The sequence below is a fragment of the Xiphophorus couchianus genome, chromosome 3, assembly GCF_001444195.1.
Source record: "Xiphophorus couchianus chromosome 3, X_couchianus-1.0, whole genome shotgun sequence".
NCBI classification, from domain to species: domain Eukaryota; kingdom Metazoa; phylum Chordata; class Actinopteri; order Cyprinodontiformes; family Poeciliidae; genus Xiphophorus; species Xiphophorus couchianus.
This window is the reverse complement of record NC_040230.1, coordinates 24147627-24391802: the sequence shown is the minus strand read 5'-3', so window position 1 is coordinate 24391802 and position 244176 is coordinate 24147627. Positions and strand designations below refer to the sequence as shown.

The 244176-nt window shown below is 40.2% G+C and overlaps 19 protein-coding genes, 1 long non-coding RNA gene and 1 other non-coding gene across 33 annotated transcripts; 8 read left to right on the top strand and 13 right to left on the bottom strand.

Annotated features, from left to right (window-relative positions):
• Positions 1 to 846: 846 nt before the first annotated feature.
• On the bottom strand, positions 847 to 23300 carry zhx1 (zinc fingers and homeoboxes 1). Of its 2 annotated transcripts, XM_028009950.1 has the most exons (9): positions 23290 to 23300; positions 14047 to 14799; positions 11725 to 12032; positions 10693 to 11165; positions 9534 to 9752; positions 9233 to 9448; positions 8341 to 8505; positions 6876 to 8126; positions 847 to 5738 (listed from the first exon to the last, which is right to left on the bottom strand). In XM_028009950.1, exons 3-9 carry the CDS (start codon positions 11927 to 11929, stop codon positions 5454 to 5456), a joined length of 2814 nt encoding a protein of 937 aa, XP_027865751.1. In that variant the 5' UTR covers positions 11930 to 12032; positions 14047 to 14799; positions 23290 to 23300; the 3' UTR covers positions 847 to 5453. The 2 variants fall into 2 exon arrangements, with proteins under 2 accessions (XP_027865751.1, XP_027865757.1); XM_028009956.1 differs by lacking the exon at positions 23290 to 23300 and having other exon boundaries at positions 11725 to 12030; positions 14047 to 14881.
• On the bottom strand, positions 17482 to 34371 carry atad2 (ATPase family AAA domain containing 2). 2 transcript variants are annotated; one of them, XM_028009932.1, is made up of 30 exons: positions 34003 to 34371; positions 32753 to 32907; positions 32561 to 32598; positions 32299 to 32476; positions 30943 to 31030; positions 30759 to 30840; positions 30424 to 30582; positions 30131 to 30251; positions 29851 to 29859; positions 28693 to 28794; positions 28406 to 28514; positions 27999 to 28114; positions 27546 to 27720; positions 27284 to 27372; positions 26966 to 27125; positions 26342 to 26432; positions 26050 to 26227; positions 25833 to 25969; positions 25615 to 25747; positions 24621 to 24807; positions 23366 to 23551; positions 23147 to 23282; positions 22219 to 22415; positions 21959 to 22118; positions 20873 to 20995; positions 20397 to 20564; positions 19662 to 20312; positions 18062 to 18195; positions 17831 to 17959; positions 17482 to 17663 (listed from the first exon to the last, which is right to left on the bottom strand). In XM_028009932.1, the coding sequence occupies exons 1-30, from the start codon at positions 34198 to 34200 to the stop codon at positions 17634 to 17636; spliced, it is 4419 nt and encodes a 1472-aa protein (XP_027865733.1). In that variant the 5' UTR covers positions 34201 to 34371; the 3' UTR covers positions 17482 to 17633. The 2 variants fall into 2 exon arrangements, with proteins under 2 accessions (XP_027865733.1, XP_027865740.1); XM_028009939.1 differs by lacking the exon at positions 29851 to 29859.
• Positions 24355 to 24488, bottom strand: LOC114142420 (small nucleolar RNA SNORA5). Its single transcript, XR_003595006.1, has one exon. It is a non-coding gene; the product is annotated as a small nucleolar RNA SNORA5 (small nucleolar RNA).
• A 323-nt stretch (positions 34372 to 34694) lies between the features above and the next one.
• psma2a (proteasome 20S subunit alpha 2a) lies at positions 34695 to 38373 on the bottom strand. Its single transcript, XM_028009971.1, has 8 exons — positions 38252 to 38373; positions 37676 to 37752; positions 37368 to 37500; positions 36965 to 37087; positions 36192 to 36273; positions 35951 to 36024; positions 35566 to 35623; positions 34695 to 35463 (listed from the first exon to the last, which is right to left on the bottom strand). Exons 1-8 carry the CDS (start codon positions 38290 to 38292, stop codon positions 35347 to 35349), a joined length of 705 nt encoding a protein of 234 aa, XP_027865772.1. The 5' UTR covers positions 38293 to 38373; the 3' UTR covers positions 34695 to 35346.
• A 366-nt stretch (positions 38374 to 38739) lies between these two features.
• mrpl32 (mitochondrial ribosomal protein L32) lies at positions 38740 to 40653 on the top strand. Its single transcript, XM_028007583.1, has 3 exons — positions 38740 to 38921; positions 39117 to 39313; positions 40121 to 40653. Exons 1-3 carry the CDS (start codon positions 38825 to 38827, stop codon positions 40370 to 40372), a joined length of 546 nt encoding a protein of 181 aa, XP_027863384.1. The 5' UTR covers positions 38740 to 38824; the 3' UTR covers positions 40373 to 40653.
• Positions 40654 to 41574: 921 nt separating this feature from the next.
• Positions 41575 to 45006, top strand: LOC114142239 (telethonin). The gene is made up of 3 exons (XM_028013390.1): positions 41575 to 41680; positions 43099 to 43294; positions 44476 to 45006. Exons 1-3 carry the CDS (start codon positions 41662 to 41664, stop codon positions 44813 to 44815), a joined length of 555 nt encoding a protein of 184 aa, XP_027869191.1. The 5' UTR covers positions 41575 to 41661; the 3' UTR covers positions 44816 to 45006.
• Positions 45007 to 45697: 691 nt separating this feature from the next.
• Positions 45698 to 48996, bottom strand: LOC114142238 (coiled-coil domain-containing protein 127). Of its 2 annotated transcripts, none has more exons than XM_028013388.1 (4): positions 48902 to 48996; positions 48267 to 48404; positions 47092 to 47336; positions 45698 to 47002 (listed from the first exon to the last, which is right to left on the bottom strand). In XM_028013388.1, the coding sequence occupies exons 2-4, from the start codon at positions 48394 to 48396 to the stop codon at positions 46556 to 46558; spliced, it is 822 nt and encodes a 273-aa protein (XP_027869189.1). In that variant the 5' UTR covers positions 48397 to 48404; positions 48902 to 48996; the 3' UTR covers positions 45698 to 46555. The 2 variants fall into 2 exon arrangements, with proteins under 2 accessions (XP_027869189.1, XP_027869190.1); XM_028013389.1 differs by having other exon boundaries at positions 48267 to 48401.
• Positions 48997 to 49161: 165 nt separating this feature from the next.
• On the top strand, positions 49162 to 57846 carry sdha (succinate dehydrogenase complex, subunit A, flavoprotein (Fp)). Its single transcript, XM_028012199.1, has 15 exons — positions 49162 to 49307; positions 51617 to 51700; positions 51814 to 51975; positions 52107 to 52250; positions 52435 to 52599; positions 52694 to 52842; positions 52925 to 53049; positions 54834 to 55002; positions 55086 to 55281; positions 55375 to 55546; positions 55655 to 55773; positions 55869 to 55980; positions 56070 to 56200; positions 56971 to 57084; positions 57165 to 57846. Exons 1-15 carry the CDS (start codon positions 49245 to 49247, stop codon positions 57249 to 57251), a joined length of 1992 nt encoding a protein of 663 aa, XP_027868000.1. The 5' UTR covers positions 49162 to 49244; the 3' UTR covers positions 57252 to 57846.
• A 4382-nt stretch (positions 57847 to 62228) lies between these two features.
• LOC114141584 (proline-rich transmembrane protein 1-like) lies at positions 62229 to 76911 on the bottom strand. Of its 2 annotated transcripts, XM_028012201.1 has the most exons (4): positions 76612 to 76911; positions 73596 to 73820; positions 63173 to 63301; positions 62229 to 62454 (listed from the first exon to the last, which is right to left on the bottom strand). In XM_028012201.1, the coding sequence occupies exons 1-4, from the start codon at positions 76738 to 76740 to the stop codon at positions 62449 to 62451; spliced, it is 489 nt and encodes a 162-aa protein (XP_027868002.1). In that variant the 5' UTR covers positions 76741 to 76911; the 3' UTR covers positions 62229 to 62448. The 2 variants fall into 2 exon arrangements, with proteins under 2 accessions (XP_027868002.1, XP_027868001.1); XM_028012200.1 differs by lacking the exon at positions 62229 to 62454 and having other exon boundaries at positions 62633 to 63301.
• A 16161-nt stretch (positions 76912 to 93072) lies between these two features.
• On the bottom strand, positions 93073 to 103657 carry LOC114141784 (synapse differentiation-inducing gene protein 1-like). Of its 2 annotated transcripts, none has more exons than XM_028012599.1 (4): positions 103560 to 103657; positions 97824 to 97994; positions 96087 to 96302; positions 93073 to 93437 (listed from the first exon to the last, which is right to left on the bottom strand). In XM_028012599.1, the coding sequence occupies exons 2-4, from the start codon at positions 97929 to 97931 to the stop codon at positions 93291 to 93293; spliced, it is 471 nt and encodes a 156-aa protein (XP_027868400.1). In that variant the 5' UTR covers positions 97932 to 97994; positions 103560 to 103657; the 3' UTR covers positions 93073 to 93290. The 2 variants fall into 2 exon arrangements, with proteins under 2 accessions (XP_027868400.1, XP_027868399.1); XM_028012598.1 differs by lacking the exon at positions 103560 to 103657 and adding an exon at positions 99254 to 99342.
• Positions 99283 to 103870, top strand: LOC114141783 (killer cell lectin-like receptor subfamily F member 1). The gene is made up of 6 exons (XM_028012597.1): positions 99283 to 99395; positions 100891 to 100994; positions 101190 to 101219; positions 101324 to 101606; positions 101806 to 101942; positions 102683 to 103870. The coding sequence occupies exons 2-6, from the start codon at positions 100961 to 100963 to the stop codon at positions 103027 to 103029; spliced, it is 831 nt and encodes a 276-aa protein (XP_027868398.1). The 5' UTR covers positions 99283 to 99395; positions 100891 to 100960; the 3' UTR covers positions 103030 to 103870.
• fxyd3 (FXYD domain containing ion transport regulator 3) lies at positions 103696 to 115001 on the bottom strand. Its single transcript, XM_028012600.1, has 8 exons — positions 114817 to 115001; positions 108325 to 108382; positions 106950 to 106991; positions 106729 to 106752; positions 106484 to 106558; positions 106339 to 106375; positions 106219 to 106262; positions 103696 to 104369 (listed from the first exon to the last, which is right to left on the bottom strand). The coding sequence occupies exons 2-8, from the start codon at positions 108356 to 108358 to the stop codon at positions 104350 to 104352; spliced, it is 276 nt and encodes a 91-aa protein (XP_027868401.1). The 5' UTR covers positions 108359 to 108382; positions 114817 to 115001; the 3' UTR covers positions 103696 to 104349.
• A 260-nt stretch (positions 115002 to 115261) lies between these two features.
• Positions 115262 to 119117, bottom strand: fxyd11 (FXYD domain containing ion transport regulator 11). Its single transcript, XM_028012250.1, has 7 exons — positions 119075 to 119117; positions 117299 to 117354; positions 117087 to 117119; positions 116396 to 116410; positions 116104 to 116178; positions 115956 to 115980; positions 115262 to 115847 (listed from the first exon to the last, which is right to left on the bottom strand). Exons 2-7 carry the CDS (start codon positions 117330 to 117332, stop codon positions 115817 to 115819), a joined length of 213 nt encoding a protein of 70 aa, XP_027868051.1. The 5' UTR covers positions 117333 to 117354; positions 119075 to 119117; the 3' UTR covers positions 115262 to 115816.
• On the top strand, positions 115847 to 124556 carry LOC114141609 (uncharacterized). The gene is made up of 5 exons (XR_003594879.1): positions 115847 to 116068; positions 117294 to 117370; positions 117454 to 117522; positions 121296 to 121369; positions 122751 to 124556. It is a non-coding gene; the product is annotated as an uncharacterized LOC114141609 (long non-coding RNA).
• Positions 124557 to 124775: 219 nt separating this feature from the next.
• On the bottom strand, positions 124776 to 127404 carry LOC114141607 (uncharacterized). Of its 3 annotated transcripts, none has more exons than XM_028012248.1 (6): positions 127239 to 127404; positions 126589 to 126699; positions 125572 to 125798; positions 125310 to 125475; positions 125111 to 125233; positions 124776 to 124994 (listed from the first exon to the last, which is right to left on the bottom strand). In XM_028012248.1, the coding sequence occupies exons 2-6, from the start codon at positions 126662 to 126664 to the stop codon at positions 124948 to 124950; spliced, it is 639 nt and encodes a 212-aa protein (XP_027868049.1). In that variant the 5' UTR covers positions 126665 to 126699; positions 127239 to 127404; the 3' UTR covers positions 124776 to 124947. The 3 variants fall into 3 exon arrangements, with proteins under 3 accessions (XP_027868049.1, XP_027868047.1, XP_027868050.1); XM_028012246.1 differs by having other exon boundaries at positions 126589 to 126712; positions 127239 to 127403; XM_028012249.1 differs by having other exon boundaries at positions 125328 to 125475; positions 126589 to 126712; positions 127239 to 127395.
• Positions 127405 to 127709: 305 nt separating this feature from the next.
• Positions 127710 to 132922, top strand: LOC114141604 (sialic acid-binding Ig-like lectin 10). 2 transcript variants are annotated; one of them, XM_028012244.1, is made up of 8 exons: positions 127710 to 128123; positions 129075 to 129198; positions 130075 to 130419; positions 130505 to 130726; positions 131360 to 131647; positions 131810 to 131888; positions 131995 to 132031; positions 132122 to 132922. In XM_028012244.1, the coding sequence occupies exons 2-8, from the start codon at positions 129162 to 129164 to the stop codon at positions 132158 to 132160; spliced, it is 1047 nt and encodes a 348-aa protein (XP_027868045.1). In that variant the 5' UTR covers positions 127710 to 128123; positions 129075 to 129161; the 3' UTR covers positions 132161 to 132922. The 2 variants fall into 2 exon arrangements, with proteins under 2 accessions (XP_027868045.1, XP_027868044.1); XM_028012243.1 differs by having other exon boundaries at positions 127714 to 128123; positions 130072 to 130419.
• A 389-nt stretch (positions 132923 to 133311) lies between these two features.
• Positions 133312 to 139183, bottom strand: LOC114141603 (sialoadhesin). Its single transcript, XM_028012242.1, has 9 exons — positions 139042 to 139183; positions 138774 to 138916; positions 138498 to 138568; positions 138197 to 138402; positions 136861 to 137124; positions 136396 to 136698; positions 135232 to 135325; positions 134580 to 134967; positions 133312 to 134415 (listed from the first exon to the last, which is right to left on the bottom strand). Exons 1-8 carry the CDS (start codon positions 139091 to 139093, stop codon positions 134871 to 134873), a joined length of 1230 nt encoding a protein of 409 aa, XP_027868043.1. The 5' UTR covers positions 139094 to 139183; the 3' UTR covers positions 133312 to 134415; positions 134580 to 134870.
• Positions 139184 to 139880: 697 nt separating this feature from the next.
• Positions 139881 to 154440, top strand: hpn (hepsin). Of its 2 annotated transcripts, none has more exons than XM_028012240.1 (13): positions 139881 to 140015; positions 140933 to 141113; positions 149628 to 149735; positions 149887 to 149928; positions 150137 to 150266; positions 150783 to 150902; positions 151066 to 151106; positions 151324 to 151489; positions 151656 to 151846; positions 152459 to 152554; positions 152664 to 152806; positions 152910 to 153074; positions 153308 to 154440. In XM_028012240.1, exons 2-13 carry the CDS (start codon positions 141077 to 141079, stop codon positions 153350 to 153352), a joined length of 1284 nt encoding a protein of 427 aa, XP_027868041.1. In that variant the 5' UTR covers positions 139881 to 140015; positions 140933 to 141076; the 3' UTR covers positions 153353 to 154440. The 2 variants fall into 2 exon arrangements, with proteins under 2 accessions (XP_027868041.1, XP_027868040.1); XM_028012239.1 differs by having other exon boundaries at positions 149628 to 149783.
• On the bottom strand, positions 154378 to 158733 carry LOC114141602 (B-cell receptor CD22-like). Of its 2 annotated transcripts, XM_028012241.1 has the most exons (9): positions 158367 to 158707; positions 157933 to 158271; positions 157633 to 157857; positions 156624 to 156914; positions 156469 to 156547; positions 155734 to 155764; positions 155417 to 155560; positions 155248 to 155336; positions 154378 to 155094 (listed from the first exon to the last, which is right to left on the bottom strand). In XM_028012241.1, the coding sequence occupies exons 1-9, from the start codon at positions 158404 to 158406 to the stop codon at positions 155031 to 155033; spliced, it is 1302 nt and encodes a 433-aa protein (XP_027868042.1). In that variant the 5' UTR covers positions 158407 to 158707; the 3' UTR covers positions 154378 to 155030. The 2 variants fall into 2 exon arrangements, 1 of the variants encoding a protein (XP_027868042.1); XR_003594878.1 differs by lacking the exon at positions 154378 to 155094 and having other exon boundaries at positions 155730 to 155764; positions 158367 to 158733.
• Positions 158734 to 160101: 1368 nt separating this feature from the next.
• On the bottom strand, positions 160102 to 170204 carry LOC114141600 (B-cell receptor CD22). 3 transcript variants are annotated; one of them, XM_028012236.1, is made up of 19 exons: positions 169381 to 170200; positions 169224 to 169289; positions 168399 to 168497; positions 168046 to 168157; positions 167830 to 167975; positions 167624 to 167744; positions 166871 to 167004; positions 166451 to 166573; positions 165672 to 165818; positions 165416 to 165521; positions 165016 to 165179; positions 164129 to 164278; positions 163873 to 164004; positions 163023 to 163104; positions 162859 to 162907; positions 162568 to 162654; positions 162354 to 162487; positions 161709 to 161827; positions 160102 to 160780 (listed from the first exon to the last, which is right to left on the bottom strand). In XM_028012236.1, the coding sequence occupies exons 2-18, from the start codon at positions 169270 to 169272 to the stop codon at positions 161731 to 161733; spliced, it is 1932 nt and encodes a 643-aa protein (XP_027868037.1). In that variant the 5' UTR covers positions 169273 to 169289; positions 169381 to 170200; the 3' UTR covers positions 160102 to 160780; positions 161709 to 161730. The 3 variants fall into 3 exon arrangements, with proteins under 3 accessions (XP_027868037.1, XP_027868038.1, XP_027868039.1); XM_028012237.1 differs by lacking the exon at positions 161709 to 161827 and having other exon boundaries at positions 169381 to 170204; XM_028012238.1 differs by lacking the exon at positions 169224 to 169289 and having other exon boundaries at positions 169381 to 170198.
• Positions 166922 to 209519, top strand: LOC114141606 (basic helix-loop-helix transcription factor scleraxis). Its single transcript, XM_028012245.1, has 7 exons — positions 166922 to 167034; positions 172242 to 172338; positions 172454 to 172513; positions 172617 to 172710; positions 193399 to 194441; positions 194523 to 194739; positions 208870 to 209519. The coding sequence occupies exons 5-7, from the start codon at positions 194050 to 194052 to the stop codon at positions 208906 to 208908; spliced, it is 648 nt and encodes a 215-aa protein (XP_027868046.1). The 5' UTR covers positions 166922 to 167034; positions 172242 to 172338; positions 172454 to 172513; positions 172617 to 172710; positions 193399 to 194049; the 3' UTR covers positions 208909 to 209519.
• The last annotated feature ends 34657 nt before the right edge of the window (positions 209520 to 244176 follow it).

The following is a 244176-nucleotide window of genomic DNA, read 5'->3' as shown; positions in this document are numbered from 1 at the left end:
TAATAAGTCGGGATCTCGAGAAAATAAGTCGGGATTTCTTTCCTTTTTTTTTTCTCTCCATGTCCCCTTAGGGGCTCCGTACCGTACTTTAAAGATTATAATGGTGATAATTAAGGTCAAGTTTTGTATTTAACAAGACATTACAGTTAAGTCCAAATGTATTCATAACTTTGGCCGATTTAGATTCTAGATCATTTTCATTCAATCCAAAAGGCTTGTTTCTGATAGGAAAATCCCTCATAAGGTAGAAATGAAATAATGGACCAGAAAAAATTGGGTGTTAAACTTTATTTCTCAGTAATCAATAGAGCAAAAGTTAGACAGCGCTGTGGTTGGCTTTATAAACGTAAAGTGTGATATTGTGGTGCAAATATTAACTTAATAACTCAGGTTAACCTGAACTTTGGCATCTGATTTGATCCTAATGTTTTGATACTGTTCCAAGAAATGTCCTCTATGTCCTCTGGTTTCATGGAAAACTTATCAGCAATAAGCTTTTCAATCACACCTTTGTTCTTCTATCTGTTCAGGCTTCTAGAAGATTGGATGTGAAAATATCTATTTTTCTGTTGCTGCATTTTCCAAAAAAACAAAAATAATTTTAAATCCAAATCTGCTGCGGGAATGCATAGGTTTAGGAGTCACGGTACATGACTCGATTGATTTGATATACTTCTGTATATAAATTGTATTATTGTTTTACACAAAGTGCAATGAAATAACATTTGTTGTGAACTGATGATTTACAACTAGACAGAAATGAACTGAATTACTGACGTGTTCAGATTTAGAAGCAAATGGTGAAAAGGTTAAAGAGCAAACAGTAAAAGAAAACAGCACTCAAAATGGTTTTAAAAAGACATTTTACTTTGTTTGTACATCGTTGACCCTCTGACAGGATGGACCCGGGGTTCGTCTAAAGATGACTGATTGCTGTGAGGATCGCTCCACCATCTAGCCGACTAAATTAAACAAGTGAAGACTACAGCAGAAGTACAGTAAAGGGTACAGGTATGACACAGCAGGTAAACAATTCAGATCACAATGTTCGCTCTTAGATCATCGGCACAAAGTTGACTGGGATACACGATCAGGGCCGGGGACAGAATCACGACGCGGCGCACAAATATGGCACCTGGACAGACCAAATGTTGCAGGAGTCAGTCTGTTCAACATCTATTCACTCAATGTCTATAGCGATGTGACGACAATATCTTTTGTATGTACAGAAACGGACACGGCCATTCGGAACAGATTATTATGAAAAGGAAATAGCACACGGTAAAACAGTGAGGGCTGGAGACCTGGGAGCAGGAGGCCTAACCGGTGGACTAAACCACTGTCTGTCTGTGTGAACGTCTAGAGAGTCGAGCACTTCTGAAACGGTACCAGGCGTTTGTTGACATGACACGTGGCAGCTCCAAGTAGAGAGATTGTTCTGCTGTAAACTGTAATTCATAGCATATTCTCACCGCGGGAACCTTTTACCTCTGCCGTTTCCACTGAGGGAACCAGGATGGAATCACATTACCAGAGTAGGAATTTACTCCAAAACACTGCCCTAGAGGTAGAGAGGTAGCGCTTCTTTTTGTACGTATTCAGAACTAATTACAGTCAAGTCACATAATGCAGCAAGTACGGAGACGGACGGCGGGTTGTAGACTGCTGGAAAACGGCTGAACCACTGCCTTCTTCCTCTTAACGCTTGCCCCTTGGCTAACTAAATGATTCACAGCAGCGAGTACACCAGCACAGAGCGTGGACGTCTGTAAATAAGGAGAAAGCTGTGTTTTTATTTTGGCCGTCTCCATAGCAAAGTCTCAGAATCCAGCTGGAGCCTGCAGCTGGCAGAGCGCTAACATCTTAGCAGGTTCTGTTCTCATGAATATATTACTTTATCCATATCATCTGGACTGGAAAAGAAAATGCTGCTTGGTTTGCATATTCAAATTGAAAGTGACTATTTGCTGGTCATACAGTTTCTATTTTTGCTTGCAAACATTCAAACCACTCTGTAAACCTAATCCTTCCAGTCCTGTCATCTGCAGAAACAAATACTCAGACAATGCTGCTGTTACCAGGTGGATCAGAAATGGACAAGAATCTGAGTACAGAGAGCTGGTGGGCCACTTTGTGGCTTGGTGTGGTAACAATCATCTCATCTTGAAATGTGAACAAAAAACGGGGATGCCTGTGGATTTATAGAGAAACAGGAATATGTTCAAGGTCTTCACTTTATAAGTTTCTTGTGAAGAATGCAATCTTTGATGCCAACTCTTGTTGGTGTAGCAGCATCAGAGCCAGGGACTTTAAAAAGCTAAACAAGCTGACTCTGTTCTCCAAAAACCTGGGATAGTTGAGTTATTAAAAAATAAATAAAATAAAATAAAATACTTCGCTTTTGGATTTATAAAGTATTTTCAAATTGAGTTAAATGTCACAATTTCTTTATTCCATTTTTGCCTCTGCTGCTGCTGCTGTGGGTTGGCATCCGTATCCACGGACGGACAAATCTGAATCAGCGATTGAGTTTGAATGCTGCTTTAGAACAAAAACAAGTATTCCGTCTTTGTACGTGGGAACAAATTAACACTTGCTGTCGAAAGTCTTCGTTTACATCAACACAATGGTTTTGAACTCATCGCTGGAAACACACTCAAGAAAAAGACAGAGGACATCTAAAAGGTCCCTGGAAAATACTGCAGGTACTTGGAGGAAAAGGTTCAGGGTAACACAGTGGAAAGGTACCTTTTTAAGTTTTCATCAAAGGAGTTAACTTTGACCTTGAACAAATATCTCTAGAGCCATATTCATAACAATTAACTCATTGGTGAAGTCAACCTAATGAGAAAAATGTATCAGGTCTTATTAAAACCACAAAAGCAGCTTAGCCCTGATCAGGCTGTCCCAAGTCCAACCAACCTCACATTTCTTATGTACAACATGAGATGTTTGTTCTGGCTATCGCATGCAACATTTGACAAAAGTACACTTCAACATTACAGGTTATTCGTTTCATGGACAGGCACTTGTCACTGAACGACAAAATGCATAAAGTCGGCTCTCTGTCAGTTCCTAAAATCAAGATAAATTACAGCCAACAGTCAAAGTGTTCAACATGAGATCATATAAACGCTGCGAGGGAAACTGAACGTTTCCATGTCTGGTTGTGACAAGTGCCTGGCGACAAAATACAAGGAGCTTCATTAAAAGACTTAAAAAGAGGACTTTCTGAAATCCGTTTCAGGTTCCGGTCATCTTCTAATGTCGGAGGAAAGCAGAGTTTGAACGTTATTTAGTCTGAAGAAAAGGTTGCTTTTTTTTTATTTTCACATTGAAGAGTTTATGAACTTGAGTTCAAACAAGTGTAGGAGCCGTGTAGGCACGAAGGTTTAGCAACAAATAGTCATCGGGGTCACCGAAGAACAGTAGTTGGGACAGCTTTTAGATCGTCGTACCGTTTCTTTTTAAAGCAGTAAACAGCGGCGTCGTTTGGTAGATTTTCCACAGAAAAGAGGAGGCCGTCCTGCTTCTTCATCACAACCGAGGCCATCCTTCTATGTTTACTGGAGCAGTTTTCAGTCTTTTGGTTTCTGGTTTCCCCAGCGTGTCAGTCTGCGATAAAAGGGAACCCAACGGAACGCTGCTGGGACGTGCACATCATGAGTCTAGTCATGGGTCTGACAAAAAAAAAGACTCGATAAAAGGCATAAGGAGTCATTAAGGGGCGAACGGAGCAATAACAAAACGAGCTCCCATCGTTTAAAGCGAGACAATCAACAAAAACAACTTTTAGGCTTCGTCAAATCGACAGGTTATCAAAACGTAGGGCTAATACGACATTATTTTTAGTGCAGAAATAATGGTGCATGATTGTTCTTTTTTTTGTTGTTTTTTTTATGGAGCAGTTACAAACGTCCAGCTCTTTAAAACACGTGGTATATAAATAGAAAAATCAATACACTGATTATATCCCTTCATGTGAAAACAGAAGGAATATAAAAGGCAAAATACTGGTTAGTCATAAAAAACAGGGTTGGTCTCTCAGAGCCATTTCATGGTATAATGTGAGACTTAAGGTGCCTAATCAAGTGGAAAAAGTGCAAACTTTTAAAGATGAATTTAAGTGCTTTAGGTTGGAGGGGGAGAGGGTTCAGTGCAGAATGGGTTCAGATTATAATTTCAAATACTGTTAAACATTTTCTTTTTACAGTATGGGTCAGGACACAAAGATCTACACATCGCGAGTCAGTCATTTGGTTCTAATTAGAATCGCGACATGATCTTTCTGTCTCTGATTTCAGCAGATTTAAACCTCACAGTGGGCATTGCTTTGTTCTCCAGTGTCTCCTGCCACAAATTGCCGTCTGCACGGGAGACACCACTTTCAGCTTTGGCACAGCATGTTTTCTGTATCTCTTTTAAAAAAGGGTCAAAAAAGCACATAACATATATATATATATATATATATATATATATATATATTTTTTTTTTTTTTTATCAAAAAGTGGAAAAAAAGAAAGGAAAAAGTTTAAAAACATCATCAGCAGTTCAATTCACACACATTCAGCGGCGTCTCCGCCATCAAATTTGCAGATGTTCAGTTAAAAACTTGTAGTATCGATGAAGCGGTAAGGCGGTATAAAGGGAAAACATTCCGTACTATTTAAGAGCATTTTAGCATTTGCATTCATGCAGCATCTGGCTACTCGTTTTATTGCCAAGTGAAGCCTCAGCCTCGGCCTAAAATGTCAATGCAACTCCTGGTGAAGCGCAAACAAAACAGCCGTTTTAAATGAATTTCAGACGCTGGAATAAATATCCACGCTGAATCCTGCATTCAGATTCATGATTTAGTCTTAATGTCGCATTTTGATGCAACTCAGGCTTAACTTTGAATTTAACACACTTTAACGTCAGTGTGACGAAATTGTTGTCAGTTTCAGAAAGCAGGAAATGTTAGCGTTAACGTAAAAAGGTATGGTTATCTGTCAGTCTTTAAACTTGATTATAAGAGATCAAAAACAGATCATTGTAGCTGATAAATTGACTACCTTCACTATTCTGAAAAAAATCGATTTTTCATGTGCTTTTCACTATATCAGGTTTCCTAGACAGCTAGTTTTTGCTTTAATCTGTTATTTATGAATGACATATAGTGGGAGTTTTCATTCTCAGCTCAGTTTTAACACTTTCTTTTTTCTAAAGTTAATTTTGCAGCAGCTGCTTTATGACCTCTGTCACAGTTTGATCTTGATCGAAACCTTTCCTTCAAAGGTTGAGCTAAAGCTAATAATTGATGTATTAGTCTCATGTGGACTTGATTTAACAGTGAAATAGTTCTTGTTCATGCACGTCAGTGGCAAACAAACAAGGATACAAATAAAACTTAATTTACCTCACTGACCAGTATCGGCCTAACTCAAGTCAATTTTCAGGCCAAATGTCAGTCTTTAGTCTTCGGAAAGGGACAAGCTTTTCCTGACGCTACGTGACGGCTCCCAGACCTCGCTGTCGTCCGTTTCGTCGCCGTCGTCCTCCTCGTCGTCTTCGTCGTCCTCCTCGTCTCCCGCTCCTGCGCCCGCCGGCTCCTCGGTGTTCTCCGATCTCTCTCCGCGCGTCTCCTCCCCCTCGTCCCGCGCTGCTTTGTCCCCGCCCGTTCTCCCTGCAGCCGGCTCCAGGAAGGGATCTAACCCCAAGTCCAAGCGTCGCTGGACTTCAGCAAACCACTCCCTCACCTTTCCACAAACAGAGACACAGCTTTAAAATATCAAATAAGACATGGAGCTAGTGCAAAAATATTTTCTTTCATTTGGACCAGCTGTATAATATCTCATACTGCCTGAATGAAACTGCAACATCAGAAGACCGATGGTCACTGATTGCGTCACAAGAGCAACTCGCTTAAAATATTACGGCTCATAACTTTTAAAAAGTCACAACAGCACATTTGTAAGGATAATGGCAGACGGTACAATGTTCTCCTTTATTGGGTTGTGTTCAGTTTATGTCACATAGAGATCATGTTGCACTATTTTTTGAACTTTGGGGCCCCATAATTACCTGACCCACTAGAGCTGTTACTCAATATTAACAGAAAACTACCCAGACAAGCTTGTGCATTGCTAGCTAACAGCAAAAAGGTCACTACTGACTTTAAAGATAGTTCTAATTCTTTGAAGAGAGGTTCTACTAGGCTATTATCTGTAATAGTTATCTGTTGCAGGAACATATCCAATTACAATACGTTTATAAAGAACTGAAGAAATTCCCCGAGCAGCTGAGGGCCAAGAGCTAGTCAGACTGCGGTCCATGTTAAGCAGAATTTAGCCACTTAAAATACCTGAAAAGGTTCATTTTCACTGGATGCAGCTCAATATTGCAAACAGTAAAACAGTTTCTACTTTGCAGGAGTTTGCCGAATGTGTTGCTGTTTCGTCAGCTGAACAAAGTCCTTGTCAGCTAAAGCTAGCTGTAATAAAGTGGCATCAATCGGCCAGATTTTGTCGTGAAAGACAAAATGTGAACGAAGCAGAATTGCCTCTTTATCGTGTCATATCCTGTTTTTGCATAGTTAAGCACTAGTAAGCACTAGTCTAACAAGTTTCGGTTTTCCAGTATTTGAATCAGAAGGGGGAAAGATGGAGACAGATAGGAATGGTGCTCTAACCAACTTTGGGTTATTTCAGCTTACAATTATTTAACCACTGGTACAGTGTGTCTCGATTTTTGAACATTCATTACTAATAGTTAAAACTATTGCGACATAATGAAAAAAAAATAATAAAAAAATCCAGACCCCATTTTGAAACAGCAAACACCCCATTTATGCATTTAGTTTCTGGGTATTTTCTTTTAAAATCTGCATCACCTACCTGTTCGTAGCTCATGTTGGTCTTGGTGACCAGCTCATCCAAGTCTTGCTCACTGAGGAAGTGGTGCTTCAGGTAGTACTCCTTCAGGATTTCCCGCCCGGTCTTGAATTTCTTTGACGGCGGGGACCTTTTGACATCTGCGCTGGAAGAGGAGGAGGACCTCTTTGGCTGCTTCCTGGTTTTGGACCGCCCCCAGCCGCGATTCCGGCCACGTCTTTTCCGACCGCCGCCCCCCGTTTTGCCGCCGCCGCCTCCTTCGCTCGGTCCCTCGACGTTGCCACTTTGGTACTGGAAGAACCACTTCAGGTTCCCGTTTTTCCAGGAGTACCGAGAGTCCCCGAACCAGCTGACGATGTAATGGCGGGGGAGGCCGCTCTCCTCCGCCAGCTGGTCGTACTCCTCCGGCGTGGGCCACTGCGTCCGCACAAAGGCACTTTTTAGAATGTGGAGCTGCTCTGGAGTCTTTTTGCTTTTCTCTTTCAGGTCTTTCTTGCTGCCGCCGCCGCCGCCAGACAGCTGCTTGCTGCGACCGCCTGGAGGAGTCTGACTCCCCTTTCGAGATGAGGAGGCAGTCGGAGGCGAGTTGCTTGAACCTCCTAGTTCTCCTGCTTCCTCTGCCTTCGAGTTATCCGTTTCGATCTTCCCTCCCTCGGACGACTCCGGGGAAGATGTACTCGCGGCGGGGACTTTCCGCCTCTCGTTGAACCAGGCGTCAATCTCCCTCCGAGTCAGTTTGGTTTCTGTCCTCAGACGACTCAGTTCTTCATCCGATGGGATGCTGCTCTTCTCGAAGCTCTCCTCCAGCACCACCAGCTGCTCGGGAGTCTTCTCCTTAAACTTCTGCAAAGTGAAGTCTGGGAAGGGATTCCAGGTCTTGACTCGGGTCTCTTTCTCCTTCTCCTTTTCCTTCACAGGGGAAGTGCTTGGAGGGTGAGGGGATGCGGGGGTCTCGTCACTCGAGTCAATGACTATGGGGGTGTTGGCAGCGCTGCTTGAGCTGCTTCCCCCTCGGCCCCCTCCGTCGTGGAAAACAATCACGTGGCTGTTCTTGGAGTTGCGCTGGTTGTAGCGGGTGTCGCTGAACCACTTTTTGATCTCGCCCTTCGTCAGATTGGTGAGCTTCATCAGCCGGGCGATCTCCGCGTCGGAGGCGAAGTGGTTCTTCAGGTAGCTGGCTTTCAGCTCTGCCAGCTGCTCTTTGGATTTCTTAGGTCTCAGGCTGAACGAGTCAGCACTGAGGGCTGAGTTCTCCTTGGTGAGGGAGGGGAAAAAGTTAGCCATCAACACGGTGTTCCTGTCGGGTCATTTTACACAACAAGGTAGCAAACAGGAGAAAGGCAAATGATGTAAACTCTAAACAAGGAGTTAGTGCAACGTTTAAGAAACATCAGTGTAATTAGATGGTGAAAATCCTAAATTTGCTACTAAAACAGCAAGCACATCCGGATGTGAAAGGTGTCCCAACCTGGGGAGACAGAGAGGGAGGCTGGACTGTGGTAGCCCGTTTTAGCTCACTGTTTGTCGGCGTGGACTGACAGGAAACTCTGCTGGAGCTCTGAGACTGACTGGGCAAACCTGCCACAGTCAACGTGATTGGACTAGTCACTGGAAGATTCCCACCTGGACCAACCTGTGGTAAACACATACAGCGATCACTGTGTCTGGTTCTTATGCATGTTTTACGACTTTGCAACAACAAACATCATGACGTTTTAGCAGGATTTAATGTCACAAACCACGAAAAGTAGTTTGACATAATTGTGAAAGGAGCATGTACTAAAGGGGCAGTATTATGTGTTTTTCTACCGCACAGTGCCATTTTATAACAAAATCAAGTAACTACCTTACCTTGTGTTATAAAAATGTTCTATGTATATGTCTCTTGAAAAGCTCCTGCTCATTCTGAATCTCCACATCCAGGAAGTCATCACAAAATGGCCTCTCTGTTAAACCTTTAGCAACGTTTTCACTACCATTTCACTGAGAAGTAGCTTGTATGATGAGCTCAGGAGATGTGCAGTTCCACTAGGTGGAAATGCTAATTGCTGCTGGCTAGTCTGAAGGAACTGAGTGGGGGAGGGCTACTCTGGAAGGCGGAAGCTTGAAAACTTGGAAAGTGAAGCTCCAAGGAGGCAGTCAGTCCACCCAGGCATTTTGCACAGCTGAATGGTTGCCAAGGGAGCTTAAAGGATCACTCAAACACGCATGGAAGAATCAAGGCATGAAGTATGTTCCAGATTTGTTTTTTTTAAGCTCAAGCTCAGTCCGACTGAGACAATGTTCACACAGCAAGCTTGAAATCCAGAGCCGCGTCTCCGCTCATTGAAATGCGGAACATTTTTTCTTTCTTTGCCTACCTGTGTAAACACAAGGCCAGGTTGGCCCACAATCTGACAGGTCTGCAGGATGGACTGCAGGCCGTTCGCCGCAGCGGACAGTTGGTGTGCGGGGATGACGGTGATGGTTTGAGGCACTGTGTGCACGGTCCCGTTAAACTGCTTCCTCCTGGCCTCCTCCACTTCCTCTGGAGTCCAGCTGACGCCGTGCTTCAGACGCTGAGCCGAGAACCACACCTGCGCACAGATCAAGTGTCTCTAGTTCAAGCAAGACAGGAAAAAAAAAATACATTTGATTATGAAAAACAATGTGATCTTTTACCTTGATCTGCTCTTCTGTAAACTGCGTCTGTGATGCCAGGCTGCTTATTTCTGCCAGGGAGGGGTAAGGAAACTTCCTGTAAGTGTTGATCAGAAGAGGGTTGGAGTCCATAGCTGCACTGTAGGAGGGGATGCTGCTCAGAGGAATCAGCAGCTGGGACTGAGAGACGGCCGCTGCTGCGGCTGCTGCACTCTGCTGGGCCTGGAACGCTGAAAGCACCTGGCGTGACGACAGAGAGGGCGAAAACCGTTAAACACAGCAGCTGCTGCCGATTTTTGCTATTTAGTATCAAAGGTATGAGGAAAAGGTATCGCCCCTGAACAAGACACTGAATCAGCTGTGAATTATCTGTCCTTTTCCCAAAGCTCAAAGTGAGTTTTTAGGTTCTACAACAGAGCAGTGCACAAATATTCACAGGCCTTCAAGTTTTTCCACCTTTTGTCATGTTACAGCCACAAACTTTGATGGATTTTATCAGGATTCTATGAAACGGTTCCAATGTGAAACAAAACACATATACTCACTGTATTTATACTAAAATACTAATTTTAGAGCCGCAACTAGCGATTATTTTAGTAATCGGTTAATCTATCGATTATTCTGACAATTAACTGATTAATCGGATTTTTAAAAATCTGCACATTTTACAGATTTAAATAATTAAATTCCTTTTTTAAATAAAAATATTTTATTACCTACCATTCAATAACGGTATTCATTTAGTGTACACTTGATCATTTGTAACAAAGGATGCTTCTGAAGCTAAAAAAATATATAATTGTTTTGGGTAAAATATAAGTACATTTTTATCTTAAATGCAAAATGTGTATATTTTTGGACAGATTTAGCTTAATTACAACATTAAATCTGTTGGTCTTTTAGCAAAATGGCCTATTTTTGAGTCTGAATACTCCAGCTAACGATTAATCGATTACTAAATTAGTTGCCAATTATTTCAATAACTGATTAATCCCAATTAACACGATTCATCGTTTCAGCCCTAAACACCACGTATCATTTCTCTTCCACTAGAAGGTTTCACAAGAAAAAAAAAAATCCCAGTAAAAAGAAAGGCGTGGACGTAAAGTGATAAATTTGAAGCTGTATGAACACTTCCTGCTTAAATAAAGAAGCAGTAAATCTTTGAGGTTTTCTCTACCTGTGCCAGACCAGCAGGCAGAATTGTGGGGTTTAAAATGGAAGATTTTCTCAGCTGCCCTGACGGTGGGCTGACCAGCAGGCCCCCTCCTCCGAACTTCATGGAGTCGTGCAGCAGCTTCTCCACGGGCGTCATTGGTCCGAGCGGGGCTTCGATGGGCTCCTGCTCCCCTCCCAGCTCCCCGTCTCCTCCTCCTCCTCCCCCCGCGCCCTCCCCCGCTCCTTCGTCCGTGGATTTGAGGGAAACGGCGATCCTCTTGGGTTCGGACTTGGTCTTCATCCTCATGATCGGGGTCTTGCTCAGGGAGATGGCCGAAGCCGCAGTCGAGTCCGCTCCTCCCGCCCCGGCCGAGTCGCTCTGCGGCTCCTGCGCGGTCTGATCACAACTCGGGCCCTCCGGCGAATCTTTCGGTCTGGATTTCGGCGTGGAGCCGACGACTTTGAGGTCATCGGCGCTGTAGACGCCGGCTTCATCTGCAGGGGGGGATAATAATGTTCTGCACTTATTTTCCTTTGGGGCCTATTTAGCTTAGGTTATAAAAAAAAAAATGGCTTGAAACAAAAGCATTTTTCATGATTTTAGGTTTTAAAATACAGTTCTCAAACTTTTTTCACACAAAAGGAGTGAACACAATTTTTCAATAGTACGTATAATTTTTAATAGAAAAAAAGCTCATACTTGGCAGCCAAACGACAAAAAAAATTACTTTTTTAAAAAGAGAATATCCTTCGTTATTGAAAATTATTTGGATTTGTTACATGAAAACAACTAGTATTTTTTTTTATTAACTTTACATTTTAAAACACCAATTTTATAGCATTTTTGAGCAAATTTATTAAGAGTCGCATGATATTTCTGGATCCGCAGGTTGAAAACGCCTGAGCTAAAGGGCCACAGAAAATAGCTACGGTGGGCCGGATTTGGCCTGCAGGCCTTAACTTTGACGTGTTCTACCCTGTTCACATTCGTATCTTAATTCTCTATATCTGAGTAACAAAGTTCCACAGTCACTCAGTTCTGTGAGGGCTTTACCTGAGTCCGGTGGAGTGGGAACAACTACCACCGCCTGACCAAGCTCCTCCGTCGCCTCCTTCCCCTTCCTCTCCTCCTCCTCCTCCTCCTCATCCCCTGCCTCGTCCTCCTTTGTTCTCTCCGGCTTCTCCTCTACGGCTTCCTGCTCCACCACGTTCGAAGGCAGCACCATGCAAGGCGTGGTGGACTTCCGGCGGCTCGACATCTTCGATTCAGACTGACTCGTACTCGTGTTGCGGCCGAGCTGTCCAGGTTCACATATTGCAGGACAGTGAGTTGACGAGCTGGATTCTTGGAATCCTGTTTCTCTGAATGGAAAACACAAATAAGGAGAACATGTTAAGGTCGCATACATGCCTCCCCTCACTGGGATTCAGTAATCGAATTCATTATTTCCTTAACTTCCTGCGACAGCTTGGAAGCTGCGTGGGAATGGACATGAGTGTAACATAGTAGGTGTTTCAGGGTTTCTGCAGGTTTCACCAACTCAAATGGAAGATTTTTTTTTTTTAACACCGTCTTAATACAATTATGAATGAAATTTCAGAACTGTGTCGTGACAGAAATGGACCAAAAAGAAAATCGCAAATAAATAAACTGCATAGGTTGGCAGCAGAAGTGAAGCATTGGCCAAGATGAAGATCGTCCAGCCAACTGGCCATAAAGCTGCACAGACTAAACTTGCATTTCAGCCTCTGACATGCTGGATAGCGTAGAGGAAAACTGAGTAGGCCGTCAAAACTGTAATACATCTTCATATTACTAGGTTTAAGTTATTCCTTTGCATGGAAAACCTGATTTTCACACCTGCATTTGAGTGTCATCTAAAGGTACATCTAAAAAAATATGAAGTTCAATATTTTTTAGGAAACACAATCATGTGGATGACTGCTGACTTGGAAGCTGTCCAGAAGACCATCAATGACGGAGGGTAAGCCACAGAAGGTCTTTGCTAAAGAAGCTGGTTGTTCATAGACTGCTGTATCCAAGCCTATTCACAGAAAGTTGAGTGGAAGGATAACTACAGCTTCAAGAAAACTGTCAAACTAAATCCATTCAAGAAAATAGGGTAGAAATCTTAAGAGCGAATTGCAAGATCCACTCCGCACAGCTGACCCCTACAGGCTGCGTGTCCAGCCACTTCTGGACCAAAGACAGGGTCAGCAGCGTTTTACCTGGGCTAAGGAGCAAATAACTGGACTGTAGCTCTGTGATCTAAAGTATTATTTTCATTTGGAAATGAAGTTTGCATTTCGTTTGGAAATCAAGGTGCCAGAGTCTGTAGGAAGAGTGGAGAGGCACAGAATCAGCAGAACTTCACACTCGACGTCGCTTGAGGTCGAGTGTGAAGTTGCCACAGTCATTAAACGCTGGTTTAATGAGCGTGGTGTCACTGTGATTGATTGGCCAGGAAACTGGTCTGACATGAACCCCATAAAGAATCTGTAAGGTTATTGTCAAGAGAGAGATGAGAGACACCAGATCCAAGAGATGCAGATGACCTGGAGGCAGCTATTGATGTAATCTGGGCTTCCATTGAACCTCCGGAGACCCACAGGGCTGATTTCGTCCACTCCACACCGCATCGAAGCAGTAATTTATGTAAAAAGAGGCCCAACCAAGTACTGAGTGGGTAGAAATTAACATACTTTAGACATTTCTATTTAATATGCAATTTTCTGTTGATCTTGTAATGTTATATTCTACTTTTTTGAGTCACTGAATATTGGCTTTTCGCTACATGTTTGGAAAAAGATCAGACACAAAGTCTTGAAACCTTGTGTAAGAAATCTTTATAATATATGATTTTCACTTCATGAAAAAACAACAAAATATTCAACTTTTTTTTTATTATTACAAAATCCAATTGTTTTATATGCACAGTTCAGGATAGTGTGGTATAGCTTAAGTAACAAGCATAGATATTTGTTTAGGAGGCTGTTTGGAGAAATACTGCAGACCCCCTTCACTGCTTCATCCACATGCCCAATGTGTAAACCAATGCCTTTATAAACACACTGTAAAGTGCTTTGGGTCACATTTTTATCACTTAATAGCGTCAAAATGTATCACTGCTTATAAATATATAACTACTGTGTGCTCACACTGCTACCACTGTGAGGTTTTAACACCAGCACCTCGAAAATGTGGAGGTGTCAGCTAGCTCATTTGTTATTATTAAAGTAGCAATAAAGCATGGCCGTATGTTACAAAGACAACACGAAAGGCTGTTTTTCAGCGACAGAGGAGCGTTTTAATGCGGCGGGCCAACTAGCCCGTGTTAGCCGGGCCGGTCATTATGAGGTCTGGCGGTAAACTTACAAGAACTACAGTAATGCGCCCTGTGTTGCTACCAGGCTTGAAGAGGCGAAGCGAGGAGAGATTTCCTGGGTCTCGGCAGAGCTGCCTCCAGATGGTCCCTTGTCGGTATCCGTCGGTGTTCCTTTCTCCTCGGGCTAAAGCTTTCAGCCCGGCCGGGGCGGCTGCGGCGTCTATGTGAGTTATTAAAGCAGATGGATCTCCCTTATAAAAAAATAAAATAAAATAAAATAGAGCCAGCCGAGACGGACAGACAGACGGACCGCTTTAACGGCTACAGCCCTCCTCTGCTGATGCTGGAAACACCGGACATCTCTGCTGTTCCGGGCAGGTTTATCTCCCAGCAGAAAGCGGCTCCTCATAAAAGTTCACTCGGCTCGTCGTAGCTGTTCGTGGAAAGAATCTCCCGGCGCTTTGTTTTTTTTTTGATGACCTATTTCTCAAATATTTTAACGGCTGATTTTTTTTAATTTTTTTTTAAATGATCAAACAGCGTCATCATTCAATGTAATACGTCTTGACGTCATTCCGCGGCGACTTTCCGGGGGATCTTAAAAATGTTAGCAGTTAATGGGTAGGGTGTGGGGGGGACAAAAAAATGCCCACTTTAATGCAAATACGGGCCGTGTTTCAGAATGAGTTAGTCACGGTGGGCTCGGGGAGGGGGCTGGGAGCTGGACAATCAGCGCGCAGGCTCGTAAACGCGTTCGTTTCCGATTCGGCTCGGTGCCAAAATGTCCTTACATGACCTGAGAGCTACTTAAGGACACGCTGCTAGTTTCAGCCAAGGTGATCCTCCTTGCTGCTGCTTTTCATTACATTAGGCTGGCTGCCTCGGTGTGTTTAGTATGATTTAAAAAAAAATAATATATATATATATATATATATATATATATATATATATATATATATATAAAGAGTACACTATAGTTAGTATACGGTGCTTTGCAAAAGTATTCACACCCCTTGAACTTTTTCTCCTTTTGGCAACCGAACCTTAGGTGTTTTAGAAAGATTTAGCGTGACGGAACAACACAATGTGCACCATAGTTGTGCAGTGGAAGGAGAGAAAGAAAAAAAACAAACTGTTTTAAGCGTTTACAAATATGGAAATCTGAAAAGTGTGGCATGCATTTCTGTTCTGCCTCCTCGTCTCTGATGCTTTGAAGATGGTCTGATCTGGTTGAAACCACTTTTTGGCTACACCGTGCTGTGGTTGAACATGGTGGTGGCAGCGCCAGTCTGCGGGGGAATTTGGAGTTCAGCAGGGAAGCTGTTTTGGAGGTGGAAGTTTGCAATACTGTACATTTTGGTATTGATCCAATACAAATACAGGGCTAGTATCGTCAATACCAATACTTAAAAAAAAAAAAAAAAATCGAAGTAACTGAATAACTTGATTCGGGTTCAGTTTGTTGATTATGATTTTGATCAAATAAATCAAGACATTTGGGCGTGCCGTGGTGGCGTAGCGGTTAGCGCAACCCGTATTTGGAGGCCTTGAGTCCTCGACGCGGGTTCGACTCCTGGACCCGACGACATTTGCCACATGTCTTCCCCCCTCTCCTTCCCTGTTTCCTGTCAGCCCACTGTCACATAAGGGACACTAGAGCCCACAAAAAAAGACCCCCTGGCGGGGTAAAAAATAAATAAATCAAGACATTTATTTGCCTAAGATTTTTATTTAAGGCAAATAAAGATTTGCATAAAATCTTTGTGTGCTTAGAGACTTTAGGCAAATATTTTTTCATTAACTAACTACACTAGTAGACAACAATGTAGCAGGACAGAAATAACTTCATATCCTGATTATAACCGAGTCTTTAATTTGCATATAATATAAATGGGAACACATATTTCCCTTCAATACTTAATGTTCAGCCATATTCATATTTGAGGTTTGAGGTATACATCTTTCCTTAGGTGCACATTTTCGAGCTGCAGTAAGATTTTTTTTTTTCAAAACTGCATTTATAGGATAATTAAACAAATTGTGTTTGAAAGAAAGCAGACATTTTGACTGCAAACACTCCAAAGGTCAGAAATAAATAAGTAAAACTATCTGGTATTTTGATCCCTGCAACATGAATTCTGTGAGAATACTCGAGTAATTTGCAGAACATATGGAAGAGACACTTTAAACAAAAGTAGTGATTTCATCATGCTAGTATCCATCCGATACCAATATTCACCTTGGACTCAATCGATAGTATCCATATTTAGATCAATACCTGATCAAATGTGACAAAGATCAAGGGGCCAACAGGAACTGTTCTGTGTGTGACCTGACCAGGTGGAGAATATTTGCTTTTCATTAAGATCGTCTCCGTTGAGCACGTCCAGAAAGAGATAGGTCACCAGTCTGCTGACCTACTTTCACTAGAATCACTCATACTGTCACACTGCCTGATGCAACCATTGATTCCTGACAGAAATAAATGAAAATATCCCTTACTAAACTTTACAGACATGTTTTCAGTTTGATCTTTTACACTTTAAGCCGATATAATAGATCCCCTTTTGTGGCTGTTAAGTTATTTCTTAGGCATTTTATCAGAAATGTGTGCTACAGTACCAGCTTTATGTACAGGCACTCCTGGTAAAGATGCTTTTAAAACTAATTTTTATTGCAGTTGGATAAACCCACAGTGGAATTTAAAAGTGGTTTTCTGCTCAGGTCAGTAAAAATAGATTTGAAACAAAAATAATCAAAGGTTACTTTTGGTAAATTTCAATACATTGACATCTTGAGGTTGTCAAATCTCCATAGCCGCCATTAGATGCTGCTGCTGATTGCTTAGCTATTTTCTGTGTTACCATCACAAACGTAAACATCTACTAAACTCTGCTCTGGCTTACATTGGAACTATGTGCTTTGATCAGATGGAAGCCAAGACAAAAACAAAGTCATCCTGGTATCCGTAGCATGGAATATATATGTGGAAAAGCGCTTTATGCTGTCTGAAGTACAGAGGAGGATCTCTGTGTCATTTCCTTTGCCAAAGGTCAACAGGAAACTGAAATTGGGTCATCGTTGGATGTGATAAAAGACAAAAAAAGGCAAATAGAAATCAAAGATTCAAAAATGACCCAGTTGTTTCCAGAATGATCCATTTCATATTTTCAAAGATTCAAATGTACTCTAATTAAAGGCTACGTTTTTCAAAATTGGCAGTGGAAGTTAATGCTTCTGCATTGCAAACTGTATTTCATTGCAGTGCTGTAAATGTTTTTAAACAGTGATGCCAGTAATATGCGTTTATATCAAACTTTACACAATGGTGGCACATCCTCGACAAATACTTTGTAATTCAGTCTTGCTTTGAGTAAAGTGCAAAAAAGGATTTTCTAGAAACTGAGAAAAGCTTCTTTGTCAGTAGCGACAGTGCAGTCTGTTCAAACAAACGTTTTGTCGCGCAACAAAGGGAAAGCGCACAATAACAGGTGGAAAACCCTTTAATTACATATAAACAAGTAATACAAACTTTGAGCTAAATCACAGATATAATCATTTTCTACAAAAAAAATAGGACCGTTGTCTGAATATTTACATGTATGAAAAAGATTGTTTTTCTTTTTCTTCTTAAGAATCAGAAGTCTTCAATCTCTTGCTCCAACTCCTGAGAAAAACAAGAAAATAAATCGCACACATACGACTACTTAGCATGAAATACGTTAACCCATGAACAACATCACAGAAGTCGGACTTGAAATAAAACTCAAAAACAGAATATCAGGTTTTGACCTATGGTGCTCTTCTTAAATCAATAAAAAAGGACAAACTAACCTGCATCAGTCCTGTTTTGTTGTAGTCTAGTCTGTGTCTGTAGATGCTCTGGCAGAGCAGAGCGTAGAGTTTCTCCAGCTTGTAGACTTCATAGTCTTCCGTCTTTGTCACTACTTTATCTAGTAGCCCCTGGTTGAAAAGAAAGGAAGAAAAAAACGGATCAAGGCAATCAGAGATGTTGTTATGCTCCCCCCCCCCCATCAGAGTACAGTTTTTTGTGACATCACAAACCTTTAACTTGTCTCGGTCCACGACCAGAGGAGGATTCTCCTCGTTGAGAATCTGCAGAGCTTTGTCCACTGTGATCCCGTGCTGCTGCAGCATCGTGTTTTTCAGGGCACGGGTCATCCGTCTCACGTTTCTCTCTGGGGCAAGAAACAAAAGAGGCACGCTGACTGATACGCACCATTTAATCTCCTCCTTGATTTCTAACAATATCTAGAGTGAGTGTTTATTTGGCGTGTTTTCAGGAAATAAGAACAGCACCTCTTTACTTTTTAGTTGGAACGAAAAACCACTCAGGCACATACAAATTAGTATGTATAAATCTGTTATCTCACAGTAATGTTACTGTTTGCATCACTATCCCATTTGCAAGACCTGAAGCAATGGATGCCAGTTGTGTTGGGAGTCGAGTCCCAAAGGCAAACAGACGAGTGTGTGAAGGGGCAGAGGGGGGCTGAAAATAGGACGTTGATTCTATCTGATCATCTGATTGGCTGATAACGGGCTAACTGTATTTGCAGGAGTTTTTATTTACTTTTTTAAAAATTGTTTCTAAAGAACCACATTTCAATGTATTTTACACATTGACTTTATGTGATATAATAACAGAAGTTAGTGGACCTACAAACATGACCAGTGTTTGCCTTCTAGAGATGCACACACTGATGGAGTTGGATGAATTCAGATGGTTTGTGAACGTCTCAAGACTTTTTTTTTTTTTTTTACCCCTCCAGGGGGTCTTTTGTGGGCTCTAGTGTCCCTTATATGACAGTAGGCTGACAGGAAACAGGGAAGGAGAGAGGGGAAGACATGCGGCAAACGTCGCCGTGTCCGGGAGTCGAACCTGCGCCGGCCGCGTCGAGGACTCAAGGCCTCCAAATACGGGTCGCGCTAACCGCTACGCCACCACAGCACACCCCTCAAGACCTTTTTTTATTATTTTTTTATTTGCCATGTTTTTTTCTTTCTTGTTATTATAGTTGAATGGGGCCACAAAGATCAAGTGAGTCTTGACGTAAAAACAGGCGTGGATACACCCACTCACTAAGCTGGGCTGAATACAGCAAGGTTTTTTTAAACAAAGTTCTAAATTTTGTCGCTGGGAGTAGACTAAAAATAAATAAATAAACACAAAGATGTGATTCAAAAAGTTATGAATCTGTGCCTCTGTCTTATTAAGTGAAACATCTGAGACTCTCTTTCATTCTGTTTTTTTTATTTGGTTTTATTAAATATTGCATGTCTTATTTTTTTTCATTACAGAGTAAAGAGAATATTTAAAACAAAATGTTTTTGTTTTTAACTGGTGAAACAATATTGGCCCCAGTACTTTCGATTTGGTGTCCAAAAGGTTTGGACACCGCATGTTTATATAAAAAGCATAAAGATTGGTCCAGTCAAAGTCCAGATCAAAATCTAATTGAGAATCTGTGGAGGTCCAGAAAATTGTGCCAAGCTGTCAGACGCACTCCCTAAAAGACTTGCAGCTGAAACAGTTTGCAAAAGATGGCTCTACCAAGTATCGGCTGCGAAAGGGCAGAATACAGATGCATGCCACACTTTTCAGATTGTTCAGTGGTTTGTAAGATGATGAAGAATAACCAACCTGCGCTTGTGTCCGTCTCGCTCCTGGCAGCGGCCACTGCATCGGTGGTGGGTGTTTCTGTTGCATCCACCACCATGGGCTCAGCGGGTTTGTCCAGCTCTGCTTCATCTCCTGTGACCCGTTTGCTGTTCTGATGGTCAGCGGAGTGACTCCTCTCCACCTGCGTCTCGGACTGATCGGTAGTACTCATGTTTGCCGTGATGGCGTTCTGAGCGTCTCCCTCTCCCTCCACGCAGTCGTCCCTTTTCGTGCGGACAGAGACGCCCTCGTCTGCGTCTCCTCCCGTGAAAGGTTCAGACTGCTCTGACTGATGCTGGACAGCTTCGCCGTCTTTCTCCGGTCCGTCTTCGTCATGTCGGATTTGCTGCTCTTCAGCACCTGGTTCCTTCTCCGTCTCTTCCTCCTGACCGTTTGGCTCAGAACTACGTTCCTGATCTGCTGCACTTCCTGGCTCGACGTCCATCAGACCCTCTTTAATTCCTCCGTTGGGCTTCTCTGCTGCTCCTTCTTTCCCAGCCTCGTCCTCATCATCTCCATCGTCTTCGTCCTCATCGGAAGCGTTGTCCTTGGATACGTGGGGGGACGAAGAGGGCTTCTTCTTTGCTATGTACCCAGTGGACCAGCGGCTTCTCCGACGCTTCTTCTTATGCACTGAGGCAACAGAAAAATATTTAAATATCACAGAAAACTTTTAAGATGCAGGTTTTTTCCCCTTTTAATTAAGCATGTTGTTACCTGTGTTTTTGGGTGTCGTAACAGCAGAAACTGTTGTATTGCTGGCAGCAGCAACAGTGGGTTCAACCGGCTCACTTTGTGGGGGGAAATTATTGGGACCTGCAGCAGATCTGGGATGTTTAGGAAGGACGTGGTAGAAAGAGGGAGCGAACCGGGCCGTGGAGCAACCTAAAATGGTTCAAATAAAAATAAAATACAATTCTTTCTAAAAGAAAATTAAATGTGATGTTCATGTATTTTTTTTTTTTTATAATATGGGCCAATTGGTTTAAACTATAGATCAAACTAATGCGTTCTTTGTCTGTAGCCTGCCTGAATCACACTTTTATTCAGTAACTAAAACTAACGTGTTTGCCTCATTTTAAGTAACATTAATAATCATAATTCCACATTTTAGCAATTTTTAGAAACTTCTAAGATCCTAAAAGCCAACTGTTAAGTGGCAACTTGTGGGAGAAAAGCAGCCACATACTGACCCCTTGTCCTACGAGACTCTTTAATCTCCTCACAAATCTTCTCAAAGTTTTCGTCCAGTTCTTCTCGGATGATGGCGTAGACGGTGTCCTTCAACGCACATGCTCTGTGACGGATCTGCCGATCTGCAGGAAACACGGTAGCACAAGAGTGCGCTCGTTTAAAAATAATAATAATTTAAAAAAATCTATAAAGCCTCTTTTGAAAAACTTTTCTCTTTTACAACAGCAAACTTATGTATTTCAGCAGGATTTTCTTTGCTCAAGCAACATAAAGTCGTGTGTAAATGAGAAGAGAAGGAAAATGAAAAGCAGCTCTATTTAGAAGATCCAGAGGCAAAAATGTGTTTGACCACTTTGTGCATCTAGGCATTTTTAGCTATTTTTCTTTCCTAAAAAGCTCTAGCTGAGTCAGACTGAGTGGAGGCAGAAGGTCAGTTTTCAAAACAGATTCTCGATTAGTTTCAGGCGTTGACTCCGACACAAAAACACTAACGTAAATCACTCTGGCTATGTGTGTAGGGCGTTTGTCCAGGTAGAAGGAAAACCTTAACATCATTTCTAAGTCTCAGAGTTTTGGGGGGTTTTCTTCACTGTCCAGATGGTGTTCAGGACTTTTATTCCACACATTCAGTTTCGCATGCTGCTGCTTCCACATTTATAAGAAAAAGAAATCATAGAGTAGCATTTTTGTTTACTAAAAATGTTTGACAGCATTTCATTAATCCGTTTCTTTTTGCTACTCTCTTCGCTTGCACTGCTAGTTCAAGCGGGCAGCCATGTCTCGGCACGCTTGCAGTTGGGTCATACTTTTTTCCTCTTTTCCCTTAATGGATCAAACTGTTCCTTAATGTCCTCTAAAAAACCTTTACACAACAGCTGTATTCATACAGAGTCTAAATCACACAGATGGATTATTTGTCAATTGGATCATTCATTCCTGAAGCCAACTGGTTGGACTGGATTGCCGCTAAATAAAACTCTATGCCGCACTTTTTTTTTGTTGTTGTTGTAAAGATTAATTACACTGCTTCCTTTTTCCTATGCTCCACTCTGTGTTGGTTTGCACATGTTGTGTATATTTGGTACCTGAAGGGTCCCTGTCTGGGTTGTACTCCAGGGCGTTCTGCCAGATGAGGTCAACATCCTGGAGAAACTCTCTGACCGTGCCGTATCGATGAAGGTCAATCCTCGACAGAACCGTGGACAGGTCCATGGGCTTCTTGATTACTTCGGCGTAATCCGGAACCTGCGCAACACACGTGACGCCGTTTATAGAGGATAAGCTAAACTTCTGGGGAGAAATATGTCACTGAGAGTGACAAGAGGAGAGAAGCCTGGGCGGCTACCTCGTCCAAATCCACGGGTTTAGTGAAAGCCTTGAAGCGCTTGTCTTGAGAGAGGCGGTTTGTGACGTCGCGCAGAAACAGCCGCAGCTCCCTGAGCGTGTCCTCTTCCTGCTCGTCCAGCCGCCGACTCTCCTCCTCCGTCAGCTGTCGAGGCGGAGGCGGGGGGGCCACCGGCAGCACCTCCAACGCACAAAGCACTGGCAAGTGAGGATTCAGAAGATATGAAATTAAGCTAAAATGTGAATTTCAAACTTTTCCAGCACCACACTTTGAAGATTAAAACTAAAAAAGGACATTTGATTCACTATTATATATAATTTATTACTGTTAATTTTTGTGATGGCATTCCACATTCAACAGCACTGACAAGGTCTTAAATTTTAAGTTTTGAAAAGTCTCTCTCTTTCTCACACACACACACACACACGCATTATACACCTGACTGGTCCAAGAACAAAACACAAATTTAGCACAAAAAAAGAACTTTGTTTAATGTGTAAACTGTAGGACGATCAATAAGTCATTGAGTTGTTAGAAATATTACATTGAAACAATCCAAACAAATTGTGTTAAGATAAATGACCTTCCAGCTAAAACTAAATGCTTTTATACAAAGACAGTCACAAAAAATGTTGGCATTTGGCAAATAGAAATAATTTTGGTGATTATAACTGATGCAAAACAAGAAACGTTTAGTCTGATTTAACTTCAGTCACTGAGAAAAAATAATTATCTGTGTTTTTATTGGATGTATGAAAATATCAGGTTTCAACTTTAAATAACATTTTGTAAAAAAAAAACCATTAGATTCCCATTTGCAACAAACTGTGCAGTTTGAATATCAAGCACCGTCAAGCATTTTATACTTTCCAAACCTTTCAAGCACCTGAACAAACCCTGTTTTTCTTTTTTTTTTTTTTTTTCTTACCAGCTTTTCTTTTAGAGACTGGAGCTTTTGCAGCCTGGTTGAGGAGGAGATCCTCAAAGAAGTCCCTTCTCTCTTGGCTGGTGGGGACTGGGACACGGAAAACTTCCCCGTACTCGACCCGAAACAGCTCCTGCACCTGGAACGCAGAACATGACGGCAGATTAATATCTCATTTTCATAAAATAAACGTTTCTCACCAGAAACGCAGCAGCGGCGTACCTCCATGCTGAGCTGGTCGTAATGGACGCTGCAGGTGGCCAACAGCAGAATGGGAGAGAAGGCAGGAACGGAGCTGAGGAGGCTCAGGAAGGTGGCCCTTAACGCAGAGCCCACCGTCTCCCACCACTGGCCGATGTGAGGGATGTACAGGATACTGGGAGAGGTTCGCTTGGCCTCAACAAAAATCTGGGGAGCATCAAACTGGATCAGTTCCTGGTTGTGCTATTCAGACTCACTGGAAGCAGGACGCGAAGAGTCAGTGTACGACTATAATGGATTCTGGACATTAAAGCAAAAAGAAAAAAAGCCAAGCAAATACTGGTTGATCAGGTTATTAGAAACTATTTAAAAAATCGTTTTCTTTTTTTCAGTCAGGAAAAGTTAGACGACTAAAAAAGTTCAAGATATCCATATATACCTGGTCTGTTTATTAAAACAGAATTGTTCAGCTTATGCCAAACTGAATTTTCTTTTAAGAAATTATTGAACCCTGATTCTCCAGTGCTGGTCCAGGGAGAGAGGCATGTTACGAGGAAAAAAAAAATACTACAAAAAAAATACATTTTTATGAGAGAGCTGCGATTGGGCATATAGGTTATTGTTGCTTTGAGATGATTTTCAAGTAATATAATGTTAATGACATAATAGCGCAAGAATACATTTGTAGGAATAGTTTACCTAAACATTTAACACCGGAAGACATTTTAAAACATATAAAATGGGAACTGGAGTCTCTGTAAACAGAGTTAGCCTTCAAAACAGGCAAATTGAGACCAACGCACCAGACTGAAAGTTTCTGCCATCCAGTTTTTGGTAGAAAGAGACATGAGAAAAACATACAATCATCCAAATGGCAACCGGCGAGCTTGTATTAATTTTTCATGTGATTAATTGGTTTATTGCAGCAAACTTAATGGAGGGTTTTATAAACAGTTTAAACTTGAAGTTCACATGTTCACCTTTCCAGCACTCAGATGAATGTAAGACGAGATTGTCTGTAGTACAGATTTGTCCCCATTTGCTATTATGAGAGGCAGTGGGGCCCATGAACTACAGTTTATGTGGCAGCCATTTTGGCCAGTGAGGTCTACCAAAGAGACACACTGAATTTGACAAGGCTGCAAAAAAAAAAAAAAAAAAAAGAATCTGTGACTTTTAGAGCGTTGTTTATAATGTTATGTTTGAATGTGAGAAGGCAGACATATTTCATGACAATATTTGACATCAGAGTGCATTCAGAAAATTTCCCTCTCACCTTTGCGCATGTTTCTTCGGGGGCCGTCGCACTGGCTCCAAACAGGACGGCCATGTCCAGGGTGTACACTGTGAATTTCTCCAGAGCGTGGAGCACAGCGGGGCCCAGGTGGGAGTTCTGACCCGAGCCCGGCCGGCCCTCCAGCAGCAGCCTGGGACGGTACGACGTCGGCTGACTCAGCACGCTCCTACATGGAAGGACGGGTTGCAACGGGGAGTAACTTTTAGACATTTAACCAAAAATCGTACAAGGCTATTATTAACGGCTACACTAAAGATAATCCCATATTATAACAGTTTATAGGAAATATTTATATTTAAATGATGTATTACTATGGCTGCAACACCCTGATTATTCTGATAAAAAAAACAAACACTTAAAGCTTTTTTATACAATATTAAAAATACACTAAAAGAAAACAAACAAATAATTCAATTCCTTTTTTAAATAAGAAAATAAACATTTTAGTGCATAAAATGAAAGAATGCATTATTTCTTTAGTGAGCGCTTAATCATTTGTAGCACAGGATGCATTTGCAGCTAAAAGATACTTTCACCATCAACATGTGAAAAGCTCAGGCTTTATGCTTCACTTTACATTAACATAGTGTTGGAATAATCTAATGACTAATTTTTGGATTAAACAATTAATGACTTTTTAACGCAACTTCAACTGGATGAAACTGAAATTATTCCACTTGAGGAGTCCTGAGGAAAGCATATTTACAGGCAAAACATTATTTTTTAAATCTTTGTACAGTTTTGGCCTAATGACTACTCTGTGGGTCATTTTTCAGCAAATGGCAGTTTATCGTTTATTGTGTAAATTCCAAATAATGATTAATCTATTACCAAATTAGTTGACAATTTTTTCAGTAATCGATTCATAACTATTAATCCGATTCATCTTTTCAGCCTTACGCTTTACTCAACACAATACTTCAAGTAAATAAATACTTTCAAGTTATTTTATGAGGCAGCGTGACTGATTTACCCGTTGAGGTCCAGCAGGCCGCTGGTGGCAGGGAGCTTTAACTGAGACTGGGAGGTTGGCCCACTGGAGACGACGTCACCCTCCTCTTCCTCACTAAACATCAAATCTTCATCTGACGTCCCACAGCCCACATCTGCAAACAAAGAACCACACAGAATGATAATAAAGTTGATGCTCTTTTTTGTAGTGGACAAAATACCAAAACAAACAAAAGGCACCTGGTTCTCTCTTCCTCTTCAGTCCCTGATCTGCATGCGGGAAGACTCGCCTCACCGTGTGCAGAACCGTCTGCAGGGTGGCGTTCAGCAGAGGCCGGATGGCAGGTATCAAGGCCTTCGCTGGTGACACCATCGCCCTGAAGACCAAGAGGAAGAATTCAACAAAACGTCTGCAGGATTAAGAGCCGATGGAGAAAACAAAGTTTCCTTGCTCTACCTTTGGGCAGCTGGTACCATCTTGGACATGGCGCACTTAAAGTCTTTGCTAGCGATGACAATGGAGTTCACGTCCAGAACCAACTTCTGGGACGAAGAGTAGATTTGTGGGTAGCGGCGCCGCAGAGCGCACAATGCTGCCTCGGAGCAAACCGCCTTGATATCTGCTCCACAGTATCCTTAGACGGGGATGACACTTGTAAATCAGTATAGTATTTAAATAAAAAAAAAAAGAAAGAATGTTTTTTTCTGTTGTTGCTCCAAAGGTTTCCTGCCTCTACATAAAAACATACCAACACATTTCTCTGCCAGTTCCTCCAGGAAGGCCTCAGAGGGTGGAGGGGTCCACTGCCTGGTGTGGATCTTCAGAATCTCCCTCCTTGCCTGTGAATTACACAGAAGCAAGATGTTTAGTGTCCAGAAACAAAACTTTAACAGCACATTTTGAACATAAAAAAATGTACAGTTTCAAAACTAACCATTTTCTTTCAAAATGACACTTTTTTGTCTTAAAATAAATTTCAAATCAACTTTAAATGTTACACAGCAGAAAGAAAAATAAAACTTGACAAAAAACCAAAAATGATCTACAAAGCATAAAATCTTACAAGAGTTATTTCAAGTTACAATGCGTAGACACAGGTGATTGTTGTTGATGTTTTGTTTTATTGCTGCTGTCACTATCGGGCTGGGCAATATGACTTAAAAATAAAATCTACAATTTTTCCACAATTTTTATTTCTCACTAAGATTTTGTAGTCCAGGTTCAAGGACGCTACAAAGCTACAAGTGGATAAGTCAAAATGAAAATCTCAATTTTCCAAAATGTAAATCTTCAGAAACAGCAAATTTGATTAATTGATAAAACCGATTTATCGCCCAGCACATTTTTTTGGCTTGATGAAAAACTTCCCCACCTCTCTGTCTGGCAGACCGAACAGGAACTCTCTGTCGAAGCGTCCGGGTCTCCTCAGAGCTGGGTCGATGGAGTCCAGGCGGTTCGTAGCTCCGATGACGACGACCTCCCCTCTACTGTCCAACCCGTCCATGAGAGCCAGGAGGGTCGACACGATGGAGCTACACAGACACAGGAGCAAACTTTAAACGACAAATCCTCAGGTTTCTAATTCCTCTCCTTATAAAGAAGCGTAGAAACAGCAGGATATGGAGTTGCATCTAGTTTGATGTTTAGGTTCCACTCAAACCTACAGCTGGATCAAAAGAAGAACCCAAACCTGTGGATCTGGTCCTGCCGGCTGGATCTGACTGGAGCCAAACCATCGATCTCATCAAAGAAGATGATGGACGGACGCATCTGATAGGCCTGAAACAAACACAGGAACAGTCACCATGACTTCATAACTGTAGGAGACAAACTGGCTTTATTTAGTCAGATTATACATGACAAATTACTGGTAAGTGTTTTCTTTTCTAACTGGTTGTTAATTAAATATACAATGATGAAAAGAGAATGTCATTTAAAGAGCTCAGGTTTACCTGATCGAACAGCAGCCGCAGCTGTCTCTCTGATTCTCCCACCCACTTGCTGAGGCAGTCCGCTCCTTTCCTCATGAAGAAGGCCACCTTTCTTTCCCCCTGGCTGCACTCGTTGGCCAGCGCTCTGGCTACCAGGGTCTTCCCGGTGCCTGGAGGGCCATAAAACAGGCAGCCCCTGGAAACAAGAGGGGTCACAGAAATGATGCTTGTGGAGGAGACATGATGGCAGTAAAGCGGAGGAGAACGTTTTACGAATGAGGAAAATGTTTTACGAATGAGGAAAACGATTGACATAAAACATACCAAGAAGAGACAATAAACACCAGAGTTTACCATTTTGGAACAATTCATGGATATCAGAGTTCACTACACTACTGCTTCCGTCTTGAAGCATTTTTATTCAGCCAACAAACAGCGCTATTTTCCCATTTCCACAGGACTCATGTCTTTTACCTCGGTGGCTGTATTCTGAACCTCTCAAACACCTCTGGGTAGAGCAGAGGGAACACCACCATCTCCTTCAGGGCCGAGATGTGCCTGCTCAGCCCTCCAATGCTGTCAAAGCGAACCTGGAGCAGGAGAAACAAACTTCTGTCAGGAGTTCATCCCCATGCTTTTTCCGTTAGAAGAAAAAAAAAAACTATACATCTCATTTCCATTTCCTTGGTGAAGACCACTTTGTGTTAGTCTGTCAACTAAAATCACAATGAGATACATTAACGTTTGTAGCCATTATGAAACAAGGAGTATGAATATTTACTTATGCTTCACACTAAACCCACCCTGTAACTATACATTCAAAATGCTGAAAAAATAAGTTTAGCATTTGGATGCATTACTTCATCCTTCCTGCAGCTCACCGTTTTGTCGATGTGCATGGGGTCAACGTCAGCGAGGCTGGCTCCGATCTTCATCCTGTCTTTCTGGATCCCCAGCAGGTCTTCTTTCACGAGGTTCATAGGGAGGCATCTTCAGAAAAATAAACAAAAAACAAAACAAAAAAACCCCATTAGATCGCAAAATTTTAATGATTCTATCTGATGTAATCACAGAGTCACAGATGACACATTGTCAAGTGCTAAAAATTCAAGAATGAGGTTCAAAATAGAAATCAAGAATTGGGTTCATCAGTTTTTGTTTCTCTCACCTGTTGACCGACCTGCTCCGGTTGTTACTCCTTCGTCTCTGGAATTTCTCATCATCCGAGGAAGACGATGTGGAGTCGCTGCTGTGGATGGCGTGTCGTCTCCTGTCAGGTAGAAAAGATGTTAAATTAGTTTTCCTGTCTCGCTCCGTAACAAGGCAACATACCGACCATTAAACTTGATCCAACAATTCCTGTTTCCAATTCCAAATACGTTTATGCCTAAACATATCGGCATCGCAACATTCACCAACATGATCATGTTGTATGTTTTCCTTGTATTGTGCAACCCTGGGTAACAGTCAATATGATGCATTGGACTCCAGCGACAGCCTAACATATAGGACTGCAACTAAAGATTATTTTACTAATCGGTTATTCTGATGATTAATCAGATAAAAAAAATTGGCAGTTTACTGATTTTTTATTAACATTTTTATTCAACACTAGAAATGCATTAAAAAAATGCAAATGAACAAGTAATTCAGATCATTTTTGTCTTAGATAAGAAAAACATTTTATTACCTAAAATGCAACAACATAGCATTTCTGTAGTAAATTTGAACCAGGCGAAGCTAGAACTATACTGCTTAAGAAGTTTTGGGTAAAATATAATTGCAAACAAAGGCGTTTTTATCTCACATAAAATGCAAAATATAGGGTCGTGCTGTGGTGGCGTAGCGGTTAGCGCGACCCGTATTTGGAGGCCTTGAGCCGTCGCGGGTTCGACTCCCGGACCCGACGACATTTGCCGCATGTCTTCCCCCCTCTCCTTCCCTGCTTCCTGTCAGCCTACTATCATATAAGGGACACTAGAGCCCACAAAAGACCCCCTGGGAGGGTAAAAAAAAGAAAAATATAGATATACTATGTACAGCTTTGGCTCAGTTACTGCTCGTTTTTTCAGCAAATGGCCTTTTTTTGAGTCTGTAAACTACAATTAACGAATAATCGATTATTGTTAAATTAGTTGACGGTTATTTCAAAAACGTATTCTTCACGATTAATCCTTTCAGACGTATTAAGATAGCATTAGTATTAATACAACAGAAGTGCTTAAAAGGAAGAAGGAGCCCATCACCAACACCTACAATGCCAACAAACACATCCAGCACCCCAAGACAAACCGAGAGCCCAACAAAGACACAGTAAAGGTCTTACCTCTCAGAACTACTCCAGAGGTTGGGAGGGAAGCCAATGAGAAAAAAAAACAACAAAAAACAGACAAATAGGAATTGGAGAGATTTTTGGTAGAGATCTTCAGGAAAGTTGGGATAACATTTTATAATAAAGGAGAAGTAGATCTAGGCATGGGTCAGCTACCTGTTTCTGGTTTTGCAGAGGTTACAGTCAAAGGAGTTTAAAACCGCTAAACTTTTCCGTCGCACCCTTCTGATAACTTAAAAGTCTGAAAAAACGTCCAGACGAATAGAAAACCAACCTGCTGGTTCTCCTTTGGTTATAGGGGCTCCTGGGGGCCGTGGAGCTGAACCTGAACCTCCGCCTCGTAGGAGACGAGTGCTCCTTGAAGTACATGCTGCGTTTCCTGGGCTCCCGCGGTTCTGGAAGAACATTACAACTATTTATTACAAAGAGCTTGTTGGTAAGCCTCAGCAGTAGTTCTATCTCGCATTTAGATTGATCATTAAAAAGCCGTGCTCTTTATACAGACACTCATGCAAGTTTCAGAGATCAATAATTGATTAAAGTGATTCCTTTGAACAGATGCGGTACCATCTAACGGGGCCTGGTAGAGAACTACAGTCTTCCTCTGCCGGAAGTCGTATCGTTGGTGGTTTTCTTCTTCTTCCTCCTCGTCGTCATCTTCGCCGTCTTCATCCTCCTCCTCTTCATCTTCTCCAACTTCACTGTTGTCATCATCTTCTTCATCATCTTGAGTTTCGAATGAAAACACAAACAGACCGTGTAAATAAGGACATAAAAGTCTTCAGGAAGTTGAGGTTCATTTAAAGTAAATGAAACCGATCGGGTCTTTCCGACGCCGAGATGTATCCCGGCATGTACCGACTGCGTCTCTGAAGCACTTCCACCTCGTTTCCTCTCCTCACCTTGGTTCTTCTCCTCGGTTTTATTGCTCTTGGTATTTGTCCTCAGGGACCGCCTCATTCTGCCTGAGCCGTAGACTCCAACCTGTCAGGACGAAACATAAAAAACCTGAAACGACCGATGCAGCGGAGCGCTCAAACTCAAGGAGCAATGTAAAAGAAAAAAAATAAATAAAAAAAACATCACCTCTTCTGTATTTTCTCTGTCTCTGCTCCTCAGCCGGCGTCTCATTTTCTGCATGTCGTCCATCTTTTGGAGAACTGCTTCAGCGGTGCTGAGAAGAAATCAGAGTAAAGATTTATTTTTGTGTGGGGAATGTCTCTTAACGCTCAGAGAACAAAACGTCTCCTCTTTCTTTATATTTTTAATTTGATTTACATCGTGACTTTGATTCTATTTTAACAGATGACTATACTTTGGTCTAAACCATTTTATCGCAGCTCCGGCTGCATGTTTACAGTTATTCTTCAGCTGGAAGGTGAACTTTCCGATCTCAAGTCTTCTGAGGTTTCTAACAAGGTTTTGTTTTTCCCAGTATTGCTCTCCGTTTAGGTCCATCCTACTGAAGAACTGCATCTCAACAGCATGATACTGCCACCACCTATTTTCAGGTTGAATTGCACCGCATGTTGCATGTAAACCAAAGAGGCCAAGTTCCGGCTAAGCCTGTCTCAATAAATTAATTAAAAATTGCTTGAAAAGTTCAAACGAGCTCAATAATCCCAAAGGTCCTGACTGGTAGTTTTACCTGTTTTCCCCCGTCAGAGTCAAATGATTGATATTTTTTGAAGTACAATTCGGTTTACATTAGACTTCATAATCTAACGTAACCATTATATTTATGGTTTTGGTTACATTTGGTTTTTATTTACCTTTTTTTTTCGGTTATTTATATGAAATGTCTTTCAGTTCCAGTGTTAACTGTTCTTTAGAAATTAAAGTTTATTAATCTTTGAGAGGGCGTACTTGCACCAGTGTGGCGTTATTATATTTCAGATCAGGATTAGTTTTATTTTGGCAAATTTACAACATTACAAAGGAAGGAAACACAATAAATCGCTATTTTGCAAACCAATAATTTACAATAAAAATGAGCAGGCTGAAGCCAAGCTTTGTTCTTCACTACCCTTGAAAATGGTTCTTGAAAAACGGTCTCAAAAACGACAATATTATCATTTTAATGCAATAATTTCTTTTTCCAGCAAAGTTTGTAGTGACGACAGACCTAGATCTAGTTTGTGTCCTCCAAATGGCTTTAGGCAGATTGCAAAAGAGACAACTTTTGCCTCTTTTAACGCCATTTCTCCACAACAATCCAGGTTGTACAAATATTGTAAAACATTACTAACTATTTAAAAACTAGGTGATTGTTTGTGTACATCACATATAATGCCAACAAATACATGTTATGTATGCTTTCTGAATGGCACTGTAAAGTTAGCATTCAGTACAATTATGGGTCAATATGAATGTTATAGATCAAATTAGAGAAATAAAGGCGGGCTGAATCGACAGAACTGGTTTGGATGTTGCTCGACTCACTTGGTAATGAGGCGATCATAGAGCGCCGACTGTTTGCGGGAGTTCAGTCTATATCTCGTGATTCTGGAGCTTCTTCGAACCGAGTGATCCTCCTCCTCTTCCTCGTCCCCTCCCCGGCTCTGCAGGTTAAAACGACTCCTCTTGGGAGTGGATGACCCCTCTGCCTCATCTGGAACATCTGGCAGGAAGGATTACATCGAGGGTTAGCCATCCATTAAACAGAACGCTTTCACACAGTCAGTGGTGCGATGCTGCTCCTCACCAGAGAGTTTTGCTTCCCTCTGCAGCCTGGAGGACTTCCTGGTCATCAGAAACAGAAAACACAAATCAGATCATTCAATCAATCAATCAATCAAATTTTATTTGTATAGCACATTTCAGCAGCAAGACATTTCAAAGTTTATGAGATCATTGTGTTGGAAGAATTCAAATGTAGAATAAACAAACGTTTCACCTGGTGCAGCAGCCGTCTGCTTTGTCTTCATCCACAGGAGAGCTGGTCTTGGGCTCCATGTCAGCAAAAGAAACTTCCAGTTTCACTCTTTGTCCTCGACTCCTCAGGGAATGACCGAGACCACTTCCATCGTCCTGCTTCATGTTCCTGTGACCCTGAGACAGTTACGGAGAGCTTAAGTTTATATTTAAACCAAAAGATGATTTAATCTCATTAAGGACATTCAAGATATCTAGACTCCCTACAATTCCCTTATTTTCCACAGCTTGGAAAATCAGGGTTCCTGCACATTTTTTCCATGTAAAAAATTAAGACATTTCCAGTCACAACTTTCACTGTTTGTGTTTATGTTCTGATCTAAAACACAAAAAGTGTATTAACTTATGGTAGATATTGCTACAGCTACAATGTTTGAAGAATAAAACATTAAAAAAGCAATTACTTTAAGGAAGGAAGAGGCGTAGAATGAAAAGGAAAAGGGAGGGAGAATGGATAGAAAGAAAGAAATATTAATATACGCAAAGAAACAAAGGAACGTAGGCAACGGAAGGAGATCAGGAAGAAGAAATAAAGTAAATTAAAATGACAGGAAAGTAAAAGGAATTTTACAAGGAAAGAAGTGAACTATTGCACTTAATAAAGTTTAGTAGTGGATGAAGTTAAAGAAGTGGATGGTGGTTGAATATTGCAAAAGTACAAATATTGCAAAAAACAAACAGTAAGACTGGACGAATTGATGAAAACTCAAAAATAGATTAGATTGGACAATGGGCAAATAACCAGGTGAATACAATATTTAGACTATGAGATAAAGTATAGAGAAATACTTTATAAAGTATATATATATCCCATACCTGAGCTGAGTCAAGTTCAAACTTTATAGAAAGTACAAGTCTTGATTATAATCAGTTTCTCGGGTCTGAGATCCAGGTTGAAAAGTGAGGGATGAAGGAAGATACAACAATTATACTTATAATTGTTCAGCATTTTTGTGTTTGATATTTACAGTACCGGGAAACAAACAGATTAAAAGCACTAGGTTACTGTGTAAGATGACTGCATAACTCATTAATCACCATTACCCTCGTATCAACAACAGCGCAAAGAAAGTTTCTATTACACCTGAAGGACAGAGCAGCGATGCTGCAGAGGCTGAGCTAGTTAGCTTGGCGCGTTAGCTAAAGTAGCACCTAAGTTAACATTAACCACAACTTATCGTCCAAACAAGTGCCATTCTCGCATGTTCTCACATTCATTAAGTTGGTTTCGGGGCTGCTGAAGCTGTCATTCAGGGACCGAGAGGACCGAGTCACCCGGGCGGACTTTCTCTGCGACGCGGGAATCAGCGACAGAAAGTCGGGGCTCATTTCCAGCTCCGTCGTTCTTCTCTTTGGAATAGCGGCCACCGGTTCAGCGCCGACACCACCGCTGCTGCGTAGGACCACCATCTTGACTTTATTACGACCACAAACGGTGGAGAAACCTGTCCACGATTGTTACGTTTACAATATCGCCAACATAATACAAATAACGCGCCGTCTCCTCCAGCTGACGCACACTGTTTCCTCTACGAACCCTTGATTTCTGGCGCCATAAACGTCATCAGGGCGTTGTGTGGACAGGAGGTTTACTCCTCCGCTGACACAAACAGAGCTCAGACTAATTTTTCACACTAAATCAAATCGAAAACTTCATTTAAATTTCGAACACAACTGTTGTACGGTTGAATACGCTTTACAGTCACTACCGTACAACTCACAGCAAATAAAAATAACACTGAAACAAAATAGAAGCGGAGGGATACATAAATACGTTGACAAGGTGCTCCGGTAAATGTTAGAGCGCGCTCATCTAAAAAAAAACAACAAAAAAAAACATTTCTGCTGTTAAATTCATTTTAAAATATTTTCAAAATAAAAATGTAATAAGTAGAAGCAATGAGTCAACAGTTCACCATTCTTTATTTGAATAAGTGACACATAACAGTGGAGAAAATACAAATTTAAGAACTGTATTAAGCCTGAAAAAAAGTACATAATGTAAAACGGTAGTACAGCAATCAGATCTTGACTGTAAAATCTCAAGCCTCGCCATTGAATCCTCCAAAACCTGCTTCTTTTTTTAAAAATCTAACTCAAATGTATTAAAAGAATGAAAAATATCTTTTATTGAATGTAAAGAAAAACATTTGTCATGACCTCGAAGTTTGATTATTACACAAATATGTTTTTTAGCTAAATGTATTATGCAGAAGAGGTGTGTCCTCAAACTCAGCGCAGTTCTTTGAGGAGTAAGAATTGAAGATTCAATGGAAGACCTGAGATTTCTCTCAGAACTCAAAACCTTTTCAGCGTGCACACAAGCCAATTGTCACAAAGGACATCAAGAGTACGTGTTAGGGTAAAGCTCATTTATTTTCTTATGTCCATAAGAATAAACATTTGTGTAGACATTGAGTAGTAATGGTCAATAGGGATATGCATGTCTTCATTATGTTGTTGTGGACATACTCTTCTGTTCCTTGTGTCAATTGGCCACCGTGCTGCTAAATCTGTTTCGAAATGTAGCCAGATGGCCCTTCAGAGAGGGTGTGTTCACGCGATGGCTGCCAGGTAGTCTTTCACCTCTGCTGGGGTCAGTCTTTTGAACCCGGCCTCATTGCAGATTCCCACCTCAATGTTCTCCTCTGTCATCTGACCCTCAAAACTCTCCTAAAGCACAAAGACAGACAAATGTTAATAATGGATTTGAAAGTAAACACAATAACGAAAATGTTTTAATGCTTCCAGCAATGCTGATAAGATCTGATCTACCTTCAATGTAAGGATGGCTGTGTGAATAGCATCTTCTAACTCCAGGTCATTATTATACCTAAAGAGAGAGAGAAGAAAGACAACACAAAATGTTCACTCATAAATCAGTCATTATTATGATTAATCTATTTAAAAACAGTATTCCAAGATTCAGACTTTTAAAGAGCTTAATAGAAAATAACATAAAAATGAATCATGACTTAAATTCTTAAAAACAACCTGTTCTTTAGGTCTGGATTGAAAAGAAAAACAAAGAGCTAAGGAACGACAACCACAGAATGCTGAACATTGTGTAACTTATGTTACGCTCCACACATAAGTTCATAATGTATATCCATTGACAATGTATTGGATCTAACTTTCATATTTAATTCTCAACCTGTACCTTTTTTCAAGGAATGTTTTTCCATTGACGTAGTTCTTTCCCATGGCTGTGGCCTTCCATGCAAAATATGCTCCCTGTAATACAAAAACAGAGTACTGATATTTGGGGGCCTTTCATGTTTATGACAGATACAGCCTTCAAATATAAGCAAAATTAATTATCCAACTTTCATTTTTCTAAACATACTGCTGGCAAAAGCCCAAAACAACTTATCAGACAATGTGAAAATAACTCAACATACAGAGGGATCAGACTGGAACAAGTAGGGGTGATCCTCATCCCAACCAGCTATCAGCAGTGACACGCCGAATGGGCGCACTCCGCTAGAGGAGAGAAAAAAATGCACATTATTTAGGAATAGAATTTAAAAACAGTCCCCTGTCCGTGAAGTAGCACAACTGACAAAGTAAGATTTTCAGAAGGATGAACTAAATTGTGAAGAATTTATTCTGCATCCTCTCCAAAAAAGGAAGAAAGTGAAGTGAAGAAAGTGGATACTTTGGCGCATATCAGGTAAAACTGCAAACTACACTTTAGGCAAATTTACAAGTCTGTACCTCATGCTTTATAGCAACATTCACAGTGAAAGAGTATGCGATACGATCTGTTCCAAATGTCGTGTTCAGATAGCTGTCAAAAAGCTAATTATTAAACTTTAAAATGCTCAAAGCAAAAATCATTACTTTTTCTGTAACTTAACTGGAGCCACCCTTAAATATTCCATGAGCAGAATTATCAATGAGTCGATTATAAACAGAGAAAACATGCTAATGTTAGCCCAGCTTTTCCAACAAACAAAATGAGAGATAAAAAAAAACAGCAGGAACAAGATGCAAGTTTATTGAAGACTACAGCTGTGTGAGTCAGATGCGCTTTCAGAAACAAAAAGTAAAGCTGTTTGCATTTTAGGTGACAATAATTAGGATAAAAACAATCCCAATTAGGACATTTCCAACTTCTACTGCTAAATAAAATGACCGCTAGTATGTATAATGAGTGTTTACCCAAACGTACCCAGACTGTGTGTACTCCTGCATTACAGAGGCCACCCTCTGGACAAGCTGGCCTGTAGGAATTGGCTCCTGGTACACCAGATAGTACTGCTGTGCCAGCTTCCGGGCTCGTCGCACTAAAACCCTGTCATGATGAGAAACATATTTGTCTATCTGTGTAGGTCAAGACTGAGCTGTTTTATTACCAAAACAATGATGTCATCGTCTATGGATAAAGTAAATTCCTTAACCTTACAAAGCAAATTAACAAAATACATTTTAGAAATATTTTTGATTTTGTGCAGTTAAAAAAAGCATGACAATGCATGGACTGGAAATTCATTTTAATTGTAGTTTTATTTTTAAATCCATGTTAGGCCTCAAGTTGTTAAGATTTCACATCCAGAAGGGTAAAGTCTCCCCACCTGTAGTCAGGTCCCATGCCACTGTAGACCATGCCTATGTGTTTGGTAATGGGTTCCACTTTGTGGACGCTCTGTTCGTCATACAGAATGGATTTCTGCTTCTTCTCCGTAGCGAGGACCACTCCATTAGTAGCTGTAATAAGATAACCAGTGTGATTAAATCCAAAGTAGCAGAGTATCCACATGAAAATACGACTCAAAAGTCACAAGTTTAGCTCAACGACAATTCTTTATGCGGGAGGGAAGCAATAATGTCCCCTTCGACTGAATGAAGTTACGTTAGAGCAGCAGATTTCCATGATTCCTACCTTTGATGCCAACTGAAGGAGCTCCTGCTGCTACAGCTGCCAGCGCATATTCAATCTGGACCAGTTTACCCGAGGGGCTGCAGGAGCACAAACATCACGCTTAGATATTATGCTGAAGGCTGGAAGGGAGTTAAGCTCATCCACGTGCAAGCAAAACTATCACCTGTCGATGCATCAAAGAATTTAAAAAAAATAAACTACCTGACAAAGACGAAACTGAAAGTAAAATCAGAAACTAATTTCTGTTAATGTTAGCAAAGCAAACTTCCAACACAGCTATTTACAACTCTTTACAATCGCAAATTAGATCTATAATTATTATTATTTTATCAACTGATGGAATTTGACTCTAAAATATCTTAAAAGTTAATATTTAAGAGTTAGCCGTTAAGCTAATAGCCGATTCATTGGACGACAATGACAGTGCATCAACTCCAGCCGCTAGCAAGAACGCCTCTCAGTATTTAAACGGACCACATTGAAGCTCTAAATCATACTAATATTCAAGAAAACATTTTCACGTCGCAACTTGAAATTTCTGAGAAAGATTATCTTGCTTTTTTTCATAAAGTTTACCTAAATGTGGTGAGAGAGAAACTATAGCCACGCTCCGCCATTTTGATCTTCTTCTTCTTCTTTTGTGCAGGCGTGAACAGGAAACTCCAAATACACTTACGGGTGTATAGCGCCCTCTGGGGGAAACTTCATAAAATACATGTGAAATAAAGTCTGCCCTTCATTACGCCTGTATTATGATTATACGAATATTGCAGCTTAATGTTTAAATGATAAAAGGCTGCTTAGTTTAGTTAAATGGAATATGCTTTATATTAATGTAACTAATACAACTTTAATTGAAATGGCGTTCTGTCATTCTTTCTGTGACGGTCTGCCGAGTTGAGAATGAACTATCTCAGTTTCTTCTAACCGAGTAAGACATTTAAAAAACATTTGGATATTGAATTGATGTAAGAGGAGCCGTTTTGATGCAAAAACTCGTGCAAATAAAACGCTGTGGGTGGAATAAATGCAGTTTGGACAAACCCCCACTAGATGGCAATCGCACATCGAATCAACAAAGAAGAAGAAATCCCGGTGACCGTGAGGTGTTTGTAATGTCTGAAGGAGAAGAAACGTGCTGAAGTAAAAATGATGAACTTACCTGCCTTGGTGCACAGCCTCAGATGTTCTCTGCTGCGCATTGAAAGCAGACTTCTCCAAATATCCGGACTGGACACGCAGCTGGGTGAGATTAGGCCGGAAACATTAAGGCTGCAGCTTTTTTTAAAAATCACAAACCTAATTCAGTTGTTGTTATCCCACTTCCTTTTGTAATAACAAATGTGAGCTTTTGTCGCCGTGTTGGTGCTCGTCCATGTTGTAAGCTGTTTAATGCCTGACTCCGTGTAAAACGTGTGGCTGTTTCTCTGTCCGTGTATAGCCCCAGCTCTGGCAGTGAATGGCCCCAGCCTTCTGCCCCAGACCGAGCAGGACCCCCAACAGGATGAGGAGCAGAGCCCGGAGCAGACCCCCGGCCTCCTGGACAGCATCCTGTGGATGGCGGCCCCCAAGAAGAGACGCACCATAGAGATCAACAGAACCAGAAGGAGAGATGAAAGAAAGTTCCCCAAAGTTAAGGTACATCTAGCTGCCACGGTTTCTTAGTTTGTATTAATAGAGCTCCTATTCCATCATAGACACACCCCTGTAAGCTTAAGGTTTGTGGTATGTAACATTTTAGATGTACAGTCAGTGTTTCGGCGTTAAACCATTTAAAGAAACACATCAAATTTAATAAATAAAACCTTCAGTATGTTCATACTGGATTTAAGATCTTTGTTTCCTGGCCCTGGACCCACCATCTCAAGGTTTCGATACTTCAGGAACTATAGTTATCACTTCTGCCTTGTGGCAATTGTCCTCCACCACACTGTTCAGCACCAAATCTCTCTTGGATTGTTGAGCAAAGTTGTCCTTTGCTCCCCTCATTATTGATTATTTAGATACAGTCATTATTGAGTCCATAGCCTGAGACAAGACACAGCATGAACTGCTTCAGTACGATACATAAAGTAAAACTGTGCATATTTCAGCAATAATTTACCTTATGAAAAAGGAAAAAAATGCTTAAAGTGTTTATAAAGTTTTTTTCAACTTTAAACATTGTGTAGCTCACTTTGTCACACCAGCTCAGATGACAATACCAACCATTTAAACCCAAACTTCCCACTATTGCTTTGAAAAGATCATTACATTCAGTATTTATGGTAAAGTAATGATATGGTTTTATAATGTTTTTTCCAAAGCATAAAATACTTAAATATGAACCTATTCATCTTCAGTTAATACTACTTTTAAAGAGATGTACAAAAAAGTTGACCATGCTGTGTTCTATGTGGTTTATCACTTATTAACTCCCTCTGCTGTTTCTGTCTGCTCAACCAGAAAAACATCGAGACGTGTCCAGAGTGCGGCCATTTGAAGCAGAGCCACATCCTCTGCGGCTTCTGCTACGCCAAGATTTGCAAGGAGACCTCTATGATACGCCAGCAGATCAAGGAAATGGAAGGCGGCCCCCTGAGGGCCCCGACCGTGGAGACGGTCGTCCTGTATGAGGGGGAAACGCCGAGCGAGCAGGAAGGTGGGAAGAGGATAGTGGAGCGGTCCAGGAAAAGACCCGCCTGGTTCAGAAACTGATGCTGAGGCTTGGGTGATATGAGCTTTACAGAGATAGACGACATGTGTCAGTGTGTATGTTGTTTTGGTTTTTCATCAGAACATTTGTTTTAAGAAATATAGACATTTCTCATGTGTTTCTGCTTTCCCCTGATTTAAAAAGTTCTTACAGATGAAAGTGTCAGAGGAACAAGATGTGTGAATGAACAAAGTAAAGTTATTCAGTCCGAAAAAAAAAACTTTGTTTGGAACTGTTCTTTATATCCGTTGATTAAAAGTGATAAACTGTCTCTTATTTCACAGTAGGACTGAAGCAATTAATGTAATTAATAAATCACTGACATAATTGTAATCAAGTAATTGTTAACTCGACTACATAGAATCTTAAAATTGCCAATTTGCTGAAAGAACACAGAGCAGTAATTAAGCCAAAACTGTACAAAAATATATATTTATTGCATTTAAGATTAAAAAAACCTTCTTTCTCTGTAAGTATGTTGTAACCAGAACTCCTCAAGTGACATTTTTAGCTTAATCTTGTTCAAAGTTTGTAAAAAAAAAAAAAAATCCTATTAACCACATTTTGCTGTCCATTTATTAATAAATAAAATAAATAAACAGTTTAATAGTCAGTACTTTTTAACTGCAGCCTTTACTACAAATAATCAGTCTTTCATTAGAGGAATAATGTGCTATTGGATGTTTGGCAAAATCATCTTTGTTTTCTTATTCAAAAAAGTAATTCTGTGATTTGCATTTTTAAATATACTACAAGTGTTGTGTAACAAAAAATCTGAACTGGTTTAGTGAAAATCTGCAAAATGTGCCAATATCGTAATCCTATTCATCATCATAATAATCAATAGATTAATTGATTACAAAAATAATTGCTATTCTTGTTAATCATCCAATTATTTCCACTTCCAACATTCAAATGATTCCTGTTTGGATGAGTGAGTTCAGGGCAGACAGCAGGAGAACAACATTGTTAGAGACACAAGCATGTTTTCTTCTCAGATATAGAAACCGCATGAAGTGATACATCTTCCCTCTCGGGACACTTAATGCCACTTTGACGTGACCAAAGGTTAATCTGTTGGGGGAAATGTGAATCCTTGTCACCACAGCAACACGTGTTCGGACCAGCGCCTGGACTGGAGTCATGCGGTGCTGACTCTGGTGTCACGGAGCCGGGTGTTGTTGGTCGGAGTCCAGCATGCTTCCTCCTGCCGCATCATAGCGTCACGCTCTTTCTGATTCAGTTTCATTCTGATCAGACTCGGGTTGCAAGGGGTCCTCCTGCTGGAAGAATGTTATTTGAAACACCAGGTGAGGTAGAAATCGATTTCAAGTCTTCTGTAGCCTCTAGCAGCTTTACGGGATCATCCTCTAACTTTCTGTAGCTTCACTTCATTTCCTATCAGCATGGTTCTACCACCACCAGGTTTCACAGAGGTGATGGTGTAAAAAAGCGGCGATGTCTACATGTAGCCTTTAGCATTAAAGACAAGAAGTTACATTTTGGTCCCATCTGACCAGATATCCTTCCTCCACCGATCCGATATTTATATCTATATCGGGATATTGATAAAAAATTATAGCTTAGATATCGGTGACAATGTGCCTGATCCATGAGGGCAGATCTATCACATCTAATTCTATACTTTGTGTTCTGGACGAACTTTATTATTTGTTTTACATGACATTTGCGATTCCTATTATCACAAACCATTTGAGAGAAGGAATGTTATGGAATATTTTTGTCAGTTTCTTTATTATTTATTTTACGTTGGCTCCCCATTGCACTGACTGACATATTTGACCAAGCGTGCAAAGCTATTGGTGATAGAGATTCCTTTAGCTTTCTTCAACAATTGTTTCTTTGTTCAAAACACCAGATTTGTGTAGAGCACACTCAATGGTTGTCCTTTCGGAATATCTTTCCACCTGCACACGTTGTTTTAAAACCCTACTTTAAACTTCACAACTCAATCCCTGATATCTCTGCTGTGTTTCTCGAGCTCTAAAGTGGGTTGAATGCAAATGCACGGCAAGAGTTTACAGTTTTTTATTTGTAAAAACACTTTGTAAATGTGTCCTTTATAATCATATTCCAATATGACGAAAAGAAAAATCCAGTAAGATAAGTTGAATTCTTTTGCTTGTAATGAGACAAAATGTTTAAAAAAAAAGCTCAACATTGAAGTTTAAAATGCCTTTGCTCCGCCTCGCTGCTTGGAAAGCAGCTCTGAGTTAATGAGCCCGATTAAAGAAGCAGTCAGAGCTTCTTTCTCTCCTCAACTATGCCAGCAGACATTTGATCTTAGGTCAAATGGGATCACACTCTAATCCATTTAATATTTCTGTCTGCACACATAAATTTATAGGTTTGCAAAGCTAGAACATCCTCTCCATTGGTATACCAAGTCTACCTGTTTACACGTAGACACAAAGTTGATATCTAAAACCACATTAACTCGACCTGTTTATTGTCCAAGGTCTGTAAAGTTACAAATATCAAGGCTTAAATTGACTCCGATAATCCAGTTGGCCGACATCATGGAGGCTTTCATAAAGCTCCTTTTCAGATGGAAACCAACCTGCAGAAAGCCTGAGGGGGGGCATTCACCAAATACACAACAATGTGACACAGAGGAGTAAATATAGTAACAAGACGGGACATTTAAGACACCGCAACACAGGGAAACTCATCTCAGGCGACTCAATGTCCGATCTTCTCCCTTAAGTTTTCGTCGGCTTCGGCAGAGATCGAGAATCCCAAACGTTGGCATACATACTTACGTCCACTATGCACTGTGTGAGCAGAGGAAGGGTCTGCCTGGTGAAGTCCTACTCGGATCTTCAGGAGGATGACCTGTGCAAGAAGGAGAGCTACAGCGCCTGCTGGCTAAACATGGTGCTGGAGACAAGACCTGAGTACAGGTGAGCGGTTCAATATGCCGAGGACGGCTCCATACGCTGCAGAGACTACGGCCTTGAAGTCCAATTCACAGAACACAGAGAAGAGGTTTACAGGAATCTTTCATAACAACAGGTTTCTTCTGACTGGAACTAACATTAACAAAGCTAAACGGTTAAAATACCAATGGAAGAATGTTAAAAGCTGGTCAGAACAGCTTAGACAGATTTAATGTCTATCTTTAATCTAACCAATGACACAATTTTCCCCATCAATTTGAATTGGAATATGGATGTAATTAGTTGTTGACATGTTGTTTTCAATAAAATTATAGAAAACCTAACTCAAATGAAAAATAAACAATACCTTCATATGGTTATATGTTTTAGCAAATCAAGATTTTTGGTTTGATTTGCTATTTTCAATCTTAAACAAACAGGGGCATGGATCATTTTGGGCTCAATTGCAAATATTTACTTTTTTTACAAATTGAAAGAAAAAAATTACATCTTTAGATTATAGAAACTGAAATTGGATGCTATACAGACACCTTTATCACCTCTGATAGAATTGGTTTATCTGTCTAATTGGCTTAACATTGGTTTTAATAATAACTGAATCGCTATATTCTCATTTGTCATGTGCCAAATGCATAAACATAAACATGACAACACACAGCAGTCAATGCTTCGATCTAGAACTGGCTGAAGGAAAATCTAACTGCTGAAAAACAAAACACTGTTTACCTTTAGATGAAGAGCAATATTTGACTGTGGATAATTAATGATGAACTATAAATCCGCTCTCATCAAATAGATAGATTTTTGTAAGAAACTAAAAAAAACAACAACAAAAAACCTAACAAAAGGCCTTCTTCTGGCTAAAATGATCAGCGTTCTGTTATATCAGAATGTTGGAAAAAAGAAACTATATTTTCAGTCACGAACCAAACATAATTCAATAAATTACATATTTACAAGTATGACAGCTAAAATAACATCCTTCAACAGAGTTGGTCCAATATTTGTCTGAAACTGTATCATTTTTCTCACGTGAAATTTATCATCCTAGAAAGGTTTTAGCCGCGTGATGTTCAGAAAACCTTAACGTCTCCCTGTTTTTATCGTTTGTTACATCTTAAAGCATAGCATAAAGTTTAGCTGTGCATGTGTGTGTGTGTGTGTGTGTGTGCACTGTGTTTCAGGATGACGTTGTCAGAGACCGACAGCGCTCGCAGAGAGAGTTACAAGCAGCAGCAGGTGGTCCACCTAATGGTTGAGAGGAGGCCCAGCCAGACCCTGAAGCTGGGCATAGAGGGGGGAGTCATGAGAGAGTACCAGCTGCCGTTCTCCAACAGGACCAAAGCGCCGCAGCGAGCCTCCGACACAGAAGAACCCGTCATTGAAGGAAAGGCAAATCTCACAGCAGATGAAACCCCCTCCATCACTGGGGACCTCTGCAAGCCGGTCAGAGAGAACTTCAGAGCCTCCAGGCTGATGTCCTCTCCGAGAAACGTGTCTCACCGAGAGCAGAGGAGAGAGTGAAGGAAGGGAAATGAGATTATATCTGCAGCTGAAGAGTCTAAACGGTGCAACATGCTGTTATTATTTATAGAAAACTGCAGTTATGATAGTACTGACCAGGATGTCAGTAGGTCTCGTCTCATGGGTTCATATTTATATCTATTCAATAGTGGATTAGTATTGTTGAAATAAAACTCTAGATATGAACACAATCTGGTTGCAACTGTGTAATGTGTCTCACATGAAGACCTGGATTCATTATAACTGGAATTTCGTGTTCATTATAGTTGTGCAATATGAGCTTCCAAACAAATTCTGTCTTGGATTAAAGCAGGGGTGTCCAAAGTTTGGCCCTCTGAACATTTTTTGTGGCCCCTGACTGCAGTTCAAGAATTGTACAAATTTGACCCTGCAGTGGCAACTTTTGTCATTTTTATTTTTAGAATAAGAGTTTCAATGACATATCTCATTATTCTATAACGGAAATTAACTGGGCACAGAGTATTTTTCTTTTAATTTCACAGTAAGTGGGGCTATAAACTTTAACATGCGAGTTTTTTGTTGGAGAAAGTTCTCATTTGTAGGAAATAGACTCAAATATTTACCCAAAAACTAAAAGAAACAGTCTGCCTTTTATTAAGACAAAAAAAAAATACAGCTCTTTGCTTCATTAAAACATTGTTTGTTTAATTTATTGTTGAGAAGATTAGAACAGAACTGACTTTTTTTTTTAAGTTGGAAAAACTATTTGTTCCCCTGAGTACTTTCTACTTTGGGATTCTAGCCCATGTTGCAAAACGTTTGTACGCCACCAGATTAAAGGCTCTGCAAACAATTAAATTGAGAGCGCCCCCTTGTGGACACCAGTCATTAGTTTAAGGGGGAAAAGCAAACACAAACATGTTCAGTTCTTGGAAAAAAATATATTCAGATAATTGCACATAGTTGTTGTTATCAATACATGTGTACTCATGACATGAAATCCAGCACTTTAACAAAGTAAAAAACAAACAAAAAAAGCATAAAGCCTGGTTCCCAATAAAAAGGCTACACATATAAATTCATTTTACATGAGCATTACAGTGCAGAACCATCTGAGCATTCGTGTTTTTATTGAAGTTTTATTTTACTTACACATGCAGCGTCAGTAAAGTGCCATCACCAAGATATCTCACAAAATCAAACATTTCAGACCCAATAAGACTAATTCAATTTCGATGGAAAATACTTTAAATGATTAAAAACTGAGGAAGTGGTGATACGTTGAAGCCAAGTCCCACCGTTACCTCCCACAAAAGTTCGACAAGAGTTCCACTCAGCTTTAAAATATGTAGAAAATGATGTGTTTTATCAACATTCTGTGTTTTACGTCACTTCTATAAATTAAATCAAAGAATTTAACTACATTATCAGATGTGTGCATTAACCCGGATTTCTCTATGAGATAAAAGGGTAAAAAATAAATAAACGTCTCAATTTCTTTGATTTAAAGTGCTACCGGACACCACCGGATGTATCCAAGTGCATTTTAACTTACCCCGTGGTTAAATTAAAGCTAACAAGTCTGAATTGAGGCCTCAGAAATTAGACATACTTTTATGATGTTCCCTTAACTCAGAGATCATGAATGACATGGGGAAAAACATCGGAATAAGATTACCTCTTAGGTATTTGCATAACATTCCTATCAGATGATCCCTGTTCCACATTAACTTAACATCCATCAAAGCCAAAAACGATAACAAAAGCAGCTTATGGAGGTCACTTTCCGTGACCTTGGATTCTCCCGTCGAATATGGCTTCTTCCGCTCTTTTGTGTTTCTGCAGAGTGATCTGCAGCTGCCAGTACTTCAAGTAAACCCACATGAGGCTTCCGTTCTTCCTCTTGTCCATGTTCATCAGATCCGCACAGTGCTTGTCTCTCTTGAAGATATCCTGCAAGTCAGACTCTAGACCCAGCTCCGCAGCGACGGGGTTTTTGACCACCTTCAGCAGCATGTTCTTCTCCATCTCCAGCCGCTGATCCCGGGGCTGGATGAGAGAGCAGTAGGCGTTCTGACGCTCGACGAGCAGACCCTCCAGCTCCCTCAGGGTGGCTGAGGCTCGCTGGTGCCACTCGGCCTCCCGTTCCAGGGCGTCGCGCAGTGCAGCACCGGCGGCGCCAGATTTGACGAGCTTTTGTTTCTCGTCGTTCAGCGCCTCTCGCTCCTAGCGTCAAAAAAAATACGTTTTTCTTTAAAGAGAACAGGAAAGGAACAAGAATGACATAAAAGCGGGTTGAGCTAAAGGCAGGGTACCTGTTCCAGCTTTTTCCGTTCCTGGATTAGATGCTGGCTGTGAGAAACCAGGGCCTGCTGGTATCCTTTCACCCTCTGTTGCTCCTTCTCCAGCTCCAGCTCGAGCATAGCCACCGCCCTGCGGCTCTCTGTCAGCGTGTCCCGGTAGCGAGCCTCCATCTTGCTTTTTATCACGGAGACGTCTTTGTCGTACTGGACTTTGACCTTCTGGATCTCATTCTGAGAGTCCCTCGTCCATATCCAGCCTTTAAAAATAACAGTTTTTAACAATATGGCCACAGGGGAGCATTTTATACCTAGCTAATCTGGTCTTTCTGAAATTGAAATTAAGCGTATTATTATAAACCATCATAAAAACAGTCACTGCTTATTTAAAGGGGTAGTTTTAAGTTAAACTGACTTTTTTTTAAAGCTTTATGTCATGTTATGATGTTATTTTCTCATCAAAAACATACATGGAGTGTTGCCTTTAATCCTTCATGCATGTTTGAGAAATACTTTAATCTCCCTGGGCAACCACACAGCTGTGTAAAAGCAGCAGTTTCCAAACTCCATCACGATTCTCCCACTCCCACTTAGTAGAGGAATCTGAAGGTGAAATTTCCAAAGGAGACGGAATTTTTAAAGAGACAGAGACCCAATTTCGAGGTACCAAAGTCAAATATCTTTTTAAGTCTTATTTGATATGTATGTAGCATTTTTAGAACATCTTAAGGTAGGGGTGTCAAGCTCCAGTCCTCAAGGGCCGGTGTCCTGCAACTTTTAGATGTGTCTCTGCTGTACCACACCTGAATGGAATAATTAGGTCATTAAGGCTCTGGAGAACTGATCTACACAAGGAGGAGGTAATTCAGCCATTTCATTCCAGTGTTTTGTACCTGTGGCACATCTAAAAACTGCAGGACAGCGGCCCTTGAGGACTGGAGTTTGACACCTGTGTCTTAAGGTAATATAGTTACGGTACTTGACTGTGCAATAAAATGGCAGAATATTTTTTTTATTTAGTATCTGCAAATAAGAATATCAACTAAATGCACAGGTTCCATAAAAGGCAAAAGTAATTTTCTTAAAATAAAGTCAGGAAACCACATAACTCTAACCTACTTTTTAATCCAGAGTAAAAAAAAAAACACCCAATCCTAACACTTCCAGAAGAATATAATTGTGCAACTTACGAAATGCAGCCAGTCCCAGCATGGGGACCAGCAGGGCGTAGTTCCACTGGTGGCCACCACCGGCCCCTGCTTCCCCCCCTCCCTGCTCCGGTTGGATGTTCCATCTGGGGGGGTCATTCAAGTTGTTCATGGAGGCTGCTGGAAGGACAAATAAATAAAATAATCCAACAAAAACAAATTTTTAATTTATATTCATTCCTTCTGTAGCTAACAATGTGATCTACACATTTGTCTGCAATTATAAATAAAGCAGTTTTCAGACAAGTGTGGCCTGGCAGCTTAGATTATTGACAGCTCATATCAGTAGTTTATTTACCTTCAAAACCCTAAATTTAAGTTCAGTGTTCGTCATTAGCTGTAAATATTTATTTTAGCATTAACAAAATGCCCGTGACTTCCACAAACAGGCCTACGTATATTGTAGACATGTTTTTACAGACTGTGGTGATGACGCCTGAGGAGGTTTGGCCGTTTAGCTGACCAAAAACAAAGCTAGCACCAGCTAGCATGCTGGCTAACCTTTGCCTTTGCGGCTACAGTGTTTAACACCAAACTATCAACGGAAAATATAGCTGCACCATAATTATATCAAACCATATTTTTTTTCCTGCATTGTGTATGCAGCTGCCTCTCACCTTGAATGAAATGCCTAGGTCACTTATACATTTGCTCCTGCATACTCCGCTTATATAATAACCATTTGCTTGTGCGCACAGCTGGGCAGGGTGGTTGATTTAAACCGACTTGAATAAAACTTTATTTAAATATCACAAAACAACAACTTTTTTCTTTTTAAAAAAATTTCTTACACAGTTGATTGTATCTTCTTCTTGAAAACAATGCAATATTTTTTTTATCAGTAAAATATATTAGGCATAAAATAGATACCCCCCGCCCCCTCTTCGTACAGTGGTTCCGTCCAGTCCGACAGCATATCTCTTCCCCCGACATCAGAGCAACAGTTTCTCAACCGACAACATGGCGACTGTACGCGCGGCGTCCCGTCTCCTCTCCAAGAGGGTGCTCTCTAACACGAAAGCGGTTAGTAGCCACATTGAAAAATAATTGGGCACGTTTTTATGTAGATGTACTTTAATTATGCGTGTACATTTGAGTCATCATATTTAGATGGGCAGCAAATAAGTGTTGCTTTCATAATCGCCGAATTGTTGCTTGCGTAACCTGTTATATAGCATAGGGTGTCTCAATGTGACACCTCAAAGAATATAATTATTGCCAGCCCGAGGAAAAGTATTGTTATTGTCCAACTATTCCATATTTATGTGTTGCAAATGATCAATTTAGAGCAATATTTGTGAAACTTATGGGTCATAGTTTCTTTTGTTTTTTTTGTAATTTATTTAAGAACCTTGTAATCAGCTCCTTACGTGGACATGCATGCTGCTAATCTTTCATAAGTAAATGTATGCACACAGGACAAGACGCGGTTTATCATCAAGCAGAACAAATGTTGGCGTAAAATACAAATTTCCAAGCATCTTTAAATAATTCTACTATGTAATCTTGCAGTGTTATGCATTATAAATCCATATTTGCCCTCTTTTTCGCTAGCTCCTCTCCCATTGTGAAGAGCTAATAAAATGCAGTTTTCTATTTCCATGGCTCGATGCGAGTTATACTACAGCTCTTGTTTTAAATAAACTTCATTGTTGTGGGTCACGCTTCATTATAGATAATGAATGCTTCATTATCTATAATGAAGCATTATAGATAATGAAGCTTAGTTTTGTTGTTTCTGATTTATTTTTGTTGGACATGGTGTTTAGAACAGGCATCTTTTGGTTTAAGATGATAGTAGTTGGCATTTATTGGCTTTCTACTAGAAACTATTGGACCCAATCCTAATGAAGTAAATGAGATCCTCAATGATGGGCTATGAAAAGGTCCAAACTTATACATGCATTACTTTATACATCGTTATGCTTTGGATTGCAAACATTTCAAAGGGGGAAACTGAATTACTATTTAGTGAAAATATTAATAGGAACATTGTTTTGTTTGTTTTTAAAGTGGAAATACGGTTTGACGCAGTTGCTTATTTACAATCGTATGATCTTGACAAGACCATGTCTTTTTGTTTGTGATGAAAGTTTCAGAGATGATGGGGAGCACACTTCCATTACTGTCTACGTATAGCTAAACATTTAAGTGCAACATCTTTGTGTGAAACAATATCTATCAGCTTTTTTTTTTTTAAAAAAAAAAGGATTTATAGAGATTCGAGGGAAAATATCCGCTACTGGTTCTTTAGATGGTAGAGACGGTAGTTTTGAAACAAAAGTAGGAATAAGAGGTCATCCCTGTTTATCCTTTAAAAATGTATTTTTTAACATATAATTTTTAAACTAAACTCAAAGCAGTGCATTTAAATTCCATGTTGTCGTTTAGTGAATGTAGAGACAGAAAATGGTAGTTTAGTGTGTCAAGTCCTTAATGGAACAGAAAATAAAATATCTGACGTCTGAGTATTTAATCTGCCAGTCACTGATCAGATCCCATCAAAACATTTCTAGCAGATTGGAAAAATTGTATGATCCTAGTGTTTTTCTGATGCAACCATGGAGATGATGAACAGATTTTTAGCAGCTGTAATAGTTTGATGAATATAGATTACGTAACTCCTAATAATATCTACTGTCTGTTTCCTGAACTGAAGTTGTAGGAAAATATTTAGTTGAGCTGCAGCTCTGCTTTGTTAAACCAGTGCATAGCATTGCTTTGTGTCATAATTTACTGACAAACTGGATTCCTTCCTCTGTTGTCAACATCCAGACGGTCACTGTTTCATTTGCCTCTAGTCTTTTTTTTTTTTTTTTTTTTTTTACCCCTCCAGGGGTAAAAAAAAATAAATATATCCTTTAAAAAACTTTTTAAAGGATATTGAAACTAAATACTGAATATAAAATTCAGTGCATGAACACACATTTATATTTTATCGAACTTTTTACAAAATAATTTTTCCCAAGACTTATTATGAGGAGCCTACTGATTTTTTTAAAGATATTTTGAAAAGCTTCACGTACCCCCTGCAGTACCTCCACGTACCCCCAGGGGTACGCGTACCCCCATTTGAGAACCACTGACCTACATGATAGTTAGCTGACAGGAAACAGGGAAGGAGAGGGGGGAAGACATGCGGCAAATGTCGTCGGGTCCGGGAGTCGAACCCTCGACGGCCGCGTCGAGGACTCAAGGCCTCCAAATATGGTTCACGCCAACCCCTTACGCCACCACGGCACGCCCCTCTAGAGTCTTTTTGATAGGAGCACGACCTTCAGTGGATTTCATGTAATCTTTGTGAGTTTTTAGCTGTTCTGCTTCTCTCTCAGGTCCCTGCTGCTGCAGTTCAGGGTTCCAGGAACTTTCACTTCTCCATCTACGGCAAGAAGAAAAGTGCCAAAGTAGCAGATGATGTGAGTTCTTCTTTTTGTGTGTTGAAAATCAGGACTCCTCCTCCCCCCTTTGCAAATCACCTCTTTATTAGAAGTTTTAAAAAATAGACCTTCTTTATCTTGACTGTCTCCAGATCTCCACTCAGTATCCTGTTGTGGATCACGAGTTTGATGCCGTGGTGGTGGGAGCCGGAGGAGCTGGCCTTCGGGCCGCTTTTGGCCTATCAGAGGCCGGCTTCAACACCGCCTGCGTCACCAAGCTCTTCCCCACCAGGTCTCACACCGTCGCTGCACAGGTACCCCAACACGATGGCGTATGTAAACAGGGCCGTCGGCCATTTTGGAGAGGAGTTTTGTCTCGACTCTACTTGCGTCTTTCGTTCTTTTGGAGCGGTGCTGTTTGGTAAAATATTCCTCTTGTTTCCAGGGTGGGATCAACGCGGCTCTGGGTAACATGGAGCAGGATGACTGGCGCTGGCATTTCTACGACACGGTGAAGGGATCTGATTGGCTGGGAGACCAGGACGCCATCCATTACATGACAGAGCAGGCTCCTGCAGCCGTAGTGGAGGTCAGCTCTGTCTCTGACGAGTTTTTAAAAAATTTTATTTTGCACATATTTGACTCTTCCAAAAGAAACCACGATTATTCAAGATGGCGCTACAGTATTAGATTCTTTAACTCCATCAGAAAGCCTTCGAGTAGGTATGAGTCACAGTGATCAATATGAGACTCGTGTTGCTCATCTTTCTCAGCTGGAAAACTTTGGCATGCCGTTCAGCCGCACCGAAGACGGGAAAATCTACCAGAGGGCCTTCGGGGGTCAGAGTCTCAAGTACGGGAAGGGGGGCCAGGCCCACCGCTGCTGCTGTGTGGCGGACCGGACGGGACACTCCCTGCTGCATACGCTTTATGGAAGGGTGAGGACATCAGCTTCTCCCTCCAGCTCAGACCGAGAAGCTCGTTTCGCTTGAACTGCATTTCACTCGTCGTTCTCCACTGCCTTTCCCTCAGTCGCTCCGCTATGACACCAGCTACTTTGTGGAGTACTTTGCCCTGGATCTGCTGATGGAAAACGGAGAGTGTAAAGGAGTTATTGCTCTCTGCATGGAGGACGGCTCCATCCACCGCTTCAGAGCCCAGAACACCGTCATCGCCACTGGGTACGGCAGGAACTCGTCTGCAGCTCAGTGTTGTCAGCTCAGGAGTCACAGTTATAACAAGATTTAAATGTGTCTCTCTCAGTGGTTACGGAAGGACGTATTTCAGCTGCACGTCTGCCCACACAAGCACAGGAGACGGAAACGCCATGGTGACCAGAGCCGGCCTGCCGTGCCAGGATTTGGAGTTTGTGCAGTTCCATCCCACTGGTGAGAAAAGTCACAACCAGAGTCGGAGGAGAGACAAACTGCTTTGAAGTGCCACAGAAATTTGGCATAATCTTGTAAGAAAGCGTTAATGTTTACATGTGTGGAACTTTGCCCCTGCTATCTCACTGAGCGGCATAAAGAGAGTCAAGAACAAAGCACTTAAGAGTTACAATCTTGTTGATTAATTGAAAGGAAAAGCAGCATTCCTTGATTCTGCTGGGAATGAACTCCAGCAGTGCAGAAACATTGGTGAAAACACATGACCATGTTTTTTTTCCCCCTACATGCTGGATGTTGTTGTTGGCTGATTGTTGTCGACCTTGAACTCAAAGGCTGCAGCAGAAGGTGAAGCTGGAGACGTACAGGTGGACAGACATAAAGCCACAACTACTTTAACTTGATATTTTAGACAAGATTAAGAACAACTGTGTAAACAGTGACTTGGTCCACGTTTTACAGAACAGAACAAAAGTCTTAACCCTGCATGTTTTCACTTAAACAACTTTCACCGTGTGTGTGTTATAGTTTTACATTTTGCTCGATTTTTGCCTCTCTGATCATCTGTGTCCAGCTTTTGGACACGGACTGAACCGTTTCTGTGTTCAGACGTATAATGCGACAGGTGTGTGTGGCTGAAGGTCATCCTTATTTTTGTTTCTGCCAGATATTTGACACCAGGCTCAACGGTGACGTTTCATAGTCATGCTCCACCGTATTGAAGGCTGTGTGTTTGTCTTTCCTCTTATAGTCTAATCTTCATACTTTTTTCACCTGTTGGCTAAATAAGCACAGTTAAATAGTGCGGGTCAAAAATAGTTAAATTTTATTTACAGTGATGAGCGTAGATCATTGAGGCCACCACTACAGCTGCCATTTAACTCAGAACCGAAGGGTATAAAAAGCTTTGTGAAGGAACGATGCAGCAGAATGTGTCGACTCGACTCGAAGGATGACATAACTATTCAAGTTTATTTTTTGATTTTATTTTTTATTTTTTTACATGGAACCTGAACGAGTGCATTTTTAGAGACTTTACAATGACGTGGCAATCTAATAGTAATGCAAGACTTGCAGTTGGAGAATCTGTCCAAGCCTTCAGTGTCTCACATTTATAAAATGACACTAAAAGGCATTTAATTCTTGAAAGTAAATCCTGGAAGTCAGGGCTGCAATTAATTAATTACTATTTTCATTGTCGATTATTCTATTGATTACTTTGACGACTGTAATCGGATAAAAAAAAATTGGCACATTGTTCTAATTTTTCATTTAACCACATAAACCGTTTTTTACACAATATTTGAAATATTTTAAAAAAATGCAAATAATTTGTTTTATTTTTTTACAATGCAATAACATAGTATTCCTTTAATGAAAGCTTGATCACTTGTAGTAAGTACTGTCTACTGTGTTGATTATTGTGGATTAATAAATTGAAAGCAGAATGTGCCTCAGAGAAGATTGGTTTAGCAGAATTTGAACCAGGTGAAGTTAAAAATGATACCTGAGGAGTTCTCAGGATATATTTATAGACAAATGTTTTTTTTTGTTTTTTTTTTATTATAAATGCAAAACATATATATTCTGTATACAGTTGTTGCTCAGTTAGTGCTCTGACTCTTTCAGCAAATGGGCAATTTTAGAGTCTGCATATTCCAATTAATCGATTACTAAATTAGTCAATAATGGATTAAGCATAATTAATTCCATTAATCATTTCAACCCTACTGGAGTCGTTATATGAACAATGCTTTCTCAGCAGTTTAACACGTAGATGTTTGCAGGGATCTACGGGGCTGGCTGCCTGATCACGGAGGGTTGCCGTGGCGAGGGAGGAATTCTGATCAACAGCGAGGGCGAGCGCTTCATGGAGCGTTACGCCCCCAACGCCAAAGACCTGGCTTCTAGAGACGTGGTGTCCCGCTCCATGACCATAGAGATCAGAGAGGGCAGGTAGGGAGGGAGGCACACAGTTTTTCTGCTTCGTGGCTGTAAGCATGAAGCGGTCAATAAAACGGCCGCCCTGCTCTCTGTAGAGGTGTGGGTCCGGACAAGGACCACGTGCACCTGCAGCTCCACCACCTGCCTCCGCAGCAGCTGGCCACCAGGCTGCCCGGGATCTCAGAGACGGCCATGATCTTCGCTGGAGTCGACGTGACTAAAGAGCCCATCCCCGTCCTGCCCACGGTTCACTACAACATGGGAGGAATTCCCACCAACTACAAGGGACAGGTACGCTCCCCCCGATCCCGTTCGCCGCTCTCAAATGTCTCCTCAGACCGTTAACGGTGAATTTCTTTTTTTTTTTTTTCCCCCCACCTTCAGGCGATCGATCACACCAACGGCGAGGACAAGGTGGTTCCTGGGCTGTACGCCTGCGGTGAGGCGGCTTGTGCCAGCGTGCACGGCGCTAACAGGCTGGGCGCTAACTCCCTGCTGGACCTGGTGGTGTTCGGGAGAGCCTGCGCGCTGACGATCGCGGAGGAGCACAAACCTGGTAAGACTTCCCCGCTTCTACGACAGACGACATGATTGAGGGGTCAATGTGTTAAATCAGCAGTGTTCCATGTGAAACCACTGCTAACACTTCTTTACGTCGCTTTAGGAGAGAAGCTATCCCCGCTGAAGCCCAGCGCAGGAGAGGAGTCTGTGGCCAACCTGGACAAGCTGAGGTTTGCTAATGGAAGTCTGAGAACATCTGAGATCAGGCTGAACATGCAGAAGGTGAACACTTTGAACACCCACTCGGCAGTCCGCCGTGGATTTGGTAGGACGTGTTCTTCCAACAAGCTAAAATCGTTTTGTTTCCCCGCGTCCAGACCATGCAGAACCACGCCGCCGTCTTCCGTACCGGCTCTGTTCTGAAGGAGGGATGCGATAAGATGGCCGACGTCTACCAGAGCATGGAGAAGATCAAAACGTTTGACAGAGGCAGGCTTCTGCCGTCGTCTGTGTACTCTGGGTCCAGCTGTGTGGGGAATTGACTAAGCTGGATTATTATTATTTTTTGTGTGTGTTAGGCATCGTGTGGAACACAGATTTGGTGGAGTCACTGGAGCTGCAAAACCTGATGCTGAACGGCGTCCAAACCATCAACGCTGCTGAGCAAAGAAAGGAGAGCAGGGGCGCCCACGCCAGAGAGGACTTCAAAGTTAGCCCTTAGATTTATATTTCTTTGACGTTACTGATCTTTGTATTTCCGTTTCTAGTAATTGTGACTTCATACTTTCATCTGACTATGATTAGTTGACCATGATAAAAAGCAAATCAGACTGATTTGTTAGAAAAATGTAGCTTCATTTTCTGACCACCTGGGGGCGCCCAGGGACTGAGCTTCCAACTCCTGATGAAAAGTCAAAGTGGAGTTAAAAATACGACCAACTTCACATCAAACCCATTTTAACTGGTAGAATTTCACACCCTTCATCCTAATACACACGTTCTGGACCAGTGGTGTCCAAACGTTTTGCCATAAGGGCCAAAGTCTTTCAGTTGAAAGCACTTGGGGTGCTTGTTTTTCAAAACATTTTTAAGATTAGCTTTTTGTGCCTCATTTCATTTTATCTGCTCAATAACAAACTAAAAAATTTTAAATTTGATCAAAATCGACCAAATTTTTGTACCTAAGATGCTCTTTTAAAGAAAATGTTATCTGTAGAAAATGGCTGAAATGGCCCCGTTGCCTTGGACACCCCTGCTGTAGTCAAAACAAGAATCCATCCTAGCTAACGTACATATTTGAAAGAACTTGTTTCAGAAAATGTTTAACATGATATTTAAAGCCAGGAATCTAGTATGTCCAGATACGCCAACACGCACTGTAAGACGACAAAACTGTGTGAAAATGTTTGTTGCACTTGTGGTTCCATTCTCACCCTAGTCCGTCGCTATGGCAACTTGATCGGCTCGTTTGTGTTTCAGGATCGTATCGATGAGTACGACTACTCCAAGCCCCTGCAGGGTCAGCAGAAGAAGCCCTTCGAGCAGCACTGGAGGAAGCACACCATGTCATACGTAGACCCCAAAACTGGAAAGGTATCCCGTGCTCTGGTTTGTCGTCAGCTCACCGTCATTAGCGATGTCTAACGCGCCTCTCTCGTTCCGACCAATCCCAGGTGACGCTGAGGTACCGCCCCGTCATCGACAGCTCTCTGAACGAACAGGACTGCGCCCACGTTCCTCCTGCCATCCGCTCGTACTGAGAAGCTCTCTCCCCCCCCACACAGAAGGATCATAAACGGCTATTTAAGAGAAAAACACCATTTCTTTTAATAGAGAAGGCGGTTCATGTTGCACATTTGTAACCATTTAGCGATGCTGATCATAAAAACTGCCAGTTTCAGACCTTGGCGTCACGTTCCTGCTTCTGTCCTTCTTGCCTGTTTAGCCTCGACTTATCTCAGCAAAGGTCCGGTGGATTCTCACACACCGCCGGAGCTCTCAGTTCCTGTCGATACTAGAAACGCTGATGAGTTGAACTCTGACTAATGTTAAAAAACAACACCGAACAAATTTCAGTAGTCAAGCTCTGCTTTCTGTGACACTATTTTCTCACGCTTGTGTCGTTCTAAGTAGCTCTGCGATTTAAAATTATCTCGGCTCAAAGAGGCGGTGGGGATGAAGGCAATTCGATGCGCACGACGCCGCTGAACGAGCGGGAAGGTTTTTAAGTGTGTAAATATTTCAGAAATGTTCAGTAAATGTGCTCAGATGTACGCACCCGTTGCATCATCTGCATGTTGCCGGTGTGTGATCTCCACACGGCTTCTGTTCAGTAATAAACCGGCTAAAAGTCCCAAGTGAGCTTCAGCTTTCTGTTTCAGTATCGGTATAAATGTTAACCAAAAGTAGCAGTTTGAAGATCTTCAACCACATTTGCATTTTAGCTCGTGGAACAAGGACTCCTTTATATGTTTTGCTGTCCTCCTCTGAGGACATTTTGCATAAAAGGTCAGCGAGTGCCTCTGTCGGAGTAACTACAGGGAAAAATGCTCCTTCCATTCAGCAGACGGAACAAAGCTGCGCATGTCTGGGGTTGAATTACACCTGGACAGACGTAATCCAAACCCATGAAGTCTCGATGGATTTGAAGGTGGAAGAAAGGCTCGGTTCAGAAAAAATGAAATGCACATTGTTCTTTATGTTTTGAATTGATTAAAAGGGTGACTTAAGTTATTTTCTTGTTTGAGGGGGGGGAAAAGTGACATTATTCTATTTTTTCCCCATTTGTATTTGTTTTCATATACTCAATAAAGTTTATGCTATGCATAGAATCAAAAGCTCTTTGTTTTACCTTGTGGAATTAAAAGCGACAATGAAAAATGAAGTGATGAAAAAAAAAAGAACTTAAGAAATTATGTGAGTGGGAGTGTTGAGAGCACTCACACTAACATCTTTAGCAAAGTTGGGACTTTACTCATAAACTCACATTTTGGAGTCAAACATTTTTGCTTTCTATTGTAAAATATCTCAGAAATTTTGTTGCCTTTTTTCCAATTGGTCAATTAAAAATTGCGGCTATGTGCAAGTTTTATATTGGTGGACTGAAGGGAGAAATGGCTACTTTGTCACCTCTCTTCAAACGGTGAATTATAAAAATGAGCAAATGCCAGAATAACAGTTCACGATCGAGCGTCTCTTGAACTATAAAGATCTTCCCACACAGTACAACTTTTTAACTTTTATTTTTTCTCTACCAAAAATTCTTTGGTTTTCATTTGAATTGTACACAATATGTCAATACACTTGGAAAATGTTTGAAACAATTTATCAGGCTTTAGAGGGTTTGTGTTTTTTTTTTTTTTTTTTTTTTACTTCTTTAGTTACATTAAAAAGTGTGTAATGATGAAACGTAACACCAGGTCGTTTCTTTTTGTTAGTATTTTTACAGATGCGGTGTGTTTCCGTTTCTCAGACTATCCAGCAGGGGGCCCTACACAGCCACAACGCCAATTGAGCCAGAGATATGAGTGGACTATTTGGGGTCACCAGGCCAGCGGGAGGCGCTAACCCATCATTAACTTCACCTCCTCCCCCCCGGTAGCATATTAACCTAATAACTGCTTGGGCCACTTTTACCAGCAACAGCTGAAATCAAGCAATTAGAATAACTTGCAATGAGTTTTTTACAGCTGTGGAGGAAATGTGGCCAACTCATCAACTCATCTTTCCATCATTTGTCATAATCCACATTGGAGGGATTTGAACATGAACAGACTTTTCAAGATGATGCCACAACATCTCAATAGGATTCAGGTTAGGATTTCGACTAGGCCAGTCCAAACTTTTCATTTTATTTTATTTTTTTTTAGCACAGCCGTTCAGCAGGGCAATTGCTGGTGTGTTTTGGATCATCGTCCTGCTCAGGAACCCAGGTTGGTTTCAGCTTGAGATGGAAGGACGTTCTCCTTCAAGATGTTTTGGCCGACAGCAGAATCCATTTGTCTCAGTAAGTCTTCCAGGTCTTGGAAGCAGCAGAACAAAACCAGAACGCCACACTACCATCATACCAACATCATACGGTTGTTGGTATGATGTTCTTTTTCTGTAACGCCGCGTTACCTTTACGTCAGATCTAATGGGACACACACACCTCGCAAAGAGTTCAGCTTTTGTCTCTTCAGTTCATAATCTCTGAAGTGGGGCAAGAAACCAGCAAGTTCCTGTGGGGCAATATCATCTCTTTCCACCCACAGCATCCGCTGTGACTGCAGTCACAAAACCGCCGGAACTAAGCTAATACACTCCCGACCACGCACACACACACACACACACACACACCCTGACACACGCACACACACACCCCGACACACCCCCACGCACACACATACATCTAAAACCCATTTAGACTTGTTGAACACTTTTGAATTCACTCTGGGAGTTCAAAAGTGGAAGTGAATGCCTGCATGATATCATAACCCTGAGGAGATTTCTTAAACTCACAACCTGTTTACGCCAAAGAAATAAAAATTTAAAAAAATCTGAAATGAAAGTAAAATTAAGATAAAGATCAAGAGTATATTTTTTAAACCACTGTTAACACACTTAGTTGTTTACTTTCAGAAAAATACCTGCTTGAATACCGTGTCAAAAACATTTCTTAAAGAGAAAGTGAGAAGTACTGAGACCGTCTTCTTTAGCAGTGCTCCACTTTTACAGAATGTGTGTGCGTGCAGGCGTGGGGAGGGGTGCGCATGTGTGTGTGTGTGTGTGAGGGGCCCACCACAACCATCCCGGAAAAAAAAAAAAAGCTGAGTGCACCCATACACATGTCAGTGATCTTGCATTTGGAGGGTTTTTGCAGAAACTTGATACCTGTGGTGTCAGAGGTGTCAGACATTCACAACCACAGCTCTTCAGTAGATCAGGCAGATCAGGTCAAGACATCCAACCTGAACAGAACTGTTACACTAAAGTATACTAAAAAGTATTCATACCTTTCTAATTTTTTCCCCCCTTCTCATTTGACCACATTAAAATCGCAAACCTCCGTAATGCGGTGCTGTGTGGACGGTCCAACGCGGAGCGGAAGGAAAACGTTTTACTATTACAAATCTACACAGTGCGGCTTGCATTTGTACTTAACCTCTTTCAACCATAACTACAAAGACTAAATCTGCCCTACACAGAAAATCACCCAGAACACCACAGCCGTCACCCCAGTGAGACACGGTGGCAGCATTATGAGAGAAGGGACGCAAATAAAGCCGCTAAAAAATACAGAGCACTACAAACTTGAACCGTTTCTCACAGACCAAGACGGGAAAGTCTTACTGCCACAGACAAGAGCCAGAATCAAAATCTTCAGTCAGCCCTTTAAGATGACAGAGCTTCTGAAGGGTCAATTTTATTGCCTTATTTTAATCTCTCCATCTTTTCTTCAGAGCTAAACATTTTTTGATTTAGCAGAGGGAGGCCACATACCGATTTCTATCACTTCACTGTACTTCTTTGCTCTGAGATCCTGTGCTGATGCAGGCAGACGTCTGTGCTAAAACACACATGAACACTGGTAGTTTTGCAATGAATGATTTCCCTTATTTATAAAGACTTTTCCTGGATATTTAGTGATGTTGCACCGTTGGCTTTGATCGCTCCAAGAATGTCCACGTTAAACTAAGCCCACTGAGGAAGTGGACGGTCTGTCTGCTGCCACCAGCATGTTTTTGCTGAGCTTTTCTTCAGCAGGTCAGTCAGAGTTTAACTGGAGTTAAATACCAAAGTCACCATGCAGAAACATTTGAGACACATCGAGGCATAGCTGTTCCTTCCAGCAGGACTCAAACATACAGTGGGGTAGTTTAGACCAGGGGTCGCTGACCTCTACGTTACAAAGAGCAATTTTTGCTCATATTTTCATAAAACCTTATTTATTATGTTTTATAGTTAAAGAACTGAAACATACATCTAAAAAGAAACCTCGGATTTAGAATAATGCCAAGCTTTTATGACAAGACAACGCAAACATTTTGGTTCAATATTTATGGAAATTTAAGAGAATATTTAGTTCACTGACTAAAAATAAAAGAATGAAAAAAATATGGCCAGTTTCTCTCGGTTGTTGAAGTTTGATTCAAATATGGCATGAAAATATATATATATATAAAAGAAGCTAGGAATAGCTTTTATTTCCCTTTTATACTTAAAAATATTTCTCAGGTCTTTAAAATTTTTGGTCAATGTTATGAAGCCAAACGCAAACACAACTGAGACTCTGTGACAAGACTTGAAAATTGACATTCATCAGTTACTTCCATCCAGTTTGACTAATTTTAGACGGTTTTACAGATGAAATAAAATAAAAATAATGTGCAATAATGTCAGTCTCTGGATGTGGATCTGCAAAGTATCGAGAGGAGTTGGGGACGGGGCTTTGGGGGGGTGTAACACATAAAATTAAAAGAAAATCCATTGAGTATGGAATATGGCAAAAAAACCCAACTATAACTGAATACTTTTGCAAGTCTCTATATCTGTACATTTCTCTCTCAGGCTTTCCGTTGTTATTCCTAAGCCATCTTCGAGAAAAATCCGAGGCGATGACAAGGAATCCCACGGTCTCAAAAAGGAACAGATTTGAGAAAATGGAACTAAGTAATGGCAATGGTGGAGAGAAATGGTTCCACTGTATTGCACAAGGACTTAAAATTGAAGAAGGCAATAAAAAAAAAAGGAACAGCTGAACAGCAATTGCAGAAGTTTATTGAAACATCAGTTTGGACATGAACTCGTGTGATGAAGGAGTGAATGGAGGAAGCGAGGGCAGGGCAAGTGGAGACAAAAACGTTTACTGTAACAGGCTCGGCGTGTGAAAAGGAATCCATGGACGTTCTCAGGCCTCTGCAGACATCTTGGAGACTTGAGTCATGTCTTGTTCTCTTTGCATTTAATGTTGTCTGTTCATGTCTAATGAGGGAAAATAAAAATCAATGTTTGTCTTTTGTTGCAGTATTAGGGGTAAAAAAAAAAAAAAAAAAAAGCATTAATCTCCCTTTAAAAGCAAGAAGACGTCGGAGGACAAGATCAGAAATGCTTCAACTTTAAATTTACATCAAACTCACGTCTTAAATGGACAATTGTTCTCTTTTTTTTATTGCAGTTGGATAAGCAAAACGGAAAGAGAAGGACTCAAAATGATTTACGTTGCGCTTTTATTTATAAAGGTGTTCTTTATTGAGAAACAAAGCCCTTTAAGCATGGTCTGGAAAGAGTAGAAAAAGGGAAAATAAAATCATTGCCAAATAGTCGGAACGGTTCGGTTTAATTCGGTTTAATCAGATCGAGTCAGAGCCAATAGAGGAAGCTGCGTCCGCTACAGCAGCTCCACTTTTTCTAAATTTATGCTGATTTTGTGAGAGACTGATTGTCCCACTTTGTCTGAAATAATAATAATCATAATAAAAAAATCATTTTATACAAAAATAAAACTGTCAGACGAGTAGCAGGTCCTTAATCACTTTGATTACAAAACAACGATGGAAAAAAATTCACACTGGTTACATTCTCTTTAACACAATTATTCGATAATGCAACCGCAGGGCAGCTTCTCGTTACGTAACAGAGGCATGCGCAGTAAAGGTATGAAATAGAGACGCTAGCGTGCGGAAGCCATGACGACAACTACCACAATGTAAATGATGCAAAGGACGAGGGATCCGAGCCCGAGCCCCAGAGCCACGTGGTTCAGCGTCTTGGCGGTCCTGCTGTTCCTCTCTGCAGACATTCGGTCACCGGTGTGGTTGGCTTCACGGGCCTGGAGGCAAAAAAAAAAAAAAACACAACAAGAAAATATTGAATAAAATAAAACGGGCACATACAATCGGAGTTTGAAAGTAAATCTCATTTCTACGGCATATGAAGGAAGAATATTAAACTGCCGCTTTATCCAGTCAGTGAGTTTAATGGTGCAACAAGAGGAACATCTCATCCCCCTCTCCCCCTGTTTTTTTAATAGAGAACATTTTTTACCAACACTGCAAGGGAACCAGACCCACCGCAGTGTTTGCCTCGGCTGCCTGGACAGGAGACACACACACGATAAGCCTATCCGGGGAAAAATCTCAACCTTGATTCATGCTTCTCAGCAGAGTATAGGTGACGAATTAAAAACACCTGAAATCCTCAACATCTATGTACTGCAGCCACTGAAACTACACACCAACCTGGAGAAGTGCAAGAGGAAGGAGGACAAACGTTGACCATGAGAAAACCCAGAGTTTGGTATGTAAACGATGCTAATCAGCAGTTAGCATCCAGTTACCATCAGTCGGCTTACAACGAACGCAACTACAAAACAGTCAAAGGAAAACAAACACCGAACCCGCATGTTTTTATCTTCAGGCTTCACGATCGCAAAGGTGTATAATTAAATGGATGCTCATGTGGGAGGGGGGGAGTTAACAGGTCGCAGCACTTACACTCCTAATGGGAAAAATATAGCAACTTAAATGGTAAGTAAAAATTGTAATTGTACAGTGTGCAGCTGTTTACAGTACATTACAGGCATGTGATGTTTGTACTGTAAACATCTGCAGCTCTGCCCCAGCACACATCTGTAGGAGAACCCACAGATTTGACTGGTACAGCAGTTTTAGGCACTTTTGTTTTTTATGATATATTTTTGTTCCAACTACAGCATATTTGTTGGTTTTTCTTAAATAAGGAGCGATTCATCTCGCTCCTTACAGAACTGAAAATGAAAAGTTTGTTGTGTGTATTCCAGTAGTGTGTATAAAGGAACAAAAACAAGCAGGGTTTCCCACTCCACACGCACACACACCCTCACACACGCCTCCACTTAACACGCAGTGTAATTCTGTCACTTGGAGTTCCAATGAAGGGTTTACACACACACAGATGCACGAACATGCCCACCATGGGCATCAATGCCACTGGTTTTATTGATGGATTTGAAATGTTCTTTTTTTTTCAGGCTAGAGTGAGGTCATCCTGAAATCAATTTCAAAATGTAAACTGTCTGTGTGAATAGCAAACTACATCCTGAGAAGACTTTTCAAAATCTATAACAAGCTTCGAAGTTTCTTTTCAAAGTTTTGAGGGTTTTTTTTTTCTTATTGAATTTTTAGGTTCAAAACCAACTGTCTTTAATAATGATATTGAAAGCATTTGTTCTTTCATTGTACGTTCTCTGATGATTGTTGGCAAGATGTTTTTAAAACAGTTACAGCCAAGTATTTCTCATCTGGGAACATTCTGACTGAAAGACGTTATTTTTTGGTCTTGTGGAGACGGTGGTAGGAGTTTGTTCCCCCAGTTGGTGGGTTGCCGGTTCGATTCCCTCTCCGTCCGCCCATGTTGTTGTGTTCTTGCCAGCTGGTGGCGGTCAGACGGCCCGGTGGCGCTGGTGTACGGCAGAACGCCCCGGGGCGGCTGTAGCTCTAGTTTTCCACCATCATGGTGGGTCCAGTGTTCTTACACTCTTAGTTTTGCACTGCACATTTTCTGCGTACAGCACACAGTGCACCACAATGAGAACAAGCAGCCGACGTTTTGGGTTTTGCTTACAACAGATCATCAGCTTTGTTCTGACTTTATCGTGTTGTGCTCCTCGGCGGTCGGCTTATGCTCCAGCCTGACTGCGACTTCCTGTCTCCTGCAAGCCTCGTTCCTGGGATGCTTCTGCAGCACTCGTCACTCTCCTGCCTCTGCACTCGTCTCGCGTGGATTAGGCTGTGTTTGCTCAAGTGCTGTAAATACCGTAAGCCCCCTTCCAATGATCTGCTCGGTCCGAGTCTGCATTCTTCTCCATTGCCTGATAGAGAACGGGGCCACCGTGGATGAGCTTAGGCAGCTGTTTAATGTGGGTACAATGTATGATTACGTGGAGACGAACTAAAGCAGAACAAAACACAAAAGCTTGGCGAGGTCGTCTCTCTCGCAAAGCGTCTATGTAATCTTGCATGTTCTAAGCGAAAAAAAGAAGAGAAAAATGAAAGTCAAGACTGAAAGGTCACCATTTACACAAATATAAGCATTCTGGACTTCAGTAATTCACTGCAAAAACACAAAATCATACCAAGTAATTTTAGTCTAGTTTTTAGTGCAGATATGAAATATGACATCACTTATAACAGGAAAAATGTCGTTACAGGTGAAATAATCCGTAAATTGAACTTTTTCATCAATACTAAGGAATTATTGATTTAAATCAAGCTCTTTTATCCTAATTAAAAGTTACTTGTAATTTAGTTTCGTCTTATTTCAAGTGTGCTAGGATATTTGCACTGGAAACTAAACAAAAAAAAAAATACCTGGTAAGATTTTTTTGTTTTTGCAGTGCAGTCACTTGGATCTCATCTTAAAGTGATATGAAGCCAAACGCAACCAGCTGCACTGCTACAATGTTACAGTGCATGAGCATAAAAAAACTTCAAAAACCCGCAAGAGTTTGAATCTCCTTTGAGGTTCATGTGAAAATGCATGTAGGTTGATCAAAGAAAGATTGAATCCAGGAAGTAGCGTCCCGTTTACAGTAAACGTGGCCGAGCCGGTCAGAGTTATGTCCCTCTGCAGCCACCATAAAGGCTGCTTGACCATTAGAGTGATTTCATTTCTCCCAGCTGGCATCTAAAGACATGTTAATGTTCAACTATTTGCTCAGGGTGGGAAAATTCAGTACACATTAAGGTTTACGTGCAGCTGCGTAAATTTATGACCTTTCCGTCAAGTCGTCAAAAAGTGTTGAGATAAAAACAACCTGAATAAAATAAAAAATACACTAAATGGCTTAACTTCTCAGGAGGGAGCGCTATCCAAGTGTGAGGAAGTAATCCCTTCTTTTGTTAAGCCGTAAAATACAGGTGAATAACCAAAGTGTTTGAAAATTGGAGTTTAATTTCAGAAGCAGCATCCAAACATCCAATCCTGATCACTGAGAGAGTCATGAAGTCGCCTAAAAGAGTTAAAAAAAAAAAAAAAGGAACAGATCACAGCCCGATCTACAGAAATTAACAACTAAGAAACAAACTCACTGATATCTATCAATCCAGATTTATAAGGTTTTGAAACAGTTGTGATCAAAATGGCCAAAATCCCCCCATGGCCAGCGTCAGTGACTCATTGCTAGTCATCGCAACTCCTTAACGTCACAATCATTATGTTCACTTTTCTCCCATAGGTCCAGGTTGGTGTGGACGGATTTCATTCTTGATAAATAAACTCCTTTTTGATGTACTCTGGTTATCTTTGATATGATTTGAATCAGTTTGATGAGTTAAAACATGTAAGTGCGGCCAAAAAAAAAAAAAAAAGCAAAAAAAACAGTCCCAGAAGGAATCTGTGAGGGAGTGTGGGAGTGAAGGAAGCTTTCCACAGAACTCTATCGGATACATTCTTTTGCCTGAGACTGTTTTCTTCTAGTTAACAGAACAAAGACAACATTCATGCCATTTAGCTTCAGGGTGGATGTCTTTCTATGAATACCCAGCTAAAGCTGCCACGCTGCTGGCCTTGAATTTGGAGGAATGTTATGAGGTGGTAAGGATGCATCCACAGAGCTATTCACCCAACTCTAACCCACTCCCACAGTCTGAAAGAACCATGCTGAACGGATGTGGTGTTCAAACAAAACAAAAACAAAAACGCTCGCTCAGCCATTGGGTCTGATTGCAGCTCCATTATTAAATTGAGTTTTAAACGCCTCCACGATAATGCTGCTCCTGCCATTGTTCTCTCGGTCTGCAGAGGCCGGCCTGACTGGAAGGCCCATTACGAGAGATGTAAACAAATGAAAGAGGACCGAGTGCAAAAAGAAAATCAGATTTCACAAGTGGCTCGGCCATGTGAGTCAAGGCGAGGGAAGGTCTACTCATCCATGTCTTTGCAATGTGCCTCACTGCTTTCAATCTCCTCGTTTAAAATAAAGAAATGAATAAAAATAATTTTAAAAAAAGAGGGTTGGAAAAAAATGCGTAAAACAGAAATCTGAATAAGACAGAAAGATATGAGCTTCGAGCGTCCTGTTCTCAGAAGGAAACAGGACGCTGCATTCGGATGGCTACATTCAGTGGGATTTTTTTTCTCAATTGTTTCTTTTTTTTTTACTCATTTTGACCATTATTTGGAATTTCCAAGAGTCTCCTTTAACCTTACTACATATAGGGAAGGTTATTTTCCCCACTTACTAACAAATTAGCTTGACTTTGTTGTTTCAGAAAGTCAGTCCTGAAACAACATTGAACCCCCGCCCCCCACCCTGCAGCCCACAAAAACAGAGTTCTCATCAACATATTTCACAGTAGGAACGACGTGTGTAGCTTTTTTCACTTGTGGTAAAACACGTTTAGTTGTGGTCTTATTTGAACAAGTCTTTTTCCGAGCGTCTATTGTTCCCTACACGTAAACAGAACTTTACAATGTCTTCTTTTTTTTAAAAGCCTTCCAACAAAACAGCTCATATTTATCCAGTCTACCCGAGGTGTGGCAGCCACCGTTTGGTAGGTTTGCTCTTGTGCCATACTCTTTCCACGTTGAAATGATGGCCTGAGCAGTGTAATCGAACCCTGTTTTTAAAGTTTTAAAGTCCCTCCCTGACCTCTCTGCTGGGTTTTTATGATAGGAGTGCATTTTTCAGGTTTGTCATATGACAAAATGGAGAGGAAAGAAAAACTTTAATATCATGAAAAACATAAAAGAACCTTCGCTCATCAACTTTTATATCAGGTTTTTATTATGCTTACCGTCAGGGGGAGAGACCTACAGCTTGTCTAACTTTATATTGGCTGTAAAAGAATATTGCTTTGTCATTTTCAAGCAAGCTCAGTAACGTATGAAAAACCAGTAGAGGCTGGAGGGGGAGGGAGAGAACTGAAAGGTGCCACACGTAGTCAAGATTGTAGATAAAATTCCCCATTGTGCGTTTTGGTAATTTGTGAGTAACAGCCTGGAGTGCTGAGAGGGAAAAGCACACTTGTTCAACCATGTACAATAACTGAGTTTGTTTATTCAAACATATTCAAAAACACTGAAAGACAGAATGAACAGTTGATTTAAAAAACCCAGATGAACAGGTTATTCAAGCCTCATTTTACCAGACTGCAAAACTCAATCTTTACATCTGCATTCTAGAAAACCCAATCCCCCCAAAAAACGCTCATGATAAAGAAACATACTGCAAATGTTGAAATTCTTGAGCAATTGCCAACAGTAAGTTTAAAGGAGGGCTGCATTTCCCAAATGTTCACCAAGAGTGAAACCACGGGTTGCACATTGAGACCGACAAGAGGAAATGATCCCAGGCTGGAGTTTCTCGCCTGGCCAAAAACACCCTCTCCCTCGCACGCAATGACAGTTGACCCAAAATGGTTTGATGCAGTAATAAAAGGCTGATTTGAAGAGGAAGAAAGCAACCCTTTCATGGCGCTAACACAAAAGGCGGAGAGCGGCTTGTGGTAAGCTCAGATTCCCAACAAAACGCTGCTTGTCTTGACGTTCCGCACAAACTGCGTTGACCCGAATCTGAGATCAGACTTGTTCAAAACAGTACAAAAAAGATAAAGTTAATTTGAACTTGATTTGCAGCAGATTTTGTCCACCTCCAACATTTCTGCCATTATTTTCCTTTTCCGGTGTAAAACAACTGTACTGTCTTTGCATGAAAAAAAAAAAAAAAAAAAAAGGAGCCAACTCGAGTCAAAACCACTCAGGACGTTTTCCCGATGGCCGTGGGTTCAGTGGAATTAAGAAGTTTGTTTTGCAGCATCCTGTTGCCGTCTCCGCCTGCTGCTATCTCAGCCCTCAGACGCGAGTCCTAATAAGGAAAAAACCCTAACGGTCGAATCCCAAACCACGTTGTGTTTACAGCGTCTTCACAATTGAATGTAAACAGATCATAAATGATTAAGTCTTAGCCGACAAGTAGCTCTTCATGTGATTAACTTTCTGCGCTGGCGGCTCCTCCATCTTTTTCAGTAATATGGGACTGTTTAATAAACACAACAATTTGAAAAAGTTTAAACCAACTGATACCAGCTCTGACTGCATTATTATTGTGCTAAAAGGTGGATCTCTACTTCAGCCTGAAGTCTTTTGCATCCATCCTCCCATCAGGCTAACTTGCTACGCTAGTTTCTCCCTCAGACATGCCTTTGCATGTTTCTAAATCTCAGTTTTGGTCTTTGCTCCTTCTTCAACATATTTTCCGTGGCCACTAGATGAACTGCGTCAATGGGCAATCAAGACATCTGACGACTTTTTTATATTTTATATTTTTTTTATCTGTGATGGCTTTCTTCTTGCTACTCTTTCCCCGGCTAGATTTGTGTCGCACACCACAACTAGAGATTCTCACAAAAGATCACATGAAACTACATTGAGGTTTGCGGCAGTAATGTGACAAAAAATGGAGAAAAGTTCAAGTGTTTCTGAATACTTTTGCAAGGCAGTATATATCAACCCTAAACAACATATTCATCACGCAGAGCCACTACGAAGCGACGCCTAGGAGAATGCATAAACCAAAGCAGGAAACTCTTCCGTAGGACACGCAGGAGAATAAAGTTTTTTTTAGGGTCCTGAAAGCAAACGCGGTTTCTTCGAAATGCTGTTCATTTCGAACAAACTCCAGTTTTTTCCATTCCGAACAGCATTCCAGCGGCCTCTCTTCCTGCAAGTATTGTTGTGGAAAGGAAAACATTTCCTGTCTCGCTGCTCTTCTGGTAAGATGATAACACTGCAGATCCCAGAAGAGATGCAATAAACATCATTATGCCATTACCAATTACCCCATTACTCTGAGAGAGACCAGATGATGCACTTTGTTTGAGTTACAAAAGGACAAATCGTTTGCTGATGCAGTGCACGGCAACAGTGTTTTCTACTTCCGAGCTGCCTGGATCTCTGGAAATGAAAGCCCGTGACATAAACTTCCATCATAATTTCGCCGTATGCTGGAGAAATTTCCTACTTAATTCACAGATGTTCAAATAAAGGGGGAAAAAGAGCAAGAAAAACCACCAATGAACTCTAATCAGTAGCCTTGTGTGATGTCAGCAAAGGTAGGAGCTTGCTTGGAAGATAAGATTTTATCTTGTTGTTATTCAACAAGTCACAGGTAAGTAGATCAGCAAATGTAAAAACCATGCATGTCATTTTGATCTAAAGATGATCCATTTCTAAAGTGATTTAAAATTGATTTCACAGTAATTTTAAATGACAAAAAATTTTTTTCTTGTAGCAAAACCAAACTCTTACTTCGGCCGATATTTCCAAAGGTTTTCTGAAACGAATGCTCGACTGCTAGAGTCGAAACAAAGATTTTCTTTATACTGCACATTCTTTTAGGACGGCATAAAAACTGTACGATGTCCAGTTATAAAGCAGGTCACCTGAGTCAACACTGTGTGAGCAAAAACCTCTGGTCTTTGTCTAAAGGCAACCATGGGAACAGGAAGTGTGTTATTTTACAAGGATTGGTCAATTCCCTTTCTTTGTCAAGGAAGAAAGGAGAACTGGTGCCTCTGTGTCGAAGATTATTTGCTCCCTTAGTAATGTTCTTTAACCAGCAACAAGGTCATTGTGGAGGAATGTGATCACATCAACACAACTCCATTCATTGGTGGTTAAAAGTTTAATCTGAGTGATACGTCGTGGGCTGTTCAGAGTTAAGGTTCAGATGAACCTTTTTTGTGTTTGCAACCTGGAGCAGGCGGGGCGACGTTATCTTTTATTGTCTGCTTTGGGACAGTAAAACTAAAAAGCCCTTATCTATCGAGGAAGGAAAGCCAACCTTGAAGGTTGTTGAGACTTCTCATGTGGAAAAAAAAGGCCCAAACAGCTGAGAGTCTCTGCATAGCTTTAGCAAATTCTCTCCCGAAAAGGAAGAATTCAAATTGAGAAGCGACTCAACAATTTTTTTCTAGACATCTCGGGGCTTACTCTCAACGCATCTCAGCAAACGTTCGACGCTGAGGAATGTCGACTGAACGCAGCAACACAAAAGCCATGATGGGTATTTCCACAGGGCTTCACTCAAACAAGCTAAATGGGAATGAGACTTGTAGACTTATGTTGGATTTTGCTTTGTTACGGGTTTTTTTTCCCCCTAAAGAAAACACTCCATCATCACCAAATCAACACAAGAGAGCCAGAATCACCCAACTTTGTGATTAAGAGTTAGAACCGTTCCAGCTATGTTGTTTGACAGCCATCCTTGTCAGTCAAGCGTTACTGTGGTGAAGTCTGGTCGAGAGCTGACCGTTGTTGGTTCAGTGATTGCTATTTTGGGTCGTCAGTAAGTGAGTATTGGCTCAACAGTGAAGAAACAGTCCAAAATATTTATAAAGTTTTGCTAATGGTTCATGTAGGGTGTTATATTAATATTTATGTGTCGCTTGGAATTGTTTAACATGCTAGTTGCTAGTAATAGCCCAGTCATGTTAAGCTAATTAATGTTGCTACAAGCTATTCTCGTGTGTGCCGTTATTGATTTGTTAATCAATTACTGAGTCAGATATACTTTTTATGTTTAAACATGTTGAGAGCAGCATACACAAGAATGATTGACTGCACTAAGTCCCTCCTCCGGGCTGTGATTGGTTGTTTCTGACTGATCGATGCATTCCTGCAGATCTCAGTAGGAGTACGAGGTAAAGGCAAGGGAGATTGTCTTTCTCATATTAAACCGTCACAAAATGGCGAAAATTTTAACAAACATGAAAAAGCCGTATTTTTTTCTAAGTCACATACGTGTCGACATTTTCAGAATCCACTTTTAACAGGAGTGTCTCCAGCTGAAACAAGTTAAAATCTTACTTATCACAATGTTTTGGTGTCTGAGTTTATGTTTATCTTTAAGTTAATGATTCATTAAATACCACTGATAAAGTAGCCACCTGAGGGCAATGACTGTTGTAGGTCACAGTTTCCCGCAGAGCGCCTCAGATATTCCCAACGACCTGCAGGCATTTTAAACCAGCAGGACAGTTTGTACATTAAAGCCACTTAAATGTCCAGGGCGGGAGGAGAGTCCTGCGCTATGTCGCAGTGTGGGGCTCCAAGCCTCGACATTAATTCTTGCTGGTGCTATATGTGGACCGTCATCTGCTGCTGCTGCTGCTGAGGGAACGGCCCAGCAGTCTGTCAACAACACGTCTCCTGCCACCTTTGGTTGATGCACAGTGGGGCCAGCTGGCTGCAGCAGGGGAAGTAGAGTAAACTAGCAAGGCTGAAGCATATTTCAACTCGCAGTTTTGTCACACCCTCAGCTTTCACGAAGCCTTCATGGCTTGGAGAAGTCAACTCAACAATGGAGAACTCCATGCACGTTCTGTACCTTCTGCTTTCAGTGCACTTCCACACTCCTCTTCCAGTAAATGCCATTTACTTCTCCAAAACGGGACATTTTGAATTCATAACATAAAGTGGTAAATCATAAACTGGCAAAAAAAAGAAAAGAAAGAAAGGTTACACAGTTTTCGAAAACTTCTTTAAAAAGAAGGGGCGTCTTTATTCTGACACTTCTATAATAAAGCCCTGTGCTTTAAGATATCACTTGTGTTGTAAATTGAGTAATTTAATCTCATACCGTCTTTACGTTTTGGTTTCTATTTAATTAACTTAAGTTAGCAGTTAAACTGAAAATCCAATTTGGTTGCAGTGAAGTTAAAAGTCACAGTGAAAAACAGCATTTTTTTTTACAATCCATTTTCCACCTGACTCTGCTTGGTAATATTTACACTAAAAAGGTGTCTGGTTTGAACTAAACTGAATAAATACCCTTTTAAAAAATAATTAAAAATCACCTGGCCCTGCTAGAGCAGACAACGGTTTTTGTCGTTGAAGACAAAAGTGGAGCTGAAAGTAAGACCCTACAAGACAAAATGAATCCTCCTCCTAATCCCGCTTTTGTTGCCATAATGTGGTTGAACAAGTGCAGTAACATCAGCTTGCGCACACACAGGCCTGCACGAACATGCAACCAGGGGCTAGCCTGGCGTTTCATCTCTTCCTGGGGTGAAACAATCAGATACATGTTCACCGGCGGTGCAGGGATCAAAGAGAACAAACGATTACAGGTGGAAGAAACTCACCGAGATGGAGTAGATGAGGGCAGCGATTCCAAGCGGCAGGCAGCAGCAGATCATGGTGAAGATGGAGTAGCCCAGGTAGTCGTTGACGGGGTTGGTCAGAGGGCCTTGGGTGACGTACACGGTGGGCTGCATGACGATGGGGGCCGGCTGCCCCGGGTACTGCTGGCCTGGTGAGTATGCCTGCTGGTTGTACACGGCGCCTTGCTGCGGGGGGTATCCATAACCCTGAAGGCAGCAAGAATAAAATGCAATTGAATCATATTTCTGGATGACAATGGAGGGGGACATTTCTTCATTGTTATGTTTCAGGCAACTACCAGTGTTGGTTTCTAAAGTATAGAACTGTTTTATACCACAACAACCAGAGTTTCTTGTAACCAAGTGTTGGTTCAATGAAACAAACAAATAAAAAAAAAATGCTTTTCAACGTTAGGATTGCCTAAGACGAAAATCAGAAGCACAATAAGTTGGGTGGGGTGTGTTGGATGTGTGTGTGTGTACATTTGGTTGTGTGCAGAATGGGAAAGAGGAAGAGGAGATGTGGTTACAAACAGCGCACTTACCTAGGTCACCATTCCTGTCAGAGCCACTTACTGGCATTGAGTGCATGCATTATCATTTGTTGGAATCCTGTTGTATATATATATATATATATATATATACACTGCTCAAAAAAATAAAGGGAACACTTTAAGTGTTAAACACCTGTTTAAGTGTTCCCTTTATTTTTTTGAGCAGTGTATATATATATATATGTATGTACCTTTTATTTGGTTTGCAAACTGGACTTGCGTGGAATATGCAAAATTGGGACAGCAGAACCGTTCCGAACTCCAACATTGCACAGGAGAAACCAAAGGAAGCTCTTACACAAGACATCATCAAAAATCTGTTATGTCACTTTCTTTCCTCCCTATGAGTAAGTTGGGAGAAATATTTTACAGTCATAAAAATGCAGTAGCATCTGTAGGGAATTCACATGATCAGACATGACTGGAAAAAGGTGAAGGCTGTGGTGGTTTTACCTAATTGGAATATTCCAATACTTCAAACATTTAAAGAGGTGTTGCTGAAGGTCGGAAAGTATGAAAATCCTCATTTAAAAGTGAGAAGCAGAAGATGTGAAACCTGCATCTTTTCAGGACTGGTAAGTCAAGGAACATAGCAATGTTTAGACTTACGTTTCCATGCAAACTACAAAATATCTTGTTCAGGCAAAAGCCAAGCTGTTGGGCAATAATACAGATTAGCACACACATATGGGCGTTAACTCTTCTTATCAACTCCACAGCAAGTCAGATGACGATGATGATTTGTGCTCATTTTGAAACTAAAGGACTTTGACAGGGCCTCTGAAATTTGGTCTTTTGAGGTTTCAATTGTACCTTTTTTGCATATAAGATGAGTTACCAACTTGTGACTCAGTATCATTTCTACACATTACTCCGATACCTTCTACAAAGAAAAACTAACCTATAACACAATAGCATAAGTACATGGGAATAAAGGAAGTATGCAAATGGCAGAGACTAAATTTAAAAATAGAGCTGCAGATCGAGAATTGGATGAACTTATTTGGAGACACCTGGACAACTCATTGACTATTTCAGTTGACCAAAAACTCCTCCATCTTATATGCTGCCAAAAGTCCCTTTTTTAAATTTTTTTTTTTTTTTTGCTTAACAGTCAAAACATAAAACATTGCAGTTTATCTATAAAGATAAATGTCTGAAATATACTGTAGATAAATAAAGAGTCTGTGTATGTTTGGGTAACTGGATCAGAAACCAGTAATTAAACCCAAAATCTAAGTTTCACTTGATTTTTAGTTTCAATTTTAAACTAAAAATCAATGAATCATTGTCAGAACGGATAAAAACTTTAACCTGATCACATTACCTTTGCACACTTAATTTTTTTTAAATTTTTTAACAATCTGAAAGAGACCAAAAACCAATGTGGGATGTTAAGAAAGATAGAAAACATCTGTCTTTATTATTTATTTCATCACTTTGCCATCCACTGCGCAGGCAGCGGTTCAAACCTTTGCCTTGGAACAACAAAGTTCTGCGTCATTCTGTGTCGTGTTTGCTATGTTTTCTCCGTCCACGTGTGGGTGGGTTCTCCTCCTTTGGTCCAAAAAAAAACAGGACTGCTAAATTATTTGGTTCCGTTTCCAAATTGTTCAAGCGTGTGTGCATGGTTGTCTGTTTGCCCAGCTGGGCGAGGCACCAAACTAAACGATGAGCGGGCACACATTTTTACCTTCAAAAAGGAAGGATCTTAAAATGTATATATATATATATATTTATATATATATAATCACTTGTTTTTGTTACCTTCATCACCGGATGAGAACAAGCAGATGCTCATAACCCCTTTATGTTTTGTTATACAAGGTTGCATTTATGTCATATTTGACATGTAGTATTGTCTTCTGTGAGTAAGAAAAGTCTCTATAGATGGAATATCTGAAACTTATTTTACTCATTGAGGTTGATCACGTCATAGCGTCATCATTCACGGCCACGCCCGTTCATTCACAGGCGCCATGCTGCTGTTTTCCCACAGTGAAAGATGAGATGAAAACGGTTAAGAAAGGGGCTGATCCTTACAAGTGAACTGAAACCAAAAGTATATTTCTCTTGGTCACAGACCAACCGTCTCGATTACGCCAGAGTAAATTCTCACTTAAGCATCAGAAGTGAGCAATCCATCATTTAGGCTGGGTCTTGATTCAGCAACGTTTTTTTAAACTGATTATTATACATAACAAGTTTACTTTATAGTTTTTGGATAATTTATTTTTTTCTTAAAATTAAAAATAATAATAATTGAGATTTAGAAGGACAAAAAAAAAAAAATCTAAAACTTAAATAGGAGGAATAAAACAGAGAAAGTGTGTGAGGAATTAATAACTAAAGCAAAGATACTTTACAAATATTTTTTTTTAAATATACAAATAAACTAGACAAAGTCGTAAAGTTTAATAAATATATATATATTTTTTTCTTACCTGCGGGGGGTAAGCCTGGCCCGGCGGAGCGACTCCCGGGTTATCATAGTAAGGTGGAGGTGGGTTCTGGACCATTGAAGACTTCTCATTGTCCCAGGATGGAGCAGTCGCTGACTTGTCAGAATCCATGGAATTACAGAGTTCACCTGTCAGAAATATCACTTTAAAAAAAAAAAGAAAAAGCAAAAAGGAACGTTCTTTTCCCTCCCGAATAGTTTGCTAAACACTTCTTCCAAGGACGCTAAGACTGTCCTCCACACGAAAGGCACCTGGAGTAAACGATCTAACTGGGGTGCTCAAAAATTATAATTACAAGCTGCGTCAAGTGTGTTGAATTCAAAGCAACACTTCCGGTCCGGCTCTCAAAAATAAAATCCTGCACAAAAATGTTAAGCATGTTTGAGGTCGCAGCATCTCTTATCTTACTCAGTGGTGCTAAAAACAAAAACAGTGGCCATGATTTTTGTAAGTTAGCCTTCTTATCAAACTTTTGAAAAACCAAATATATATATATATATATTGTCGGCCACCGTAGGGAACCAGTAAAACCAGGAGTCAAATCCTCCCGCGTGCTGATTTGAAATCAAATTGGAGCTGAACTCTGCTTTTATTTTTGAAACTTTTTACATTTCCGCTTTGGTTATATTTAGTTATATTAGTGAGTGAACCTCCCTAAAGAAACGCGGCATCCTAAACGCCCGATGGAGATTTATTAGGATGGTTTTCACTCGACACGAGCATCCGAGCATTTATTGAGCGAACTCAAAGTCAAAGATGTGCGCCTTTGAGGTGTGTCCGTGGGAAACATACCTTGTTCTCCAAACTCCACACTCCTTCACCAGACCCCAGACTTTAATCTTCAAATATGTTCACCCCACCCAGAAAGTGGGCCACCTTTACTGACATTTAGATTTTCATCTCATGAGTGAAATTTGTGTTTTATCCTATTGTATTTTTGTTTGGAATATGCCCAAAAGAAATGGCAAAAAAACCAAGAAAACAATCGAGTTCTATGAATATCCATTCATAATTTAGCCATTGTTTGGGTCCGCTGATATTGGACCCCAGTTACCTGCGGTCTGTTTTTTTTTTTGCTGGTGGCCCGAATGAGCCAGCAGCAGGTGGGTGGGGTTAAAGTGGGCCATCTTGCGCCATTCACACGTTTACAGGAAAAACTGGAAATGATCCAGTAATACTAGACAAAACCCCTGCTGGGGGCAATTTAGTTCACAGCCACCACATTGTTTTATTTAGTGATCTCATCCTAAGGAACTGTCGACTGTCTCGATTCATTTATTTTACCTCGGCTCGATTTATTTGATCCTTTTTGACTGCGTTCAAAGGACAGACTGGAATTGGTTGGTTCTGCAGGGAGCACCTGCAAAATGTGTCCGCTAGAGGAAATCAAGACCTCTGTGGCCGAGGAATCCTTTATCTCCAAAAGTAAACACTTTCATACCAATTTCCAGAGATCTAACTTGTTTTTTCTTTTTTTATGACTACGGATGTACAGTCATTCGATAAATTAGAATATGCGTTCAGAAGAGGTCCGTCTGTCAGATTAAAAGTGCTTTTGCAAAATAACAACCTTTATTACACATAGATTTATTTTATTAAGCAAACATTGGTGTTTTTTGAAATAAGTTTTTATTGTTATGGGGTAATATTCTAATTTCAAGTGTTGTGTTTCCATTATCATGTTAGGTAATATATGCGTCTGTCAGCTGGAGATAAAGTTCCTGAACTAAATGGGCTTTTCAGTAATATTCTATTTTTTTAATGGGTCTGTATAGCAGCTGATTTTTATTGTTTCTAATTATTTTATATAGTTGTTAGATTCTAAATATGGATGGATGGATGCGCAATATAACAGGGAGAAAAGTTGGTAAATTCACTTTCTCATAGAGATGGAGGTCTTTAGCTTACAAACTTGTTCAAGCCAAGAAAACAGAATATGTTGGGTATTTGGTTTACGTTTTATTGCTCCACGCATCCTAAATATTCAATTATTTACATCCGTGACTAGAATGTGTATAAGTTACATCAACACTCATAAAAAAAATAAAACATCCTCATTTATAAAACTTCATAAAAGTTGAGAAATGCAACTGATTGTACTTGTTAATAAATAAATGCTGATAAGTTATTGGCAACAGTACGCTAAGATCTTTTCCTCATTATTGAAAAGATTGTTTTTTATGGACAAAAAGTCTATGTATGTGTGCTCTTTGGCTGAAACAATACTGATAAAATAATGACCGTGTCTAACTCTGACGAAAACAAACAAACAAACAAACAAACAAACAAACAAACAAACAAACAAACAAACAAACAAAAGATCTGAGATTTTGATCGACTGAGGAGCCTGAAATTAGAAACATATCAAGACACACTGAATATTTAGCAAGTGGAAAAATCTCTAGTCAGTCAGATGGATGACTGATGACAAAAATGTGAGGTAAAAACTTTACTATATTGTGTAGATAATATCAATCACAACAATGATGGCGGTAAAAACTGCAATTAAGTTCCTAGAGCCCGTCTGCTGCTCCGCTCTGCCACCTGCCGGTCACCTCTGGCAATTGCGTCAAGAGGGTGAGAGAAAACAAACAAAACAGATCCTAAATAAAATCCAGCACAAACACTTGCATCTTAACATGCTTATTTAATGGCTATAATTAAACAGTAGACCCTTTTCTACATTTCCTGTCTCGATTTAACCAATTTAACTGCCTGGTGTGCAAATGTTGTGCTCAATGATTTATCACAAGTCTAAAAACTGCTAAAATAAACTTCTGTCTGGCCTTCAGCAAGTTAGCTAGATAATCCAGGTTTGAGCATTATAAGGTTGCAAACTTCAGCATGTGGTAAATATTTCTTGGTTCTGCAGCACATTACATAAAAAACAACCACATAGACAAACAGCAATAAGTTTAGAACTACCAGTAGCTCTACAATGAACACAAAATGCACCATTAACCTGTGTGTTCTTGCTTTTTTTATTTTTTTATTTCACCAAGACCAGAGAGTCGACAAATTAATAAAGATAAAAATCAGCCAACTCAGAGTGAAGTGAATGTTATTTAGCTTAGAGCCAGAAGTTTGGACACCACCATGGCTTCAGGAAAATTCAAACTGATTAATTGACAAACGAACATTGGCCAAAACCTAAAAAAACCCAATAAATGTGCCATCTACACTGAAAGAAATTCAAACCAGCCAGACCAGAAGGCTATATTTAGTCTGTATTCACCCATCAATCATTGTGAATTGTTAAGGATCAAATTTGTCTTCAATAGCTAGGTAATTGGTGTCTCAAAAGGTCATTTTGTAGTTCCCCCGCCCATTTCCCAAACGTCCTGTAAAACGCAGGCAGCGCGTCGTCATCATGCATTCAGAAAGGCAGATCAAAGATCAGCCGTCGTTCTCCATGTTGAGCAATTTACTTTACTGCCAGTTGTTCACACACAATCTACAGATAAGCAATAAAAAAGGCTAATTTTAAAAAAAAAATTTTTTTTTACAACATTGCCACTCTTAGCAGTGCAAACAACATTATTTTTTCAGCAAAAAAAGAGAAAAAAATTAAAAATCGAATTTACGCAAAAGCAAAAGTTGAAAATTGTAAAGTGAAAGCAACAAACACAGGCAAAATCTTCCTGATTTAAAAAAAGGAGAATTTTTACAATTTTTACCGAGCAAACAGGAATCTACATTATTACATAACGCGACAGTCCTTTGGGAGAGTACAGATCACTTTAAAATCTATTTATTCAAGTTAATTTCACAGCATTAAGCCACAGTTATTTTATGTGTTTTATCAATTTTCTTGGTTTTCTATTATTTTAATCCTATATGATACTGACACAATGTTGATTAGGCAGGAAATTATTGAATTTCTAGGCTAAGCAGATATTCTTTTAGGATTTCAGTGTTTTAGTTTATAATTTTATGTCCAAAGTGATTCCTACCCTTATTCCCACATGTCCAACATATTACATCTATCATCATGTCTTCCTGTAATTATAAGTAGAGGCTAAATTTACTCCGGCTGGTCCAAAGTGCAGGCTCTGCTCTGGCTCAGTACTTAATAAAATATAGAGGATATATCACGCAAAAAAAAAGAAAAAAAGCGGAAAAAGTTTAAGCTTCATGTTCATTTAAATTGCACACTTCACCAGTTTAGACAGTGTACATATACTGTATGTTTAATATAATTTATACAGTGTATAAAACTGTGGCTGTTATATACGTTGTTAAGCAGAGGTCAAATAAGACATATTTTCCATTAAACCAAATGAATACAAATACAGATTCAAGACACCGGAACAAATTACAACAGTATTATTAGATCAAGGTATGTTGCTGGATGCTGATGGTTACCTGTGGCTGTGCTGAGTACGAGGGAAAGGAGCAGTCCTGGGCAGGCGGAGGAGCGGAGGGCTGGTTCATGGAGGGATTCTCATCACTCCATCTCATCACTCCATCTCACCGCTCCATGTCATCTGCTTGCTGTGATCCATGACGCAGCTGAAAAGACTTATGCAACTTTCTCCCCCCTGGTTCTTTACAGCTGTGCTACTAGTCTTTGAAAGTTGAAGGGAGGCATCCGAAATTATCTTTATCTTGAGGTTTACGATGATGATGATGATGATGATGATGATGAGCAATATGGGCAATAGAGATGACAGGGTTCCTCTCATGGCTGTCATCACAAAAGCACAGCAGCATAATGACTGGCTTTCCCTGATTGGTCAATAAGAGCAGCTTTAAGCCTGTATGTACACATGGAGGATGTGTTGTTTCGTTTCATTTGGTCTCTACCAAAATAAAAGTCTTAATATGCATTTTTTTAATATTAATTTTGAGGTTGAGTTTTTTTCCCTTTTCTCCGGTGACTGGACTTTGACTTTCATGTCTTACCCATTTTTCAACCCAGAAAGTATTGAGAAACGATGATTTTGATGTGAGGTGAGAGAAGCATGTGTGTTTTTGCTTGCTAATTTGCAATTTTGGTGCAAATTAGTACTGCACCAAAATTGTGCTCATTCAAAGTTGAAATCTGTTTTTATTTTTGAAACTGCTTTAGATTTCTGTTTGATTACAGTGGGTCAACCAGTCAGTCGGTTGTGTAATAGAGTGGGCAAATGTCCCTGCCTGAGGTTTTTCTGCATGGAGGGGACATGCAGAAAGACTTATCACTCATCCTTGGAAGGATAAGTGTGTTAGATAATGGATAGATGGATGGATAGGTGAAGCCACTGCATTTCCCTAAAGTGATTTAGTTCTTGTTTGGGTCTGCTTTATACAGATTTATCTTCTCTATTGTTTCTGGAACCAGCAGCTGGGTGGGTGAAGTTAAAGTGGGACACCTGGCAACATCCATTCATCGACAGGAAAACAAAACTTGCTATTACCCAACAATACTAGACTGACACTTCAAGGCCTTTTGGTTTACAGCCACTGTGGTTCACACTGACAGACCTCAGTCTTCGGGGCCGATGAGGTTAAATCATCAGTCCCGAAGACTAAACTTAGTTGAACTAAGTTTAGTTCCACCTTATTTATTTGATGACTCTTGACTGTATTTTAGCAAGAGATTTAAATTGGTTGGTTCACTGGGGAGTCATCACTAGTTTGTAAAGCTGAGCACTTTTAAATGTGTCCACCAGAGGGGGCCACGACCTGATAAATGCTTTACCTCCATTAGTAAACTTTGATAAGTGAAACCGAAACTACGGATGTGTAACAATTCCTACTGGGATTAGATTCTAAATATGGAACTATGAAAAAAAGGAGAATCTTAGGATGGATGGATGGATGGATGGATGATGGATGGATGTCTAACTTACAAACCGATACAGGCCAAGCAAGCACAGAATTAAGTAGGTTTTGTTTTATTTACGTTTTCATACTTGTAACCATTTCATCATTTAAGACTGCATATTGAATATGTAATATCAAATTAACACTCATAAAAGAAAATATCTTCATTCACTCAGTTAAAAGTTATTAAGAGAAATGCAAATGATCATACTCATAAATCAGGATTTTACACAAAACTAAGAGGTTATATTAAGTGATTGAAAGAATTTGCTTTTTTTAAATGAGAAACATATTTAACATATTACAGTGTGTATTGCATTCAATTTGAGTCACAAAAGGTTTTTCATAGATGCTACTTTGGCTAAAATAATGATAAAATAATAAAAATAACTGCATAATTCTGATGAGAATGAAAATAGAGGAACGATTGTGATTGACTGTGGAGACAAAAATTAGAAACATTTAGAGGCAAACGGATTAAATTAATAAGTGGATACATCTTCGTCAGTGAGATGATAACTTTTTAGCAGCAGCCAGATTTTGATGACACTTGGCTACGTGTCTTCCGATTGTCTGCGCTCTTGATTCAGACTGACAAAGGAGAGGAAAAAGTGTGAGATGAACAGCTTATTGTTTCTACACTGCAAATATAACAACAAGAACTATGATCATTAAGACATAAAATCCAATCCCAATTCCGAGAGCCCCGTGGCTCATTATCCGGGCCCGCCTGCTGGTCTTTGTTGCTTTCTGTCTGTCACCACAGGCATTGGCGTCACGAGTCTGAGGAGCAGAGAAAGCAAAGAAAGGAAAACAAGACACAGTTATATCTATTCTCTAGAACCTTTAGTTGCTGAGGACCTGGGCATGATGAGGCTTGGGCCCTGTCCGACAGAGGACCCGGGTGTTTTATGGTTCTGGCTATCTGGATAACGGAAAACAATTCCTCAGACTTTACAACTCGCCTGTGTTTATCAGAACTTTGTCCTCTGCTGAGGAATAAAGGTTGAATCATATTTCCTGTAGCCATCACATCTCATTCTCCCATTGGGGTTACAACATACTGTATGTTCATTAATGATATGCACGCTTTTAATATTTCCAAAGAAATATGTTTGTGTCTTGTAAAATAATCTACACGCCTTGAACTTTTTCCACGTCAATCAACATTAAAATCAGTAACTACAATGTTTTTTGTAGTGTGTTAGAGCAGCACAAAGAGGGGCAAACGTGTGACAAAGACAAACAGATTTCAGAAAATATGAAGTGTGGCACGTTTCTTTGAGTTTCCCCATTTACTTTTATATCCCTGAATAAAATTCAGCACAAAGATTTTCTTTAAGAAATCATACAATAGTCAAATAGGTTGCCATCACCAAAAAGCACTTTATTTATTTATTAATTTTATTTTTTTCCAGTTGTCTCAGCTTAATTGGATTTGTAACTTAGCAGACTCTGACCAAAAAAAGAAAGCTTGTCATTTTTATTTAATTCTTAATCCTCAGGACTGTTTTGATGTCTTTCTACATTACCTCAGTTAACTGAGCTTTCTTGTGAACAAATGTTGTGCTCAGTGACTTGTCACTGTCTAAACCACTGGAAAATTAAACTATTGACTGGTCTTCAGCAAATTAGAGCTCTATGATCATGGTTTGATCAATTTATAGGTGTAAACTTCTACATGTTACTCAAGGGATAAATATTTCATGGTTCTTCGGCACATTAGAGAAGTCTATAAAATCCCCCCCACAAAGGCAAATTAAACTGAAGCTTAGTTGTAAGCTTCAGTAAGTTTACAACTACCAGTAACTCTTCAATGCACACTATATGCACAATAAACTTGTGAGTTCATCCTTTTTTTATTTCACCAAGATTAAACTAGCCTTGTAAAAACTAACGCCTTGTCATACGCTATTTGCTCGAAGGCTTTGGGCTCTCGACTACCGAGAAACAATTGCTTCCTGGAGGCATGGACTGTGTTGAAGTTTTACCCAATGAAACGCTTGTCCATGACTTAGGTAATGCACCAGCCTGACGCTAAGAAGCTTAAACAGGCATCCTTCACTGCAAAGAGAGAAGAGCCGAGCCGAACGAGGCGGCTGTTAATGTTGATTCAGTCTTTGGAAGCGTGGCCGACATGGACTGAACACCTTAGTCCTCTTCCGCTCGCAAAATTGATCTCATCGTGTATGACTTCTCTCTCTGTTCGCTGACTGGCCCCGTACAAAATCATTACCAATGAATAAAAAAGCAGCCAACTCAGTCAAATGAATGTTATGTAACACCACCACGGCTTTAAGAAAATTAATTGACAAACCAATAAAGGTCAAAACCTAAAAGTCCCAATAAATGTCCCATCTATGCCGATACAAGTTCAAGCCAACCAGACCAGAGGGCTATATGTAGTTTGTAGTCACCCATTGATCATTGTGAATCGTTGAGGAACATATTTGTCTTTAACAGCTGAAGATGCATAATTAGTGCCCAAAATGGTTCACCACGTGTAAAGAAAGGGGGATCAAGGATCAGTCGTCATTATCTGTGGGGAGGAATTTACTTTACAGCCAGCAGCTCGCACAAAACCTACAGATAAGCAATAAAAAAGATAAAGCCAAAGCTCAAAAGAAGCATGCTATAAAAAGCATCCAAATACTTTTCTTTTTATCACTTGGTGTTTCACGTTTCATGTTCATGTGTTAAGATGCTAAGAGGTTCACGACCACTCGTACTCGGGATGAATTAATTAATTCAGCTCATTTATTCATTTCATTTGAGCTCATTTAAATTTGTTGAGTTCATGGCGTAGGCATTTCAGGACATGATCCTGGAGGTAGTCGAGATACGAGCTTTGGGAAAGCCATTGAAGGTTGTCATCTTGCTTTAGTACTTCCAAAACCAGTTCTGATTTGTGCCTGGGATAATTAAAGTGTCGGAAAACCCGACTGTGTTCAAGATTCACTATCTAGCTGTTGATTTGGCATGAAATTAGAGACTGTTAAGGTTGTCCATCATCTTCATAATTGCCCCCACTTAGTACAATGTACCAATCCTGAATATAATAATGAATATGAATGATAAGCTCTTCTGAATGTAAGAATTTTTAAAATCATTTGTATTTGACTAATCCCGCCCCCACTAGGGACAAAAATGCAAGAAGATGGATGGATGGATGGATGGATGGATGGATGGATGGATGGATGGATGGATGAATGGATGAATGGATGGATGAATGGATATTTGACTAAAAAAATTTACAAAGTTTCTATCTCAACTGCTGCTGAGAAAGTTGTTCCACAGATACCACAGGTCCTTCAGCTGACTGACTTGTGGGTGAAAATCTAATGTAAAAGAAGAAAGTAGACCAAGTATGAGATGGATGTACTTACTGCAATGGCATTAATAAGGGCAACGACTCCCATTGGCAGGCAGCAGCAAAGCATGGTGAAGATGGAGTAGCCAAAGTAATCGTTAACAGGGCCTGATTCTTGATTCGCCACTGCTGGCTCCACAGTGAAGATGCCTGGCTCTTCTGGTTGCTCTTGGTCCCTAGAGAAAGGCTTCTGCTGGTTGGGCTGCTGGTTAGGTTGCTGGTTAGACCTCCCATAAGGCTGCTGGTTGGGTTGCTGGTTAGACATCCCATAAGGCTGCTGGTTGGGTTGCTGGTTCGACATCCCATATGGCTGCTGGTTAGGTTGTTGGTTAGACCTCCCGTAAGGCTGCTGGTTAGGTTGCTGGTTAGACCTCCCGTAAGGCTGCTGGTTAGGTTGCTGGTTAGACATCCCATAAGGCTGCTGGTTGGGTTGCTGGTTCAACATCCCATAAGGCTGCTGGTTGGGTTGCTGGTTCGACATCCCATAAGGCTGCTGGTTGGGTTGCTGGTTAGACATTCTGTAAGGCTCTTGGTTAGACATCTCATAAGACTGCTGATTTGGCTGCTTGTTGGACATCCCATAAGGCTGCTGGTTAGGCTGCTGGTTAGACATCCCATATGGCTGCTGGTTGGGTTGCTGGTTAGACCTCCCGTAAGGCTGCTGGTTGGGTTGCTGGTTCGACATCCCATAAGGCTGCTGGTTGAGCTGCTGGTTCGACATTCTGTAAGGCTCTTGGTTAGACATCTCATAAGACTGCTGATTTGGCTGCTTGTTGGACATCCCATAAGGCTGCTGGTTAGGCTGCTGAAAAGTTTGCCTGAATGGCTGCTGCGGTTGAAAAGGTCCCCCATAAGGCAGCTGGTTGGGCTCCTGGTTAGACATCTCATAAGACTGCTGGTTAGGCTGCTGAAAAGACTGCCTGAATGACTGCTGGGGGCGAAAAGGCCCCCCATAAGGTTGCTGGTTGGGCTGCTGGTCAAAACTTGAGCCATATTGTTGTGTAGGTACATAACCCTGAAAAATACCAACATGAAATACACCTTAATCTCTTTCTGAGATAATTCCTCATCTGGAAGCAAAGATAGAAGAACAACACTTATGCATCTGTGGGATGCATAAGTGAAGATTCTGTCAGACAGAATTAAATATGTAATACATGTACAGATTAAGTAAGCCCAAAATTTAGAGATTATTGTTAGTCAAAATTTAGAGACCGGTCAGAGGGACAAAGCCAATAAGGTCCCTCAAGATCTTGGGACAGCATCCTTCTTTATAGGGCACTGCACAAAACATATTTTCCAATGTAAACATATTATGACATTCATATGTTCCACACTGATGTCTTCTTTGGGTCCTGGGCTGTATTGTCTCCTTGTCCCTCTGGAATCTTTCTTGTGCTTTCAGGAAGACAGAATCCATAGATAAACATCTTTTTGAAACTCAATATCTGTTGTCTTGTGACCTGTTTTCCCAATCATTCCAAAAAGTCCTTTTGGGGGTCCAGATACTATATCACTCTTAACTCCAAGGCCTCAGGTTGGGTGTGTTACTGAGATATAAAGATACATCGTGTTTTCAGGCTCTACTGTGAGTTGGTCCCGATCGTGGGAGAGGATGCTTGTCAGACCTGGCAGGCCCAGGCGTATTGTAAGGGTCTGCTGGGAACATCCGGCAGAGCTGAGACAGAGCCTTAACTCCCAACTCTGGGAGAACTTCTAACATGTTCTCAGGAGGGGGGCTTATTGGAGCTGTGGCCACAAGGTTGTCTTTGCCTGCAGTGGCCGCAACCCTTGAACCTACTGATGTGGTGTTGAGGTATGCTGTCAGGCTGAAAAGGACTGCTATTGGGCCTTTTTGATCTGTGGGACCCCGGACCAGTTGATGGATGCTGTCAGGACAAGCAGCATGCAGCTTGGGTGATCACTTAGGCAAAAACCTGGATGTGGGACTAGTTTGGAAAGGCCATGGAGAACAATTTTCATACGGGTCATCTGGTGTCGCAGGAGAGGAATGCAGTACACCACCAACAGTGTTTATAGTGGGGATAGTGTGCTGCTGACCTCAACTTAGGTTGTCGTGGGTCAGTGGGTAGAATACTTTGAAGACATCCTCAATTCCACCAGTATGTCTTGCATTTAGAAAGCAAAGCCTAGGGACTTTGGTTCAGGCTCTCCAATCTCTAGTGCTGAGGTCAGTGGTAAGGCTCCTTGGGTAGATGAGATTTGCCCAGAGTTCCTCAAGGGTCTGGATGTTATGGGGTTGTGCTGGCTTATAAGACTATAATTTTGGATGGACATTGGGGGCCAGTTCCCCTGGATTGGCAGACTGGGGTGGTGGTCCTCCTATTCACAAAAGGGGACCGCAGAATGTGTTTCAACTACAGAGGGATCACATTCTTAAGCCTCTCTGGTAAAGTCTATTCAGGGTTTCTGACGAGGAGGATCGGTCAGGTAGTCGAACCTCAGATTCAGGAAAAGCAATGTGGCTTACGTCCTGGTCATGGGACACCTGGCCTGCTGTACACCCTCAGCTGGTTCCTAGAAGGTGCATAGGAGTTCGCCCAACCAGTCTACATGTGCTTTGCGGACTTGAAGAAAGTATTTGACCATGTCCCTTGGAGAGTCCCATGGAAACATCAGGTACCAAGCCCTTAGACATGGGCTCTTAGGTCCCTGTATGACCAATGTCATAGTCTGGCCCTCATTGCCGGCAATAAGTCATGTTTGCACATGACTTATGCAAATGGTGAGAGTTGGACTCCACCAAGGTTGTCTTTTGTCACTGGTTCAGTTCACAACGCTTCTGGACAGAATACTTGCCTCAAACCCTCATCTTGCTCTCTACAGGTAAAGGACAGCCTGCTGACACCCTAAGTTGCACTGAAAAAGAGGTGATTGGTTAGACTGAAACCACTATGACCATTTTCAGTGACTCTTAATTAGATTCATTTTGGGGAAAACAAATCCTGACTTGTGTCCCTTGCAGGGCAGAGGAAGGCATTCTGGAAGATACTGTGGGTTTTGAAAAAGGTGTAGCTTTGTGGTAATAGGACATTTTTCTAATTAAAAAGTGCAAAGTTTTTACAAACTCTGTACAAACTTAGCAGGATTCAATATTTTTACACAGCAGCATATTCTCTTGGGATAGTACGGATAACTTGTACTATTTTCGTCTTTACTGATATTTATGTTGCAACAGATTATGTGAGTCCAAACTGAAGGGACTAAAATACTGATAACAGTGTGGACATCTCAATACACGTTATGAGATTGCAATAAAGACTGGCCTTCACATGATAGTCTATCATGCTATCAGTGGTTTACAGCTGTAAGAAAATAATACCGGTAAGGGCTCTAGTACTGACACAGGTTATAAAATAAAGAATTTGACAAACAAATATGTCGATAGGAAACAGGAGAAAGATTTGAACTAGGCACAGCAGCAAACCGGTGAGGGAGGATAATAGCAGGAACGTTGTAGTTGATGTACAGTATATAGTAAGCTGGACAGGGTGCATGTGTTAGGGGAGAAGCAGAATCCAAAAGCAACTCCAAACTGAGGTAAAACAGAGCATAAATGAAGAATGACTTAAGTCAGAAAGTTACAATGTAGATGTTTCTGTTTGTGTGTTAGCTGTCTGCAAATTTACTACTTCAACACAAAAGCAGCTGTAGAGGTTTCTACCTACTGTGAGATGAGGGATAAGAGAAAATCTGTAAAAACTATAAAAGTATCTTATGAGTGATCACTTAACATCACCCACAGAATAATAATCCCCATGACCACATTGTTGATAAAGCAAGAAATTATTGAGTTTCTAGGCTAAGCAAATAACCTTTTAGGATTTCAGTGTTTTAGTTTATAAAATTCTAATGTTATTTTTCTCCAATCTGTTCATCTACATCACTGAGAGGGAAAACAGGCAGAATTATTATACTGGATAGATGGACGCTGATGGTTACCTGTGACTGTGCTGACGGGAAGCCGCTGTCCTGGTAAGGTGGTGGAGAAGAAGAAGGCATCATGGAGGGATTCTCACCGTTCCATCTCATAGAAGGACTTCTCATCGGCTTGTTGTAATCCATGTTGTAGCTGAGAAGAGTCAAACAACTTGCCCCCCTCCTAGTTCTTTACAGCTGTGCTGCTAGACTGGGAGTGTAGAAGAGCAGCAACAGGAATTATCTTTATCTACAGATTTATGAGGGCAATGGGTGATGGAAATGATCGGGTTCTTATAGTGACTTTCACACCGAAGGCAGAGCAGTCTACTCTGTGATTTATCACATTACAGACAAAAGTTCAAACATAATTTTAGAGGAAAATAAAACAAGCAACCTTCAGACCTATTCATTAATTTTAAGAAGGGAAATTAATTCTTTTTAGCATGTTTTCAGATGGCAAACAGCCAAGGTTAGGAACACAATCTTTGATCTTAAAGAGGATAATATCATCCTAAAGACGTAACGCCAACTCAATCCGGCATACTGCACCTTTACCCAGCAGCCTCTTCATCCCTTTTCGACTTGCCATGTCCTGTCCCTCTTTTACAACTTCACAGCCTCAGTGGACTCTTTCCTTGTCTCCTTCTTAGCAGCAACAATGTTAAACCTTCTACTACTTCTGCAAAGAATTCATAGAGTCAGAACACAAATGCAACAGAAAAGCCATTTAGGAAACATGGAGAAAAGCCAAAATGGCCAACCTCAAAATTGGTTGAGGTTGACCAACCCATTTCAAACTTTGCTGCTTCAAACCTATAGCCAAATCAACAAATAGCTAGTTTCTTGTTCTCCAATATTTGATTTTTATAAGCTCCCTGTTTAATAAACTGCTGTGGATTTTTAATTATGTCCTTCAATACAACATTGGCAGTTCTGATTGTTGAAAAAACATTTTACAGCAAATAAAGTCCCACTTTTGTCCGTTGTGCAATTGAATGAAGAAACATTTTCAAACCAAGCTCCCGGGTTGAATTTCAACCCCTGCCAAAGATATTTGATCCTGAATATTTGTCTTCAGATACTTTTCCCACAAATCCATGTTACACAGACCACAGGAATTGTTTTATAGTTCTGGTACGGCCTGGGTCGAAGGTCACAGCAAAAAGAGAGACGCCATTTACAAGTATTTCTGAAATGTGAATTTATTTAACACAAACTTAATTTAATAGTAAGGTTCCTATTATGAGTTGTGAAAGTCAGTGAAATCACCATCATCAGGTGTGCTTCAGTGGATGATGTAAATGTTGGATTGTCAAAACAATCTAGAAAGCATTTAAAGCAGCACCATGTCTATACAGGAGATGCTGACAAGACAGGCTAGTTGACAGTCAGGATTTAAATAACTGAGGGCTTTACCAGGTTTTCTGCTGCCCCTAATCAGTAATCAGTGTTGCAAAGGAACGGTAAATGCCATTAACATCTTTTCATAGCAGTTCATTCATTTCTATTGAGCTCTTTCATGTATTCTTTTGACTGCATATTTTGGTATAGTCTATTATTTTAGGAGATCTTGTGTCTGTTCTGTTTGTTAGTTGTCTCTCATCAGCACCTTAGTTTAATTACTCCTTATCGGTGATGGAGAGACGAGGCTTTATGAATCTATGAACACTTTAGAACCATTGGGTTAAAAAAATGGTTCACTGCTGAAAATGTCATTTATTTTGCCCGAGGGTGACACCTGCTGGCAGAGTGTTTCCTGTTATCCTATGTGGATCGGTTGTTTTTCTGGAATGATTTTTGATTAATCTTAACACGACACTAAATCCTTCTAATAATGGAACCTCTCAGTAAGCCTTTGTTTTATTTTTATTTATTAATTTTTTTAAAAAACAGGGACTTTGCTCCTTAGATTTTAATCTGGAAACTCATTTTCCCACTTATTCGTGCGAAGTCACAGGGGTGCTGGTGACCTGAGTGAAGCGGACCCTCCACCTTCTTCTCATCCGACAAAAATGGTGTCAAATGTTTGTGCTACATTTGTGCTGCACTTGTGCAGCAAAAATCTTTGTGTCGCTATCATTTTAAAGACATTAATAAATGTTTCCAGAGGTCATCAAAGGTCAACCAGCCCCCTCCACCTCCTCCTTCTGCAAATCAGCAAATTGGTGTCAATCAACTCCACTACGTTTGTGCTGCTTTGAAGATATTAGTGAAAGTTTAAAGGTCAAAAGGTCAACAAGGCCCCTCACTTTTGCAAAATCAAAATGACCTTTAAAATTTCATTGATCCACGGAAGGATGGATGGATGGAGGGATGGATGGATGGATGGGGAATAAAATTGGGAAATACCCATTTTTCCAACTTTAATTTCCTGTAATTGTTTAACCTACAAACTGATCCTTGCAAAGAAAAAAACAGAATTATCTGGGTACTTGTTTTATTCTTTCATACATCATAAACATTTAATCATTTAAGAACAAAGATAAATTGACACTCATAAAAAACATAAAACATCTTCATTAACTTTAGCTAAACGTTAAGAGCAATGATAATCAGTATTTACACAGAACTAAGCAGGTCATATCACATTATTGAAAAGATTAGCATTGGAGAGTCATGTTTGCTTTAATCAAGTGTGCACTATGCTCAGTTAAAGTAAAGTCAACTCTAGTTTATTTCTATGGCCCATTTCAGCAACAAAGCACTTGAGTGCTTTACACCATAAAAATGCATAAACAAATTAGGAAACAAGTAATAAAACATTGCACTTTGTCAAATACCACCATATAAATCAAGAATAATCATAGCCAAATATGCATCAACTATGTTAATCAGTGTTCCAGCTATTTATCAAAGGCAACTCTGAACAGGTGGGATTTTAGTCTTGATTGAAAGGATCTCGGTGTTTCAGCATCTTTTCAGTTTACTGGAAGTTTGTTCTAGATTTGTGGTGCGTAGAAGCTGAATGCTGCCTCTCCACTGTTTGGTTCTGGTTCTTGGGTTTGCAGAGCAGAACCAGAACCAGAACCAGAAACAGAACCAGAAGACCTGAGTGGTCTGGAAAGTTCATGCAACAACAGCAGATCTTTAATATATTTTAACGCTAAGCTGTTCTGTGATTTCTAAATTAACAACGGTATTTCTACTTCTTCTTCCTGGTTTTAGTGAGAATACAGAATACACAGTCATTAAACTCACAAAAAGTTTTTCAGAAATGCCACTATGGCTGAAATAATAATAATAATAATAATAACAACAATAATAATAATAATAATAATAATTAATAATAATAATAATAATAATAATAATAATAATAATAATAATAATAATAATAGATTTGCAGAATTCTAATTTTAAAGAAAACATGACTGACTGCGATTGACTTTGGAGACTGAAGACAGAAACGCTGAAACAGATTAAAGTAACAAGTGGAAAAATCTTTAATCAGATCACTTTTAGCTTCCAGTCAGATTGTAATGGCCAGATGACTTCCTACAGTCTGTCTGATGCAGACAGAGAAAAGCATGAGAAAAATTGCTTATTATTCTACAAGCAGGAAAATAATCACAGCAGTCGAGATGGCAAAGACTGCAATCCCAGTTCCCAGGGCTGCGTGGTTCATCATGAGGGCCCATCTGCTGCTCTGCTCTGCCATCCTCCTTTCACCTCTGGCAATGGAGTTGCGAGTCTGAGGGTCAGAGAAAGCAAAGAAAACCAAACAGGACATGGTTACATCTACTCTCTAGAACCGGGGGTCAAACTCACTTTTGTTTTGGGCCAAATCAAGATCATGAATGTTCTTAAAGGGCCGGTCGTCCCAGAATGTGCTAATACCCATTAACAATTTGTTAAAAAATAAATAAATACCCGTCTCTGCATTTTATAAGTACTTATTAAAATTGAACATCATTTTACGTTGTTCAGTCCCTTCACGATTTTATGATTGTGATATTTTTTGCAAATAAAATCACTAATTTTGTGGGACTAATATAGAAATAATTTAAGGAATTTTGCAATATTTGCGTTTATGTATGATGTTGATTGTGACTTTGTTTGTTGTCATATCGATCACAGACAAACTAGTAACTTGACATCAAATAAGGCTGAGGCAGTGGTATCATAAATGTTCAAAATACAGGAAGGAGTTTGTGGTCAGTTCAACCCAATATTTTTGACCATTTTTTGCCAAAAATTTGCAATACACTCACAGTTATGAATTAGCGGGTAAAAAACGTGGGAATCTGTTGGTTTTATGTGAATTTCCACAGTCACAGAAAACTGGGTGGACCGGGTGGTAATTTAGCATCTGGAGTCTCGAGGGCCACACAAAAAGCTATGGCGGGCCAGATTTGGCCCCCGGGCCTTGAGTTTGACACATGTGCTCTAGAACCTCTTGGTCCTGAGGACGTGGACATGATGAGGCTTGGGTCCTGTCCTACATGGGATCCGGGTATTTAATGGCTCTGATTATCTGGATTATGGAAAATAATTCCTGCCAAGTGACCTTAGACTTTACAACTCATCTGAGTTCATCAGAACTTTGTCAAAATTATTTTAAGTAAAATTTGAATGGAAATGGTCATAAACTAGCATTTTTCTGTTCTTATTTGTGTTTAATGTTAAGTTTTAATGGTCTTTCTGATGTATTTCTGCATTTCCTATCTCAGTAAAATCAGGACGTTAGCTATAATCAAGGCAAACTTCAGCATGTTACTCAAGTGATAAATATTTTGTGGTTCTACAGCACATTAGAGCAGTGATAAAAAGAAATCACAAAAACAAATTAAATATCCCGCTTCAGTGAGTTTACGACTACCAGCACCTCCACAATAAACACCAAATGCACAGTAAACCTGTGAGGTCATGCTTCTTTTATTTCAGCAATATTAAAAAACGGATTATTTAAAGATAAAAAGTAGCCAACTCTTTTTATCTTTTCTGAAAACTTGGTTTTCAGAAAATGTGAACAGATTGATTGACAAACCAACAACGATCCAAACAAAATCCCAATAAATGCGCCATCTATGCTGAAACAATTTCAAACCAGCCAGACCAGAAGGCTATATTTAGTCTGCATTCACCCATCAATCATTGTAAAACACCTTGCGAATTGTTAAGGATCAAATTTGTCTTCAACAGCTACAAGGTTCAGAGTTGGTGTCTCAAAAGGTCAACCGCGTTCATCTTTTGGTTCCCCCGCCCATTTCCCAAACGTCCTGTAAAACGCATCATCGTCATCATGCGCTAAGGAAGGCGGATCGACGATGAGTCGTCGTTATCTATGTAGAGCAATTTACTTTACTGCCAGTTGTTCACACACAATCACAGGTAATAAAAAAGAGTAACCCTTCCAAATATTAGTACTGGGCAACTTACTTGACTTTTTTCCTTCCATCGATGCAAGATATCACTTTTAATATGTGGTCCAAAAAGATGATTGAGAAGTTTTCCTGTTTTGCACAGCGGTCTTCTAAATATTATCTCCCTATTACTTTTTTTGAGGGCGGGGGTTACTCAAAATGCTAATGACAGATTTTTGATTCCCCAGAGGCTCAACTCCAGTCCAGAGTTGAAGAGAGAAGCACAATTTATGTGTAATTTATTATCACTTGGGCAGTAACCTGTTCCTGGACTTGTCAGGTTATAGTCTTGCCACTTCTTTTACCCAGGTGTGACACTTTGGGTCAGTTATTTAAAAGTTTAACCCAAATGGCTGCTCCAACAGGATAGTGATAGCGGTCCACATTTAAAATGTGATTAAAATGCAGCAATGAAAGCAAAATGACGTTCATCCCTGTGATGACTGCATAAAAACGTCTGACCGGACTATTTCTTCATCCCAGATTTCTTGAAAGTCCAGGTACAACGTCTATTCTGGCTTGTTTTGGACTGCGGATCTGACAGATACAAGCAATTTAGATGCGGACAAAACACAAAAACACCAAATATCTTAGATGCAAGAAGGTATAATAATTACCCTTCCTCAAGCTCCTGAAGCGACAATCCAATCATTACTGTGACTAGAACAGAGGAAACGTCAAAGCAACTAACTTTTATTATTTTATTTTTGATCTGCAAGTCATATTTATATAAACCATTATAACATCTTCACTGCTGCATCCTATAGGTAATTAATTATGTCCAAATAAAAACAAATTAACAGCTTTTCTGACTTTTATTAACATTTTTGTTGTTTCTATTTACATTTGACTTAAAACTGCTCAAAGTTTCAACCTCAGCCACAGATACCACACGCTCTTCGGCTGACCTGTGTGTGGGTCACGCTCTCCGACGCCTAACAAGAACGTTGACAAAATACGAGTTAAGACGTACGTACTGCTATGGAGTTGGCAAGGGCAGCTATTCCCAGTGGGAAGAAGCAGCAGACCATGGTGAAGATGGAGTAGCTAAAGTAGTCGTTAACGGGGCTTTCTTGCATTGCTGACTCCACGCTTGGATGCTGCTGCTGGCCAATGGAGAAAGGCTGCTGGATGTGGTGCTGATTCAGCTGCTGGCCAATGCCTGTGACATACTGCTGTGAAAATCCGTAACCCTGATGGAAAGCAACATAAAATACATCTTAATCTCTCTAAGATGACCCTTCCCCAAAGAGGCAGAGGTAAAAGATTAAACCTTCAAGGCAAATGTTCAGTTTTTTTGATAGTTTTTGCTCCTTTCACGTGTTTTAATTCGCCTTTGCCAGTTCGCTTCAGGTTTTATTTGTCTTCAAAGTAAGGCTTTATGTCAGCGGCGTACATCTGAGGAGGCTTAAGTCATACAACTGGAGTTGAATGGACGGTTTACAAAAAAAGAAAAAGTTCTGTACCTTTACAACCCTGATACAGAATCAGAATTCAGCATTTTTACACGACAGGTCAGTCAAATGGGATAGTACAGTTAAAATCCATAATACCCTCAGTTTTATTAATATGTAGTTCACTGCAGGTCATTTTATGTATTTTATAATGTTCCTTTGTTTTGAATCATGTTAATCTGGTGGATCAGACCTGAAACAGACATAGCTAACTCACTGTTAAGTGTGTGAGTTGTTTATTTTTAGACTGAAGGACAGCAGGAAAACTGTAAAAAATAAATAAATAAATTGCAGCGGTATGTTTGACTCCACACTCAGTCAGTGTAATGAAGCTTTTATGAGCTGACCTGCTTGATTAGATGAATATCTGGAATAAATTGACATAGACACTGATAATAGTGCGAGGCTAGATATGTTCAATAAAAGTTGACTTTTACTCAACACTCTGATAGTTGAGAGAAAATAATGCCAGTGAGTGCTTTAGACCAAAAACAGTTTACGAAATAAAGAAAACGACGTGTTTGCAAGAATATGGGATTTGAAACCTTAGAGAAAATCTGAACTGTGGCTGCATTTGGTCGTTTAGAGGAAGTGAATGTTGTGGCTCAGAGACGAGAGAAAAACTGTTAAAAACTGTGAAAATATCAAATGCATGGTGATCACTTAATACAAACTGATAGAGCATAAACAAATATCCAGTTTTACAGGATTTTAGTGCTTCAGGTTATGGAATTATGTTCGTAATTTTCTTGTGTTGCCTGTCCTCGTTTCCACATGTCCTCACTTAATAAGCACTATCATTATGGCTTCCTGTAATTCTAATAAAATGACCCAGGCCGGTCCAAAGTCCAGGCTCTGTTCTGGTTCAGTTCTCACTGAACTATCAAGGCAGAAAACAAGTAAAAAAGTTGAAATTTAATGTTAACTTAAATTGCCTGCTTCTCTAGGCAATTTATGTGGTTAACATACAGTAGTTCATACAGATTACATCACTGAAGCTGTCATGGAATATTTTATGAAGTAGATATTAAATAAGACATATTTCCGATTAATTATTATGAATTCAGCTGCAGAAAACCAAAACGGATCACAGCAGAAACAATCTGGCGAAATGCAAGAAAACAGAAAAGTTGTTCTCTTCATCTCTAATGTTAGTTTTCTCCAGCTTGCCTTTGTCTCAAATCTGTTCACCTACATTGTCGGGAGAGAATATGGGTCAAATTATTAGGCTGAGGTGTGTTGTTGGATGCTGGTGGTTACCTGAGGCTGTGCTGAGTACGGGGGGGGATGCAAGGAGATGTCCTCGTAAGATGGGGGAGCGGACGGCTGGTTGGTGGAAGGAGTTCCCATCGACTTGCTGTAATCCATGATGCAGCTGTAAGGAGTGAGACAACTTCTTCCCTCCTGCTTCTCTGCAGCTGTGGTGCTGGTCTGTGAGAGTCGGATCAGAAATTGTCCTTATCTTCAGGTTTATGACGGCAGAGATGTAATAGACACGACATGGTTGCCGCCATGTCTTTCACACCAAAAGCATAGCAGGATATATAGTGTATCACAAAAGTGAGTACACCCCTCACATTTCTGTGGATATTTAAGTACATCTTTTCATGGGACAACACTGACAAAATGACACTTTGACCCAACGAAAAGCATTTCTGTGTACAGCTTATATAACAGCGTAAATTTATTCTTCCCTCAAAAGAACTCTATATACAGCCATTAATGCCTAAGCAAAAGTGAGTACACCCCTAAGAGACTACACCCTAAATGTCCAAATTGAGCCCTGCTTGTCATTTTCCCTCCAAAATGTCAAGTGACTAGTTAGTTTTACTAGGTCTTATGTGTGCATAAGGAGCAGGTGTGTTATATTTTGTAGTACAGCTCTCACTCTCTCATACTGGTCACTGAAAGTTCCAACACGGCACCTCGTGGTGAAGAACTCTCTGAGGATCTCAAAAGACGAATTGTTGTGCTACGTGAAGACGGCCAAGGCTACAAGAGGATTGATAACACCCTGGAACCGAGCTGCAGCACAGTGGCCAATATCCTCCAGCTTTCTAAAAGAGGAGGGTCCACTCAGAACAGAGGTCGCGTTGGTCGTCCAAAGAAGCTCAGTGCACGTGCTCAGTGTCACATCCAAGTGCTGCCTTTGAAAGATAGAGGCAGGAGTTCTGTCAGCGTTGTCAGCAAAGATCGAAGAGCCTGTCGGTGCTCAGACCAAGCTACACTACATCAGATTAGTCTGTCATGCATGTCTGTCATCCCGGAAGGACGTGTCTTCTGAAGTCTGTACACAAGAAAGCCCGTGAACAGTTTGCTGAAGACATGTCAACAAAGGACATGAATCATTGGAACCATGTCCTGTTGTCCGATGAGACCAAGATTCATTTGTTTGGTCCAGATGGTGTAAAGCGTGTGTGGCAGCTGTCAGGTGAGAAGTACAAATATAAGTGTGTGATGCCAACAGTCAAGCATGTCGGTGGGAATGTCATGGTCTAGAGCTGCATGAGTGCAGCAGGTGTTGGGGAGTTAAGTTTCCTGACCTTCAATATGCACTGTGAAATACTAAAGCAGACCCTGATCCCCTCCCTCTGGAAACTGGATCACAGGGCATGATAATGACCCCAAACACACCTCTAAGACGACCACAGCTTTATTGAAGAGGCTGAGGGTGAAGGTGATGGACTGACCAAGCATGTCTCCAGACCGGAACCCAATAGAACATCTTTAGGGCATCTTCAAGCAGAAGGTTGGAGGAGCGCCGAGTCTTGACTGTCCGCCAGCTCTGTGATGTCATCATGGAGGAGTGGGAAAGCTTTCCAGTGGCAGCCGGTGAGCTCCGGTGAACAGTCCTGGTAACAGGAGAGTTAAAGTAGTTTTCTGTTAAATAATGCTGGCCACACAAAATATTGACACTTAAGGAACTTTCACTAAGGGGTGTACTCACTTTTGTTTAGACATAAATGGCTGTATTTATTTAGAGTTATTTTGAGGGAAGACTAAATTTATATATATAAATATATATATTATATTATATCATTTATATAATATACATTTAACTGTTATATAAGCTGCACACAGAAATCCTTTTCATTGTGTCAAAGTGTCATTTTGTCAGTGTTGTCCCATGAAAAGATGTATTTAAATATCTGCAGAAATACTCACTTTTGTGATACACACACATATATATATATATATATATATATATATGACCAAGATTCATTTGTTGGAGTATATATATACTGTATATACATATATATATATATATATATTCAAGACAGTATTCAAATATTGTCTTGTTGTGCATAAGTTGTCTTGTTGTGTCATAAACATGAAAGAGTCTTTATGAATGTTTACGACTGTTTCATTAAGTGTCATTCTCTTTTTTTTTTTTTTTTTTGTACCCCTCCAGGGGTTTTTTTTTTGTGGGCTCTAGTGTCCCTTATATCACAGTGGGCTGACAGGAAACGGGGAAGGAGAGGGGGAAGACATGCGGCAAATGTCGTCGGGTCCGGGAGTCGAACCCGCGACGGCCGCGTCGAGGACTCAAGGCCTCCAAATGCGGGTCGCGCTAACCGCTACGCCACCACGGCACGCCCCCATTAAGTGTCATTCTCTAAATAATTACACTTTAATGCAAAGTTGACCATTTTAATAGACCTAAAATCCAAGTTTTAATGAAACTCTGCATTAAAAGTGCGGTTATTTACCAAACAATGCAAAGTTGATATTTTTAATGCATTTTAATGCAACTTTTCAGGTATTATGTCCTGCTTATGTGTGTCATGTCAGTCTTATGCACACCCCGTCAAAGTGTTGCCATATTTTCCATAGCCATCTCTATGCTATTTATTAATTGGTACAAAGGTCAGCTCAAGGTCATCACAGGGCCCAAATATTTAAATATGAGAAAAGTACAAGAGAAACACAATGAATGTAGCTTTGTGGAAAGTCTGTTTTACATACAGCTCAGACAATATTTTAATAGCTAGGATAGTTCACACAAAGAGTCAACTCACTAGATGTTGACTAATAAACGTAATCTGATGTCTAATAAGCAAATTTCTTGCATCCCATCGCAGACAAAATGCAAATGTCCACATACAAGTCTGACTGTGACCCTGTGATGGTGATAAAAAGTTGCTTTCATACGAGTGGATGGAACAGAAGCAGTTCAGAAAGTGACCAATAAACGAGGCTTATTGTGGACATGCAGACACGTGGCAAACACCTCAGTTAGAAATCTCCTGCCAAAGTTACGGGAGCAAGTATAACCTGCTCTGACAGATATTATTTTATTCTCGATTGTTTTTGTTTGTTTTTTCAGGCGGAGGACAACTCTGCACAGACCGTCGTCCTTCCTACTTTGATTTTTTGTTGTTAGTGCCCTTTCAGACATGCTGCAGTGTCTGCTGCTCATCGGTTTGATTGGTAAGTGGCTCATTTTGATCCCTTCTGGCACCAGGAAAAATGAAAATCATGATGAAACAGTTTTGCCGTCTTTTCTTAGGTTTTTCATGTATATGAAAAGCTTCCGTTACTTTCCACAAAGGTTATAGTTTAAACAATGAAATGGGTGAATGATAAGTCCAGTTTGAGGATATTTCTAAATAAATGTTTTCACAGGGAGGCTGTGCGTGTCCCAGCAGACGACAGGTAGGACCAAATGTATCCAACAGAGGCGTCGCTGGTAGACACATCTTGTACCTTTTTAGACATTTTGAAGTTCTAAAGTCAAATTGTTTCTTTTTCCTCTGCAGCTCAGTGTAACACTCAAACTGTAGATCTAACAAACTCCAAATCCTCCCAGTCTTCAACTTACTCTTCTGACGACTACAGCTCTGCCAAAGCCACTGATGGAAATCAGTCGTCATGTTCAAACACTCGAGAATTTCCTGATTCCTGGTGGAGCGTTGATCTGCAGGGTGTTTACGAAATTTCCTGCATCTCAATATACAACAAAAACGCTGATCATTCTGGTATATCTGGGGCGAAGATCTACATTGGGAACTTTCCACAGAACAACAGCGTCAATAACAAGCTGTAAGAGCCTTAAATTGATTTATTCTGTATTTTCAGGCTGCCAGCTTTATGTTTATGCACTTGCCAACATTACTAACATAAAGTCTGAATTGTCTTACAGCAAGGAATCTAAATATAATTGCGCACACCTATGACTTCATGGATAAAGCCAGGATTATTCTCACATCACCATTCTCGACCTCTCCTCTTTTTGTTTCAGGGTTTATAACATCACCAACTTCAATATCGACCAAAACAATCTCTGCTCATTTGATCCGGTGTTGGGGCGTTATGTGACCATCATGCCAGCAAACCCTTTAGTCCTATGTGAAGTGAACGTCACAGGCAAAAAGATAGGTAATGATTAATGTCTCCCTCCATAAATGAGGCTCGTTGGCTGAAATATGAGAGAAGATTGAGCGTCGAACACCTCGACATTCATCAGTGTGAACATTGAGCATATCAAAGAAAGCTAAATGTTGGCAAACTGTACTATGTTAGAAGATTTAAAGCAAATTACCAACTTTAGTCAAATCAGAAGGGATGCTATTGTATGCATTGGACTGCGTGTAGGTTGGATTTAACCTGGAAAATTTAACATGAGTCTTCCTTTCATTCTAAGGTGCATCTGATCTTTTGCATTAAGGGACTTTCAGTGTCCTGTTCAGATCTGAGTCAGCCTGTGAGTTTGTCACATTCAGATTAAAGTCTCTCGTGTCGAGCCTGCAGGCTGTGTTGATGGAGCCAGATGCAGCAGGCAGAGGCATTGAGCAGATTTTGGTGATTTAATGAAAAAAAAAGGTGGAAAATTTTAAAAGAAAGAAAAACAGGAACAAGACTCAACTAATCAAAATGAGAAACTAAAACAGAATCAAAAACAGACACTAAAATCAAATCAAACTCCAAAACAAGTTAAGATCCTCACATCTTATTTCATTTACTGAAATGTGGCGGCTAAACATTAGAGTAAACTGGATATGAAAAGCTAAAAAATGTTCCACTGGTTGAACAACATATATGTACTTTTTATTCCACAATGTGCTGATTCTTGATTTTTAATTACATTTTTTTTTTAATGTGTATATTTGCTCTTCTAGAATCTCCCTTTAAACTGATTGACCAAAACAAGACCTGGGAAGAAGCCCTGTACTACTGCAGAGATAACCACAGAGGTCTGGCCTCCATCTTGGATGAACAGATGCAGACCTTCGCTGAGCTGGAGGCTGAGAAAGCCAACAGTCCCTTCGTTTGGATCGGACTTCGCTACACCTGCACTCTGGACTTCTGGTTCTGGGTTGATGACAGTGTTGTAGAGTTTAAATACTGGGGTAGGGATGGTTATAAAGAAGACTGTGACATGAGTGGAGGCATGGAGAAAGAAGGAGACCATCGCTGGTTCAGCAAGTCTGACGATGAAGAGTTTAATTTTATCTGTGCATCATAAAAAAACAACTGTAATGTGTGATCATAATAAACCCGCTTCAGTAGCGGGTTTATTATGTTCTGGTAATCATAAATAAGATATTACATTTACTCAGTTACATTTGCGTAATACTGTATGTTATGATCAGTCACTCAGTACTTGAGTAGCCTTCTTATGAAGTAACTCTAAGCCTTCAAACTAGTCTTTGAATTAATATTTTTACTTTAGTAATGTCTTGCAGTTCTGCTGCTCTTAATTCTTTACAACCTGTAATGTTTTTATGCTAACATCAAAATCACCTTTATATGTCAGAATTTATTAAATAAACAGTGATATAATTTTGTGCTGACTTGCAGAATGAAGAAACATTTTATTTAGTCTTCATATGCATTCTACTTTATAAGTCCAGTTTCTTTTTTTTTCTTGGGATTAGCAAAACAATGACTTGAGCCCACTCTGTCAAAATGAAAAGTTTGATATCGAATCAATTATTTCATTTAAGTTGTACACCATTTTTAACGTGTTGTGATTTATAGACATTATAAACTTACTTGATTAGCTCCCTCTTGTGGTTATTATGTGCTCTGCAGAATCCAATGTTGCATTAAAGCTTTAGAGTTTAATTCATTTATGGTGCGTCACACGCAGCATCACTGCACACAGACAAAAGAAAGGTCCACTCCTACATGTGTTTTAACTGTTATTTTATAGAAACAGGATTCGTTAAACAGTACAATCCACTACTCTCCTCCATGAACTGAAACTTGGGGAAGGAACTTCACTCACTTCACGGATTCGACACAAAACACAGACTGCAGGTTAGGTTGGTGACTAATATCTACATCAGCGTTCACCTCACACATACAGAATACATGACAGAAGTGACGACAGACACAGCCTGCAGTATATGTGGAGCTTTACGATCATTTTTGGTGGTATGTTTGCATTATAATCCCATGCCACTTTCATTTCAGTCAGCCAAGTCAGCCGACACAAGCCGCATTGTGAAATGTTTGCTCTCTTTTTGGAAGATTACACAAACCTTTGGGGTCTCTCAGTCAATCCCAGCCCAGCAGGTTCTCAAATACACAAGAGTTCAGCTGAGTGAAATGAAAGCGACAGTTTTATGCACAATATGTCTGAGTGTTACAGGCTGCAGGTCAGTAGTTCAGTTGTCAGACAAAAGGCCTCACACCTAATATCCGGTGCATGCCGACTGCTCTCTGTGGACTTCTCTAAATAACAGCAAAAGCCTGTGCTTGGTCTTATAAATCCCGCTGCTGCTGCTCTGTGGCTTCTGTTGGCCGGACGTTTGAGAAGTTGGTGTGTTTAGGTTTTTGTCTAGCAGTCGCAGGCACGACCTGTAAGCACAACATGGAAAGAGAAGTCAGAGACCAGAGACATTTACTAAACCAATCGACTTTTTTCCCCAATCGTAATCTTCACCTAAAAATTTGTCAACACTGACTCTAAAATGAGACTATTTGCAAGAAGGAACAAATGTGTAAGTAAGACAAAGCTGGTAGGGAGGAGGACAGAGACAGAGCAGGTATGGTTCCGCTAATGCAAGTGGAAAATATGGTTGCAGTGAATCCCTGCAGGCGCTGTGAAGAGATGCTTACACATTACCCAGTTGTTTCCATGTGGGTCTCAGCTGTACTTTGTTTACATCAAAGCTGCAATAATTGCATGGTTTTACCAAGCACGTTTTCATAAGATATGCTGTGTAACCTGAATTTTACACAGGAAAAATTCTGTGTAAATTCACAAAGCACAGGCAGCAATAGGCTATCTGCATTTTGTTTTACGATACATGTGCGGCTATATGAATATATAAATACTCTTCCTGTATGTTTGAGAAGAAAACAAATAGTGAATATGACTGGATCATATAATACATTCTTTATTGTAGATTTCTGTGACGAAAATATATTTATCATGACCGGTCAGTTTTTGTTTTCTTTACTCTATTAGACTTGTGAAAGTTTTTTAAGAACTGTTGGGATGTTTGTCGTCAAAACTGATGGGTAAAAATCCCTTGAACGTTGCTATAGGTGAGGTGTGCAAATAATGATTTAATCGCTTCTTTAACTGAAACAGAAGATATTTTATGACCTTTGTAAATAAGATCTAAAACCTGTGAACATATCGAGTCATGCACAATGACAGAGTCATGCACAATCAGGCAGAGTGCTCGCCAAGGGGTTCACTGCTGAATCTTTTTATAGCTGCTGCAGCACAAGTGTGGTGACCTCCAGCAGCTCCAGTCCGCTCCCTGCACCCCTCCTCCACCTCACGGACGCCCGGCGTCCCGCCACCTGTTGAACAGCGAGGTCCGAGGCATCTCAGGCCAGCTCTGCGAGCGCCGGCCAGTTTGTGTTGGCATGGCTGTGTGTGTGTGTGTGTGTGTGTGTTTGTGGCAAAACAGATGGACGGAATAAATTCAGCTTTTAACCGGAAAAATTAAACTGGGTTGGAGATGAAACACTGAATATCTAAGACACTATTACGCCTTTTGCATTCGCTAATAATCCATCAATATTCCTCCTAACTTGGCAAATCTGATACACTATATTCCATGGAAATACTTGTTTTATCTGACTGACAATTTTAAATAAGAGATGTTTTCTTTGCAATATTTTTTAGCTTTAGTCAATTCATGGACAATCACTAGCATTCGTAACACAGACGGAATGTTTTTTTTAAAAATAAATAATATTTTACTGGGCAGATTGTAGAAAAATCCAATTTTTTCATAAAAAAACCCTCCTATGTTAAATATTTTTAAATATAAAATCAGTAGTGCTATAGTTAATGACTCTCCTGCCTATTTGTAGAAAATAAATGCAGCTGACATATTTTTACTATATACTGCACTGGAAATAAGTATTTAATGCCCTGATAAAATTTCTGCAATACTGTATTACAGTAAAGATAATAACTTGTTTATATGTCATTGCGTGAAAATATATTAGATTCCAAACAGCTCAATAAATATAGAGTAAATAAACATGGAGGATAATATATTAAGTACAAAAATCTTGTGTTGTTCACCTAATTTAGAAGACAACTAAAGGTATACTGATGTAAAACAGGCGAATAAGCGAGATTACAGTTCTGAGGAATACTTATGGTTTTATTTTTGGACATCTTGATATTAATCTGTTGGCTGATGGGCAACTAACTGAAGATGGGTGTAAATTAGAGTACCTTGGTCGTTGAGCATCTGCTGAGCGTTGCTTCCTGTCCTCCTTCTGAAAAGAGAGCAGAGCTTTAGAGTTTCCACTCTAATTTCACACAGATCTATATCTGTGCTTTTAAAAGCTTCACCTCTTGTTCTGGTTGAACTTGCACCTGCAGTGGCCACCTTCAAGAGAAAAGAAGCTCTTTGTTTACGATGGCTGTATCTCTGAGTAATATCACATGTTTACCAAGACGTTTCTCTGTGTGTGTGTGTGTATAGTATGCATCTTACTGAGCAGAATAGTGATGCCAATGAGACAGAGGACAGCAGCCAAGATGAGGCCTCCAACCCGCAGCCTGTGGTAGTCTGCACAAACAAATGGCGCTCATCATTAAACAGTAAGCTAAAACAAATATTAGCAAAATGTCCCGACTGGATAAACTAATTTCCCCAGACATCTTGGTTCAAGTACTAAGAGCTGATGTTACTAATTAAACTTCTGTTATTGCAGTAGTCGTAGAAGAACGATGAATTACCAAATGTAAACGCGTCTTCTCCGTCTGTTGGAGCAGAAAAGAAGAAAGGTCAGAGAGAGGATGCACAGTGACATTAATAAGTGACACAATGTAAACAGTGTGATGAGCAAGCATGGTGGTCTCGTTCTGAACCTTTCATAGGTCACAGCATTAACACATTTGTTGTCCTGAACTGATATAGAACCTAATCTGAAGGCATAAGAATGTTTTAAAAACATTACTGTCGTTCGTGGCCTCTGCATTGACAGACACCAGGGACAAAACTGAAAAACAAAAAAAGAGAGATACACATCAGTGCAGTGAACCACAACCTGAAACCTCTCACGCGATTTCACCAACAAGACAAGAGCTGCACAGAAAATGCAAACCTCTGCAGGATCAGTACTTCAGCTGACATTTAATGTTAGTGTAAATATGGTTCAATTTAGGCAGGTTCTTACAAAGATACTTCAATAACAAAATAAAAGCAATCTGCATATTCACTACTAGTACATTTTAGGTCCTCTATAAACAATATATATTTAATTAAAACATTACAATTCAGAGCAGAGTGCACAGATGTGCCCTCATTACTGTCAATGTGATATTTTTAGTACAGTACCGGCACCACAGGTAGAGATGTGTGAAAAAAGGTTAAATAAAGTCTAGGTGTTTGTACCGACTGCAGCTTTCTGGGCAATCGGCAAGAACTGATCTTTTAAAAGTCTGGTCTGGCAAATCAGATTTTGGCCGATAAATTTTCTGTTTCGACTGAAATTTTGCTAAATATAGCAAGGAAGTCATGGAGTTGGCAAAAGTGGGGTGAGTAATGTTAACTGAAAACGTCCAGACATGACCTGGTGGATCGGTCCTTCAGTCAAACCTCCCTAACAGGGGAGCAAAATAGGACAGCGGTTGATTTTTAGACCTTTGCCGGAGTAAATAAGGTTGGTTGATAAGACTGGCTTCATATGTAAGTATCAGCCGATCAGCCATCTCCCAAAAAAAATACGGAAATTGCGGCAGATTTATTGGTGCACCCCTAATAAAGTCACATTTTATTGCTTCATAATGTCACACTAAAAAAAAAAATCAGAAAAATCCACCCATTAATTTGACTTCTTCAGTGAGAAGAAAGATTCACATGACTAAATATTTCTAATGTTTTAACAGAAACCTTCCTGTAAATCCTGTAAAGTAAATCAAACTAAATCTTTCTTTTGAGTTTGTCAGAGCCTAAAGAAACTTTTATATATGTGAGTCTATGATATCCCGTTTCCCCGGCTATAAATATGACAATTAGAATTGTCTTAGCTCCTCTTCAAAATGGGAAAGACAACAGAACACAACATTTAAGTACCGGTAAATTGAATGTGTCTTGATGTTCATACTTATTAAAAACAGCTAGGGGCCTACCCTGCAGTCACAAACAGAAACAGCAATAAAGGTTTCTGTGTTTTTTCGTATGCATGTTCAACCTGGGGTGCAAAGAGTGAAGGGTGCTGTGTGTGACGAGTTACTATTCATGTTTTAAAAATACATTTTAAGAAAAACGTCTATTTTTCAAAGACAGTTTAAAACCACTCAGCAGAAATCAAGACAGTCTGTTTTACTCACAGGTCATAAACACCAAAGAGAGGATCTTTGACATCTTCAGGCCTGATTCTGTTTAGATCTGAAAAAGACAATAAGTACAGTAGGTTAATTATGATGCAAACTGTTGATCTCTGTCAGGCTCTGGTAGCAAATATAAATAAAAGCCTGAGCAACTGAGTGGAAATGATGATTTGTTCGATAATCTAGGCAGAACATCACCGTTTTCTGAGGAATAAACATTCGCTCGCAAGCAAAGAAATCGAATTATTTCACATGGGCTGAAAATTGGGGTGATTTTCATGGTCACAAAGGGATGAAGGCCTTAAATATCTCGTGGTAACTGCATTACAAGGTTCCCATGTTAAAGCTTCAGAACTGTAATCTTCTTTGCTCCTGCTTCAGTGCAGCTGTCTGTCAGAATGTTATTATCCAGCCCTCAGGCTTTTAAAGCTTTTCTTGCTCTGAAGTGATGTATTAATCCTGTTTTCTGCAATGCATCAGCATAAAAATGCTGATATTCTATTAGAAGAGCTCTCAGTCTGTGCAGATGTTCTCAGATCTAGCTCCTGATGCTAATAAATCATTGTAACAGGAATAAAATGCCTTGGACAACTACATATACGCCTTGAGCTAGTTTTCATTTTACTACTTTCTAAGCCTGAATGTCAATGGGCCATTATGACACAGAGATATGTTTTGATCTAGATGGTTATTGTCCTGCTAGATGCTGAACTTCCACCTCAGTGTCAAATCTTTTGAAGGCTTCATCAGGTTTTTCTCCAGGATTGACCTACATTTAGCTCCATCTATCTTCAAATTAACTCTAGTTAGCTTATGAAAAGTGGCATCATCATTTTATTTGGGGTTATCAGGTTGAAAATGGGTTAAACATAATGCACAGCAAGCCTTACAGATTTGATATCTACAGAAACTTTGAAAACCATGTAAAAAAAAAAAACAGTCTCAAAAAAGAGAAAATACAAGGGGTATGAACATTTTTGCAGGGCATTTTAAATCTTCCTTTATTAACTCATTTCCTGGCGCTTTATTTAGATTCCACGCGTCATCTGAGCGGATCAGCTCCCATGTTGTTTGTTGCTGCGGTGGTTGCCACGTCGGGACAGACGCACCATGTGAACGGTGCGTTGACACACCTCAGTCTACAGCGACTTTCCGCTTACTGCACTTTTCCGCGTTGGGTGCATCACAGGGAAGAGCAGACTCGAGCGGGAGCAGATTCACACACAGTCACACGTGAGTGAGGTATGTGAAAATGCAACACTTAGAGCGGCAGAAAGTCTGCTCTGTAGAATCAACCTAACAATCCCCAAGACAGCTACTGTCTCATTTATTTAGCTAAATGAATTTGCCAAGGTTTGTAGGTGTAAAACAAACCAAAGCTGAGCCTGATGGGATCAGAATAAAGGCTGTTATAAAAGCAGTATCTCCTCCCGCTTGGCTGCTGGTCGGAGTTTGGCAACGGGGAGGGGAGAAAGAAAACAACAGGATGAGCGCTTCTCTCCTGGTGCCTCCCCACAGCAACCCCGGGCGACGCCGGGGGAATGCAGAGGATGGGAAGCTGGCCGGCGACCAGCAGAGGAAGACAGAGCAGGGAGAGACGTGCAAGAGACGGATGACGAAGAGCGATGGAGAGCACGCAGCAGGGAAAGCTCCCACCTCACCTCCACCAGCACGATCATATTCTACAGCAGATGTTTGTATAGGGTGGAGCATGGGAGGAAAGTGCTGGAGGCTTTGTGCTCAAGCAAAGGTAAAAGTCCAGCAACTTGATGGGAGAGCAGAGTGCAGTCATTACGCGTCATGAAGCAGCAGGTTGAAAAGAAAAGAGCCGTGCTGTCACACAAGGTGCTTAAGTGAAAACTGTCAGAAGAACATCTTAAGACTATACAAGAAAGTTCCAACCACGAGCCACATCATTTTGAGCGTTTGAAGGAAAACAAGAGCAACACTTATTAAAAGATAAGCTGACTTTCCTATTGGGATAACATCAATCTCTCAGGGATTTATCTTGCAGGAGTTTTATAATTTTCCAGCCTTTCATGTCTCACACATCTTACCGATTCTTCCTAGTGGGAAATACGACAAATTCTCACACCAACCCCCCCCTGACAGATCTATGCTCTGCTGTCTGCATGCTGAATCCTTTAAAAAGCATCATTAGCTTCCAATCTTGTTTTGTCCTCCTTGCGACTTTATTATGAATCTTGTGAAATCACAGCTGATGGGGAGGTTTGTTTTACTCCCAAGGCCTGAATTCCCCCTGCGCAGCGACGACTCCAGCCGCGCCTGTTGCAGCAATAAAGACGGTTCTGTTCTGGCTTTGTCATGCTGCTAAGCCAGTCTCTGACTGGGTTTTGTTTTCAGCTCTCACAGCAGTACTTTTCCCTTTTTTTTCCTGTCTCTCTCTTTCCTGCTTCACGTATCTCTTTCACTACTTTTCTTTTCGCCAAATCTGAAAGCTGAAAGAATTGCCTGTTTGTTTAAAACCACTATAACCCACTGCTTTCCTTCACTGGATCAGCTTTGGCTCTACACTCTGTTTAAACTTGTCCTTTACTTGTACCCTGTTCCTAAAAAACACTTGTCCACATCCCTGCAATTTCGCCTTTTTTCCCCTTTCCTCCCTCTCTTCAGCCTTTTCAACCCATTTATTCATTACAAAGTCCCAGAGGCAGGGCTTCTAGGGTTTCTGCTCTTGAGCCCATAATCAGTTTCTGCAGTCCAGCCTCTCTTCTTCTCCTCTCTGACATCAGTGACGCTGCACAAACCATCCAGGCGTAACTCACCTATACGGTGGTACGCAAGCAAAACTGGTATGTTTACGCTGAAATAAACAAGCCTGTCTCGCCCCCGGAAGACCATACACGCAGGAACTTGTGGAAGATTTACAAACTTGCATAGTCTACTTCTATAAAGCTGTTGTTTTTCCTAAGGCTGCAGTTGATCGTGTTATTACATTTAACTAGATCATCTTCACCGCGGTCGCTGGTCATAGTGGTCCTATTTAAAGCGGTTCTAGGACTACTTTAAATAGACAGTATTAGACATATTCTACAAAGATATGAACAAGGATAAGGATGAAGTGCATTGTGGGTAAGATAATTGTAAACTAGTTTAGAAAACAGTTGATTCAGCCGATGCATTACATCGGTAGGTGGCTGAATAACTCAAAAATAAGCGATTAAAATGTTTCACAATGTCTCAAGTCGATCACCCTTTTCCATCTCAGAACTGGAAACAAAAACACAGCAGGTTTAATGTTTCTAGTGGAACATTGATCTTGTTGTTGGTTGTAGTTGTAGACGACAGACCCGATCACTTGGATCACGCCCACAGCAGTAAAACAGCCTGGCCAGAACAGACTGTGGGTGTCCACAGCTGCTGTGACTCGGCGGCCGAAGTGGTTATGAAATGGGAGTAAGAATAGATAAAAAAAAAAAAAATTAAAAAAAAGTCAACACGAGAATACGAAATGGGAGCATGACTTGGTGAAATGGCAAACTGACTCAGAGCGGTGAAAACCTCCCTGTTTGCGTCACATGCGGTTGGTGTGACTGAAACGCGCACAGCATGTATGTCCAGCTTGGAAGTACTTTTCCAACGTGTTGAACTCCCAGACATGTGTGTTTGTGTTCCTGCACTACAAAGGCAGCTGTCTATTTTCAGCGGTGTCTTTTTATGCCTAAATTAGCATCAGTGCATTCCAGTGTGCAACACATCCTCAGGGAGCACACACACACATACAGAGGAAGGTTTTTGTTGTAGCCTGAACACACTGACCACGGCTGAGTCCGCTTCGATTTCTTTGATGACTAAGTTTCCAGTAATCGTTGGAACGAGAGAAGAGTCAGGAATTAAGGATTTTAAAGTGAAAACGGATAACCTTAAAGCCTGGAGACTTGTCAAATGCGTCCGCTAGATACCAGATAATCCATACTGACCAAGGATGAGCTCCAACAAATGGAGCAACTTTTTTATGGTTGACATTAAAAAAAAAAAAAAACGCAACAGAGACAGAAAGGAAGAGGCCAGACTCGGTGGAGGTGGTGCGTTAAAGGGTAAAGTGACACAAGAAAAGGAAAAGCTCATAACATTTCAAGGGAAGTAAAGAGTGAAGAGGAGAAGGAAAGAAGGAGAGAGGAATTTAGGCCTCGGGGAAGGAGAGAGGCAAGAAGACGAGGGAGAGTGAGGTTGAGAAACCGAGGAAAGGAGGAGGGACACAGGCAGAAAGCACGAGGGAGTGCAGCATACTCCAACCATGAGTCACACATGGAAACCACAAGCGCTAACAACAGACTTCATGTGCCTAGCTCTGCCGCCACACTCACAGGACGAAGGGATGGAGTCCATTTCTATAATTTCATTCAACCAGACCTCAGTTGAAAAACATGCTCAGTCCAAGATCTGAATCAATAGTTACAGAATCAACAGCATTATCCGCCAACGTTTATGGCTGCTAAATTTGAAAGGATTAGCTGTGGTTCATCGGAGCAGAGCTTTTACAGCTCTGAGGTCAAACGGTGAAAGCAGTGAAGGTCACGGCCATGATGCCGATATAAAATCAATGCCTCCTCGTCCGGGTTTCTAAATTTGCCCGCAAAGTGACGCGTGAAGAGGTGAGGAGGGAGCGGGCGCCTCTGAGCTCTCTCTGTTCCTCTCCTACAAAGCCAAAGTGTTTCTCTCGTTGTTTTCTCTGTGATCACGAGAGGCGAGGTGAAGACGGAGAGCTAAGTCTGTCTCATCTGTGAAAGAATAAATAACTCTATCACCTCGTTCTGGATCCCAAACTCCATCCTGCTGTTAACTCCATAGCTACTGGGAAAGAGATATAAGCATAACTTGTTCTGAAGCACGTTTAGGAGCAAGAACTTAATTTCTGGCTCAAATTTGCTAACTTGCTTTGCGATTCTTTCGATTCTTTCTTTACAAATGCAACGTTTGTAGCAGCAACGATGGCTCACAGATAGGAACTGTCAATGTAAATATCGTTACATCCCACCTGACAACTTTAAGCAACACTAATTTCCCTCTGACTTCCACTGATGCAGAAGGAATGTGCAGACGACATCCTGATCTAAATCCTTCATCAACATCCGCCAGAGGAACTGCTAAGAGTTTCACCAACGGTTTCTGTCCCCTCGTCCTTTTCCCAGGCTGTCCTTGTGACACTTGGCAAACACTAGTCACCATTGCTCTTATCAGCTGGCCTTCTGTCTCTCACACACTCGCAAACACACCAACACTCCACTATACGCTCGTGAAACCAAGCTGCAGCTTGGCTACCAGGAGAGCTTCATCAGGTTTTGGAGCAAAACGTTTCCAAATGGATCGAATCATTTGAAATCACATTTTATATCAGGTTTATTTTATTTTTAGACAGTTGCTAATATATTTGGATTGAAATAAGAGAACATTTAGCACTTCCAGTTAGACCTTTTAGTGAAATTAAACTAACGATACGTACAGTATAGTTTGACACTTAGAGGAAAAGCATGCTAAGGTCACTTTGTAATTATTTGTTTTACCCTTTTGTTCTAAATTCCTATATAGTCAAGATAACAAAATCTCCCTTCTCAAACAGGATTCTATAATTTTCCCTCTTTGTTTGTGCTTTTAATCAAATTCTTGATTTAAAGGCTTTTGTTTTTACTGTGTGCAGCAACAGCAAAGTGTGAATGAATATGGAGATGTGGTGAAGACAAAAAGTTTTGGATCCAGTTAAAGATAATTTATGACTTGTTATCTTGAGCTGTCCGTCCTGTCTTAGGCGGTAATCAAAGCCAACCTCTGGCTCAAAGGCGTTACGTTCAAGTCCTTGTAAATTTGACAAACACTGAATACTCCTGAATCTCTGTCTTTAAATGACTGCAGAAGTTTAAGCTGTTAAAACTCATTTTCACTGACAACTATGTAAACTGTGAAATGCAGAAAATATAAACCTAATGTAAATGTATTATCCTACGTAAATCATAGATTCCTCACAAGTTTTGAATTTCTGAAACTTTCACTCTGTTAGTGAAAACAGAGCAACAAAAGGCACCATTAAAGAAGGAGAAGGGGTCCACCCGGGCCCTATTCATACATGGACCGCCTCTGCGTGCGATCACTTGTACTGGTGGCCTCGACAGAAACTAAACAGGACTGAAGGTACAAATTGCTTTAGACTAGATTTCACTTTTAATCATGTGTCTAAATACTAAACTGTAGCGGTAAATGTTTTTCTTGAGTCTTTGTTGCTGTTTAAACAACCGATAACAATGATTTAATGTGATTTTTTATGTGTGTTTCATCAAGTTTTTGGGAGCGATTTCCGCGCACGCAACTTACCAAAAAAAAAAGGAAAAAAAAAGAAAAGTCGTAACACGCCTTTTCTCGTTTCAAGTTTTCCAAAAAAAAATGCAGTAAACTGTCCATTTGCCAGAGGAAATAAACAACACGGATAACGAAGAGAGAACATTTGAGACCAAAGGGTCATTTTTGGTGAAAACTTACCCTGAAACTCGGTCAATTCAGCAGCAGAAAGCGAGCGGATATCAATGCGTGACTCTCTGGAGCAGCGTCCTCTCTCCAGTGAGCCTGCCCACACCCAGCCTTCAACACGTCCCTCTGACACTCAACAGGTTGGCTTTTCATTTAAAAAAAAAAAAAGAAAAGGAGGAGAAGGAGGGGGAGCCGTGCTCAAATGCGCTGCTGCAGCTTTGTTAAAGAGTTTCTGGTCCTGGGTCGGTTTCCGCTGACGAGCGACCGGACACGAGTGGGTGGGGAAGCTGATCCAGAGTCAGCCCGCGGGAAAACGACGGATCTAAGAAGCGCTAAGCTGAGCAGAGTTTTGCTATTCACGTTTAATTGCTTAAAAATAAAGACACAATCTTTATTGTGCATTGAACTGCATTGAACAATACTCTGGAAAACAAAAACAAACACACTGACACGTCTGTTAACTTTTACAACAGAGATGTTTATTAGAATTTCTACATGCATTTAGGTCGGCGACATTTATTTCCCAAATTCTTTAAATAATTGGACAAATATAACTAAATGTATTTATGACTGATCACATGTCACCATGACACCGTTTCATAAAGCTTATAATTAGCCGGCATAATTTTAATGCGACATTGTAGTAATGCCTATGAAAGAAAAAAATAATAATAATGCTGTCTAATTAATCTATATTTACAAACAGTGGAAATAGTTATTAAATAGACATTTAAGGACAGATCTGGACAAAATAAAGTCTCGTGTTAGGGGTCAAATGTCACATAGGATATTTAGATTCAACAAGTTTAAACCATGATATAAGGCTGATTGCTGATGGTGTTTCAAAAATATAAATTTGGGGTTTCCGGTTGCTGTTTTTTATTATTATTTATTTTTATGTCTGTACAGGTTATGCCTGATCTTCTGAGCTGATGTTCTTCCCACCGTTTGTCTCTCCACCAGCCAGCCGCCTCCCAGCGCCTCTTTCCGAACCGGTTTGTCGGGAGCCAGATCAGATATCACCGTCATTATCCCTTTTTCGACTGGATAAAGAGGAAGAAGGGAGTGGCAGCAGTTAACAAGGCAGCTTGCAAAGAAAGAGCCAGCAAATTTAATTTCAGACAAACTCACGATCCGTAGAAATGTCTCACCTGAGTTTCCTGCTGCAGTCTTTGTCTAGGACAGAAAAGTTGTTTTTTTTTAAAAAAAAAAAAAAGATTTGTAGATATCTGGACAGTTTGGATCAAGAGGAAAAGATGAAAATGTATGTATATATTTGTTTGTTTTTGGAGCACTTACAGACTAAAAGGAGGACTGCTCCAATTATCAGCAAGCAGGTAAAGACCAGGCCTCCTATTCTTAGCCTTTCGTAGTCTGTCAGGTAACGAAGCACACACATCCAGTGTTTGAGTTGGAAATTTTGTTGAATGTCATATTTTGAGGCAAAGCTCTGAATAAGTTTCACTTTTCTACATTTTTGCAATCAGTGATTTGCAGTGCGCAAATGGAATTGTAATCAAATATTTAATCATGTGAGACTGTGTTTCATATTTCAGCGTGTAAGGGGAAAAAAAAGAGGGTTCATACTCACTGTAAACAAATGGATCTGAAGACAACAGCAGTGAGATACATGGAAAAGAAAGCAACACGTTTAGTTACAGTTTTTAATCCGTCAGGATCCAAGAGGAAATCCTGAAGTTTTCTCATCATATGAGGCGTTTGCAGACTCTTAATCCCATCTTTTGCTGCACACAACGGGTCAGCCAGCTGAAAGAGTACAACTCTGCTTTTTTCATGCTTTAAAGAAAAGGCAAATTAAGCTGGTTGGAGTTATTTATAGTGGTCGTAAATGCAAAAAGTTAAGAATAGGAAAAAAGCTGCTCACACTTTAATATTGAGGAGTCTCTCTTTTAGGATTGAAAGCTCTGGCATGCCGGTTAAACAAATAACCTGACTGACTAATCTGTTAATAAAATCCCACCATCATCTTACTCTACGAAGAACAAAACAGAGACCATATTCTGCACAACAAACTCTAGTTTAAATTGTCTCATGTAAATAAAAAAATAGCAATAGTTCAAACTGAGCAATAACATTATTATAAATGTTACATTGTTAGTGATGCTGCTCCTACATTACACATAAAAACAATTTGATCGTATCTGTTTCCACTCAAGGTTACCACTCTAATGTGAGTCTGATGTCTCGTTTGAACTGGTTTATTCCCAGATCAACTAAAGCTAATGGAGGGAGAAAAAAAAAAAGAAAAGTTATGGCCTTACTTGCTTCAGTTTCCATAAAAATGGAGAACAGCACTGAAAAAAAGTAAAAAGAAAAAAAAAATGGCACGTTATTCAAAAACAACTTAATGACGATTGAAAATTCTTCATTTCATTCATCTGTTCTAATAACAACACACAGGAAAGTGTTTTTCCTGCTGTAAATGCATTTTAATACATTCTCCTATAACATATGCTTTCTTGGTTTAGGTTACCTGCTAGCAAAGTGACCAGACTGAGACGTCCCATCCTGAACACAACACACAGTCAGCTGGAAAGAGACGAAGGTAAACACACACACACACAGAGAGAGACACACCAGCATCGTGAGACATTTTTCTCATCACTTCTTTTTTGCTCGCTCTCTTAGACTCATGCAGACCAGCAACACCGTGTACTTTGCCCTTTCCTCGGGAAGAACGTCCTTGTGCTGAGAGAGGTCAGCGCCTCATCCGCAGGGGTGCATTCTGGGTATTTGTAGAGTAAACAGCGGATCGCTTTTTGTTATGGGTCGAAACCCAGCATGTCTATAGAAAACGTTCCTACGACTCGCACTTGAGTGGGGAAAGTGTTGTAGCATCCAGCCAAGTCAGTCATGTGATGTACAGAACAGGTTCTGTTCAACCTCTCAGGATCTTTATCTGATTTGGAACTTCACATGGGAAATATGCATTTATTTCAGAATAGTACTTCTCATTAGGCTGATATTTTACAAATATCAGTCAACTTGGTAGTTATAAAGAAAGACAATATTGACTACACAGGTATTGCAATATGTTTTTTGAACTTGCCAATGAACCAAAGTGGATTTTCGGCAATTGTTGACCAGTAACAGTTTGATTTTGATCAATACTTACTGGTAAATTTGCTTTGCAGTGATTGAAGCTGCCCAGCATACATTCAGGACGTAGTACAAGTTAATAACAAACTTTTCGGGTTTCCTTGGGCTTAATAATACGCTTTCTGCCAGTTTATGTTGCATTTGACACTAATTATCTGCTACATGACAAAAAGCAAAGGTGGGTTGCTAACATTATGAAGTAAAACACTGTGCAGTAGTTTTGTTGAAAGATTTAAATAGATTTTCAGATAAATAACCACCTGGACACCATCTATGTGGGTTGGCGCCCAGATGGCCAACCTGTTCCCGCCTGCAGCAAGTCTCTCTTCTCACTTGGTGTTGACCTTGGGCTAGTGGGAAATCAAATGTGTTCTGGTTTCTGTCTCTTCTGTCTTCCCTCTGCCTAAAGTGCATTTATCATTTGGGATTTAAAGTACCCCGTTTGTTACTCTGACCAGGAGATGCAAAAGTGAATTCATGAAATGCGTTTCTTTTTGTTTGATGGGAAGATTCATTGAAACCTCAACACATTTTTGTCTCTGCGTCCTCGTTAGCGAAAAAAGAGAGTTTGCATCGGCATCCTCCCTGCTGGGCCTCAAATGGGCGCCATGAGAAAACAAAGGCTTGTTGTGACTCTGTTTGCGTCACTTCCATTATGACCTTGGTCAGGTGACTTTTCAATGTCAGTGTCATGTTGCACTTAACAAGCCAAGGCTGACAAAGACTTTTTCTGCCTTCTAGATGCCATGTGTAAAAGAAAAAAAACGCCTCGCACAACATGAAAACATTTATCATGCGACCTAAAGCAACAGTGGATTTTGCCAAATCGAACTAGCAGGAATCTGCCCAACCGTCGATTAAATGTACATGCGTAGAAAATAAATACATACGAGAGGATACATTTGTTTTTTTTAACTCATGAAGGAAACTTTACATTTTCATTGAAGCACTTGACGATCGTGCGTACCCACAACCAGACACGGTCTACTACACAATCTTTTTTTTGCGTATTCCCTCTGCACAAAAAAAAATACCACTTGTGATCAAACAAGGATAAAAGAACAAAAAACTCATTCTGTGCTAAAAAAAAAAAGAAAAGCATGACCTTCCATGTTTAACTTCGAATTCACCCCACCCTACCTGGGCTTACCTGAGGTGACGATTCAGGAGCAGAGGAGCGTTGGTGAAGACTGTGCAAGGTTAAAAGTGTCTTTTGTTTTTACCTGAATAAGTACTCTCAGCTCCTCCTCTTTGTTTGGGGTAGAAACATTGTATGTGCACAACCGCATTGGGAGCGGGACATGACTTCTGGCCTGAGATGTGTAGAGTGTGTATCGAAGGCCAGTTGTAGTACTATTCCACAAACATCAGCAAGTGTGATTACATAGCAGAAGGCTAGGCTTGAGAAAATGTATTTTTACTACCACCTGATAGACTGCAGGCCATTGAAAAAGTAGCAAAAACCCCTTGATGTCACTTTTTGTCACACTGTAACAAAGTCGATGTATTTTAACATGTTTTGTATGTGATAGAAATGCATAAAGTAGTGTAAATGGGAGGTGAGAATATTCTAGAGAATATTTGTAAAATGTGCCATGCATCTGAAACACAGCCTCCTGAATCAATTCTTCTTGCCATATTTGTGCTCAACAAATAGTTGTCCTCCAAAGTTGGGAGAGGGCTTTTGATAACGTAACTTTTGATTGGAACTAGTAAGCCATAAAAACCCAATTTCTAACTATATCTACTTAAATACTGTGTAAATCAAGCATAAATTACAAAATAAAAATCTCATGCTGATGCACTGTCTGCGCTGAGAAAGACTCACTCAATTCAGCATGGCGAATGCTTGGAGGATAGTTGGACCTATTTTCTGATCAAATTCATTAATAGTTATTTGACCGCTTCAAAATAAATACGACTCAGACAGATTATGCAGCACCGAACCGTCAGCCCAAGATCAGTGGGGGATCAATTAGCATGAAAAAGGTGAAGAAAAAAACTAAACTAAATTGTGTCCTTGGTGGTGGGCAAAAAATATTATATCAAGGTCATTTACCGTAAAAGAAACTTTGATGAACAATTTAACAACTTTTCTGTTTAAATATAATATAAATATAAATATTTTTTTCAGAGACAGAAAGGCTTAAGCCATTTTGGACAAACATTATTTTTTGACAGATTTCAAGTCATTTTGACAAATGACATCCAGCCTAATTGACATTTAGTAATTAAGTTGACATACAGTACATGAGACTCTAAGTACACTTCAACACTGACAAGTTTTAAGAAAAAAATAACACAATAAAGCGGACGTGTTGGCGATCTAGAGGTGCTGCTTCACACTGTCAGCATCACACTCAGCTGCAAATCCTTTCACTTACGCCAACCTGAAACGTAAAACCGACAGGCAGGCTTTATCATCTCTGTTCTTGTCTTATTTTCCACGACACCTGAAATCTCATTTATTTATTTACTTCAAACATATGTTTCTGAAATAAATGTGTCCACGAATATAAAGCGCAGGATGTGTAAATAGTTGGTGAATCCTTGAATATGATCTTTTTGCTGCCCAGTTCAGCTGATCCTCGTCTTCGTTTTAATGGCTCACTATAACACATATTCAGATGATGAAGTCACCCAACCTGTCTGGGGAGTTATCCTATTTCCATCCTATCTCAGCTGCTGAGTACATCGCCACAGAAAAATAATGACAAATCTCTCGTATTCGTGAAACTCATTGCATCTTCATCACCAAACGTTTTGGTTCGTTAGCCACAAACTATAAATCCATCACTGCCAGAGATTTTTCCTCTAAAACATGAAACTCCGTGAACAATCTGTCGGTATTTGGTTCACCACAATTGAGTCATCAGAATAAGGATATGATTTACAGTCATATTCTTGTGTTTTGTCCTAAAGCTTTCATCTTCAGTGAGATTGTTTCATGTAGAAGCAACACGAAGACACAAGGGAAGGAGTTTGTGTTGTACTGTGTATTTTTCCACTCCTTCTTTCTCTTTCCTTCCTCCACAGGTGCTATTGTTTTTGTTTTGGTCTCTGGGGCTCTGTCAGGTTTCCAGGTATCACCTGGCGCCCTTCTCCCTGTAGAGTAATTTTCACTCTGCTGGCCTGGTGCGGGGCAGACATTTTCCTTCTAACTACCTGAGCAGGAGAGAGCGTTTATTTTTTCTTCCTACAAAAATGGTCTGAGACGCATTAGGCTTTTAACACTGCGAGAAGCGGTTTGTTCTCAGTTTGTTAGATCTTCAGGCGCTTCTCCTTACAACGCACGTGACCACAAAGTGCAAAAATATACAGGTCGGTGTGTCTGAGTCTCGTGACTATTTATACCTGCCTCTGTCACGCAGAAAGAAGCAGCGTCTTAACAGGCGAGAGCTGCTGGGAAGGAGACGCAAAGACAAAGACAAAGAAATACCTCAAGGTTTGTATGCAAGTGATAATATCAGCATCATTTAGCAGCTGATACCTGATGACATTGAAGAAAGCAGAGAAAACCCAGAGTTAATCACCTCCACCAAACTGTCTATGTCACATTGTCATTGTTTGGTCATTGCTGCTGTTTGTTACCACATTATTCCATAAATGTTAACAATTTTCAGGTTTATTTACCAAATATCTAAGACTTTAAGTGCTGGAATATTCATACTGAAATCGAGTCCAGTGTGTGTCGCCTCTGTGAGATAGAAAAGGAAAACATCTGAATGCTCTACGGCCGTTTATCTGACTGTTCCTGCTAATGAGATTAGATAATGGTCACTGTGCTCTAAGACATCTCTCATGCCAAAGATTAAATTACACGATGATTGCTTTAATGTACGGGAGATACTCAATGCAGGAATACTGCTGTTAAAACTGAAACAGAAAGGCTGAGTTTCTTCAAATCAAGGCTAAATACTAATTTATTTAGAGTTAATAATAACTGGAATATTGATCAGTATATTTCATGAATAGCTGATGAGTATTAAGTTTATGGTGTATGAATAGAGTGGATCTCTTGTTGCAGATCCTCCTGTCCATATCAACACTTAGTTTGGTGACAGTATTATCAAAGGTTATTATTCCTATAGACACACTAAAGCTACAATCAACATATGTGTCCTTTACATTTAATCATTAAAACATATCTTGAGGTTAAAGAATATTCTGAACCGTGCAGAGCTCTGTTTTGCCTTCATTATGTAACCTAAAACGACGATCAAAACCAATACAGAGGTCAGTAGAAGGTCACAGTTTTACTAAAAGTTGCAAAAACTAATTAACAGCTCCACCTCTGACCTTTCTCAGTTTGTTTTTGACTTTCCTCTGGAATATTTTGACCGTTGTTTCCTGATATTTGGTAAACATGATGTCCCCAAAGTCATTTATTGTCAGTGAAAGGTCACAGTATGAACGCACAGGAAACAGTGAAGGTTATCTTACACTCACTGGCCAGACACACACCTCTGTTATGGTGGTATTGAAGTGTGTTTGTCCATAAACAGCACTAGTAAAGGTCTTAGCACAGGTTAAGTCACATTGTAGTGAGTCAATCAGTAGAAGATCTTTGCTAGGTTTTGGTAAAATGTCACAGAAATTAACCTTGAAAGGAAGAGGTGTTGGCCACAAACATTACCCTTGTTTGAATTAATATGTTTATACACTTATTTATTGAAAAACATCAGCTACATTTTGAATTCATATTACTGTCCCATTCAGATGTGCAGGAATTCATCCATTCCTTTTCATTTTCAAATGAATGTATTGTACTACTTTTACGCAGACTTAAAAGACTTGTTTTTTTGTTGATGTTTATTTTTTCACAGTCAAATCCTTTGAGCAGCCCAGCAGCTAGCATGACCTCTCTTACTCTGACACACATGCCTTTATTTTGTCATGTCCTGGAACAACTGCAGACTTCCCATTCGGTGGTTCTGACTTTACCAGAATCAGATTTGAGGAACAGAATCCAGCACACAGTGAACCAAGGAGTTGATGAGCAGCTGAATCAACACATTGCTCCACACCAACTCTGTTGAATCAGCTAAAAGGCCAGGGAGAAATCTCTCCCGCTGACTCTTTCCTGTGTGTGTGTGTGGGCGGGTGTGTGTGTGTGTGTGTGTCTTTTCCACTTCAGATCTCATGGTACGGTACTCTGAGAACGTTTTTGCCCCCATACATGTTGCTTTTGCTTTTGCTTTCTGTCTCGGCAAGCAAATTTCAATTCAAAGACAAGCCAAGAAAATACAAGATGCAGTTTTCAAATGATGATTTCTTTTATCTAAACCAACCTGGACCTGAGTGAAAAAGTAACCCAATAACTTTTGCAGCAACAACTTCCATCAAACATTTGGGGTCATTTGAAAGGAGACTATTCATTAAACCATATTTAAGAGTTTGTTTAAGGTTTGATTTGCATTTGATGGTGTTCTTTGGATTATTATTTTGCTAAATAACCCAAGTAGGCTTAAACTTAAGAACACAAACTAATAGTTGGTTGATATCCTTCAGGAATTGAGAGTTAAATTAATGCTGCTATCATTTACAACATATTGTTTAAGTCCCCAAGAGGAAACACAGGCCCAGGCCTCCAGGCTACCACCACCTTGTATAGCTGTCGGTATGATTTTCTTTTCCTAAAGAAAAAAAGTTTCCTAAAAGTTTCACTTTTGTCTTAGCAGTTTATAGAATATTTCCTCAAAGGTCTTGTGGACTATTAGATGCTTTTAGGGATATGTGAGACAGGTCTTTGTGCTCGTGGAATAATTGTAGTAGGCTGGAAACTTCAAGATTATATTATTTGTGAATAGTAACTCTCCCTGCAGAGTCTAAAAATCTAAGAATAATTGAGGAATGATTGCAATAACTTATGTATATAAACACCACTATCATCGCTACATCACCACTGTCACCACTAGGGGGCATCACTCTTCTGTTCCCTTCACATTTACAATCTACTACATTTCAGTGTGCCTTTTTTTATGTAAATATGAAATATTATTGCAGCAGAGTTCAGATTTCACATATTAAACATAATTCACTTTGTTACTGATGAGCTATTAGGTTTTTTTTTTTTTTTTTAGCGCTGTCTTTAACAACAAGAATTTGTGATATTTCAGGATTCACGGTTTGCTGCATGACCCAACAATTTAAGGTTTGACAAAAAGCTGAATGGCATTATTGTGACAGTAAACAGCTTTATTTTTTTGTTATAGAAGCCACCTAAACCACGGAAGAGCGAGTTGACAGGATCAACAATAACAATGGGAAGATAATTTAATCACTGGATAAAATCTAAAATTATTGATTTAAAATGAAAGTTGGGTGCATGTTAAATAAGTAACAAAACAGTAAAATACGCAGGTCTGAGTTAGTTATGGGTGACTGAGTTGGTGGAGAGGCCAGCTTAGTTTGAAGAATTGTACAAGTATCCTCTGTCTTGCTAATGTGTCCTAAACAAAGACTCTGAGATAAGGTTTGACAGTAAATGGGCGTCGACCATAAATGCAACAGATCACTTTAGTTTGTACATTTCTACTCGCCTGCTGACTTGATCATATAAAACTGATGTGTTCGCTTCTGAACTTTTTTAAAATAAACTCCAAACTCCTACTGAAAAGTGTGTGTGGGGGGGGGGCAAATTAGTTCAGATACTTGTGACTTTGTTGATGCTGTGCACATAAACCACAATAAAAATATAATAATCACTATTCACATCCCCAATATTAGTGCAGAAAAAAGCAACTTGTGTTTCATGGTTTGCATTTTGTGGTTTAGACTGTCTTCATAAAAGTGCTGCCCTCAAGTGGAAAGGTTGTGGTAGTGCATTTAAGTGACTCAATGCTCATCAGTATTATCTAGTATTTTTAGTATTATGATGGCCGTCATCCAATGACTGAATGTAGAAGGAAGATGCGCAGCAGGTAGAGACAAGCCAATATCATCTGTATAACATGGTTCAACTGGAATTAGAAGTAAAAACTGGCAGATGAATGGAGCTTTGTTTCGATTCTTTCTCTTGGTTCACTCTTTTACGATTGAGTCCAGGTCATCGATGATGTCCTCTTCATCTAAAAACAACAATTTTGCATATTGCATCAGTTCTTAAGATTTTGTCAGATTGCTCTCTTTTTTGTTGTTGTTATTGTTTCTACATTTGCCACATAAACATTAAGTCACTGCTTACCAAGGCAGTTCTGAATCGTCATGGATTTTGGCATCAGGAGAAAAATGAGGCAGAAAATCAAAAGGACCCCAAAGAATCCTCCGATCACACATCCAACGAGGGTAGCATAGCTGGCACCTTTATCTGCAGGCAGGTGTGAAGAAGTTTAGGCAGAATGATTTCGACTGATCACATCACATGTGCAATGTGTAATTCACAAAATGGTTCCTGATTTCACCATAGACATGTAGGACAGCGGAGCAGTCTTCTGGATCGTTTGACTGATGACAAACGACCAGCGTGTCGTTGTCAGAGTAGGAGGTTCCTTTGAGGGTCCAAATCGCCACCAGTTCACCACCCTTCACTTCACAACGCCCATACGGAGCCTGAGGCGACAGAGGCAGAAGAAAAAGCTCGCAGTTGAAGAGATTACCTTTACTGTACGAGGTAAACTAAAAGCTTCAACGTCGTGACCGTCTCACCTGGGGAATGTCCTCCACCTTGCCGTTGGGGCAGGAGAGAGTGTAGTTTCCATGGCTGCTGTAAAAGGTGAATGTGAGGCTTTTGGAGGCTTCAGGCACTCCACACCTGAACTCTGCAGGCTCGCCCACGGCCACTCTGACATCAGTCGGAAGAGTCCGATAGCCAGAGATCTTCTTTGGAGCTGAGGTGTCGGTAGAGTTTGCCGAGGATGTCGTGGCGTCTTGTGCTGAGGCAGGTGAAGATTAAAAACAAAAGAAGCACATCAAAATAGGGTGAAAGGGTGTTTTTTTCTATTAAAAAAAACAACAAAACATGCTGAAACATCTGAAATGCAACTGCAGATTTGCATTTGAATTGAATTTTTGTTTAAACTAGAAATTTGTTTTTGAGGAGAAACGAGACGAGCACAAAGAAAAATAAAATGCAAACTCAGGATTGGGTTTGAAAGAACAAACTAATTAACATTTTATTTTAAAGAATGACATTTAGAAGATTGATATCCATCTTAATAGTTAGTGGGGGGGAAAATCGGCATGTTAACAATGAGAACCTGTATTCACCAAACAATTTATTTTGCCTGTTTTCAAAAGGACAAAAGAGCTTCAAGTTTTTTGAGGTCCTCATCATATTTAAGCTGGGACTCTTTAAAAATAAAACATTTAGTTCCAGTCCTAAGAAACATGTTGGTAACATAAAAAAAAAAAAAAATAATAATAATTTAAGGCATAAGAATAATTTTTGGCTTCGTTGTGTCAAACATGTTGTCTTAATAATAATCTGTGATTTACAGTCTAGTTGGCACTTTATTCACTAAATGTAACATACTGCTAACGTTACTTTTAACATGTAATAATGAAGATTCTCTGCACCATGAGTCTTTAGACTGAAAAATGCCAGGTCACCTCTTTACTTCTGCTGCGGTGATAACATCTATGCCTCAAATTCAACGCACACAATGCAAAGCATTCAGTGCAGGCAGCTGCTAAAGCGTCTGTTACGTTTGTGTTGTTATTTACCTGAAGAAGGTGCAGTGATTTGAAGCACCGCCAGGAGCAGCCAGCAGATCTGAGAAACTTTTCTCTTCTCTGCCATTTCTTCTGCTTGACTCAGTTAGTTTCTCTTATTCCCTACAGATAACCTCTGGGCGAGTTAGAAAAATGCACACAGCTCTTTTCATAAAGATTAAATAACCAACACGGCAATAAATTTCACATTTGTTTGCCAAAATGTTGCAGCTAGACATTGTGACGACACGTATGCGTTTTTAGACACCTCTGTCAACTCAAACCCTCCCTGGCATAAACTTAAATGAACTGGGTTTTACTTCAGTAAATCCCAAAATATTAAAACCGATACTGTAAATTCATTAATCAATATGAATTACATCAACTCATTTTCTATAATTAACAGCCGCAAAGTTACTGTTGGTAGAATCACATTTAAAAACACATTCAGGTACTCATAATGTTACATAAATGCTTTTGCTGAAGGCTTAATCAAAACAAAACTATAGCCTGGCTTCCTTCTTTCTACATTAAGGCACAAATACATTCTAGTTAAATACCAGATAAAGAAAGAGAAATCTGATTACACAACAAATTCCTCCCTAGCTCTGAAGACAGCTTCCCTATTTACAGATATAAAAATAATCTCTTTTTTTTCTGACCTCACAAATGCACCGAATGCAAATGCTTCTGTGAACCGGCGCGCCTCGTGTCTCCCTCTGCGCCTAAACTTCCTTGGTCTCTTCAATTGTCCCCAGCAAGACAGGAACGTCAGACGACCGAGGCACCTGGAGGAATGTGGAAGAGTTCCTGACGAGCCGGGCAGATTTCTGAGAACAGCAAACAGGTCGAGCAGCTGTGGAGCTTTTCAACCAAGAAAAGCTACGCAGTCAAAAATGTTTACGTTTTCTCAGCTCTCCATTTCCTTTCTGCGTCGCTCAAAAGTACATCACAAAACCTTTTGTTCTCTCGAGAATGAAAATAGAAAAACCTTCCATGAAAAACCTTTGTATTAGTGCCCACATGCATGTTTGCCAAGAAAAGATTTCACTTTTATTTGCTTCCAACATCAACAGTGCTCCATATAAACACCTCCAGCGTGCTTGTTCAGCAGGTTCATCGTCCTGCTGCAGCCTGAAGGGAAGATGAATTCGCTTGACAATTAACAAGCTAAACATTTTCCTAAATACCAAGCTAAGAGGCCCGCTGATGAAACCAAGCTATCAACATGTGTGGCCCAATCGACTTTTAAAGGTTTTTGCAACCCTTGTACTTTTTCTTAGTATTTCTGACTTACACTTCGATGTGTTTTATTGGGAGTTTCATTGGAATTAATGAAGCTCAAGGACGGCAGCAGAGAGGTCAAAGCAGGGTTAGGTTACGTAATGTTTTGTTCAACACATCAAAACAGGAAGAGTGTGCCACAACTGCAAACGTATCAAGACATGGTCGACTGACTGAACGTGGAAGCATTAATCAGAGATGCAGCCAAGACGACCCTGGAGGAGCTGCAGAGAGCCACGGCTCAGGTGGAGGCATCTTTTCACGTGAGTAGATGAGAAACAAGCTTCACGCTATTGAGCAGATGGTTGTCATGAATGGAAACACTGGAGGAAACATGTGTAGTAGCTGCAAAAAAATAAATAAACCACTTAGATCAGAGAGTATTCGCTTGTTAGAATGGACCAGTCAAAGTCCAGAGACTTCAGCTAATTTCTGGAACGCTAAGACTGGGCTGCAGATGAGTCCAGCAGAGGGCAGGAGAAAACAGGTGAGCTGTACACGCCTCAGATCAGGTGTGATCAGTCTGGGAATCATGGAGAGAGTAAGCGATGAGTTCAGGGGTGGCTGGGAAAACTGAGAGACGGGGTTCAAACTGCTCTAAAATCCCAATTCGACATCCTGAAGTTGGAAGTTGTAATGTCACAGAATGGGGGTAAGTGGCATATGGGCAGCCACTTTAAAACGGTTGGAGTAGAAAAACAAATAGGACTCTAAAAATACTCTGATTCAGTAGTGAAAGATGAAAGATGGTTTTGACTCCAGTCATCCATGCTGAAACTGAGACCTCCTGCGTTCAAGATCCTGCTATGTCATTGACAGAGATTATTACATCTCAAACACCACAAGAGGAAAAATAATTAAGGAAATTTGTTTTAGGAACTGAAGAACAAAACAAAACTCAAGTTTACCGTGTTGTTTTTCTTTTCTTTTTTTTTCTTTTAACGGGAGACTTAAGAAACTTCACCACCCTAGAAACATCAGCAGCCCCCATTTGATCTCCATCAGCTCTTCAGCTATCTCTTAGGACATTCAATGATCTTCATTCTTTATTCTCCAATTTCACCTTAAATATCAGATTCTGGTTCAAACTCACCATGTGATCAGGGACAAACAAACTCCTCCCTTCCTATCCTGGCTGATTTACATAATGCTTACTGATCATGTTTGTGACAAACTTCCACCTAAAACTTCTTCAAATCTGTTTTATTTTCTAGAAGTGCTGTGCAGCCGTGGGTTGGCCCGATCACTACAGCTTGCTTTGAGAAATGAACTATCAACTCAGTTTCTTGTTCTTGTAGAACATGATTCAAGTGCTGATACTTCTTCTGCTGCAGCAGGGTAAGTAAATATATAGTTATTCTAAATATTATTTCTACTTGAAAATCTTTTACATTTGCAAGAGCAGCAAACCTCTTAAGGCTCATCTTAATGTTTGATCATTTCTGAACTTAGACCAAGAATTTGTTCAAAACGTTGATTCCAGGTTAAATATGTTAAATACAGTCTGTGAATCAAGCACCAACGCTAGGAAACACACACTGAAGAGGAGCTGCGTTTTCTGTTTGAGCCTCAACATGAACTGTTACCTTTTATTGCAACAGTGCAGCGTTTCCATGGTGATGGGAGCTCTTCAGTTTCGTTGTTTTCTGTCAAAGTTTCACTTTAGGCTTGGAAACACTTTGAAAAGTGTTCTTTTTTCTCATATCTACAAATGCATCATCACACATACCTCCCACTGCAAAATTAATGTTGATGTGATATTTTTTATTTAAATGCTCTTCCTGTGTAAAGTGTTCCCACATGCAATGCTCTGAATGTCATGTTAAATTAGCTTTATGTTTATTTAAATGATTTTTGGCTCAGGGGGGGGAACAAGCAAGTGAAATGAACTTCAAGCACAAAGCTTGGCTCATAAGGCTGGAAGTGTGTTTTTCTTTATGCTTTGTTTTTTGTTTGTTTGTTTCCTGTGATGCATTTATAGAGTTTAAGAGGGAAAGTAGCAACACCTGCTGCTAACTGCTTTTACTGTACATGAAAGAGTCCAATGAAGCCATACCAAAAACTACGACTTTATAAATTATTGCTATTGAAGGCTGTTCTGCTGAATCATGGGGCGTATTATTTTTTCAAGTCAATTGAGTTTCTTTTCCCCAGGACCTTATAAATGATTTAAAAACGGTCATCACAAGTTTTATTTTGTGTTTTTACTAGCAGAGAAAGTGAGTGCTGCCTGGTCGGTGACCTTTGAGAACCCGAATATTTGTGCGTTGAGGGGGTCTTCGGTGGAGTTCAGGTGTTCGTACAGCTACCCAGACGAGGAATCCGTCAGAGGGACCGCATGGGACAGAGGAATGAATCAAAATGGCGTCTGGAAACGCGTCAGGCTTTCAGGCCTTCCGTCATATAATGGTCGCTTTGAGTATCAAGGTGATCATGCACACAACTGCAGCCTGGTTTTGCGTGACCTGCAGGAGAACGACACTGGATATTACTACTTCTGGTTTGACACAGATAAGTTTGGACGGCGCAGTAAGACGTCAGTGTTTCTCTCTGTCACAGGTAAAGCAGATTTACGTTCTCAGGTTTCTGTTTTCAGGTTGAATGTCTTTTTGTGGTGTAAGTCTTGTCTTTGCTTGATCTCCAGGGCTGAGAGCCACCATACACCCCGACAGAGTGAGACTCGGAGACAGCGTGACCCTTGACTGTCGGACAGAGTGCCAAAACGGCAAAATAATCTGGTTCAGAGACGGACGTCCGGTGGCAGAACCAACGTTTCAGGCTCAGACTACAGATACCGGAAACTATTCATGTGCTTTTGAGGGGCTAAAATCCTCGCAATCAGATCCTGTGGCTCTGGATGTTTGGTGTAAGCACTATAATGATGCTACGTCAAGATGAATACATTTGATATTAATCAATATCAAATTTGTTTGGTTTGTTGGAGAACGTCAATGAACAAAGTCCATCAAGAAGACCAAGAGACACAGCAGACAGGTCAAGGAGAAAGACGTGGCAATGTTTAAAAACAAATGATTGAAAAATATCCAAAGCTTTAAACATCTAATCTCAGGTGGGGCAATCATTTGTTGTCCACCACAAATCTGGAAGAATATTAAAAAGACATTCATACTGTACATAACCCCGAACGCACCTTAGCCATGCTGCAGCATGGTAGTGGCAGCAGCGTGCTGTGGGGATATTTTGGAAGCTGTTAAGGGTTGATAGAAAAATGGGTGGAACAAATACTGGACAATCCTGGAATAAAACCTATTTTAGGCTTTAAAAGATCTGCAAACGGGGTGAAAGTTCTCATTTTCCTTCCACTTCAACTATGTGCTGCTTTGACAGTCACGGAAAACAATAAAATAAAATGAGGCTTGTAGTTGAAATGTGATGAAATGTAAAAGAAAACTTCAAATAGTATGACTACTTCTGCATGACACTGTGTATGTACTATCAACCTATTTTTACTGGAACCACGGTTGTGTTCTTTCTCCAGATCCTCCGCTGAACGTATCCGTTGAGGTGAACCGCTCTGACCCTCTGCTGGTCGGCAGCAGCGTGACGTTGACCTGCAGAGGTTCTGCCAGCCCTGCTGCAATTACTTACACCTGGTGGTACAGCAGTGACGTCTCCAACTCCAGCACCGAGCTCCAGGTGGGCTCAGGGCAGGTGCTGAGTATTTCCTCCGTTGAGTTGGCCCACACTGGGACGTATATCTGCCAGGCCCAGAACCGCGCGGGCCAGAGCCGTTCAGCTGAGCTGCTGCTGGTGGTGGAAGAAACAGGTAGGAATCCTGGAGGAAGGGAAGAACTCGCATTCTTACAGCTTTAATTCATTCATGTTAATTTGAACTTCAGAGCTTCAAGATACTGGGGGTTTGTTTAAAACATATGTGGCTACTTTTAATTATTTCTAGTGGTTTATTCCTTGTTTTTTCCCCCCCCAGTCCATCCTTTGATTGTCCTTGGAATTGGAATTAAAGTGATTATTCTGCTTGTGCTGCCACCGATTCTCATCTGGGTCTGGTAGGTAACGCAGAACGTCATTCTGAGTTGGCTCTGGTAGCTTTGCTGAATTGGGACACCAGAAAATAAACTCTGTTCATAGAAGCTTCTTGTTTTCTTGTTAAAGGAAGTGTCGGTCTCGTTCTCATGCAAAGAACGAAGAGGTGAGAAGAGGAACAGGTTTTTGAAAAAAATAAAACAGGAAATGATACCAGAGTCATGTGACGCCTAATCTAGTCTCCTTTATTCTTCAGAATACCAGCAATGACTATGAAAATGGGATTTTTGGATGAAAGAACAACTGCTCTAAAATCCCTAGCATGAGCAAGGAAACAAAGGACAGGAATCAAAATGACTTTGCGCTGCCAAGTCTCAACACGTGGACAGAAAATGCTTCCTGACGCTTGGCTAAGCTGCATGGACGATCTGCATTGTGCATTTTCTTTTTTCTCTGCAACATTGAATGGATTTTGAACGTAGAATGGATATTTGCTATTTCAAACAATATTGATGTTTTTATTTTAATGTAGGTTGGTTATTTGTACGCTAAATTCAAACATTGGTTTATGCTGCAGTCATTGGTAGAAATGGTTCAGTTTTAAGACACGCAACACTGCCCCCTTGAGTTTGAATTCATGTCTGCATATCTCAGCAAGCATGAAAATGTTCCGTCACTTTGCCAATTATTATGTGTTCTCCTATAGAAATATTTAAGAAATTTGTCCAGTGGTCTCGATTAGACCCGATAAGATTGATCTTTTATTATAGTTTATAATGGTCACTGAAATTTTACAGCTTCACAAATGTGTTGTTTTTAACGCACATAACTTTCACACCTTTAATTTTTCTTATTTTTAATTTATTTGACATGTTGTACTTTCCATAATGTGCGTACTGCAGCTCAGAGTTTAAAATGAGAATTTACTGCATGGAAAAGGTGAAATGGGGGGGAAAAAAACAGATAATATAACTTCATTCACACAAAAAAAGAGAGCACTTTACATAATCAGTCTTGGTTGAAAAGCCTCTTCTAAAAATAAACTGACACTAAAATATCCAAGTGCCTCCTGTAGCTGATTGGGCGGGAAGCAGGTTTTCATCCTCGCCCCGCTCTTCTTCAGGCCCTGCTCAGTATCTGAAACCTAAAGTTTACTCTAAATACAGAAATAAATCTGACTGTGAGGTTGTTTTTTTATGTGGTTGTGATGACCATGTTTTCTGTCATCATTATTACACTAAACATGAAACATCAGGTTTTCAGTAAGAGCCTCTTTAGGAAATTGAAAATAGCTTTCTTATACAAGTCATGTCATTCGTGGTCTGCATCTGTAACGATCTGTGGAGGACTTCCTGTATTCACATCTGTTTTTTTTTTCCAACACTTCCTTCACAATACCCATGCATTAGATCACTGTGAGGATTAAAACTCCTTCTAATAAAGAAATAAATACAACAAATGTGTTTACTGTTTTCTTATAAGCTATCCACTGACAAAAAAAAAGATTAGCGCCCATATAGTGAAACACAGAAATTATTCAGTTTCCAAGGAGCTAGCAGTTCAAAGTAACGAAACCAGATATACAACTGGTCCAAGCCGACATCATTTTACAACAAATCATTTCAATTTAGGTCTGTTTATGAAATATTTAGGTTTTCCTAAATATCTTTTGAACTAATCAAGAGCACTGCGCTAACAACACAAAAATAACTGACAACTTTTGACTTTTAATGTATTGAGCCATGAAGTAACGTTTAAAATGCTAGGTTCATTTAAATGTGGTGCACAGAAAAGGTTTGAAGGATACTACGACAAATATTTTTTATAAAAGGTTCATGATTAGACTTGATCATGGGCAAGAAATTGCTAGGAAGTAAAGAAAGAAGTAATGCATACATCAGTAAAATTAACTCTTCTTCCCACAGAAAGTCAACGTCCCAAGAAACTAGACTTAAAAGACATCATAAATGAATTTGCTACAAGTACAATTAGGCACACATGCCATGCCATGTTGATATTTGGCATGTTGAGCTCAAATATCAACAGCAGTAATCCCAGAGACAAACAATTTGCACCTTCAAGTATTCATTTATGATGGGCCAAATCAGCCTAAATGCAAAACATAAAAAAATTGTAAAAGAAATATCTATTCATGTAAAAAATATATATATGGATATACAAAAAACAACCCATATAAATTAATATGCTGCATAGTTATTTTCAAAATGAAATTAGATTTCCACATCTAAGTACTTCTAATAACTCATCTAGACCTTTAAAATATACAGATAAATACCAGGTCAGGACAAGTTATTTAATAATTAAAAGGACCACTTAATTATTTACAGTCACCTGGTTTATGTAAAGTCTGGGAAGGGATAACACTTGGACTGGGTAAAATATGTATATTTGTTCAATATAATATCTATCTTTAGCTTTCATTTAATCTCCCAATTGTATTTACTATTTTATTTTTTTGGGTGGAATTGTGGCCCTTTCAGCCCTCCGTAGAGGGAACGTCATTTAGAGCAGGGGTGTCCAAAGTGGGTCCTGGAGGGCCGGCATCCTGCGTGTTTTAGTTCTCTCCCTGGTTTAACGCGCCTGGATCAAATGATGGCTCGTTAGAGGCCTCAGGAGAACACTGACATGCTGAGAAGGCTGTTTCTACCACCAGGGAGAGAACTGAAACATGCAGGATGCTGGCCCTCCAGGACCCACTTTGGACACCCCTGATTTAAAGGGCTGTTGCTGAACAGTAATGATCTGAATCAGGTGTGTAAAAGCAGAGACACTTCTAAAACAAGCCGGGCAGCGCGCTTTGGGGACCAGGGTTAGGAAACTCTGGTCCTTTTTTGTTTCAAAAATCCCAAAATAGGTTGCATTGTGTAACTTTATGAATATGGGGGGTTTACAGGGCAGGATGATCCAACATCTCATGCATCCATTAGGTCTCAACATTGTGTTACCCAACGTGTGTGTTGGCACACATAATCAAAGCAGTTCCTTCACTCTGTCACAGTTGTCCCAGTGAGGACAACAGTGAGGACAACTGTGACAGTGTCTGCGACACTGTCTGGCTGTCTTCTGGCTTTCTTCTTTTTCCTGAAAGCAGAACAAACACAGATTTATAGAGGAAGTGTAACTATTCTTTTCTCTCTTTTTTTTGTAACTCTTGTGGTCATCTACGCATAGCTTTGGATACGCCACACCTTCACAAAAGTTGATTTGTTTTGTTCATCCAGACAAGAACTACAACCATACTGTCTATAAATAGGACTGTGTTATGTCTGATGCTTATTGGAAGCAGCAGTCCCGGTCTTGTTAATATGACTTGATGATCGTGAAAGGAGCAAAGACGTCACTCACCTTATCATAAAAAAGGCAGCTAACGCAGCACTAGCCAGCACGACCCCAATAGTTAATCCAGTCACCAAAATTGTCCTTTCTGGAGAGTCGGCCACTGCAAAGAGCAGAAGATTACAGAGAACTCAATGCACACATACACAGAGCCTTAACAAAATATTCATACCATCTGAAGCTCTAATGTCTTGTCACATTATACAAAAATAAAATTCGATGTTTTATTGAGAATCTTAAGAGACAGACCAACAAAATGGTGGATGATTGTGAAGTGGAAGAAGAATGATAGACAGTTTCCAATTATTTTACAAATAAAAGTCTGAATAGAGTGACATGCTTTTTTTCAGCCGGCTAGTTTACAGAAACATCTTACGCTGCAGCTGCTGGTCTTTTGAGACCACGTCCCTCCATCTTGAGACTGAAATCGAAGGTTATTCTTCTCTCCAATGAAAGTAAAACCCCACAGGATTGTATAAATAGGACATGGGTTTCCAAATTTTGCCACATCTTATCACTTAGATTTAGCTCTGGACTTTGACTAGGCCACTCTCACTCAATCTAAACTATTAAATTGTAGCTCTGGCTGTATGTTTTGGATCATTGTCCTGCTGAAGGATCCGTCTCTGCCCGACTCATTAGTATTTTACAACAGGTTTTCTTCTAAGATCACTCCATTCTGAAGAAAAGCACCTCCATAGCATGATGCTGCTAACTCTGTATAACCCAATAGGAACAAGGTGTCAAAGTGTTTAATCATTTCTAAGATTTATGTTTGTAAAAAAAAAGCATTTTCTTCTGACGTCACAAATATACTGTACTTTGTGTTAATCGGCCACATGAGATCTCACAAAAATATATTGAAATATATATTTTCAATATAATAAGTACTTTTGAGATGCATTGTAAACACTACTATGTTGCAACTCATTACCAACTTTATGGATGTTATTTTAAGGTAATATTTGGCCGTATTTGGCTGATTACCATGTAAAGATAGTTCAATTTGACATGCGGAAAAATGATACCAACAATACCTGAATCCACAGTGCCGTAGTATCTAAAGATAAAACACATTTTGAAGGGTCCTATACTCTGAATCCTGTACTCATAACAGAGAACTTGGGGAAAAAAATCCCTTGAATGTGATCTTGAGGCTCTGCATTGACCTACCTTCGAAGCTGGGCAGAATCAAGCTGGCTTTCTGAAAGCCGTGTTTGTTGCGTGCCACACAGCAGTGCTCCCCATCGTCCTCCGTGGTGATGTTGGCACTGGTGAGTTTTGGGACTCTTCCTGTCAATGTAGCCTGGGTGGATCTTCCTCGATAAAAGCTTACGTCTGCTGCTGGGAGACATGCTGCACCCTGGTACCAAAAGTAGGTGAGGACCAGTGGGTTGGCCTCACTGCTGCAGGTCAGAGTCACACGATGATCCTTCTCCGCTCTCCAGGTGGAGAGGATTATGTTTCTAGGCGAGTCTACAGGAGGTTGGCATTAAAGGTCATTAACGTCAAATATCACGAGATTTAAAGAAGATGAAAAATGAATCAAGTAGTGGACAGATGCAAACATATCTTTAAACATGTTTTCAGTACAATTAAATATGATGTAGATTGGTTTCAGAGTTACATTTCACTCACACTGCACATCGATTTCCAGAACATTTGAGCGTTGCTTTTCGTCTCCAGTCTGCATTTGGCAGTAGTAGCTGCCAGAATGAGCCGTTGTAACTTTGCGGGTCTTCCACACCGGTCCAGCACCTTCCAACCTGGCACCTTTGGTACTGTACCATGTGAAGCGGCTTAGCGAAGTGGCAGCTGGGTTGCAACAGGCCAGGTTTAAGGCTGTCCCCTCCAGGACGAAACGGGATGGACTCGCCATGACCGCAACTGCAGTGCATGTAGCTGCAGTGACAAAAAAGGAGAGAAAAGGAACCTGAATGAAGAACCTCGTGTTTCAGGAGCGTACCTATATAACGATAAAGGTACCCAGCAAATTTAATTAATTTTGACTTGATAGAATCGTAAACAATGAAGGGCAATATCATCACTTAAGATGTTTTTTTTTATCATCAGTTCTATTTAGTAGTTTTTTTTTGGTAAATAAATAAATCTTTTAAGAAGCATTTGTGTATTTTGATAACATATTAGTTACTACTCTGGAATAAATTAGAAGTTTTGCTAAATTAATGGCTTGCATTTTACACACAGCAAAACAAGGATTAGGCTCCACCTATAAAATGCAGACTAAAAATGTTGCTTGAGGTTTATAACATTAGAGAAAACAACATTAGAAACAAGGAAGCCACAAAGCTGTTACTTACAGATGTATTTGTTATTACATGCAGTTAGACAGGAATGTCTGTGTGGTTAAAAAGACAAAAGCAGAAAGCGGTTCTTCCCACCAGGACTTGACTCATTTTGTGTCAGGAGATAATTTCAGTTTTTAAATCCTATGGTTTCACAGGGTTTGATACTGTAATTTGAATTAAAAAAACAACAACATTGTAACATTTGTTTCTGGCTGGTTTTTCTTTATTGAAGTAATACAAAGCCAGGGGTTTATATATAGTGATTATTAAGTCAAAAAGCCACTGGCGGGTTTCAGTTCTGCTTCCTGCGAAAAGCACGAGGAGTCAAAGCTTTCAAAAAGGAAACGGTTACATGTCAACACAAAAATACAAATACTAATGTTCTGCTTTGCATATATTTTAGATATAAATATCTATCAATCAGTTGTTTTCATTTTTATTTAACAGCGATCAGTTTTTGTGGCAAACCAAACACACTGTGGACCTTGTGTTGTTCGCTAACAGTGAGACTCACCAATAGGCCTACATTAAGCAACAGCCACTGGAAGAATAAATTCAAAGTCTTCCAGGTTAGGAAAAGGAATAAACAGATGGATAAAACTGTCTTGAAATAATATTAAACTGTGTTTGTCATGCATCTTACAGAATGGAGCGAATATGCCCACCTGCCGCTAAGAACTGCACGCCAGTCTGTGGAGGCATCTTCTGCGTCTTATGGTTGGTGATGAGGTAAAACACGTATGTTCCACTGTCTGACTCTTTGAGATTAGAAATCCTCAGAGAGCAGTTCTTGCTTCCTGGTTGTCCCAGGTACTTCACCCGGTTCTGATAAGATGGATCCTGTAAAATACCTTCACTGTGGAACACATAGCTGACACAGACATACAGACACGTAAACTTAGAAACTGTGTGTTTTTGCAGAAAGCCCTGTGATGTATTTTTGTTTTTCTCTGATGAGTGTTGTACCTTTTCGTTAAGCAGCGACTGTCTCCGAGACACCACATCTTAGACAAAACTTTCTTTTCACTGCTTCCTGTCTAATAAAGAGCAGCAGATTACAATCTAGACATCCCCACCAGGGGATTAGTATTAGTAAGTATTACCAGGATGCTTATGAGAACAGTTTATTTTGTTAGAGTTTGACAGGAACCATGGCATGGTGATATCTACTTATTCTGACCACAGAAAGGTTACACAGAAAGTGATCTCTACTGCTACAAGAAACAATGCCTCCTTTATTACCTGTGCGGAGAGCCGCCCATCTGTCTGGACTTCATCAGAGTTAAGTGGGTAGTCATAGGAACAGGGGAAGATTACTGTAGAACCAACCGCAGCACAAATGGGACTAGAGGGGAGAACAACTGACCAATCACCACCCAGAACACCTGGAGAAGAAACAGTAGGTGTTACATTACTATGAAAATATAACTCAGGAGTTAGTCATCAAACTGTAACAGTCTCACTGACTTTGTCATGTGATAACGCTGGAATACATTAGCGATGTTTTTACCTCTCACGCACAGAATGATGAGAAAGCAGCAGCTTTGCTGATGACGTGCCATGACTTCACTTGATGTTCTCCTCCTGCTGTGGTTTTCTGTTCACCCTCCTTTAAATTCACCTGTACTAGCCTCAGTTTTTCTTTCGCTTGTTTTCCCACTGCTCTCTGTCAGTGTCTGGTCACAGCTGTCTTCCCTTCTCTGTCTCAAAACCAATAGGTCCAGTGTCTCCAGCTTCCCCTTTATTTTCTCCACCCACGACGAACTTAGCTAATGTCAGTGCTTTCATGTCATTACAAAGAAATGACCACATCCAAGTTTTCTTCCTCCTGCAGAGTGCGCCTGTTTGCGTGTGTCTGAGGCACCTGTTGAGTTAACCAAGTGAAAACCACCTGCTGTTTGTCGACAGTCACTATTAAAATGTGCCTAATTAGGAAAATGTTTTCAGGTGGGACAGTGAATCCACTCGGTCACTTCAGAGGGAGAGCTCGCGTCCACTTCGTCCACTCAGGACCGTTGACGTCACTCGCACCCCTCTCGTGCGCAGCTGAGCGCCCACAGAAGGAGCCGACCGCGAAGACACGAAGAAGCGACGAACTTCATCCAAAGCCCCCCCTTCGGCAAACATCGTTTTTACGAGCCCAGACCTTCAAATGTTGTTCTCCTTACAGCTAGAAGCGGGCGCTGGTGGTTTTGGTTGATGAACGCGGGCGAAACTTTGGTAGGAAACGTTGCTTCACTTTTTTCTCCGGGGTCAGTAACCTGTGAAGAGAGGGAAAAAAAGGAGGATTTACTGGAAAACAAGGATTTGCCCGCGTTGGGACATTAGCAGAATTAGTCGGGAGGAGGGGTAAAATTCTATTTTTTTTTTTTTCAAATATTTTTTGTTTTTTATTAAACGGGACTTCCAAAGCACAATTTTGTTTTACTTCAAAAGAGGAAAAACAACAACAACATTTCACCTGCTGTTAAGGAATATATACAGGTGAGTCACCTTGAGGGAAAAACGCATTACTGGATTTAAAAAGTATGTAACAAGTAACAACTAAGTTCATTATTAATTAAGTCACTGAGCTAATCCTGGTCAGATTAAGCTAATCCCCAATTAAAACAATCTAAACAGAAATTATGAGTGGAAGCAACTCATGCTTTGAAACGTAACATAAATACATACATACATACTCACTCACTCACTCACTCACTCACTCACTCATCCTCTGGACAATGTATTTGTATTTCCTCAGTGCTGGTTAATATGGAGCAAAATTAATACTAGCATCTGTTCAGTGGTTAGTATATTTTTATTATTTAGTAAAAACATTTACACATCCCCAATAATACTTAGATAGAAGCCCACTGGCAAATTACAAACATGCCATATAGTTTCTGAAGCCATCAACAAGTATAGCTCTGGCTGCATATTTAACCACTCCTTACTGCCATAGGCGTCTTTTAGTCATAGTTCATACATATTCAGTAGGGGTGAGGTTGATGCGGATCCAGATGGATAGTGTTGCTCTCTTTATATGTCTTAAAATGTGTTTTATATGTGCTCTTTCCATCATGATTTGCCGCATGCAGCAACATTGGGTTACAGCATCTTGTTGTTTATGACAGGCTTGAGCCTTAGTAGTTCCTGAATTGTTCCTGTACATTTTAGCTAATTTACCATCATTGCAGGTGATAGATGGCAGATGAGTGGAACGTGGACACAGTTATGTTTTATGATTTGAAATACACATCAAAATAGATTTTGAAATAGAATTTCACTGTACATTGAATAAAAAATGGTAGCAATGTAGCAAAAAATGAAGGCTCCCACTTAATCCTGTCTGTTTATGTATATATTTAGTAAATATTTGTTGATTTAATGTTTTGTGATCTATCCTTCTATTTTCTAAGGACCCTTGGTGTTACGTTACCAAGCTGAAAGGCAACAGCCTAAAGTTCAGACCACCTGCCCAGCGTAGTTACTGAGAGAGGAGAGGAAGGGGAAACTACCCTCATCATTGTCTACTGCTGCCTTCTGCTTCCTCCTGGGTTCAGATGTATGCTGAGAAAGTTGTGACAGAGGGGAAGATGGGTGAGTGGCCTGGTTAAATACACGCTTGTTTTCGTGCCGTTCACCCAACAGAACACCTGTAACACACGCACGCACACCCCATGCTACACACGTACATGCACAGATCAAAATGCTGTGCAATGCTGCTGCCCATGCAGCCTGTTTTCTGTATTTGTGTCCAGACATCAGTCCACCTTACAGTTAACGATTAACCGGCCCGTTCAAAACTGCTTTGCTGTCTTTTTGATGTTCCCTGAATTTTTTCATGGCGTTTGTTTTTCAGCTGGGTCAGCGTATACTAGTTGTATATGTTGTAATATTTGTTTCATTTAGTTGTTTCTTTAGTCCAAATAGATGCAGGATCCATAGTAATAATGATCATAGCAAATTAATATTAACATCTGTTAATATTGGTACTCATTATATTTAGGAAAAGAATGACATGCTCTATTAAATATACCATAAAAACTTTTAGGCCACATGACTCTCTGCCAGTTTTGGGAAATATGATGATGACATATTGTGAAAGATTAGAACATGCCTTGGGCTGGGCTCATTCTGTACATTGTATTTAATTTTCCTTTTCTAAGCTAACGTTTATGTTACACCAGTGCTCTTAAGTCAACATTAAATATGTATTTGTGGCTCTTTAAATGATCATTGAAAGCAGGAGGTCTTGGAGGTTTTGCCACAGACGCAAACAGAAGTGAGTAAAAGTAAAGTACAGGTATGTCAGCAATCAGACATAACCAATATAGTTGTATTTAGCAACATGTAGCTGTCCAAGGACAACTTCCTGTATTTTGTTTTGTTTCTTTAGTACATAGAAGGCATTAACCATAAGTATTCCTTGTGCTTTATGCCTGAAGTAGTTAGCAGACCGTCTGACCTCAAGACGATGAACAAAGAAACGTCAAGACTTTGCAATAAAACATAAAAAAAAAAAAGTTTCTAAAGCAGGTAACAGTGTCTACTCTGCTCATAGAAACACATCCTGGATGAGACTGTAGTTTCTTCACACAACATAATTTGTGTGTGTTGGTGAGGGAATTAATTTCTGTCTGTGTGAAATGACAGAAAAACATTATTACTAATAGAACAACTAATGATACTCTTAAGAATAACATGTATGCAAACGTAGAAGCCGTGCACTTTACCTGAGTGACTACTTTTATCTTTTAAATTTAAATATTTTTGAGTTAGACTAAACAGTTTTACACAGATTGTGCTTCAAGTCTTAAAGAGTAGTTCAGATTTTTTTTTTATTACCTGAAGCAAAACAATGTCAGATCACTGTGAGCTTTTTTTTGTCAGGCATAAACTGCCTGTTTTAGCAGACTTTAGCAATTTGAATCTATTCAAAATGAAAAAGTTAATATTAGTGGAATACAGCGCTATGGAAGAGGATATTAAAAGTATACAACTTCGTAACGGACTGTTCTTATAATTGATGCTGTTGTTTCCAGCCAGGCAGCCGCCATGTTTCTTTGTGACGTTTTGTAGTTTGATGCTGCCAGGTGTTTTGGTTCCTCCAGATCATCTGCAACCCATGTGTACCTCAACTTTGTCAGGAACAGATTTATCTTTTGGATTTTGTGTCAGTTGTTTAGTGGCATCAATGATGTAATCTCAAAAATTATGCAGACAGACTCACAATCAGCTGGCTCGCCAAGCCAGCTGTGTTGATACAGCGGATGTCTGACTAGATTGCTAGACTTCGACCGCCTTCGATGATGTACTTAATATTCAAATTGATAATTACTTAATAAAAGATAAATTACAAAAATCTGAAATAACTTTTTAAGTACGTTGGCTTATTTATTAAATTTCAGTTGTGCTTGACAGATTTGTAATTTCCATGTTAAAAAAATGACACAATGTTTTTGCTCTATCATCCATCTTGTATAATAAATGACAAGATTTGCTTCATAATCTCAGTCCAGTGCTACTAGCATCATTGTAGCTCAAAGGAAGACAGAGAAGGAAACAAAAATCTGTCTTAGTTTTACTAGCTGCAGCACTGTTTATATATTTTCCTGTCTTATTACTCCAAACGAGTTAGCTCTTATAAATGGCTATTATTGAAGTGAGACCACTGTATGTACAGGAAGCACATTTGTATAAACTGAAATTATTAAATGAGTTTGAACAGAAAAATGTTTATCAAACTTCTGTTGCACTGAAAACTAAAGCTGACTGTCTGAATAAGTGAAATACTTATACCTTTTTAGCTGTTTTTGCTACATTCAACCACACAATGCACATAACTTAACTTACCGCATTTTCCGCACTATAAGGCGCACCACATTATAAGGCGCACCTTCAATGAATGGCCTATTTTAAAACTTTTTTCATATATAAGGAGCACCGCATTATAGAATAGACGCTACAGTAGAGGCTGGGGTTACGTTATGCATCCATTAGATGGAACTGCGATAAAGGGAATGTCAACAAAATAGTCAGATAGGTCAGTCAAACTTTATTAATAGATTACAAACCAGCGTTCTGAAAACTCCGTTCATTCCCAAAATGAACAAACAGCTGTTTTATTATTTTCCCCGAGGTAAAGTAAGTGACGTGGTATTTTCGTGACACAGTTTGTCTTTTAACAACAGCAAGGTGTAACATATAGTGGAGGGGAACTTTTCCTCGATTCAATAAACACGTAAAAAACAGTCTGATACTGTTACGGTAAATCAAACGTTAGTGCAATCACAATATATATCCACTTCCGCACCATTGATTCGTTCATGTTAAATTCTCTCGCTGCTGCTCGATTCCCGTGTTCTACTGCGTGACTGATCGCCTTGAGCTTAAACTCTGTGTCGTAAGCTTGTCTCTTAATAGGAGCCATTTTGGGGTCTTTACACAAAACCCAGCATGCACCGCGCGCTTCTTCTTCTATGGGGGAAAAAAGGAATCGGCGGCTGCTTACCGTAGTTGCGAGACCTGTTGTGGCTCAATATTGGTCCATATATAAGGCGCACCGCATTATAAGGCGCACTCTCGGCTTTTGAGAAAATTGAAGGTTTTTAGCTGCGCCTTATAGTGCGGAAAATACGGTACCTTTTAATCCGTAATGAAATGAAGTTGTCTTCACCCCAAACAACTTCTACTATTGTTTGCCAGCAAATGGTCTCAGCCCTTGAAATGACTTGCTTAGCTGCTTGACTGAGGGGTGTCTACCCAGAGTGAATCATGTTGCGTGTAATTAGAGGAAAAACAGCCTCGTTTAGGAGTGGCACGCACCGCCTGGCTTATTTTTGTTTGTTCTGGGCTAGAATCAAAAGAGTTGCTATTTATTTTTAGAGACAATCTGTGTTTATATCTTTTGCGACATAGTTATTTATCACGTGGGTGTGAGCAATCAGGAAAACCCAGACATGAGCAGTACTACTCGTTCACATGGTTGTTTTTTATTTTTACTTTTGTTCCTTGACGACCACTGCATGAATGACTCACAGTCTGTTCTCACTCCAACTCTTTGTGAGAGTCAGTGGTAGGTCTTTGCTTGATCCCACTTCTCCACACCCAGATAAAAGCCTTGGGATTATTTACAAGTGTTCAAGTTACAAACTCTTTGAAAAACTATTATGAAAATATTTCCTTCTTTCCTTTTTAAACTGGCTTTAAAAAGGAAAGAAGAGTGAATGTTTTAATCTAGTTAGTAATGAGCAGTGAGTTGTAATTAGCATCAGATTTACAATACAGCACAGCTTTTGATGATTAACACCTAGAATAATTTAAGATTGTGTTACTGAGTGTAAGTGAAGCATTTTTTCATACATTAAAAAATGTTTGGTTCCCAGGAACAACGTTTGTGTGTTTGGATAGGACTTTTTGTAATCGCAACATAACAGCCTAATTGGCCAATAAGAGCCCCTCTGAAATGGGTCCCTATGCTTTTTAATAAGCAAACACGAGATAATGGCCTGAGTAAATATCAGGGATTCATCCTAGATTAATTTCTGAATAAATACAAGTGGTGAAGAGAAATCCCTGAAAAACTGGAAAATCAGTGTTGAGTTGGTGCCTGTTCGAGACAGCTTGATGCCATTACTTATTTCCTTAAGTGACAATGGCTGATTGAACAATAACTGAGCCAGAGACCTGATAAGTTAGTAGATTTACAACAAATTACCATATGTTTCTCATTGGAATAAGTTAGGATAATGTTGTCAAAGTGGATCATTAATGATGTGAGGGTTATGTGATATTAAACCGGCATCTGTTTCACTTTCTGTAATCATTTGTTCAGCTGATTGTTTAGGTTGAAGTGTGAGACATGTCTCAGTTTTAGAATATTTCTTTCCAATTTCCACATAATCAGCACAGCATGGCATTAAGTTCAGAGTGCTATAATAATTTTTCAGATCTGGTGTAGAACAATATCTGCACCAGACAGATTTTTTTTTTTTTTACATCCTGTTGAAATGGTGGCAATATTTGTTAATTTAATGTTTTTGTCTGTCTTTCTGGTTCACATCTTCTGGCAAAAATGTATTAAACGTATGCTATTGGTGTGTTTTACCATATAATCCAGTCTTTTAGTATGTTTCTCTGTAATTTGACTTTGATTTTACACTCTGAACATGTAACACCAAAATCATATTCCTTGTTTGTGCACACAATCTTGGCCAATGGAGCAATTCTAGGTGTGATTCCACCAATAGGTTCATACTTTCTAACACACACACACACACACACATACCCACACACACACACACACACCCGCGCACACACACACACACACACACACACACACACACACACACACCCCACGCACACACATAGACACACACACAATCTCAGGTAGAGGTAGACAGAAAATATAGCTTGTTTTGTGTTATTGGAAATTGTGTCATATGAGAGAAAAAAGCAGGTTAGATAGAAAAATGGACATTTTGGTTCTAGGCAGACTTTCCTCTCATGTTAGAATAAATATGCCGAGGTGTGGAGGAAAGGTTGTGATACTTCCAGCCAAACAGAGGAAGAATGTCCTGCTAATAATGTGTGCTGTGAGTCACTATTATTGATCAAATTCTGTTTTATTTCTTATCCTACCTATTCTACCTACAGTTCTTGTATTTCACATGTTGCCTCCTGAATCAGAGACGATGCTAAAAGTACTCGACTCTGGTTCAGTGGTCCAACATCCTCTTTTCACTTGAAAGTAATTTGAAAATCCAAAGTCAGCACAGCTGTCTACAAAAAAGATTTGATTATTTTATCCTTCTGTCTCACAACAAACTTTATGAAGATGCTGATTTCATTTTTTCTGTTACCTACATTACTGAATAAACCTGTAATTCATACCGGCTTGTTAGCGTACCGACATACCTGATGGTCCAGTGAAGTGGCTTGATCTGAAGAACAATGATTCCTTTCATTAAATACTGAAATCATAGATATTTACAAACCAGTGAGGGTCACTTGATGCAATTTTTTAAATTAATATTTCAGGGTTTAGAGAGATTCTGTCTTTGTCGTTCTTCTATAAATCAGTGTTTTGTTTTTTTCAAAAGGAGAGCATTTAGGCTTTTAGTCTGGCTGCAAGATTTTAAATTTAAAAAAAAATCATAATCTCTATATGTTTTCCTCCAGCTATGTAAAACTGTATGCAAAAAGTTTTTTCTGCTTTTGTTCTCTCATTTTGAAAATGTACATTTGAAACTTGGTGAATCTCTCTCCTCATACTTGTCCTGATATAGTAACTTATTTTAATTCAACTTTTTAGCTTTAGTTTCTTCATATCTGGAAGACAGATATTAGTCATATCGGCTGTAATCTGCGATTTATGTGTTCATCTGACCCTGATTTGTATATCTGGTTTTAGATGCGAATCAATCTGTAACAACATTTTTTCGGTGACATGAAAACAACCAGGAGCTGTTAAAACTCTTTTCAGATATCTTGTTTTTGTGCATGTTTCACCACAAAATTGGATATACTTTCCATTCTGTTATTACCCTTTATGAAGCACTTTTGCATAAGTTACTACTGAGGATTCCTTGTGATGGAGCTAATAGAAAGAATCCAGAGTGTGAAGACTGAAAGTTGAAAGATTAGGAAAGAGATGACTTAAAAAGAAAGAAGTAAGGAAATTGAAGCTTTTGTTAAACAAAAGTGAACTTGCTTAGCATCAACTGTAAGTGTGCTGAGTTTCTCACAAGGCAGGCCTTATTTCCACATCTAAAGCGTCAACCAACTTTAGAAGAAGAGTTAAACAATGAATTCAACTTATAAACATGTTTTAATAATCCCAAAGGGAAGCTAAATATTGTTTTAACTCATATTTTATAAGTTTATTAAAAGAGTTGCTTTAGGCCTGTTTTAAAGCAGTTCTGAAGAAGCCTCTGACTGAAGACTCTGTTGTTGCATGACCATCTGATAAAGAGGAAGTTGTTTATTAATTTATTAAGAATACTTCTTTGCACCATCATCTCCAGAGGTTCTCAGAGCCAATGATAATAATTAGAAGAGTAAAAAGATGATTGTTAAATGTTTAAGGAAACACAAACAAGCTACATTTCCTTCCTTTGTCCTTTCCAGATGATGACAGAGCAGAGAAAGCTTTGGCTATGCTGAACTATCAAAAAAGCGGTCAGGCTGTGTGATGTGATTTAATGTCCGTCTGTGTTTGGAGGGGTTGCCCCGGCTATTGTCTGCTCTGTTGCTCTAACCTTGATAACGATACTGGCCACTGGTTTGTGTAGATGGGATGTGGTGTAAAGTGGGAAAGTGATAGCAGCTGACCTGTGTTGAAAGACAAACAGCATGTCCCGGAGACTCAAATTTTATATAAAAAATAAATAAATAAATAAAACATCAAAAACTTTTGTGTGGGAAAGTGTATGTGCATACTTCCATTTAGAAAATTCAATTTAGCCCCAAATGAAGTCAGAGGGATAAAATATATATTCCACTTTATAACATAAAATGTGAAATTCCCTTTTAAAGAGTCAATGAGCAGACAAACCTGATCACTGAAATGTAAAATTCAACTGACAATATTTTCATCGCTAATATGGGCTTGATGAGAACAGCATGGGTACACAGGTTCACACTCCTGGGACAGACATGGCACTATATCCTAGTTTTAGGAGTTTGTTCTTGCTTTGTGGGTAAATGCTAGACTTTAGACTATTGATCAGATCTGTACTCTTCACGTTGTGCCAGCACATGAACTGTCTGCCTCTTCACATTGGGGTAGCCATCTGGGCTGCTTGGAGTCCAAAAATTGTTTTGTCTAAATTAAACATTAGTGCGACCTTTTTGTTCATTTTTTCAGAAGTACAAAGTAAAACAAAGGTGTCAGTGTTTCAGAATAAATGCACTTTAACCAAGATAGAGTAAATAAAACTATTCAGACTAAACTTGTTACAACAGGAGAATTAAGTCTGTGTAGAACTTCACTGAAATTGTAATTTTCAACCCTATAGCTAAAGATAAGCCACCAATATGGCAATTAAGATTTATTGACATAAAAAGTATGCTAAGATTACAGAAGTTATTATTTTTGCTAACACCTGAATAATTATATTAGAGAAATCCCACAGGACAATGTCATGGCTCTGAATAAATAAAATCTCTTTTAATTGCCTCAAACACATCCACACACATACGTCCAAACACAGCTATTCCTTTAGAGACATCATAAAGAAACTGTAATGAATCTGTCATTATATCAGGATGTGAAACTGCACTAGTATAATTCATCCTTTGGTATAATTTCTAGATGTCTAAATATATCAGACATATGAACAGCACGGGAATGTTCAGCCATCCTGTTCAGGAAGGAGTCGGGTTCTGGTTGAGAGTGTTTGGATGCAAAATGTGTGATTCCAGAGCAAAAGCAAAAGATGCTGGTAGAAACAAGTTCTGTATCTACATGGGCTAGAAGGTCATTTGTAGAGGAATAAAACATTGCTTCAAATGAAGCATAAAAACTAAGGTTATTTATTGGAGATGCTTTCAGGAACAAAGACTGTAATTTTTGGAGACAATTCAAGTGTTTTGAGGAAACTACAACTGAATTATTTGACCATAATGACAATTTTTACATTTGGAGAGAAAAAAATGAAGAGACTCTTCTTCAGAGATGGCTCCAGAAAATGTGTGAGAAGAGCAGAAAACGTATGCATGAACCAAGGTGGACCCGTTTATTCCAGTTCTTTCTCTAGGATTTGGTCAAAGTTGTTGTGACCACTACAGTTTAATGGCCAATCCTGGCAAATACCACAGAAATGTGTGTAAGCTGCTGATTTTGAAGAAAAATTCCCCAAAAATGACCTCTCTCATAATTGTTGCATCTAGAAACAGAAATAATTTCTGTTTAATTAAAACTGACCCAAAACCAGAAACATTTAATCTGACTTAATGTCAGACAGTGAGAAATGGAAGAGTTATGTGTTGTTTCAACTGGATCCCCATTTCCACGCAATCTGTGAAGTCTATGCCCCATCACCATCAGAACTAAGTTGAATGTCCATTGTGTGTGTGTGTGTGTGTGTGTGTGTGTGTGTGTGTGTGTAGGGAACAGAGGCATCTCCCTGACCTGTGTGTTGACCCCTTGGAGGTTGATGGGCGTCTGTGCAACACTCATGACCATTGGAGCCATCGGTGCTGCAGTCTGGGCCGTAGGTCAGACTACATTGCTTTCATACGTAATCATATCACACATTTCTCCAAGTATGTGACGACAATAATCAGCTGCTTTTGATATTTCTTAATGCTTTCACTTGATTTCCAATCAGAACGTGCTGACCTGCTGTTGCTTATTGTGTTTCTGTAGTTACATTCTGCACTATGGAGGGGGACACAGGACTGTATGATGGTAAGTTGGATAAGATATGAAAATGTATTAATATTAACCAACTTATCACAGTTTATGTAAGGGTTGTGTTAAATCACAAACATAAATATGCCATCAAATGTTGTATTATTGTTCACAGTGAAGCTATTGCATCTAGTTATTAATTAATTTATTTAAAAATACCACAGAATAATAATAAGTATCTCTGAATTCATTTGTTTTCCTGCAGTTCAGGTAAATTCACCTGACCAGCATCTCAGAGTGTTTGACTCTGCTCAGAGGAGGTGGCGCCAGGTGTGTTCCTCGTCAACCAATGAGCTTCTTGCTAGCATCAGTTGTGAGGAAGTTGGATTTGTCAGGTGAGATCATTGTTATCAAGTCATGTTTTTTTATTTATGCACTGGTTTTATGAATATAATGGGAATTGAATTTGCTGGCCTTACGAGTGATTGATCACTCTGCTTGTTTTTCAATAAAGGTCGCAAATCCTGCTTAAAAAAAAAGTTTCTCCCAATGCAATTAGTTTTAATTAAAAGAACAAGAGTTACTCAGAGTGAAACTTAGCAAACAGGCATTTAGATCGCATAGATATAAAAATAAGCACAAACGACCAGGACCAAACCAGCATCACTAATCTGTTGCACATCATTCTGTTTGTTTTGAAAATTGCATTTGTAATAAAACATTTCAAAAACAGATTTTCCACAACAGATGAAATTTAGTAAAAGTTTTTTTAGTCAGAAAATAGACAAGGGGCCAATGTGGAATCATCATGTTCTCATACGGTGGGCTCAGTTCGCTCTCATGGTTTCATTTGTAAATGTCAGTAATCCAGTCATTTCGAAGACATAACTCATGATCAGTATTTGTTTCAGCGTGGTGAACTACTCGGTCGTATCGGTGCCTGAAGCCAGTGGTGACGTTGGAGAGTTCTTCTGTGTCAGACAGGAAGAGCTCAGCTATGGAAAGAAAATCAAAGACTCATTGTACCCATGGTAACTCACACCGCTGGTTTATCTCCTAATCCGTCTCCTACAGTGCCCTCTCTGTGGTTCTCTTGTGTGTTTTTATGAATTTGGTCTCTTTTAACATTTATGAAAGATGCTTAGAGGTTTTTGAGTATCCTGCGGTCATTAATTCTGGTTGTCTTTGTTTCAGTGCCTGTGAGAGCCGGGAAGTTCTTACACTGTTATGCCAAGGTAAGAGGTCAGGCCTGGACCCATTCTGTGTGGCACACTGGCACATTTCAAGTGCTGCCACCCTACACCGCTACCAAATTACCATGTTTTTGTGGATTCTGGTTCTTTTCGACCTTGTTTTTTTAGACTCCATTTTCATTCCTAAGAAAACTTTTTATCTCTAAAAGTTGAATTTATTTTCTTCCCTTTTCATCCCTCTTATTTCTCTCCTTTGCAGACTGTGGCAGGCGTAGTTTTGCGGCGGACCGTATAGTTGGGGGTGTGGATGCCAGGCAGGGCAGCTGGCCCTGGCAGGTCAGCTTAGAGTACGATGGCATTCACCAGTGTGGAGGATCCATCATCTCTAATCGCTGGGTTGTTTCTGCGGCTCACTGCTTCCCAGAGTAAGTGAGGCAATTATTGCTAAGTTGGACATCTTGTGTTTTACGAACTGGTTAAACAGTGTTTCACAATTTATAAGCTTACAAAATCTACATGTAGATATTTTAAATGTGCTTAGTTAATGTGTCTGTGAAGAGCTTAAAAAAATTTTTTTTCTTTTTTTCCAAGGCGGAATCGTTTTATTAATCGATGGCGCGTGCTGCTGGGCTCCATCTACAACAAGCCTGTCAATGCTAACGTGGTAGAGGTGAAGACCATTGTTTACCACAGTAGCTACCTGCCCTTTGTAGATGCCAATATTGATGACAACAGCAGAGACATCGCTGTGTTGGCCCTCGCACAGCCGCTTACTTTCAATGGTAAGACATTATAAAGAAACAAGCTATGTTCTTTTGACATGTTGATGTCTGTAATGATTAACACCTTCTTTAACTTGTCAACATTGCAAAGATTGTTGAAACAACTGCTTTTCTGACTAATTAGTTTAGTTACATTCAGAGTGCAGTGTGCACTGCTGCAGTACAGGATAGAAAACCAACCCCTTTTCAGTGGGACATGACTGACATCTAGTGTTCACTGTGGATAACTACAAAATCAATACTTGAATCATAAGACAGTGATGGTCTGGATATTTCTCGTAAGCCTTGTTTTGAATTGGTGCCAGATAAACTGGAATGAACTGAAATGTAATATTCCAAAATATGTAATTAAAAAAGATTTATGACAGGTAAAGAGATCTCAATCCATCTTTTTACTCAGTTTGTTCTGTTTGGTTTTTAGTTTCAGTACAAAACTGGGTAGGATGACATCTAGTGTTGTTAAATATAGACTTGTTGTGAAGTTATTTTAAAATTTTAGTAAATGCTCTGAATTAAAGTAAGAAAAACTTTTAAGGGGATGTAACAAAAACAAGAATTAAACACAAAAGTTCAGTTAATCTGCAATAATGCATAATCTGTCCATGTTTGCAGAGTACATCCAGCCAGTCTGTCTGCCAGCATATGGACAACGGCTAGTAGACGGACAGATGGGAACAGTGACAGGATGGGGAAACGTTGGATACTACGGTGGGTCTAAACCCTTAACATACTTTGAGATTTTTAATTTTTTAGTTAAGGGCTACATTCAAATTTTTTTTTCATTTTCTTGCCATTCTTTTTTTTTTCTCTCCCACAGGTCATCTGGCAGACGTTCTCCAGGAAGCAAACGTCCCCATCATCAGTGATGCTGTGTGTAACGCTCCTGATTACTATGACAACCAGATCACCACCAGCATGTTCTGTGCTGGTTATGAGAAAGGAGGCATCGATGCCTGCCAGGTCGGATATCAATGGGTTTATAAACTCAAACGTGTCAACAACTTTGGATTTTTTTTTTGTGTGATTATTTCACTGTGTTGGCTGTAATTGTTTGTGGCATTAGGGAGACAGCGGAGGTCCTTTTGTGGCTCCTGACTGCCTGTCTAAAAGCAGCCGCTATCGCCTGCTGGGAGTGGTGAGTTGGGGAACAGGCTGCGCCATGGCTAAAAAACCAGGCGTCTACACCAGAGTCTCCAGGTTTCTGCCGTGGATATCCACAGCCATGAGGGTAAGAGTCATGCCTTATCTGTACCCTTCTAGACGCAAATACAGCAGAACCTGGATCTGAAATGCTAATAACTATATAGTGTTACATGTTTCTTCTTATTTCTAAAAACACTAATCTGTTTAATCCTAATTTTAGTGAAACCATCAACTGATTCATTTGAGCTTTTTTACACCAGCACACCAGAACGTTCATTTAGCTTGTAAACGAACCTTTCTGCTCTCATCTTTCTGCAGAACTATCACAACTCACCAGGTGTTCACAAACTGGCTCGACCATGACACCCCAGCATCCATCTCTCTATTTTTGGATGACAATACGAACATTTTGCATCGCTGATACTGTGACCCCGTGACAGGGAAGTGAAAGACTGTGACCGTCCCCTTTTATCATGGCTTCAGACATTTATTATGACGGAAACATTCCCCACTTCCTGAGCCTTATGCTTCACTGAAGGTGTACTGATAGGAAACCAGTTTAACCAGTTGTTATGGAGATATGGAAGCAAAAGACACATAAATATTGTCACTTAACTCAATTCTACTTTTGGGGAACCTGTTGAGTTTATTTTTCTCTCATATCTGTGAAGTAGACTTTGGACTTGAAGTATGGATAACTGGACATATGAACTTCCATGAAGCTCAATCAATCAGAGCTATTCTGGAAGTAAAGTTGATTTTAAAAAAAGATTTTATCAACTCTTTACATTAGTCGCTGTCCTCAGTGCTGGACACACCACTCACAGTGCGTATTGTAGGAATGCTAAGTCCACTTTGACACTATATTTAAGCTAACAAATCAATGCAGACAACCAAACACCTAAAGATTTAAACAATGCTTAATTATTTTCTGAGGTTGCCTCACAGAGGAAATGCTAGTTTTCTTTGCTTTCACATTCACTCATGTGATACACATTTTATCTTTTATCTTTTACAACACATGTTATAACATTTCCACATAGCATTCAGTATGTGCCTTATACTTTAAATCCACTTCAGTCGCCCCAATCAGTGCTTTGTTGTTGTAAATATTAGTCTGTTCCTGTCTCTTTGTTCAAATTATTGAACTTTCTCACCTTTTGTCATGTTATAAACACAAACTTCAAAGTAATTTAATGGAGCCTTATGTGACTGACATAATAGAAAATAATTGCAAGGTGAAAGGAAAAAGGATACTGACACATCTTGCCATTCAAGTGTGCAATAATAATTAAATTCCCGTTTCATAAAACATTTTTCTACTGATGATTTTTATTTTAGGATTGTGAATGTAATATATTGGCATGTGTTTGTTCGTATGTGTGCTGATATTCCCAGAACTGTCATATTAAACTTGAACCACAAAACCATAAACAAAAAAATATTTTTAGCAAGGTAATATTGTTCCTCTTTGTGTTTCATTTACCAAATAATGCATTATTATGACGTTTTATACCTTTTAGAAATAAAAGTGACATAACCTAATATGCAAAAAACAGTGGAATTATCAGTGTGTGTGTCCTGAGAGCAAGTTGTAAATATAAATAGTTTTTGATCATAAATAATAAACTGGTCGTTTTCTGAGACTGATGAAGGCAGAATATAGTTTCCTTTTCATTCACTGAAAATTGTTCATTTCTTTAATTCAAATTTGATAAACATATTGCTACATTGAATGTTTTCTGAAAAAAAGAGTCAAAATCACAATAAATATGATTTATTTTCAAATACAATATTTACAGGTGTGCAGAATAGACATGATGTGGTTTATGCTGTCCAAAAATGACATAAAAATTTTTTTAATCACAATATAGTTTTAACAGTTTTAGCAACAGTTTTTTTAATCACCAAATTTAATATTAAAAGAAATAAATAAAAACTATATTTGACTAAAATTCTGAATTCTTTAGCTTTTAATGCCTCTTTCTCCCGAAACGTGTTGGGTATGTATTTTAAAACAAAGATGTTGTCAGGAGACGAATCATCTGCTGGATTTGACGACCGAGGAGTAGATCACAGAGCTGTCGTCTTCTCTGCCTTTAGACCTGAGCAGAAGATCATGAAGCTCAATCAATCCACCGATTAAGACCTGCTGATATTGCTATTGTTGCAGTACAGATGGAGTTTCCCCATGGGTGTATTTTATTGTGAATTATTTGTTTAATGATGGAGACATACTGCTGCACATATAAACCTACCAGGAGTTTTTGTGTTGTGCTGCTCTCCGGTCTCTGGGTTTGATTGTCACTGTGGTGTAGATAATCTCAGCCTCAGAAGATTTAGGAGTCTAAAAATAAAAGAATGGAACGATCTCAGTCAGATTGCTATTAGAGATGGTCATTTGTAAACGCATGCAAACATATTTACATTTTTCCCGCGTGAAGCTGTAGGGCTGTAGGGGTCAGAGGTGGGTGGAGGAGAAGATGGAGGCATGTGAATGTTGGAATAAACAGTTTCTGTCGGTTCTTCAGGGTTTGATGCTCTTCCATGGAGTCTGGAGACTAAATGAGTCTGATGGATGAACCAGAGAAAAGTCTTTGTTTTTCCTTTTTAAAATTCTAATTCAATTTTTCCCCAAAACGCCACATAAAATTTTATTTGAGAAGAAAGGGCAAGCCACAGCTCACTTCTTTGAATTCGGAAAGCTGGGATGTAATTTCACAGCTTATTGTAGATGCACTCACTTTTTTGTCCGCCTCAGACTTCTGTTTCCTCCTGGAAAAACAACAAGGGAAATTAATGTTTAACCTTACTGAACAGCGTGTTCCTTACTTTTGCTTTATCTTGTGCCATCTTTTTAACCGATATTGCAATATTGGTAAATACATCGACTGCTAGTCGACACTCAGATTACATACAAATAATTGTTTTACTGTTTGTAGGAGATATGTGGAAAAAGTACAAGAAATACAGTTTTGTAAAAATATTTCTTTATCATTCATCTGAATTATCAGGTTATGTTTTCATAGAGTGTTTTTTTTTGTTTTTTGGGGGGTGAGGGTTTAAGTTCTGATTTGTGTTTTTCCAGGTACAGGAAATGTGTCTAACAGCTTTGCACATCCAGAGACTGAAATGTTGGCCCTTCCTGATTTTTAGAACAACTTACGCTTGGCTGTGGTTTTTACTTCACCACAAATCAAGAAGTTCAAGATGTATCAATACTTTTGCAAGGCACTTTGAGTGACCTCTATGTCGCTCTTTGCCTGCTGTGACTAAAAACTGGTTGTCAAAAATAGAAATTCAAACGACGCATGCATGCTACGTAGCCACGATGTGTGTTGAAATTTGTCGGAAAGCAATGACCCAAGCAGAAAAGGAGATTTCCAGACGATGAAGTCATACAAGCTGTAAGTTGGCCAACAGTAACAACCGCATAACTCAAATTAGTCGCCCAAACTCCTAATTGTTTGATGACTCACCAGAACAAAAGCAGCACGACAACTAATGCCACTAAAAGAAGTAGTCCAACTCCAGCTAAGATGGGAAGGGACTGGCTGCCTGCGGAGCAAACAAAGTCATTTTAGGTTTTAATAAAGTTAATAGTTAGCAGCAGTGAAAGAGGAATGCCACAAACCATTCTGCCCTGCTGCCATGGCCAGGACCACCTCGGTTGAGTTGCCCTCTCCAAGGCTGTTCCTCACATAGCAGACATAGAGGCCGCTGTGGGACGACTCCATGGAGTGAAGGGACAGCACCTGTCCTGAGCCCACATGGACCTGGGAGTGGGAGCCGGTCGGTTCTGTCCTTTTGTACCAGGTGTAGTTGTCTGCTGCAGGGTTCGCATCGCTGACGCAGGTTAGATTGACGCCGCTGCCCGCAACAATATGCTCTGGATTCACTGAAACTGAAACATTCGTCGGCTGATCTGGAGAGAAAAAGAGTAATTCATTTTTCGTACAGGGCTGGCAGAGCTGGATCCTTGCCTGTGAACAATCATGAGTGCCTTTAAAATATTATTCACAATGAAAGAGAGACTGTTTTGACTGCAGCAGTTCTTCTGTTTCTGCTACCTCTGTGAGGGACAAAGCTGCAGAAACTCAAATGAAAGTTTATAAAGCAGGACTTTTTCTGTATGTTTTGCCTGGACATGATGAACTGAAACCACATGTTCTAGTTGAATACCAATGAGAGGAAACATGCTGATGTTTCACTTCGGAAAATCCTCTGCATAAAAATGTGCATCATAAGAATCAGATGGTTAGCTTATTGAAGACGTTGGCTGTACGTCCTGCTGAAACTTTTATCGGGAGAAAAATGTCAATGTCAAGAGAAATGGATATCGCAGCGTTCTGAACGCCAGCGGTGAGTGAGTCGATTGTGAGCAAAACCACAAATTTAGACCAAATAATCCTCATCAGGTCGTCCCAAGTAACACAAAGTCTCTGCAAGAAGATGGCCATCAATGAGTCAGTTGTGTTTGTGCAAGAAGGCAGTCATGACTCAGGACGTTAAGGGGAAGCACTGTAACATTTTTTCCACACAAAGAGCAGGAATAAGAGTTATACACTATACTGTGAAGCTGGGTCTGCGAGACATGCTTTCAAGTTGACATATTTAATATTTAACATCCTTCATATACTCACAGTGAACAGTCAGAGCAACAGAGGCCGACCGGACCATCTTCTCTCCCTGGATGGCACAGTAGTAGCTCCCAGCATCCTCTCTCCTGGCCTGGAACTGTGGCCTCCAAACAAGTCGCCCATCTTTGAACCAGCTGATCTTTTTAGTTTCAGGACAGCCCGACATGCAGGTCATCTTGACAGCGTCCCCCTCCCTGGCAACGCTCGGCTCCACCACTGTAGTCAGCTCTGCCACAGAGACAGAGAAACACATGAGTCCCTTCAAAGTCTTGGATGTGTGTTTATATGTTCTTGTGTTATTACCTCTCACAGTCAAGAAAGCGTATGTGTCACTTGTCCATCCCCCAAATGTTCCGGCAAATTTGAAATAATATGCTCCTTGATCTGAAGGCTGAACATTATTGATCCTCAGGTCGCAGTTGCCATGGTAATTGCCAATGTATGTAAAGTGGTTTGGCAATGAAGGGAGTTGTGAGAGGGGAACCTGAACCCATCCATTAGAGACCTGCTGGGCTTTAGACCAGCTGACCCTGGTGACCAAATTCCCTGAAGTATAGCCGTACTTGCACTTCAAATCTACTGACGTCCCTCTTAAAGCGCACTGGTTTTCATAGGTCACTCCCCATCTTCCACTCCAGACACCTTCGGTATATATATAAAAAAACATTTTCAAAACCAAAAAAGATACAATTAATGTCAACTCATTGGCAAAAACAATCCAGAAAATATGATCTTACCTGGAATTAATCCCAGAATAATGATAATCCACCTTCCCATAGTTTAAATCAGCCAGTAAGTCATGAAATTGTAGAGTACAGTCTGAGGACAGGAGCAAGAACTCACTCTGTACATCCCTGGGGCGTTTTTTTTTTCTTTTTTTGGTCAGTGGAAAGCAGAAGTGGAACGTCTTCCTTCCCCTGCTTCCTTTTTATCATATTGGGACACTTTGAGTTACAATTACTTTTCAGCTAAACACCTTCATACCACAAAATAGACTGGCAAAAGACACAGAGAGTTAAGATGTGGAGAAAGAAGACTGATTCAGCTGATTTGTTGAACCACAGCATTGAGACAGAGTACAGAATGTTCAGCATCCAGCAGCGTTAACACTGCGGTTATGCAAAGCAAGACACGCACGGTTTACTGGTTTTCACTGTTTTTCTTCTTTTAGAAAATGTCTCAGTGGAGATGTTTATGTAGCATATGTAAAAGACATGTGGCTACTGGACATGTTTTTAGAAGGGTTATAGCTACTCATCTGCTGACAGGCCACAGCTGCCCGCTGCACCGTGGGATGTGTGCTTCAGCACTATTTTACTGCTAGACTTCAAATTCCTTAACACAGAGAAAGAGCCGCTACCAAAAAGATCACAAAGTCAGTTTTACTGTGGAAAATATGAACAACGTGGGCTGTTTGGTATGATTTGTATGATACTTTTTTTGGTACTTCAAATATTTTTCAGGTTTTACAGCGAACTGATCAGGGATGAAGCGCATCTCTCATTCTGACAGGTCAATAAAAATCTCCAGTGTTAAAAAAAAAAAAGGTAAAGATTGTGATTTAATAAAGTCACGACCTCACGAGTCTCCCTCCCTGTCCTTTTGACCCGCTGGCTGACTAATGCCAGCTTTATCTATTCTGTGTCCACCAGGGGGAGACACTGATCCACACAGCCGCTATTAGAAATCCATTTAGATCCCTAAACACGGCTAAAGGTGAGCTTTACTCTCATTCGTTTGATGAAGTTTTTTTTCCCTCCGTTTTTACTGTATGTAAGTTTATTTAATGTGCTTAAACTCAATGGCTTATTGAGCTTTGACCTTTAATTTATTTAATATCACATGATTATAAGGCATTATTCAAAAATACTATGTCTAATTGACAGTCTGATGTTTACCATTTGTTCATAGTTTTTTGACATATTTGATTCCACATTTTATCCAGTGTTATATATATATATATAACCTGAGTTCTTGTTTAAATCTATTCATATAATCTTGGTGTAATAATAATTAAAAAAAAAACCCACTCAATTATATTCATACTCATTCAATGCATACTGTTTTTCTTAAAACATTGCAGTTGAATCTCTGCATTATAAAGGAAATGTAAAAATTAAAATGCTTTTTTTTTTCTACTTCATGAAATTAATATTCTTTAATTTCTTTTGATGTCGAGCCATATGAAATTTGAATAAAACGATCAGGTCGAGACAAAAATTTGAGGAAACAGAAGTTGAGTAAGCAAGTGATTGCTTTTCGTTTCCATTTTTGACCAACCAAAGAACATCATTGCAAAACGCCAGTAATGTAGCTGCCATGTTTAATTTCCCCACATTCTGTAACATCATATCTGTGTTGTAAGACGGACAAAAAGAACAAAACCTCCATGTGGCAACAAATTCTTGAGCGGGTCAGAGTCACAGGAATTTCTCAAATGTGTTGTGAAAAAAGTCAAATTGACAGTTATAATTAGTAATTCAGTCGATAAGCAGATTACGTTTATTTATAGCCAAACTATAATTCACAATCAGTAGTAAACTAGAAAAGAACAAAGTGAGAAGTCACTTCAGTTTAATATTTCCTCACTATCCTTGTTTTCACCTTTTAGGTTACAGTTAGTTAAAATAATCTGCATTCAACAAAGACGCAGAGAGTAAGGAATCAGATCCCAACCACTGCGATGTCAAAATGTACCCCAAAGGTTGACATAATATCAAGCCTTGTTCTTGTGGTTTTCTCCCCTAATATTCCTAATTTCACACCATTAGTCTTATCACAGACAATTATGTCAGAATACAAACATTCAGCAGTCTAAATGATCAGAGAAAGCAAAAAAATAACATACCAAATATATATTTAGTGCCAAAATGTGCAAGCCAGGCAGCATGAAGTTTTTTTTTTTATATTTGTGTTTTACCCTTTAAGAACTTTAAAGCATTTTCACTTCACTGGACAGCATGCCACTCCGGGATGCACTGAAAGAAAAGAGGAGAAGACATGCAGCAGAGTTCAGGAGCCGGGTTCACTGAGAGGTCCTCCACTGCCTGAACTGGAATGGTGTAACATGATTCACTGATACAGGAAGCGCTCTGCGCCACCAGGTGATGAAAGCAAAGAGTGCGGTTCACACCAGGCCGGTCCAGGTGTTCTGTGGGACAAAGACAACAGAGCAACAGATCAGGAGGAGGAACACTAATCACACATAACATGGCGGGTAAAGTGAATGTTTCCTCGTGGTACCCAGGGCAGACGGTGGACGTTTTGTCCTTAAAGAGTTAGAAGCAGGAAAAACAGATGAGTGTAACAATTTGGGAGTGTGGGGACCAATAACCAATCAGAATTACGAAGGCGCCATGTTTAAATCTCTGGAGTTTCTTTATTCTGGATCAAGACGACATAGTAAAAACAGTTTCAACATTAGTAAATAACCCGATTTGCACTAACACCAACCTTATAGAGCTGTGTCTACAGTCAGTGTTCACTAAATCCATACACAGCATGTATAAATCAGTTCTTAAGCACCAGCTTTCTTTTAATATGAGCAGTGTTTAACTTTTCTAGCACTGCTGGAACAGATCTTCTTTTGAAGAACCTGTAAGAAGTGGCTGATATGAGGCGTTGACTTGGTCTCCAAGATCTCAATCAAGCATCTGCAGGATGTGCTGCACATACAACTTATGTATGGACGCTCTCTTTCAAAACATATTGGATTGAAAGCACTTGCTGCTAACATCTTGCTTCTTTAGGGGTCTTGCGAAACCCACGCCTCAATGGTTCAGACCTAGCAAAAGGCGTAACAACACACTGTTAGGAACGTAGTTTTATCCTGATTTGAATACATTTAAACTAAAAAGATGCAAAAATAACTACATTACAGCCTAACAGAAGTATATGAGATTGGAATTTGATTTCTCTTTTCAATGGTCAACTTTAATCGTTCAGGAAACTCGTTCCACTGTTACGTAAATGCTACCATTTCTGCTGCATTTGTGAAATGTTGACGAAACAATCTCAAAGCTAAAAACGTCAGAGAAGAGGATTTTATCCTCTGCAGTGTGTGCTGTGAGGAGTCGTACCTAACGAGGCGTTTCCTCCTGCTTAGTGCCCAGGCTGGGGCAGTAAAGTGTAAACAACTTTGGAAGAATCCCTCGGTTTCCTCTCTCCTCTCATGTTGTGCACCTGGACCTGATCTGGGCTGCAGGAAACAAATGAGGCACCACCAAATCGGTAAGTTCACAAAAACCCGATCTTCCAGACAAAAAGACGACGTTAAGAAAAATCCTCTACAGTGACTGATCAGGAAGCGCAAAATGCCTGAACATGAAATTCTTTCACATCGCAGTGCCATGTTCCCAAATCTAGCAAACTCCAAGCTTTAATGTGACTACGTTCACTTAGTGGGGGAAGAAACATTTTTCACAAACTTGATCGCTGGTGTCACAATTAGTAGTACTCCCAAACATTTCTTTACACTGCAAAAACACAAAAACCTTACTAAGTATTTTTGGTCCAGTTTCTTGTGCAAATATCTTAGTACACTTGAAATAAGACAAAACTAACTGGTAACTTGTCAACCAAATATAGGAGCACATTTTCAGTCAAAATGTAAAGTAATACTTATAAGTGAAATAATCTGTCGGTGTTGCTGGTACTTTTTTGTAACCCCCCCCCCCCAAAAACATTAAGTACAATAACAGCAGGAGACTTTGGTTAGTGTCTACCTGGACATCCTGGAGTAATGCACAGTGATGAAGTTGGAGGCAGAGCTGCGGCCTGAAACTTCTTTGATTGGCGGAGCGTCCATCAGAGGAACGATGGAGGGATGGGAAGTGTCACTTAAATCCTCCGACTCCTCCTGTGTGCACATGAAAAACATCTAATTCCTCTTCCCTTTCATTGGTGGACGTTCCCCAGGTGACGTTGAGCGTGGCTCACCGGGATGTCGGACATCTTGCCTTTTCTGACAGGGAGGGTTCGTTCGGCTGACTCGCAGCACACGGTGTCGGATGTCGCCGCTGGATGCTGGGGTCAAACGGAAAGACACAAACCTCAGAGGATAAACCAGATAAATAGGATCACAAATCATGAAAAATCATTCCAGACTTTACTGCGGTAACCGGGGTCATTCTTCAAACCCATGTTTTCTCCTACTGTCAGCTTCAGTAAAACACAAAATGCTGGATTATTCTTAAGACTGATTAAAAACAACGACAAAGACAGCTGTACCTTGTTTACATCGTCTACGGACTCTGTGTCTACTCTGTGCATGTTCTTGCTGTGAACGCAGAGAGAGAGACGCAGTCAGTGACAAGACTGATGAAGAAAAGTGATGAATAAACAGGGAAAAAAAACAAAACAGCTGCTGCAGAGGCGAAGGTACTTCCAGTCACCTGATCATGACGGCCACCGTCAGCGTGATGAGACCAGCCGACACGCCCACCGCTGAAGCCAAGGCGATCGCCTTTAAACGACCTGCAGTCGGAGACATCGCAAACGTCATCGGCACGACAGAAACACGCTGTCGCCAAACGCAAAAGCAGGAAGTTCAGCCGGCTACAACTGAACAGAAGTCATAAAAATAGAAAAGGAAAGTGATTGAAGAGCTAAAGATCTGCACATCAGAAAACGCCTGTCTGGACTCGATTCTTGTATTTCCACTTCTCCTTTCCAAAGCTCCATTTCTTCAGCTGTCTAGACTCGAATAGCAGTTTTCCGCAGCACCTCATCACCTCCTCTCTTAATAGTGAGAGTGGTTTGCATGACTCACGGTGAATCATAGAAAAACAATGAAAGCCAGAGGCCGGACGGACCACTGCGACGGTGACCGGGAGGCTTCATCGCTCATCGCCGCAGACAAACAGAAACCATATCTGAAAACCTTCAGTGATATAAATACTGACAAATACTCAAAGGCCGTTTTTTTTTTTTTTCTTTCTTCTTCTTCTGCAACGTCTGAGATGATCAGAAACATGGCTGTAAATATGCAGCAGGTGGGTTTCACTGCAGTGAAACATAGTATTCCCATTCTCACTTAACAGAAATAAACACTTGAATGCTGAATGCTAAGCTGGCTGCACTTTAATAGATTATACTGGTAATTTAAAAGAGAAAGATTGCCCATCATAGTTAGAAAATAAAAAGAGGAATTAAACAAATAAAACAGGACTGATCGTAAGAGTAGAAATTAGATTTTCAAGAAATTGGCAACATTCAAGATGATCCATCAGAGCTGATTTGTACCTCTGACTCTGACTGTCAGGACCGGAGAGCTGTGGGCTCCGATTCGGTTCCTGGCCTCGCAGTAATACTGACCACTCTCACCAGGACCGACCTCGGAGAAGGTGAAGACGGGCCCAGACTTGGTGACCCATGCTGCGTCATGAAGAACAGAAAAAAAAGGTAAGCTTTACAGTTTTAATTTAAGTCAAACGGTGACTGCAAACATTCACCACAAAGAAAAATTTTTAAAAAACAAGAGTAAAAAATCAGCGCTAACAGTGTACAGTGCCACCATCCACAGCGAGTCTGTGCCAGGTGAAGTTGTCCACGGCTGGGTAGGCCTGACTGCTGCAGGTCAGGGTCAGGGGTCGGCCCGCGTCCACCACGCTGGAAGGACGAGCCAGAATTGAGGTGTTCTTAGGGGGATCTGCACAAAGGAGGGAAGAAAAGAAGATTAATGTTATTATAAATCATTTTTTCATAAAGACAAGGCAAACACCAGCTGAAGTTCAACATGCAGTACTAATCATTTTGGTTTTGTTACTGTTTAAAATCAAAGACAAGCGAAGCCAGAGAGTGAAGTAAAGGCCAGTAGTTATACCATTACAGTAACTGATCAAATGTCATGCAAATGTATTCGCAGCCCTCGAACTTTGTCACATCTCGTCTTGTTATAACCATAAAGTGATGTGTACTTTATGTAAAGCTAACACAAAGTAGCACATAGTCATGGGACTAAAAATGGAAACGATACATTTGAAAATATCTAAAAATCAATATTTAGTTTGTCTCTGCCATGTTGTCCATCTAAAGACTGATTTTAAAAAATATATATATATTTTTTTTTTTACAAAAAAGCTCAAGTTCCTTCTTCAGGTTGATCTGAAATGATCCCAGTCAGAGTTCAGTTTTAGTTCAGTGGGTAAGGACTTCCACATGTTGACTCAGAGAAACGTTACGGACAACCAGCATAGAGTTCCTGCTGGACGCTCCATGAATTACTGACCCAAAACATCGCAGAGAACCCGAGGAGCCTTCTTTCACATGTCTGATTTTAAGCAGTTCACCAGGTATGAATATTTTTGCAAGACAATGTTAATTTGTTTGAAAAAAAAAAAAGGTTTATGAAAAAGAAAAAGGCAGAGGGATGCGTCTTGTACTTACAGAGGACTGTTAGCGAAGAAACAAGAGAGGATTGGGAACCCAGTCGGTTTGTTGCTATGCAGTAGTACTGACCCGCATGTTGAGCCCCCACTGAAGGAAAGGTCAGGTTCTGATTGTGACCTTTAGGCACCACCTGGTCACCTGTGATTTGATACCAAACATACCTGCAGAGGAAATCAGGGAAATGATGATGACCATTGGGCCTAGTAATTTCAACAGATTTTTGACATCATCAAATCAACAGAAATGTAATACAGTTGGTCAGAAAGACACGAGGGCCTTATTTAAAATAATAAGGCCACAACAATGCATGACATGGTGAAGTAGCAAAAACAGCATTAGAAAGAAAATGAGGAAAGTAAAGGGAGTTGTATGGGGCTGATTCAAGGTGATGTTTTACCTGCTGGGAGGAGGGGAGGCGTGGCTGCTGCAGCTCAGGTTTACAGACGAGCCCTCTCTGATGTCCCTCTGAGGACTCGTCCACACGTGTGTGTTTTTGGGAGAGTCTACGCAGGAGGAACAGGAACAGAAAACATAAAGTTAAACAACAAAGACTGATGTTAATCTTCGCAGTCCAGCTGAACAACTGGTTAGCGGAATACTTAATTATCATAAATATTCCTGCTGTGCCCCTCTGATACATTTGGACCACGCACAGCTGACGTTGAGAAGAAGTGATCCGGAGCGATCTGTTCCCAGGGAGTTGCGGGCGACGCAGTAGTACTCTCCTCTGTCTGTGTACTTTAGGTAGGACAGGTGGAGCTGAGGACGGAAGCTGTCTGGAATGCTGCCGCTCTCCATGTCTGCAAAGAAAGGAGAAAAATGTGTGTTTACATGTGGACAGAAAATATGATGACTATCATTTCAAACCAGAAATTCTGACAATTTGAAAGGTTTTACTATCTCCACCTAATGGGTGTGTGGCTTACAAAGAATCAGGTGCACCCATCCCTTTCACTTTGTAGGTAAACAAACTGGAACATTGTTTGTTTACCTATTTATTCACTTTTAAGTAAATAGGTAAAATTGGATGGGTGGATGGATGGATGGATGGATGGATGATGGATGGATGTATGGATGGATGATGGATGGATGTATGGATGGATGGGCTAAGAAGTAAATGTTTTACTTTAAGATTATTGGTGGTACATTTGTTGTCACTCCTATTTATCTATACAAAACACATGCAACTGAAGCACTTTCTTTCTTTATACATTACTTTTTTTACTGGGTTGCTGAAGTTTCTGGAAATTCTTAATAAGTTTCCTTGTGGTTATAAACATGATGTGACACAGCGGCCTATTTCTTTCAGCAACTGACCACTAGATCAGATGGAGCCACATCGATCTCGACATCTTGTTGAGTCGGCAGGATAGCATGCAATCGTAAGACAATCTTCAAAGCTTACAACCGACCAACATTCCCCGCTGTTTACCTTTAAACCATGCGAAGCTCTCAACAGGTGGGGCTGCATCACTGCTGCAGGTCAGAGTGACTGAACCCCCCTCTGACAACTCTCCGGCAGGAAACATTGCAATGGAAGTGGAGCGAGGACTATCTGTAGTGGGAAACAATGGAAAAAGCATGCTTTGGGACACAATTCTGACAAAATATGAATAACTTTTGCAACATATATATATATATTACAGCTTATTATGTGAAATAGAGTGCATGATTATTATTTCCTAAATTCTTTGCTTCATGCTTTCTTCAAATTGTAAGACATTTGTCCTCATCTATGAACAAGAGCATAATAAATATTACCCCCTGTCCATTACTTCCAGATGCATGTCCACAGTGTAAAACTTTTAAAAAATCCTAAAAGTTTCTGTTTTTCTTGGCTGACATTACTTACACCCCATTGTCAGGGAGACCGACGGTGACTGGACGTTCTGCGGTGGGATTGGTCGGCAGGTGTACGCGCCTGCGTGCTGCGGGTCGAAGCGGTTTATCATCTTCTTCTCATAGGAGCCGAGGTTCAATCCGTTCCTAAAACATCACACGATAAGGGAACTGACGGTAAACTGTGATTTCTTTCCATTAGCTAGTAAGAGATAGGGATAGGGGGTGGAAAGAAAACCCGACACAATGCCAACTTTGGGCTACTTAGCCAGCTAGCTATTATTATTGTTATTTTAGCGTTGGGCTAGCTAGGCAGATAGCACAGCTGTAGTGGATGGCCTGAACTAGCTCAATGGTGCCACTTTTTAGTTATGTCAAATAAGTGCCATTTCTCTCATCTCTCACCTGTTTCTCTCTTATTTTTGCATCCAAAGATACACCTAACCAGGGTTTAGTTGTGCCTCTTTCCTGTACACAGTCACTGACAGAGCTATTGCTGACATTAACTGTGTGTATTCTCTTTGTTTTTCTCACAGAAAGTACTCCTGGTTCATTGCTTTTGCTCCATCTTCTTTCCTGGATAAAATCATTGACTGACTTATTGCTACCAATTTATATTTGCCTTTTTAACCTACTTTTAAAAAGTAATTCTGACCCAGTGATTATTTAACAGTGTGTTTTGTGTCTCCTTCGTGTCCTGTTGACCCCTGTCTGGTCACAGTAGATGGCTGCTTGTAATAATAAAACAGGCATTATGTAGACTTACCTGTAGAGTGCCAAGCTTCTCCCCGGGGCAGCACATCCTCTGGCCTGGCAACCTACAAAGACTGTTTCTCCAAATCCAAACATGTTGCTTGGCCTAGCTGGATGCACCTGAACCTGGAGGTCTGTGACACACAGAGACAAACACACGTCATTAAATACGGAGACTTTTCCGAGATGTCTCAGCAGTTTTAGTTTCTGTTCACCTACCTGTTACATCCAGAGTAATGGTGTCAGGTGAGGTCCATCTCCCCAGCGGTTGGTCTGTCTCAAACCTGAAGTGATACTGACCCGCATCGCCCAGCTTCACACCCTGAATCTGAACCGAGCAGCTGGAATAGCTTCCCCCGGTGTAGCTAGAATCCAGGCAGCAATTCAGTAACGTAATTTTACTGTAACAATAACAGCACTTGCAGTTCTTCTCACCGCGTGCGCCCGCGGTAGGACGGGCTGATTTGGTTGGGGTCGGTGTGGTGAGCAAACTCCCTGCGACCCTCAGTAGAAACACGGAACCACATAGCGCACCTCACAGTGTGACCTGGGGAGTTTTACACAATGTTGTTGTTCACTTAAACATATCCTAAAGCCATAAACAACAACATATTTTACTGATACTTAATGAGATACACCAACACAACCTACTATTAGTGAATAGAAAAATATAACTTTTCAGATTTCTTATACTCTGTTACATAAAACCCCAACAAAGTACATTTACTTGTTTTCACAAAAATTTGAACCATCCATCTAAAGAAATGCAAAATGAACAAATGACCAACTTGAGGGATAGTCATAGCGGCAGGGCAGAGTCACTGTAGTTCCTGCCCACACACAGATCACTCTTCTGGAAAACGACACACTCCACCTGCTCTGAGCACCTAGGAGACAAACGCTTTGAATCTTTCAATTGTCAGGGCTCTAATTTAGGAATCTAAGCACAAAAAATACAAGCAAACATATACATATGTTACAGTATACATATGTTACAGTATACATATGTTACACATACTGTATGTTACAGTAAAAATCATGGTTTACATGATTGTCCACTTGTGTACCTCTTCCCAAAATGTATGTGCATGCCATTGGTAAAAATGCACAAAAAATCAGCACATATTCCACCGCATTTTCTACAATTCTCACCTCAATTACCATCTCTCGGCTGTAAACAGGGTGATGACATGCAACAAGTACATGGCCAATTGTTTTTCTAATATATTTCAGACATGAAATCTCAGAGAGTAGCATTTCAAAGTTAAGCAGGAAGCGTTCTCCTTGATGTGCAGCCGTGGTGTCGTCCTGTGCTGCTGACTGTGGGCCTGGCTGACTACCTTGCACAAAAGACAATCAATACTTATAAATAAGTCGGAGTGTAAAGAGAAGGGCACCTGGCTGCAGGATATTGTCGACATAATGGCTCTTAAAAATCTGCCACTTGATTTTAAAACTTAAAAGTAAATAATATAAATCCTAAATTAAAAAGCAATCTGTAACTGAACAATTTTTCCCCCCAAAAAATCTGCGAGCTCAACACGCCTTGATTCTAGTTTTGAAAATGCAAAGAAAAAACAGCACTTTAAAGAATAATACCATTCGTCTCATACCTGGTAAAGCTGTGAGGATGGTGCCCAGAACTAGCGCACCTGCCAACATCTCCGCTGACACGAGCTCTGTTATGTCACCATAAACAATTAGATGAGAGCTGAAGAACTCACTGATCACAGCAAATGTCATCAAACTATTTAAATCTCAAGAACTCACCCTCAGAGTATCTGCATCCACCTCAGCCAGTCAGATAAGCACAGACACCTCAGGATGTTTATGTCCCTGACAGTCATGGAGGTGAGGAGGTTTTATAGCGATGAGGGAGGCTCAGTGTTTGGCGTCCGTCAGATGGGAGGAGGAGTGAGGCGGATGGGGTGAGAGGTGGGTGTGAAAGTGATCAGCTCCTCATCCGTCATTGTTTGACCCATTTCCACTGTTGCTTTTTATTCCACTTCTCCATCTGAATCTGTCTCAAAAGATGAGCTAAAAGGAGAAACTGTGACATCCATGTGATCTTATCACTTCCGCAGCGGTTTCAGAGACGCGTGTCTGTGCTACAAGTCAAATGTCATTAACCTGTAGTATGTGTTAGATTCACTTGTTATGTAACAGTCCTTTATGCCCTTTTCTTCTGCTCCTTCACTCTTGGGTAGGAAAAACGTACTCAGTAGGTTTTTTAAAGCTAACTTCACCCAAAAAAGGCTCAATATTACTTTAGTGGTTTCACAGGTAAGGGCTACAGACAGCCTGGCATCTTCATGGGAATTCACAGCTTTCCAAAGTAAAAGCTCCTAAATGCTGGTCGACCTCAAAATAAAGCATAAAAAATGGTTCAGTAATATTCAGTATCATTCAATACTGCATCAGTTATTATGTACAAAGTTACACATGATTCCTAACTTTCTCGAAGTTTTCAGTGTTATTATGCCACTGCAATTTGAGAAATAAAACAATTTTTATGATTGTTTTGGCACTAAAGCTCCCAATAAATGTGTTAAAAATACAAACAAACCTACAGCTATTTTTTTAGAAGCACATAGAAAAATGCAAGTACTATGCATCTTTCTATCTGCATAGTACCTGCACATACTGTAGGTATTGCACGACTCAAAGCATGTGCATCATTTGCACATGCTTCGAGTCATGTGCAAAAGACACAGCAAGGATTAACAAACAAAATGCAAAGAAAAAACAAAACAGCGGAAAGTTTACTGCATTGCATGTATAAAAGTGTTTCATCATTGCTCACTGTAAATAGACTTTTTGTACATTAGAATTTGTTGGGGTTTTTTTGCTTACACAATCTAATGGGAATGAAAACCAAGGTTTTAATTCTTGAGTAATTAAGAAAATAATCTCAACCATAAAAAGGCCGAAAAGTTAAGGTTGTAAAAAAATTCATTTAGTACTAACAGATGTTGTGTAAACCTGGGGCCTTTGGATCGTCTGCCTTTTTTTGGCAGGCTTTGTATTTTTGTTTTAGTGTATTATGCAAAAGTACTTTGACTTTGTTCATGTAAAGGAGTTAGTGAGGCAAGTTATCATAGTAAAAGTCGGTAGATTCTCCCTCTGCTTGGATATTGTCTCAGCATCAGTCCAAGCTGTAAACAGAGTGACTGACATTTGCAGCTCCATGTAAGGTTTATTTATGAAATGAAACCAGGCCTGTGAGCGGACATTAATATACATAAGTCAAACAGACTTTGACTCCGCCGCCCAGATGTCCTCTTATCCTCTGTTCTAATTGAGAACTGTTGGCAATGAAAGCTACCCACAGCCAGACGTGTGGAGGTTCGAGACCTTTCAGTCAACTGTGTCCACTTAGCCTGATGAGTCGAAATGACTTTAACATCCTACCCTGCTGCGGCTTGGCCAAAAGATGTCAGTTTTAGCCAATTGGCTACTTAGCCCAGCTCTGACCCAGGAGTAATGATGATGTGCAGTTTAGCTTTTCTGTCAATCTCTACTCACAAGCCGTCCACAGAAATGAAACCGTGGATGCACAGATAAAGCAACCTGGTAGAATTTAGCCAGTCGAAATTTTATTTGGCCAAAACGAACTAAACTTGTGTCAAACATTTGTGCCAATATCATTTTGAAGGGATGACTAAATGTTTCTCGTAGGTATCAAAAGTCCACCAGCTGCTGCATATTTCCCTAATCAAACAAGATTGGTGTAAATAAGACATGCTAAGATGGAAGATCTCAAAAAAAGAAGTTTAGCTTCTTTTTTTTGTTGTTTGTTTGTTTGTTGTTTTTTATAAAAATATGTTGTTCTTTCCCTTTTTTCCAAGACTTGATGTTACTTGCTTCACACGTCGATAGTTAGTGTACCGATCGTTTCACGACACTCTGAGAAAATCTTTCAACCAATTCATGCCAGTCTACAGGAATAATATGTTGGTAAATCATAAATCTCTGTTTACTAACAGCTTTCATAGAGCTTAAGTTTGACAAACAGAAAATTAAAAAGCAAAGCCAACGTTAAATAACATTAATGCTAACTAAGGCCCTTTGTAGGGTTAGATTTGGTGGCGCGCTAATAAAAATAACTAATAAAACTAATAAAAATCAAAGCGATTATGTTAAAGGTCAGTCTTATCAACATGAGGTGTTAGAATTCACTAAGCTTAAGTGTCATTTCATAAGATTACACTGACATTTCAGAGTTTACATCGCTGAATGCTATTACTCTAAATTATTTCTGACCTGATGAAGAGGTGCCCTGCTCTTTACCAACTTTTTGTCTCGACCTCATTTTCAGGAGCTGGCAGTGGGCAAATATTGCTTAATTCCTGCCTGATACAAAGACATGCCTTTTTTTTTTTTTTTTTTTTTACATATTCTCTATCACTGTCATACATTATAGTTAATATTGACACACACAATACTATTTACAAACATGTATATGATTTAACATTAGATATAGTGAAAACTTTCATGTCTAACTACTTTTATATTTTCTTTAAATCTTTCCTTCAGCTTTAAATGAATAATAATGTGGTCCTGGTTCAACTGAATACATGCTTGGATTCTATTATGACACATATTTCTGCTCTGACCACAAACTGGGACAGGAGCATCTCTGATACTGACAACCAGAGTGAAGCTGGGGACTTAACCCTCCGATCTGTTGAGCCACCAGTCAACTCTCAGTGCTAATTCTGTAAGATGGTAAGCAGAAACCTGGGAAATATATTTATTTCCCAGGTATATATATATATATATATATATATATATATATATATATTTTTTTTTTATTTTATTTTATTTATTTTTTTATTTCCAGTATGAAGCACGGTGTTCTGTGTAGGCATCAAGGGATGATGTGCTCCATTGGGACCTGGTGGTATGCTTTTCATTGTGTAAATTGTCTTTAAATTTCAGTAAAAATGAAAATTCGAGGGATATGCATAATTGACTCCAACTTTATTTGATTTGCTTGTCACCAGACATTCCCCAGTCAAGAGCGGGGGGTCTTGTGAAGCCTGTCCAAGATGCAACAAGACAACAGCAAGAGGTCGCCCAATGAGTCGACTACATAAGGTTGGAGTACCTCATCGGTGTTTTGTTATGCCGGCTGCCATTTCTCCCTTCTAAATCCCTAGTATTTAGAACACACTGAGAAAAGTGAATCCAGCTCCAGCTTAAAAAGAAAATTGCTTTAATTGATCACAAGTACTAAAAAAAAAGAAGTTTATTCACATTAATTTATTACGTTTATTAAGCTGTCATTGTAAACCAACGTAAGTGAAGTAACTTCTACAAATTTCATTTAAGTACTTGTGACTAACTAATGCTTTTTTATTTTTAAAATTGGAGATGCATCATCTTTTTTTCAGTGCAGAAAGTGGCTTCCCCCACTGGAAGAAAGCTTTGCGTAAAAAGGTGGCTTTCAAGACCACTCCAGACTAGATTAGGACTACGATGGCGCTGCCGTCACGAGAGGCAAACACTCAGCTCTGTGCATTTTATGCATTTTATATACTTTGCAGTATTCAGTGCTTGACCCTTGTGATTATTGATCGTAGCATGTCAGCGTCTGAGGCTGATTGTCTTTTCTCACTTCTGTGGCATATGTGCACATGAAGTGAATCATACGTTCGACCTGGTGAAGTCAAGTGAGTCAGCGGCACATACGAATGGATTTGTTCCCGTCACAAAACCCTGAGAATAGTGCTGTTTTAGAGGAGCAAAATATAGGACCATTCAATTTGCTAAGAATTGGACACCAAAGACATAAAAGCTGATTTTCACAAGGAAATCATTATTTTGTTTGTGAAAATCAACTTTGATTGATGATCACTACGACACAGATACACACACGCACACACACACATAAAATGCTTATTACTGGGGGCGACAATGGTAGGAGTTTGCCCTGCAATGGCCCGCCTCTTTTGTAGTGTCCTTGGTCAAGACACTTCTCCCACCTTTCCTGCTGGTGTTGGTCAGAAGGTCCAATGGCTTGATACAACAGCTGTGGCTATAATCCATTAGCTTATCATCATCAGTGTCTGAACGTGCGCATGAATGGAAATTACTGATTTTATGTAAAGCGTCTTTGAGTGTCCTAATAAACCTCTACAAGTCTGATGTCATTGCCATGGAAACCAAATTTTGTTTTGTCAGGGCATTTAAAAAAAAAAACGGTCAAGAACAAGCTAGTTTTCCCGTTTTGTTTTTTTTCAAACCAGCATAACAATTTTTCTTAAACGCTAGTGCTAACATCCCAGACATTTATCCACAAATTTCAATAAGCTAACACATAAGTCACAAAACCATTTAACTCACAAATTTGTTTCATCCCACAAATGCAAAAGAGACCAATTAAAGCAATATATTTCAAAGAAGTCAACAAAATTGTGAAGTATTGGACTACAAAGTCACCAAACCTGATACTCTTAGATTAAATAGCACCGCTTAGCTTTTTCAAATCAATTCACCCATGTTAGCATTCCTGGCTATGCTAAAACAACCAAAACAAAACAGATCAACAAATATTTTGAAAAAATAATAAAACTAAACAATGAAATCATAGTCTGTCATAGGGAATATACATTTTTAAAAATGCTTTTTACATATAAATATTTAATGCATTTCCTTCAGCGTATCCATGGATACCGAATGTGTATCATGGCATTTAAAAAAAATAACGGTCATAACATCAAAAACAAGCTAATTTTCCAACAACTGGACCGAAATGTAACTGTTTTTTTTCTTCTTTCTTTTCAACTCAGCATAACAGTTATTATCAAACACTAGCGTTAACAAAGCATTGGATGCAAAGTCATTAAACCTGATACTCTCAGTATAGCACCTTTGTTTCAATCAATATGCAGATCTTAGCATATGCTAAAAAGAACAACAACAAAAAAAAACAGGTCTACATGTTCCTTTCTTAAAAAATACCAAAACTAAACAATTAAATTACAGGCTATCAAAGGGGAAAATACATGTTTTTAATTATTATTTTTCAGTCTCCAGTCCTTATCATCCCCTTTTTCAGACTGGGGGAGGAAGCCAGGCTACCTGGAAAAAAAAACAAAAAAAACATACATACATCAAGACTTTATGCCAGGATTCAAACCTACAACCTTCTTTATGCTAGGCACCAATTTCAACAACTGTGTGATTGTGCAGCCTGTAATTTAATACACCTCATTTAAATGTAAAAAATTTTAACGCCTCATGTTTAATTCTCTTTCGTAGAGATGAAGTTAGAAGTGAATCATGAGAACGAGCAGGGAACACAACTTAAACATTATTTAATCTGGGAGAACTTCACATCTGCAGGTTTTTATAGGTCTTTGTATCATTAAAATAAAAGTATTAGTGCTTTATTAAAATGACTTATAAGTGGAGGGTTAGCCTAGTAGATAAGCCTCAATATGTTCCTCATTTGGCTCCTAAAGCTATGAAAGCGGTCTGGATTATGTTTAGTGGAAACTGTGAGTCCAATTTTAAACAGGAACCATAATAGGGAACAGAAAGTCTCAAAAAATCTTCAGGATATGGGGTTAAATGAACAATATATTCCAGTTCACAGCTTGGTTGGTTGGATTATGGGTTAGAGTCCAAAATGGGTCTCTATTGGGTGTCCACATTACCACGACTCTTATACCGTTTAATGATCCCAGATCCCGGAGAGAGAGAGAGAGAGAAAAAAAAAACAATGACTTTGGTCCCGGGCTGAAAACTTTTACAAACCTATGCTCTTTTTTTTTTTTCTTTACTTTCCCATTGCTGTCTGTGTTAGACTGAGTATGAAGATTGGTGGGCTTTGAGCTTAACCTGTAACCACAGCATGACTTCAAAAGGATCATGGCACACTAATAGGTCAAAGCCTGATGTAATCTTAATCGAAAGCAGCCCGGACTAAATGAGTGAAGAGAAACAGATGGATGGAGCTAGATTAAGTGTGACTGACCACAAACAGAGAGCGAAAGAGGGTAAGATAGAGAGCGAGAGAGAGAGAAGGGGCGTGGGGGGAAGCTTGAGGTGAAAGGTAAAGGGGGGGCACTAAACATGATCAGACGTAGTTGTAAAAGAAGAAAGATGTAGCAGGAGAGGCAGAGGAAGTGATGGAAGGATAAGGTGTAAACTTTGAAAAGCGTGCAAAAAGGGTAAAAGACGAACGCCGGGCAGCGTCTCCAGCCCTGTACAGTAGGGATGATATCCATCCACTGACCGCAGGCCAGATGAAGTGTGACCGTCTGGTGGTCAGACTGGACCTGAAGATTTTCCGCTGTTGCAAAACACTTCCTGCCTGCTGTTTTCATGTAATGTGACCACTCACAGTTTGCTCTCTCCCCCCCTCCCGGGCCGCCATACTTTAAGCTGAACAATATGTTATTTCTGTGTTATTTCTTATGCCCGCGGAATGGACTCAGAGCTCTCCAGGCCCTTCCAGGCTTGGACGAGCTCCACGGCCGCGAATAACGACTCGGCCGTCCAACATGTGTTAGTCCTCATACTGAGCGGCGCGCTCGGTGGGGGCAAGGATGACGATGATCAGAGCTGCAATCATATCTGACAAGGTGATATGTCGTCCCTGCGCTGTCTTTTAAAAAGCTGCGCGTGACGACTCGATGAGAGGACGTTTTGCCAAAAGAATCACGGAGCCGGCGGGGGAATTTAGGAAAGGAAATAAAGAGAAACTGTGAGGTGGAGAGAAAGGCCGAGTTTCCTCTCGGTTAAACTAATATCAACAGCTAAAACACACAGCCTTTAGTCACTTACACACTTGACTTTACAAATAAGCCAAACTAAACATTTGGTGATTTCTTAAAACTCCTAAATCTCTGAAACGCATTGGAGCTCTATTAAATTTAGCCTGGTTTCGCTCATTCCTGTCCCATTCACAAACTCTGCTGTGGGGTCGGATTTCTGCTCCTTGTCTGCCAGAGACCTGTTTGTGGCTGCTGTGGTATTCCACGCTGAATGAGTCATGTCTGGTGGTTATTATGGGGCAGGCGTTTGGCTCACCCCCTCCGACTCTCACCCCGTCTAGTGGCAGCAGACAAAAATTACATGATGTTTTTTGAGCCTCGTCCAGTTAAGCTGACGAAGAGCGGTTCTCATTTAACCGGGCAAGATGAGTTAAGAGCGCATTTTTGCCTTGTGATGTAAGAATACCTGACAGCATCGAAGATGGCAAAGAAAGCTCTAAAAAAGGAAATATTCACAGTGAGCTTCCTGGAAATGAGCAATTTGTAAAACGAAAACACAGAACTTTACTGAATTCGTAACTAATTTAAGCTAAAAATAGAACCTTTTGTCTTTGAAAAACAGCAAGTTTAATGGCTAATGACAAATAGACAAGCATCTTAAGCGTGTCTAATATTTTCCACAGTACAGTTTATGTTTTAGATGGTAGGAATCATAATGTCTTACTTGTATGGTTGTTAAAAGAGAAAAGGAAAAGAAATGCACAGACCCTTATTGTTGTTATTGTGGCACCACAAATTTAAAATGAAAATGAATCTTGTACCTTAAAACACAGAACAAACTGTACTTATTTGATTCTCCGGTTCTTACAGATTCATAAGAACTACTCATCTGAGATCTGCAAAACTGAAAAGGACAGAAAAGTCTGCCTAATATCAAATCAGACTAAAGCTTTCCTGGTTTATCTTTTTCTTTTTAAGATTTTTTTTGTATTAATTAATAAAAAAATCAAAGTTTTCGATTCACTCTGATTACTTTGCAGTAAACAATGTCAGTAATTTTCAGAGTTGACATAATCCACTTTATGGATTATCCGAATACCTAACACGAGATTCTTCCATAGTCATTTGAAATTTCAATTTTACCGCAGATTGAAGATTGAAAGCATAAATGTTTTATTCTCGTTGTCACCTTTTCCTATGGGGCTTAAAACTCCCAAATCTGCTAATAATATCTCTCTATTTCTCACAACATTGTGAGAAAAACTAGTAGCAGCCATTTTGAAACTTGGCTTTCATTCTTGAAGATCTTCTTTACAACCCATACGATACCTTTAGGGTCCAACTTTAGCAGGAACTTTATTAAATGGTTTTGCTGTATGAAGTAAAAAACAGCTCGTCTTGTCGCTCAACAGCAATTGTTTATTGAAACCCTAAATTATTGTCCAATCATCGGCTTCATGGTAAAGTAAGAAATGTTTGACATGAAAACAAAGAGTAATGTTTTAACATTTTAGTGAATGCTAAGCTGTTGTTTAGTTAAACATTTTTGATATACTCATTGATGTACGTCCTGCGTTCTGAGGCAATGGACGATTACCAACCCCAGGCATCTCCCTAATTAGTTGTTGAAATGATTTTTATGTTATTATATTGGATACATTTCAACTTTCCAAGGTCTTGTCATCAGGTTGATTCATCAGTAGTGCTTGTCCAAGAAATACAAACTAACCCCAGGCTGTTATTTCTTGGTAGCGCGAACAAATCCAAACATAATATTAATTTGTGCAGGACGGCCTTTGTTTCCACAGAGTGCCTCGTAGCAGCAGCGAAAGAAACGGACATACTTTCGAAGATTTTGAGCTGGTGCTTAAGTTACGTGCAGTTATCATCAAATTCTCAAAATAACCAAATGATTTGATATTAGCTGCGCAAAAAAATAAAATAAAAAGGTAATTATGTAAGGCAATTAGATTTTTCTGTTCGGCTTGGGAACTTTTTCAGCAGAGATGGCAATGAATTCCCAGCCACGTGTTTTATTGAGAAGCCTTTCTGCAGCCACAAACAAATTAAGCTGTCTCAGGAAAATCTGAGGTTCAGTGACAAATGATTGTGTGGGGAGAACTCAGCTCACCTTGTTCATATCTACTGTCTGCTTCCTAAATATTCCCAGCTGGGAATCCAGATCCCGGCCTGCAGTGGCACAAATTCTCTGCTGGGAGCCGAATGACTTTCTGTTTCTGAAGCTGTCCGTTTTTATTTCTTCAGTGTTCAAATATAAATGAAAGCTGTTTCCTGGCTGAGACTGAGAGAGAACATGTGTGTCCACTGTATGTGGGAGACAATGTGTGTGTGTGTGTTCTGTCTGTGATAGTTTTACCATGTGCAGAGTCCCTGCATGAGGTTGAGTATAGTCGGATATGACGGAAGCTGTCAGGACCAGGCTACTGTCGGAAATCCGTCCTCTGCTAGCACTACGTCCTCCTTTCCCTCTGCTTGCTCATTCTGGGCTTTATAAATAGGTTTTATACTCATTGCACATTCTGAAACTATCACTAAATAAAAAGATGAGATCACCCTGCTTCAGTACGTTAAATACATTCTGGCCACGTTCTATTCTAAACCACTCTTTTATAGATTTGCTGTTTAGTTTGGATCCTTTCAGAATAAGAAGTTCAGCCGTAGAACTTTATTTATTTTTACCGTTCTACCTTTAAATTTGTATTGGTAAGGAATTGAACTAGGCCCTAAGTGTTGTTGTTATTCAGTCGTATTTATCGAGGAAGGTCATCCATCCTACCAGTCACTGGTTTTGGTAATTTAATCACTTGGTCCCAACCTTACCAGTTTCAGGCTTTCCATTGCAGGTCGAAAAACTTTAAAAATCTCCCTCAAGAATTGCCATGAGGGGAGAAAATGGTGAGTTGTATAGAAAATTCAAATACAAAAACACTTTATTGATCCCAAAGGGAACTTAAATAATATAATTAAATAGCATATATATGTTTTTTTCCCCTATCTACCGTCGACTTTATTATTTTTTTTCTTGTGTTTCACACAAACTGCACTAACAACATTATCATTGTTAGCACTTTATTAGAGGAAAGTATGACTCAGTAATGATGCGGCTGATTATAGTGTGTTTTAATTACATCATTTAGAGACAGTTGTAAACACTCACTTACTCAGTGGTTCTGAAAGTCCAGATCCGGACCCAGTCCAGACCATAGTTTTAGGGCATCATGATTTCCACCCAGCAAAAACACAGACAGGATCTGGGAATTGAACGTATAAAAAGAAATCCACTGTATAAAATTTTTTTATTACAGGCTCTTAATCCCCTGGTTTATAAGCTCTCTACTCGGAAGAGGAGAAAAATAAAAGAACGTGTAGAATAAAATGATTTTTCACCAGAATATCAAGGTAGCTTTAGTGTCCTTGCTGTACCTTGAAGGACGAATCATCCACACTGGAAAATAATGTAGTTTAAGTCACACTGGGCTTTGTGGTCGAGCAGACAGCAAAATAAATTGGGAGGTGTGAATTAGGCATTAGCATCACCAACCATCTCACAGGAACAAGTGTCAATGGAGGTGGTGACAGCATCAGCAGACATTTTATAGACATCTTCTTAAGTTTTACCTTACAAAGTTAGAGCTGCATAGGTCATAAGGTAAGAGTTACAGGCATAAAGTGCTACTTCTTTTGCTTGTATGCTGAAAAAGAGATTTTTCAATTTTAAAGTTTTGATCTCATCTTTAGACATTAATTTTGACAAACTCTCCTCTAGCTGCTTTGGATATTATTGTTGTGATTCAGCAATGTAAATTTTGGACGAAGTTGTGTTTTCTTGGCTTTGAGAACACGAGCATGGCAACAGCCTAACCCCAGCTAAAAGCAGACTTTGAAGTGCCACATAGAGGCAGCTATCAGATTCGTCTGGTGCCTAGTCACTCCCTGGCGGTCCTTCGGCTACACCCCCTGGTTTCATGTCCTCTGGATGGACCAGACTCCTCCAGCCAGGACTTTCCTGCTCTCCCAACCCCAATTCTAACCTTAACCCAAACCCTATAATTAGCTCTTATGGAGGGAAAAAGCGAACCGCACAAGCCATTTTCTGGTAATTGACTGCAAGTAGAGTTTAAATAGTCAGAGACACATGCACACAAGCTCAGCTTGCATGCATGCACGTGCTCTCACATAAACATAGCTCCTCATAGACACACAGAGTGGGTGCAGCTGCAGCATGTGCGATAATGAGGCAATCCTTGAAGGGACTCATCTGGACTGCGTTATATCATCACCCTGGAAACAATCCACCGCTTTAAAATAGGAGTGTTTGCTCGCAGTCAGCTGCGGCATGACCTCACCCAATATAATTTCTACAATCAGGGGAAATAAAAGATATTTAATGGGTGAATTTGCAAAGCACCGCGGTTTACTTAATGTCTTAGATTTTTGTTGTGCTGACTGATTTAGAGCTCTGTCAGCCACTAATATTTGTCTAAACACAGACTTGCTGTAAATTTGCTTTGCACCTGACTTTTGTGTTCTGTGTGGGATAAACTGCTACAAAAACAAAAGTAGCATCTTTGTTTTCCTATTGTTATTCAGAATGTCTTAAACACTGTTGATATTTGTCCAAAATTAAAACGCATAAAAGGTATTCAGTCTCCAGTGTCCCCCAAAGTGTGGCGCGTATTTGTATTCATCCCCTTTACTCTGATACACCTAAATAAAATCTAGTTCACCCAAATGCATTAAAAGAGCACCTAATTGGTGAATACAGCCCACCTGCAGGCCTCAGAGGTTAGTCAGTGAACAAACACTGGCCAGGGCAAACGATGTGGAGAAGCATAAGGGAGTTTATAAGGCCACATGTTACTCTTTGGATGACTCATGATGTTTATCATTCTAGCAACATAAAATGGACAGAGTGTGGCACAACTTCTAGCCTACCAAAACAAACATGGCCACAGCAGCATCATGTTGTGGAGAAGCTTTTCTCTAGAAAGAAAACTTGTCAGAATTAATGGGCAAAAAAAAATATATTTTTTAAACCAAAGGAATGTGCGTATGTGTTAGAATGGTCTAGTCCAGTGGTTTGCAACCTGACGCTCCAGAGTCGCAAATATCTCTTCAGGCCTTCCACAATGGCTCTTAGTAATGTTGGCTTAAAAGGATAAAGAATCAGCTTATGTTTTATATATAAATTTAGTAATAAATGCTAGTTTAAGCAGTTTTTTAGAAACACACTAAAAAGTACAAGTGGTATCGTGTTGGATACTTTTTTTTGTCAATAAGCTGGAAACTACTTTTTAATTTTTAATTTTTATTTTTTTCCAGTAGGTCTCAACATCCCACAAAATAAAAAGTATCCATCTTCTTTTCCGCAAATCTTTTATGTTTATTTATTTTAAAACTTAAAAACAAAACTAAAATGGGTTTCTTTAAAAATTTCAAAACATTTCCTGAAATGGACATTTCTCTCTTTTTTTTTGTGAAGATCCTCTAACATTCGCATCTCTAAAGAAATCTTATCTGAAGGCAAATATGACTCTTAGCGTTGTAAAGGTCTAGTCAAAGTCGAAGCCTTGAGCCAACTGGGACTCAGAATCAGACATAGACGAGAAAACCTGCAGCTGTAATTGCAGCAAAAGGAAGTTCTCCAAGGCGTTGACTCAGACAGGCTGAATGCAAACACACGCCACAATTTTCACACTTTTGTAGAAAATTCTAACAAAACATGTCTCCTCCCTCGTCACAGGTACATGCCACCTTATGTTGGTGTAAGTAAACCAACATTTACTGTGACATTGTAACCACATGTGAAAAAGTACAAGGAGTGTGGATACTTTTGCACTGTAAAACAGTGCAGCGCTCAGCTCAGGTGGTCTGCCAGGTGTTCCCCTTCTCTAAAGACTGCGTGTCCCCTCCTGGTGAGGCTTGTAGCTATAACTCCACATCTGTATGGTGGAGTTTTGCAGTAAATGTACTGTTTTATACACTTAAACCAGGGATAAATTGTTATAACAGCACATATAAGCTGAAATATAACAGCATTTTTTTTGTTTATTTTGTTTATAACTGAAGAATCGTTTGTAACGATATGAATTCAATAGCAGCCACGTCACTTCTGCCTTAGACTGGACGTGTCGGGCCTGTTCCCCAAGCAACAACTTTATTAAGGTCTGCGCTTGTGTGTGTGTGTGGGGGGGGGGGTGCACGCGTCTTTGTGAGGTTTACTAGAAGGTTGCGATGGTCCACAGGGTGCAGCCCTCTCCAGCTGCGGGTTTACAAGGGTGTAACATCAAACGCACGCATTCTCGCGCGTTTAGCATGCGGGTCTGACACATCTTTTACTTGATCCCTCAGAGTCCCTTAACAAGTTCATCAAAAGAGCTCATCTTATTTCATCCATTCCTAGCATACCATTTATTCTCCGGAAGCATTTTTAAACACAGCTTTTGTCATGTCCAGTGTAGCTTACAGGATTTTTTTGTTGTTTTTTATGAGTAAAGAGATGCAGACTGGTTATAGTCAGGGCGATGATCTAAGACAAACCCGTCATTCAGCGTCGGGCTCAGCAGGTGCATGAGTGCAGCTGATAAGGAAAAACGAAACCTCGTCTCTTCAGCCTCCTGCAGTCCGGTGATGTCAGTGACACTTTTAAAGAAGGATTACTTTTCACTCTCGCTGGACGTTTCTGTGAAACTCGCCTGACTGAGGCGCAGCAGTGGAACCATCATAAAACTCTGTATGAAGTATGAAATGTTTGCACTTGACCTGCCTTAAAACTGCCTTCACACTTTATGATATTTGTAATACATATCCACATTAAGTTTTGTAACATAACGAAAGCTTTCTTTGGTGACTGACATTTACAGTGTCTTTCTTCTCCATCTTGAACGTGTTGATTTTGGCATAAAATGCATCTCCATTAAATAAAATACAATTAAAAAACTACATGCAGACTTCGGCAATCTTAGTAGTCTGCATGTGGCAATTGTTTATATTTGATAAAATGAATCGTCTGATCAGACGGTGATGCTCAGTTTCACTCTGTACGCCATTCAGACATCAGAATTTTCTTTTATGAGTTGCCAATTTTTTTGTTTTATGTTTTGATTTGCATCCTTACTAAATTAAATATTAAAACATATTAGGGTATTTATTGATAGATTATTTGTCGATTCTATAAAAGTCCAGGTTCAGCCTAATCACTCGCTTTCAATTAAATTAACAATATAGAGTCTGAAAATACAAATATTTTCAGAAAATATGTATCAAGTGCAGCTCTTGATGCACAACACTCCTTTACACATTATTGGCTGGCGTTTGTGAAGCAGCCAATCCGGGACTTGTGTTTGTTTTTCTTGGCGCTGATTGGCTTATTTCTAGAACAGAAATAAGGAAGACTGTAGATATTAACTTATAATATGTTGCTTATATCTTATCTGTAAATAGCCTGTATATATTGATATCTCACAACTATAAGCCTGGTTTACTTTTTTGATGTCTAGATGTGAATATTTGTCATCCATTTTTTTCCAGAATGACTGTGACAGTTAGTGCCTCTCTTGTGCCTCGTGTCTTTATTCTCTCCCTCTCTCTCCTTCTCTATCATAAAAACTGCAATTTGGTTTGCAAGTCTCAGTCAGTCAAATCATAATCACTTTGTACCCATGTCTATTTCCATTTCCCTGTAAACTCTCCCTTTTTGTTCCCCCCTGTCTGTCCTCTGGTGATGTGAGCTCCCTGGCATCTGAGGCAGCCAGTCATTACACCATGGAATATATCAGAGCCAACCAAAGCCCTAAAAGTTTGGAAAACTGTGGTGTGCAGGATTTTATTTATTGTTGCCTTTTACAGTAGACGGACCCGGTTAACATAAATCATTTGCCAATGATTAAAGGTTGAAGCAGCCATTAGTTTATCTCTGTCAGCTCCAACAACCCGGCTGATGCATCCAGGGTTGGCTCTGGAAATGAAAGGAGTTGACCAGAAGACCAAGACAGCTGAGCTCATGTAACCACCGAGGGAATGACCCGGGGATGAAACACAAGCGGTAGGCAGAGACGGTTGCACGCAGCAAGGGGAATTAAAAAGTGAGGGAGAGAGGACTTTAAGAGAAAGTTAAAAATACAGGCAGAGGTGAGGAGGACTGAGTCAGGTGGTCAAACGGTTCCCGCCACCTCATTAGAGGCAGTGACATCACAGCTGATTTCTCTTTGAGACCTGCTGCTAGAGCTCCACCGCCGCTCTATAGCGGAGAGCTGGAGCTGCTACTGGCCAGATTAAGCAGCAGAGTCTGGGGAACTGCTTTTATGTTGCCAATAAAGGGAGGCTAATCACAGCAACGTTTCTTTTTTATGTTGTCATTTCAGTAGCCGGGTGAGAAATGAACTACCAGAACTAATTTACTAAAAATAAGGTTTTAACAATTTTCTTTTAATGTATACCTGATACTAATCGGTACAGAACTTCCCATTTGGATTACAGAGAAACGAAACAAGTACTGCACAAGTGACGGGTCCATCCACAATGGTTTTTAAAGAGATATGTCTGGGATATTTTAATTAAAGCTTTGGCAACAGGTTTTATCTGGTTATTGCTTGCGGGAAATAACTTTCACTCTATTTCAATTGAGTACAAAACCAGATCAGATGGTCCTGGTGGATGAATGTAGTATATTGTCTGAGACTGGGCCACAAAGCGGACTTGCACCATCTTAAAACAAACTAAATCTGCAGGCCACTGGAGATCTAACTGGTATTTTACATTTCTGGGTGTTAGATGACGTAGTGCCGACGTCACGCAATACAGATGGGGGTCTGGAAGTAAATGCAGCTTATTTACTTCTGTTCATATGTAAGTCACATTGAGCTGTGACTATTTCCCCTCCTTCTCTGGCCACAAACCATGTTTTTAATGGGGTTTCTGTAGATCGCTGTGAATGGTTGACCTGACTCAACATTAACATAAAACCCCAGCATGGATTTGGGTTTACAGAAGCTAAATGAATTATTTACAAGTAGATCCAAGCACATAGGGCATTAGCATACTCACTGTGATCCATTTTGCTCTGTTTTGAACCAGAGAAATCCACTTTCTGAACACGCAAATTCATGTCTATATGTTATACATGTGAATTCACTGAGCACATACAGTAGCTGCAATAAGTGGCCCTATCATTTATAAAGACACCTTTCTCTCCTGGACGCAACATGTCACACTTGAGAAAATAATACCGCTACATAATAGAAATGGCAGCAGAAGAGTTAGCAGGAAATAAACGTTTCTGACAGAGAAACAAATGTGATTTATGCAAGCTAATATTTGGAGGGCCATAGTCATAATTTATTACAGGATTCAAAGCAATACCAGTGCAGTATTGCTGCCCAGCCCCACAGGAATAGACTGTTGTCCATCTTTACTGCTACTTATATGTGCTACTTGATTACAATACATTGCAGACTCAGATAAAGCAGAGAAATCACTTTAATGTAGTTATTTTTAAATAATAGATGAGATGTCATAAATCACCTATAATAGCTAGCCGCATCTCCACATTTGAATTGCAGTAGATATCCTTTAGAAAAATGAAGATGGGTTTTACTACCAAAGTCACACATATAACAAACAGATCTCTTTTAAATAACATATAGGTCTTGGTAACACGCTACGACTATTGGCTCTTTTCTGCTAGCACCTAGCAGCACAGCTAATCTCATCTCAACTCCACATAGTTTGGATGGCTTTCCATTACAATTGTGTAACAGCTCTAGTGGGTGGGACTATCCCAGGGTCCAAAAAGTAACACAACATGAACTATACGCCATACAAACACAACGCTACAATGGAGGACATGGATGATATGAACATTGTGCTCAGTCGGCCACTGGTGTTTAAATCTCCAAATCCACTCAGTCGATCTTCTACTTTTTCAAATGGCGGGTTGGATTATTGTTGTGTATTCATTCTTGTGATGTAACCAGTGACTCCACCTCCCAGCCAATCAGTGACTTGCAGTCTTTCGACATGTTTATAATCCAATTCCACACATTTTACCACCAGCAAAGTAGGTTCTGAAAAGGGGCTGGTAGCACGTGGCCGTTACTAGTGGAAAACCACATAGAGCCAAGTCAAGCCATGCTGAGTGCACGCTATTGGAACAGGGCCATAATTTTTAGATTTATACATGTAAAGAGCAGAAGACCCAGACACTGTCTTCTCAATTATCATTCTGCAGGAGGTGCTTGTATCTTCCCCTTGCCAATGCAGCATGGGCTCAGTATGCAAGAGAATGGTGTAAATCTTTAAATTCCACCTTACTTGGTGGTGCTTGGTTGCAGGAAAACTGAAGAAGTGGCCTGTTTTTCAGTGTTAATTGGATATGTTAGAGAAAAGCCTTGGCAGTGTGTGTAGCAATAAGGAGGCAGACGAGCAGAAAAGTGCTGGAAGGATGGGGTTGGACAGCATCATTGGAGTTTGGAGAGTTTAGGCCCATCACCGTGATGCTCATTTAAATCCTCAACGCTAAAATGAGCGTGTAATGCCTTCCTGACACTCGATATAAACTGGAGGCGGGAGAGCCTTGAGCAATATGCTTCTCCTCCAGTTGCTCCTGTCGAGTCGGTCCTCAGCCAGAAGCTGACTGAGGAGACACTGAGCACAGGTGTGAATTTGTCTAATTGTGTTTGTCTAAAACAAAGAGCACGTTAGGAATAATAATAAATAAAAAAAACATTTCAAGGTGAAAAGTCAGCTCAGACAAAATGCAGGAGAAATGAATCTAATTTTAAATGAGCTCCAGATAACAGATTGGAAACAGACGTCCACCCTGCGGAGTTTCTTTTATTGCTCCTCCGTGTTCACAACTGCGACGGGATTCACACAAACTGGATGAGGCACGCTCATACGGCGGGGGCCACATGCATGACGACAACCTTCAGACGCACTCAGACACACGAGATAAAAGTCACACAGACTTTTAATTCCCCAGCATTCGTCTCATTGTTTTACAGCATTCTGAGGGTTGTCGAATCAAACAATAGCTTTTTACTGTGAGCCTGAACTCGCTGCACCGCAAGAGTGTTTGTGAGAAACTCCATCATAAAACGGGATATGAATGGAAAAACCTAAGAGAGCGAGCACGGCTTCAACTGATGTCTTCCAGTTGTGTGACCTCTCTTTCCTTCTGCTTCTTTTTTTTTCTGTCTCTCTGCTTCTCTTGGTTTAATAAGGCCAGCTGTAGAGTCTGGCTCTCTTGGGAAACACAGTAGAGTGTGGCTGGCGCTGAGGCTGCATGAGGCTGAAATTGGGGCTGGGGTGGGGAGCAAGTTATAGGGGGGCGAGCACTTCCGACCGGTTTCCCGATGCAATACACCATGCAGTCTGGAGCGCTGGCAGACGGCCACCATCTCTTTCCCATTCGTCTTTTTAGTTGAAACCTTTCTATTTGACTTGTCTTCCTGTTCTCATTCCTGTCGTCATGCCATGCTCCCTGCTGAGGAAGACCAACAATTACTTTTGGAAAAGAACCACTCCAGACGTCTGCTCAGTGGCATCAAAACAAGGTCAAATCCTCCTTTCTAACCCGTTTCATGTAAAATGAGAACATCCAACAACTATAATAAATAACTCAGTTGCTTGGGGTATCGCTACCCATCTATCTATTTGCCTGCGTTCTGCTCCAGACCTGCATCGGAGTTTTGACAGGCCCCTGACCCATGCCAGAATGGTTCAACTGGGTTGAGACTGTGGGTGTGTGTTGTATATCTGTCTTTGTGTCAGTTGTGCTTTTGTGTGAGTGTATGTCTCTCAGAGAGATTGGACCCAGCTAAGCTGGTGGGTGTTTTTCATCAGACTAATGAATAATATGTCTGAGTTGAGAAAAGAGTATAAAGCAAACGGAGAAGAGGAAGGGAAAGGTTGGGGGAGGAGACGGGTGGGGTAATGACTATCAGATGGTGTTCTACTACTGTGCTGCTGCCACCACTACTGCTGCTGCGTCTTTTAAGGGGAGAAAACCACTTGGTTTTACAATTTATATACAGTATATTGTCATTATACCTCAGAAGTGTGGAACGACCGGCGTGAGAAAGAACAGCTCTGCCTCAAATGAAGAAAGAGTCCAATGACTAGACCGAACAGAGCTGATCCCATACCCATGAACAGCAACGTTTTTAGACTACTTGACACAAAGCTGCATTTGCAAGAAAGGAGCTGATATGTTTCTGAATCCAATTTTTCTCAAGCCCAATTTGAATGATCATAATAACATGAAAGTGTTTTGTTTTTTTCTGAGAAGCCTCTTTACTTCCATAACTCTTTCTACAATGCACTTACTTTAAGTACTAAGCGATCTCTTTGCTTCTACCCACAGCAGCAAGACATTATCTCTCTGTGAGTAATATCTTACTATGACCTTTTTTTTCTTTCTTGGGACAAGAAAGGTCACAGTACCCATCTCAGCTGCAGACAATGCATTTTACATTATATCATGTATGGTAATACTGTTAGATCTTTAGCAATGTGTGATATTAACTCAAAAAAATGATGGTCCGTTAAACTCGGTTAGACTGGAGACCAAAATTGCAACATTTGTTACGTTTTCAGCTGATGTTGTTTGTGTTCACACTGCACTGTGTCAAATCAATTCAAAACAAAAATACCTTATTGATCCCAAAAAGGAAATTAAATAAATAAAAGAAGCCCTCTGAGCAAACTGTTGCCCCTTCATTCTCGGTGGCGCCGCACCAAGAACCACTTTAGGAAACAACATGAATACCTCTGAACAAGACACAGACCGCAACTTCCGTTTTCACAAAATATGAACAAAAACAGAATACGTTTCTGTTCATATTTTAGCGGTTGTAGGATTTCTCTTTTGTCTTTGGTAAAAGACCTCTATCCATTTCTCCGCTAGCGCTAGACTCCCTCATCTGTTTTGGTTGCACTTAACCAATATGCCTTGCGCAACAGTCTGCCTCCTGTCTTTGGAGCGGTCTCTGGTCCCTTTGGCATTCACATAAGCATTTGAACCACAACAGAGTTCACTTCAAACAAACCAAGCGCTAGGTTTTTAGGCAGAGCAGAGTTGGCTATTGTGTTAAGCATCAGAGTTGAATTGCGCACTCCCACTTCCCCAAATGAACCAAACCGTCTATTCAAGCGAAGTGATCAAAGCAAACTGAACAGGGCTGGTGTAAATGCATCCTACGAAGAACTAAGGTAAAGACATGATTTGGAAAAGTCTAAAGTACCATTCACAGACCCACTGGCCAATCAAACATGATTGTGTTGAGCATTATTTCCTTTAGGTTATTTTTATATCTCCAGCTTTTCCAAAAGCTCTAAATCATACGTCTCCATTTCAAAGTATAATTTCAAAATGTGCAATAAAAACACTGCAACCATTTTTAGTATTTTTCATCTTATCCCTAGAATCTGTCAGTGCAGTCTGATTGACAGCCAATCCTTTCCAACAGAGGTGTGTCCTTCTTCATTGTGACTGTGTTGCGAACTTAAGTCAACAATTTTATGTAAATTACACCATTATTTTTCTGTAATGTAGCTCCTTCCCTCTCATACAGCCTTCCTCGCCCAAATACAGGTGTGCTATTCTAAAAAGACTCACAGTCGACATTATTTCGAGTCCAATGTGTTTTAGCCTGGAGGCAGTAATTCAGAGTGAAATGGATGCTTTGTCAGACCAGCCATACTCTCTAGAGGGATGCAAATATGAGGAAGATCATGCTAATGCATGTAATGATGGACCTCAGTGGATGTAGCTGGACTGGAAAAATATTTCAACAATATATAGGCCGACAGGGATCGTATATACTGAGTTTTCTCCAAATAGTCCGTAGATAACACGACTGTTAGGGAAGTTGAGTCATGGTGTGTGGGCGATGGCTACTGGATGGTTTGATATTTTCCCTCTAAATATTTTAGGAGTATCCAAATAAACTGTTTAACATACTTGTGTTACAGTATGTTGTCTACAAGCCAGAGCTGAAAACTTTCATATTAAATTTCACTTGCCGTATTTTCAAGAAACTCATTGACGCAGTCCATTCTGTGGCGTATCCTGCATCACATTACATCTGCTTTTACTGCCTCTGTCAATTTATATCAAACATACCAAGAGAAACGATTATTTGGAAGCAAATCCAACATGCATCCTGAACCTAAAGTCAACTGGATTAGTTGCAGATTTGTTTTCCACAATGCAACAGCCGTGGGCCATTAAATTGGAGTGCAGGGTTCCAATACCTTTCGGTCAGCCTGTTTTGATTATTGATTACTTTGCAATGTAATGTAACTTTCTCAGAAGAATTCTTGACTGCTTCGTTTGTTGCAAATGGTCAAATGTGCATCAAGCGACCAGATTAGACCTCGGTAAGAGGCAAATATGTGTCTGGTGTGACAAAAGATTGATGGATGGTTCCAAATGTAATACTTTCTTTTTCTTTAAAAACTAAGCAAATTTGTTACATTTAATTTTTGTTTTTTATTCATTTTGACTTCCACATTCTGTTTCCGTTCTCAGTGTCTCAAGCGCTTTGTGTATGTGCTGAAATCAACCGCTGCAACCAACATTGGCTTCTGTTCCTTCACTAAATACCACAGCATAAACAGTACGCCTGAGACACGAAGAAACAGGCGGGGAGGGGGGAGGAAGTGTGGACGCAAGAGGAAAAATCGACAGAGAAATTGAGAGTGATGAATGCTGACTGTAACATTGTGTAACTCGCGTATTATTCATTATGCCATCAGTTTTCAGCAGCACCTTAGTGCTGCCAAGCTACACAGAAGATGCATACCAGCAATAGCTGCTTGGTTTAGAGTTTTCACAAAGGTACCACTGAGGATTCTGGACTTCATAACTAGGTTTTACATTGGCAGCCAGCCTTTAATTACTGATGATTTAAAGATGGAAAAGCATGTCGAGATTAAGCAGCTACACAATGATAATCAGCAAAATCCCAAGATTTCCTCTTGTCTTTTATGTGTTTCTATATGCTTCTCTTGAAATTCTCTCTTATTCACTTTTCCAGACAAATTAATTAAGTTGCACTTACTCTGTGTAATGGAAGAAAAAGGATACATGGCTTTCAACAAATGAAAATCTGAAAAGTGTGACATTGCATATGTATTTAGCCCGTAGCATCACTCCTTCATATAGTCTGTTTAGGGAAGTTTGATCTGGGTTCTCGGTCGTGTCTCTACTAACTTGACATGTCCACAGATTGAAATTTTGTTTGGATTCTTTGCTGAACCTCAATCAGAATGGATGGACGCATTTCCTTTCTGACCAGAGAGTCTCGCAATGTAACACATGAATATGGTTTGTTCTGAATCAGTTCGTTACATTTGCATGTTTAGAGTCTTTCGTATATGCCACGTCAATTTTATTTAAAAGTGTCTGCTGATTTACAAATCAGCAGACACTGTCCACAATACTGAACAAAAAGGAGTAGTGGGGTCAGGAGGGGTGCTGAACACCTTAAATAGGACTTGTTATTCTTTTCTTTGGAGAATGTCATACTTCCTGCTTCTCTACAAATAAGGCTCCACTCTATAGAGCGCTGAACTCAAAATTTGTACTGCCTACAGATGATTCCACCTGAGCTGAGGGTTTCTGCAGCTCCTCCAGTGTTTGTATGGTACTCTTGGGACTAACGCTACCCTTGTCTGGCCTGTAAATTTTAAGATAAGGACATTGTTCCATATACTAACCCTGCTTTGAACTGCTCCAAACCTTTATTTGTCTGGCCTTCACAGAACATTTATATATATATATAATCAGATTAAACTACAGTCTCAGGGTTAATATTGTAAAGGGAACTGAAAAAAATCAATTTTAAAACTTTATCATTTTCTTTCCACAGTTATGTTCTTCTCTGTGTAGGTGTATCACAATCTCAATACATCTCACAGATGTACAGTACAGACCAAAAGTTTGGACACACCTTTTAATTCAATGAGTTTCCTTTATTTTCATGACTATTGACATTGTAGATTCACACTGAAGGCATCAAAACTATGAATAACATGTGGAAATATGCACTAAACAAAAAAGTGTAAAACAACTGAAAATACCCCTTATATTCTAGTTTCTTCAAAGTAGCAACCTTTTGCTGTGATTACTGCTTTGCACACACTCTGCATTTTCTTGATGAGCTTCAAGAGGTAGTCACCTGAAATGGTTTTCACTTCATAGGTGTGCCCTGTCAGGTTAATAAGTGGGATTTCTTGCCTCATAAATAGTCATGAAAATAAAGAAAACCCAATGAATTAGAAGGTGTGTCCAAACTTTTGGTCTGTACTGTATGTTGCTGTTAGTTCAATTTCCCCACATGAATCCTTTTGCAAGGCACTAAATGTGTTTACGATTAGAAACTTCGGGCCCTCTAGTGTCAAAAACTGTGAAGTTGAAAAGACTTCAGGCATGGCTCAGTAAAACCATTAGTGGCTTTTATTTATAAGCTCAGTCTGGCCGGCCATCTTCCAGCTCTGTGGCTGCACTGCGTCCAGATTTCCAGACCAGAGGACAAACACAAGAGGGACGGCATTGTGAATAAAAGACACCAATTAGAAAAGCAAGGTTTCACTTGACTTCTCGCAGTCGACAGTTTATCACTGGCAACAATGTGCCAGAGCAAAACACAACATTTTAATCCCATTCCTTGTAGCCTGTTCTGTTGTTTTAAGAGTTGAAACGTAGAGCAAAAACTATAAGTTTTTGAACACAAACTAAAAAGGTACTCAAGATTTCTTGAAAAGATTTTGGTAACATGTTGCAGAAAACAATTAACTTAGTACAGAGTTAGGTGATCTCATTGCCCCCTCTAGCTGCCAGCTGATAGTGCTTTGTCACTTCTTCCTATCTGTAAACCTTACTCATGTTGACTGGCTGGAGAGCTGCTGTGGCCCCTGAGGATGATGCAAGCACTGTTTTTGGGTGGATTTCCCCTGGAAAGCATCAGCATGCAGCCAAAACAAACTACTGCTGATGGCTCGCCTCTTGCCTCCGGTCTCTGTAGTCTGCTTTCAGACGGCAGCCGGGGGACTCTGAACGCTCAGAGGAGGAGGAGCACGACAGTCCTCTTGGCCCTCCCTCGGACTATAAGACCAGAGGCAGGCTGAAACACTCAGACCGCACGCACACGTGGAGCAAACAGGCAAAGAGGAAGAAGGACAAGGGGGGGAGACCAGCTGGAAGCAAAAGAGCATGAATCTGCCGGCACAGACCAGTTGACTCTAGTTGGACTTTTGGAAGGGAAGCGGGTAGAAACAAGTGATAAAGTAGGAAGTAAAGACACACAAAGAAAGACAGAGTTTTAATCTGGAGATGCTATTTTGAGCTCTCGCAGAGTAACTGAAGATAAAGCAGACTTTGGGAATGTGGAGTTTTTTTCTGATGTTTTTCTTTTAGTAGATCAGAAGAGAATAAGACAGAGCTGGAGTCTGAATGCACCTGTGGGCATAGATCAGAAGACCCGACTTTTACTGCCCTTGACCTCAAGCTCAACCTGCTGATGTTTTGCTTTGAGTAAAGGAGGTTATAAACCAAGTCTGCTTTGCCGAACGCCACCAGTCGACACGCATTGGGAGCATCAACACGTTTTTGCTACCCAATCAAACAAGAGAGCAAAGCCTTGCTAGGAAGAGCTCCTGAACGGGATTGATCAAATAGCCATCAAAGATGACTTTTGCCATGCTACGCACTCCACCTCCAGCAGGCCGCTTCTTGTACGGAGACATCGGCCTCCTCTCCGAAGACGACGACGAGAACTGCAGCGAGGGCTCAGGCTCTGAGGACCGCACCAGCAGCTCCTCCCACTCCGCGTCCTTTTGCCTGTCCTCGTCGTCCCAGTCCGCCTTCCACATCAAGGTGAACAGGAAGAGAAAGATGTGCGGGGGCACCGGGGTGAGCGTCACAAACTTGACGGACAGGCTCGGACCCCCGGGCTCGTCTCCTCACGGCGAAGTCCGCCAGAGGACGGCGGCCAACGCACGGGAAAGAGATCGCACCAATTCTGTCAACACGGCGTTCACGGCGCTTCGCACGCTCATCCCCACCGAGCCGGCCGACAGGTAAGTAGCGAGGTTTTTTATTGACCCGTTCTACTGCAGGTTTCATATTAATTTTGCAACTCACGTTTCATCTGACTGCAGGAAACTGTCAAAGATTGAGACGCTACGTCTGGCCAGCAGCTACATAAGCCATCTGGGGAACGTCTTGCTCCTGGGCGAAGGGCTTCACGACGGACAGCCGTGCCACGCCCCCTCGCCTCCATTCTTCCACGTCAGCGCCTCCCCCACCCGAGGGTCCGACCAATCGGCTCAGCCCAAGCACATCTGTACCTTCTGCCTCAGCAACCAGCGGAAAATGGTGAGCAGAAAAACAAGAAGTCAGAGAGATATCAGCTGTACGAGGTCAAATCAAGACGCATTTATAGCGACAGGGTGGTCGCAGGGACGGGCTGTTGGGTCGGGTCAGTTTTGTGTTAAATACCTGACCTGAGATCAGCAACTGTGCCTATAAACCTACCCGGCCCTAAGGGGCTTTAAAGGTGCAACCTCTTTTAGAGTCCACTTTCTGGGGTGAACGACCATGCAATATTGTCCTGCTGGGGGTTGGGTTTTACTGGAGCAGCTGGCTTGAAAGTTCAAGGTGGTTCCTAAAAAAAAAAATCCTCTGCACTCCATATACATGAGTGTTTCTCTGTCACAGGAGCTCAGCGAGAGCTCGGGGGACCTGAGTCGTTTTTTTTTTTTCTTTTCAGAACTCCAGTCGATATGAGCACGAAAAATATGAATTTGAAGTTTATACGTGTTTATACAGTGAGATTTATTACCGGGCGTGCGTGAAATCTGTCCAATAGTGTGTAAATTCTTCAGCCAGGATTTGATGAGGTTTTAATCCAAACTGCTGCAAAATTTAATACAGATATAAAATCTAAAATAAGAAGAAAGAGAAAAACTGCCATTCTTTCAAAGACAAAGCAGAGGTGAACTTTAAAAAGTGTGAGGTTTGGTTTATCTGATCCAGTACAGGAAATTGTCATAATCAAGAACACTCTCCCACAAGAAACCATCGGTCTGATGAGGAATTACTGGGAATGAGGGATTGCCATCAGCTGAGGGAAATCAAATATTTACGAGCTCGGTTCGGGTTTTGACAAACAGAGCGGAGAATGATAGAGAGTTGACGTCCACTCAGGCCTTCCTCTATAACCGAGCCGGCTGCCCATTTAGCAGGATTTATTGGTAAGGAGCTGACATCTGGCAGACTCCCCAGTTACCCCAGCAGTGTGTGAAAGCTAATACCCTCCTCAGTGTCTAAACCCAGAGACCCTTTAGCTGAGGGATAACCAGAGTCTCAGCGGCACAAATCCCCCCCAACCCCTTCTGCCTCACCCACTGAACTTGTGCGCCTGAAAGCCTAGACGTCCTGAGTGTCTACACCCAGACGCTCTCAGCTGGGAGATAACTGGCCTGAAACCAGTGTTAGTTTCACCACCAATCGTTTTCCGTCGTTTTAACCCCCACATCCTCTTTTATTCTCATCCACATCTCCTTTCGTTTGAACCTTCCCTCCTTAACTACTTCTTTGCATATCGATCAGGCCTGCACAGGTCGGGGCTGTCAGTCAGAAATGTGTAATACTATCCGCGGCCACCAACCGGCCGCTGCAGATGCATGACCGACCTGTAAATGCATGCTGCGCGGAAAACAGTTTAGAAACTTTCTGATGTCGGAGCACTCAAACGCGGACACTTTGATAAAGTCCCTCATTACCGGGTGTCAGTCACATTACACTGGTTCCCATTACAGCCGGATAAAAAGTCCCAGTGTTCTTTTGTGAGCTAAACCCCTTTCAAATGATGAAGTGAACACACATGAAAGTCATCGGCTATTCTTTTTATTTCTTGGTTATTTTATCAAAGTTTTGAAGAAAAACAAATAAGGGCGATATGAGATTAGTTAGAGACGAAGTTTTTATAAAAACACACCTTGTAATAAATATCTTTTATATAGACTGGTGATATTATGGAAATGATATAACAGTAACCTTAAGGCCATTTGGGTGTTTCAAAATAAAGTTTCTGGAAGCAGTGCCAGATTAAAAAAGGCAGAGCCCCCTGGGCAAGGGGTGTTGAAAGAGACCCCTCACCCCATCCCATCACAGCGGGAAGGTCTTTGCGAATATTGTCCGCAACACAGAATTTATACCCCATTATTTTAAAACCACATTTCTCAATTGGCTAAAACAGGAGTGTACTAGATACTGTGGTGTGACTTACTGGTTTATATGTAAACATGTTGCTTCACCTCCATCGGTTCAGATCTAAGGTTTAGATTCTTCCACATATCCACGACAAGTTAAGCACTACTTCATTTAAAGGAGACTGGTTCGGGGTGAGGCAGGCTACCGTAATAGTTCCTGACCTATTACATTATTCAAATGAGATTTCAAAAAAAAAAAAAAAGTATGTTAGAAAACCTCAAAACAGTGGGAGGCTAAAAGCTGATCAGCTATACGTTAGCGGACTTTAACCATTTAAGTTCACTCAAACTGCAGATATTTATATTGAGCATTATTAAATATTGACTCTTCTCTCCCACACATTAATTTGACGTTGTTTACTCAAGCAAACATCCTCTGTGTTAGTAGAGAGGTTATGTAGACTGGAGCTGTCTGAAACATTCTGCCTGATCAGCTAATAGGCCCCATTAGCTAAATCCTAAGCAACTACTTGCTCTGGAAAAGCACAGGAACATAATGACTGTATGTCCCATTGTAAACACAGCAGCTTGTTGCAAAATCCAAAAGCTTACTCCATACTTAGAGACGTCCAAAAAGTTAGTCGATCAGACGGACGAAGGCAGCTAACAGACTCCCTGTTCTCAAGCCTGTTTTAATCAGATTTTAGCATTTGGAAAACAAGTCAAACAGTTTATGTCCATATGTGCAAATATTACTTCCTCTCAGTCAAAATACATCCATGTTAGTACTCTTAATTTCTGTTTTTCTGAGTCTACTGGCTGCATCAACTCGACTGATCAGTTTATCAGTCTGCAAACTACAGTAATGGGGCATTTTAATGCCACTGCACAAACTATAACTTCAAAACAAAAGGTTTACTGCTGAACATTGAGATGACTGATGATTTGAAGCTGATGAGGTGAAGAGATACAGGCCCAGCGAGAACAAGTAGCAAAGTGACACGGCTGAGAAAAACAACTACAAACTTTGTAAATAATCTTCATATTAGTGTTGTCTCTCATGGATATGAATGTTTTCAGTTTAAGTGGTTTGAAGGGTCTAAAAGCAACTTAAGATCAGGGTCCACTCTCCCTCTTGGAGGATTTATTCCCTTATTTTCTACAAACTTATTGTTATGTTGTTCATCCACTAGAGGTACGGGAGCCATTCCTCATTATAACTGTAGTGTATTTACTTACAAAAAATACCTTATCTACCTTTGTAATTGCAGAATAACCATCTATCAAACTCAATTGAAGAGGCTCATCTTCCAATACAAAATACACAAATTAGTCTTAAATTCTTATATTATTGCTTTTTATAATACCTGTGGAGTAGCACTGAATGTGTTTTGGGTTTCCTGCATAACATAATACACTCCTTAAAACGGATATTAACTAAGTGTATTATTACAGAATTTAATACCAGATTAGTAATTGTTCAGAGGAGCACATGGTTGTGTTTGTCTCGTATCTGTCTGTGTTTATGCTTAAATACCCGTCGGCTCACTTTAGCGTTGTAATAAGCGTAGTGTAACAGAGGGAGGGTTTCTGTGGGATGGAGTCATAATAAAGTACGTTACTCATGTTTACTGCAGAGAGAACGTGTCATTATTCACTGTAAGCTGGAATAATGCAGATTAAGATTTAGTTTCAATCGCTTATATGCTGAATCACTGCTGTTTTTAAAATCATTACAAGCAATCTGCATTCATACACACAGAACGAGACTTCATAATAAGCCTTATGATGGATTGCAAATGTTTAACCGCGTTTCTCTTCGGCTTACATAAGATCTCGTATCTATGTATATTATTAACACTCTCCAGTTCAAATTTATTTGATTACTTTAACAATAATAAAAAATGAGTAGACCATCTAGTCCTGGAACGTAAACGATTAACTGTGATTAGCGCTAATTGAGAGCGTTTCTTTGCCAAATATCTGGAGTGTGTTGGAGTGGGCTGGAGGGCAGAGTTGGCACTGGTGATTACAGAGAAAGAGCCAGAAGAGGTAAGAGGGCAGTTTCTGTTCAGAGCTCTTTCTTCGTATGTTTTCATAGTTATTGAGGTTCATCACCGCTGTCAGGTCTGCTTAAACCAGCCGCTTCAGTTACTCCCATTTCCAACGCAGCAGAGGGTGAAAGTGAGAAAAGTGTACAGTCATTTCCTCTTATTATGGGTGACTACGGTGTAAGTGTTTCAAAACAAACAGCCTTGTTACTAATGACTGCTGCGCACACGGCGTCACATGTTGCATATTCAGGCATGTCGTGCGGTGAATACTAATGTGATTTATTCATCTGCTGGACTTGATCCAAGGGTCGAAGAAAGCTGTAAAATAAAGCAAAGATAAATAAAGTCATTATTATTTTTTATATCAATATCATAGGGAGAAGGGAAATTGACTGAATTTGAATTTATCTGTGTTGCTGCACTCGGAAAACAAACATTTTCATTGACATTTATATGGGACACAGTTACACTAATGTCACACTTTGATGGATTCAGGTCAATGTGATGTGTAGTCTGTCAACTGGGAAGGTTGTAAATTTGATTTCAGTTTTCATTTTGCTACTTAAACCTCAAAGCTGTTCGCCAGTCTTTGTGAAACTTTTTGAGTGCAGATTGGTGAATGTGACTTGGATTCTAGAAACAATTTGGTCACTCATTAAGACTGGGAACCCATTAGATCTTTTTGTTTTTGTTTGTTTGTTTGGTTGTTTTTTTTACTTTAGAAATTGCTCCAATTCATATGCAGTTTTGCTAAATACAACTCAGTTGTGTATCATTTGTCATTGTCAGACAAATCCACTTCTTTACAATACAATCTTGTCAGAGGTGGGTAGAAAAATTGTACTCAAGTAAGAGCAGCACTGCTTCACCATGTATTTACTCAACTAAAGTGGCATCTGAATAAAAGGCTACACAAGTACTGAGTAACTGATAAAAACATCTGATTTAATATTAGAAAATGATGACCTCACAGACAAAAAAAATAAAGTTATGTGCATATTCTGGTATCTTAAAGACTAAAATGATTGTTATATATAGATTTCATTCATTTTTTCAATATAAAACTTTTTACACTGGTACTTATAGTAGGTCTTATGGTAGAACAAAGTGGATTTCCATTAACAGTATGTGGAAAACATCATTAGAAGAACAAAGCTTGTGTGTGTAAAGACGAAGTCTCACTTTGACATAAACTCTTATTCAGTGACCTTACTCTTAGTGGGTAAAGTATCCAGAAATTTTACTCCAGTAAGAGTAGTGATTCTTAATAATAGTATTGCTGAAGTAAAAGTAAAACTGTGAATAGTCCAAAAAGTTCCTGTACTCAAGTAAATGTAGCTAATTACTACCCATATCTGGATCCAACTATATGCAATTCAATCATGATGCAATTATCAAGTTCAATTGATTACAATGCCAGTTGGTAAAAATACCATTATTGTTCCAAAGTGTAAAATATCAACACTTCTAATTTCTTAATGGAGTAATTATACAATTGTTCAGTCTGGATGTTGGAATATTGGAACTATTTTAAGTTGTCTAATCAGACTTTCAGAACAGACAATAAAACAGAGTCAAAAAAACTGGAATGATGAGTAAAATGACGAGAGAGTTTCTGTATTAATGCCTTTGATGGTTGAGTTAAAATGGGGAGGCGGTGAATGAGCAGAACTGGGCCTGCCTCTTGAACCATGACTGATGCACATATCTTGTGAAGGATGTCTCACTCCACCTTCACTCTCAGGTGTCTGCAGTCAACGTATAACACAAAGCTGTAGCTTCTTAATAACTAAGGATTTACTGTCAATAACCAGAGAGGTCATCAGAGGTCCGAGCAAAGATCTTTTTTAATATGTTAGACAAAGGGAAAGAAAAGCTCACGCCACATATGTGCGTTTTTACATCATCAATCATTTTGTACCACTAAGGCATTGTTTTTATTTATACTTTACTTTTTTTTTAAGTTGATTAATGTTTTCAATTGCTCTTTTTTCAAAATGGGTGAGACGCAAAAGTGTAGCACAGAAGTGCGTTGTCTGTCATTAGCCAGAAAATAATTACAAGAAAATGAGCTGCTAACCCATCAGAATAGTTATTACAGGTTTAAAGGAGCAAGGGCAAACAAAGCAGGAACATTTATCTCAAAAGGATGAGCATAGCGAAGGAGGTCAGAACTTTTTTTTTTTCAGAACTCACAAGTAATAAAGCTGCAGCAAATTTTTCAGTGTGCGATTATAGTACTGCAGTAAAAGATCTTTATAGATCTTCACAGTGTCAGGTTTAGCAGACCCTTTGGACTCCACGGATGGTGCGTGGGGCCCACATGAATTTGGTTTGCTCCCTTCAGATCTCATCAGATTGATGTGTGGGGAGCGTGGAGGCTGCATAAACATGTAGAAATCTCGGTCGGCACAGCCGTGCTCTAACAGAGCAGATTCTGGAGGCCCATTCGCTTCTGGTTGAGGTGAGCCTGGGGTGATGGCTTGTAGTTAAGATGGTCTTTCCGTACATAACAACTTTAACCATGCTAATTTGTCTACTTCTGTTTTAAGGGCACAGAACTCTGTATATTTTTACAGCTTTTTCCACAAGTGTGGCCTATTTCTATTGGCTCGAACTAGGAAGAGGGTCAGCTCAAATTAATGGCAAAAGAAAATAAAAGTGGTAATTTGTCTGCCAATGACTGCAATTGAGAACTTCTTTCCTTTTAATCCCTGTATTACAAGTCGAGACAATTTGCCCAATATCGGGGGTTTTACAGCTCTTTTTTTATGGCATAAAAGAGCTGTCAGATGTTTGGAAACAACATAAAAACGCTGGAAAAAATCCAATTATCTTGGTACTTATGGTGTGGTTGCTGTAAATAGACCATTGTTCCCTTTGAAATGGGCAATTTTATTGGCATTTTAGGGTGCAGCCCATATTTATTTATGATTTGAGTGAATTTCTCAAAATTAAAGAGAGAGGTTCAAAGTCAGTGGCACAGCAGATGAAACGTGATGCGTGTGCTCCTCTCCTGCTGCTCGGAGCTGCTGATCCGAAGCGCTTTGTACGCACAGTTATCTATGGGTGTAAGAAAAGAAGAGGCCAAATCTTTGCGGTGAATTCAGAAAACAGCTGATTTCCATTTGCCTGTTTTGCTTCACTGCGGGATAAAAGCACAGACTCGCGACTCGTGTATCAAAGCGGATCGTGTCATTTTATTGGATGATTCAGTCGAATCCGGTGACTTTTGCAAATTTTTGCCCACACAGTCACCTCACAAACACATCAGACACGTCCTCCCTCGGCTGGCTCTCTGTGTCTGGAAGTCATTGGCAGAACGGAGCAGAGCAACAAATGAGCTAATTGTTCTGTAAATGATTTATCCTCTGCTGAGGCAGTGCAGCCAGTGTTTAATTCAGCGGCTGCTATTAGAAACACATTGAGGCTGAGCTTTGATGGTGATGGTAAAGGAGCCTGGAAACCGCGCTCTGTGGAACGCCCTCTCTGCTTACACTCACACCTCCACAAATGACACACACACACATACACACATATATATATATATATATATATATATATATATATATATATATATATATATATATACGCGTGAGTGCACAACCTTTCTTGAGAGTTTTTTAATAAAAGCGTTTTATTTCTATTTCCCTTTTCATGTCAGCCAGATGGCAGCTCTTTGCGTCTATCCAGACTGCATAAACAAACCATGTATGATAGCTGAGCAGCTCTGGATGGCCGCTGCGCTTTCAACGCTTTCTAAAACTAATGGCGGGCAGGAAGTTTTGGAAACGGAGCTGGAGACGAGGAGGAAGGTGGCCAACGAGTCAGCGGGGATAATCAACTCCGCTATTCATCCTCCAGTTTGGACGTTTGCTTTTAAGCCGCGCTTTGCGTCTTTATGGAGGCCCCAATCAAGCGAGCGCCCAAAGAGAGCTTAAATGCGTGGCTGGGACGTGTCCAGGAGCGCGCTAATGGCTGCGGTCCTCACAGCTCTTTGGAATATTAAGACTGTTTTAGCTGGAAAAAGCATTGCGTCACTCTCGTGCATGAAGCTGACGTTTCAGTGTCATAGATGAAAGAGCGATGGAGCCGGAGTTGACTGGGAGTTAATGATTTGTGCCTCATAAGCAGCAGCATCGCCTTCGTGCGTTTCGTTTGAACCTGTGCTAATGAGGTGCATCAGGCTAGGGTCATATTCTGCGGCTGTCTTTTTAAAAACATATATATATATATTCTCCCCCACGTTCAGCTTGTCATGCAGTCAAACGCAGAGCCGTCTGTACGCTTGTGGCACACATGGAAGCAATTAGGCCCCCTAATTCAACACCAACAGAAGAAGTCGGGTCCGATAACAAAATCTATTAGCAAAACTATCATTCTGTTGTCATTTGGCCTCCAGGGACGGAGCCGCTCGCAGGGCAAATTAAAACACAAATACGGAGCTCCGAGCCTGGCAGAGAGAAATGCAACATGGCGAAGAGGAAAGCAGAAGTCGGCGCTTTTAATTAGGCTGCTTCTTAAAACAATATCTGCTGAAGCTAATGACAAATTTGCTGTTGTTAGCGCCGGTGATGAAGTAACGCTATCGGCATAATGGGGCAGAACAAAGTGAAAATAAAATCAGGCTTGTTCTACTCATTGCAGCATTAAAATATGGCGGTAATAAAATACATGTGCAAACGGGGCAATCTAAACTCAATCAGTTGATTGTATCAAGAAGATATAGTAAGGTAACATGAATATGTTCTAATCCAAGGAAAACAGAGGCTGGCATTGGATTCTCATGACAACCTGTAGCCTGTCTAGTTACAGGATAAGCTACAGTTATCCCTACTGCTGCTAAACAATGCAACATATTAAATATTACTCCTATTTTTGAAGCTTTATTTACTTTTTGATGATTGATTTAAGTATGGTTTTCAAATGCTCACAGCATGCATATAAAATTATGAGTATATGAACCGTTCAATTTGGAGAATATTGTTCCTTTTTTTTGCGTTTGTGCCTTTCTTACAGCATCACAAATATAACAAAGTGAAATTAGCTGGTTAATCAGTTGTATTTCTCCAGGTAGAGAAATGCTTGGTAACTATAGCTTTAAGACCCGAGTCGTCATGATGTCACATTGTGTGGTGTTGGGAGTGGAGGCCCGAGACCTGGAGACTGTCGGTCCTTAATGCAGCCATTTTTTTCTGTATAATAAAGGCCTAAAAGGCCACCAGTGCCACAAGGCAGAAAAAAAAAACACTGCGCTGTCAACTCTAGCAGCTATGGCGGTCCTACAAGTTGCTTGACGTAGCCAAACCAAATCATCAACTAATTTTTCATGTGCTCTAACCGTAACGGAGGAATAGCATCATAGGAGGCCAACAATGAGTGAAAAATAGGGCGGCATGATATCAGAAAATGATGCAATGGTGATATTATTGTTGAAAACTGCAGTGACATCACTTGTGATGGATCCACATTTTCCTCTTTTCCAGCTGTGCGTCCAACACTCTGTGACCCTAAGCATCTTGGGCACTGCGATCCGGCCCAGTTGTGGGCATCCGCTGCAAAGACATTTAACCCAACAGGCTGCAGGTCTGTTGGCAAAGTAGAAGCTCATGTTAGTTGGCATTTTAGCAAACAGGCGTGTAATCCAAACTGTCTACGGATTATTAATTTTTGCGTCCTGTAAAAGTGTGATGATGTTTGCTGTTTTTTGTGTTGCATTAGTCGAATAAAATAACCATAAATATGTTGAGGGCTACATATAAACTTTCTTCTGATTGTTCTTTTAAATATCTTTATTTCAACTTTCCTTTGACTAGGCTTGGAAAAGTGTCCCTTTTCCAAGCTGCTGGTTTTTGTTTCATTTTTATAGCTTTGTTTTTGTATATGTTTGGTGTTTGTTTTACTTCATGGACAACTTAGAAGTCAATAACAAGTAAGCTGTTTGGCGGTGAGCAGCAACATGTGGGGTAGGGGCCGCCCTCCATTACTATATCCTTTGTACAGCCGGAGAAAACTCCACTTTTTCTTTGGTATTTCACTGACAGGACTTTAAACGCTACAAAGGAAAGTTTCAGTGGTTTTGAAACTGTAACTTTTTAAAACCTTGATACCGATAATCGGTATGACTCTACGTCCAAGCCACATAATGGCAAATTGGGACATTTTGGTCTGCTAGTTAGCTCACTTTAAAGGTCTGATGTGTGATTTTTTTAATTGATTGTCATTTATGAGGGTAACTACAGCTTATATAAGCCACTGGAGACAGTGACACAGTCTTAAATATTTTCACTTAATAATCTAGAAGGATATAAGCCGCTTTCATTTCATGGTTAAATACCAATGTCCTTATATGAATGCAGGCCCGAGCCCAAGTGGAATTATTTTTTCCAACTAGTCAGTCCTGTCCTCATGCAGCCAGGGACTAAATTAGATGTTTTTATTTGACAGACCGAGCTTAAGACAGGAAAAAAAAAAAAAAAAGAGTGCATGGAAAATCCAGAATTATAGGTAAAAAATCGGCAGGGTTGAGTTTCGCAAAAAAAAAAAGAAAAAGAAAAGTTTAAATTTGTGAGTTGATGAGACACTTTAATGAAAGTGCTTAGTGTCTTCACATCCAGACTGCAACAGGCTGCTTTTCACCTTAATAGAACAATAATATTGTTTCAGGGTGGTGATATCTTCATATTGTATCTTGAGCAAACATCATCAGGTAATCATATTAGGGTTGGACAAATCGCCCTCTGGGGAAGCTCCCGGTATGTGTGTGTGGAAAGAGGGAAGAAAGAGCAGAACCGTCATCTGACCGTGACCTATTAGTCTTTAGCAGATTGTTTTGACTACCAGGCCGGCCTGGAGGCGACCCCTCCTCCTGTTGGGATTGAACCAGTTCAGATCCAAGCCTCAGCAGCTACAGCTGCGCTTCCAAGCTGTCACCGATTGCTCACGACGAGACGCGGGACGATTCGTCTAATGACTCCGTACTAATTTGATGTAATTTTGGTAAATTGGCTAATTTCAACGCCCAGGTTTTAAGCGAAATTCTCGGCGTATATCCTCTTTCTCCAACCCAGAGTACTTTTCCTTCCACTGATAAATGCCTGCAATTTTCCACAGCGCTTTCCAGCAAACACCGGAGAGCGCGGCTGCACTTGTGTCTCGCAGCTGTTGGTTTGATGGTTTGTGTTGGGAAAGCGAGTACGATAACAGGAGTGCTACGGTTTGGCCGCAGTTTCCCAGGCTGTGTTAAATTCATTCTCACAAAAAAAAAAAAAAAATTAACATTTTTGGCTAAAAATCCCATGACGCCCACTGCCTTACTCTTAGTTTTGAAGTGCGCATTGCTGGATTACGCCACAATTCAAGGAGTTTATAAGGTCTGAGAGTTAAAAGCTGAACCACATTTTGCCCTTTAACCCTTTTTTTAGCCCTAGTTTCTATATTTCTATGTGGTAGAGCGTCCCCATTTGTTTCTGCCGATTAGGTGGAGGGCTGAGCGACTGAGAGGTGCATGAAGGGTTGTCACTGAACCCAACAAATCCAACTCAATTTGATATTTTTTGATTCAGTTTAATTAATTGTAATATCTATTCTTTAACTTATTTTTAATGGTAGCATATTTGCTGTTTGCTTTACTGGTACTTTTGGTATCACTGTAATTTAGTGTTTAATAAATCAGTACTAAATACTTGTGTCATTTTAAAATATTTTGACGTATTAAGAACTGTTGTAGCTTCTTGTGTACTAATGTATTTAATTTGTTATCCATTGAAAAGAAAAATGAATTAGTTAATTGATCACTTCTGATCTGTTACCATGGTGAAAAATAAATGTGTTGTGTAGATTAAATTGTGTTGTACGTATGTGTAGGTGCAGCCAGACTAATATAACTCATGCACGTTTAAAGATTTTTAAATATAGAGTGCTATTTTAGAACAACTACACAGTATATTGTTTGTTTCAGCAGTTTTATTTAGTAATACAGTATAAAAATCTTAATTAATTTCGCATACATTAAACTATGTTTATTTTTTACGATACCTTAGGCGATAAATTAGATCACAAATGTTCACATATCAGGAAACAGTGAGAATTGCAGATTTATCAGCTTCTTGAAGGACGGCTCCATCTCTAACCACTACCTAAAGGACCAAGGACAATGTGTTGGGGTAGTCCAGTTATTGCACTTCAGGATGTAACTTAAGTAGCAATGCATCCAAATTCAATGGTAGTGGATAAGTACTAATCTAATCAAATGTATGAAACTCAGATTAAGGCTTCAATTCTGGGCAAAAACTGTTAGGGGTAAAATTGCACATCTGATGCTCTCAAACTGTACGAGTTTTTCAGGTGCAGCAGGTTTATTCATGCAGAGTCACTAGAATAATAAAAAACAGAGATAATAAAAACCCTAAATAAAGACCAGTAGTAAAAAATGATCTCCCATTAAAAAAAAGAAAAAAATCACATTCAAGCAAAGCTAACACATGACAGAAATGGACGGATAAAGCGATCTTTGACCTTTACGGCTAAGCTGCAGAAAACGGTAACTTTTTCCATCTGTATTTCAAGAAGCCAAGTGCGTTGAAATTAAATGCTGCTTCTTGTGCAACATCCTCAGGTTTGTCTTGACCAAATTATTGTCTAAAGCCGGTTCCCTGGGCTGGACTTTAACGAGGCCTGTGTGAGGAATTGACTAGATGAGACAAGATGAACGTGCAGCATCTGAGCTTTAGGTATTTCCTGAAGATCTCTCAAGTGCAAAATGAAGTTCAGGCACTGAAGTTCAGCAAATCTTTATAAATTGACTTTCTTGTCTGTTTAAGTTAAGAAAATTTGATTGTATTATTCTATTGTATCTAAAAAGAAGATGATCATCGGCATATTGCGAAAGCCTCAGGGTGAAAATGAATTTTTTTTTTTTTTTTTAGCGGGGCATTTTGAGCAGCGAACTTGCGTTAAAAAAAGCTGTGAATTTAATGTCATGAAAAGGTCACATGAAGTAGCTGCTCCTTTGAGACGTAAATTCCTGCACACAAAGCACCAACCTCTAAATGTGTGCGCGTTTGCTCACGCTCGCTTTCGCAGCCAACTACAAGTGGTTCAATCACAATCTACTAATGACACTCCTCTCTGTCCAGCTGGAGGACGGATCGTCAAGAATGGTTTCGCCGTCTCCGCGCGCTCGCCCCAATCAGTGGGAGGACCGATTCCTGTCCAAATCCTGTGATTTCATCCTCCGATTACCACCTGACGCCCGTCCAAACACCTACCCACCGTTGCTGATGTCAGTCACATGGACTTTTCCAAACACCTACACCTCGTGCTCCGTCTGAAATAAAGGAAATGTGTTGCAGGTGTTGAGAAGGAGGCCAAGCTGGGAGTCGGAGAAGGTTAGCTGAGATGATATGAGAAAGGAAAAAGAGCAAGGAGCAATAAAAAAATAATAATAAAAGAAATCTCCCAAACTTTTTTTGGCAGAAAATACAATAAACCCATCCAAGTTCAATTTGAATGAGAACAGATTTTGATTAGGAACCATTTATCAACAGCCAGGGATTAGGTCTTAACAGCATTAGATCAGATATCATTAATTTTTGAGGCACAGCAGAGATTGAATACGTTGCAAATCACTCAGAAAATAACCTCATTAAAAGCCTTTTGAGCTGGGCTCGGCGGCGGATGGCCGGCGCAGCGAGCAGGGGAGAGGTTAGGTGAGGAGGGAAAAAGTGATGTTATTTTCCTGGCCAGATAGAGAAAGGCTCCTCACCAGCCAGGAAATCAGGGCTCCTCTGTTCCGATACCACAGATAAATGAGGAATATATCGTCTTACGCTGCGCTTATAAATCAGCTCATGATGTCATCATTCAGCCTGCGATCGAATTAAGCAAAACACGTGCTGCTCCCTGGTGCCGCAGCAAATGTTGCCCTGCTACTGTGTGGAATGTGTTTGTGAGTTTGCTGCAGCCGGTCGGGGCCGATTTGCCTTCTCGGCAACCAGAGGCCAGATGCTCACAAAGCCGCACTGATTGCAGAAAACCAAATCCTGTTGCCGCAGCAGACGGCGAAAGTTGTCTGAAGCGGAAGTTTCGTGACCCCGGTCCCGCCGCCGGAGGTCGACATCAACGCCAGAAATGTGAAAAATCCCCACGTTTTCTGGCGTCGCCTTCTCAATGTTGCATCATTAGATCCAAGCTGAACGTTCCTGACGATCTGACACCGTGTTTTCTTTCTATCGCAGAACAAAGACAGAGACAGGAAGACGAGCATCCGCAGCTAACGCCGAGGGCACAAACCACACGGACAAAATGTTCACGACTCTGACGGGGCTTCATGTGATTTTTATTACAACCACTGCAGCTTGAAGACGAACCAGACTTGTGATGCGTTTTAAAGACTTTTGAAGGATTTATGTAGCACTTCCACTTCCTTTACAAGGAACTTTTTAATGTTTCCTTTTTCTATTACTTTATGCGAACTCTTTGTTTTACAGTGAGGCATCGTGAACAAGACTTTCCGTGGATTTTCACCAGCGTATCAAGACTATAGGGAGAAAAAAAAAAACACAGTACTTCTAAAAAAAGAAATATGGCACATGACCTCTACAAACCCACAAATTTGTACTCATTAAAAGTTGTCTTATTAAAATGTAAACTGATATAAAAACAAAATGTATATTTATGTAACATAACAATATATAATGAAACTGTGTTATTTAACAGACTTGTGGCATTTCTGATATTGTTTTTAAGTGCAGACTTTGGTTTCTGACTCAGTTTGTAGCATCACAGAGATCATGCTGGAACTATGGTGGTAATGGCCATTTCGAATATTCATCCCTGAAAGTGGAAAATAACTCGAGCTGACCAATAAAATGTTTGTAAATCTGGGCGTAAATCATATTTTTTCTGAGCATACTGTATTTTCAAATCTTGTCCCAGTAATTGCCAGTTCCAACCAATAAAGCTTATAAAGTTTCCATTTTGAATTTATGATGGCACGCAGATGTTTTCTAAAACCAAATTGTGGGGTTTTTTTAGGGGATACTTTCGCTGCTACGGGAGACACAAGAGCCAACGAAAGCTTTTTACAAGAGCAAATTTAAGGCATAATTATCTGAAACAAACAGAATCGATGCTTTTGTTTTTACATTTCAGTTCAGATTTCCCTTTCATTTCAAGCTGCTGGTTTGTTTTTAACATAACAGAGGAAATCCGTTTTTTTGTTGGTTTTTTTGCTGCTCTTTGCCTTGGCCAAAATGATCTTGGAAAAAGCAATATTTGCTTTTTTAAAAATAAAGGTTGAAATAAAAATGAATAAGAAAGGCTAAAGAGGAAATAAAAAAAAAAAGCAAGATTAAGAAGCGGAGTAACAGGCGAGCATAAGAGCAGGGGTGGGAGGAAGGGTTGAAGTGGGCTGCAAAATTGCATCTGCAGGTATGGCTACTTGGACATCTGCCTTTGTCCCTTTGCTGTCCTCTTCTTTACCTTTCCACATGCTTGTTCTCTTTTCTCCTCCTCTGCTCTTCCTCTGTTCTCCCTGGAGTGCCACTGGCCAGAATCTGGTTGGTGATGGCTTTCCAGTGTGTGCATCCTGACCGTGCTTGCCTTCCCATAACCTTGCCTGTCCATCTTTCCAGCCTCTTCTCTGACACGAGAAACAGCATTTTTTATTTTTTCCATTCTTCTGAATTTGGCTTTGTGAAAATAAACAGGATGCGCTTTACATTTTCTTAATTGTTCTTATTTAGCTGATCTCAGCGAAAGACAAAGCCTTTCATCCGAGTAAACCTTCGTCTGGTGGCTGTAGAGAACATGATGGTGCCTCTCATCTAACTGTGGTTGAAAATTGAAAGGTGAAGAAACGTCCGCATGCAGAGGTCCGCTGACGTTAGGGTCGGGGTTGACCGGACGGGCTAACCGAGGCTCACTTTCAAGCATTTAGCATGAATTTGTGTCGGACCGATGGAGTGAATAGTTCAAAATGTCAACCTAAAGTAACTAAAGTAACTAAATAAATACTGTGACTGGCTGATGGACAATACACATTACTGATGTTTGGAGGGTTGAGACTGCATGTTTACATACACTGTTAATAAAAGATACAAAAATAACAGGCTTTTTTTCACTGTCTCACATTAACTTAAACTGCATTTCCATGATTTTTAAAAAGAATCTTTCTTCGTATTAAGAGGTTTACACACAGTTTCTGTCTGGTTGGACTGCCTAAAGCGGTGTGGATTGGGTCAAACATGTTGGTTATCCGGCATGTCTTTGGGTGATGCTTTGACTGTTTTTGTCGTGATGCCATGCATTGTGTGAAATGTTTCCTTATGCAGCAAATCGCCTCCTTAAGACGACGTTGCCACCACAACTGGGATTGTCTTAAACACACTTACATACTATAAGGAGGCTTTTCATGCTGCTTTCTAATAATGACTTCTTCCATTCTGAGTGGCCTTCCAGCTCACACCAGTTTGGTCAGCATTTCTACAAGGTTTTTTATTCTATTTAATGGTTGACTCACACATTTTGCAACCAAAGATGTTCTCTCTTTTGCACACAGAGCCTGTCTTTGTACTTGCATGCAATTGTCTGAACAAAGGGTACTTTGAGGTATCTGGACTTTGTGCTCAAGAACGAAGCAGACTTGTAGAGGTCCACATTACTGCCCTGATATCTAGGTCAATTTATTTATTTATTTTCTTATGATTTCGTAACTGGAAACAATGTGTTTGAGGTGTTGACTTTAAAAACTTTTTCAAGAAATATTCTCCCGTCATCCGGGCATTTAGCAAATGGAAATAGCTCACCAATAATTTGAGTTAGGACAGTGGGTAAAATTTCTTACAAACAAAGAAGTTGTTTGAGTTTGTATTGACTTTTTTTCTGCAACGTGGCAAGTGTTGGTGAAAAAGGCCAAATAAAAATAAAAAAATAAAACCTGAATCAGAAAAAAAATACTGAAGGAAACAAAACAGATTCATTTTGAGTGCTTTAAACGGTGCTGAAGACTTAATCCACATTTAGTGCCAATGTTTTTCCTGAGGGGACACCGCAGACGTCGTATCAGCCATTACAACATGATTCACAAAGGTAATAGAAGTGAAGGAAAAACATTTTTATATATATATATATATAAAAAAAACAACGAATAATATATCATTAATGCTAATAGCATTTCTGGCAATATTTAGAGAGTTTTGGAAAAGCAGTTTCAGAGAAAACCCAAGCTAAAGATAGTTGTGAGGTCTGGAGAATCACTTGTATTAAAGACAAAATGTAGTTCTGGCATGTGATGCTTGAACTGCCCTCACACTCAAGTGCCAGAGCTGTTTTCCTTCCCAAAAAGACAGAACATAGGAAAATAAAGGGCAAAATCTCAGGACACTTTGGCCGTTGTTGGCCCATGCTGTGCGTCGGATCGCGGGGAAATGATTTGATTAGTGTTGCGAATTTACTTTAAAATGTTTTTTTCTTATTATTGCCCCCTGATAATTTAAGAGCTAGATATTTAAAAAAAAAAAAAGAAGAAAGTATCAGATTTTAAAAAAAAAAAAAAAAAAGGTGCAGCGTGTCTAGTGTGTCCTAATGGCTTCTGGTCCAGTTAGTCTGAGAGTCTGATCTCTCTAGCAGGCCGTCTGTCTGAACAGTTGTGAGTGGGGGGAAAAAAGGAACCGGTTCCTCCCACACAGATCAGATCAGGTTCCCCCTACGCCTACACTCGCATAATCTTGAACACACACAGATGACCATTTATGCAACTTGTGAGCCAATGAACTTACGCACAAATAGATGAGCACACTTTATGAATGGACGCGCACACATTTGCATGCACTCACACTCATCTGCAGCAGGGGAGTCTGTGCTATAGCTTAGCCGTATAATGATCTCTGTATTTCACATCGATGAAGCAGATCAGCTGAGTACGCAGCCTGTTGCGGTGTGTTGAAGTGGGAGGTTTTGGACTAAAAGGTGAAGCGGAGGTTGGAGAATCAACTGGTTCTAATTATCGACATAATGGCCCGACGAGGATGCTGCGTTTGACAGACTGTATGTTAATACAGCCGGCAAAAGTTACAAAAAAGCAGCTTTTGTCAGAGGATTTTCACACCAGCAAGAGAATCAGAAATGGAAGAATAAAAAATAAACCCACTTGGCATAAAATTTTCACTTTTGCAAAACTAGATATTAAGTTTAAAGGAAAATGTGATTTAAAAAAAATCATCAACAGCATGGTTTCAAACATGTAATCTAGAGTACAAATAGAAGTAACATGGATTTGATGAAGCCCATTAATTTTGGGCAAAATGTTGACCAAACGTGAGCACAGGAAGTGGAACACATGCTTGCATCAAAAATGAATCGGGTTTTTTTATTATTTTTTTAATCTCAAATCAAAGACTAACGCTAATCAATACTCCAATTTAAGATTATAAGAAGGGTTAGTCATCAAACATTTAAGTTTAAAACTAAGATATTTTCACAAAATGATTAACTTAGCCAGTGGAATACAAAAACAGACATCTAAAATAAAAAAAAATTACAACTCCGATTCTCTTCTACACCTGGACAATTAAAAAGGTTTTATGTACAATAGTTAGTCTCAACCAATTAAAGATCTAACATTTATCAAGAGTTTATCAGTCTCAGGAGGCTGAGCTGTCAGGACCAGAACCATCATGACAGAACCTGAAAACAGGACCTTACTTTGGTCCAATTTACACAGAACCAACTTGTGTCTCTGGTTTCAGTCCGATTCTGCTCCAACATGCTGGTATCAGATCGCTCTCTCTGCGACTGGCAGGGCGTCAGCTTTGGCACAGGTTCTAAATCTCTGTAGGTTCCTCCCTTATGGAATCGAGTTGGATGTTAAAGAAGAACACATTTCCCCACATCCTGATGGGAAAAACAGCCAATATTTTTTTTAGATTACATTACTACACTAATCTAAGACTCTTGTCACTTGGAGCGGCGGACCAGTTGTAGTTTTATGTCTGACCGCTGGTTACCAATCGTTAAAAAACCTAACATGACAGATCAGATTTTGTCCCTAAATATAGCAGGAAAGTCGCTGAGTTGGCAACAGTGGGGCGACTGTTGTCAAGTGCAAACATGCAGACATGACCTGGTGGGCGGGGCTTTCAGTCAAGCCTCTCTGACGGCAGAGAGGCTGATTTCTAGATCTTTACCGAGGAGATAAGATCGGTGGATAAGATCAGCTTCACATCTGAGCATCAACCTGTCACCGATTTCCCAAAATTAAGGAAATCGTGGCTGATTTATATCAGTGAACCCCTTCTCACTTGCATTCTGACTTTTGATATTTACTCATTTATACATTGTTTGAGACAAAAAATAGTTAATAATTATTAGATAGGGTAGTTAAATATCTTTTTCCTTCCAAGTGAAAGTGTCTGATTATTTTTCAGAGGTTTAAGACTTAACTGGCTTGTAGGTGCATCTACAAAAATGTGTAATTTTAAAGCAAATATAATTTATGAGTTTATTTTTATTTTTTTTGTCCAAACAGCGATTCTCCATTAGGTTCCGTCTATTTGACTGCGTATCTTTGGCGCAACATCGCCGTAAAGACAGACGGACAGACACAGAGCAGCTCAGAGCGCTCTCTGCCTCATCATCCCAAAGAGTTTTCTGTTGTGTTTTTTTTTTTATTTTTGTCACATCAAGCGAAATCATATGAGTCATTGTTAAATCACTGGGTGTGTGAAAATATTGATGAATGCAGCACTTTATGGGTCACTTCTGAAATAGCTGAAACATTCACCCCTCCATGCTGCTTGGCTTCACGGGGCATCTACCTCGGTTATCCTTCACATGCTGCAGACCCATAAACCGCCGAGTCGGAAACTGAAAGTAAAGCCTGGAATTTCTCAAACCGCCCTCCACGGCTTTTATAAATAAGCAAATTATTCGGGAATAAGTGGCCAGACGGGCCTTTGGATCACATCTCAAAAACATAAACTAGTTATTTCACCATTTCTCAACTGTCAAAACATGGGAATCAGTGAAAGAGACAGAAGCACTTCCTGCTCTTTTTCCAACTCGTCCATGTTCTTGCTCTCTGATGGCACCCAGCTGAATAAGGCCTATTAATTAAAGATGGATCAGTAGCAGTACTTTTCCTGTAGCATGACCTCCTGTTGACTTTGGAGCAGAAGTTTCCTCTGGTGTCCTCCTCTGCTCTGCGGCCCTGTAGGCCAACTTCCTGCTTCCACCCGAGCTGTCTCTATAAAATATAAAGAAGAAAGATATAAAAAGGTGGAAGAAAGAGCGAAATGCACCTTTAGGAACATTAGTCTTTTCAATCCACCTGAGGCCTGAGCTACACAAACACACACGCGCACACCCCCACACACACACACACACACACACACACACTGCAGGAGGCTAACTGCTCCAAGTGGGAGCTCTGCTGCCGAGGTCCGGATGAAAGGAAACACTAAAACTACAACGAGGGAAAGACAGGTGGCCGGCTTGGCAGCTCCACACATGCGCACGCACACACCCCGACACACGGATACACACAAACGCATGCACGCATAAACTCCGTCCGCCTTAAAATCCCCTGTTGTGCACACCTGTGAAAGTGCCAAATCTCGGACTGTTCAGCATTCGTCCTCCCCCAGGCCCTTTGCCTTTGGTCTCTCTCTCTTTCTCTCCTTGCATTCCCCGACAATAAATCTTCTCTCCCTCTTTCTGCGTCCGAGAGGTCCGCTGCGTAAACATTCTCCTCGCAGGCACGCAGCCTGGCTCATCTTTAATTGGTTGTTAAAAAGACATTTCCCGCTGACAAGGATACAACCTTGCAATCACAGAGTCGTGCTATTGAGGCCTCAGTGATTATTGCATCATGGCTAAGTGTGCACACATCAATTATAATCAGACTCCAAATAATTGCAAAAGTAACAGAAAACTGTAAAAAAAATTTTTTTAAAAGTGGCTCTGTTAGGATCACAGTAAAAAACATAAAAGATTTACTGACATGCATTTTGCAAGTCTTTAGAGGGTTTTCTTTAGCCCTCATCAATGCACCGTTTGGGAAAGAATAATGGCCTTGACAGGAGAGGCAACGTCGCTCCCTCTCCTTTAATTTTCTGTGAAACTTGTGTGACGAGTCGACAACCTCTTGCCTTCCAACAGCCAAGTGACCGATGAGATTTGGGCGTGGGAAATTTCGAGCTCGTACACGTAGACGTGGCAGACAGTTGAGGCTTGAACTGCTGTCGCTGCTACCGACAGCTTCTCACTGTCTTTTGTCGCTGTGTGTGTGTCGAGACCTTATCGTCCAGTTATTTCGATACACAATTAGGTATTGCACACCAAGGTGTAAAAATAGATTTGCAATGGCGCAACTTTGAAGTCAAAAGTGAAAATCAGTGCCAAATGTTGACGCTGCGCCTGCTGAGTGATAGTCCGCCGACAATCACAGGGCAATGTGTGAAATCTTAGCAACAAAAAGAAAACAGAATATCCAATAACTCTTTAGCCAGTGTGCTGTTCCTTCGTTCTGATGGTGCCTTTCAGACCCTGAGACACACTGAGTGACCGGTTCAGTCTTTATAACTGGATCCAGGCTTTGAGAGATGCATAACGGAGATAAGACGGAGACTGAGGCACGCCCACATATCCACAGACACACTAATGCAAGGACAGTAAGTGTTTTATCCTTTATAGGCTGTTTGAATCAAGAGGCACTCTGGGTTTTATTAGGCTCTAAGCAGGCATGTATGAAACCGTGCTGTTGTACTGCAGTTCCCAAAGTGATTCTCTGAGCATCAAAGACAGTCATTAGGTCCCTAACTTCAAGGATAAAGTGAATTAAGGATACAGCATATTCCTGAAATGTGGGGAATTATTGCGATGGGGTTTGAAACCGAGTGGAGATCTGGCCTTTGAGAAGAGAGATTTGGGTGGGTCAAAGGTTAAAATCAGCTACACCCCACAGCAATCTGCTCCTAGGCGATAGATAGCAACTATAGTGAGAATGAGATGGTAGGAGAAGAGAATTAGAGAGGATGCCAAGCCTTCAGTCAGCAGCAGCTTGCCAAAGAGTTGCTTTTCTTTGCCAGGTCCCTTTGCTCACCGCTATGTCCTCTCCAATAAGACCCTTGGTTTAATGCTGGAAAATTCTCTCCAAGCTGTCAATCAGCCCCTTTAATAAAAACAAAGTATAACATTGCGGTCCTACTTGCTCTCCCTTCTCCTTTGAGATTCAGAATGCAAGGTTTTGTCTGCGGAACTGTGAAAATCTCCTCCGCTTTTATTAGAGGAATCCTGCTTCGACAGAAACTTTGGAAAAATCTGGCCACTCTCCGCTCCGTGTCTCCCATCTGGACAGCATTAAAGCCAACCACCTGGACCCTGACCAAACCTTAAATGAAACTGGGGGTATTACAGAAAATAACTCCAGGATCTGCCTGCGCACACAGATACACATCTCCCTCCGTCCACTCGTGTGCGAGCGAGCTCCAGACATGGTTTATGTATCTTCCTGTTTCTCTCCATTTCTATTTCATGCTTAATCAGATTTGCTTGAGGGAAACTACTCCTAACGTCCACGATGGGATCTGATTTGACTTGCTGGCTGGTTGGGTGTTTTTTCTTTTGCTCATTTGTTTGGTTAACTGACTAGCTGATGGACCGGTTGGGTGCTGACAAGCTCAGCTAAGACGGCTGACAGAATGAAAGATTGACCGGCTGACCGATGAGTGACGATTACGGACGAGCTGAGTGGCAGCTGGCATCGTACTGCACGTGTAAGATTAATGAACTCTTTCTTCTACCAGCTGAACTAAGAAAACTTCTTCAAATGTTGGTTTCTGGGCCTCAGCAGACTGCAAGTCATTCAACAGCCATGTCTGCTTAATATTTTTACATCAGTGCTCATTGTAGGATATGAACCCTGACGTTAAAGCCATCAATAATACGGTAGGCCTACGCAGCGTGATGCGGACCGGTTTTTGACCTGGCAGATCAGTCCGGTTTTCCTTCTGATACATATTATGAGGACGAAAAAAAAGATCTCTTGGAAAAGAGAACATCCAGTAAGACTGAAACCGAATCCCACGGACCTTTCCCCTCCATCTCCTCATCGAGTTTCATGAACTTGTGCAAGCAAAAAGTTAAAATAAATTACATGGACCTAAAAATAAAGAGTGGGTCAGTAAAAATCCAACATCTGACTATAAATATGTGACTTTCTAATGTCACTCAGGAGATGTCCAAACTATTGGAGCTAATCAGTGGCCATCTTGCAGGCCACAGCACATAGTCTGATATATGTTCCTTGAGGTTAAATTGGTATTGCAAAGGCTTCGCTTCAAGCTGGTTAAATAAATAACTGCATACCTCTGATCAGTGTGAGGCATTTGTCTATTTAATCTGAAAAGTAGGCTTTGCACGAAAAACTGGTAATTGGCTGTGGGAGGTAAACAGTGGTTTCCGTCTTTCGACATTATTATTGGTGAGGAGAGACTTGTGAAACATTGTCAGTCAGAAATGCAGGAAAAGGAGAAAATTGTTCCCTGAAAAATTACGAGGAAAACACTGCGGACAACGGTCCTGGTCTTCACAGATTTTGAACAGAGTTGGAGGAACCGCACACTTAATAATTAGACCTGCTGAGGGATTACAGTATCGCAGTATGTTTTTCAACCACTTAAAACCAAATAAAATAAAACATGAATTGACTGAAGTACTTTAAAGGGTCAGCAAAGACATGTGAGAATCGAGATTGGCTTTAGTTCTTTTTCACTTCTCTATTAAGTTAAAGAAATAAACTCTGATAAACTTAATAGGCAACAGTTGAACTTCTTCAATGAAAAGTTCATTCAGATAGCGTTGATGGTGTTTTTGGTGTTGAGTGTTTGAATCATTTTAAATTTTCCATCTAAGATTGTGTGTTTCTTAACAAGTTTTAATGTTGAGTTTATTCTGAAAATGTTTTTGCTATCATGATTGGACTGTTATCAGTCATGATAGCAATACTATTTTTAGTATTGTATTTATTGTATTTATGATTTTTAGTATAGTATTTATGCTAAATAAAATAACCTTACCACTTTTGTTAAAAAGTACTTTATTCAAAGCAATGACTTTTTAAAAAAAATTTTTACTGGGCTCCAATTAAACCACTGAAACCTTTCACATTCAGAGCAATTTCACCATTAATTTTGATATCATATATTTAAAATAATATTGTAAGGATAATAATTCCTAATTTACTGTATTTTAGTCTTAAATGTCTTATTTTTGTTCAAAAAATGTACGCATGTTTGATGGCCTGCAGCTGAGATCGGGTCGGTTGCCCTCACGCACTTACAGACTCCAGTCTTTGCCTCTTATCTCACTAACAGATTTTATGTGCCAACTCACCAGCAACACTGCAGACTGGCGCAAACCTTCCCCGACTCAGAATCGGCTGTAAAACTGGGCAACCAATCCTACTGCGTGTCCCCGGTGTAAAGGCTTTCCTTTTGACCTTCACTTACACTTTTATTCAGAACTCCAAACAGAAGCACTAAATATGCTTCAAGAGTTTCTTGCAGCACATATTTCTTGCCTGTTACAAGAAATAAAAAAGCAGAAGGACATTGTAAATCTAGTAAGATTTTCTTTGGTACTGTAGATGAAACTTTGGCAGTCAAATCAGAAAAGCTAGTCCAAGGCCCCCTTAATAAAGCTGTGTGACATAAAAGACTCAGACTAAACAGGGATTTTTTTTTTTTTTTGCCAGGCGTTGGCAAAGTTTCCTGGCCTAGAATAAGAATGTAGTACACTACCCATCACACTTGACAACATATAATTGCACAAAACGTCCGTATGTACATATGGCATTAAGTTATCATGGTGGTTGCATGTTCCAGGTGCAAACCGAGGCAGCACAGTAGCAAAGAACGATGTGTAAGTATGACAAGTGACCTGTGTGAAATTGAATTGATTGGCCAACAAAATATCAGGCATAAAGTTGGCGACACGTGTTACATGCCAAGTACAACAGCCACTTCCCGTCCTGTACTGTTGGCAGAACTTCAACTAAGGTTTTGCAACACTCTATAGGTGCACCAGTCCGATTCCAGTTAATATAGCGCTATTATAAGATAGCGCTATATTGCCAGTGGAAAGTGGTGGGAGCTCAGCTAGAGTAGCACACTGTCGTAGCAAGAATTGCACACTCCTCCAAGTTGCCCATAAGCAAGGCTTTGCCGTTTGGTGGAAGACCAAAAAAGGATTTCAGGCAGTAGTTTAAATATAAAATTCACTTGACCCAAATAGGTGCCAGGTATTTAGTGATTAAGAAGAGGAAAAACCAAAAGCAGCAGCAAATTGGGTATGTTGCATAATTTAGCAATTGTTGCAGAAACGTCCCTTATATATGCACGAGAAATCTCCTTGTACGAGCCACACATTTTGAGCAAACAGTTCCAATTAAAACATGCCGCTGCTTTGTGAAAAGCCTATTCACTGAAATATTCCAGCCCAGCCTTCCTTTCACACTGAAATTAAATCTTCCAAATTTGCCACAAACCAGCCATGTTCGAATGATTGTTAAGGTCTTTCAGCGTTTGGGGCGATCTGAGTGTGAAGGAGGTGTAACTCAATAGGGAACTGGAAAAAAATGGTCGCCTTTTTGTTATTTTTATGATGAAATTCCAAATGAAACATTTTCATACCAATTTTTAGGTGTCAGTGTGCCACATCCTGAATCCCACCGGTAAAAAAGTTTTAGTCGTACATCAATTAGAAAAAAATATTTAGCATATCCATGCCCGATCAAAAAGCTGATTAACTGACGATTTGCCACTAAGTAGCCATAAATTTGTGTTTGAATTGTCACATCAAATTTCTCCATCCATCTGCAAGCAAACGACAGGACACGGGTAGCAATAAATAACACATCTGCGTCCGTGACAAAAATAGAGCAGAATATCTCAAGAACTGGATGTGTAAAATATTATATTTCTAATTAAGTCTAGAAGAACCATTAAAAAAAAGAAACTCTGCTGTTGGTATGAAGGACGAACACACACACACACACACACACACACCGATCCAGCTGGTGGGATTCCAAAAACACTCGCAACCTTCTTAAATCACCAAGGTAAAGTGTTAGTAGAGGCAGAGCAAAATGAAATGAAAATAAACACGGCAGCGCAACGTTTACAGCCCAGAACCCCGTATCACTCCCCTCGGTGGAAAACACACCATAAATTACTGCAGATCATTTTGTGGAATTTGAAGGGGGGTGGAGAAATTGCTCTACGCTCCAACCAGAAATTGGGCAGCTGATTTATATCAGCATTAATTGTCCATGGATGTGTGCTGTGCATTTAGATGATTTGTACGTGTTCCTGCACGGTGTCCTTGTGAGCATCCATTTGTTTATGTAAAAGTTCTGGGCTGTGTGTGTGTAGGAGACTGAGAGAACGAGAGTAGATTTAAACAGTGCATAGTAACCACTGCGGCTTTTTTTCCCCCCCCTCTCCTCTGACCAGACGATTGTGTGCCTTTCTCCTGCTCTTGGCAGCTGGACTGCTTCCACTGCTCATAATAACAACAATGTGTTCCATCCGACTCCAGCTCCTGACTACAAATGCAAACCTGGCTTCAGAGGTTTGTAAAATATATAATCTTTGACTAGTACTGATCTGGAGCCAACAAAAAAAATGTTTAAATAAAATAAAAGAACAGGAGAAAATGATCAGTGTCAAGGCAAGTCACTGCAGGACGACTGAGGGAAGCGTTCTTCAGGGAGATGATAAAAATGTTGGCCTGCGGCTCCAGAGCTGCACACAAGCTACTGTTTGCTGCAGTGAAGGTTTGTCAAGAAGAATGGAGGGCTGTGATGATTGTGTATCGATAATAACTGATGTCAGCAACACGGCCTGTGTTATTAGATTTTTGTTCTCCATCAAGCTCTGTGTCATCCTGACTCTCTTCATTTTTGTGTTTATGGATGTTTGGTTTTATTGCCTTTAGCTGACTCACAGCTTCCATACGGCTGTCTGAGTTAAACGTCTGACTGTAAAATTTTAAAATCAGTTCAAGATTATTGATTGGTTCTCTTCTGTCGTGCTGAAAAAGTACAAAAACAATATGTGAAGATACGCTAAAAAAACACTTGTAACCCGTTTTGCAGTTTATTTGTTCTTTGGCCACATTGATAGGTACGTTTAACATCTGATTTTTTTAAGCCAAAGCTTCCTATTCACTTCTTTTTCAGCTTATTTGATCAACCAACAATTTCAGAATGAACAGATATTATTAGATATCTTTATGTTGATGTCTTGTTATCTTTCAACCGCATTTTAGTCTCATTTCAGTGGAAAGCAGTGTTGTCTTTTCTATGTACTGTACTTTCAACAACATTTGTTTGGACAACTTTTTAGATTTGCAAATCACTTTTTAGACTAGGTAAAGCAGTAGAATGAGCACTATGGCCAACAAAATATTCCATCTAAGAATGTGAAAATTGGAAGGACCCCTTGGAACCAATTACTCCCGTGACTCTGAAATGCATAATTTCAGCATTGCACATCTGGATGTTGCACTTTTTTCCAGTCTTTCCTGACTAATTTGCTCCAGTTCTACGCCGTTCAGTTGGGAAAAACAGGCTGAAACATAATTATCAAGGCCTTGACTGAGTTCTCAGCTCAGCTGAGGATTGCTGTTGTCTCCCAGTGGCCTGCGTGTGTTTGGGGTTTCTGGTATGTCAGAAAATGCATTCAGGGTATCAGATTTGTTCTTAAACTCAACATGAAATTGAAGCTAATTTAATGGCGGTTTTGATTCAACATGGTAATGATACAGTTAACTCACCATAAACAAGCAAAAACTTGATTTCTGTGATCCAACAAAATGTCTTTCATTGTGCAAACCAACCCTTAAGCTTTGACTTTTTCAGCTCCAAATACTCTTAAGTTCTTATGCTTAATTGGCTGGCCAGCGAATTGTTGTTAGACAAATGAAATATTTTTTCTCAAAGCATTACACCAGTTGTTGATATGATAATGTCTTCCTGGCAGTCCTCGCTGTTACTGCAGCATTCTGTCTATATAAAACCACCTGAAGCTGCAATGGACCTTCTTGTGAGGCAAAATGAATAATTATGAATGGTGAACTCTTTATTTTCTTCAACTAGCCTCTGTCTTGTATACATCACATTAATGTTTACTACTGAGTGAGGTTCTGTCCATGGCAACAAAAAATATCACTGGGCACCAGAGCACAACCCATGTCATAATCAGGATCTTCAAAATCGGTGTTAGCTTATATGAACACCAAATTAAACAAAAATAATAATAATAATCTTAGTCTGGACATTGAACAGTTAATTCTCTTGATAACTATTTTATTTTCTGCTCCATTCTGTCTTTCAGTCATGCTTTATTATTATATTGCTTTGCTTCTTAGATAATTACGTTTATGCCTAAAAGGATAGCCATCAGCTGTCAGATAACTGCTATCCTTTTCATGTTTATTATTTGAATCAATATGAGTATAAAGCAATATCTTCGTCTTTTAATTAAATTATTTCATCGATAGACTAAAATTTGATAAACAGAGCGACTGGTGTAGTTGCAGACTTGAAAATATTCTAAAGAAACAAGTTGCTGTTATACAACAACAATTAATCTAATGCCACACTATGAAAATGTTGAGTCCGCACTGATGAAAATTCACTCACCTCTGCATGATGAATGCTTGGATGCTCCAGCTAACAGCTGCTCGACCTACTTCCTAGTTTATCCAGCTAATAAATATCCGAGCGCTTGGGGAAATTAGATATACATAAATGTGAAAACTATAAATCCTAGCACATTACACACTAAATTAGACACCTTTCATCCAAACACACACTAACTGTATAAGTAGAGGGGGGCAAACACACTTTTCTAGATATACTGTTATATAAAATGTGCTTATTTTCCTTATAATTAGAGCACATTTCAAATGAACAGATATGAAAAGATAGGAAGCAGCGCAACATGGAGAAAGTGAAGTTCAGGCCATTTGTAAATAGTCCACTCCATTCCACTGGGACGAAACCAGCTGAAATATCGGTTTCTTTCTTTATTACATAACCACATGAAGTACAGATTTTATTTGCGCATAAAATCGTCTAGATGGACATTTTAAATCTAATCTTTGATATAAAGGCTGAACTAAAATGGACAACCTGTGCTGGCGGGAGCTAAATAAAAAATAGGACTTTAGCGCATTTATGTGATTAAAAAGCGACTGCACTGTATGTTCTGTAATTTGGCAAACTCCAAACTGTGCAACACTTATAATTTTACAGTACATGAAAATGTAACAAGTTTAATCGTGCTGTTTAAGCTCGGGTATAAATCATTAGCGCTGTTAGCAGAAGCTTGTCATTCAAAAATAATAAACCTTTAGCTGTTTGCCAGTGCCTTTAGTGCTTTCTCCTGCTGTTGTAGTGGTATGCTTTTGATTTGAAGCCTCCCCGCCTTTATGCCTATTGTTTAATGGCTCAGTTCTTGTATGCATTTGTATGGCATTCATTTAACCCAGAGAAACTGCAGAGATTTATTTGGCCAACACTGTTGGCCAATTGGGAAAAAAGAAAGGTTCAGGTTAGTGCAATATCTTATTTCAGATACTTGAATATTGGAATGCGATCCAGCTGAGAGTGGTCTGGCTCTATATGCACTAGAGCATATCACTTTATCTCTAAATGTTCCAAAGAACCCCTACAAACGCAGCCCTACTGTATGTGACTCCTTTAGAACCTGTTTTCGATTGTCTAAAATAACAGAGAATGTTTCACATTAAAGTCAAACAGCTTGTTTATCTCCTCCTCCAACATGTCTTCCATAACGCTCTGCGGCACGCAAACGTTGCTCAAACTGCGAGAACGTTCAGGTTTTCTTTTATTGCAAAAACAGGAAAAGGTAAAAGTGGAGTTTCATCAGTTTGATCAACGAAGAGAACAATAAAGAATGCAGAACCTCTAAATATGTTCTAAATATTTAAATTTGAACCTTTTAGAAAGTTAAAGCCTGTTAACAAAACCAATACTTGACATCCTAGAAATAATGTTCATGGGTCGAACCAAAGCAAACAGCAGTTCCCCAGCCCTGGTTCTCAGGACACTCTGTGCTTATTAACATTCTTCTTAGGATTTTGATTTCAAAAACAGATAAAATAAAAGTAAAGAGAAAATACTTCCATCTCGCTGTAGTGTATCTGTCTTGTGTTTAAAAATATTTGATCTTAAATAGATTGAAGTGTGTTACAAAGTTTGCTGTACAACAGACAGGCGCCACTGCTACAAAACTGAATGCAAGTGTCACCATACAATAATAACATCACTTAACGCTCCAGCTATGCAGATGCTTTGTCTGCACTAACGAAGATTTACTCATCTCCCCATACTGTATGCTTTATAAATGACATAGCAAATTACCTGGATTTGTTTCAGATTCACGCAGCTTATCCATTTGTATCTCTTGAATACAAATGGATCTCTCAGGTCTTCTGGTTCTGGTCTGCTCTGCATCCCCAGAACCAGAACCAAACGAGGAGAAGCAGCTTTCAGCATCTATGCACCACAAATTTGGAACAAACTTCCAGAAAACTGTAAAACAGCTGAAACACTGACTTCCTTTAATCTCAACTAAAAACCCACCTGTTTAGGATTGTATTTGAAACGTAATCAATTACAAATTTATTGATGGAACTTGACTTAACGTCGTGTTTTGATTATTGATTCTATGACTTTGTGTTTCTGTGTTTGGTATGATGTAAAGCCTTGATGCTGAAATGTGCTATACAAATAAAATTTGATTGATTGATTGATTGATTGATTGATTGATTGATTGATTGATTGATTGATGGGGGGTCAAACTCATTTTCGCTTTGGTCCAAATCAAGATCATAAATGCTCTTAAAGGGCCAGTTGTGCCAGAATGTATTGATAAAACCTGTTCACATACTGTTAAAATACCAATGAATTCTTTTTTTTTTTAAAGGTTTTGTTGGCTCTAGTGGCCTTTATTTGAAAGTAGTTTGACAGGAAACAGGGTAATCAGAGAGGGGGAAGACATGCGGCAAACGTCGCCAGGCCAGGAATCGAACCTACGACCACCACTACAAGGACTAAGGCCTCAACGTGGGTCATGCGTTGCCCCTGCACCACCACAGCACCCCAAAATATCAATGAATTCTTAAAATTAAATCATATTATATGAACATTTCTTCAGTCCCTCGAGGATTTCAGGATACGTATCAGGACTTTTTGCAGTGTTTGTGGTATTAATTTGGAAATATTTGCGCTTATTTATGTCAGTAAATGCAACTTTTTACTACTCGCTGTATAGATCATGGACTATAATCTGACACCGATTAAGGCTGAGGCAGCTGTTTAGTACAAGTAAGAAAGCTTTCGACAATTCTTGAGAAAATCTGAAATGAAATCCCAATTATGTAGCAGCACAAAAAAATGGGGATTTGTTGATTTTATGGGAATTTCCACGATAATTCAGAGGAAAGTGGAGGAACTGATTGATATAATGTGGCAGTAAAAAGATACAAAACTGCATTGATTTGATTGCTAACATAATATTTAAGCACATTTAATGTTTACTCTACAATCTAGAGGGCCGCATAAAAAGCTATGTCAGGCCGTATTTGGCCCACGGGCCTCGAGTTTGACACATGTGGCATAGAGCATGCGATTTTCTTTGCTACACCAACATAATATGTGACAAGATACGAAATATCATAAGCATCATAATCTTAAACATGAAGCCAGATCTTTATGATTCAAATCAAGGGCCCAGTCAAAATTCAAGCCCATTAAATTGAGAATCTGGGACGAGACTGGAAAATCGATGTTCGTAGACACTTCATCTTATCCGATTGAGTTTAATCTTCTTTGCAAGGAAGGATTCTGTGTTTATCACATAAAATTAAAAGTAAATACACTCAGGTTTGGAGTTGTAAGGTCATGAAATTTGAAAACAGATCTGAATACTTTTGCAGGGCCCTGCATCTTTCAAAGCTTCCCGATCCGTCTGGGGCGCTGTGGGTGATCCTGCAGTCAACAAAGTCACTCACAGGTGTGTTCATACACCACAGCAAGGAAGTGATCTGAGCAGGAAGGCTCAGACTGTTGAAAACTCTCCTTCCCAGAAAGCTGGCTTAGTAACAGGAACTAACTCTGCACAGTCTCAAATGACAAAACAGAGAAGACAGGAGGGAAAAAAGAAGGATTATACATAATGAGAAGAAGATGCTTCCACTAAAGCGCACAGAAGGGAAGCGGTCTTCTACTTATTATATGAAACTGATGAATAAAGACACTGACAACCAAGACTGCCCAAAGTCACTTCCACTTTACGTTTAGAATGGTTTTGGCTCTACAGTGGAGATCTAGGCCTCAGTTTATGTTGTTATTACATCGATTGTGATACAAGACGAGCCGATCGGGGTCTTCTTACACAGCAAGCAGACTGAATTTATAGTAAATCAGTCCCAGCAGTGGATATAGAGCGAGCGCACCCTGGCAGGTGGGGAGTGATGGGATTCCAGGTCTCAATAAGTAACGCAATCCGCCTGTGCCACTTGCCTCGGTGTGGACAATAAACCCACGTTCTCCTCAGCAGACAATGGGGCTCCTTGTGAGCGAAGACGGCTCTTCGGGGAGAACGAGACGTCCCCGCCAACAGAAATAAAGATGGATGAGATGGAGATCTTAGTAAAAATGTGGAAGCTTTCAGACGAAAGGGGGAACAAGATCTCCGGTCCTGCGTGAGACATCAATCAGCTTAGGAGGATCCCCTTGTCTGTTGGTAAGGAGAGCAAATGCTAATATTTTGATCAGCAAGAATTAAAAGCTTTTCATGAAAGAACATCCTTTTACGTCCCAAAGACAAATCTTGAGTTAAGACATTTAGAGCATCTTTAAAAAACATTTCAAGTGTACTCTTGATATACCATCTGTTATGGGAGTATGGTTAACTCTTAGCTGTCTGAGGCATTCTTGTGTTTAACAGCTTTTTAACTCGCAGGAATAAAAAGTAAATCATTTTACTTTTATGTCTGATTTAAGCTGCTTTGTCTGACTTAAGTTACCCTTTTAAATATGTACTTATATTTTTTTGCATTTGGAACGCTGAAGAGAAAAGTAGACAAGTATTAAGCATCAGTAGATTTACTTTTCTAGCCATGTGTGCGGCAACCCAAGGACTTACTCAGCTGTCCAACTGGAACCAAATTTGATCAAAATAAAAAAAAAAAAAAGGAAGAGAACTGCCATATTGCTGTAAGAGTTTTATGGTGAAAATTCACAGGATTATCACTGAGGTTTCACTAAACGCTCTGCTGTAAAATCTGAGCCGAGATCAAGATGAAGATGGAAAATATAAGCGGTAGGAAAGTTTGTTGTGGGACATATTTGGGAGCACGCTGGCTTCGGGACGGGAATCTTTTTGCTGAATGTTTGAGAGGTAAATGTACTGTTTAGTGGCAGCTGCAGCTGACTCGTGTTATGGAAACAAAGCGAGCAAAGCATGACTTTTTTTTTTTTTTTTTTTTTTTTTTTTTTACAAAAACAAAATATGACTGAAGCAGCACTATTGCTGCTACAAAATGGCAAGCATAAGCAGGCCTGAGCTGGAGACATACTAACAAATATTTTAGAGAAGATGATCATTTTATGGAAAAATCTGCACTTTAATTCTTTTTTATTTTCCTTACAACACAATATGAGCCATTTTGTGATGTACTCAGACTTCAAAGCAAACAAATATCCTGCCCTATTTCAACAACAATAAGTACTGAACATTGTCTTCACTAGAGATATTTTCACATTACTATGACTTTCCCATTATCTCTCTTAATACTGCATTGCAAAAAAAATAAAAATCAGAAAATCTAATATGATGGCAATAATTATGTTTCTCTGCTGTTAATTCTCACCAAATGTAATTTTAGCTGTTGCTTTTTAACCCATTTTTCCAGACCTCTGTCACACATAGCATATCTTAATTGTTTCTTCAGGATCTGTGGAGCATCATTATAAATCTGTAAGGTCTCTGCGCCGCCACAGTCAGTTTCACTCTTGCTGAGAAAAGCTGTGTTTCCATTACAAATGCGCGCAAAACCTTGTCGATGTTCCGCTAAATTCAGAAGGACACAATTTCACAGTTGCGGCGTTTCCACTAAACAGGAAGTGCAACTAAAATCACACGTGAATCAGTGAGTCCTCGTGATAAGTCATTAAAAAACACGCCTCGCCATCCTCCTCCTACCACTTCCTGTCGTCTTCTTCGTCTTTCCCGCCGGCGGTAAGACTTCACCACAGAGGGTCTTGTATTAATTACAGCAATATGGCTTTAGCCTTGGCATTAAGCCAGCATGGCAACTACTACTTCAAACTACTTAAAGACCAAGCCACACCAATATTCACATCATGGATAAGAGCAGCCCTGCTGCCACACAGCGCCCAGGACGATGATTTCCTCCCTTTGTCGAACAACCAGGACTTCACCAGTCCAATTTCACATGCTCAAACCAGTCTGGGAACACTCATGCTCTACCACAGTGGAGCACTCCGTGTTCTTGGTGCACCTCAAAAGACCTTTCCAAGACATGAAAAAGACAATCCATGTTCTAGCAGGTTATTAATATCATGGTGTTGTTTTTGTCTAGTTTGAAAAATTGGAATTTCAAGTCTTCACTCTTTCAAGTTTATTATCCTGAAGATTGTTTCGTCTTGACCTCGCAGCTTCCTGAGGTTTCCTCCTCGTCTAAATTACCATCATCAACTTAAAGCGTAATCTTGTTGGTCTGTCATGACTTGAGGTCATTTCAGTGAGGATAAAAACGTCCAACTGGCTCCTCAGAGTTGTGCTTTCCCATTAGTTCTTGTCGGGTCTAATCAAAGTCACCTACGTGAAGGCACTGAATACTGAGCTGCTGACTGCCATGCCTAAAGAGATGTAAATGTGACGTCACGGCTGAATTATCATCCCTTCGTGGCATCTGTTTGAAATAAAGACACTCACCATTGCAAAACGTGCTTTGACTGAGTGAATGTTTTGATTTTTTCCAGCAATTACTTGGCCTCAAAGTTCACAACTGCAGCAATGAGGTAATTTCAAGTAACTTCTTCAGTTACGTCCCATAATTTCTCATGTCATTCACTTTTTTGTTTTTTTTTTGCTTTCAGCCCTTCACAGGCAGCAGTCATGTACCTATTTCTTCAGTCTCTCCATCTCCAATTACCCTCCAGCTGTCAATCCTCACATCTTCGCGCTACATTTAACACCAGTGTCTAATAACTTAAACTAACTGCAACGCACTGTCCATTTCTCCACTTTGAGGGCGGCATTCAGACCTGAAATATGAAGTCGGAGCATATTTAGTGATGGAAACCACCAGAAGTGCTAAAAATACCTCTGCGAGCCTGGTAGCCACGAGGCTCCATCACACACTCATTACCACACGACCTGAGGTTGGGAGGGGAGGAGAGAAGAGGGGATGTGGTCAGGAGAGAGAGAGGCACAACACGCGCGTGTGTGTGTGTGTCGGGGTGGGTGTGTGTGTGCTCGCAAAAGAGGAGACAGGAGAAAAAGTAAGGGATGTGGTAAAAAGAAGGAAAGAGAAGTGGAAAAGGAAAGAGGCAAAGAAGAGAAATGAAATGTGTGTGTGTACTTGCATATACAGCATATAGAGGAACACTTTCACAATATTTAGCAACAAATTGAGGTATTTGTGGAAAGTGAGGTCTTTCCCCCAGTTCTCACGTTTATGTGGCTTTGCTGTGCTCTACTAGTTAGATTTAGATTTACGGTTTGAGTTAAGTTCTGGTTAGGATTAGGGTTAGGAATAGATTGGTAATGAGGAGGGTTAGGGAAAATGTCTGGCTTAGGCATAAATACGGTTACTAAAATGAATGGAAGTCAATGCAAAGTCCTCAGTTTGTGTAGAAGTGGAAGAGGATATGTGTGTGTGGTGTGTGTGGTGTGTGTGTGTGTATCTGTCTGTCTGTGCTGACTCAAGAAAGGTTGTGGTCAGATGCATTAGTATTATACGATATTTCCTTTGGTTTCCTGAAGTGTTTGAATAGTGGCACATTTTGCGTCTGCTGAACTATTTCTGAAACATTACATCACTTCATTTCTGAAAAGAAAAAAAAAAGTGGCAGTTTGTTTGTCTGGATAAATCGCCTTTTTCTCTGATCTCCCTTTTCCTCTTGCCTTTCCAGTCTTCTCTCCATCATGCTCTCTTCCAGCCACCTTCCCCTTTTTTCTTCTCCGCGCCTCTGATTTATTCCCCCACTTCCGTCCGTCTGTCCGTCCGTCTGTCTTGTGTTCACTGTTCCAGCTGCTTTGTCCCTGCAGTACAATCAATCCTTCTCCTCAGCCCAAACCTGGCCCTCGTTCAGCATCCACACACACGCACACAGCGGCCCCCACATGAACAGATACGGCAGCCCAGAGACACAAGTAGTACAAATATTCGTGCACACATACGCACATCAGGAAGTCGGAGGGGCAACCTGATCCTTCAGTCAACCTTGGAGCGAATCACAAAGATGGAAGTTCCAGGTTTGGGTCGGCAGATGAAATCCGGACTAACAAGATGGTCTGTGGCTCAGTGGGCCAGGCAGCGTGCTGCTGGCAACATGTTGGGTCTTTATCTCAACTGAACATCAGTTGCTTCATAAAGCTGCTGAAAATATAAGACTTTTTGTTTTTAGATAAAAGCATTTTTAATGCTTTTTCCACCTTAATAATGTATTTCTACATTGTTATTCCCAGGGCAATAATTCTTGTTTGTCTCTCAGATTATGCGGCAAAATGTACTTAATTTATTTTTTAACTGACCAGTTGCTTTAGGGGAAAAAAAACATTACATTTTTCTATGCTTTCCTGGAAACTGAAGGTCACAATTGAGTTCTTCCAGGTGGAGAACTAGCATACAGGCATCCTACCCCGGGGTTTAAAAGCACTTTATGTCAAATCCAGTCTGTATGTATTGTGTTATGCGGATGAATAACTCCTTTTGACAAAAATGTAATTCTAAAAACTGAACTCTGGTGGCATTCAGGTAGGTTTTGAGATTTTTTTTCATTTAACAATTTTTTAAATTAACTCATTGTTGCTCCTGTTCTGGTGAGAAGTATTACTCTGATCCGTGTGCATGTGCCAGCTCTCCCATTTCTCCCAACACATGCCACCAGAAAAGCCCACTTCATATTTGTGAACTGTGCTGATGTTGCATAAACATTGTGACAGTGAGTGGAAGCAGCTAAAAGTCTCACATTTACCTCCATTAATGTAGCTGTCAGGCGTCACTTTCTGCCAACGTGTCGTTTACACTTAAATGTCACTTAAAACTGTGCATCTGGTATCAGATGCAGCTGCAATCAGATGGTCTCTTGGCCATTTGGCTCACACACGGAGAAAATAGTAGTCAATGCTGCAGCAAATTATTGTGGATAAAAGAGACTTTGTTTATGGATTTAATTTTTAAGAAGTTCTCAAGCATCAGCAGAGATTTTGTACTGAGAGAGAACCGTAAAAGAAAAAACAACAAAAGTGTGTTAAGATATTTGAACATATTCACATCATGGTTCTAAAAACAAGCTCACTGTAATTGAAAAGGCCTCAAATCTCTCAGCCAGGTGGCAGGACTCTCACATGCATCATGTACACCTTTTACTGTACAGACCTTCAAGAATTGACTAATTACAGAAATGTCCCGGTGACCACAAGGTGGACCAAAGACCAAAGTGTGTTTTGTGGCTTGCTGTCAATTTTACATGAAATTTTACTCTTGTTTGTTATTGCTGGTGATTCAGTGGTAGAAATCCACACAGGTGGTCAAGATCTTGTTTCTGTCTGGCAAAACAGCTCCTACTCCATCAAGCCGACGTGTGTTAAGGGAGAGGTAATGTAAAAATGATGAAGAGGAGGCCCCATGTACCCCCTGCAAATATGATACACCCCAACATTTACCTTTCAGAAATGTTCAGCATGGATCGACCCCAGAACTGGCTGAGAGGGAGAAAAAAAAAATTACCCCTGCTATGTTGGAAATGTAACAAAACTAAGCGTTGCCCACGTGAGAAACTGCTGGACATGGCAGGAAGAAATATGCTTCCCATCCACAGAGACTTGGATTGCATTCCAGTTGTGTTTGGAAATCTGAATTTCTGGGTTCGGAGCGTAAAGAAATCAGCTGCGACACTCCCAGGTGTTGAAATTCTTTAAAACCATGAAGTTGTTCAGAGGCCCTGACCTCAAAATCCAAAATGAACATCTCACACAAACAAAGGGGTTTTAAAAAAAAAAAAGAAAAGAAAAAAAAGACATTTCTGGATCTTCAAAATAAAGGCACTTTTACTGAACTGTATCATTTTCACTCATTCTCTCACTTTGCAGCAACTTGATCTTTATTTTGTCATTTAGAATGCACTTTGGGACATTTTCGCTATTCATACTTGATAATAAACATAGTACAAAATTCTGTCACATTTATTATATCTCAATCTATAGTTTTAAGTGTGTAGCACTTTACAAGACTCAAATTTCTGGATATTAAGCTAATTTTCACCTCGTCCCTGTTGGCTAAGTATTGTAGCTAAAGGGCCAGATCATGTAAAATTATCTTTTTTGAGCTGTGCGTCACAATATAATCTTACTCTCTCATCAAAAACTTACCTGGAATGTTGCTTTGCTTCTTTCACGCATGACTGAGAAATCCTTTAATCTCCCGTGGCAACCGTTTAGCTGTAAGAAACGCGTGGTGGAACCGAACGCCGCCTTCGAAGATGAAATTTCCAAGCTTCAGAGCAGCTGCTTCACCGTTAACCCCTCCCCCACGACTCCTCCACTCAGCTCCTTCAGACTAGTCAGCAGCAATTAGCAAACAGCTGGTGGAGCTGGAGATCTGCTGAGCTCATTGTGCTGCGAGCTACTTCTCTGTGAAGAGTTGGTCAAATGTTGTAGCGATGTTTTTCAGAAACAGCAGGACTTTCTTAAAGAGACACAGGCCCAATTTCAAGGCGTTACAATACAAAGTCAAATTTTCTTAAAGTCATATTTGATATATATACTGTATATATTTCTCTTGCATATTTATGACAACTGAAGGTAACATAGTTACTTGATTGTGCTATAAAATGAATATGTGCCTGGAAAACACATAATGCTGCCCCTTTAAGCAGATACTTCTAGGAGTTTTCTGGCCTATATGTGTCAAAAAGTGCAGAGCTTTCAACGTAAACACATGACATCAGAACACGAAGAGACGGCTGCACAGACAAAAGAGATCTGTGATGACAGAAGCAGAGGGATGAGGCATGCAGAGAGGCGGCGAGGTGGAAGTCATTAGGACAAAAATCAATATGAAAACAGAGTTTGGTGGAGACGCGACGCCGAGGAATAATTAGTGTCAATGTTAGCGCACTTTTGTACAAATCTATCTCTTCGCTCGCAGAGCGGATGATGTGTTAAACCTGCTCAGCAGTCTGAGGCAGACATGATAACGACGAGGGGGGAGGGAACAATGAGGAGTGAAGAACAGGGGGCACCCGCATGCAGGACCGGGTGTTGATGTAAGGAGGTGAGAGGAGACAGGAGAGGAGATCAGGACGAGGCCAAACGGCGAAGGTGTTAATACGTGCGATGTGAGAGGAGAGTGCAGCTCAAAGGGCTGCGAGGAGAGGAATGAGGAGAGGACAGGAGTTGTTAATGTAGCTGCGTTTTCTGGAGAAGACCTTGACTCTGCAGCTGTTTAAACATGAATGTGGTTTATTATTGTCCTCTGGTGTTATTAGAGTGTAATCTTCTGAGCACATTACCAGATATAAATAAGCAAGATGTACTGTAGTCATTTTGTAGCTCAGGCCTGAAAAAAAATCCAAAATAGTTCAGCGTTATGATGTCGCTGGTCCGAAGTGTCTTTTATTCTGAAAAAAATTAAAATAAAAAAAAAATCATAATGCAGCTCATAGTTAAATCAAAGTGAGGGACTGGAAGTACTTTCTTTCCTAAATATATGCGTTTCTTCACTGCAAGTGAGAGAGAGAGAAAAAAATCTGACCGATTTAAAGAATGTGTGTGAGGTAGTACTTATAATCATGATTTATCCGCTGCAAAAACAGACTGTATGTCATGAAACGGTGCGAGGTGGTGAGGCAGACGCTTGAGACCCAGGTAGAAATGAAAATGATGATTTTAATGACGGGAACACAGTCCAAACAACGAGCAGCAGGCAGATGGACACGACGACTAGACATTGACAACGACAAGGACCCGACGAGGAACAAGGAACACAGGTGGAGTTAAATACATGGGCGGGTAATCACAGAAACGAGACACACCTGGGAACAATCAAGGGGAGGACAGGACAACGAAGAGACTCAAGGACACAGAAAACTCTAAATAAACACAGAAAAACACAGATCCTGACAGTACCCCCCCCTCAAGGGCGGCTACCAGACGCCCACAAAAAAAAAAAAACACAACAAGGGTGGGCGGAGGGGCGCTGGACGGGGGGCCAGAGTCCAGAAAAACAAAAAACAACCCACCATCGTGGGTGGAAACACAAGAAGGGCCAAGAGTCCATAAAACAAAAAACTACCCACAGGGTGGGCGGAGGCAAAGGAGGCGGGAACCACAGAGGTGGTCTGGCGGTCGTCCGCGGGAACCACGGAGGCGGTCCGGCGCTGGAGGCGGGAACCACGGAGGCGGTCCGGCGGCCGTCCGCGGCGCTGGAGGTGGCCATGATGAGTCCCGGGGGCCGCCCACAGACGGCGACTACGAGCCCCCCCCCCCGAGGCAGGGTCTCTGGTGAAGCACAGAGAGTCGGGGTCTCGGGTGGAACACTGGGGGTCTGAGTCTCGGTCGGAACGCTGGGGGTCTGAGTCTCGGTCGGAACGCTGGGGGTCTCGGTCTCGGGTGGAACGCTGGGGGTCTCGGTCTCGGGAGGAACGCTGGGGGTCTCGGTCTCGGGAGGAACGCTGGGGGTCTGGGTCTCGGGAGGAACGCAGGGGGTCTGGGTCTCGGGAGGAACGCAGGGGGTCTGGGTCTCGGGAGGAACGCAGGGGGTCTGGGCCTCGGGTGCGCCGGCTGGAACGCCGGCTGATTCGGCCTCCGGTGCGCCGGCTGGAACGGCCTCCGGTGCGCCGGCTGGAACGGCCTCCGGTGCGCCGGCTGGAACGGCCTCCGGTGCGCCGGCTGGAACGGCCTCCGGTGCGCCGGCTGGAACGCCGGCTGGAACGGCCTCCGGTGCGCCGGCAGGAACGCCGGCTGGAACGCCGGCTGACTTGGCCTGGAGTGCGCCGGCTGAAACGGCCTCGGGGGCGCCGGCTGGAACGCTGGCTGGAGTTGCTGGTCCCGGAACTGGAGCGGGATCTGGGCTGGCGGAGAAACTGTGCGGCTTGGGAGGCAGAGGTTCGCCAGCCATGACGGCTAGGGCCGCCTTACGCTCCCACTCTGCCTCCCTCTGCAACTCCACCAACCCCGGGTGCGGAAAACGAGGAACCCAGTAGTCCAGCAGCAGTCCCAAGCGGATGGCGAAACCGAGGCGTCGGATGGCAGCGTACGGCTTGGCCATTGCCTCCTCGTACTCCCTGATCGTTTCAGTTAGCTCTTTTAACACCTCTGGGTCCATGATGAAAAGTAAAAAATAGCGTGCCTCACCGTTCGGTCTGGTCGGGTCCTTCTGTCATGAAACGGTGCGGTGTTGAGGTGAGGCAGACGCTTGAGACCCAGGTAGAAATGAAAATGATGATTTTAATGACGGGAACACAGTCCAAACAACGAGCAGCAGGCAGATGGACACGACGACTAGACATTGACAACGACATACAACGACAAGGACCCGACGAGGAACAAGGAACACAGGTGGAGTTAAATACATGGGCGGGTAATCACAGAAACGAGACACACCTGGGAACAATCAAGGGGAGGACAGGACAACGAAGAGACTCAAGGACACAGAAAACTCTAAATAAACACAGAAAAACACAGATCCTGACACTGTATGCTTTGGCTCAGTATGCAATTTGATTTAAGATCCAGTTTCTGTGAATATTTTAAATTATTTTGAAGAAGATTAATCAGATGAAGGTAGCAGTTCTTTAATAGTGTTTTAGAATGTGCCACACCTTTGCTTTAGCTTCAGCATTTAAATCAGGTTTTTGCTATCTGGAAAATATTGAAATAACGAGTTTAATACTAATAAAAAACACCAACTGTTCCAGGAAAAAACAGTTTTTAAAGATTACAGGAACAATGTTTTAAGACCTTTAAAGAGTACCCCTCATGTCCCAAACAGGACCTGAATGTCTCAACAAAACTTTATTAAAGTGTTTACGCTGCTTCAACTTTTGCTACACTGTAACAGGAAACTATCCTGTTTTCTTGTTGGTTCGGCTCAATTCAGAAATGCGTTCTTGGTCCAAAAGGGAAAATAATTATACATACACAATTTTCTTCAAAGAGATGTTGTTCATGGCGATGACAAAGGGTCTCCTCCAGTCAGTACTACAGCGGCTGTGAAGATGCCTCTGACTGAAACCGTTCTGTTGTTGCATGACAGGAGGATGCTCGATGTTTTCTGTAGTGTCCTGTATTTTATAAAGAGTCCTTCATATTTCTTAATTTAATTACATTTTACATTATAGACCAAAAACGAGGTAGCCAGTAATTGTGAAGTGAAAAGAAATGTGGTTTTATATATATATATATATATATATATATATATATATATATATATATATATATATATATATATAAGTGGATTTAGTGCTTTTTAAAAAAATCTAAATAAAGGAAATATTTACTTAAAACAAGCTATCTTGCTGATGAGTTAGTTTTGTCTAACTTCAAATGTACTAAGATATTTGCACTAGAAGCAAATCCAAAAATACGCGGTAAAACTTTGTCTTTTTGCAGTGGTATTTAAAGGTTTCAGAGGTTTGTTCGTGGACATCGGGGAACAAACGGCACCAGGAAACCCAGGGAACACCATGATGACGAAAACGTCCCTGTTTAACAAAACCACTTGCAAGCTGCTGATTGTCTGGGTAAAATCTTCACCTTGAGGCAATCAAAAACCTAAACCGCAAACACGGCGGGGATTTGATGTTCCGCTTAAAGAAGAAACATCATCATGTATTCTGGTAAGAGTTTACTCATCATCCGGCTCCTGTTTATTTCCCCTCCGTCTGTCCCTCTCTCCACCTCGCTCTGCTGTGCTCCAAGAAGTTATACTCATCTCTCCTGGGATCCACCTGATGCTTCTGACAGAAGGTGAGCGAAACAGACGAGACACGTTACGTCTCAAGAATGTCGTCGTCTTTACCCCTGCCATGCCACGTTTCAAACACACACACACACACACACACACACACGGAAACTCATCTCATTTCTGGCTTACAGAAGCCCCCACTGCGCCACCTCTTAACCACACAAACACACACAGATTTGTTCTTTAAACATAACCATGACATCAGTTTAAACCACAGCTTAACTGCATTCTTTCTCCGCGCTGCTTCCAACAACCCACGACAAGTGGCAGAACATATTTTACTTGCATGTAAACACACCCGGCAAGCCCCGAAAACATACATGACCAACTCTTTTTTTTTTTTTTTTTTTTTGCTCCAGGTGGAAAACTAGTTACGATTTCAAACACACACATCTGTTAAAAGGCCTCACAGGAGAACACAAACACACCGGAGAACGAAACAATCTTACTAAATGGCCGACTACTTGAATGAAGCAACGTCCCAATCGACCAAACATTCTTCACTTCCAACACCTCTAGGAGTTAAAACCAAAACAATGCGCTGAGGTTTGTTTTTCTTTTAAGCTCGATAAAACTGAGCTCAGAAGATGTAGCTGCAAAAAATGTTTCGATATATCTGAACTGACTCAACGTATCAATGCTTAATGAGATCTGGTGAAGATACCTAGGTTAGAAAGTTGACTTAAAGAGGGACCGAAGACGGTCATTCATTCTCCAAGCACAATGTTTTTAATTTGATTGATTTTCTAATAACATTGATTGGCTCACAGCTGCTGATCACTGATAAAATGGTCAGGAATCTCAGTCTGGATCCGCTTCTAGTTTGGAAATTTGACCTGGTCTTCATCCGACACAGATTTTAGCTTTCTCTGAACAAAGTTCTCTTGTTTTTTTATCACTGACTTTGTGCCATCTGCCTCTGTCTGCTCATCATCAATGACTTTCTGATGCCAACCTGTTAAGTTATATGAAATTAATCAGTTGCATAGCATTATGCTAATATCCCATTAAGGATATTTTTGCCCCACTGCTGAGAAGTATACAGTGTGATATTTAACTCATTTGTCAAGAATTATTGTTGGAAAATGTTCTGGCCACATATTTCTGACAGATAAGTCATTTTTTTATATAAACAGCTACCAAACTTTGCCTGTGTTTTTCATCTCTGTGTTGACATGTTTGTTTGTTTTAAATTCTAATCAGGCTTTTACTCAAGTTTAAATGAATCTTTTATGTCTGGATTTAAATCTGACAGGGAATCTGTAGAGGAGGCCTTCCTACCTCAAACTTGGAGCTTATTATCAAAACATAAGACTGGAATGGCAATAAGGGGTTGAGAAGAGTATGAATAATTTTTGACATTTTAAAAAATATAAATAAAAACAAATTATTATTGTATTATTATTATTATTCTGATCAATGCTGCTTTTCAACCATCGTCTTGCCTTTTGGGATATGTCTGTCTCTTTTCCGATCACAGGTGAACTTTTTAGTTTAAACAAATTATTTTAAATGTTAATATGCCGGAGGGTGAGATTACTGTCAGTGGACAGTTTATTGTTGTTGCAGTAATATTAATGTTTCCAGTCTCCACGTTCATTTTGGGTTTTGCTTGACTTCTGTTAGTCTGCTTGTGAGTCATATAACCATCATCTAATACTGTTATTCTTGAACCACTGTCACCTTCTGAAATGTTCAACCTACAGCTGAAGGATCTCGTCTTGTGCTTTCTGACAAGTGCCCCCTGGTGGCCACAGTTTGCAACAGTCCTGACTGGGTTACAGAATATTAAAAGGAGGCCAAGAGACAGAAAGAAGAAGAAAACCTGCATTATGTTTGCAGTGTTAGTGTCAATATCTTTAATTCAGCACATTACAGGTAAAACTGTCACATGTAATAGATTACACCCATCCACTCTGCGTCGCTTTCAGCAGTAAGCAAATATGCTTGATAAACAAAGTAAATGAAGTGAAACCACGAAGAAGATGACGTAAACTACATCTTTGAATGTAACTTTATTTGGCTATTGTTTCCTGATAATCAAGAAATACAACTGAATAATTTTGATCAAAATTACAAGTTAATAGTTTTTGTTTTTAATAAATAACCATTGCAATTATTTATAGTTATTCATATCCAAACCAGATCACAACATCTGTCAAACATACATTCCAGTGTATCCTAGTTATCAAGCAGTGCAGTAGGTGGATCTCATTGTTCAAATCAGTTTAAAAGTTTTCTGTCTAAGGAAATCCAGCAGATTGCATCGAGTCGTTGACTTGCATCGTTCACTAAAACTGGACGAGCGTGTTAGCGACCGTCGCCTGGGTTGTGTCACTGATTTTACAGCAATCGCTCATCCTGAGCATGCATGTGGTAACGGTGGAGAGGAAAAGCTCCCCTTCAATATAAAGAAACCTCCAACAGAACCAGAACCTGAACGTCTGACTCGGGTCTTGAGAAGATAGAGCAGATTCATAAAAAAAAAAAAAAGAAACAGAACGTAGGAATACTTTCCAAGTTAAGGAAAAGTACAAAAGCTAACTACATTCCACAATGATAAACTATTAACACATAAAACTTACAAAAAAATTTAAAAGGTATGAATATTATTAGAGTATTTCTGCTTTAACCGTACATAATTGCACCTGAAACATAAATAAGTCATAATCTCAGTTGTGCAATGTTAACCTAGCCTCTGGTTCAGACTTTTCTATTGTTCTTAGATAAAGAAGAGTTCAGATAGATCAGCTACTGTTGTACAGCTTTGCTCAGGTCTGTGCGTTCGAGCTCCTGAAACACAATTTAGTTGCACAATACCATGTTTGCTTCCACACAAAGTCAGGAATGGTTGAAGCTGGCACAGCTCCACACGCTACACGCTAATTCCAGAGTTATTGCAGACAGTTTTTCCCTCAGACTGACAACGCCGTACGAAGGACTCGAGAGCTTGACAGGAACCTTTAAAAAGCAGCCGTGTTTGCAAGGGCCTGCCAAATCCGGGTCGAGGATTTCAGATCAGATTAACAGACGTCCTGCTGCATCCTCCAAGCAAAACAAATCCCTGCTATGATGAGGTGACGCTTCCAGTCCCTCAGCGCCAAGCCAGAGAAAGCCAGCCAGAAAAGAAGAGGAGGCGGAGGAAGAAACAGGTAAACTCTGGAGGCAGCGGGGTAGTTAAGCAGGCGGAAATATAAACTGTGAGAAATTATAAATCACTGAAGTTTAACTGCTCGCAATACCATTATAGAAAAACCAAACACTGGGTATTCACTGTATGTTTCTATGTAGTTTACTCTCTTTTTTTTTTTTTAAACATCAATTATGTGAAACAAACACAGGGGAAACAGTGGAGAGAAACAATTTTAAAAGGGGCTGAGATTTTTAAACTGAGTTCCCTGAATATGTTAAAAAAATTAAATTAAATAAACTATTTACCAAAGTGCTGTACATAAGATTCCAAAATAAGCATGAGCAGGCATTAAAAACTGTTAACAATACATTAAATTAGAGCTGCAACCAGAATCATGTGCAGTTATCGTGGGGTGAAGGGGCAGGAAGAGAGCCTTGATGTTACGCTCACAACATGGGGGGGTGGAAGAAGAAGAGATACACTTAGAAAGATGTACGGTGAAACCTGTACCGCTTTGGTGCCAAATGAACAGCACAACTTTTAATGCGGACATGGTTCTGCATAGAAAAGCAAAAATACGAAGAATTGCTGAGCAGCTTCAGTTTCAACAGTCTCCCTCTTTCATCCGCTTTTAATCCGAGCATGCTACTTTTTAATAACGGCAAAGTATTGTTTTTCCTTATGCTGTAAATTTAACCGCACTATGCAGTTTCTTTTATTGTTTTTTATTTTTGTTTTTACGTTTGTGTGAATATGCTTTTAACTTGCTGCTGTGACCCACTGAGGGACTGTAACATTTCTGTTTGAATTTCTGTTTCCTCTGTAAATGACATCAACTTCTGCTCCAAAAGTGCACGAGATAAATGTTTTAAGAGCAGAAGTCTGCTTTGGTGTTACCTCTCATAGAGTGGTTGTTACCATTCGCCCCTGGGATTAACTAATCTGGATTTATGCTAAATGAAGACTCCGAGGAGTTCTGCCTTTGACCTTTTAAAAGAAATTCCCTCAAAATCAAGAACTGTCCCTTTAACATGAAGAAGCCTCCATGAGATTCTCTCCTGACGATGTGCTGAAATGACACATTTTGAGTGACTGTGTTCAGGACACAACTCCATACGCTTCACAGCACACATAATGGGTTTAATTGTGCACAGTTCCAGTTTGCATTGAGAACGAGATAAGTCTTTGGAAATGAGACCCAGGAGGGTAAAGGTAGATGGAAATTATCTGAAATGCTAAGAAAACAAGCGGAACGTCTTTCAAATTTATTAATATCCGCAAAAACGCGCTATCAGTGTTTTCTTTCACTGAGGTAATTCACTTATCTGGACCGCTATCATTTCAGCGACAGTAAAATGCTGTGTTGGGCTTTTCTTTTAGCAAACATTTTGGGAGGCTTAATGAAAGTTTCACAATCTCTCATTCACATGTGGATAACTGGGCGCCTCGCTTGTGGTGAAACTCCACCCTGAAGATTATTGTTCCTGTTAGCTTTTCAGAAAGACGTCATTCACCTTCCTTATCAGATCTACTCACCCAAAAAGGCCGATGACTTGGTCCGTCCAGGGTGCCTTGCAAAACACCAACATATTCACAACCCTAAACTTGTGCAGCATATCTCTGAAGGTTTCCTTCTGCAAAAGATAAGTTCTCACCGCCATAGTTTCTACATCCTTATTCTGGAGGACAAATTGCTGTAAAAGTCAATTACTCAAAAACATTTCTGATCAGCCACTATTTACGTTTCCCTCTTGTCTTGTTTGTCAGCTCAATGTGAGCTTGAGCTCCTTGTGTCCAGAATCTCACACCTTTGACGCCCATGACTCACCTTTAAAATTTTATTAAAGAAAAAGTTAAAACCGTGTATCATTTCCCTTTAACTTCATAGCGATGCACATCTCTGTGTTGGTTTGAATCACTAAATCTAAACGCATTAAAGTTTTGCCTGCAATGTGAAAAATGTAAGTGCCATGAGACACTTTTTCATGCATCCATCTCCTTTCCAATACTTTTTTACTCTGTTAGTAAGAGTCAAAAAGAAACCTGTAGGATCAGTCATTTGATAATGTTACAGATTTAACTAGGACTAAATATGGCTGTGGAGTACTTCGCCCATGATTCTTCCGACATTCCCTATTGTTTTATTTTCCATTTCATCCTTTATTAAGAGTAGAAATGTTGTAAAAAATAGTAGCCACAATGGATGTTTTAGCCATTGCTGAAAGCTGGCTCAGATAGGCCCTCCTTCCACACTCTGTGGTTTACTGATGCTAAGCAGCTCTTGGCTCGGAGTGTCACCCTGCAATTAGTGCCCTTTTAAACACTTATAATTCACAGCTTATGAAAATATTATCAGAGAGGGCCAGCTCTGTGCCTGCGGGGGTCAGGAGGTTGTTTTCATGGTACCGTGGGCTCATGGTGTCAAACTGCTCAAGCTCCCTGCATTGCAGTTGTCTTAAATCACTTTCAGTGGGTTGATAATGAGAGGAAAAACCATGCGAGATATAATCATATATGCAGTAATGTAAACGTGAAAATTAGGCGTAATGTTCTGGCTATTAAAACCTTGACATAACTGAGCCATGTGGAAATTATTTTAAAATTACAGCATGACAAATGGTTTGTTTTCACAGAGCTGTGTTTGAGGGAACCCTGGAGTCTCTCGTACGTTCATATCCGCACACCCACACGCCTCCTCCGTTCAGGACTAAATTTCCTGGTGGTTCGAAGGTGTATATGAAAGGTTTGTCATGCTGTTGGTGGCTCACATCAACGGACAGTTTGTACAAGAGAGCTTAAATATTAACAGATAGCTTGTGGTGCAAAGCAAAGGCTTTTCCTTTATGAAACAGACTCAGTGGTGCTGATGGAGGAAATATATTCTGAGCATTATCTTAGAAAAAACAAAACAAAAAGACTTTTAGACAGTCACTGAGACCACACTAGTGTGATTGATACCTTTAATGCTAAATTTACTTGTAAAATCTGAACATTTTGATTGCTAAATTATTTTTCTTCCAGTAAAATGTGAGATTTGCATAAGGATGTGGTGAAAGCTGTTCTTCTCTTTTTTTTCCATGACATAATCTCGTGTGTT

Bases quoted from the DNA above. Each gene is read 5' to 3' on its own strand.
- zhx1 (XM_028009950.1), bottom strand. From the start codon at position 11,929: ATGTCGAGCCGCCGGAAGTCCACCACGCCTTGCATGGTGCTGCCTTCG. The intron at 9,449-9,533 runs GTAAAAGATCAC...ATCTGTGCGCAG, and splicing joins TTACAGAAGAGCAGATCAAG to GTGTGGTTCTCGGCTCAGCG. The intron at 8,127-8,340 runs GTTGGGACACCT...TCCCTCACCAAG, and splicing joins CTCCCTCTCTGTCTCCCCAG to GAGAACTCAGCCCTCAGTGC.
- atad2 (XM_028009932.1), bottom strand. From the start codon at position 34,200: ATGGTGGTCCTACGCAGCAGCGGTGGTGTCGGCGCTGAACCGGTGGCC. The intron at 27,373-27,545 runs GTAAACCTGAGC...TGTTTGTTTCAG, and splicing joins TGCGGCTGCTGTTCGATCAG to GCCTATCAGATGCGTCCGTC. The intron at 22,119-22,218 runs GTAGCCGCCCAG...TGTGTTGCGCAG, and splicing joins AACCCGTGGATTTGGACGAG to GTTCCGGATTACGCCGAAGT.
- psma2a (XM_028009971.1), bottom strand. From the start codon at position 38,292: ATGGCGGAGCGTGGCTATAGTTTCTCTCTCACCACATTTAG. The intron at 37,088-37,367 runs GTGGGGAGACTT...TCATCATGACAG, and splicing joins GGCATGGGACCTGACTACAG to GGTTTTAGTGCGACGAGCCC. The intron at 35,464-35,565 runs GTAGATCAGATC...TTTGTGCTTTAG, and splicing joins CAGCCATCCTTACATTGAAG to GAGAGTTTTGAGGGTCAGAT.
- mrpl32 (XM_028007583.1), top strand. From the start codon at position 38,825: ATGATGAACTTACCTGCCTTGGTGCACAGCCTCAGATGTTCTCTGCTG. The intron at 38,922-39,116 runs GTGAGATTAGGC...GTCCGTGTATAG, and splicing joins CGGACTGGACACGCAGCTGG to CCCCAGCTCTGGCAGTGAAT. The intron at 39,314-40,120 runs GTACATCTAGCT...CTGCTCAACCAG, and splicing joins GAAAGTTCCCCAAAGTTAAG to AAAAACATCGAGACGTGTCC.
- LOC114142239 (XM_028013390.1), top strand. The intron at 43,295-44,475 runs GTGAGCGGTTCA...ACTGTGTTTCAG, and splicing joins GAGACAAGACCTGAGTACAG to GATGACGTTGTCAGAGACCG.
- LOC114142238 (XM_028013388.1), bottom strand. From the start codon at position 48,396: ATGAACAACTTGAATGACCCCCCCAGATGGAACATCCAACCGGAGCAG. The intron at 47,337-48,266 runs GTAAGTTGCACA...TTATTTTTAAAG, and splicing joins GCTGGGACTGGCTGCATTTC to GCTGGATATGGACGAGGGAC. The intron at 47,003-47,091 runs GTACCCTGCCTT...TTTTGACGCTAG, and splicing joins AACGGAAAAAGCTGGAACAG to GAGCGAGAGGCGCTGAACGA.
- sdha (XM_028012199.1), top strand. From the start codon at position 49,245: ATGGCGACTGTACGCGCGGCGTCCCGTCTCCTCTCCAAGAGGGTGCTC. The intron at 49,308-51,616 runs GTTAGTAGCCAC...CTTCTCTCTCAG, and splicing joins TGCTCTCTAACACGAAAGCG to GTCCCTGCTGCTGCAGTTCA. The intron at 55,774-55,868 runs GTGAACACTTTG...CCCCGCGTCCAG, and splicing joins TCAGGCTGAACATGCAGAAG to ACCATGCAGAACCACGCCGC.
- LOC114141584 (XM_028012200.1), bottom strand. From the start codon at position 76,740: ATGGATTCTGACAAGTCAGCGACTGCTCCATCCTGGGACAATGAGAAG. The intron at 73,821-76,611 runs GTAAGAAAAAAA...TGCTGCCTTCAG, and splicing joins GCCAGGCTTACCCCCCGCAG to GGTTATGGATACCCCCCGCA. The intron at 63,302-73,595 runs GTGAGTTTCTTC...TTTTGCCTCCAG, and splicing joins CCCTCATCTACTCCATCTCG to GCCCGTGAAGCCAACCACAC.
- LOC114141784 (XM_028012599.1), bottom strand. From the start codon at position 97,931: ATGGATTACAGCAAGTCGATGGGAACTCCTTCCACCAACCAGCCGTCC. The intron at 96,303-97,823 runs GTAACCACCAGC...GCTTTCCATCAG, and splicing joins CGTACTCAGCACAGCCTCAG to GGTTACGGATTTTCACAGCA. The intron at 93,438-96,086 runs GTACGTACGTCT...TCTGACCCTCAG, and splicing joins CCCTTGCCAACTCCATAGCA to ACTCGCAACTCCATTGCCAG.
- LOC114141783 (XM_028012597.1), top strand. From the start codon at position 100,961: ATGCTGCAGTGTCTGCTGCTCATCGGTTTGATTG. The intron at 101,220-101,323 runs GTAGGACCAAAT...TTTCCTCTGCAG, and splicing joins CGTGTCCCAGCAGACGACAG to CTCAGTGTAACACTCAAACT. The intron at 101,607-101,805 runs GTAAGAGCCTTA...TTTTTGTTTCAG, and splicing joins AACAGCGTCAATAACAAGCT to GGTTTATAACATCACCAACT.
- fxyd3 (XM_028012600.1), bottom strand. From the start codon at position 108,358: ATGTCAAAGATCCTCTCTTTGGTGTTTATGACCT. The intron at 106,753-106,949 runs GTAATGTTTTTA...CTGCTCCAACAG, and splicing joins TGCAGAGGCCACGAACGACA to ACGGAGAAGACGCGTTTACA. The intron at 104,370-106,218 runs GTACTCTAATTT...TTGTGCTTACAG, and splicing joins GCAGATGCTCAACGACCAAG to GTCGTGCCTGCGACTGCTAG.
- fxyd11 (XM_028012250.1), bottom strand. From the start codon at position 117,332: ATGGGACGTCTCAGTCTGGTCACTTTGCTAGCAG. The intron at 115,981-116,103 runs GTAAGTGCTCCA...TTTCTGTCCTAG, and splicing joins AGCAGTCCTCCTTTTAGTCT to ACAAAGACTGCAGCAGGAAA. The intron at 115,848-115,955 runs GTGAGACATTTC...CTCTTTATCCAG, and splicing joins GACTGCAGCAGGAAACTCAG to TCGAAAAAGGGATAATGACG.
- LOC114141607 (XM_028012248.1), bottom strand. From the start codon at position 126,664: ATGGCAGAGAAGAGAAAAGTTTCTCAGATCTGCTGGCTGCTCCTGGCG. The intron at 125,476-125,571 runs GTGAGACGGTCA...CTGTCGCCTCAG, and splicing joins AGGTGGAGGACATTCCCCAG to GCTCCGTATGGGCGTTGTGA. The intron at 125,234-125,309 runs TTGTGAATTACA...ACCTGCCTGCAG, and splicing joins TGGTGAAATCAGGAACCATT to ATAAAGGTGCCAGCTATGCT.
- LOC114141604 (XM_028012243.1), top strand. From the start codon at position 129,162: ATGATTCAAGTGCTGATACTTCTTCTGCTGCAGCAGG. The intron at 130,727-131,359 runs GTAAGCACTATA...TTCTTTCTCCAG, and splicing joins TGTGGCTCTGGATGTTTGGT to ATCCTCCGCTGAACGTATCC. The intron at 131,648-131,809 runs GTAGGAATCCTG...TTCCCCCCCCAG, and splicing joins GCTGGTGGTGGAAGAAACAG to TCCATCCTTTGATTGTCCTT.
- LOC114141603 (XM_028012242.1), bottom strand. From the start codon at position 139,093: ATGGCACGTCATCAGCAAAGCTGCTGCTTTCTCATCATTCTGTGCGTG. The intron at 136,699-136,860 runs GTGAGTGAAATG...AACCTCCTGTAG, and splicing joins TCTGGAAATCGATGTGCAGT to ACTCGCCTAGAAACATAATC. The intron at 135,326-136,395 runs GTAGGTCAATGC...TGCTCTTTGCAG, and splicing joins GATTCTGCCCAGCTTCGAAG to TGGCCGACTCTCCAGAAAGG.
- hpn (XM_028012239.1), top strand. From the start codon at position 141,077: ATGTATGCTGAGAAAGTTGTGACAGAGGGGAAGATGG. The intron at 151,107-151,323 runs GTAAGAGGTCAG...TCTCCTTTGCAG, and splicing joins TCTTACACTGTTATGCCAAG to ACTGTGGCAGGCGTAGTTTT. The intron at 152,555-152,663 runs GTGGGTCTAAAC...TCTCTCCCACAG, and splicing joins GGGAAACGTTGGATACTACG to GTCATCTGGCAGACGTTCTC.
- LOC114141602 (XM_028012241.1), bottom strand. From the start codon at position 158,406: ATGGGAAGGTGGATTATCATTATTCTGGGATTAATTCCAG. The intron at 157,858-157,932 runs GTAATAACACAA...TCTCTGTGGCAG, and splicing joins CGCTTTCTTGACTGTGAGAG to AGCTGACTACAGTGGTGGAG. The intron at 156,915-157,632 runs GTGAGTATATGA...TTTTCTCTCCAG, and splicing joins TGTTGCTCTGACTGTTCACT to ATCAGCCGACGAATGTTTCA.
- LOC114141600 (XM_028012236.1), bottom strand. From the start codon at position 169,272: ATGTTGGCAGGTGCGCTAGTTCTGGGCACCATCCTCACAGCTTTACCA. The intron at 167,745-167,829 runs GTAGGTGAACAG...TGTGTGTCACAG, and splicing joins CATTACTCTGGATGTAACAG to ACCTCCAGGTTCAGGTGCAT. The intron at 165,180-165,415 runs GTAAAACATCAC...TTTCCTCTGCAG, and splicing joins GCCTCCCCTCCTCCCAGCAG to GTATGTTTGGTATCAAATCA.
- LOC114141606 (XM_028012245.1), top strand. From the start codon at position 194,050: ATGACTTTTGCCATGCTACGCACTCCACCTCCAGCAGGCCGCTTCTTG. The intron at 194,442-194,522 runs GTAAGTAGCGAG...ATCTGACTGCAG, and splicing joins CCCACCGAGCCGGCCGACAG to GAAACTGTCAAAGATTGAGA. The intron at 194,740-208,869 runs GTGAGCAGAAAA...TTTCTATCGCAG, and splicing joins TCAGCAACCAGCGGAAAATG to AACAAAGACAGAGACAGGAA.